Raw genomic sequence first — 288,358 nt, 5'->3', positions numbered from 1 at the left:
AGCTTCCTGAAAACCCAGCTGCGCAAGGACACCTTCCCCTTTGCCAGCAGATTTCTGAATGGACAATGAACCACAGATACTACCTCACCTTTTCTCAGTTTTGCACAAATTTAATTGTTTTTAAATGTAACTTTATAGCAATATTTGCACTGCATTGGTCCCACAAAACAACAAATTTTGTAACATGTTCAAGGCAATAAATTCTGATTCTGATTCTGCTTCCTAGGCTCCAAACTCTCGAGTCTCTCTCCTTAAATCTCTCCATCTTACTCCACTCCTTTTATTTACTCCTTAAAATCCAACTTTTGTCCCAAGGAATTTAATAAATATTAACAAAAGGCTCAAGAGACAGCAGGTGCTAGAATTTGGAGAGATATATGTTAATATATAGAATTTGATTGATAGTCAAATTACCTTTGATATTGATCTTTGTTTCAAAATCTTTTATAGTTCCATGTTAAAAGTAGTTTTGAAATAAAAGCCGTAGCCTGAATGTAGCATAAATCTACATTAACTGAAGTGTGTTAGTAATTTATCAGGCAATTGAAGAGGAAATAAAACTTCATATTAGGAGGAATGTGTGGACATTAGAAATTACAGATGCTGAAATCTGAAGTAAAAAACAAAACTGCTGAAAGAACTCAGAAAGCTGAGCAGCATCTTTGGAGCCAAAGGGATGATTGATGTTTGGGCTTGAGACCCTCCATCTAGACTGACTGTAGAGAAAAAAATAACCAGTATATAGATGAGGGAGGTAGGGGTGAGACAGAAGCTGGTTGGAAATAGGTGGAAAAAGACGAGAGGGGTGTGTTGAGCTAGAGATTAGTTTTAATGGGTGGAAACAGAACGGGAAAGTTGGAAGATTAAGCAGATGGAACACCAGATAGGGAAGGGAGGATAGAGACAAGAGTTGATAGAAGATAGAAGAAACCAGAGAAGGATGCAAGGTGGGGGCAAGGCAGAGAAAGTGAACCAAGGCACAAGAAATCCAGCTGGAAAAGTATGTGGGTAATGGGCAGCTGAAACCTTGCAGAGGAAGGTAATATCAAGGTAAGGATGAAGCCAGGGAGGGGTGTAAAGAGCCACCAGTCCAACCAGGTTACATACCTTATGCTTTCTAGGGATGCTGAGTGACCTGCTGAGTATCGCCAGCACTTTTGTACATTGCACTACAATTACAGTGTCAGCAGGCTTTCCTGTTTAACAACTTTTTTTGCTTCCATCACTTTACATTCTGTTTCCACAAATCAATTATCAACTTATCTATAAACCTGGATTTGAATTCAAATGCCATCGACAAATTGGCCGATGATAACAGGGTCGACGGCAGAATCACAGATGGAATGAGGAAGTGTACAAGACGGAGGTGGTTGAGAGGTGTCACAACAACCTTGCACACAATGTTAGCAAGACCAAGGAGCTGATTGTAGACTTCAGAAGGAAATCGAGAGAAATTGAACCAGTCCTCATCAAGGGGTCAGCAGTGGTGAGCGTCAGGATCTTCAAATTCCTGGGTGTTAACATCATGAAGAAGGATCACCAGTGGTTATACTTCATGAGGATTTTGAGATTTGGAATGTCACTAAAGACTAAGGAAATTTATACAGGTGTACCTCACAGAGCATTTTGTCTGGTTGCATCACTGTCTGGATGTGCCAGTGCACAGGACAGGAAGAGGCTACAGATAGTTGTAAACTTGGCCAGCACCATCAAGGACATTAGTCTTCACTCCATATATAAGAGGCAGTGTCTTAAAAAAGCAGCCTCTTTCCTCGAGGACCCTCACCACCCAGGCCATGCCCTCTTCACACTGTTACCATTGGGAAGGAGGTACAGGAGCCTAAAGACGAGCACTCAATGGCACAAGAACAGCTTCTTCCTCTCTGCCATCAGATTTCTGAATGGACAATGAACCACAGACTTCACTTTATCCTATTTTTCTTGCACTATTTATTTATTTTTGAAATGCAAATTATAGTAATATTTGTACTGTGACGCTGCCTCAAAACAGCAAATTTCATGACATGTTCTTAACAATAAATATTATTCTGATTTCTTCTCCTTTGGTTCAACTTTCCTATTCCCTTCCTCGCCCAGCAACATCTGCCCTTCAAGTTTCTCCCCACCTCCCCTGCCATCTGGTTCCATCTAACAACTAACAACCTCTGTTTCACCCCATCTCTTACTTCTATAGACTGGCTAAATTCCCTAAAATTCTCAATCCAGATGCAGGGTCTCGATCCAAAATGTCGACCATTGTTGAAATGTTGAAATTCCACCTATCACCTATTGTGACAGATTATATCATATTTAATATTATGTATAGGAACATTTTTGGAAGAGTTAGATTTGGGGTTTTAGTGTAGGTCACAAACAAACACAAACACTTCACAAAACAGATCTCATGTAAAATGTAAGACCGCTGCTCAAACCAGACACTCCAGGCCCTGAGTGCCTTTCTAAAGACAATGGAAACTGCTTTGCTGAAGGACTTCACAAGTAGGTGTTAATTGGACATGCTGTGGAGTAATGGATATTGTTTTGAAAGCAATAGATGAACGGTTGCTGTTCTAAGAAGGTCATGTGGTTTTGCAAGCAGAGAGAGAGAGAGAGAGAGAGAGAGAGAGAGAGAGAGCAAACAGGCTTTTTCTAAGGGAGAGAGAGAACTGGTTTCTGCAGCATGGCAAACTGGCAGTTTGTTGAAGACCCCATTTTGAAGACAGGTTTTGAGTTCTGAGTTCAGCCTATTGAAAACTCTTGTGGTCCATACAAGAGTAAATAGCTGGCTAGAGTGTTTCACTTGAAATAATGGCTCTATGGTGACCTGCAGAAGAAGAGGTTATCATATGGAAAACCCTGATGGGTCAAATGTCTTTGGCAAGACACTGAACTGGCTGATTGGAGGGAATCAGTTTGTATGTGCCCAACAATCAATGAATCTCTCTCTCTGAAACCAATGAGAACCTTCCTAGTGGTAACCAATTACTTCTAAACAACACAGTTTGGTGAAACTTCATAAATGTTAAATTCTGTGCACAGTATAAGAATTGCCTGATACCAGTTAACTTGGAGGAGTGAGAAGTGAGATTGGACTGTGAATCAAAGAACCTTTTTGAACTTATACACATTACATACTCATGAGCTTTGAATTAGAAGGGGGTTAAGTTAGGTTAAGTTTAAGGTAATAGTAATAAGTTAAAGTTTGATCCTTTTTTTATGGTTAAAGAAAATTGAAAACTACTTTTGTTTAAGTAACCATTTGCCTTGGTGAATTTCTATTGCCGCTGGGTTTTGGGGTCCTCTGGGACCGTAACACTATTACCTACCTGCTTCTGTATCACCCTACCTCTCTCATCCAAAATGTCAACTGTCCATTTGCTGATTAACCTTGCTGAATTCTTCTAGTCATTTAATTTTTGCCTCTGGGAAAATATTACTTGTAAAGTTATTTCTCTTAAATTCCAACAAAATTTGTCATAATTTAGGATTTTTTCCCATATTTATTTTTTTAAATAAAACAGCACCATAGAAGAGGACAAAGGAGTGAAAATATCACTCATTTTCTGGTATTTAAATGTGGGCATTTCAATGAACAATGTAATTTCCGAATCTCCTCAACAATATTGCAGAAGAGATATACAAAGGAAGTCATATCTCATAATGACAAGGTTAAACTGGGGAAGATTTTGATATTGATTTACAGAAATTTTCCAATTTGATTTCAAAAGCCACAAATCATATATAATGGTTATCAATTTTTCATTTTTCTCATAAAACATGGACTTGAATACCCGATGCTTTTGATTAAAATTAAATTGACTTGCAGTTTAAATAGCCACCACCCCCCCCCCCCCCCACCCACTACTTACACAGGAAGATTCTATAAATGCTGAAAGTAAAATGATCTTTTGATCAACTCTTCTGGTGATGTTCCTACATGCTGAGCCAGTCAGAAAACATTATGTCTGGAAAAATAAATGAGGAATACATCTTGAGTGGATGATGCAAGGTTTTGACCTGAAGCATATTCCCTTTGCCTCTACAGATGCTGGTTCACCCACTGGATTCTTCCAGCAGTTTATTTTTTTGCCCCTGATTGCAGCACCTACAATCAATACCTCAAGTCTATAATTGTACAAAATTATTTTAAAAGTATCATCATGTTGTTCTATAAGATACATGACCCGATTTGCATTTAGTACTGAAAAAAGCATGTACTCGGCTTTTAAAATTTTGATTGATGAATATATATTGGTTAGAACATCAAGAATAAATCCCCTGCTATATTTTAAGTAGTGCCATGGGATTCCTACTGTCTGTCTGAGAGAGCTCACAAGGTTTAACATCTTATTTGAAAGTGCAGTGCACCCTCAGGCATTTAAGATCAAATTACTGTTAGATTTGAACCCACAAACTCTTGATTTTGAGGCAAGATTGCTACCACCATAGTCACAACTGTTCTTTCTTTTCTTCTTTGGCTTGGCTTCGCGGACGAAGATTTATGGAGGGGGTAAAAGTCCACGTCAGCTGCAGGCTCGTTTGTGGCTGACAAGTCCGATGCGGGACAGGCAGACACGGTTGCAGCGGCTGCAGGGGAAAATTGGTTGGTTGGGGTTGGGTGTTGGGTTTTCCCTCCTTTGCCTTTTGTCAGTGAGGTGGGCTCTGCGGTCTTCTTCAAAGGAGGTTGCTGCCCGCCAAACTGTGAGGCGCCAAGATGCACGGTTTGAGGCGAGATCAGCCCACTGGCGGTGGTCAATGTGGCAGGCACCAAGAGATTTCTTTAGGCAGTCCTTGTACCTTTTCTTTGGTGCACCTCTGTCTCGGTGGCCAGTGGAGAGCTCGCCATATAACAGGATCTTGGGAAGGCGATGGTCCTCCATTCTGGAGACGTGACCCACCCAGCGCAGCTGGATCTTCAGCAGCGTGAACAGCATCGACGACAGCATCACAACTGTTAACCAAATGCAAATAACAACTTATTTTCTAGTAAAGCTTTGCAAACAATTGTTTGCTTCAAAACACACTTGAGAAATCTTTAAAATAGTGTAGGACAATGTGAGACTGCTTTTCCAGCATCTGTTCTCATCCTCACTTCTCACGCCCAGGATAACTTTTTAAAACACTTAAAATATGCTTTTTTATTTCAGATTTAAAACAATTTGCTGTGCTTCAGAGGAGGGGTTGACAGGATGGAAGGTGGGAGTCATTTTCTCAGACCAGTGAACATAGATCCAAGGAATACTCAGGAGGTGCATTTAGGATAAAGATGAAGTGAAGTTTCTTTACTCAGTGGGAAGGAGAAAAGGGTGCAATAAATAAATCAGGTCATGCAAAGGGTAACTAATATTCTGAGCCCTTCTACATGTTATAAACAATAGGCAGGTATCTGAATAAAAAAAACTGTGGGATGTGGTGTGGGGGGTGAGGAGAAGAAGAGAGGAGGGAGGAAGGGGAAGGGATAGGAACATAGACTAACAAGTAACAGGTTACAATAAAAATTCAATGCTGGAGAAACTTAGCAGTTCAAACTTTATGAAGCAAAGATAAAGATACATAACCAACACTTCAAACTTGAGCCCTTCATCAAGCTATAGGATACATGTGGGAGGATAGAAGAGATAAAAGCTAGGAAGTGATTGTGGGAGAGGTTAACTCTCTGAATGGAGAGAGAGAGAGAGAGTGAGAGAGAGAGAGAGAGAGAGAGAGAGAGAGAGGGGGCAGAGGAAAGGAGACAAAGGAATAGGGAATGAGAAAGACTTGTTGGAGATGAAACAGAAACTGAAGTTGATGTCAAAGCAGACTCGGAATCAGAATTAAGTTGATTGTCATTTTTCAGCAGCAGGATTGTGCAGAACAAGGAGCAAATTTACTATAAATTACAATTCTGCAACTACAAGATTTTTTTTAAAATTAGTATGGAAAAGAGAGGAAGTGTCTGTGTTTCATTAACTATTCAGAAATCTGATGGTGAAGGAGAAGTTCTTTTGGTTTTCATCTTCAGGTTCCTGTACGTCCTTCCTGATGGTAGCAGTGAAAAGAGAACATGGCCGTGGTTGTGAGGGCCCTTGAGGTGTGAGGCTGCTTTCTTGAGACACCACATCTTGTAGATGTCCTTAATAGAGACTAATGCCCAGAATGGCACTGGCTGAGTTCACAACTCTGTAACTGTTCACGTTCTGCGCATTGGCACCTCCATACTAGACAGTGATGCCACCAGTCAGAATGCTCTCCACAGTATACCTGAGGAAATTTGCAAGAGTCTTTGGTGACATATCAAATCTTCTCAAACTCCTAATCAAATGCAGCTGTTGGCAAGCTGTCTTCATGATTTTATCAACATGATGGCCCCAGGATAGGTCTTCAAACATGTTGGCACCCATAAATTTTAACTTTCTTTCCCCTTCACTTCTGACCCCTCAATGAGGACTGGTGTGTGTTCTCATGGTTTCCACAATTATTTCCTTTATCTTGCTGATGTTGTGCAAGTTGTTGTTATGACATCACTTAACGAGCTGATCTATCTTACTTCCGTACGCTCCCTCATTGCCATTTGCGATTCTGTTGACAATTGTGGTGTCATCAGCAAATTTTTAGATGGCATTTGATTGTGCCTGATCACATAGAGAGAGAGAGAGAGTAGAGCACTGAGCTAAGCACACATTCACACTGACCATGGTCTTCCAATGAGGAAGTCAAGGATTCAGTGCAGAGAGAGGTACAATGGCCCAGGTGTTAAAGCATGCAGACCAGTATTGAGGGGATGATGGTGTTGAAAGGTGAACTGGGGCAGATGAAAAGCAGCTTGATGTACATGGTGCTGATGTCCAGGTGACATAGGGCTGAGTGGAGAGCCAGTGAGTTTGAATCTGTTGTGGAACGATGGTGGTGATAGGCAAATTGCAGTGGGTTGGATACGAGTTAATTCTGGCCATCACCAGCCTCTCAAAGCATTTCATTACAGTAAATGTGAGTGCTACTGGGTGATATTCGTTGAGTCAGCTCATCCTGCTCTTCTTGAATTAGGTGGAAGCATTCAACTGTGGCAGTGAGAGATTGTAAATGTTTGTGAATACTCCAGCTAGTTGGTTGGCACATATTTTCAGTACCCTGCCAGGTAATGCCATCAGGGCCTGATGCCTTGCAAGGGTCCAACCTCTTCTGATGCTGGCTTCTGAAACAGATATCACAGGGTCACTAGTTTTTGCAGGCATTCTCACTGGTACAGTTGAATTCTCATTTTCAAGGTGAGCAGAAAGGGTGTTCAGCTAATGGAGGAGAGAAGCTTTGAAGCCATTTCTGATGTTACCCTTTGCTTTGTAGGATGTAAAGGACTGCAAGCCCTACCATAGCTAATGAGTGTCTGATTCTGTTACTAACTTCACTCAGAATTGTTTCTTTGCTATTAAAATAGCCTTCTATAAGTCATACCTGGTCTTCCTATAGAGATCTGGTCTTAAATGCCATCAATTTTGCCCTCAGCAGCCTACAATTTCTTTGGTTCATCCATGACTTTGTTTGGGGTACTCACGGCATGTACACTTGGGCACACGCTCATCCACACAGGTTCTGATGAAGTCAGTGACATCTGTGACATATTCATTCACATTTGAAGATATCAGTGTGGGCTTCCTGTAGGTGCTCCGGTTTCCTCCGACCATTCAATTGGGTGACATGGGCTCATGAGCTGAAAGGGCCTGTTACCATGCTGTATGTCTAAATTTAAAATTTAAATGATTGGGAAGGCATCAGGGTGTACAATCTCATGGTTGCGGATTACAGTACTCAGCCCCTCCAGTGCCAGCCTGATGTTAGCATTGGGGGAAATTTACACTGCACCCAGGATGATGGCAGATAGAATGGTTGACATTTAATTGCCAGGTGTTCCAGGTCAGGGGAGCAGGACTGAGACATAAGGTGTTGTTCCTCTAATTCAGGGTTTCCCAACCAGGGGTGCTCGCACCCCTTGGGGGTGTGAAATAGCATTCTAGGGGATGCGAGATAACATTTCAGTTTTTTAAATAAATCCATACTCCTTCAATTGGATAATATGTCAGATGAGGAAGAGCTGAAGGAAGATCTTATTGAACTGCACACAAATCATGTTCTTGAAATGCTGTTTGAAAGCCAAACTTTGGAACAATATTGGTGTTCGGCAATGGACATGTTTCCAAGACTTTGTGAAAAAAGCACTAACTGTGCTCATCCCATTCGTGACGACATTCTTATACGCGTCTGGGTGAGTTTCCTGCGGTGTTCCTCACACGGTGAAACTTTGTATCGAATAATTTAAGTCTCACCAAGGTCTGGCTGGTGAATCAAGACAAAATCTAGAAATCGCTTGGGTGCCCAGGCAGACACGTGGACTGCTATCATCAACAAAGTGCCACGCTTTGAAAAACTCTTAAGCAATAAACAGGAACAAAGAGTGGGAAGTTAGAGGATTGGGAAACCTTCAAAGAGCATCAGAGGGTAACTAAGAAAGTCATAAGAGAGGGGAAAATTAAGTACGAGAGGAAATTAGCAAATAATATAATGGAGGATAGCAAAAGCTTTTTTAAATATGTGAAGAGGAAGAAATTGGTTCGGTCCAAAATTGGTCCATTAAGAATGGAAAAGGGTGAAATTATTACTGGAAACAAGGAGATGGCTGAGGAATTTAACAAATACTTTGCAACTGTCTTCACCAAGGAGGATATAGGTTATGGTCAGTTAGGGGGTCATGCGGTGTCAAGAGACTTGGGGAACTTTCCTGGGGAAGTAGGGGATCTAATGGATATCTGGATCCAGAAACAGGAAGTTGTGAGTAAATTGTTGGGACTGAGGGCTGATAAATCCCCAAGGCCTGATGGACTGCATCCCAGGGTGCTTAAAGAAGTTGCTATGGAAATTGTGGAAGCACTGGTCGACATTTTCCAAAGTTCCATAGATTCGGGGGAGGTCCCTGAGGATTGGAGAGTGGCTGATGTGGTGCCGATTTTTAAGAAGGGAGGGAGGGAGAAAACGGGAAATTATAGACCGGTCAGCCTGATGTCGGTGGTGGGGAAGATATTGGAGTCTATCATAAAAGGAGTAATAGCAGAACACTTAGGCAGAAATAATAGTATAAGGGCTAGTCAGCATGGATTCCTTAAGGGTAAGTCATGCTCGACTAACCTTCTGGAATTTTTTGAGGATGTGACAAAGAGGGTGGACTTGGGAGAGCCTGTGGATGTGGTGTATTTGGACTTCCAGAAGGCCTTTGATAAGGTACCGCACGGGAGACTGCTGACATGGATAGAAAATTGGTTAAGAAATAGGAAACAAAGGGTTGGGGTAAGCGGGTCTTTATCAGGATGGCAGGATGTGATGAGTGGAGTGCCGCAGGGATCGGTATTGGGTCCTCAGTTGTTTGTAATTTATGTAAATGATTTGGATGAGGGGATTATTAATAATTTGAGCAAATTTGCAGATGACACGAAACTGGGTGGCGGTGTGGGGTGTGAGGAGGATGTCAGGAAAATGCAGAGGGACTTGGACAGGCTGGGGGAGTGGGCTGCTGAATGGAAGATGACGTTCAATGTAAGCAAATGTGAGGTTATCCATTTTGGGGGCAATAATAGGAAAGCTGAGTATTATTTAAATGGAGACAAGCTAGGGAGTGGGGAGGAGCAAATGGATCTGGGAGTACTTGTTCACCGGTCACTGAAGACTAGCGTGCAGTTTCAGAAAGCTGTGAAGAAGGCTAATAGCATGTTGGCTTTCATAAAGAGGGGATTGGAGTATAGGAACAGAGACGCCCTTCTGCACTTGTACAGGGCCCTGGTGAGACCCCACCTGGAGTATTGCGTCCAGTTCTGGTCTCCCATTTTGAGGAAGGACATACTAGCTATAGAGGGTGTGCAGCGCAGATTTACAAGGTTAGTTCCAGGGATGGTGGGGTTGACATATGCTGAAAGGCTAGAAAAACTGGACTTGTATCCGATGGAGTTTAGAAGGATGAGGGGGGACATGATTGAGGTATACAAAATCATCAGGGGGATAGACAGGGTGAAGTCGGATTACTTGTTCCCAATGATGGGGGAGACGAGGACTAGAGGGCATAGTTTAAGAATACAGGGTAGGCCCTTTGGGACGGAGATGAGAAAACATTTTTTTACCCAGAGAAGTGTGAATCTGTGGAATGCTCTGCCACAGAGGGTGGTAGAGGCAGATTCGCTGATTATGTTCAAAAGAGAGTTAGATAAGACTCTAGTGGGTAAAGGAGATCAAGGTTATGGGGATAAGGCTGGAAAGGGATACTGATGGTAGTGATCAGCCATGATCTGTAAAATGGCGGTGCTGGCTCGACGGGCCGAAGGGCCTACTCCAGCTCCTATTGTCTATTGCCTATTGTCTATTAAATTTAAATTGGCTGATGAACATTTGAACATTAGTTCTTTAATTTTTTTAAAGAAATTTCATGCATGGATGAAAATTTAATTTTTTGTAGGGTTTATGCAACTTTTAATTTGTTGTAATAGTTTTTCTTTTCGATATGTTCCATTTTTGTTTATATGTTATTAAACATTGATTATACAAATTTGTTTTGATCACCATCACCTTTATTCTTAAATAAATAATTACTTTAAGGGGTGTGAGAACATATTAAATTTTTTTTAGGGGTGCGGGGCATAAAAAAGTTTGGGAACCACTGCTCTAATTTGTGGGTACCTTTGGTTTGGCAGTACATAATGTCATCGTCAGTGTAGGAACAGATTGTGGAATTAAAATGTTTGGTCACAGGAAGGTTCTTATTATGGCAGCGGATAGAACAAAGGTGTTCAATGAAATGATATCCCAGTCTTCATCCAGTCTCTCTTATGTAGAGAGTCAAAACCAGCAGGCACCAGATGCAGTAAATGACCCCTGAAGATTGACAAGTGCTTCACTTGGAAGGACTGTTTGAGGCTCCAAACAGTGGTGAGGAAGGAGGTGTGGACACAAGTGCAGGAGAAGGGTTGTGTTTTGGGCTGATGAACTTTCATGATAGCAGGCCATTGACCTCAGCTATTCCTCCCAGTTTCTCCCTCCTGAGTGGACTGCAGAGAATTCCCACTATTTTCTGTTTTTGTTTCTGGTATCCAGTGTCTGAATTTCTCCATTTTTCTGCTTGGGGTGGGGATTTGTGGAGATTCAGACATAGAGATGAAGAGATGTTGGGGCCATAGATGTGAGGAAATTAGAGCAGTGTAATGAATCAGCCCAAAAGGAATAGCAGGGCTGGCTGGAGCAGGTGAAAGTCCTGCTCACATCTCCGATGTTCTTATGGTAAGTCACTCAAAACAACCACCAGAATGGAAGTGATTGGGGAAGGGGGCAATCTGTACAACTGCAATTCTGGAACAGCTCCAATGTTATAAACTAATAGCAGAGGGTAGAATTTTAATTGCTCCCATTCTCCACCTTCAACTTTATTTAAATTCCTTCCACAACATAAATTTGCTTTCTCATATTGCTTTGAAATTATAGGCAACATATTCTCGTGGACATAAAACTTGAAGCACTTTTCTTCGGCTATTTGTCAGCCTCATGAGGCATCGTGTATACAACACGAAGGAAACCAAACGGTGTTTATAAACAATCATTTTATGGCAGAAGCTGCGGTGGCTACTTTCCAGGAAATCTGCTCCACAGAGGAATTCCCTGAACTTGGTGTAAATCCAATTTGTAAACTCCGGCAGACTATTAAAGTTAACTCGGGAAATCAGAAATCAGGCAAAGATTTACAATCAGGTTAAAGGCCAGACAACCTCGGGCGAGTTTCCTGCGGTGTTCCTCACACGGTGAAACTTTGTATCGAATAATTTAAAAGTCTCACCAAGGTCTGGATGGTGAACGATCTCATGAGGAGGGAGCAGCCGTAAGATTTCACGGCGCAGTTAATTATCTTGGATAAGTCTGTAATAGAAGTTCTGCAACTTTTAGTTCTGCCACCCATTGCTAACAGAGGGTCTCGAGCCCTCTGTTAGCAGTAGGTGGAGGGAGCGGGAAGCAGTCCAGGACTTTGAAATAGTGCTGGATATATTCAGTAGGTGTGATAGTACATCTATCACCAATAGTGTCTATAGTTCCTGTATCTAGACTGTGCTTACAGCGATTGGCTGAGAGCTAAGCCACACCTATTGTCTGGGCCCTAAAGGGTTGTGTCCCTAGCCAGGTGGGATCATTCCGACCTGTGAAGAGCTCCTGTCTTTTGCTAATAAAAGCCTTGGTTTGGATCAACAAGTCTTTGGTTCTTTCGAGGAGCTCTATAGTAGGTCAGATCAGATGCGAGGGGAGAGGGAGAGATGGGGACAGAGTGATGTAGGGAGAGAGCGAGAGAAGCGAATGAAATGGGGAAAGAGGAGAGCTTTTGAAAGAGGAGAGATAGAGATGTGGGGAGAATGGGGAAGAGGGAAGAAGAGAGATTTATGATCTTTCATTAGCCCCTCCTCCCCACTCCATCTGAAGGTGAGTTTAAAAAACCAACTCCACGTCCCCGCTGGATTATTGTTTTATAGCTGAGCCGAGATTTCGGCCGCCGCTTCACAATTCCTGACAGTTTCGCCAAAGCGCCCGCGTTAGTAGGGAGGGGCTGGCATGCATACAGGAACGTTTGACAGAACAAACCCAGGTTTACCAATAAATACTTGGTCAACACCAGCATTTCGGTTGTTCAATTTATTTGTCCCATTGTATCTGGGGCAGCGAGAAGAGTTCTTCCGTGATCGGGTTATGCAGCCGTGTAAAGAGCATAGAGTTACAATGAAAAGAAACATCAAAGAAAGGGCAAGCGTGTTGCAGGCGAGTTTCATGGAACTCAAATCATGAGGGCAAGAGAAAGCCAGCGGTCACCAAACTTGCACAAACTCGGACCCTGCAACCCAAAGTTGAGCCAAATTGATGGGATAAACATGCTGATGGCAGAGTTGGTGCTCGAGAGCTGCGCATTGTTTCCTGTCCCAGTCAACGACTGAAACGGTGGAACTTGTTGGGCAGAGACAATTCGCTAGAATCGTGTTTCAAGTTTAAAGGCGGGAACAAACTGCCCCAGAGAGGAAGATGATCGATTGCTGTTGGGTGATTTATGTTTTACAATCTCACGTTTCAACCTATCGTTAGCAAGGAAGGGTGTTTTAGACATGCTAGAGGAAGCAATCAACCATTTTCGTGTCCTGGTGGCGCGCACACGCTGAAATGCGAGGGCGAAGGGTGACGATCATGGTTTGACGAACGAGGGTTCGGATGAAGCCTAAAGACCAGGCGATTTCTGCAGAGGTCCAGTGGCTCTCCTTGTTCAAGACCTGCAGACGCTGGCAGCAAAAGTTCACCAGTACCCGGAGGCTGTGCAGAGAAGCAGAAGCTGCAAAACTGTTCCCCGGCATTTCTGCTCTTCCATCCCTTGCGAAAACAAGGTTAACCTTCTACTTCCTCGCGTCTGTGATTTAATTCCAGTGGGAATGCAGCATTCACGTACGAACGTGATTTAAGACGTGAAATGTAATTGATTGTCGGTAGTTGTAAACATGTACAATAAAAATGCATTAATGGTGCTCTTTTTTGTCCCCGCAGTCCCTCAACGTCTCCCTCAGAAACAATGAGGATGGGTCAAGTTTGGAAAGTTTGGGGCACGCTCTTCGTGGCGCTCCTGGGCTGTGTGCGGTGTCTCCCCGTGGAGGGTTCGCCTCTGTGCACGGCGAAGGGCCGCGCCAAGTACAGCCTGATCTTCACGGGCAAGTGGAGCCGCACTGCCTTCCCCAAGCAGTACCCGCTCTACCGCCCTCCCGCGCAGTGGTCCCCGCTCCTGGGTGAGTGTGCGTCCCGCCAAAGCATCGCTTCGCGCCACAGCTTTGGCTGTGATAAATCAAGGTCGAGTCTGGCTGCTGTAAAAATGAGGTCTTTGCGATGGTCTCGACCGCGTCCAAGAATGAGTTTTAAAGTGACAATAAGATTTCCTTCCTCTGCTTTGGAATGGGTTACAATAGAGATTTTGTTACAGTGGACTGTTGACATTTTGGATCGCCCCTGCTCCCTGGCGGCTTGTTTGCCTTCAACAGTTCCCTCCGGATTTTTAATGTAGGGGCGTTGCTGTCCTCTTCCCCAACTCGAGTCCCTTCTGAAGGCGATGGCTTTCACCCCTTGTCACAATGTGGTGTTTGTGAAGGCAGTCGGGTCCGGGAGTTCCGACCCAATGATGAGCATTGAGCCAAATATTTCAAGACCGGATAAAGTGGCGTTGGAGGAAGCAATTATTTCTTGAATTGTTCATGGCCGCGTGTGCTGAGGTTATAGTAAAATGGTTTTGCATGCTGCCCCAGACAAGATAACTCAACCAGCACGTAGTGCAATAATAGACAAATGTGCCGCAAGTACTGTTAGAATTCAAAGAGTACAGGGTCGAGTGTGAGAAAAACAAAGTGCAGGGTCCATGACAGTTCAAGGGTGTCATAATTTTACTTGCTAGCAGTCCAATTTAAGAGCCTGATAACAGCAAGGGAAAAAAAAAACTTGGAGGCCTATGGTTTCAAGCTGTTTGTTTCTGTATTTATGCTTCTTGTTAACCTGCCTCTCCCCCATCCTTTCACCCCCTTCCCTCTTCACTTGACCATGCTTGATTGCTTCTGTCCCCTCCCTCTCTTCTCCACCTATCACCTCCTGCCTTTTCTTCGGTCCCCCGCTGACATTTTTTCCATTCCTTGACGTAACTCTATCTGTCGCTTCTCCAACAAACTCTGCATCCTATGTCATGTTGTAACCTCCAGCAAAGGCTCAAGCCTGAAATGTCGATTATGTATTTTTACCTTTGCTATATAAACAGCACTGCTGAGTTTCTCCAGCATTGTGTTTTTACTTTAGAAGTATCTTCTGCTTGATTGAAGAGAATATGATCTGGGTGGGATTGGACCTTTAGTTGTCATACCCGTTAGCTTATCGAAACCTTCAAGGCAGTGGCATTTGAGAAAATAACAAAATAAATTGATGAAGGTGGAGTGGAAGATGTGTATATGGATTTTAGTAAGGCATTTGACCAGGTCCCCATGATAGACTCATTCAGAAAGTCATGAGGCGTTGTGAATTCAGAATTGCAGGAAGTAAGTGGATTGCATTCTGCCTTGAGTGGAGTGACAAGTGGAGTTCTGCAGGGATCTGTTCTGGTACCCTGCTCTTTGTGACTTTTATAAATGACCTGGGATAAGAATTAGAAGGATGGTTCAGTAAGTTTGCAGATGACACAAAGGGTGGACGTGTTGTGGATAGTGTAGAATAGTGTTTCTCAATCTTTTTCTTTCCACTCACATACCACTTTAAATAATCCCTATACCATCGGTGCTCTGTGATTAGTAAGGGATTGGTTAAGGTGGTATGTGGGTGGGGAAAAAAAAATTGAAAACCACTGTTTTACCGTGCCTAATTGATTCGTTATGTGCATGGGTTCATAACTCCAAAGGAAATGGGCCAATGACAATTTTTCTCAAGCAAAATATTTCAGTAACATTTGGGTCTAAAGTAATGACTTTCAACCTTCCCACTCACATACCACCTTAAGCAATCCCTTGCTGTAGGTTGCAACATGATATAGGATCCAGAGTTTGGTGGAGAAGCGACAGATAGAGTTCCATCCAGATGTGTGAAGTGATGTATTTTGTAAGGTCAAATTTGAAGGAGAGTACACAGTTAATGACAGGATTCTTAACAGTTTGGAAGAACGGGGGGACCTTGGGGTCTAAATCCATAGAAATCCATAGATCTCTCAGGTTGACTGAACATTGATAGGGTTGTGGCCATCATTAGTAGGGGGATTGTGTTCGAATCGAGAGGTAATGTTTCAGCTCTATAAAACTTTGGTTAGATCACATTTGGAATATTGTGTTCAGTTCTGATTGCCTCATTACAGGAGGGATATGGAAGCTTTAGAGAGGGTGCAGAGATTTACCAGGATGTTGCCTGGATTGAGGAATGTGTCTTAAAGGCAAGGTTAATGGAGCTAGGGCATTTCTCTTTGGAACAAAAAAGGATGAGAGGTAACTTTATAGAGGTCTATGATATTATGAGGGGCATAGATAAGATGTACAGCCAGCATCTTTTTCCCAAGGCAACAGTAGCAAATACCAAAGGACCTCTGTATTAGATGAGAGGAAGAAAGTTTGAGAGATATCGGGGGTGTTTTTTATATACAGAGTGGTGGATGCCTGGAATGTATTACTTGGGTGGTGGTGGAGGATGTACAATAGGAACATTGAAAAAACACTTGGACAGGCACATGGATGCAAGGAAAAATAGAGTTTGATGGGTGTGAGGTAGGGAAGATTTAGATTGTTGAATAGGTGTATATAGGTTGGCACAACATTGTGGGCCAAAGGGTCTGTACTGTGCTGTAATGTTCTATTTGTGGGCTTTGAAGGTCACTGTTTAAAAGGCATAGGTTTGAAGGTCACTGTTTAAAAGGCTGTATTGTATAGTGTGGATGGCACATTCCACAGTCAAGGTGGAAGGAGCAAGTAATTGGAATGGGTTCCATTCAAGGAGGTTTTTAACTTTGCTTTAACTTTATGACCTACTTTCACTTTTCTTCTTTGGCTTGGCTTCGCGGACGAAGATTTATGGAGGGGTAATGTCCACGTCAGCTGCAGGCTTGATGGTGGCTGACAAGTCCGATGCGGGACAGGCAGGCGCGGTTGCAAGGGAAAATTGGTGGGTTGGGGTTGAGTGTTGGGTTTTTCCTCCTTTGTCTTTTGTCAGTGAGATGGGCCCTGCGGTCTTCTTCCAAGGAGATTGCTGCCCGCCGAACTGTGAGGCGCCAAGATGCACGGTTTGAGGCGATATCAGCCCACTGGCGGTGGTCAATGTGGCAGGCACCAAGAACTTTCCTTAGGCAGTCCTTGTACCTCTTCTTTAGTGCACCTCTGTCTCGGTGGCCAGTGGAGAGCTCGCCATATAACACGATCTTGGGAAGGTGATAGTCCTACCCATGACCTACCCAGCGCGGTTTGATCTTCAGCAGCGTGGATTCGATGCTGTCGGCCTCTGCCATCTCGAGTACTTCATGTTGAGGTTCTCCGTCAGCCAGCTCCCCACCATGACTACCAGCCCCCCCACATCTCCATCGGGCACACAAAACTCAAAACGGTCAACCAGTTTACCTATCTCATCTGCACCATTTAATCGGATGCAAGGATCGACAACAAGATAGACAACAGACTGGCCAAGGCAAATAGACTACACAAAAGAGTCTGGAAAAACAACCAACTGAAAAACCTCACAAAGATTAGCGTATACAGAGCTGTTGTCATACCCACACTCCTGTTCGGCTCCGAATCACGGGTCCTCAACCGGCATCACCTACGGCTCCTAGAACGCTTCCACCTACTTTCACTACACTCCCAGGAAATACAGGGACTTATTTTTGGAACATGGGTCTTCAGCACTAAAGCTGGACATTGATTCACAAGATCATAAGAAGAAGCCACCATCTGATCTGTTAAACCTTCTCCGCTACTCAATGAGACCATGGCTGATCGAGCCATGACTTCAGCTGCCTTTCTGCTGGTGGTGAGATTGATTAGAACTGATGGTGATACATTGCTTCTGCCACTTGGTCTGGAGATCCACAATTTTGGCACTGCATTTTGTGGGGCCTTGTGTCATTATTATTGAACGTCTTGAACCTGAGTTGGTTATCAGGCTTGATGTTATCAGCAGAATGAATAATGTGCTGGGTAATTAAGTCATACTTTATAGCAGAATATACTTCCAGCTCCTAGGTCTGTCTAATTCTATGTCATTTAGTAGAGTGCCACAAATATAGTTACAGGTGCTCTGTGAAGGCGAGAAGTGTTGTAACTCAAATACTGTCCGAGATAGAAATATCTGCAAATGGTAAATTTGTGAGAAAAAAGTTACACATTTTGTGAGGCCAAATTTGGAGTATTGTGTGTAGTCTTGGACCCCTAATTACGGGAAAGATATCAATAAAATCGAAAGCCGGCAGAGGAGATTTACTAGGATGTTGCCAGTATTTCAGGAACTGAACTACAGGGAAAGGATAACCAGGTTAGGACTTTATTCCCTCAAGTGTAGAAGAATGATGGGAGATTTGATTGAGGTTTACCCAATTTGAGGGATATACACAGTAAAATGCAAGTAGGTTTAGGTTATATGAGATTTAAAAACCAGAGGACAGGGGTTAAAACTTTGGGGGGGGGGGGGGGAGTTCTTTGCACAGAGTAGAGGAAATATTGAACAAGCTGCCAGCCAAAGTGGTGAATGCAGGCTCATTTCCTCTAATTTCTGCCTGAGGTCTTATTTTGATCTAGAAATTTGACATTTTTTACTTTGTGTGTGAATTGAATTTTTAAAATTGTTCTTTCATTGCTGTTGCATCTCAGTGCATTTAACTGGATTAATTTATCTCAAAAACATGATCTGACAAAAGTTTGTAGTTTTTTTAAAAGTTAGGGTGACACGGTTGGTGTAGCAGTTAACGCAACACCTTTACAGTGCCAGCGATTGGGACTGAGGTTTGAATCCCAGGGTGTCTGTAAGGAGGTGGTATGTTTTCAAAATCTCTCTGTGGGTTTTCCCTGGGGGCTCTGCTTTCCTCCTACCATTTTGAAATGTACTGGAGGTGTAGGATAATTGGGTGACATGGACTCATGGGCTGAAACGGCCTCTTGTCATGCTATATTATTAGGGGTGGCCAAACAGCGTGGAGGAGTCACGTGATGGAGTAGTGGCTGGTAGGAGAATATCAGCCCTCTCCAGAAAAGAAGGAAAAAAGTGAAGAAAAAGCAAAGCCCCAGACACACAAATCACAACAAATAAAAAATAAAGGTGTGGAGAAAATGGCACCTAAGAAAGAAAAAGCCAAAAACAACGGGAAGAAAAGAAGAAAGAAAGGCACTGGAAGAGAAAGATTAAGGCCTTGTCTGCACGAAAAAGCAGGGACCCGCCATGGAAAGAGGAGCCCACTCCCCGAGGTTAGTGGAGACCCATCAGGGTCACAACCTACTGACCGCGGGACTCCAAAAATGGCTCACGGAGCCAAACGTGGGTGCGCAACTGTGCATGCACGATGCACATGACAAGGAGAACACCAACGGGAGGGGGGACCAGCTGCGTAGTGAAACTCCACAACACGAACTGTTGAGAGAGGCCCGACAGCAGGGCTCCCAGCTGGAAGATAAAGAAAGCAATGGGAACGGGAGGGGTGAGAAAGAAAAAAAGGAAGCAAGAGACACAACAGATAGCCAGCTCAGAAGAAGAGGACCAACATCAAGACAGCATGGAAAAATAAATACCCAACAAACTGAGACAAGCAGCTCAACAAGAAAGTCAGAAGAGACACAGATACAAGGAAGAGAAATAGAAGACACAAACCCAAGAGCAGACACAGAAGAAGAAGGAGAACACCAAGCTCTGCACAGAGGAACAGGAGGTAAAATGAATGGACAGTACATAGATTTAAAAAATTTTCAAGAACAGATGAAAACATTAAAAGAATGGCTGACACTAGAATTTAGTGAAATGAAAAGAAAAAATGATAAGTACAGAAGAAAAAGAGTAGAATAGAGCTGGTCATAACAGATGTAGGGAAAAGATTAAAAAAGGTGGAAGAACGTGTAATGGCGGTAGAAATGGAAGTGAATGACTTAAAAAGAAAATTGGAAGAAAGTGTCAAAAAAGTTAAACATAGGAGTTGTTAGCTCAGAAGATGCATATAATGGAAAATTATAGTAAGCGAAACAATATAAAGATAATGGACCTAAAGGAAGATGAAGAAGGCAAGTATATGAAAGAATTTATAAAAGAATGGATCCCAAAAGTCCTGGGAATTCCAGAAATGCAGGAAGGAATGGAAATAGAAAGGGCACACAGAATATTAGCCTTAAAACCACAGTCACAACAAAAACCAAGATCTGTTTTAGTAAAATTTCTGAGATACACGACAAGAGAAAATATATTGGAGAAGGCAATGAATAAAATGAGAGAAGACAAAAAACCACTGGAATACAAAGGTCAAAAAAAAATTTTCTACCAAACATGCGTTTTGAGCTCCTAAAGAAGAGGAAAGAGTTTAACGCAGCAAAATCGATCCTATGGAAGAAAGGCTATAAATTTATGTTAAGATATCCAGTGGTGCTTAAAATAGTTATCCTGGGGCAGCAAAACAAACTGTTCTCAGGTCCGGAGAAAGCATAAGAATTTGCAGAATGCCTGTAAGACAGAAAGAGAGATGAAGAGATGTAGCAAGAACAAAGAATGACAACAAACAAAAGAAGTAAAAATAATGTATTAGTAAGAACTAAAGGAGGGAAGAAAAGGGAAATAAGGGAGAAGGGGAAAAAAGAGGAGGGGTTAAGAAAGTAAAAAGAAAAGGAGAAGGAAAGAGGGGAGCTTTGTTGTAATGTGAAGATAAAAGTCTTTTCTGGAGGGGGTTGGGTGGGAGAGAATAACAGTCACTGCGAAATCAGTTAACATTTGCGAACGGGTTCGCAGTCCAAATGGAGAGGGGAGTTGTGGTTGCCTGGCAAGGGACAAGGGGCAACTGAGAGAGGGGTGGGGGGCACTTGGGGTTAAGGGAATTTTAGATGTGGGAATAGTTGAAATATTTTATGTTTTAGAAATGTTTGTTCAAAAGTGTGTTCAAAAAAAGAAAACTGAGAAATGGAAATGGGGAAAAGGGGAAAGGTAGTGGTGAGGAAGCAGAAATGAGATGTAAACAAAGTATGAAATGGCCATGTTGAACTATATGACTATAAATATTAATGGAATACATAACCAAATCAAAAGGAAGAGGCTATTAAATTTACTGAAAAAAGAAAAAAATAGATATAGCATTCATGCAGTAAACGCATCTAACTGAAGTGGAACACAAGTTATTAAAGAGAGTCTGGGTAGGGCACGTAACGGCAGCATCCTATAACTCAAAAGGCAGAGGTGTAGCTATATTAATCAATAAAAATGTACCAATCAAAGTAGAGGAGGAAATAATAGATCCAGCAGGGAGATACGTAATGTTAAAATGTCAGATATATCCAGAACTCTGGAATTTGGTCAATATATATGCACCCAATGAAGAGGATCAAAAGATTATGCAAGATATTTTTTGAAGATTGTAGATACACAGGGGAATATTTTGATAGGGGACTTTAACCTTAATTTGGATTTAAAGATGGATAAAACTGGACAAAAGACTAGCAGAAAGAACAAAGTAGCCAAATTAAATCAATGCAGGAAATGCAACTTTTGGATATATGGAGGAGGCAACACCAAAAGGAGAAGGAATACTCATATTATTCGAGTAGACATAAAACATACTCAAGGATCGACCTGTTCCTGCTGTCAACTAAAAATAAAGCTAGATTGTTAATTGATGACTCACCCCTGTTATTAGCAATAGAACTGGAGGACATCCCACCAAGAACATATAGATGGAGATTAAACTCCATGCTACTTAAAAGACAGGATTTTAGAGAATTTATTGAGCGCCAAATTAAAATGTACTTTGAAATAAATACGGAATCCGTGAAAGACAAATTAATATTATGGAATGCATCATATCTTCATCAGAGGGCAGATAAAAAGTTATGTAACTAAGATGAAAAAGGACTCCAATCGGGTAATAGAATAGCTGGAAAGGGAAATAGTAAGTACAGGAAAAAGAACTGGCATCAAGGGAAGATACAACAAAAAGAAGAGAATTGGCAGACAAAAAAAATAAAATACGAAACATTACAAACTAATAAGATGGAGAAGAACATAATGAAAATAAAGCAGAAGTATTACGAGCTAGGAAAAAAAAATGCACAAAATACTGGCTTGGCAGTTTAAAACAGAACAAGCTAAAAGAATGGTATTGACATCAAGGAAAAAGGACAAACAAATTATATATAACCCAACAGAGATCAATGAAAACTTTAAGGAATTCTACGAGCAATTATACCAAACTGAGAACGAAGGGAAAGAAGACAAAATAGATGAGTTTCTAGCTAAAATTGAACGACCAAATTCCAAGAGGAGCAACACAAATTGATAAAACCATTTGAAATAGAGGAAATTCAAGATACATTAAAAAAGCTACCAAACAATAAAACGCCTGGGAAGGACGGACTCCCAATAGAATACTATAAAACATTTAAAGAGTTACTAATTCCTCCTCTCCTGGAAGTAATGAACCAGATTGAAGAAACACAAAACATGTCAGATTCATGTAAAACAGCAATAATTACAGTAATACCAAAGACAGGGAAAGATCAACTAACACCAGCATCGTAATATCTCTACTTAACTCAGATTATAAGATAATAGCAAAACTATTAGCAAACAGATTGGCCGACTGTGTACCAAAAATAATAAAACTGGATTTATTAAGAAAAGATGAACAACAGACAATGTCTGTAAATTTATTAATTGAATTCATGCAGTTCAAGGAAATAAGACGCCAACAGTGGCGGTTGCTTTAGACGCAGAGAAAACCTTTTACAGGGTATAATGGAATGATATATTCAAATGATTAGAGGTTCAACCTACCAGATAAATATATTAATTGGATTAAAGCATTATATAAGGGTCCAATGGTGAAGGTGACAGTAAATGGATATATATCGAACCAATTTAAATTAAGCAGGTCAACTAGACAGGGATATCCACTATCTCCCTCACTGTTCGCCTTTGCTATAGAACCATTGGCAGAACTGATAAGAACAGAAAATAAAATAAAAGGGATAAAAATAAAAGAGAAGGAATATAAAATCAGTCCATTTACAGATGACATCATAGTATACTTAACAGAACCAGAATTATCAATAAAAGAAAATAATTACATAAGAAATTGAAGGAATATGGAGAAATATCGGGGTACAAGATCAACACAAATAAAAGTGAAGTGATGCCAATGAATAATGCGGATTGCACAAAGATTAAAAAAGAATCACCGTTAAATGGCAAACACAAGCAATCTGATACCTAGGTATTAGACTAGATAATAATCTAATCCCACTATACAAATTAAATTATCACCATTAATGAAGAAATTACAAGATGACTTAGAACATTGGAAAGATTTACCACTAACAGTGATAGGAAGGGTAAATTGCATTAAAATGAATATCTTCCCAAGGATACAATACCTATTTCAATCATTACCAATTCCCTTAACAGAGAAATTCTTCAATGAGCTAAAGAAAATAATAAGTGAATTCTCATGGAAAGGGGGGAAACCGAGGATAGTGCTAGATAAATTAACAGAATGGTACAAACAAGGTGGTTTGCAGCTACCAAACTTTAAGATTTATTATAGAGCAGCATAATTAAGATATCTATCAGATTTTTATCAAACAAGGGAAAAACCAGATTGGAGCAGGATAGAGCTAGATAAAATAGAGAAGGTACCAGAACATATACTTTATAAATGGGATGAAAAACTGGTGCAATATAGAAGTTCACCAGTATTGCACCATCTGCTCAACATTTGGAAGAAGATTCACATAGAAAGGAAAAGAACAAATGATCAACTACCAAAATTATTATTGATGCAAAATCAACTAATCCCTTTCACAATAGATAACCTTTCCTTCAGGGAATGGGAGAGAAAAGGGATTAAAAGAATAGAAAATTGTTTTTTGGGAAATAATTTATTATCATTTGAACAAATGAAATATGGAATAACTCACGGTACAATGTTTGCATACCACCAACTGAAAACCTAGTTAAGGGACAAATTGGGAAGCAGATTGAGGTTACCAGAAGGAAGCAGCTTTGAATATGTGATTAGAGACACAATGATAATTAAAAGATTTATAACAAACATGTACATCAACTTGCAAGAGAAAGAAAATGATGAAATAAGCTATAAACCCAACAAAAGTGGGAACAAGATTTAAAAATAAAGATAAAAAATGAAAAATGGGAAAAGCTATGCTCTGGATCTATGAGAAATATAATAAACATGAGGTTAAGCATGATACAATATAATTGGTTACACAGGCTATATATCACACCCCAAAAGTTAAATAAATGGGATCCAAAATTATCAGATAGATGTTTTTGCTGTAAGAAGGAAATGGGAACAACAGTACATGCAATTTGGGCATGTGAGAAAGTGAAAAATTTTGGTAAGATCTAAATCAGGTACTAAATAAAATCACAAAAAGCAACATACCAAAAAATCCAGAGATCTTTCTTCTAAGTAATATAAGTAAAGAATTAGGCCTCAAACTGGATGAAGCGCAAAAATGATTTATTATGATAGCCTTAGCTGTAGCAACAAAATGTATAATGTCAACTTAGAAATCAAAAGAGAGCCTGAGAGTACAGCAATGGTACATGGAAATGAATAAATGTTTCCATTGGAAAAAATAACATATAATTTTAAAAATAAAGTCACATTATTTGAACAAATTTGGGAGCCGTACATGGAACATTACAGATGGCCTACCGTGGACCTCCACCCCCTAAAATGATAGAATGAGAAAAAGACGAAATGAACTGACCCAGCGTGTAAAAGTAGATGACACAATTTTCTTGTTTATTTTCATTGTTTAATGGGTTTATTGTATTGTATATGTTGAACGTTTAATGGGTTAGGAGGGGGTGGGAAGGAGGGAGGGAAAGGAGGGGTGAAAAGGGGAGAAAATGACACCGTGTATATTCAAGAGGGAAATATTTGTGTGTATTTTGGTTAATATCGTTCATAGTGTGAAAAATTTAAAAAAATTATAAAATATGCGGCTCGAGGAAAATTCGAATATTCTAGAAATTTCCACCCTGCCCAACTAATTTTGTAAGGTGGAAATCTGATTAAAATATCTCTAATTTTTTGGGTTTTTTTACATATTTGTGTCTTTGTGATTAATGAAACTAATACAAATTAACAGTTTTAAAACTTCATGCATGAATAAATATTATTGCATTTAATATCCATTTCTTAAAATTTATAGAAAATTTTTGTAACAAAATGTGTATGTAACAATAAAAACGTATGTGTGAATTTTGTTCATGTCCTGCGGCTCTCAAGCATCTGAGCTTTATCGTTTTAGCCACCCCTGCTGTATGTCTAAATTATTTTAAAGAAAAGCTTTGAGATTCAGCATAAATAGTGCAATTTAAAAATAAAAATAAAAGTTAAGGAATGAGATGCAACATTTTTCTAGTGCTGTCATTGTAAAAATCATTTGATATACTGGATCATCTGAAACACATTGGAAATGGAAAAGATGGAATATTTCCAACTTTTTATTGTGTATTTAATATGTATATGAATACTTGTATAGATTATGTAGATATGCATAATGAGAATATTGTTACATCAAAGAGCAGCAGGAGTAGAAATTCACCAAGACGGTGTCCTTTTTAATACAATATATTTTTCATAATTACTAATTATATAACATCTTACTTAAATCTACTGTGTGTGTGGTGTGTGTGTGTGTGTGTGTGTGTGTGTGTGTGTGTGTGTGTGTGTGTGTGGCCCCATCCATTTCAGCTTAGGCTCAAAATTCAGTCATAGAAATCCTATGTTGAAACTCAGACTTTTCAAATGATGCTCAGAATTAACCAAACTGCTGAAAACTCTCAAATCCTTGTTGAGTTGCTTGCATAGGGGAAACAAAATGTGTGACTTCCTTGATGCTACTAAATAAAATCCAGGAATGGGTCAGTCAAAATGACCATCATAATGGTCATGATCCAATGTAGGAATTCTCCTATTTCCTTTATCCAGATATGGGTAAATCAAAATGACCATTACAATGGTCATGGTAGTTCAATAATTCCCCTGATAAAGAGAATCAGCAGAATGATCCATTTCACACAATTATTCCACTTCTGTGGTTATCAGATCTGATCAATAATAAAATCTGTCTAAGTGTCCCAAATCACATTACTCATAATCACAAAATTGTCTCTCACCATCTGTTTTTCCTTGAATAAATAACTATTGGGCTTGGTTTTCCTTCTAGAGTTTCACTTTATTTATAATCAATACTTAATGGTGCCACTCCATCTCCCCACAAGCTCTGAATGGTTGCAGCTTGCTCTAATCCTTAACAATGACAGTCACACTAAATTAAATATGAATTTGCAATACCTCCCCAACAAAGAAAATTTTGATCTGTAGGAGCAAAAAGGTAACTGCATCCTACAATGTTTGAAATAATACATTTATTATTGTTACATGAGATAATACTGACAAATATAACATTTCAGCAACATTACAAACTTAACATCTTGAAAGGCAATCGGCAATTACGCTATCTTTGCCTTTAAAATAAGTTATCATTAGACTCCAGTTTATTTTTGTTTTTCATTTTACTCAAAAACACTAAGGAATTATAGTCAGTATACACAAGTGGTCCCTCAGCTGTGCAGATGTAAACTTTGAAATGCTGCAAAGCCAGTACAAGGGACAATAATTCATGGGAGAATAATTCTTCTGATGTTCATTGAATTTCTTGGAGAAGTAAGCCACTGGATGGTCAATATCATCACATCTATTCTTTGGTAATAACACTGCTCCCGCAGCTTCATCACTGGAATCTACTGATTTTTTTAAAAAAATGGCTTTCAAGTCAGATTACATAAGCACAGGCTGGTGACATAAAATGGATTTGTTTGCCAAATGCTTCCTGACAAAGTACTGTCCAAACAAACTTTTCACCCGTTTCAGAACGTTAGTCAAAGAAGGGGTGCTTTGTTTACAGAACTTTCTGTAATACCCTATCATTCCCAAAAAAAACCTCCTATCTGTTTTCTTACCCATGGGAATGGGAAACTCAGAAATAGTCTGAAATTTTGCCTAAACAGGTGCCAACTTGCCCTGACCAACAATATAACCAAGTTAAGTCACAGTACCATGGCCAAAATCACTTTTACCTAAATTAACAGTCAGGTTTGCTTTGGAAAGTTTGTCAAACAATTTGTCTAAATTAGAGAAGTGTGGTTACCAGGTGTCATCAATGTGGTTACCAGGTGTCATCAATCATCAATGTAAAGAACGTTATGCTCTTAACCTTGAATCACAGAATTGATTAATCTTTGGAACATAATCTAACAAATTCAATAGTGCCTCCTCATTAACCCATTCTTCCTTCAATAACACCGAGGGACCTTTAACTTGATGTCCAAACTCCAGCTCAAAAGGGCTAAAGCCTAATGATTCTTGTACAGACTCTTTTAGTGGAAACAAAATCAAATGGACACCCTCATCCGAGTCGTTCTCATTCTCAAAACAATAGGTCCTCATCATGGTGTTGAGAGTTGAATGGAACCACTTGATTCTGGATGATATGCAGATAATGTGATTTGTTTACCTCCCAATTTATAAACTATTTGCTGAAACAGACCTGACATGAAATTACTTTCCTGGTTGGATTGAATCTATTTATGCAAACCAATTAAAGTGAAAAATCTCACAGACGCTCTTGAAACAGCTTTAGTTTTACTATCTTTAAGTGGTACAGCTTCTTGAAACCTGGAGGCTGTACTCATGACAGTTAACAAATACTGATCTTCAGCTTTTGTCTTGGGCAGTGGATCAACACAGTCCACAATGTCTTTAGAAAAGGTTTTGTCAAAATCTAGGAGTCACTGGAGGACTCTGATTATGTTTATGCACAACTTGACAAATATGACATGTCTCGCAAAATATAACACCTTTTCTTAAACTAGGCCAATAGCATTGTTTCATAGTCTTATACATAGTTTTCCACCTAAGGAAGTGCTATGGGATAAAGTTAAAATTTCATCCCTATAAGCTTTAGGAACTACAAATTGGTGAACAACTGCGCATTTTATAATTTCCTCATCAAAGAGAGTCTTATCTCTCACTTCAGTAAAATCAAGATCTCTATTCTGCCCTGCAATAAACTTTTTTGGATAACAACAAATCCTTGCACTTGGGTTTAACACCAGAACTCTGGTCCAATAAAGAAGGATGTAAAGTCTTTGGGAGGTCATTGCAATCTGAGTGCTATTTTGTACTATCACAGATTCTAGTCCCTTTTAATTCAGTCTGCACAGTTCCTTATGCACTGGCAAACTTTTTAGCCATAGCTCAACTTGCTGCTCAGGCTGGATATATATCAGAACCTGACTTTATCTAACCAATGACTGGCTTAGCTGTCAACTGCATTACAGGGACAACTTTACCTCCTACAAAGTCATTTCCTAATAAGAATGAAACCCCTTCCACTAGTAAACTTGATCGATCCCTATTGTAACAGATCTATCAATAAATTCTGATTTCAACATTATTCTGTGTAGAGGTTTTGACTCCATATCACCCCCCCCCCCCAGACCTCAAATCAAATTTCTTTCACCAGTGGCAATCTCATTCCCAAACTCCAAAACACTGTCCAACATGAGTGACAGTATCCAGCCCCAGTAGAATGCAGGAATTCTCCTATTTCCTTTACCCAGATATGGGTCAATAAAAATGACCACTACAATGGTCACGGTGGTTCAATAATTCCCCTGATAAGGAGAATCGGCAGAATTGTCCATTTCACACAGTCATTCCACTTCTGTTTTTTATCAGATTGGATCAATAATGAAATCTGTTTCTTTAAGTGTCCCAATCACATGGCTCATAATCACATAACTCTCTCTCACCATCTGTTTTTCCTTGAATATACAACCATTGTCATTGGTTCTTCTTCCAGAGCATCACTTTTGTTTATAGTCAGTACTTAATGGTGCCACTCTGTCTCATCAAGCTATAAATGGTTACAGCTTGCACTCATCCTTAACAATGACAGTCACAGTAAATTAAATGTGAGCTTTTAATAATATAATAATGCACACATGCACATATGGAGCTCAACACCTGCAGCATATGTAGAGGCAGAAAGATGATCGATGCTTCATCAAAACTTGATTAAGAACTTCATTTTTGATAGGTGCAATCTCAGTTTTGAATTAATTAGTTGCTTAGACCAATGAAGGGAGAAAAAGTGTTGGTATAAAACAGTCATGGTTCATTTTGACATTGCAAGTCGCATAAGAAAATGCAACTGCATGACTCATTGACCCTGTTCTGTTGGTCAATCAGATTTGACTAATCATGTTCATCAAGTCCAATTGCTCAACAAACCACCATATTCTTCATCATGCTACTGTTCAAAATTAATTGAACTCAATCTTGGATGTGCTCAATGTCTAAGCATTCTGTCTCTGGAATAAATATGCAGTTCCCTGCATTAAGACATTTGTCATCATCTTGGTCCTAGATGACTGACCCCTTATCCATGAGCTAAATAATCTCCATGCAGACGATATTGTTCTGTGATAGAAAGTATTCTATTCCAGGGTCAGCAAAAGCACAAAGGCAATTCAGGCTTACAAACTGGAGCAAAAATCTGGGCTGAGGATTGAATGCAATACTGAATGGTTGGAAATACCATCTTGTGGATGTTAAGTTGAGCTCCCATCTGCTCTGAAACAAATGCAAAAGAACCAATGGCGCTATTTAGGAGAGCAAGGCAAGTATTTTGGCCAACCCACATACCTACAACTGTTTTCTTTGTCAGGAAGGTCAAGAAGCAGAGGGTACAGTCTGAAGTGATTAGCAAAGGAATAAAAAATAATGAGGAAAGCAGTTTAGGGCAGTCAGTGGTTAGGATTCTGAAATGCACTGCTGGGAGAATAGTGCAGGTGGGTTCAAGTCTAGTGTTCAAAAGGGAACCAGATAAGTTCTTGATGTGAAATGAGTTGCAGGACTTTGGGGAAAGCATGTGGAAAATTGAATAACTGGATTGGTTTCGCTTGGAGCCAGTACAGGCTTGATGGGTCAAATGGCCTCCTATAATGATAGAAGTGTAGTAAAGGGGACTTCCTTCATGAAATTTCTTTATCTGCACATGGAATTTGGATGTTCACCTTTTTTGGTGTCATGTTTTACTTGCATGAATTATAAAAGAAATGTATTTGAATGAATAATGTTTGTGCTTGTTTTTACAGTGGTCACCCACAGTAGTGATTACCACATGTGGCGGATGGGTGAATATGCCAGCAATGGAATGCGGGAGTTTGTGGAGAAAAGTGAGGCTTGGACGTTAATGCGAGAGGTTGAAGCATCAGGGGAGAAAATCCAAAGTGTCTATGGAGTTTTCTCTGCATTAGCTGTCCCCAGTGGTGTGGAACAGACCTCAACTGAATTTGAGGTGCATGCTAGGCATTCTCTAGTGAGTCTTCACTTAACCATGTAATAAACTTTTTCTTTTAATTTAACTTGTATAATTCCTAAACTTTTTCCCAAAGGCCCCAAATCATCCCATTCCACCTCAACTGACCAGTTCTGAACTCAAGGATTAATGACCTTGATGTGATATTTGACCTTTGGATGAACTTTTGGATCATACATCCATGCCAATCTCAAAATCAACCTCTATGAGATTTGCAGTACCTGAGCTTTTCCTCTGTTTATCGGTTGCTGGAAGTTGTATTCTCAGTTTGAAAGCTTCAGACATTCTGGTCAACCCCTTGTGTTTTATTCTCAATTCAATATTGTCAATTCAGTGCCCCCTAAAATTGCTGACATTGCTCTAATTTCTAACATGGCTTGTTTGTCCATCAGTCCTTGAGTAGCAGTGATTTCTGATTGAACAATCCATGGTTTTAAAATTCTCCTAATTTTCAGATACATTCATGGGCTCTTCCTGTTTGACAGCATTGACCCTTGGTACCATGGCTCTTCAGGGTGTCAGCAGTCCTCCACAGATTGGTTTAGAACATTTGGGAGTTTAATCCTTCCACAGCTGGCTAAGTATTCAGGTGCTTGAGCTCTGTCATCAGAGAACTATCAACCTCGACCCCCACCCTAAAAGAAATGTGCTCCTCTTTCCTCTTTTTCAGTTGCTTTCCATGAGCCAACAATGTGTGGCATGAATCCACTTCAGCGCAATGATGAACTTAGCATGTCCCCAACTCCAATAAGCAGCATGCCCCCAACTCCAATGTTGAACATTGAACAATACAGCACAGTACAGGCCCTTCAGCCCTCGATGCTCTGCCGACCTATATATTCCTTCCTAAAAAAAACTAAACCCTCCTTACCTTATAACCCTCTATTTTTCTTTCATCCATGTGCCTGTTTCAGAGTCTCTAAAATGCCCCCAATGTTTCAGTCTCCACCACCATCCCTGGCAAGGCATTCCAGGCACCCACAACTCTCTGTGTGTATTTAAAAGAAACTTACCCCTGATGTCTCCTCTAAACTTCCCTCCCTTAAATTTGTTAATAGATCCTCTAGTGTTTGCTAATCCTGTCCCCAACTCCAATATGTGGCATGTCCCCAACTCCAATATACAGTAAGCCCACTTCAATACAGCTCAAAGACTCAGTATCTTGTCATCACAGTAAGTTCACTCCAGTACAGTGGTGGACTTTGCAGCTCCTCCTCACTAAAGCACAGCTAGTCCACTCCTTGCTTGTTGCTAATTCCTTATGAACCTGTGCCCCTCTCACACCAGCACCATCTTCGTTTGTTTTTGAAATTGACAATGGGCAAACCAAAACAATGAAAGAAGATAAAAAATAGTTGGCAGGCAGAAGATGTACTTTGATACATCTCAATGGCATCAGAAAATTTTCCCCAAAATACTTGTACCTACAATCTATGTGATCAGCTGTTTGCTTTTTTTTCTGTTTGGCACTTCGTATTACAACAAGAAAAGATTAACCACATTTCTTGTGCTTACTTCCAGATGTCGTTTCTTGCTCGCATTGTGCCAAGTCCGGACTGGTTTGTTGGAACTGACAGTTTTGATCTATGTGAAGGAGATACTTGGAAGGAGCAAGTCTCTGTAGATCTGTACCCCTATGATGCTGGTACAGATAGTGGCTTCACTTTCTCATCTCCAAATTTTGCTACAATTCCCCAAGAGACGATCACCGAGGTAGCTGTACAATGGAAAGTGTCTATTCAAAGTACAATCAGTGAGAATTTTACAGCATGGTATCTACTCTTCTGTTCAAAAGGGTTAATTTGCACTTATTCCTATCAATGCCCTAATAGTTTGGCAGATATAATATTGGACAAATCTCCCTTGCCTCTTGGAAAGTCACTAGCTGTTATGCTCACTGAAATATCCTGGTTGGCTACAGAGTGCCACATGTATTGATGACAGCCTTGACCTTGACTGTGATTCATCTGTGATCATGAATATGGCTGTCAAATGTATCCTGAGGAAAGTTAACTTAGAGGCTCTGAAGGATGGTAGATGTGAATGGCACTGCTCCCTGTCAGATATGGAACGGAGGTAGTGGATGCTTGTGGGTCCACACTGCTTTGTAGATCAGGTACATTTGAAAATACTGGAACCACTCAACAGAGCAGCAAATAGAGAAACTCAGAACGAAGGGCCTCTGATGTGAAACATGAATTGTTTCTCTTTCTCTAGATGCTATCTATCCTACAACTATTTCTTCCCACCATTCAAAACATACAGGGGTGGGGGGGGTGGGGGAGTTAAAAGTCATTTGGGTGTAATTGAGTAGCACAGGCTCATGGGGAAAAATGGCCTGTTACAGTGCTATATTAAAAATAAAAAAAGGGGAAGAATGAGGAGGGGTTATTATGTTATAATTACTTTACATTTAGTGTTTCTTGAGACTTTTGCAAATGAATGTGTTAGAAGAATATCATCTATTAAATCTTCACAATTTCAGTAGCTGGTTGCACATGACCTACTTATTATTTATTAATGCCAACATTTTAGTGATTAAGGTACAACTTTCATTCTTGCCAATAACTTTACTCTTGCCTGTTAAATGTGCTTCCATTATTTAGATAACTTCAAGTTCTCCAAGTCACCCTGCAAACTCTTTCTTCTATCCGAGACTGAAGCAACTGCCTGCAATTGCAAGAGTTTCACTAACTAGGCTCAAGGATAGCCAATTAATTGGGATTTCTACTGTTCAGTCAAACCTTTTTCCCATGGGAAATGAAATAGATGACTCTGTCTCAGGTATGTTACATAATGAAAATTTAAGTGGAAAGTACATGCCTGTAACTTTTTCCTATCTGTGTACCATGAGGATGGCCCAGGCATCCATCTTCAATTATTGTCATCGTCCATAATATTCAATCTGTAACAAGATTATGTAACTCGAATGGGAACGATTCAAATGCTTCTCTGCCTCAGAAAAGTGGCCTACATACTAAAGCCCCCATGCACCCGTGACACATTCTTTTCTCCTTCTGGCCAAGGCTCAAAAATGTGAAATTTCACACCAAGAGGCTGAAAGAAAGTTTGAGGTAAATAACAAATCTGCAGATGCCTGTCTTTAGAACTGTGTACAGAAGTACTGGATAAATTCAGCAGCTCATGTACAAACTATGAAAAGTTAATGATTCAGGCTTGAGCTCTTATTCAGGTGATATTTCTACACTGCAGCCATCAGGCTCCTGAATGAACTCCACAACAGGTTTGTACTAATTGATTTTTTTTCTCCATTTCTAATGGTGCTCTTGTTCTCCTACTTTATAATGCTTATACTGACATTGGAGATAACTGCTTGCAGAAGAACCCTTCTTGCTGTACCAGGTATAATATAACAAATAAATGATACCAAAAGGCAGACACCAGAAGTGGGCCAAATGGCTTCCCTTAGCACTGGGTTATTCTAGGATTTATTTAACCTTTGCACTTCTAATTGTGGTTTCAGTTTCCAGTTACATCCAGTCATAGTTTTCCAGTTTACTTCAATTAATACATCACTACACTAATCAATAACCATTTTAGAACTCATTTTAGTCTGATGTATTTCCAGATTTGAATAAGCAAGATAACTTGGGAAGACCATTTTACTCATCAAGGCTGCCAATTTAGATTTCCTCATTCATGGACTCTTTAAGTCTTCGTACAGGGCGCATAATCCAAGTTTACAGATTTGCTATCTGCATATTTATAGGCTTGGCCCCAGGACCCATTTCAAATATTTTTGATCAACTATATGTCAACGTGCACACATCGAGGAACTAATATCAGTAGTAAAATGTGAAAGGCTGCAGACATCATGGTTGAAATAAAAAACATAATGCTGGAGAAACTCAGCAGGTCAAACAGTGTCCTTTATACAGCAAAGATACATAACCGATGTTTTGGGCTTGAGCCCCTTCATCAAAGGACCATCATATCTTGATGAAGGGCCCAAGCCTGAAAAATTGGTTATATATCTTTATCTTTGCTATTTCAAGTATGGTGTCTGACCTACTGAATTTCTCCAGCATTGTTTTACTTCTATGTGCTAGTTTCCACATACCTGCACCGGATGATGATGTAAAAGCCAATCACTGCATGGATAGGATAGATAATTGGTATCTTTTCCCCAGTGTAGGGGAATTGAGAATGAGAGGGTGCAGGATTAAGGTGAGACTAGAGAAATTTACAGGGGACCTGACAGGTAAATGTTTCCTCAGAGGGTGGTGAGTATCTGAATGAACTGCCAGAGGAAGTGGTGGAATCATAAACAATTATTATTTAAAAGGTATTTGGATTGAAAAGCGGGGAGGAATATAGGCAAATGGGATTAGTGTCGAGAGCATGGAGGGGCAGGACTGAATGGGGCTCATGTCTCTGCAATGTGTCTCCAAGATCATTTCCTTTTAGATATTTAAATATGTTAATCTGTTCATTAACGCATGCTGAAGTTATTAGAACACAATAGGATACAATTCTTTTGGGTTTTTTCGGGAGTGGTGATCGAGAAGATATCAGTGCTTTCTGTAGTTTGGTCCCTGCCCTCTCTGCTCCTTTTCTATTGATCAATTCCCTTCAAGTTCTGCTTATAAATTACATTCTTGATGATATCATTCAAGAGATTATGCTAGTCCCTAGTCTAATACTATTCCTTTGACTTGAAATCAAGATGGTAAACTAGAAGCATACTCTCAACTCAATATCAATTGTCTCAGTCATACAGAGAAAGGCCCCAATGGCTCACAACCATCTTGAATTGAATTGTTTATTTCCACATGTACTGAGATACAGTGGAAAAACTCTGTTTTGCTTGCTATCCAGTCAAGTGAATTTGTACTTGAGTAGAGCAGGCAGTGGAATAATAAAGCAAAAAATGCAGGGAGATGCAGGCACAGTGTTTCTTTTTTCTTAAAAAAAGTATTAGGTCAAGAGAAAAATACTGTTCAAACCATGCAATGGCATCTGTTTTTAAATTTAAATTTTAAATTAAGATGTACAGCACGGTAACATACCATTTCAACCCATGAGCCTGTGCCGCCCAATTTACACCCAATTAACCTACCCCCCCATTACATTTTGAAGGGTGGGAGAAAATAGGAGCGCCTGGGGGAAACCCACACAGACATGGGGAGAATTCCTTATTCCACTTATCAATGAGAGGTCCATTTAAGAGTTTGATAACAACAGGAAAGAAACCATCTGAAACCAAATTGGCAATAGGCTATTCATTTTGGCTCCCAAAAATGAATTTGCTGAAAAAAATCTGTTAACTAAATGGAGGTATCCTGACTGGATGCAAGAAAGTCAGACTAGAATGTGACTAGTGGTGTACCATAGGGATTGGTGTTGGGACCTTTGCTCTTTGTGGTATATATTAGTGACTTGGGTGTGAATAGCTAGGAAAGATAGTGTAAGGCTACAGCAGGGTATAGATCAGATGGAAAGTTGGGTGGAGTGTTGACACATTAAATTTGATCCCAGCAAATGTGACGTGATGCATTTGGGTAAATCGTTAGAGCAGTGGTTCTCAACCTTCTCTTCCCACTCACCTACGACCTTCAACAATCCTTTACTAATCACAGCACTTATGGCATAGAGATTACTTGAAGTGGTAAGTGAGTGGAATGAAAAAAGTTGAGAACCACTACATTAGAGTAGGATATGTAAAGTAAATGGTTGGGCACTAAGGAATATTGATGAACAGAGACTTGGGAATCCAGGTCCATAGTATCCTGAAAGTGGCACACAAGTGAACAGGGTGGTGAATAAAGCATGGGGCATGTTTGCCTTCATAGTTTGAGGGGAAAGAATATAAGTGTTTGGGCACTATGTTGCAAGTTACCTCACACCAATAAGGTCACATGTGGAGTAGTGGGCAAAGTTCTGGTTGCCAATTTGAAAGAAGAATGTGACTGCACTGGAGAAGATGCAGAGGAAACTCACCAGGACTCTGATTGCTGAAATTTAGTTATGGGAAGAGATTAGGTGGTTTGTTTTCCCTGGATAGAAGGTACCAAACATCTCACCCCCAACATCTCTCCTCTTGTTTCCAATCCATGGCAAAGGCATTGAAAATAAGAGGGCAGTGACATAAGAGGGAGTTCTGAGGGGTAATTTACTTTGCTTACAGATGTACTGATTTATCATAGACGTAAAATCAGACAAAATCACTGCATTTAAAAAGGCATTTAAATGACACTTACTAGCAAAGCATGGAAGGTTATGATCCTGATGCAAGGTAAGTGGGATTAGTGAGCAAAAGGTAGGCAGGATGTATTGGGACAAAGGACACAGAAACAGGACTAATAATGTTTTTGTCAAAGAGTGAATTGATGCCATTACCTCGGCTGTCCTAATTGTGCTGCTTTGTTAGACGTGTTGTCCTGTTAATGAGATATTAAACTGAAAATCCATATTCCTTTATTAATTTGTGAAGATCCTTGGCTTCATTGTTTTAAGCGTACAAGTTTGGTTCTAATCACAGTCTGCTAGAGGAACTCAGTGGGTTGAGTAGTATGAATGGGGGGAAAAAAGTAATCGACATTTCGAGCCGAAACATCTGTTCACTGCTGGACCTGCTGGTTTCCTCTGGCAGATTGTGTTTAGCTTCAGGTTCCAGCGTCAGCAGTCTCTTGTGTCTCCAATAAATTCGATCTTTACCTCATTTACTCACTAAGATGCTACAGGTAATTGTTAATCTAAATGAACAGTGTTTTATTCTACAATGTTTTTCTCATCTGCACCTACCACAAATAGACAAATGGACATTTGTACAAGAGGCAGATTTGCTAGAGCCTTGGCCCCAAATTCACAGGGAAATTAATCATGTTCTACCTTTCTTTACGGGTACAGAGCCAACATTATATAAGCTTCAATATAGAACATTGCAGTACAGGGCCTTTGATCATAATGTTAAATTAAATTTAAATTAAATTCAATTTTGAATTTTATTTACAGCACAGTAAAAGCTGATTCCAGCCATTTAAGCCCTTGCTGCTCAAATTCTCCCAATTAACTTCAAACCTTGTATGTTTTGGGTGGTGGGAAGAATCCGGAGCACCTGGAAGAAACCCATGCAGACACAGAGAGAACGTACAAACTCCTTACTGACACCACTGGATCAGAACCCAGGTCACTGGTGCTGTGATAGGATCGTGTTAACTGTTACGCTAACCTTGCAGTTGTGCTGCTCCACAACAAACTAATTTTTCTCTCTCTCTCACACTCATAACCCTCTATTTTTTTCTACATCCATAAACCTATCTAAGAGTCTTTTAAATTGTTCCTATTGTACTAGCCCCCACTACCACACCACCTGGCAGTGCATTCCAGGTGGGGGGAGGGAGGCTGGGGGGAGAAATAAATACCTCTGACATCTTCCTACACTTGCCTTAAACTGATGTTCTCTAATATTTGCTATTGTTGCCTCCGGAAAAAGCTGCTGGCTGTCCATCCTATCAAAGCCCCTCAGAATCTTGTCGACCTCTAAGTCACCTCTCATCCTGTGTATCACTTGATTCCCTGCTTTTGGGATCCTACTGGTTGATTTCTTTTGAATAACTTCTGTAGGAAAATAAAACAATGTGTACCTATTGTTGACGAGTATTGAAAATTAATCTTTGTCATTTTAGCAATTGTTACCAGTCATCAACCTAAAAAAAATGGTTGCCTTTCACTTCAATGCATCCAAAGGTCACATATTCTCCTTGTGATAATATATAATTTTTGCACCAAATAATTGCAACTGATTTATATGTTCATTACAGAGACTCCACTGGATTGTGAAGTTTCCTCGTGGTCTTCTTGGGGTCTGTGCATGGGGAAATGCACAGGGATGGGTATTAAGCACCGCACTCGCTACATCAGATTGAATCCAGCCAATAGCGGTAATCCATGCCCAGTGCTCAAAGAGGAGGAACAATGTGTCCTGCACAACTGTGTGTAGCAGCACCATCCAGTGGTGACAAACCACACTGACAAATCCTCATTGGATTTTTAGGGCTAAATCTTACCAAAGATGGGATCCTCATGCAATACCAATGAATTCAATTAATTGTTAGTTATTCAGGAGTTTAAATGCCAGCTGCAATGACAGCAATTCCATGTTAACACTATATTTATTCCGTCAAGTTTGTCATCCATTAGATGAAAAATTAAGTTTCTCTACATTGTGTATCATCAGTGATTCAGTAAGTGATGTAAGCCTTGATTCAAAACTGTAGTCATGGATACACAGCAGTAAACTAATCTCGAGCAAACTCGTAGATTAGACTGCAGCTTGGAAAACACTTGCAGCCTCTTGCATTATTTATATACTGTGCCCCATTTAAATTTACATGGGCTCCATGCTGCTTTATGGTGTGGAGGGCAATATGAGAATACCTTCCAGAATCTTCATTCATGATGATATTTACGTGAGAAGATCAATGACTGCTTTAGTAATATTCATTTTACTATCTGCATTTAAATACCTGGCAGTTTGATGTGCAGAAGCGGGTCCATACTTCTAAAATGCCTAATGAAACTGAATTGATTTGAAAGCAGGGTTGTTAATATACTTTTTGCTGATGTGTTCTTGTGTAAGATCTTCCTTGTCCTATAAATGTACCAAAAGAATGGGTTTTTAAAAAAAACCATCACTTTTCTTGAACACTTTTCTTGAAGGTTAACGAATAACAGTGCCTTAATTCGTCAAGGAGAGTGATCACATTATCCACCTTCACCACAATTCCCCGAGAAAGCATGTTAATATTAGATGCAAGCATCATGCAACAAATTGCAGTACTGTATCACTTTACTCAATTCTATCTTTTGAGTGGAGTCCAACCAGAATTTTATAAAAATCGATTTGCGCTTGAATTAATTGAATTGTTTCAACCCAGCACATGTCATTTAATGCTAGGAGATTCATATATTTCAATGCAATGTTTAACAGACCCTGTTTTTCATTCTGTGGCTTCTAGAGCCTTTGCCCTCATGAAGTGTTGGTACTAGGATTAATTTCGGATCTTGCATTATCAAACCAAGTTAAAATGTTCAATTTAAAGTTACAATATGGATTTGAAATTGGTTTCATGAGTGTGGCAATGCTTCACCTTTGGGCCTTTCAAATAATAAATTTGAAACCAGCAGCCAACAATTGTTTGGGATACAGTCTTTGGACATTTTTTTTTCGTCAGTATATTGAGAGGTCCACAATTATTGCCCATTCTTGTTGACTTGTTAACAGCCAGAAGTTCATCATGGTGGTATAATTGGAAATCCATTTTGGACAAATTGAGTAAGGATGGTATTTTGTTTCTAAATAGCATGACTATGAGAGTTTGTTATATTGATAACTAAAATGTACAGATGCACCAGATATTTGCTGCAGCCACACAGATACATTAGGTACACCAACAACAACAGTATAAATTAAATTATCACAATACATCTGAGGAGAATAAATGAGATAATAAATATAAGAGGACAGCTAACAGTTGCAGTGGATGCTAAAAAAGTGTTGACCAGGGATGGGCAAACTTTAAAAAAAAACTCACATTCCTATGCCATAAGTGCTCTGTGATTAGTATGGGAGTGGAAGAAAATGTTTGAAAACCACTGTTTTAATCGTACCTAATTGACTCGTTATGTGCACGATTTCATAACTTGAAGGGAAAGGGGCCAATAACAATTCTTCTCAAGAAAAATGTTTCAGTAACAATTGGGTCCAGAGCAGTGATTCTCCACCTTCCCCTCCCATTCACATCCCACCATAAGCAATCCCTTACTAATCGCGGAGCACTTTGGAGGAATGTGAGTTTTAAAATAAAAAGATTGCTCATCCCTGGTGTAGATCAATCTTTTGGTAGTCCCAGAATAATTTAAATTCAGGTAATTTGGGAAGTTCACAAGCCTGATAAATTGTTAGGATTTTTGAAAATTTAAAAATGAACATAAATCTTCAAATATGAATCCTGACTACAATAGATTAATGTATATTAACATAACCATTGCCCCTACGACATCTCTTGTGATTCCTGGTGTGGAGAACTGAGAGGAAACAGTGGTATTCACTGAAGATCCACTTTGAAAGAGTAGCTCACATTAATTAGGCATTATAAAACAATGAAGTACAATGTAATTTAATTATGAAGAAAAGATTGTTGGATTCATTGGTGACTTCTGGATGGAGAAATTGTTAACCTTTCAAACTTATGGGATGTAAATAAAATGTGAAAGAAAATCAAAAATCAGATGATGAAAAAGAGAAGCAAAAATAGAAAATGATAAACACACTCAGCAGGTCATCAGGAAACAATTGTTAAAAAAATAGTGAATGAAAACTCTAGTTCATCAGTAGCCTGAAGAAATTTGGCATGTAACCTGCATCCCTCAACAACTTCTAGAAATACACCATTGAAAATAGCCAGTCAGGGTGCATCACTATGTGGCATAGCAACTGCTCTGCTCAAGACAATGAGAAACTGCTGTACGTTGTGAGCACAGTTGATACCATCATACAAATAGCCCCCTCCCCTCCATCAACTCCACCCATACTTCCCACTCCCTTGGAAGAGCAGCCATAATGTATTAAAAGACTCATCTCATCCCGGCCAGGCTCACTTCACCCTCTCCTGTTTGGGAAGAAGATTCATGAGTGTGAGATCACACACCACCAGATTCAAGGACTGTTTCTTTCCCACCATCATCAGACTCGGTAAAGAACCTCAGAAGAATAAAACTATGCTGCCTTTGCCCTGTACTAACTGATCTTGCTCTGTAACTCTACACTCTGTGCTGTGCTTTACTTACTGTACTATGTATGGGATGACTAGCTAGACTGTTCGCAAAACAAACATTTTCACGACACCTTGATACATATGATAATAAATTTGAACTTGACTTGAACTTGACTAGAGGCATTCATACTTTTGTTGAATGGTCCCAATCCAAAACATTAACTGCTCCTCCTTGAAGCAAAACCAGGAAATACTGTTTCAACATTTTCTGGTTTTGTTTTATAAGAACCGAAGAATATAAGATGTAAGTTGACCATTCAGCCTGTAGAGCCTTCAGTGAGATCATGGCTGATCTCTCCCTACCCGCTTTTCCCCCATATCCCTTAATTCCCCTACTTTGCAAAAATCTATCCTCTTTCTCTCTTTGCCTTGGCTTCGTGGATGAAGATTTATGGAGGGGTATGTCCACATCTGCTGCAGGCTCATTGGTGACTGACAAGTCCGATGCGGGACAGGCAGGCACGGTTGCAAGGGAAAATTGGTGGGTTGGGTTGGGTGTTGGGTTTTTCCTCCTTTGTCTTTTGTCAGTGAGGTGGGCTCTGCGGTCTTCTTCAAAGGAGGTTGCTGCCTGCTGAACTGTGAGGTGCAATATCAGCCCACTGGCGGTGGTCATTGTGGCAGGCACTAAGAGATTTCTTTAAGCAGTCCTTGTACCTCTTCTTTGGTGCACCTCTGTCTCGGTGGCCAATGGAGAGCTCGCCATAGAACATGATCTTGGGAAGACGATGGTCCTCCATTCTGGAGACGTGACCCACCCAGCGCAGTTGGGTCTTCAGCAGCATGGATTCGATGCTTGCGGATGTTTGCAAAAATCTATCCAACCTTATGTTAAATATATTTACAGAGGTAGTCTCTGCTGCTTCAATGGGCAGTGAATTACGAGCCAAATAAATCATTTATTTCACATATTTATGATGCAGCAAGTAAATATTTCTATCAGTTACTTCCATTCCTTTATCTGCCAAAATACTTTATGTAAAATATGTTGTGACATTTTATATCCTTTTCTCAATTGTGGCTCAATGAAATGGACACAGGCCTAAGGACTTGTTCCATGCTGTAAAACTATAACGACATGCCATTAATTGAGGTGTAGATATTGGTAATTGAATGTTATTTCATTTTATTCAAACAGTAACTTCTCACTTCATTTACACACATAATGTCAGAGCAGGTGGGATAATTTTGAGAGCAGGTTTGCATTAACAGTTTCAATTTAAAAGTATGAGGGATTGATTTAATACAGGTGATAAAATTATCAAGAAATTTGATAGCCTCAGGGAAAATGCGGTTGTAGAAATTTTTTTTACGAATTAGATAATTTAGCGGCAAAGTCATGAAGAACACTTTAACGCAAAAGGCCATTAACATCTTAAAGTTTCCATTCAGCAAGTGGGTCAATTGATTTGTCAAAACTGAGAATGAAAAAATTTGGTTATTGTAATTTTGACAGATATGACTGAATAACCTTTATAAATCAGTCATATTGTGCTCTGATTGATATTTTGTAGCACAATCAATTTTCTCTTGCACTTGAGATTCTTAATTTTGAATATTGTGCATTATGTGGTGTTGGCCAGTACCTCCTTTGCCTTCTCGAAAATTGGCAATGATTCATTGTCCCAGGAAATTTCTTCCTTCTTCCTGCCATTAACATGAACAGGGGGGCGCATGATGCGGGCCGCTTCTGGTATGAAATGGTGCTAGAAGTTGATAATTGTGGTGAATTCTTGTAGGCCCTTCATCATGTGAGGTTTGGTGAAGTGCTTGACAGCCTCTACCTTCTCTGGCAGCAATGTTGCTCCATACCTGTTAATCCTAAGGCCCAGGAAGTCAATGGTTTCAAGCCCAAATTGGCATTTGGCCAGATCGATTGTTAGGCCATAGTCACTCAGGTGGGTGCATAGCTGGCCTTTCATTAGCTGTGGTTTCTGCTGTGCAGGTTCCTGGCCCCTGTAGGCTTTTCATGCTCGCCACATTAGTCTGCCGTTTGAGTGCTGTTTCGTTTGTCAGGTAGTGGTCAGTTACACTGTGTTAATATTAATATTTAGGTTAATGTTAAGCAATATTTCTTATAAATAAATCTTAGATTAGTTTGGGTTGGTTACACACAAAGATCTCAGTACCTGTACAAAGAACCATTGTACTCAGAGAAGAGAGTTCATTCTTGGAGTCACAGTGTCCAGAAAGACAGCTAATGGATTTGAACTGGGTCTTAATTATTCAAGAACAATAAAGTGTTTGCTTTATTAAAATCTGAAGTATCTAAGTACTCAATAAGAACTGCTGAAGGAAGCCATTTGTTTTTAAACCAAACAACTTGAGAGCTCTTGAACAGAGATGAGGTCAGAGGTTGTTATGCGTATGGAGTGGTTTTGAAAAAGGCAAGAAGTCTGGTAGAAATAAAACTGATAGTCATGTGGTTTCCAAGAATTGGGACTGATCTCATTGATGATGTAACTGTCACATGATTTGGAGAACTATATGATTGAATTCAGACATTTTTGGATCATTTTACAGAAGTCAAAACCCTGTGTGACACACACAGGAATTGGAACCTTGTGAAAGACAAGGTTGAATTACAGTAACCAGAATAGGTACCTGCCACATGTTACGTTTCAGAAAAGGGGGGACACAAAATGTGCAGCTCCACCATACCACAGCATATCATCCCCAGGCAAATGGGCTGGTGGAGCAGTTCCACAGACACCTAAAAGTGACACAGATGGCTCAGCTCAAGGGAGCCAACTGGACATATGAGCTTCCGTGGGTCCTTCTGGGGATCCGTACAACCCCCAAAGAAGACCCAAATGCCTCAGCAGCAGAGCTAGTGTATGGTGCACCTTTGGTCATTCCTGGGGAATTCTTGCCCACCGCCAAAGACTTGGACCAGAGACTTGCAGCAACCCTGGAGAATCTCAGGGAAAGACTGGGCACCTGTCACAAAGCATGGGCAAACAAAAACTTTTATCCCCAAGTACATCTTTGTCCACAGGGGAGCACACTGGGCACCATTACAACAGCCAATGAAGGACCATACAAGGTGATCAGACACCATTGGTCAACATGCATGATGGATAAAGGCGGGAAAGAAGAGACATTCACTGTTGACCTCCTCAAACCAGCATACCTGGATGCAAACCAACTGGTCAATACAAAGCCACCTAGTCGCAGGGGCAGGCCACTCTAGCAAAAGCAGGCCACAGTGAAGGACAACAGCATCTGCATTACCGGTTCTGGGGGTGGGGGGAGTCATGTAGGGGCCCATTGCCTGTCAAGCAAACTGGCATTCAAAATGGTGGACTAATATGGTGAGCGCAGAATGCGCACAGTAATAGCCTTCACGGGCCAGGAACCTGCACGACAGGAACCACAGCCGATCAAAGGCCAACTCGCCAGTGATGTCACATCCACCACAGCAGCGGGAATACCAAGCCCAGTGGCGAGAAGCTGGGTCTATAAAAGCAAGGCTGGGTGATCAATAAGTCATGACTTCACTTACACCTGTGTGTGTGTGTGTGTGTGTGTCAGTTTTCTCTCATGCCTCACTACAACAGATCCATTATGATCTAAGGTAATATCTTAGAATTGTTTGAATCAAATTGAAGAAAAAAATGTTTTGTTTGCTTGTTCTAAATGGGGAAAAATACATGTCCTAAATATAAAAATTAAAAACAGAACTAAACTTAACTCCTTCTTTGGTTAGGTTTACGTATGCAATCAGATCCCATTAGTGTCTGTTAAGGCATATCTGGGACAGTGATAAAACTAATCTGTAGTTCGTCACACAAAATGCACAATATAGCAACAGCCATGTATTTTATTCCATGTGCACAAGTTTAATCCGTTGACATTAATGGAAACAAAATTCCAAAGTTGGAGTACTATACACAAAAATCTGGCATTCACTTCAAGCAAATGAGGACAATTTTCTGATTTGGAACAATTTCGCCTGATGGGCCATTGTGAAAATGTTGATGAAAACATAAGAAATAGAAACAGGATGAGGTCATTTGGCCCTTGGTTCTTCTGTCTACCTTTCAAGCTCCAAAGTACATGTCTTAATCCCACAGTTTCTATTATCATCTGTTCCTCCTGGCTGTGAAAGTGAAGCTATTGTGTGATAAACTACTAGGGAAGACCTGATTCTCACACCCAGAACTGTATCCCCTTCTGTTATTTCACAGGCATGAACATTCCTATTACTGGTGTGGTTGCCAACAACCCTTTTCAGTTTCTTGAAAAGCAGGGGGTTTTAATCAAAGTATTAATTAGAAGTGGAAAATTCACCTTCGCATTTTAATGTTACATCAATTAATTAACAAGCAGAGGCACTCTTTTCACAAAAAAAAGGATTTAAAAAATATATATTTTGTTTATGTGTTTCAAGCCAAACAAGCAATCAAGAAAAACAAAGAAAAAATTGAAAGCAGAGTAAAAATAATGATGGCTGTAATCCCCCACCCTCCCGTGGAAAGTTAATAAAAGGAAGAAAGTCCCCAAAAAAAGGAGTGAGGACAAGAAGAAAGTGAGAAAAGGAAAGGAAAGGAAAGGAAAGGAAAGGAAAGGAAAGGAAAGAGAGAAAGAAAGAGGGATTGTTGGGGATCCATTGTCAACCCTGCAAGTTTCACATTTACATGATTTACCTGAAATCTTGAGGGGATGTTAGCATAGGTCTCATGGGTGGAGATGCAGCACAATTCAAAATTTGTGTAGATATGACTGCCATGTTTTTAAGAACATGTTGTATCTATTTCTTAGGATAAAGGCAATCTCCTCAAGGGGAACACAACTGTGCATTTCCACATTCCAATGTGCTATTCCTAGGTGTGAATCAGACTTCCAAGTAACCACTATATATTTTCTGGCCACTCCCAATGTGATATTGACAAATATTATCTGATGTTGGGACAACCTCATTTTAGGTCTTACACCGGCAATATTTCCCAGTAATGATAGTTCTGGGTTCTGTGGAAAGTTAATTCCTGTAATTTGCTCTAAGTGTTTCACCAGATCTACCCAAAAAGGTCTTACCTTGGATCATGCCCAAATGAATGTAAAAATGTTCCTATCTCCTTACCACACCTAAAGCATTGATCCAAAATGTCTGATTTTAATTTACTTAATTTTTGCAGTGTGAGATATAGCTGGTGTAAAATTTATATTGCACCAATCTGTATCTTATATTTATTGTGTTTTTCATACAGTCCCAGCATAATTTGCCTCAGATTTGATCGCCTATACTTCTATTTAAGTCTGATTCCCATCTCTGTCTGGACTTATGTAGCCCCTGTTTAGGGGTTCCCATTTAAAGTAATAAATACATTGCTGAAGTAAATTTCTTGGCGTTGCCCTTTCGAATCAGAATCTCCACATCACTACACTTTGATAGAGTCATTGTCAGGCACAGTTTATCCCTTAAGAATGCTCTTAACTGAAAATAGCAGAATATTGTATTGTTAGCAATACCATACTTGATTTGTAATTGTTCAAATGATGTAAGTTTCCCCTGCTCCTAACAATCCTCAATAAACCTGATCCTTTTTCAGGACCAGGTATACAAAATCTTATAGCCATATAACCACTTACAGCACAGAACAGGCCAGTTCGGCCCTACTAGTCCATGCCGTAGCAAATCCCCACCCTCCTAGTCCCACTGACCAGCACCCGGTCCATACCCCTCTAGTCCCCTCCTATCCATGTAACGATCCAGTCTTTCCTTAAATGTAACCAATGATCCCGCCTCGACCACGTCTGCCGGAAGCTCATTCCACATCCCCGCCACCCTCTGCGTAAAGAAATTTCCCCTCATGTTCCCCTTATAATTTTCCCCCTTCAATCTTAAACCATGTCCTCTAGTTTGAATCTCCCCCTTTCTTAATTGAAAAAGCCTATCCACATTTACTCTGTATGTCCCTTTTAAAATCTTAAACACCGCTATCAAGTCCCCTCTCAATCTTCTACGCTCCAGAGAAAAAAGCCCCAGTCTGCACAACCTTTCCCTGTAACTCAGACCCTGAAATCCTGTCAACACTCTCGTGATCCTTCTCTGCACTCTCTCTATTTTGTTTATTACCCATTGATAAAGGTGTAAGTCTATTCTGAGTCAGGGGTGTTTTTAGAGATAGTCCCCCTTTAGTCCCCATCTGGTAATTTATTTTGCTCCAAATATTAATTATATGTTTTATCAAGGGGACTTCTTTCAACCAGATATTAATTTTGAGTCCAATTTATATATAAAATTCCCTGCTATCTTCTCTACTTTTCATCCATGTAGATTTTTCTCCTCCCTCAAATAGGGAAGTAAGAAATTTAGTCTGGGCTACCCAATAATAATTTTTAAAGTTTGGGAGTTGGAAACCTCCCAGCTCATATTTCCATTAAAAATTCTGACATGTTTATTTAGTTCCTGAAAAACTTATGAGGCAATGTTATGGGCAGTGTCTGAAAGAGATATTGGACTCTTGGAAATATCTGTATATTCATTTTTTTCACAATTGACTCTACCGACTAACATTATTGGCGGAACTATCTGTTCAAATCTTCTTCAACTTTTTTAAGCAAGGGGATATAATTTAATTTATATAAATTCTGTAAATTATTTTCTGTTTTAATCCCAAAATATTTTATCCCATTTAGCAGCCATTGAAATTGAGTATTTATTTGACTTTGACTATAATCCCCTCCAGTAAGTGGCATAATTTTGCTTTTATTCCAGTTTATTTCATAACCCAAAACTTTCCCATACTCTTTCAGTTTTGAAGATAATTTCTGCAATGAAGTTACTGGTTCTGTCAAATTTATCAATACATCATCTGCAAATAACTTAATCTTATATTCCTCCTGGTTAACCCTGAATCCCTTAATGTCTGGATCCATCAAATTGCTTCCGCTAGTGGTTCTATAGCCAAAATAAAGAGAGCCAATCCTCAACATTCATTGGAGCGCTTTCATCCCTAACGTCGAAGTACTCGAGATGGCAGAGGTCGACAGCATCGACTCTACGCTGCTGAAGATCCAGCTGCGCTGGGTGGGTCACGTCTCCAGAATGGAGGACCATCGCCTTCCCAAGATCGTGTTATATGGCGAGCTCTCCACTGGCCACCGTGACAGAGGTGCGCCAAAGAAAAGGTACAAGGACTGCCTAAAGAAATCTCTTGGTGCCTGCCACATTGACCACCGCCAGTGGGCTGATATCGCCTCAAACCGTGCATCTTGGCGCCTCACAGTTTGGCGGGCAGCAACCTCCTTTGAAGAAGACCGCAGAGCCCACCTCACTGACAAAAGGCAAAGGAGGAAAAACACAACACCCAACCCCAACCAACCAATTTTCCCCTGCAACCGCTGCAACCATGTCTGCCTGTCCCGCATCGGACTTGTCAGCCACAAACGAGCCTGCAGCTGATGTGGACATTTACCCCCTCCATAAATCTTCATCCGCGAAGCCAAGCCAAAGAGAGAAGAGTTAACGGGAAGTCATAGCGAGACTTGGTTTTCGAGTAATATTGGAAATTTGGTTAGGAGAAAAAGGGAGGTCTACAAGAGGTATAAAGAGCAGGGAGCTGAGAATTTGAAGGAGGACTACAAGGAGTGCAGAAGGAATCTTAAGAAAGAAATTAGAAAGGCCAAAAAAAGGCACAAAGAGGCTTTGGCAGACAGAGTAAAAATAAATCCAAAGGGTTTCTATAGGTACATTAAAAGTAAAAGATTAGTGAGGGATAAATTTGGGCCCCTTGTAGATAGCGAGGGTAGGCTGAGTGAGAAGTCAGAGGAAATAAGGGAAATTTTGAATGATTTTTTTGCCTCGGAATTCACTAAGGAAAAAAAATATTGAACCAGTTGAAATAAAGAAAAATAGTGGGGAGGTCATGAAGCATATAAGGATAACCGAGGAGGTAGTGATGGCTGTGTTGAAAAAGATAAAAGTGGATAAATCTCCGGGACCGGACAAAATATTCCTAAGGTCTCTCAGGGAGCTTGTGGACAGATAGTGGGGCCATTAACAGAGATATTTAGGATGTCACTGGCCACGGGGTTAGTGCCAAAGGCACTAACATCTGTGGTGGGCAAGTTGATGGAAAGTGTTCTGAGGGATGGTATTTACAAATATTTGGAGGTACAGAAATTGATAGGGAGTAATCAGCATGGTTTTGTCAGGGGTAGATCATGCTTGACAAACCTGATTGAGTTTTTCGAGGGGGTTACAAAAAAGGTTGATGAAGGGAAGGCTGTGGATGTTGTCTATTTAGACTTTAGTAAAGCTTTTGACAAAGTTCCCCACAGGAGGTTAGGAAAAAAGGTGGAGGCATTAGGTATAAATAAGGAGGTAGTGAAATAGATTCAGGAATGGTTGGATGGGAGGTGTCAGAGAGTAGTGGTACAAAATTGTTTGTCCAATTGGAGGCCGGTGACTAGTGGAGTTCCTCAGGGATCGGTCCTGGGTCAATAGACAATAGACAATAGGAGCTGGAGTAGGCCATTTGGCCTGTCGGGCCAGCACCGCCATTTTAGATCATGGCTGATCATTACCATCAGTACCCCTTTCCAGCCTTATCCCCATAACCCTTAACTTCGTTACCCACAAGAGTCTTATCTAACTCTCTTTTGAACATAGTCAGCGAATCCACATCTACCACCCTCTGTGGCAGAGCATTCCACAGATTCACACTTCTCTGGGTAAAAAAATGCTTTCTCATCTCCGTCCTAAAGGGCCTACCCTGTATTCTTAAACTATGCCCTCTAGTCCTCGTCTCCCCCATCATTGGGAACAAGTAATCAGACTTCACCCTGTCTATCCCCCTGATGATTTTATATACCTCAATCATGTCCCCCCTCATCCTTCTAAACTCCAATGGATACAAGTCCAGTTTTTCTAGCCTTGCTGCATATGACAACCCTGCCATCCCTGGAACTAACCTTGTAAATCTGCGCTGCACACCCTCCATAGCTAGTATGTCCTTCCTCAAGTTTGGAGACCAGAACTGGACGCAATACTCCAGGTGGGGCCTCACCAAGGCCCTGTATAACTGCAGAAGGGCATCTCTGTTCCTATACTCCAATCCCCTCTTTATGAAAGCCAACATTCCATTTGCCTTCTTCACAGCTTTCTGAACCTGCATGCTAGCCTTCAGTGACCGGTGAACAAGTACACCAAGATCCATTTGCACTTCCCCACTCCCTAGCTTGTCTCCATTTAAATAATATTCATCTTTCCTATTATTTCCCCCAAAATGAATAACCTCACATTTGTTCACATTGAAATTCATCTTCCATTTAGCCGCCCACTCCTCCAGCCTGTCCAAGTCCCTCTGCATTTTCCTTACATCCTCCTCACACCCCACACCGCCACCCAGTTTAGTGTCATCTGCAAATTTGCTCATGTTATTCACAATCCCCTCATCCAAATCATCAACATAAACTACAAACAACTGAGGACCCAACACCGATCCCTGAGGCACTCCACTCGTCACATCCTGCCATTCTGAAAAAGACCCATTCACTCCAACCCTTTGTTTCCTATCTCTTAACTAATTTCCTATCCATGTCAGCACCTTACCTCCAATACCATGCTCCCTGATCTTGCCCACTAGACTCCCGTGCGGTACCTTATCAAAGGCCTTCTGGAAGTCCAAATACACCACATCCACTGGCTCTCCCGAGTCCACCCTCTTTGTCACATCCTCAAAAATTTCCAGAAGGTTAGTCAAGCATGACTTACCCTTAAGGAATCCATGCTGACTAGCCCTTATACTATTATTACTGACTAAGTGTTCTGCTATTTTTCCTTTTATGATGGACTCCAATATCTTCCCCACCACTGATGTCAGGCTAACCGGTCTATAATTTCCCGTTTTCTCCCTCCCTCCTTTCTTAAAAAGCGGCACCACATCAGCCACTCTCCAATCCTCAGGGACCTCCCCGGAATCTATGGAACTTTGGAAAATGTCGACCAGTGCCTCCACAATTTCCATAGCCACCTCTTTAAGCACCCTAGGATGCAGCCCATCAGGCCCTGGGGATTTATCAGCCCTCAGTCCCAACAATTTACTCATAACCTCCTGCTTCTGGATCCGGATATCCATTAGATCCCCTACCTCCCCAGTAAAGTTCCCCAAGTCTCTTGATACCACATGACCACTACCTCCTAACTGACTATAACCTATATCCTCCTTGGTGAAGACAGTTGCAAAGTATTTGTTAAATTCCTCAGCCATCTCCTTGTTTCCGGTAATAATTTCACCCTTGCCCATTTTCAAAGGGCCAATTTTAGACCGAACCAATTTCTTCCTCTTCACATACTTAAAAAAGCTTTTGCTATCCTCCGCAATATTATCTGCTAATTTCCTCTCGTACTTCATTTTCCCGTCTCTTATGGCTTTCTTAGTTACCCTCTGATGTTCTTTGAAGGTTTCCCAATCCTCTAATTTCCCACTCCGCTTCGCTATCTTATAATTACTCCCTTTGGACTTGATAATGCACTTGATTTCCTTAGTTAGCCAGGGCTGCCATTTACATCTCCTAGAGCCTTTCCTCCACTTTGGAATAAATTTGTCCTGAATCCTGTGAAAAATGTCCATAAAAACCTACCATTTTTCCCCAGTTGTCCTCCCAGCTAGTGTATCTTCCCATTTTATTTTGGATAGCTCCTCCCTCATAGCTGCAAAATTCCCTTTATTTAACTGAAGTACAGATGCTTCCGACTTCCTTTCCATTTCCCTTTCTAATTGCAGCTTAAAAGTAACCATACCATGGTCACTATTCCCTAATGGCTCCCCTACATCAAGGTCACTTATTAAGTCTGCGTCGCTGCACAGCACCCAGTCCAGAATCGACTTCCCCCTGGTAGGTTCCTCCACTAGCTGTTCCAAGAAAGTATCTCGTAGACATTCTATAAACTCGCTCTCTTGTGTTCCTGCCCCCGTCTGATTATCCCAGTCCACCTTCATGTTGAAGTCCCCCATAACTACCGTATTGCTACCACTTTGACATGCCACTCTTAATTCCTGATTTATACTACTACTGATATCTGAGCTACTTTTCGGAGGCCTGTAAATGACCCCCATTATATTCCTCTTGCCCTTGCAATTTCTTAATTCAATCCAAACAGACTCTACCTCACCTGTTTCAATGTCCTTCCTTTCAAACGCCTGAATCTCATTTCTTACCAACAGAGCTACCCCACCTCCTCTTCTTAACTTTCTGTCCTTTCTAAAGGACGTGTACCCTGGAACATTTATTTCCCAATCCTGCCCTTCCCGCAGCCATGTCTCCGTTATTCCGACAATGTCATAACCTCCCATTGCCATTTGCGCCTCAAGCTCATCCATTTTATTCCTTACACTCCTTGCATTCATACACAATGCCTTGATGCCATACCTCCTTTCTCCCTCCACCTTGGTTCTCGGTGCATTCGTTCTTATTCTCCTATCACTTTTAGCTCCCTTATTCCTTATTGTTTCACCGTCTATCGGAACCACCCCTATATTCTCTCTCCTATCTACTTCCCTATCAGTCCTGTTCCCTTCCCCCTGCCAAATTAGTTTAAATCAGCTCCGACAGCTTTATTAAACCTAGCTGCCAGTATATTGGCCCCCTTCGCATTCAGGTGTAAACCATCCCTCCTGTATAGGTCCCGTCTTCCCCAGAAGAGATCCCAATGGTCAATGAACCTGAATCCCTGCACTCTGCACCATTCCCTCAGCCACACGTTTAACCTCTTGATTTTATTATTCTTGCCCCCACCCTCGCACAGTACAGGAAGCAGCCCCAAGATTACAATCCTGGAGGTCCTGTTTCTCAACCTCCTTCCGAGCTCACGGTAGTCTCTCTTCAGGATCTCCTCCTTCAATCTATCTACGTCATTTGTGCCCACGTGTATCAGGACCTCTGGCTGGTCTCCGTCCCCCCCCAGGGATACTCTGAACCCTATCCGAGATGTCACGTACCCTGGCTCCTGGGAGGCAACACACCATACGGGAACACTTGTCAGGTTCGCAGAATCTTTTGTCCGTTCCCCTAACGATGGAGTCCCCAATGACCACCTTGTTCCCCTTCTTCTCCTTCCGTATCACTGTCTCCTTTGGCGCTACCTCTGGCAGGTTATCTCCCCCTACTTCATCCAATACTGTATATTCGTTGCTAAGATCTGTAGCCACTGGGGTGCTCTCCACAGAGCTAGCAACTTTTGCCCCACTCCTGACAGTAGTCCACTTTCCTGACCCCCCCAATCCAGGGGTAAGCACTTCCCTGAGTGTTGAATCAATAAATTCCTCGCTCTCTCTGATTAGCCTCAGATCATCTAGCTGCATCTCCATTTCTTTAATTTTTTTCCTAAATGCTTGTGTCTCATTACATCCCCTGCAGGTATGTCCTGTGGAAATGTTTATGGTCTTGTCACCAACCTCCTCACACTCACTGGTGAGCCTAAGGTCATCTAGTTAGAGCTCTAGTACCTCAACTCGGCCCCTAAGGAACCCCACCTCCTTGCACCTGGCACAGATATGGTCTTTTGGGAGGGTGGAGGTCACCCATGGCTCCCACATCTGGCAACTTGAGCATAGCACTAACCCCATGGACATGGCTCAGCCTTTTAATGGTAGGGTACTCACAATGCACTTTACCTAGGAAGGTCTTTCTCTACGCCTGCTTACGCCGAAGCCTGATGAGCCAAAGCCTGGAAGTCCCACTCCTTCACTGGGCCACTCACGCGCTGGGCCGCTCACGTGCTGGGCCTCTTATTTATCTGCCTTTTACCCAATTAACCCCAACACGCTCACCTGCACGGCCTCCCGACCAATGGCCGCCTCCAACGCCGACTCCTCCCCTCAGGCCCTGGTAAGAGACTTTTTAAAAAAAAAGTTTTCCTACCTGCCCCCGACTCTTTGCTTTTCTGTCTTCTGTCCTCTCCTCTCCCCACTATTATTTGATATATATATTAACGATCTGGAAGTAGGGGTGGAGAATTGGATAAGCAAGTTTGCGGATGATACAAAGATTGGTGGTGTTGTGGACAGTGAGGAAGATTACCGTAGATTAAAAGGTGATTTAGGAAGGCTGGAGGTGTGGGCTGAGAAATGGCTGATGGAATTTAATACAGATAAGTGTGAGGTGTTACATTTTGGAAAGGCAAATCATAATAGGTCATATGCATTAAATGGTAGGCTATTGAGATGTGCAGAGCAACAAAGGGATTTAGGAGTGATGGTAAATAGTACCCTCAAGGCTGATACTCAGGTAGATGGTGTGGTGAAGAAGGCATTTGGAATGTTGGCCTTCATAAGTCGGAGTATTGAATTCAAGAGTAGGAAGGTTATGATGAAATTGTACAAGGCATTGGTGAGGCCAAATTTGGAGTACTGTGTACAGTTTTGGTCACCAAATTATAGGAAAGATATAAACAAAATAGAGAGAGTGCAGAGAAGGTTCACGAGAATGTTGACAGGATTTCAAGGTTTGAGTTACAGGGAAAGGTTGTGCAGACTGGGGCTTTTTTCTCTGGAGTGTAGAAGATTGAGGGGGGACTTGATAGAGATGTTTAAGATTTTAAAAGGGACAGACAGAGTAAATGTGGATAGGCTTTTTCAATTAAGAGTGGGGGAGATTCAAACTAGAGGGCATGGTTTAAGATTGAAGGGGGAAAATTATAAGGGGAACATGAGGGGAAATTTCTTTACGCAGAGGGTGGTGGGGATGTGGAATGAGCTTCCGGCAGCCGTGGTCGAGGCGGGATCATTGGTTACATTTAAGGAAAGACTGGATCGTTACATGGATAGGACGGGACTAGAGGGGTATGGACCGGGTGCTGGTCAGTGGGACTAGGAGGGTGGGGATTTGTTACGGCATGGACTAGTAGGGCCGAACTGGCCTGTTCTGTGGTGTAAGTGGTTATATTGTTATATGGGAATGCTGTAGAAATTTGTCCATTAGTTACAACTTTGGCTTTATGTTTATAATATAATGCCATTATCCAATTTATAAAACAAAATGCCCTAATCTAAATCTTTCTAGCACTTTAAATAAGAAATCCAATTCCATTCTATCAAATGCTTTTTTCTGCATCCATGGCCACAGTTATGCTCACGTCGCCTCTTGTTTTGGCCAAATGAATTATACTAAACAACCTGCTTACATTGCCAGCAATCTGTCTGTTTTGCATAAAGCATGTTTGATCCATATTTATTAATTTTGACAAAAGATTTGCCAGTCTGTTTGCCAAGGCTTTAGCAATAATTTTATAATCCAAATTCAATAATGAAATAGGTCTATAAGATGACAATTTCAGTGTGTCCCTATCTTTTTTAGATATCACTGTAATTATTGCCATTGAAAATTATTTTGGGAAAGTATGTGTCCAAACTGTCTGATTTAACACCAAGAGAGGTATCAAAAGATCCTTAAATTCTTTATTAAATTCAAGGGGAAAGCTATCTTCCCCCAGAGACTTGTTGACCTGCAATTAACTCAATGCCTCCCCTGTCTCCATTTGAGTGAAGGGGGCACTGAGTCCTTGCTGTTCATCTAAATCTAAATTTGGAAGTTCAAATTATGACAAGAACTCTTCAATTTTATTAATATCTCCTTGAGATCTTGATTGATATAACTTACAGTAAAATTGTCTAAAAGCCTCATTAATATCATCTGTTTTTACTGCGTTGGTTGTTCTTGAGACCTGTTCTGCTTTCAACTCTCAAAAAAGGATCTTATGGGCTCTTTCCCCTAGCTCATAGATCCTTTGTTTAGTTCTTAATATTACTTTTTCTGTCTTGTATGTTTGCAATATACTTGAGCTTTTTGTTAATAAGTAATCTGTTTTTCTTCAGAACCTTATTTTCCAAATAAAGTATTTCCTTTTCAAATTCTTACATCTTACTTGTGTATTATTTCTTAATCCTTGAAGTATAACATTATTTGTCCTCTTAAATATGCTTTTAGAGCATCCATATAATAAATATATCAGTAGTTGAATTACAGTTGGTCTCACAGAATATTTCAATTTTTCTCCTTATAAAGTCACAAAATTCCAGTCTTCGCAACAGCAATGAATTAAAGTGCCATCTGTACACTACGTTTTGTTTGTCCAGCAATGAAATTGTTAATACCAGTGGTGAATGATCAGATAAAAGTTTTGGTTTATATTCAGCTCCTATGATCCTACCCTGGAGTTGAATTGATACCAAAAACAAATCTATCCTCGAGTTGGAATTGTGTCAATTAGAATAGAAAGAATAGACCCTCTTCCTTGGATGAGATCTTCTCCAGGCATCCAGTAAATTTAATTCTCTTATTAATACCACGGTAGCTTTTGCCGTCTTTGTCTTAACAACTACCCTGGTTGATTTATCTAGAACAGAATCCAGACAAAAATTAAAATCCCCTTCTAATAAGATGTTTTCATGAGTGAGTTGGGTTATTAATGTGTAATAATTATTGGGGAGGGTATAGTTTATTTAGATTACTGATACTGTATTGTAATTTTATTATTTTATTCTTAATTTTTTTTCATGTAATCCTATATGTTATTCATGTTATAAAATCTTAAATAAAGTTCAAAAAAAAAGATGTTTTCATGAGCATCTGCCAATTTGAAAAAAGTTTCATGAATAAATTTCTTATCATTGTGTTTGGAGCATACAAATTCATCAGGGTCCAGGGTTCTGAATATACCTGAGAGTGTACCATTATGAACCTACCTGCTGGTTCTGTAACGACATCCTATTTTCTAACTAAGATTTTTCCATAACAAAATTGCTACTCCTCTTGCTTTTGAGTTAAAAGAAGCTATGTCCTGAACAACTCAATCTCTTTTTAATTTTTGATGCTCTTTTTCAATTAAATGAGTTTCTTGAATGAAGGCCAGGCCGGCCCCCATTTTTAAAAATGTGTCAGTATCCTCTTTCTTTTCACTTCCCATGCACACCATTAACATAAAAAAATTATAAATTTCACTGTATTACTTATCTCTACAGAGGTTCATCAAGTCAATTACTTTACCCCCTCCAATATCCATGCTCCCCCCTCATAGATCAGAAATTCCTTATCCTCTGGGGCAAAATGCATGGTCTCCAACCATTTCAATGGAAAAAAAAAATAAAATATAGATAAAAGAAACAGAAATAAAGAATCCCCCTGTATGGTCTTGATAAGATTTTACAAAACTACCCCTCACCATTTTATGGGTTGTGATAAAAGCCACATACATACATGATGTGACAGAAGTCAGATCCCCACTGTCCATAGTCCCCTGGAGTATTCCCAAAGTAATAACATTTCATTCTTTATGTGCAAGAGAAATATGTAAAAATGAAAAAAAGAAAAAATTTCAATCTTTAAGTTCTGGCAATTTATTCACAAAGTCTGTTGCACATTGAAGATTTGAAAAAAAATCTCTTTTCACTATCCGGCATTATAATCTTCGGAGTTACTGGATGGCACAGCATGAAGTTATATCCTTTTCTGCCAATGAGATCTTTTTACTGAGTTTAATTCCCATCTACATTTCAACAATGCTGCACTTATAACTGGATAGAACAGCATTTGGCCTACCTCGGCTTCCAATTGTCCTCCTTGTCCAAAACTCCCTTTGCCACTACGCTGAATATTTTTTTCTGCCTTGATATCTTAAACATTTAATCAATACAGAACGTGGCTTTTGGTCTGATATAGGATGGGATGTAAGGGACCTATGTGCCCTCTCAATTTCAATGTGTGTTCCAACATTTTTTTTGCCCAGAACCTTAGACAACCATTCATGAAAGAAGAGTATAGGTTCCATTCCTTCTTTAAGACCAACAATTTTGATATTATTCCTTCTGCCAAAGTTTTTGAATGTCCATTTTTTTCCCATATTTTACTTCTTTCTGCAGACCATCCTTCTATTTCATTCCATTTAAGCATATAATTGCAGCAGAGAAACAGACCAATTTGTCCCTTCTGGTCCAAGCCAAACACCTTCTCTCACCTAGTTACATTGAACAGGACCCGGCCCATAACCTTCCGTACCTCTATCGTCCATGTACCTATCCAACTTCTTAAATATTAAAATTGAGCCTGCATCTACCACTTTATCTGGAAGCTCATTTCACACTTCCACCACCTTCTGAGTGAAGAATTTCCCTCTCATGTTTGCCCAAACTTTTCCCCCTTCAATCTTAATCCATGTTCTCTAGTTTGAATCTCCCCCACTCTTAATGGAAAAAGCCTATCCACATTTACTCTATCTGTCCACCTCATAATTTTAAATTCCTCTATCAAATCACCCCTTAAGATTCTATGCTTGAGGGAGTAAAGTCCTAGCTGGTTTAACTATTCCCCATAATTTAAACCCTGAAACCCAGGCAATATTCTTGTAAAACTTCTCTGCACTCTCTCTATTTTGTTGATATACCTTTTATGCCACTTTGAAAAGAAAAATAAAACAGTGCTTACCAGAATCCCTGAAAAAAGCTGAGGACCTAAGATATCTGTCTCTGAGGGCGATGTCAGAATATCATTCAAGAGGGTGAGCCCTTGCAGGGCGTCAGGCCCGGACGGCGTACCTGGCAGGGTACTGAAAACCTGTGCCATCCAACTAGCCAGTATGTTCACAGACAATTTCAACTTCTCCTTACAATTGTTGGAGGTTCCAACCTGCGTCAAAAGGGCATCAATCGTCCCGGTATCCAAGAAGAGTAGTGTGAGCTGCCTCAATGACTACTGCCCAGTAGCATTGACTTCTACGGTGATAAAATGCTTTGAAAGACCTAAGCAAGGGTCTCAACCCTATTGTCACAATCACTCCACAGCAGATGCAATATCACTGGCCCTCCACTCAGCTCTGGACCACCACAAAAACAATAATTATATGTATGGTTGCTCTTCATTGACTACAGCTTCAATATCATTATTCCCTCAGTGCTGGTTGAGAAGCTACAAATTCTAGGCCTCTTCTGTACACCCCTCTGCAACTGGATCTTGACTTCCTAATCAGAAGAACACAGTCAGTACAAATTGGAAATAACATCTCCTCTTCACTGATTATCAACACAGGTGCACCCCAAGGATGCGTGCTCAGCCCACTGCTTGTTGAATGGTGGAATGATAACCTTGTACTCAAGGACAGCAAAACCAAGGAAATGATTGTGGACTTCAGGAGGAAGTCAGGGGAACATGACCCAGTCCTCATTGAGGGCTCAGTAATTGAGAGGGTCCAGAGGTTCAAATTTCTGGGTGTCAACATTTCAGAGAATTTGTCCTGGGGCCATCACATTGATGCAATCTCAATGAAAGCTCGCCATTGGCTATACTTTGTTAGGCATCTGAGGAGATTTGGCATGTCAACGGAGACTCTTCTAAACTTCTACAGGGGTACCATGGAGATGCATCACAGCTTGGTATGGAGGCGCCAACTCTCAAGACAAGAATAGACTCAAGAGGGTTGTTAATTCGGCCTGCGACATCACAGGCACCAGACCATTCCATCAGGGACATCTCTATCTTCAAAGACCCCCACCACCCAGGCCCCACCCTCTTCAATTTGCTACCATCGGGAAAAAGGTACAGGAGTCTAAAGGCGAGCACTCAATGGCACGAGGACAACTTCTTCCCCACTGCCATCAGATTCCTGAATAATCAATAATTTTATGAACCAAAGATACTGCCTGTACACTAATTATGATTCTTATTCCTACAGTGATGTGGTCAAGATGGTGTAAAATGAAAGTACAACTGTGATGTTGCCGTAAAACACCAAATTTCATTACTTCTTCGTGACAATAAATTCTGAATCTGATATCCTTCCTATAATTCGGCAATCAAAAGTACATACAATATTCCAAATTTATACAACTTCAACATGACATCTTGTATTCAATATTCTGATTTATGAAGGCCAACATTCCAAATGCATTCTTCACCACCCTATATACATGTGACTCAAGTTTCAGGGAATTATTAACCAGAATTCCTAATTCCTTTGTTCTACCAGACTCCTTAATTGTCTACCATTTAATGTGTATGACCTTTGGTAATTAGTCCTCTAAGATATAGCACCTCACACTTATCAGTATTAAACACCATCCTCTTCTTCTTTGGCTTGGCTTCGCGGACAAAGATTTATGGAGGGGGTAAATGTCCACGTCAGCTGCAGGCTCGTTTGTGGCTGACAAGTCCGATGCAGGACAGGCAGACACGGTTGCAGCGGTTGCAGGGGAAAATTGGTTGGTTGGGGTTGGGTGTTGGGTTTTTCCTCCTTTGCCTTTTGTCAGTGAGGTGGGCTCTGCGGTCTTCTTCAAAGGAGGTTGCTGCCCACCGAACTGTGAAGCGCCAAGATGCACGGTTTGAGGCGATATCAGTCCACTGGCGGTGGTCAATGTGGCAGGCACCAAGAGATTTCTTTAGACAGTCCTTGTACCTTTTCTTTGGTGCACCTCTGTCACGGTGGCCAGTGGAGAGCTCGCCATATAACACGATCTTGGGAAGGCGATGGTCCTCCATTCTGGAGACGTGACCCACCCAGCGCAGCTGGATCTTCAGCAGCGTGGACTCGATGCTGTTGACCTCTGCCATCTCGAGTTCTTCGACGTTAGGGATGAAAGCGCTCCAATGAATGTTGAGGATGGAACGGAGACAACGCTGGTGGAAGCGTTCTAGGAGCCGTAGGTGATGCCGGTAGAGGACCCATGATTCGGAGCCAAACAGGAGTGTGGTTGTGACAACGGCTCTGTATATGCTTATCTTTGTGAGATTTTTCAGTTGGTTGTTTTTCCAGACTTTTGTGTAGTCTTCCAAAGGCGCTATTTGCCTTGGCGAGTCTGTTGTCTATCTCGTTGTCGATCCTTGCATCTGATGAAATGGTGCAGCCGAGATAGGTAAACTGGTTGACTGTTTTGAGTTTTGTGTGCCCGATGGAGATGTGGGGGGGCTGGTAGTCATGGTGGGGAGCTGGCTGATGGAGGACCTCAGTTTTCTTCAGGCTGACTTCCAGGCCAAACATTTTGGCAGTTTCCGCAAAACAGGACGTCAAGCGCTGAAGAGCTGGCTCTGAATGGGCAACTAAAGTGGCATCGTCTGCAAAGAGTAGTTCACGGACACCATCCTAACTGTGCTATATCCCACTGCAAGCTTTCAAACCCTTCCTCACTGTCCACGACACCACTAGTCTTCGTAACATTTGCATACTTACCAATCCAATTTACCACCCTATCATCCAGATCATTAATATATATGACAAACAACAATGGACCCAGCACTGATCCCAGAGGCACTCCATTAGTCACTGGCCTCCAATTTGACAAACAATTTTCCACCTCTACTTTCTGTCTTCTCCCATCTAACAATTGATTTTTTTTTTAATTTTTATTTTTCACACTATAAACCATACTGACCAAAATACCTACAGACATTTTTCTCTTGAATATATAGTGCCATTTTCTCACTTTTTCCCCCTCCCTTCCCTCCCTCCTTCTCCCCCTTCCCATTTATTCAAAGTTCAATTTATAAGATACATTAAACCCGTTAAACAATGTCGTCACTTAATAAAAATAAATAAGAAATTTTTGTCTTTTACTTTTATATACTGAGTCAGTTCATTTCGTTGTATTCTCCTTCTGTCATTTTAGGTGGTGGAGGTCCATGGTAGGATTTCTCTATTGTATTTCATGTATGGTTCCCATATTTGTTCGAATTTTGTGATGTTATTTCTTAAATTATATGTTATTTTTTCCAATGGAATACATTTATTTATTTCTATGAACCATTGTTGTATTCTCAAGTTGTCTTCTAATTTCCAGGTTGACATAATACATTTTTTTGCTACAGCTAGGGCTATCAAAATAAATCTTTTTTGTGCTCCATCCAAATCGAGTCCAAATACTTTATTTCTTATATTACTTAGAAGAAAGATATCTGGGTTTTTTGGTATATTGCTTTCTGTGATTTTATTTAATATCTGGTTTAGATCTTCCCAAAATTTTTTCACTTTCTTACATGTCCAAATTGCATGTATTGTTGTTCCCGTTTCCTTTTTACAGTGAAAACATCTGTCTGATACTGTTGGGTCCCATTTATTTAACTTTTGGGGTATGATGTAACCAATTATATTGTATCATGCGTAACCTCGTGTTTATTGTATTTCTCATAGTTCCGGAGCATAGCTTTTCCCATGTTTCATTCTTTATCTTTATGTTTAGATCTTGTTCCCATTTTTGTTTAGGTTTACAGCTTGTTTCTTCATTCTCCTTTTCTTGCAGTTTGATGTACATGTTTATTATAAATTTTTTAATTATCATTGTGTCTGTAATCACATATTCAAAATTGCTTCCTTCTGGTAACCTCAGACTGTTTCCTAATTTGTCCTTCAAGTAGGTTTTCAGTTGGTGGTATGCAAACCTTGTATCATGAGTTATATTATATTTGTCCTTCATTTGTTCAAAAGATAATAATTTATTTCCCGAAAAAACAATTTTCTATTCTTTTGATCCCTTTTCTCTCCCATTCTCTAAAGGAAAAGTTATCTATTGTGAAAGGGATTAGTTGATTTTGTGTCAATATTAATTTTGGAGGTTGATAATTTATTTTATTCCTTTCTTCGTGAATCTTCTTCCAAATGTTGAGGAGATGGTGCAATACTGGTGAATTCCTACGTTGCACCAATTTTTCATCCCACTTATATAGCACATGTTCAGGTATCTTCTTCCTCATTTTATCTAACTCTAATCTGGTCCAATCTGGTTTTTCCCTTGTTTGATAAAAATCTGATAGGTATCTTAATTGTGCTGTTCTATAATAATTCTTAAAGTTTGGTAGTTGTAAGCCTCCTTGTTTGTACCATTCTGTTAATTTATGTAGTGCTATCCTCGGTTTCCCCCATTTCTATAAGAATTTCGTTATTATTTTCTTTAGCTCCTTGAAGTATTTCTCTGTTAGGTGAATTGGTAATGATTGAAATAGGTATTGTATCCTTGGGAAGATGTTCATTTTAATACAGTTTATCCTTCCTATCAGTGTTAGTGGTAAGTCTTTCCAGTGCTTGAAGTCGTCTTGTAATTTTTTCATTAATGGCTGATAATTTAGTTTATATAGATGGACGAGATTATTATTTAGTTGTATACCTAGGTATTGAATTGCTTGTGTTTGCCATCTAAATGGTGATTCTTCCTTAAACTTTGTGAAATCCGCATTATACATTGGCATTTCTTCACTTTTATTTGCGTTGATCTTGTACCCCGATACTTCTCCATATTCCTTCAATTTCTTACGTAATTCTTTTATTGATATTACTGGTTCTGTTAAGTATATTATAATGTCATCTGCAAATAGACTGATTTTATATTCCTTCTCAATTTTTATCTCTCATATTTTATTTTCTGTTTTTATCAGTTCTGCTATTGGTTCTATAGCTAACGCGAACAGTGTGGGAGATAGTGGACATCCCTCCCTTGTTGATCTGCTTAATTTAAATTGGTTTGATATATATACTCTGTCAAAGGCTTTCTCTGCATCTAAAGCAACCGCTACTGTTGGACTTTTGTTTCCTTGTACTGCATGGATTAAGTTAATGAATTTACAGATATTGTCCGTTGTTCGTCTTTTTTTAATAAACCCAATTTGGTCCAGTTTTACTATTTTTGGTACAAAGTCGGCCAATCTGTTTTCTAATAGTTTAGCTATTATCTTATAATCTGTGCTAAGTAGAGATATTGGTCTATACGATGCTGGTGTTAGTGGATCTTTCCCCTTCTTTGGTATTACTGTAATTATTGCTGTTTTGCATGAATCTGGTATGTTTTGTGTTTTTTCAAGCTGGTTCATTAATTCCAGGAGAGGAGGAATTAATAAGTTTTTAAATGTTTTATAGAATTCTATTGGGAATCCATCCTCTCCCGGTGTTTTATTGTTCAGTAGTATTTTTGATATCTCCTGTATTTCTTCTATTTCAAATGGTTTTATTAATTTATTTTGCTCCACTGTTTGTAATTTCAGTAGTTCAATTTTAGTTAGAAATTCATCTATTTTGTCTTCTTTCCCTTCGTTTTCAGTTTGATTTAGTTGTTCGTAGAATTCCCTGAAATTTTTGTTGATCTCCGTTGGGTCATATGTAATTTGTTTGTCCTTTTCCCTTGATGCCAATACCGTTCTTTTAGTTTGTTCTGTCTTAAGCTGCCACGCTAGTATTTTGTGCATTTTTTCTCCTAGCTCATAATATCAAACATGGATAAAACTGGAAAAAAGACTAACAGAAAGAACAAAGTAACCAAATTTATAATTAAATCGATGCAGGAAATGCAACTTTTGGGTATATGGAGGAAACAACACCCAAAGGAAAAGGAATATTCATATTATTTGGGTAGACATAAAACATACTCAAGGATAGACCTATTCCTGTTATCAGCCCACATTCAAGGAAGAATTAAGAAAATGGAATATAAAGCTAGATTGTTATTGGATCACTCATCCCTGTTATTGGCAATAGAGCTAGAGGACATCCCACCAAGAATGTATAGATGGAGATTAAACTCCATGCTACTTAAAAGACAGGATTTTAGAGAAATTAAAATGTAATTTGAAATAAATACGGAATCAGTGAAAAATAAATTTATACTATGGGACGCAATGAAAGCATTCATCAGAGGACAGATAATAAGTTATGTAACTAAGATAAAGAAGGACTACAATTGAGAAATAGAACAGTTGGAAAGGGAAATAACAAATACAGAAAAAGAATTAGCAATAAAGGAAGATACAACTAAAAGAAGAGAATTGACAGACAAAAAATAAAATGAAACACTACAAACATATAAGGTGGAGAAGAACATAATAAAGACAAAACAGAAATATTATGTGCTATCTAACCATTGTTGATTCCATTTCACTACTTCAACATTAATACCTAATCCTATAACCTTGTTAACTAACCTCTTATAAGGAGCCTTGTCAAAGGCCTTACTAAAGTCCATATAGACAACATCCACAGCCTTCCCTTTGTCAACCTTCTTAGTTACCTCCTCAAAAAATTCTAATTTGTTAAACATGATCTACCATTCACAAAACTATGTTCACTACTCACTATCAATCCCTGTCTATCCAAATAATTGTATATTCCATCTCTAAGAACACTCTCCATTAATTTACCCACCACTGACATCAGACTCACAGGCTTATAATTACGCAGTTTACTTTTAGAGCCATTTTTAAACAGTGGAACAATATGAGCTACCCTCCAATCCTTTGGCACCTCCCCTGTGGCTAATGGCATTTTAAATATTTCTCAGTATGCAATGTGCGCGATTGAGCGGAAACCGGAAATGATATGTGACGGGGAAAGTCGGTTGGAAGTCAGATGAGACTGCGCAAGGAAAATAAAGTCAGTTGTGTTAAACCCATGTAAAGTCATTCTTCTAGAAAGAGCAAGCATAACATGGTGTCAGAAGTGTGTGAGTAAGTAAGAAAAAAAACAATAGTTTCTGTCATGGATAAGTTAAGTCCTCCCACACCAATTCAGTTTTCCGGCAATCTAGTTGATAATTGGATACACTTCAAACATTTATCTAGAAGCTCGTGGAATGGGAGAGGCAGATGGAAAACAGAAAGTACCTAATTTTCTGCACATGATGAGTGAAGATGTCTATAACAGTTTTCAAATTGATGAAATAGCTTTCATGTTGGACACTCTGATGACAACATTTGAGAAGTATTTTGTTCCAAGTAAAAATGTCACGTTTGAGAGATTCAAGTTTTTATCCTGTAATCAATAACAAGATTTGAGCTTTGACCAATACTTAGCCGAGCTTTACAAACTGAGTAAGTTCTGAGAATTTGGAGATTTGAAAAATGCACTCTATGAATTAAAGAAATACTGAATTTTTAGATTTTACTGTAATCAGATGCTGTAAAATGTGAAACTATCTCCTATTCTTTGCTTGACTACAATATCATGATTCTCTATCTTGTTTATACATTTGTACAGTTATTTATCCAATAAAGACATTAAGCAGTAAAATATATTTTTTTTTTAAATCACTCTTTAAAGACAGAATAGTTTATGGAATTCCAGATAACCAACTTAGGGGAAGATTGTTGCATGAAAAAACATTTGACTCTGGAAATTGCTGTGAATATGTGCAGAGCAGCAGAAAAGACATGAGCACAAGCTAAGGAGCTGCACAGGATAGACACAACAATGCATGTGATGAAAACAGATAAGCAGAGCTCCAGGAGTATCCCAAAGCAACAACAATGCAAAGTGGTAAGCTCAAACAGCAAAAGCAGCAGGTGCAGAAGTAAATATATTCAAAAGATGTTTCACGCCTATAAATGTGGGAAGAACAATAATTTTGCATCGTGGTGCAAAGTAGGGGCTACCAAGAGAAAGGTGCACATAGTGGATGAAGAAATGGAGAATTCTTCATGGATTCACTACAGACTGCTGCTGGTAAAACAGAAGGGACCATTCCAATGACTGTGAATGAGACAGTCATTCCATTTAAGATCGGTTCCAGAGCCCAGGTGAATCTGTTATCTATGGACAATTACAAGACCCTCACTATAAAGAGCAAGATTTATCCTATGAAATTAAAAGTGACAGACTACACCGGAGAGAATGTTCTAATAAAAGGGGGGTGTATGGTGTTAGGTCTGCTTTGTTCATGAATGAGTGAGACAAACACCAGGCTGAGTCGAAATCAGGGTTCTTTGTTCTTTATTACCGGATTGTAACACTTGCGACCAACCAGGTTAGTCAGAGAATGCATTCTGCCGTTATCAGCAAAATGGTGATTTTTTATACCCTTGGATATGTGCTTAGAACATCATCATATCATTACTTGTCCAATGACTAAAACTGTTGCTATCCTTTCCCTGCTAGCTTCCTGCCTCTCAATCCATCAATGTCTCTCTTATCTTGTAAGTACAAGGATGCATTCACATCTTGTTACTGCCCCGTACATTCCCATCTCATGATGTTTTACCTAACAGGAGTACAAGGACACCTCCCCTTCTTGTTACAGCCTTGTACAGGGTAACTCCCTACACATTCCCATCTCATGATGTTTTACCTTACAATCCCTCCTTTGTCCTCTTTAGAGGACAATCTCGCCCTGACTATGCTACCACCGCGTTACATTAGTTCGCCTATTATTGCCAAGCTCTATACGGGTTCTGTTCACAGGGTAGTTCGGCTGGTGGGCGAGGGCTCCCCCAACCCTCCTTTGCGTACACCCCCCATCCGTCACCCCGATCCCATTGCCCGTTTACAAGTTTCATCCCATTTGCCCCCAAGCAAAAAACTAGCTAACCCCCCGTGCATTAGTAAATTCCCAAGTTAACATATGGTCTACAATCTAATTCATAATACTTGTTCTACAATCTGATTAATAATGTTTGTGTTACAATCAATGTTATAATATTTGTTCTACAATCAAGGTTATAATATTTAGGTTACAAGCAAGGTTAAAATTATATGTGTAACAATCTAATTCACAATCCCTCCTTCCCATCACATTCCCCTTCAGACTCCAGATCGATCTTCAGACTCCAGATAGTCTTGCTCCACAGCCTGCACAGCTTGATATTTCGGAGGCAGTTCATCACGGTCAGCAAAGGCTTTCTCTATGGTCCTCGTGACCAGCGTTCGAATGCATGGAATACAACAACAGCCACAAGTGATAAAAATTGATACAGAAATGAACAAACCCAGCAAAAGTTGTCCTAACAATGTGCTCCATCTCCCAAACACTCCCTGTAACCAGAATAAAACAGGATTGGAGACTCCAGACTGGGCTTTTAATTCTTTCGCCAATGCCCTAAGTTTCGTTAACCCCTTAGTGAGTGATCCATCTGGCCCTGTGTTATTAGAGATAGAAGTGCAGCATAGATCTCCAAACATAGCACACACTCCACCTTTCTCTGCCAGGACCATATCAATCGCTATCCTATTCTGAAGTGTCATAAGGGAAGTTTCTGACAGTTGTTGATGTATTGCCTCAACAACGTCCCTGGTCAAATTTGCAAGGCGCTGGACATTATAGTGAATAAGGTTGATCCTATTAACATTCTTATTTACAGTGATGGGAAAAATTGCACTAAAAACAGGAAAACTTTCAAACCCAGCTGCAATCTCATCGGCTAATTTAAATTCGTCCGGAATATTCCGGGCTTGGCCAATGGCATCAATCCATACCCCATCAGGGTTCCTTCCTCCCGGCCCCAAGAGTCCAACACTCTTCCTTTTTCTCCACAGCCAACTCTCTGTGTGGCGCAATTCTAGGGAATCCTCGTCTCCCTCCTGCCTTTTGACAATCAGCACTGGCGCATTAAGGGTTACTAGAGCATACCGACCATCCCAGTTAGCGGGGAGCCAGTTGTACAGCACTCTTCCTCCACAAAACTCATCTGTGTAGTCATTCAATCTGCTACAAGTCTCCTTAGTTTCAGATTCATTTTTTTTTGTTATGGGACCTCAAAATCATCCCCTGTATATGTTCATGATAACCAGTAACCTGTTTGGCTGCCCTGTCAGGCACCCATGTGGCGTTTTCCCTGCTAATAGTAGGTCGTCTACATAATGAATCAGTGTAACATCTTCCGGGAGCTTTAATTTCATTAGGATTTACTAAGGGCCTGATTGAACAGTCCTGGACTGTCCTTATAACCCTGAGGTAATCTAGTGTATGTGTACCGATGTGCTTGGTAAGTGAAAGTTAACCAGTCTTGGCATTCCTCAGCTAATTTCAAGCAGAAGAATGCGTTTGCCAGATCAATGACAGTATAGTATTCGTGCTCCGGACTCAGAGCCCTAAGTGCTACATATGGGTCTGGGACTGGTCTCCCGATGGTCTTGGTAGCCAAGTTAATCTCCCGGAGGTCGTGTACCATCCTCCAGTCTTTTCTACCCGGTTTGGGAACAGGCATGATGGGCGTGTTCCACATACTGTCAGGTGCCGCCCTTAAAACCCCTGACTCCATTAACCCTTCTATCGTTCCTTTAATACCCTCCTCCTGACTGGGCGACAAGCGGTATTGTTTTCTCCATATTGGTTTCTGCCCGGGGTTGGCCAATTCTAGAAATACCTCTCCTTTTATTACTCCCACATCATAGGGCCCCGTTGTCCATATATGTGGACTCAGATTAGAAAGATATTTGTCTGAGTCTCTGTGATCAATATTTTCTCCTTCTATGGCTCGGTCTCTTTCTACTTTCTCATTCACTACCTGGTCCCATGCTTCAATATTCAGTCTGACAAATTTTCCTCCCTCCGAGGTGGAATATCCCGGGATTTCTGTCTGCCTGTATTCACACCCTATCACTTCCTTTACCATCGGACCCAGCTGTCGAGCGTGATGATCTTTGTCAATACCCAAGGTCACATGAGGCACACTTTCTACTCCTAAGCAGAACCACTCCATTTGTTCTTCTGTCATGACAACCATAGCAGCTATTCCCTCCTTACCTACAAAGATAAATGGACAATGTATCGTTTCTGTCTTCCCTTCTTTTAGAGAGTCCCACCTCTCCTCATATTCCTGGTCCGGGTGGATGGTGTAGTTTAATGTAACATGCATAGGATCTAGTGGATAAAGGTAATCCCCATACCGAGGAATACTGGCCCTCCACTCAAAAAACTGTTTAATCAGCCCTGGGCCTGGTTCATCATACAGTAGCCGACTCCAGAAAATACTAACCTCCACAGAGTCTTCTGAAGCGTTAGATGGGGTCATTACTATAAACTGTCCTTCCCTTCTTATTGTATCCCCTGGGTATGTTAACCGAAGGCCCTTCTCACAACATTGTATGGTTATTCCTAGTTTGGTAAGAATGTCCCTTGCTAATAAATTAATGGGGCAACTTGGCACAACCAGGACAGGCGTTTTAACCCTTTGTCGTCCAAATGTCATGTCGATGTTATCTGTATAGGGCTGTGTTTCCCTTATCCCGGAGAATCCTATTGTAGATAATGTTTTGCCCGAAAATGTGCTCCCTGGGGGTTTTTTAATCACTGTCGTAACTGCTGCCCCTGTGTCAACCATAAATTCAATTTTTTCTCCATTTACCGTCCCCCAAATTTTTGGTGGCTCCCAGGGAGGCGTGATTTTTGATTCTCCTGGGCACCGTCAATAATCAAATTCAGCACCTTCCTCAATATAGTCATTACACTGAGGTGCCTGGACTTGTTGATCACTCTGCCACCCCCCGATTCTCTGGGGCCCATCAATGTGTCCACCCCTACCCCTTGCTTGTCCTCTTAAGTTTCCTCCTCTTCCCCGATAGCCTCTAATAGAGGGTAATCTTTTTCCCCTTGCTCTCCCAGCCTCCGGACAGTTCCGCTGGTAGTGTCCAGGATTTTGGCAGTACCAGCATACTGCATGTTCCCCTCTAGACATTGTACCTAGCTGTCTTTCCCAACCATTTCTTACTTGGGGTCCCGGATTTATCACTGGCCCCATGACCTGTGGGACTATCTGTTGGGCCGCTAATTTAACCCCTATATGTTCTATGGCTCTCACCAATTTATCGGTTGTTTTGTCCACCTCCTTCTGGGACGCACTTTCTGACTTAGCATGCTCTGATTGACGATGTCGTTTGATTGCATGTGTCAGGTGTCTTTTCCACAAATCCTCTGACATTGTCTCTAATCCCACAATGTCCCTTAATTTTGCTTGAACCGTAGCAGGTAGTCCGTTTATTATCCCATTACGAAAGTGAGCCCTTCCTAAGGGGCTGTGGTCGGGTCTTTCTTCAGTCCCTGTTTCCCATAAGTCCCATGCTCGAGTGAAATACTCGTGTGCAGTCTCTCCTTCCTTTAGTTGAAGGGTTACCAAGGCATCCAAACTATAGGGTGTAGGAAATGTTTCTCTAAGTGCTTCCCAAAATTTATTCCGAAGTGGGTTAAATTCTATTTCATCCCCCAATTTACTGCTTCTTACAATTCTCTCTATTTGCTTCAGGGCCCCTTCTGCCTTTAATTTTATCATGATAGTTCTGACATCTGCGAGTGCTAATTGTTCTTGGCAGGTTTCTCGCTCAAAACAAGAAATCCATGGACTAGCCCCATTACTCAACGGAGGTAGTTTTTTCATTAAACTCTCTAAGTCCATTCGTGACCAGGGTACATATTTTTGAGTTCCCCGTCCCGTGATCAGTAATGGGCATTGATATCTCAATTTTGGGGATTTCTGCTCCTTCTTTACTCTTGGCATGCATTTATTTATCCCACCTTGTTCTGACTCTTCTTCGTCACTGTCACTGTCCCTATCAGCTTCCAATGTCTCAGGGTCAAAGGTATATTGGTCACGTTCATCTCTAAGATAATCTTTTCGGCCATAGTTTAGTTGTTTCACATCTTTCTCTTTTGTCCTAACTATGTCCAGGTAGGCATGTCTATTTTTCTCCCTCCCGAGTCTTTTCCTTTTACTTTCCTCCCATGGTGGATCGTATCTCGTTTCCTCATCTGTACTACACTTTTCGTCCTTTACTCCTATTACCATTCCTTCAGCTTTAATTTCTCCTGACGGTGTTGTAGTTATCTTTTCCACTTCCTTAAATACACCTACCATTAATTCTTTTTGATCCTCACTGATCTGCCCCAGCACATTAATATCTCTGTTTAAGTTTTTAATGTTATCCTGAACCTTTTTCATGTTCCATTTCTGTATCTCTAACTCCTTTTCTATTTTCTTAGACTCCAGAGGGGTCTCTACATCTATTACTCCCCCTTCTATTTTTATTAAAGGGGCCTGTACCTCGTCTGATGTGTTCCTATTCCCGTGGTTCTTGTCACACCCCAGTGTCTCAATATCTGGATAGAAGGGACGTGACTCCAGTGTCCCATCTGGGGTGCCAGAGAGAGAGAGAGAGAGAGAGAGAGAGAGAGCATAGCGAGAGAAAGAGATAGAGAGGCAGATACACAGAGCACAAGAGATAGAGAGAGAAAATGCCTTGCACTGGCCCCACTGGGAGAAAAGTCTTCAGATTAACACTTTCGTTTCAAAGGTTTTAAAAGGTTCTCATCCTGTGATCACTGGTCTGGATCAGATTGGGTCTCCCACCACTGGGAACTATCACTCCTTCCTTCCCTCCCACCTCGAGTGAGCTACACGTCAGCCCACAATGTCTGCCCTGATCCCGCAATGGTGGGGGTGCGGGAAAAAAGGGAGGGAGAGAGGATAAAACAGGATCCCATTTGATGCGGAGCTGGAATTGTGGGCACAAAATTAAAACCAAATTGTATTTCTCTGCCCTGCCCAACCTGGGGATTTCAGGGCAGCACCGCCACAGATTGGGATTGGGAGGGGGAGTGGGTGAGAGAGGAGGGGGGGAGAAGAGAGAGAGGGGGAGAGAAGAGAGAGGGGGGGGAGAGAAGAGAGAGGGGGGAGGGTGAAAGGAGGGAGGGAGAGAGCAAACCCGGACACTTCGTGGCTGGAAACTGGAAACAGGCACTTTTCCTTTCCCTTCTGTGTTTTGTTTCTTCCAGCTTATCTAAGCCTCTACGTTTTAAAATTTTTGTTTCCCTCACCTGTCAGAAACATCTCAGTGCCCCCGGGTAACCAACCCCTCTTCCTCCAGCGGTCTACACATTTTCGGAGCATTTTTTGTTTTTCCAATGCCGCATTACTGGTATTTCGCTCCTCTAATTCCTGATTAATTTCCTTAATAACTTGGTCAAAAGTCTTAGCAGGCAACTGTACAGCCATAGCTGCGGGACCGCTTTCTAATGCCTGTTTTAATTTAGGTTCTTGTCCGTTTAGGGGATCTATGTCAACGAAAATTGCTTTTAAAAATGTCTCCTTGCAAGCTGGATGACTAATATCTTTTAAAAGAACAGTCTCTAAGTCTTGTCCTCCAATTGACTTCAGACTGTCCTGTATACTCTGATTGCTCGTTTTCCACTCTCTGTTTTCCCAAAGGGGTCTGAAAGTTAAATTACAACTAGAAAACCAAATATTTGGGCTATACTTTTGTCCTGTTTCCCTGTACCAATCTATGAATTTACGTAACTTTATCTCCTTGGTGATGTTGGGAATACCCTCATTTAACTTATCAAAAGTATTTCGAATAAACTGGGTGTCTCTTAGGAGTTTGTCAACTTTTTCATTAATATCTCCTACCTGATCCGGACACAGCTGTCGCAGCCTTCTGTCGTCGTTCTTGTTCACCAGGCAGGCGTCCCTGAGTACTTTTTTTGTTGTCTCAAGGTCTCTAGTGTCTGCTGTGGTATTCCACCACGGCGAATTGGGGAAATAAATTCTTAACTTCTCAAGTGTACAGACATTATCATACCTACCGGACATTTATAAGTCAGTCTCTCAGATACAATTGAGGCCAATAAGCCTGAACCTTTGTTTTCTTTCAAAGCCCAACCTTCACGTGGGAGATTTCTCCTCTTAATAACCAGTTTAGGTCAGAAAACTCAGGTCCTCAATTGTTTATAGACCACCTTCTCACTCTATTGGACTTTGCAATGACACAATAAAGACTTTTAAACTCTAGTAGTTTCTTGCGAAGCACTTAATAAATGTCATTCAAACACCTTAAGGACTTTTATCTTGTCTGTAATCACTTACGTGTTACAATCCTGGCATGCGACCTTCAATTGTGGTCGTCTAATTTGTCCGATCTCCAGTTCTTACTGACAATCATAAAGATTTAAAAAAAAAGAGAATTTTGTTAAAACAGGCTTCTCTGGACCTTTTTATCAGCCGGCTGAGATGATTGTCAGAAAAAACAGAAACCGTCGTCCAGTGTTCACTCACCCATCACGTCGGGGTCACCAAATTGTTAGGTCTGCTTTGTTCATGAATGAGTGAGACAAACTCCAGGCTGAGTCGAAATCAGGGTTCTTTGTTCTTTATTACCGGATTGTAACACTTGCGACCAACCAGGTTAGTCGGAGAATGCATTCTGCCGTTATCAGCAAAATGGTGATTTTTTATACCCTTGGATATGTGCTTAGAACATCATCATATCATTACTTGTCCAATGACTAAAACTGTTGCTATCCTTTCCCTGCTAGCTTCCTGCCTCTCAATCCATCAATGTCTCTCTTATCTTGTAAGTACAAGGATGCATTCACATCTTGTTACTGCCCCGTACATTCCCATCTCATGATGTTTTACCTAACAGGAGTACAAGGACACCTCCCCTTCTTGTTACAGCCTTGTACAGGGTAACTCCCTACACATTCCCATCTCATGATGTTTTACCTTACAATGGTGACCTTTTTTTTAAACTTTATTTATTCGTTCAAAAAACAAATAATATATGACATATACAGCAATTAAACAAACATTTTTTAATATATATAAAAAAAGAGAAAAAAAAAGAAAAGAAAAAATCCCCCCCCTTCAGCCAACTCTCCTAAGGAGAGCCATAAAAAAGAAAAAAGAAAGAATAATAAAAAAAAGTTAAATATACATATTAAAATCTAATCAATATAACTATTCCGAGTATAACAGCCACATTAATTAAAAAATTATAATTATCACGTTAAACCTACATAATTTTTTCCATTATTAAACAATATTTCACCTCATTATGCCATCTATTAATATCAATCATATTTGTATCTTTCCACGTACTAGCAATACATTTTTTCACTACGGATAAAGCTAAATATACAAAAGCAAGCTGAAACTTATCTAATCCCAAGCCTTTCAGAGGTTACAAACTACCCAATAAAAATACTGTTGGATCTAAAACTATTTTAATCTTATACAGATATTCTAAAGATGATTGAATTTTCTTCCAAAAAGACTGTAAATGTATACATGACCAAACAGCATGAAAAAAAGTTCCAACTGTATCACCACATCTAAAACACAAATCTGATTCATTAAAACCATATTTTTTAAAATTTTTCAGGTGTCAAATATAATTGATGTAAAAAATTGTAATTGATCATTGCATAACGTGCATTTATCAGTCTAGTTACAGTATCATAACAGATATCTAACCAATCCTCTTTAGAAAAAGTAAAACCAATATCCGCTTCCCATTTAATTTTAGATCTATCCCAATCCTTTTTATCCATACCATCCTGTAATATTTGATACATAAATGAAATATAACCCTTCTCTGGTACCTTCATAAGAGAAGTCTCAAATTTAGTCATTTTAGGTAAAATCTTATCTCTTCCAAACATACATTTTACCAATGGTCAAATTTGTTAATAAAGAAATAAAGAATTCTTATCAATAACAAAATCTTCCCTCATCTGATTAAAAGATAAAAACTTACCCTCTTTAAAGCAATCTCCCAAATTTTTCACACCTTTAAATCTCCAATGCAATAAACTTTGATTATGTATTGAAAAAGAAGTAAGTTGATTATTATACAATGGAGTCAAAGCCAATAATCCTAGAACCTATCATTTTATTTTTATTTATCCATAACTTCATTAGATGTTTAAAAAGGCAATATAAATTTTCATTTTCTTAAAATACGCCAAGACTCGCTTACGTTTAATCGGACTATTTAATCCTTGAACATTAAAAGTAGCAAACCTCAACTTCGACATATCTACTATTATTACTAAATACCAATAATATCTTTATATAAAAACTCAAATCAATGTATATAGGCCCTCCAATTAAAAAAATCACAAATTAAAAACTAAGAACAAAGTTAAAAAAAATTAATAATAACAATTAAAAAAATCCCCCCCCACAAAAAAAAACTACCAAAAGGTAGTAATCCCCTAAACCCACTAGTGGCTGATGACTAGTAAAGAACTTAGTGCAAATCTCCCCCTCCCCAGAGTATGGTGACCTTCAAACTAAAGTCACAGCTAATGATTGTAGAAAAGAGAGTAGCATGTGAAGAGTTTGACCTGGTAAAAGAGTTTTCATAGTGGCTTCACAGATTGAAGATAAGCACACAACATTCTCCAAATATATTGGAGAAGCAATACATTGGAGAAGCAATACCTTAATGTACACAGAGAATCAACCTCATTACATGACGTGAATGACAAACTGGAAAGTGAGTTGGCCAATAAGGATGCCTTCTTATGCCAGCTAGAAGACAAAAATAGACAGTTACAGGAACTTCTGGAACTTGTTAAACAGAAACTGAGGCAAACAATGAAGTGCACAGAAATGTTACCAGAAGTAGAAGCTGAACTTGCCCAGCGAATTGCAGCTCCTACTAAGGTCAAAGAGTCGCCTGGCAGCGTAGAAGAATGTTTGAGACATTTAGAGGCTCAGCTGGATAAAAGAAACAGGAACTGGCAGCTATGTCACCCACTGCAGTAGCTGTGGCCAAGATTGTGAAGCCTGGAATGAAGCTCACAGTGTTGTATAAAGGATATGTTGAAGCTCAAGATCAATTGCTATTGGCAAAACAGGAAAATAAGAGAGTGAATAAATATTTGGATGAAATTATAAAAGAAGTGGAGATGAAGTGCCAGCAAGAAAAATATGAATGTATGCAAAAATCTGTGGCAAATCTCTCAGCTAAATTAGAGGATGCCATTAAGGAAATTTGCTGTTTTACAAAAATGCATCGGTGAGGCAAATAAGCATGCATAATGACTCAAGGAGAATTAGAGATACGAAATGCAAGAGTCAGATTTTTCAAGGCAGAATAGGGTGCTTTTGATGAACCTAGAAGTTGTGTGAGGAAATCTTATTTTACGTGACAATTAAGTTAGTTCTGCTGACATAAGCAGTTCCTCTGAATTGATTACTCAGCTTCACATGACCTATCGTAATGTTGAGGAACTGCAACCACAAAATCAACAGCTACTGGTGACTGTTCCTGAACTTGCTGATCAAAAGGAACCTCCTCACAGATTTCTGAACTTCAGCTAGATGTTGCGGATGCCCTGAATGAACCTGAACGACTTTGTGAAGCCAGAAGTCCATCAGATGCAACTGGTGGAAAGAGACTGACCACAGAATGTAGATGCTTTTATTGTGTAAATATTAGTATTGTTTGTATTTTTAAAGGGGAAAGGTGTGTTATTATGAGTATAAATAAGAGCTATTGGCACATTTACCAGCATGCAATGTGCGTGGTTGGGCAGAAACTAGAAGTGACATGATGTTTCCCCATCATGTCAGTTGTAGCAGCTCAAGGAAAATAAAGTCGGCTAAGTGTTAAACCCACATAAAATCGTTCTTCTAGAAAGAACAAGCAGAGCATCAAGGTCCCTTTGTTCCTCAGTACTGCCTGGGATGCTACCAGTGAGTGCATGTGCTCATCCTTTATTTAACCTTCTCCTTGGTCATCAGAGACAAGAAGAATTCATTTAAGAAATGGATTCAATTTGCTACTATTTTGGCCATTCATTTAACTTCATTTTCTATCTTTACAACTTCATACTGTCAACAAACATAGATATCAGTGAGAAAAACTAATCCTAATTATTGGTATATATTGTAAATAGCTAGGGCTCAATTATTGCTCATTGAGTTACACCACCAGATGTCCCTTTATTCCCACTCTGCTTTCTAGAACCATAGAACATTATTGCACAGAAACAGGCTCTTCAGCTCTTCTAGTCTGCGTCAAACTATTTTTCTGCCATCCTACTGATCTGCACCCAATCCATATCTCTCTATATCTCTCACATCCACATACATGTTCAAATTCTTCTTAAATGTTAAAACTAAGCCTGCATTCACCACTTCAGCTTGTTCCACACTCTCACCACTCTCTTTGTGAAGAAGTTCCCCTTAAACTTTTCTCCTTTCACTCTTAACCCATGTCCTCTGATTTGTATCTCTCCTATCTTCAGTGGAAAAAGCCTACCTACATTTAATCTGTCCGTACCTCTATCAAATTTCCCTTCTATCCATTAACTGATCATCAAACAATACACTCACCATCAGTGAGGCTAAAATTTGGAATATTGTGTGCAGTTCGGGTCACCGAATTATAGGAAGGATAACAGTAAAATAGAGAGAGAGTGCAGAGAAAATTTACAAAAATGTTGCTTGGGTTTCAGAGTTTGAGTTACAGGGAAAGGTAAACAGGTTGGGACGTTATTCCCTCGAGCATAGAAAATTGAGCGGTGATTTGATAGAGGTATTTAAAATTATGAGGAGGGCAGATAGAGAAAATTGGATAGGCTTTTTTCCATTGGAAGTGGGGGAGATTCAAACAAGAATTGGAATGAGACTGAAGGGGCGGAAGTATAGGGGAAACGTGAAGGGGAAGCTCTTCACTCAGAGGGTGGTAGATGCAGGCTCAATTTTAATATTAAAGGAAAAGTTAGATATGTATATGGTCAAAAGAGGTATGGAAGGCTATAGGGTGGGTGCAGGTCAATGGAACTAGGTGGCAGAAGGTGTTCGGCATGGACTAGAAGACCCGAACTGGCCTGTTTCTGAGATGTAATTATTATAATATATGGTTATATGGCTTTAGATAATCTAACTCAAACATTTGTGTAATAATCTTATATGACACCTTCAAGGTTCCTTCCTGAGAATTTAAATATATACATATTTTCTTTACCTGGCTAAATATAAGATCACAGTACTATCAGTAGACTTAACAACACTCTTATATCTAAATGTCCTGTTCCAAGGACCTTACATTCTAAAACATTGTTGCCACTGACATTTGTTTCTTTACTTATTTTAAAGTGGAGTCAATTTTGTAGGTAGTTTAGTAAAAACTCAGTATGGATTTGTGTCAGTAAAAAGGGAACTGCCAAGTCCAAATAATGAGTTAGCCAAATCCAGCTGGAGTAGGAATTAAGATAGAAATTAGTCCTGACTATTGATAGAGGCTGAAAGAAGAAATAATCCTGCCACTCTCTGCCCAGTGACACTGCAGAAACAATTGATACCTGATGGCAAATGATTGGATGAGGTCCTCGTAGTTAAATAACTGGATTGTCTATGATTACCCAAGAGTAAGATATTGGTAAAAAAGTGAAAATAATTTCAAGCTCACAAACACTAGGGTTTCTGTAGAGGGGTCACCACAATAAACCATCCACAGGATGGTGCTCTTCTATAACATGAGAATATTTTTCACAACTGCCTAGTGCTAGTCTGAAGTGAAATCAGTATACAGTCTCTGGCTGACGTGTCACTTAAGTGTCTATTCTGCTTTTGTTACCTAATCAGAAATGGAAATGACGAATCTTGTCAAAGGATTTCTGTTCATTTTGAGCTTCAGTTTCTCGTTTGCGTTCTATTTTCATCAGGGGGAGAAAGAAGAAAAGTGTATCATTGAGGACATTCCAGCTGATACCTTGGTTACAGGTGAGAGTAGATTCATGTCATTGTTATTTAACTGAAATCAAGTCTAGTTTCTTGTCATCTGATTGTTCAAGTGCAACCCGACGAAACAACGTTCTCCGGTCTTCGGTGCAAAACAGGCAGACACACAACCAGACATAACACATGTACAGACAAACAGTACATACGCTGGACAAGTATTATATATATATATATATATATATATAAAAATAAGCATTGCTTCATGAATATGAGAGCCTCGAATGGTTAGTGTCAGCAGTTGAAACCAAATGAAGAACATTTTCCGCTAAAAAAAGACATTTTCAGGTCTAACACGTTCTACGTGACACACTATAATTAAAATAAAAATCAGTGATCACCAAGTTAAGCAGGAAAGCTTGCAGACGCTGGGATTTTAGTGGAATACACAAAAGTGCTGGAGAAACCTAGCAGGTCACACTGTATCCTATGGGAAGCAAAAGTACAATCTGCTCAGTCCAAAACATCGGTTACTTCCTATATATGCTGTGTGACCTGCTAAATAATCAACAACACATTTTTGACCTTTATAGAAAATAAATGGTATTGTGAGCTGCAGTCATGAAATACAGTACAATATTTACATTCATAAGTGAGCTTGTCAGACCCTTGTTTTAAATTGATTCCATACTCAACAGATCTCTCATTTCTTTTGAGTTATTTAATCATTTTATGTTTTGAGTATACATCTCTTTGTGTTCAACAAAGAGATATTTAACAAAGATTTTTGGCATCCTGCACTGCATAGTTTTGACCATTTGATATAAAGTTGATATAGAGGCATCTGTGAAGAAGGCATACCAGTCAATGCCTCTACTTTCTAAGGAGTATGAGGAAGTTTGGTATGTTATTCAATTCTCTATCAAACTTTGACAGATGCACAGTTGAAAGTATACTGATAGGGTGCATCACAACCAGGTTTGGAAATTCCATTGCCCAAGAATGCAGAAGAGCCCAGAAGGTTACAAACAAAGCCAGGTGCATCATCAGCTCCGACCTCCCTTCCTCTGAATGAATCTATGTGAGGTGCTGCCTCAGGAAGGAAGCCAATATTATAAAGGTCCCCCATCACCCTGGTCACAATGTTTTCTCACTGCTGCCTTCAGGCAGAAGGTACAGAAGCCTGAAGATCAGCACCTCTAGTTTCAATAAAACTTTTTTTCAACAAATATCAGGCTCTTGAACCTCCCCTGGTCACACCAATAAGAGATGGCTCCGACACGATAAAAAGGATATAATTGCTAAGTCACTTTTTTTGCGCTCATTTTTTGTATTTATTGTCTATTTAAATTCAATTAATATTTGTTTTATTTTGGTAGTTTTTTTTAACCAGGTTCCTGTTTTGGCTGCAGTAAGTAAGAATTTTAGTGTACATGTAAACTGAACAATGTATAGGACATGACAATAAACTAATTATCATATCTAAGGCATTAATGATATATTACTATAAAACTATTTGGTATGAAATATTGCTTTTTCCGTGATGGTAAACAGCTGCTGTTTACCATCTGCAATAATTCTCATCAGAGAAGGTCACATTGCTTGATCAATGAGTGATCTTGATAAATGGATTGTTGTGCAAATGCTTTTTCATTATTGTGCCAAAATTATGTAAGATCTTAATCATTGATTATCATACGAGGAGATTATGGACATTGAAAACTTTGAAAGACTTAATCTAATTAATTAGTGATTTCATTTACTACATTATGAACTCATCTTAAAGACATTTCCTTTTGAAAATGTGGCATTGTAATGACAATGTGCAGGAAGGTAAATAAGATCTATGGAGAGTGATGTGTTTGGTATGATAACGTAATTGAGCTCTATAAAATATATGGTAACATTTTCCTGAAGCTGGAAAATTAGTATTGTATTTTCTTTGATGATTTGTATAAAACATGATTGCCTGAGTTTATTTCTGGATTAAACTGAAAGGTTACCTAACACATTTCCAGCATTTTTTAAGGACAAATTATGTGTTCAAAATCAGAATGGCTCATAAATTACAACCACAGCCTTTCACACATGATGTGATATATCTTATAACGTAGTTGCATTTTATATATCAAAACTCTTTATACATATTGTTGAAGATCTTGAAGTTACAAGGATGCAAAAGCAGTAACCTAATACTTTTGAGACTAAGTGTGAAACCTTTAACAGTGGATCATCAAAGATATCATAGCTAAATATAGGCGGCATTCACAACCAGACACTTGAATTATTGGCATGAATAGAAACAATCTAATTTCCATTCTGTTACAAAAAAATAGCTTTAGGGTATTAGAGGATGAATGTTCAAGTTTTTTTGATATTTAGAAAGGTCAGACCAAAAAGGAAAATAAAGTGGCGTATTAACAACAGATGAGGTCAGTTAAGTTGTCAGAAATCATTTTTGCTCTGCATTTTATTATCAGAATTAAAATCAATTTATCTTGAGGTTGAAAACAGCAAGGAGCAGAAAACATTCCTGGCAGTGATTTTTGGTTCGCAAATATTATTTTAATATTGGGCATGACATACATCAGCAAAGGAGAGCTGATGGAGGAGTACAATGATCTTCGTGGACCCTAAAATGTATATTGTTTGGACAAGTCAAATAAGCAGGTGGACAAATGAACTTTACAATAAACGCACACACCACACACACACACACACACACACACACACACACACACACACACACACACACACACACACACACACACACACACACACACACACACACACACACACACACACACAGAGTAAAACTCCAATTATCTGAAGTTTTTTTGGAGAACCAGTCATTTTATCAAAACACCCCAGTAGCAACAGCAAATCACTTGTAACTGTGTTTAAATAACAACAGAGAACTAGGTAAGGCTTTTTAATCATTAAAATGGTGTTTAATTCTCACCAAAAAAATGCCGGCCACCACTGATCACCAAGACCTCCCCACTGAGCCCCTGCATATTCTGGGAGCCCAAGGGCCTCGCTCCTGCACAGGAACTTGAGGTCCCAGCTGCTGCTGGGGGCCCAAGATATCCGGTCAGTTCGGCTCCAGAAAAATTAGGATAAATGAGGATTTCGGATAATCAGAGTTATACTGTGTGTGTTTGCGTGTATGTGTATATATATATATATATATATATATATTTCTTTGGCTTGGCTTGGCGGACGAAGATTTATGGAGGGGGTAAATGTCCACATCAGCTGCAGGCTCGTTTGTGGCTGACAAGTCCGATGTGGGACAGGCAGACACGGTTGCAGCGGTTGCAAGGGAAAATTGGTTGGTTGGGGTTAGGTGTTGGGTCTTTCCTCCTTTGCCTTTTGTCAGTGAGGTGGGCTCTGCGGTCTTCTTCAAAGGAGGTTGCTGCCCGCCAAACTGTGAGGCGCCAAGATGCACGGTTTGAGGCGTTATCAGCCCACTGGCGGTGGTCAATGTGGCAGGCACCAAGAGATTTCTTTAGGCAGTCCTTGTACCTTTTCTTTGGTGCACCTCTGTCACGGTGGCCAGTGGAGAGCTCGCCATATAACACGATCTTGGGAAGGCAATGGTCCTCCATTCTGGAGACATGACCCATCCAGCGCAGCTGGATCTTCAGCAGCGTGGACTCGATGCTGTCGACCTCTGCCATCTCGAGTACTTCGACGTTAGGGATGAAAGCGCTCCAATGGATGTTGAGGATGGAGCGGAGACAACGCTGTAATATACACGCACCCACACAATACAAATCCAATTATATAGCAAGATATCCGGCAATGCCCGGGAAATAAAATACTCAGTTGTTGACTACATGGGTGAAACAATATTCCCCAAAAACTTCTCATGGAAATACCTGGGGGCATCAGCACAAAGGCAAGCTCAGCATTGTTCGTCAATTTCCTGCTGCCTGCTTCTTGTTTGTCTCGAGGCCTGAGAACTGAGGCAGGACTGGTGTTGCTCTTCTGTTTCCCGCTTCCTCTCCCTTGCCTGTCTGGAGGCCTGAATGCTGAGATGGGCGTATCATTGATGTCCTGGTTCTTGCTGACTGCTCCTTGCATGTCTGGAAGCAACTACAAAAAACATTCTAATTTAGATTTTGTTGTGAGCAGTGAGAAAGGATTAAGTAATAACCATGTTGCAGATGGACGTTTTGATGTAAGTGACAATACCTCAATGGAAATTAATATTGAATATTGAATTTGTAAGTGATGTAACAATACTTGGCAGGCAGGCAGCATCTATGGAAAAAGAAACAGTTAAGGTTTGAAGGCTGGAACTCTTCATTAGATTTGGAAAAGAGAGAAAATGGGGTTGTTTTTAGCCCACAGAGAAGTTGGGTGAGATTTGTGTAGAATAAAGGAAAATCACTGAATGATACAGCTGACCTAATAAGGTAGTTAAGTTTAAGTTAATATTCTTTGTTTGTGTAATGTGCTGTTCATGGGAAGATTATTAAATATAAGCAGCATTAAACAAGAGTGTTTGCAGATGTTGGAAAACTGGTGCAAAACATACAAAATGCTGGAGGAACTCAGCAGGTCAGGTAGCATCCACGGAAGGCAAAAGATATATTTTTGGTCATAACTTCAACTATCTTGCCTTCCATGGATCCTGCATATACCTTATATAATCTGCTGAGTTCGTCAAGCATTTTGTGAATATATATTTAGTAGGCTAGACTACATAAAAAAGGTGGCATGGTTAGCAGAGCAGTTAGTGCCACATTGTTGTGGTTCCAGTGATCAGGACCAGGGTTCAAATCCCGCACTGTCTGTAAGATGTTTGTATGTCCTGCCCGTGTCTGCATGGGTTTTCCCACGGGTGCTCTGGTTTCCTCCCATCATTTGAAATGAACCAGTGGTTTTAGATCAATTGGGTGTAATTTGGTGGCATGGGCTCATGGGCCTATTACCGTGCTGTCTGTTTAAATTTATAAATTTTAAATGGAACCTGACTGGAAATGCCAAAATCCAGTTTAATGATTAGCACAAATTCATCCATGTGATTTATTCTGGCTTACACTGAATATGAACTGCCACGTGTTGGAAAAGAACAATACTGAGCAATCAAATTCTTGGTTTATAATTTTCTAACAACTATAAAATCTTTGTGACCTGGATTCGAATTCGGCATGGTCAGCAAAGAATTTGTATGTTCTCCCCGTGTCCTACATTGGTTTTGTCTGGGTGCTCCAGTTTCTTCCCATCTCCAAAATGTATGGGGTTGGTGGGTTAATTAGGTGTTTTTGGGCAGCACAGACTTTGTGCCGTGTCATTAAATTAAAAAAAAATTACAGTATCATCCCTATTATCCGCAATTCAAGCAATTGGCAACCTCAAGCAACTGGCAAAAAAAAAAATCATGGTAAATACTGTATATAGATGTGTAATAGGCAATGCCATGTAAAAGTCAACCCCCCCCCCCCCATTTTTGGCCTCTGCCACCCGCCCTTCCGAGCTCCCGATGCCCCGACCACCATTTCTCACTCAGGCCCTGGTTGCCCACCCACTGGAAATCCTGTTGCCCCAGCTGCCCTCCCATCTGATTTCCCAACTCACTGACCATGGACTCTTGCCTAGGGCCCAGCCATCTTGCCATCCAAGCTCCCGACACTCCAGCTGCCCTCCCATCCAAGCTCCTGATGCCCCAACCATGAACTCTTACCCATGGCCGCCTGCCCACTGGTGCTTCTGATGCCCTGATTCGAACTTGCCACCCAGATCCAAACACTAGCCCGCCCATTGAAGGGCCTGACAACCCAAAAAATGCAGCTACTTATGTGTAGTATGCGTGTAATAGTCGATCCCCTCAATTTTACCATAAAAATTGGTCTACAAAATTTAACTATTACATGTATATAAATGATATGTTAAAATTGGTGCCCCTAGCAGTCAGCTCGCCAATGCACGCAACCTCAAGCAACTGGCAAATTAACATCTGGCATTTACTAATCCTCATTGGGGTTTGACTGGAAATCATCACTGTTAACTGGTGTCTGAATGAGGATTCCAAACAATTCCACAATTAAGTCAAAGCTGAAATGGGGATAATTGCATCAGATGTTCTGTGACATGTCACTTGGAGAGACATCCTTCCACTTTCTTCAGAGTCTGCTTATGTTATGGGATATGTAGTTGAAATGAAATTATGAAGTAACTGGCTATGAGACTTGAGATATCACTATTGCCAGACATCACAACGGCTGGCACCCTACTGCCAATCACATGCAAATGGGGAATAAACGCACCAGTGCCTATTAACAAATTAAATTGAGGTCAGGTGCAAGTGGTGGCACTTAAACTCTTAAAGAGCAATTGGATTTTCACATATTTTCCCACCATTGAGAACCTCTATCAGAAACGCTGCCTGGTCAGGCAGAAAGCATTATCAAGGATGCATCTCACCCTAACCTTTTACTTTCCTTCCATTCAGTAGGTGCTACAGAGCCTCTGCTCCTGAACCAGTGGGCTCAGGAAGAGCTTCTTTCCTGAGGCTGTGACCCTGCTGAGCAATATTGTACCCATATTGCACTGTCAGTATTTTTATACTTGTTTGTTTGCTGGAGTGTTTGCTTTTATTTGCAGTTATTTGTAAATAACACTATTCTTTGTAGTCAGGTTAGATGCTAATTGCATTTCATTGGCTTTATATTTGTACTTGCCACAATGACAAAAAAAGCAGAATCTAATCGAATCTATTTTATAAAACTATTGTTAGTCCTGATGAAGGGTTGTAATCTAATTCTTTTCCTCCCACTGAGTTTCTCCAGCAGATATCTTTTTGCTCCAGATTCCAGCATCTGTAGTCCCTTGTGCATCTCTGCAGATTTTGTTTTTTTTTAAACTGAACATATAATTAGGGCAATGGTTTTCAACCTTCTTGTTTCACTCACAAACCATCTTAAGTAATCCCTTACTAATTATGTGAGTAGGAAAAAAAGGTTGAGAACCACTGAACCAGGGCAAGACAAAACTCTACTGAGGTTCAAAGAAACCTGAAACAGGTCCAACAATTTTGGGTTGTAACAATGTGAAGAAAGGGAGATTGATGAAGCAGGAAGTGGCATGATATAGAATGACATTACAGCTTTTAGTGTCAAGTTCAGACTTGTATCTTTAGACCTACTAAAAAAAAGAAGAGTATTTGAATATAGTACATTCTGACATCAAACCTTCTTCATCTATTCAGGACAATACAAAATTCAGTCTTGGGATTTTGCGACACATGCCTTCCTTCCTTCTGCCCCAGGTTTGGGTTTGTTTGTAAATGTCAGAGGTCCAAATGAACAGGTAAATAACATTTTAATTAATGAACTTTGTACGTTCCTCCTGTGTCTGTGTGGGTTTCCTCCAGGTGCTCTGGTTTCCTCCCACGTTCCAAAAATGTATAGTGTTAATCAATAAATTGGTCACATGGGTTGACTTGCATGCTGCAGGCTGCTGGGTTTGAAGAGCCTGTTACCGTGCTGGATCTCGAAATTAAATATTTTCATAAATTAGCTTCTCCATTTCTGGAATGGTTTCACATCATGGCCATGAACTTGTAAGAGTTCCAAGGACTCCATTTCCTATCCTCTTAATATTTACTTTATCAATTATTTCTAAATATTATCTTTGTTCCTTGAAAATAATCTTTGTATCAGCAGTAAATGCATCTGCGGTGTACTCAGTCCAGTCATAGAAGAGTAAAGCACAGAAACAGACCATTCAACCCACACTAGTCATTCTTAAATACTGTAAATAGAAAAGTTCCCAGGATTAACTACTGAAGCATGCCACTAATTATCGATTGCCAATCCAGTTCTCTCCCCCATAACCCAGGATGCTCTATTGTTCTTGCTTCCATGCACCTAAATGCAAGTCTATTGAATGTCCTCCAGCACTCCCCCAGAAATACATTGCAGGTACTTTCTACTCTCTGTAGATCTCTGGCATCTCCCCTAAACTTTCCTCCACGTCCTTTGCGTTTAGCCATTGCCATCCTGGCTGTATTTGTACACCTTTTTTAAGGTGCCTCTCGTTGTTACCAGGTTACCTAAGATCAGGAGTGTGGGTCTGGAAAATAGCCAGAACCTGAGTAGCAGCTATTCAGCTATTCAAGTAGAGGCTGCAATCTCTCACACTCTGTATATACATGGTACACTGTCTCCTCCTGGTGGCAGAAATGACACTTTCCACCCCAGGTGTCCAATGTAAAAGGGAAGGATTCCCTTGTAAAGAGACCTCCATCAGTTACGGATGGCGACAGACTTCCAAGGCTGGAAGATGAGGGTGAGGAAGTGTACAGTGTACAGGAGCAGCCAATGCAATAATTGCCTTGGCACATTGTGAAATGGCACAGGGGGCACCTCTGCAAGGCAGCTCATTCTGTGTAGTACCAGCTCCCAAGAAATATTTTGAGTCCTTGGGCCAATGAGTGATTCTGGCTGACTAGGGGTTTAGCACAAGCAGGTCCACTCCACACTCCCAAGCCCCCTCAATAACTCAATCTTCCAATGAATGAAGGCCAGCACAATGTGAGCCTTCTTAACTACCTTATCAACATGTGTAGGAATTTTCAGGGATCTATGGATTTGGACCTCAAGCTACCACAAAATTGGTAACAAAATCAAGGATTGAACCAGGGTCCTTGAGATATGTAGGGAAGAAAAACTGATTCTTGATTAATAATAATGTGTCTTTTGGTCATTCCCATAATTGGAAAACCATGAATAACAGAGTAAAGAATTCTCATATAAGATATGAAATGCAATGAATTATTCACAGTATATTAAGAATAAATAAAATATACAAATAATTTCACCTTTGAATAAATTAATCATGTTTTTTTCTCTTATAAACAGATCTTGCTGCATAAATTATATGGTCCAGAAAGTAAGTTTACATTTCAGTCACACTCTCAAGGGGAGCATTACATCTGCCTGATATCCAACTCCACCAAACTGGCAGTGTTTGCTGGAAACAGATTGGTATGTTCATGATATTAGCAACACATTATCCTTTTAGTAAAATGAAAACAAATTAATAATTGTCAATGCAATGGCTTAAATGCCAATTACACTTACAGCTTAAAGCTGCAATTCTCCAGTGAAGGCACCACTGTGGTACTAATATACAATTTGCTAGGTGCCATTTAGTGGCTATGAATGCCAGCTAGAGTGACAGTGTGCCTTCAACTTCACTCCTGCTGTTCAGCAGCTCCCTGGCATGAAAAAATGATGAAAGAGTGAGGTTATTAGTAATGGAGAGAAAAATGTTCAAGATGCACTGTTTATTTTGGCATATAAGTCAACCCCAATTTTCAGTCTAATTTTAAGGGTTTTATGGTATATCTGGCATATAAGACAACTTCCATTTTTCGGGTTGTCCAGGCCTTCCAGGAACAACGCAATTTTTTAAAAAACACCCCAATTGCAAGTAACAAAGCTGTAAATTAAGTAAGTAAAAAAAAAACCCTCGGCCTACCAAACAGCAGTGGCGATGGCCCACGGAGCAGGAACACTGACATTGTGCTCCCAGTGGAAGTAGGAACCTTGGCCAACCAGGCAGGAGAGGAGATGGTGCCCTCAGGGTCCCAGGTAGAAGTGGTTATGGTGGCACCCAGCAATGGGAAAGTGTTGGGGAGTGGCAGCACTGGCAGTGGGGAGGTGTTGGGGAGTGGCAGTGCCGGCAGTGGGAAGGTGTTGGGGATTGGCAGCGCCGGCAGTGGGAAGGTGTTGGGGATTGGCAGTGCCGGCAGTGGGAAGGTGTTGGGGAGTGGCAGTGCTGGCAGTGGGAAGGTGTTGGGGATTGGCAGCGCCGGCAGTGGGGAGGTGTTGGGGAGTGGTAGCGCCTGCAGTGGGAAGGTGTTGGGGAGTGGCAGCGCTGGCAGTGGGGAGGTGTTGGGGAATTGCAATGCCGGCAATGGGGAGGTGTTGGGGAGTGGCAACGCCAGCAGTGGGGAGGTGCTTCCAGCATCAAATTATACGCCAAATTGATATCAATGTTGTTTTTACAGTGAACTTAAGGTCTCAAAGTTATATCCTGTGTATGTCGACCCTCCACCCCCCCCTTTTTGAAAAATATTTTAGGGTTTCATGACTTGACCTATACACCGAAATATACGGTATGCCTATGCTGTCCACAGTTATAAATCAGAAGCAGGTGGAACAGGAAAGGAAGTAAAATTGGTGATTTTGGTTAATTTATCCAACCAATAGGAACAACTTTACTTCACAATCAAGTTATAAAAGTCCAAAAAGCCAGCTTAAGTTGTTCTGATCATGGAGGGAAATCGGCAGAACCTCTATTGAATTTAAGGGCCAACATAATTGACAAAACGAGTAAAAACAGAAAATACTGGAAATATTCACCAGGTAGGAGACATCTGTTGATAGATCAGTTCATGCTTCAGATCAACCTGAGACATTAACTCTGCTTCTCTCTCCATACATGCTGCTTGACTTGCTGGGTATCTCCAGCATTTTCTGTTATTTTCTTGGCATGTGCAGTTTATTGCTATGTTACTAAAAATAATTCAATGCAAGAATACAATACCCTGCTCCTTGCAACTACTCCGCCATTCATTAAGATCATATGTGACAAGTTCCAAATACTCACAACCCTCTCAGGAAAGAAATTCTAAAGTATTAAATGAGTGCTTCCTTATAAGTCAGTGATTTTTGGTACTGGAATTTCTTATGCAAGGAAATATTCTCTCTTTGTCATTAGTCTCTTAAATGTTTCAATCGATTGTCTTAATTCTTCTAAACTCCAATTAGTAACATCCAAAGCTGTTTAACTGCTCCTTGTAAGAGTGTCCCTCCTTATCCAAGTTCATCTGCATGACACCTATCTGAAGTGCCTAATATTTTTCCTAATATGAGGGAACCAACATTATTTACAGAACTCTAGATGTGGCTTCACTTGTGTCTTCTACAGTTGCAGTAACACTTTGTTACTTTTAAACTCTCATTCAAGTGCCTTGCTGCTTGGCATAGGTGATCATGTCTCTCCATCCATCACAGTCTCTGGCCCTCTGAATTGTAGTTGTTGCCTCCCGTTTCTAACCATGATGTTAATCCATCTATCATTTTAATTCTCTGCCTGCCTCTGCTTCTTTGTCCTTCCATCTTTCCAGTTGTAACTAAATGTTCTAATGTATCTCTTCACATGGTGCGTCCAAAGAATTTTAATTGTTGTTTTCTGATCCTTTTAAGTAATGTATATTTTGTTTTTGTTCTTTGTAGAACTTCTTCATTTGTTATCCTGTCCATATATGATATGCAGTGTTTTTCTGAGAAACCACATCTCTGCTGCATTGATTTTTTTTTTCTCATTGCATTTGTGATGGTCCATATCTTGCACCCATACTTCAATATAGGAAGAATATAGCAGCTGAGAGTTCTAAAGCAGATGTCAATTTCTATTTTCTTGTTCATTAAGATGTTTATCATTTCTATAAATGCTGTCCTTGCCATTGCTATTCTTGCTTTTATGTCTATTTCACATTTACCATCAGATGTTACCCATGATCCAAGGTACTTGAAGTTGTGAACTTGTTTCAGGATTTCATTTCCCAATACGATCCTACAATTTGGAATATCAGTTTACTTTGATATTACTATTACTTCAGTTTTATTTTTGTTTGAGATGAAGTCAACAGTTTTTGTTGCTCTCTGTGTTGATGGTAGATAGTAATTTCTGTAAACTTACTTCACTGTTTGCTTTCAGTAGTGTGTCATCTGCATAGTGGAGGTTGTTGATGTTGTGTCTTCCTATACTTATTCCAGGTAGTGTTCTCATGATGTTTTCACTGTACAGGGAGAACAGATCTGATGATAGAACACAACCCTGTCCAACTCCTTGCTTTATTGGTCCTTACCCAACCTGGTAAACTAGACAACATCAAACAGGAAATGGAAATATTAAAAATCAACATCTTGGGAATGTGCGAGATGAGATGGAAAGGAGCTGATAAAATAAGCTCAGAAGGAAATATAGTACCATTGTTTATTCAGGAGGAGAAATCCATGAAAAAGGTTGTTGGAATTATGTTAGATGAAGAACAAGCAAAAATCTATAAAAGGCTATTGGACAATATCAGATTCAATGTTACTTGTGAAACTACATGAAAAACTTTTTGACATTAATATTATTCAAGTTTATGCCCCAATAGTAGACAGCAGTGAATAAAAAATCGATCAGTTTTATGGTGAACTAGAAACAGCATTAATATAATGTAAAAACTCAGAAAACGCCATTATTCAAGGTGACTTTAACACAAAAGTAGGCAAGACCAGGGATGAGGACAATATTGGGTATTACGGCATAGGTGAAAGAAAGGAGAGAGGTGAACAACTAGCTATATAGGTCACAGAAAAAGATTATATAATTGGGAATACCATCTTCAAGCAACACCTGAGAAAATTATGGACATGGAAGAGCCCAGGGAATAACATCTGAAACCAGACTGATTACACACTTTTAAAGAGATGGTATAGAAATGCTCTGAAATCATGAAAGACATATCTGGGTGCAGACTGCAGCAGTGATCATGTGCCAATAATCAGTGCGACTCCTTGAGTTCCTGAGATTCAGAAAGCTGAATTTAGGACTTTTGAGAAAAAAGAATGACATAAAAAATAAATTCCAAATAACAGTGAAGAACAAGTTCGAGGCTCGACAAAACATCACTATATTATATTATATTAGATTAGATTCATGTTATTGTCATTGTGCCAGGTACAAATACAAAGCCAATGAAATGCAATTAGGATCCAACCAGAGTATAAAGAATAGTGCAATTTACAAATAACTGCGAATAGAAGCAAACACTTCAGCAAACAAACAAGTATAAAAATACTGACAGGACAATGTGGGTACAATACTCCTCAGCATTGTAAGGTTCAGCAGGGTCTTCCTGAATCTGCTGGTTCAGGAACGGAGGCTCCTGTAGCACTTACTGGATGGAAGGAGAGTAAAAAGTCCCAAGTTAGGGTGAGATGCATCCTTGATAATGCTTTTCATCCTGCTCAATGTCTCTGATAGATGTTCTCAATGATGGGCAATTGGGTGCCAATAATCCACTGGACAGTTTTCACCAACCGCTGGCTTGCTTTACGGTCTGATACGGGACAGTTGCCATACCACACTGAGATGCCATAGGTAAATATTCTCTCAATGGTACAGCAGTAAAAATCCTGGGACAGAAGTGAGCTCTCTTGATGCTCTGCAGGAAATAAAGGTATTGTTTAGATTTTTGATCAGGAAGGAGTTCAGAGGCCAGGTGAGATCATCAGAAATGTGGACACCAAGGAATTTTAAGCTTGATACACATTCCACTACAGCTCCATTGATGCAGTTAGGAGCATGAGTGTGGCTCCCAGCACATCTGAATTCCACAATGATCTCCTTGGTCTTCTAGGTATTAAGGGGCAGGATATTGTCAGTACACCATGTGGCTAGGTGCAAGACCTCATCACTGTAGGTCATCTCATCATCCCCTATGATCAGGCCAATCACCATGTGTCGTCTACAAACTTGATTATGGAGTTAGAACATTATAGAACAGAAATGACAAACCTCAGAGACAGCATAACACAAGCAGCACATGAGATGATTCCCAATGTAACATTTTCAGATGAAGATTGGTACTTTACTCTTAGCTTGATTAATGATTCCTCTTTTTGTGCAAGGCATTGGTTATTACAATTTAAAGTGGTACATAGAATACATATGTCCAAACTCAAATGATCTTATGCAGATGTTGATCCATTCTGTGAGGTGTAAAAATTTTGAAGCTTCATTGATTCATATGTCTTGGGAATTCCCCCAACTTAGAGAGATTTTGGAAAGACATTTTCCAAACTTTATCAATGATTTTTAAGATCAAAATAGAACCATGCTTTGTTTGGTTTTCCTTGCAAACCAGATATACTTCTGTCTGTAACCCAGGATATAGTTTTAGTTTTTAATCACGTTGATAGCCAGACGAGTAATTTTAATGAAATGGAAAGATGACTCTTCACCTACTCATACACAGTGGTTATGTGATGTAATGTCCTATTTAAGCTTTGAGAAAATTAGATACAACATTAAAGATAGAAAGTTTTAGTTTGAAAAGATATGTGTCCATTCATAGAATATTATCATGATTGGAAAAATTAGCATCCAAAATTAGATAAAACTTACCCTTTCTTTAGATCAAGGGATTTTCTAATGTAATTTTACTTATTTTCTATCCATATGTATATATAACCTGTTATTTGTTTTATTAAGACTTTGTATGTATGATTTATATGTTAAACTCAATAAATATATATTTTTAAAACGCACAAGAGGTGATTCCTAAACAACAGAAAAAAAGCTAAAAGAAATGGATGACAAGCAATTATGAATTATGGAACAAAGAAGGAAATGTAAGGAGAATGAAGAAGCCTACGTATCCTTGCATGCACAGATAATAACCAAGTACAAGAAAGCAAAAGAAATGTGGCTTAAGAACATATGTGAGTTAATAGAGCAAATGCAAAAGACCAACAACAGTAAACATGTGCATGATGAGATTAAAGAGATCACAAATCAGAAGAAAAGTGGAGTATCAACAGGATGTATAAAAGCAAAAGATAGCTCTACAATTATGGAAAAAGGAAAAATAATGCAAAGATGGTCAGAATACATCAAAGATCTATACAACGACAAAATCCAAGAGGACAACTTTGATATTGGCGGCAACAAGGGCCCAGTAATAATGAAAGGAGAAGTGGAACAAGCTATGAAGAAAATCCAAAACGGGAGATCATCAGGACTAGTAACATTCCGGTTGCACTGTATGAAGCACTAGAAAATTTTGGTGTAGACTAATTAGCAATCATATTGAATAGAATATATAACAGTGGCAAAGTACCAGATGATCTTTTAAAGGCAGTATTCATTGAACTGCTAAATAAACCAGGTGCAACAGAGTGTGGACAATTAGTTTAATCAGCCACCTCACAAAAACTCTTCGAAACTTTATTTATTAATTTTAACATATGAAGAAAGTAAGTAATTCACGTACAGAAAAAATATAAAATAAAATAAAACAAGTACAAAGTAACATAGTTAATACAATACCAATCTCGGCATCTCCCCCTAACAACTAAAAACTAAGACTAAAAAAAAACTATTATTAATCCCTAAACCCACCCTCCCCACCCCCACGATAAAGAGTGAAGAATTAATACTATTAGTATAATTTAAAAAAATAAAAAATATATATCTTAAAAAAAGATCGATATATAAAAAAATATTAATTAAGTATTAATTATTAATCCAAAAAAATTTATTATATAAGAATATATATGAAAAAACAAAAACAAAAAGAACTTAAACGAAAAAAAAACAACTAATAATAAAAAAACTAAAAAAAGAAAAAAAAAAGAAAAGAAAAAAAAGAAAGAAAAAAGAAAACATATATATAGAAAAAATATATAATAAAAAAAGGTTTTTTAAAGAAAAAATGATTAATTCAAACTTATTTATAATCAATAAATGGGGTTGACTTTAACTCATAAAAAGACATCTTATCTTGTATAGAAAAAGATATTCTTTCCATAACCAAACAAAACTTCATCTCTGAATACCACCTATCTAAAGACAATACATTTCTATTCTTCCAATAATCGCTATACATTTCTTGGCTACTGCCAGCGCTAAGTAAATAAGAGATCTGGTAATTATCTAATTCTAAATCAATCCCTAATAAAAATATATCAGTGTCTAATACAATATGAAGATTATATAGATTATTAAATACAGATTGAATACCTTTCCAAAATTGTTGTAACCAATCACACAACCAAACAGCATGTAAAAAAGTACCAGAAAGCTGATCACAACGAAAACAAAGATCTGACTTATTAAAACCAAATTTTTTAAATTTTTCAGGTGTTAAATATAATTGATGTATAAAACTATAATTAATCATCGCCAATCTAGCATTAATCAATTTTTTAACACTATTACGGCAGATTTCAGACCAATCTTCTTCAGTTATTGTTAAACTTAAATCTTTTTCCCATTTCATTTTATCTTTATCCCAATCTATTTTACTTTCACTTTCCAACAAAATATGATACAAACCTGATATATAACCCTTTTTTGGAAATGAGAGCACATATTTCTCAAAATCAGTTTCAGACAATAAATTCATTTGATGACCGCATACCTGTTTTACAAAAGATCTTAACTGATAATACACACATATCGAATAACCACTTATATCAAATCTCTTTTGCAATTCTACAAAAGAACAAAAATGACCTTCTAAAAAACAGTCAGATAAATGATGTATTCCTTTCTCCTCCCATTGTTTCAAAATAGTATTAGATACCGTGAAAGGAACAAGTTGATTATTATATAATGGTAATCTTCCCGACCACTTATTTTTCAATCCCATTTTATATAATTTATTTGTCCATAAATTCATTAAATGTTTCAATATTGATACATCATAAGTTCGCAACAAATTTTTATTCCATCGAAATAAAAATTCATTCGAAAATTTTTCAGAAATAACTGCCAATTCTATCTGTGCCCAACTAGGTGTATCTTGTGTGGCCATTAATGCGCTAAGAAATCTAAATTGAGCTGCGTCATAATAAAATTGAAATTTAGGTAGCCGTAACCCTCCAAATTGAAAATCCCACATCAATTTTTTCAACGCCACCCTAGGAAATTTTCCTTTCCACAAAAAATCTCTAATTACTTTATATAAATCCTTAGAAAATCTTTTTTGTAAACAACAAGGAATTGATTGAAATAAATATTGTTAACGAGGAAAAATATTCATTTTTATAGTATTAATTCTTCCTAATAAACCCAAAGGTAAATCTTTCCATTTAACTAAATCTGCCTTAATCTTCTTCATTAAAAGAAGATAATTAAGTGAATATAAATTTTGGTAGTCAGTATTAACATTAATTCCCAAATATTTAATTTGTTTCGTCCACTTCAAATTCGTAATATTTCTAAACATTGAATAATCATCTTTACTAATTGATAAAATTTCACTTTTAGTCCAATTAACCTTATAACCAGATAATTGACCATAAATCTCTAAGGAATCTTGAAGTGCTGGCAGAGAAACATCAGGATCCACCAAATACAGCAAAATGTCATCCGCAAATAAATTTATTTTATAATCTTCATTCAAGACTCTCATACCTTTGATACTATCATTCTGACGTATTTATTGTGCTAGAGGTTCAATAACTAAAGCAAACAAGGCGGGTGATAATGGACATCCTTGTCTAGTAGATCTTGTTAAATTAAAGGATTCTGAAAGCAAACCATTAGTAACAACTCTAGCTTTTGGACCATTATACAGAGCCATAATCATACCAATAAATGAGAGACCAAACGAAAACTTTTCAAGTACTTTAAATAAAAACTTCCAATCTACTCTATTGAATGCCTTTTCTGCATCCAATGAAACCACCATTGGATAATTCTTCTGAGATTTAGATCTATTTATCAAAGTAATTAATCGTAGAATATTATCCGAAGCATACCTATTTTTTATAAAACCTGTTTGATCACAATGTATTATCTTTGGTAAATACTGAGCCAACCTATTAGCCATAACTTTAGCCACTATTTTATAGTCTACATTTAACAAAGATATAGGACGGTAAGAAGCTACCTGTAAGGGATCTTTATCTTTTTTTGGTATAACTGTAATTATAGCATTAAAACAGGACTCAGGTAATTGAAAAGTATCATAAAGTTATTGTATTACATTCTTAAATAAGGAAGATATATCAACATAAAAAGTCTTGTAAAACTCAATAGAAAAACCATCTCCACCAGGCGCTTTTCCATTTGGCATATCTTTTATAGCCATTTCAATTTCACTATCCGTAAAAAGTTTATCTAACTCTTGTCTGTCTTCTTGAGATAACTGTGGTAAATTAATATTTTTCAAAAAAGAGTCTATTGCATCTTCTTTTATCTCTTTACATTCAGTCAAATAAAGTTTTTTGTAAAAATTACAAAATTCATCGTTAATTTCTTTTTGACTAAAAGTAATACCCGATTTATTTCTAATAGCTGGTATAATCCTAGATAACTGTTCTTTTTTTAATTGCCAAGCTAATACTTTATGAGCTTTCTCACCCCATTCATAAAATTTATTTTTTGAACGATTCAACAGACATTCAAATCGATATGACTGTAACTTATTATACTTCAACTTTAAATTAGTTAATTGAATCTTTTGGAATTCAGTAGCTTTCTTTTGAAATTCTTTTTCACAGATTGTTATTTTCTTCACCAAATCCTCAGTTTCTCTAACTCTCTCTTTCTTCAGTTTGGATGCATAACTGATAATTTGACCTCGTAATAAAGCTTTCATTGCGTCCCACAAAACAAACTGATCAGAAACAGAGTGAACATTATTAGCAATGAAATCCTCAATTTGTTTTCTCAAATAAACAATAAATTCTGGCTTTTGTAGTATCATAGTATTAAATCTCCATCTTAAAGTATGTTGTGTAACTTGAGAACTTTGATATTCCAGTAATAACAATGAATGGTCGAAGACTAACCTTGCCTTATAATCCACAGATATAACCTTATCCTGTAAATGTGCCGAAATTAAAAAATAATCAAGTCTTGAAAAAGAATTATGTCAAGAAGAATAAAAAGAAAAGTCTTTCTGTGTAGGATTAAATCTACACCAAATATCAACTAAATTCAAATCTTTCATCATATTAACCATATGTATCGCCATCTTAGATTTCTTAATTACCTTTGGATACTTATCCAATAACGGTTCTAATACCATATTTAAATCCCCCCCAATCATCACATTGGAATTAGCTTGTCCCAATAATAAAGATATTTCTGTAATAAAAGAAGTATCTTCAACATTTGGAGCATAAACATCAATCAAAGTCCAGGCTTCATTAGAGATCATACAATTCAACTTAAGTAGTCTTCCTCCATTTTTCTCCTCGTCTTGCAATTGAAACGGTAAATTCTTATGTAGCAAAACCGCAACTCCTTTTGCCTTTGAATTAAATGAAGAATAGAAGACTTGTCCAACCCAGTCCCGCTTAAGTTTCAAATGTTCTTTATCTGTCAAATGAGTTTCCTGTAAAAAGGCCACATCTACTTTAAATTTTTTTAAATAAGCAAGTACTTTCTTACGCTTTATAGGATTATTCAAACCCTGAACATCAAGAGAAGCAAATTTAAATTTCGACATGTCTTACAACAGTTAGAAAAAAACCCAACTCTTATCCCCTTACCCTCTCTTAATACGATCAAAAAAAAAGAAAAAAAGAAAGAGAAAAAAAAGTTTAAAAAATTCTTTTTATTATTTAAACAAAAAAAAACCCTTCACTCTTTAAACTAATACAAAAAAAAAGAAAAAAACGGGTAGGAGGTTAAAAATACCCCCTCCCGTCTAAACCGCGCAATGCGGTAACTCCCCCAAAAAAATGGGTGTGAGATAACTCACACGTAGCAGATGACTTTCAGAAAATAGTGCCTATCCAGTTCTCTCCCCCAACTCTCACTTCATCTTAAACTAACATCATCATTATTTAATATCCCCTTTTAAAAAAAAAAGCATTAGAAAAAAAAAGGACAACTCTTCTTTTAATCAGCTCCAACTGCTGAGTCACCATTACGACCATTTCTTCTTGGAGCACGGCTCTTCTCTTCCATCTCTTGTCTCCTTGGAGATCGCGACGGACTATATCTCTGTTGAAACTGAGTGATTGGCAGCTCTTGAGCAAATGCTATAGCTTCCTTTGGAGAATCAAAGAACTTTGATTGGTAACCATCTTGAAAAACCTTCAAAACAGCTGGATATCTAAAGGTTGCCTTATAACCTTTCTTCCACAACAACTCTTTAGCAGGGTTGAATTCCCGTCGTTGGAACATAACCTCTTGACTCAAATCCGCATAGAAGAAAACTCGATTATTTTGAATCATCAAGGGTGATTTTCTCTGTTGTGCATTTCTAATAGCCACTCGTAAAATTATTTTTCTGTCATAATAATTCAAGCAATGAACCAAAACAGGTCTTGGACTTTGACCTGAAATAGGTCTTCTACGCAAAGCTCTGTGAGCACGTTCCAGTATTATACCTTCCGGGAAATGTTCTTGACCCAGCACCTGCGGAATCCATTCAGTAAAAAATTTTCTTGGGTCTGGTCCCTCCATACCTTCCAGCAAACCAATAATCTTTATATTGTTCCGTCTGGATTGGTTTTCCAAATAATCAATCTTTTTCACCAAATTTTTATTTTGGTTTGTAAGTCTTCAACCATTTTGGTCACATCAAGAACTTGATCCCGTATTTCGTCTATATCTTCTTCACACGAATTAAATTTATCTCTCACTTCAAGCTTAAAAGCTCCAAACTCAGCCATCTGTTGAGAATGTATTTTCACCAGGGTATTAAACCTAGTATCAAGTTCAGTCATAATCTTGGATAATCCTTGCATTGTATAAGATAATTTAGATTCAAGATTCACAAGAATATTTTCAATTGGAAGAGATTCTGGCTCAACAGATTCCTGCTTCTTCTGCATAACCAAAGGATCTTCTGTTCCTTCCTTCATTCTGGTTGCCTTCCTTGTAGTATGACTGCGTGTGGAAACCCCAGCCACAGCCTCTCCAGCAGTAACTGGAGGACGCTGGCCGGGGTTTTCCCCAGTCCATAATGTATTAAGTTCTCCCAGTACATCAAGTTGTATAGGTTCTTCTATCTCAAGAGGTGCAGTTTGCAGCGCCACCACTACAGTTGACAGATGCCTTTCCCCAGCCGGTGTTTCAGCTGGTAATACTTCAGCTGATGATACTACAAACGGTTCATTCATAACATTGCCATCAGATGCTACTGCGCATGTGCGAACCCGAGTAACTCTTTGTTCTAAAGGCTGTTTGGCGCCCTCTTTAGGGGGCTCTACTGATGTAACATAGAACTCTGCATCCGAACCCTGTACCTCTCTCCTGGGATCCATTTCACGCTGAGTCCCGGTGTTTTTTCTACAGGTAGGCTCCAAAACTTGAACTTTTGGAAAATGTAGTTTTTTGATGATCTGTTGTCGTTTTATTTTTACTCCTTTTCACCAATTGTACCATCAGAAGTTAAATTAACAGCACTGAAGTTATCTAAACTTTTAAAGAATTTTAACAGGCATTTCTAGACAAAACAATAAGATAGAGTCAGGAGAGGACTGGAAGGCACGTCTGATCCTTACGCCATCTTGCCACGCCTCCCCACCTCACAAAAACTCGACTTCAAATCATCCTCTCAGAATAAGAAACAAAATTAAACCAGAGATTAGAGAAGAGTGGCTTTATCGAAGGCCAGGGAACGTCAAACACACTTATATTCTCAGGAATATTATCAAACGATCAGTACAAGTACAACAAGATTTATACTTCTGTTTCGGTGACAACACAAAATTCTTGTAGCCTTGAAATAAGGGTCAGAATTTCATTCACCCTCCCTTTTACCTGCTGCACTTTTGTACTAGCTCTGTGTTTCACATGCAAGGATTCACAAATCCTTCTGTGCTGCAGATTTCAGCAATTTATGTCCACTAAAATATAATTTTTTTTCTTTTTAAATAATCTTTACTTCACTTGCTAAGATTTTGCCTGTTCATTTAACCTATTTTTAATTATAAACTGTTATAATTTTCCTCACAACTTGCCTTCCCACCTACATTTCACAATATTGGACCTTGATAATTTCATCCTGAGATGCAATTTTTCTCATTGTATATTATTGTAATTCCCATCAGTTTATGGCGTTTCCATTTTACAGCGCATCAATCTGGACATTCAGGTTGGTGAACATTCCACTGATGAGTTCCCAAATGAAGCTGAGAACAAGATGAATGATGTGGAAGAAAGAATTCAGCATTTGATAGAAGAGATGCAATATATCAGCAAACAGCAGGACTATCAAAGGGTATGTCACAATGCTTTTAAATGCAAAGGAGATGAAACAAATTTTAAGCTTATTTATCCTTCCTTGCCTGAAATATAAGTAATTCTAAAGTTTCAGATCTTCAATCATTATGGCGGTAGCTCCTCCAATGCAATGGACCATTTAGCTTGCCATAATAGAGATGTGGCTCAAGGTTTCCACAGATATTTGCTGCCTAAACGAGGGTGAAAGTTTGATTTAGGAGAAGATGGGGCTAAGGACTGTGGTAGTTCGTTGCACTCTGTTAAATAACGTCTTTTTGTATTTTTTTTTAATGGTAGACACTCTGATTGTGCATGGCAGTTATGCACTAAAATGCTTGGAATTTGCTGACTATGTTTTGATTTCTAACATCTTGTCCAATAAATTTAAATCTGGATTCAGGGTCCAAGCAGTGCAAATTGCAGGGGCCATCCTACCACTTCTTGTATGAAGTTTAAATACAAATTTCTATGCACAATGCAAATAAAATTGTTGCGTGGTTGAAAAACTGGAGCCAACATTAAATCACATTTTAACTAAAAGCTTTGCACTTATTAAAAATAATTTTATTTAACAAGGAGACTATTATACAACAATAAAGCACAGGAACAGCCCCTTTAGTTCAAATTAAATTAAAACTCTGCTCATATATGATATATATCCCTCTGTTCCTTGCATATGCATATGTCTATCCAAAACTCTCTAAAACGCTGATGTAACTGCTTCCCACTACACCTGGCAACCCTTTCCAGGTACTGCCATTGTGTTAAAGAAAAACTTCCCTCACATCTCCTTTAAACTTCCCCTGCCCCTCACTTTAAATACATGTATGTGACAGTTTTACTCTGTGTAGGGGGTTGGGGGAAAGGTTCTGACTATTTCCTCTATCTAAGCCTCTCAATTTTATCAACCTGATAGAATTTTCCCCTCAGCCTTCAGCATTCTAGAAAAAAACAATCACAATTTGTCAAAGCTGGCCCAAGTCTCATACCCTTGAATCCAGGCTGCAGCCTGGTAAATCTCTTCTGTACCCATTCCACAGCTTCTGCATCCTTCCTGTAATAAGGAGATCAGAATTACTCACAATACTCCATGTGCCGCCTAACCCAAGGTTTATTTCATTGCAAACTACTTGCATCTTCTTACAGTAAATGCCCTGATCAATGAAGGAAAGCATATCATGTGCCTTCTTTACCATCCCGTCAATTTGTGTGATCACTTTAAAGGAATTATAAACCTGGACACTCAGATCTCTCTGTACATCAATCCTGTATACATTCCTTTCATATTTGACCTCCCAAAATACATATTTATCTGGATTAAATTCCATCTGCCATTTCTCTGCTAATATCTATGTTTGATCCATAATCTTTTGTGTTCTTTGATGGCTCTCCACACTGTCCACATTTCTAATTTTAGTATCATGTGCAAATTTATTCACCTGCCCATGCATTTTTTTTTCATCCAAGTTATATACAGTAAAACCTCTGTTATCTTGAATTCAAGCAACGGGCAAAAAATATCATGGAAAATAAAGAGGTAAAAATTGTTGACGAGTAAGAGTTATTTTTATAGTCATGGGGAAAAATCGGGTAAATTGGTGGCCAGAAAATTAAAGGGATAGACTGCTAAAAAACAAATTAATAAGATTGAAATGGGAGATGGTAAGACCACTAGAGATATTTTAAAAATAAATGATACTTTCAGAGAATTTTACTCCAACCTTAATATCTCTGAATTAAATAAAGATTATACTTTAATGTGGGACTTCTTGGATCACCTTAATTTACCTTTGGTTTCTCAGAATAGACATAAAAGTCTGGAGGTTCCTATTCTCAGGAAATACTAGCAGCTATTTCTTCCTTACAGTCTGGTAAATCTCTAGGACCAGATGATTATCTTGTTGAATTTTATAAATCTTTCTCCAAGTGGTTTGCATCTTACTTAAGTTTGGTGCTTGATGAATCTTTTAAAGAGGTATCCCTTTTGGGGTAATAATTCACTCATAGGGAGATTTATTTTATAACCTGAGAACTGGTCCATGTGGGCAAATAGCGTTAATATGTTTGGTATAGAAACCTCTGGGTTTGAAATGAAAAGCAAAAGATCATCTGCATATCAAGGGACTTTATGTTCAACACCATTCCTAATTAACCCTGAAAAATCTCTACACTCCTGTAAAGCCACAAGAAGAGGTTCTAATACCAAATCAAAAAATAAAGGGGTTAAAGAGCAACTTTGCCAAATTCCCCAATTGAGCCTGAAAATGTTGACTGAGTTTGTATGAATTGTGACCATGAGAAACAAATATAGTAATTTAACCCATTTAATAAAATATGGGCCAAAACTGAACTTTTCTAAAAAGCAAAAAGATAGTCCCATTCCACCCGATCTAAAGTTTTCTCAGTGTCGACTAAAAAATACATTCAAAAGCTGAAGTAGAGGATAAATATAAAATAATCAATGTATATTGTAATAAGAATAGCAATTTTTAATAAAACCCATTTGATCCGAATCAATAAATAATGGTAAAATATTCTCTAATCGATGGGCTAAATTTTTAGATAATATCTTCATGTCTACATTAAGTAATGACATAGATCTCTTTGAAGCACATTCAACAGGATCTTTCCCTTTTCTCAAAATAAGAAATATACAAACCTCATTAAAAGATATTATGTATGATCTGTATGCATACTGTAAACCTGCAGACACTGTGGTTGAAGTAAAACACAATACTGGAGAAACTCAGCAGGTCAAACAGTGTACTTTATATAGCAAAAGTAAAAATACATAACCAACTTTTTGGGCTTGAGTCCTTCATCAAGGTATGAAGCCCAAAAAATTGGTTATATACTTTTATACATACTGTGACAGATTATGTTGTGTTTGTATTGTATATAGATATGATTTGGGGAGATAAATTTGGGCAGGTTTTTTAGTGTAGGTCACATACAAACACTTTAAAACAGATCTTATTTAAAATACTGGAGCTTTGCTCATGCTAGACAGATTGGCGCCAAGACCATTTGCAAAAGCTTTGGAGAGTGCCCAAGAGACTTCACTAATGAATTGTTGATTACAAAAAGGCAACAGATGAAAGAACTTGTCGGAGCCGCAGGATGTCTGGAGTCATGTGGTTTTGCAAGTAGAGAGCCTAATACAGGCTTTCTCTCTGAGAGAGAGGGGGAATTTGGTTCTGCAGTTTTACAGTCAGCAGCAGCAACTGGGACTGGAACAGGACAAGCTGGAAAGCTTGTGGAAAATCCTATTTGGAAGACGGGTTGTGAGTGCTTAGTTCAGCCTGGTCAAGGCCCTTGTGGTTTATGCAAGAGGAGAGGACTAGCTGCCTAATGTTTCACTTGAAATAAGTGAAACAAAAAGGAACTCTGTGATGACCTGAAAGAAAGAGGTTATCATCTGGAAGTCCTTGATGGGGAAAGTTTCTTCAGCAAGACACTGAAGTAGCTGGTTACAAGGAATCAGTTGTGGGTGTCCAGTGAACAAATCTCTGTGAAAACCATTTACCTTTCTAGCACCAAAGCCTGGTGAACTTCATAAATGTTAAATTCTGTGCACAGTATAAGAATTGCGTGCAACCAGTAATCTTGAAGGAAAGAGAAGTGAGATTGGACTGTGAATCAAAGAACTTTTCTAAACTTACACATATATCTTACATACACGTGTGCTTAGAATTAGAAGGGGGTTAAGTTAGGTTAGTTAAGTCAATAGTGATAAATTAAAGTGTGATTCTGTTTTCATGTTTAAAGATAATTATAAACAGCTTTTGTTTAAGTAACCATTTGTCTTGGTGAATATCTATTGCTGCTGGGTTTTGGGTCGTTTGGGCTTGTAACAATATTAATACTTTGCTTATCCTTTCTGATCCATAGTCACGTGAAGAAGAATTTCGACAAATCAGTGAAGGAACGAACAACAGCATTTTATGCTGGGCAGTCATTCAAACCATTATCCTTCTCACAATGGGAATCTGGCAAATGAAGCACATGAAACATTTTTTCATAGACAAGAAATTAGTATAAAAGGAACTTTGAATTATCCAAGGGTTTCCAATTTATCTTCCACCCCTGCAGAAAATGTCTATAAAAGCTCATTTATGAAACTTTACCAGAGTTTCCATTGAGCTATAATTTGTCATTCTGGTGAACAATGAAGAGATGCTACAGAAAATCAATTCATGTTTTGAATGTAATTATTTTTGGTTACTTCTTTGTGCATTACACAATAGTTCACTAATAATTAACTAAAGATGGATGTGTGCACATCGCATTAAGGATATGCACGGGCACCCTCCAAGAGCCAACAAATTTGAATCCCTCAAGCACAAAGGTCATTTTTCATTGCAGACCAAGCAAGGGTGAATGGGTTCCAGCTGGATGGAATTAAAGTGGGATGGAATACTTGGTGATCCAATAATCTGCACAGATTTGACTAAATTTAAAACCCCTGGATTATTGTATAATGTCTTAGTATTGTTGATTCTATAACTTTATGTGATGGAATATTTTGAAAATGCATTATAGGATTCTGGTAATGTGATCTCCAGAATGTGTAGTGAAAATGTAATAATATACCAATGGATTAATGAGACAATATTATATCATTGAATTTTGTCACACATTTTAAACTCCTTAGATTCCTTTCCTAATTTCTTCATTCAATATACTGTATACAGTGATTTTTTTTCACTGTTTGGATCACAGAAATACATAACGACCATAAATATATAAAAATATTAATTATACTCTTTTATTTCTTCATTCTATGTTCTTGTAACATAGCAAACACAAAAATGTTTTGAGATATAAAAACTGTTGGCATTCCCCCTGTGAAAGAACATTTAGGTGTCAGTCTCTTTCAACAATATACTGTATCTGATAAAGGTATTCTACATGTTAAAGCAGGACTAAAGATGGATGTGTGCACATCGCATTAAGGATATGCACGGGCACCCTCCAAAACTGTTGGCATTCCCCCTGTGAAAGAACATTTAGGTGTCAGTCTCTTTCAACAATATACTGTATCTGATAAAGATCTTCTACATGTTAAAGCAGGACAGCTCTTTACAGATATGAATTCTGTGATAGAAAGAATCAGAGCTATATCTTTTGGCCCAACACATTCCTGTCTGAGCTAGTTCCAATGATTCTTTCCCTTAAACCTTCCATTTCCACATAAACCACCTAATTGTCTTTTGAATGTCACAATTGTATCTGCCTCTATAGCTTCCTCTGGCAACTTTCTCCATATACACACTAACTTGTGCGTGGAAAATTTCCCCACATTGGGTGGCAAATATGGGTCAGCACAACATATAGGGCCAAAGGGCCTGTACTGTGTTGTAGTGTTCTAGGTTCATATTCCTTTAAAATCTTTCCCTTTTGCCCTGAAATTTATATCCTCTGGGCTTAAATTTCCTTGGGAAGAGACTGTGACTATTTATCTTTTCAATGTCCCTTATGTTTTTGTTAATTAATCTCTCTTCAGTCTCCTATGCTCCAGAGAAAAATGCTCCAAAGTTTATCAGGTCTCTCCTTATAACTCAAGCCTTCAATTCCCAGTAACATGCTCATGATTCTTTTTTTCATTCTTTCCAGTCTAATCCTACAATGGGATGCTAGAAGTACACACAATTCTCTAATTTCTAAATCACACATCCACCAAAGCAAGAGAAAAATGGAAAAATAAATTAAGTGTTGGTGGACTATGGCATTAATTATAGTATTTTTAAAAGTGAGAGATATAATTGCAGAAGGGCAAGTTCCAAAATTTAATTCAAGACATTAAATGCTCATGACTGTTCCACATTCAAACTGTATTGATGTTTAACAGCTACTGCAGTACTTAAGACAATTACTTGTTCAACAACTGCTGCAAGAATACAGCAATTTTGTCAATTATTTAGCCACCACAAGTCCACAATGTGGTGATGCACCACTGTACACTGTTACTTGGTTAATGGCACTGTGTATATGTTTGGTTCATATGTATGGCTGGCCCACCTTCCACTCCCTGAAATCCTCTAATAAAAGCAGTTAAGCCAAGTCCCTCCCTCCGCATGAGTCCTGGGATCGGGCCAGAACAGGAGCATAGTCCAAGTCTTATGGTATTAAAAGCGTGTCATCCTGGACTCCAGTCTTTGGTAATATTGATAGTGAAATCAATTTTAATACCATAAAAACTTTGCAATGGACAAGCTGCTAAAGCTGGTCAAACTAGTAAATCCGCAAACACGTGATGCCCCAGTCCAATTCGAGCTCTGGCTTATCTGTTTCCATGACTTCTTGCACGCCAGCACACAAGTCGTGAATACCAATGACGACAAACTACACTTGCTGCAATCGAGGGTCGGTCATCGGGCCTACCCCTTCATGAGAGGCTGAACAAGGTTTGATGAGGCCATGAGCAAACTCCAAAGCAGGTACAGCCCCAAGACTAACATGGTCTACTCCAGACACATCCTTGCTATGTACAAGCAATGGCACAGCGAGCCCCTTGAAGAGTATCTTTGGGCCCTGCACGAACTTGGGAAGGCCTGCGCTGTAAAGACGTAACTGCTGAAGTCTATACAACCGAGCTCATCCAGAATACTTGCATAGCGGCTATCCACTCAGACTATATCTGACAGCGGCTACTGGAGCTCGATGAATCAACCTTGGAAAAGGTCGTTGAGGTCGCCAAAACACTGAATGTAGCCCTCTGTAAGTCAGACTCCTTTGCATCCAACAGTGCAGCCACCTCGTGGGGATTGTGGGTGCTGCAATCTTTGGATGCAGGCTCCCACTGCACTGCCGCAGTGGCATCCTGACTTCACTATTGCCGCTGCCACTGCTGAGTCCCCGAAATTACCGTGGCCAAACGAAACACCCCCAGAAGCACTGCCCAGCCTAAGAGGCGAAGTGCTCAGGGTGCAGGAAGAAAGGGGACTATGTTAAAGTATGCAGGGCCAGACTTTCACTCCTGAGCAGTGCCGCGTGGGGGCAGCCATCTTGGCCAATGTCACTTCCACAACAAATATCAGGGCAAGATCAAAAATGATAAAATCCTAAGGTGGAGAATAGAACTCTCCATCTATAATTATGACATCCTATACTGGCCTGGGAAGCTCAATGAGCTCCCGGATGCCCTGTCCCAGGGACATGCACCAGTTTATAGTCCAACCAGCTCCAATCCCTCCGCGATGGCCTCTGCCACCCCAGGGTCACTAGGCTTTTTAATTCTGTCAACTGCCAGGTTTGCGCCGAATGCAAACCACATTTCCACAGATCCAACAAGTCTCATCTGACCAAGGTTACTCAATCTTTCAAGTGCCTGAGTGTGGATTTCAAGGGGCCCCTGACCTCATCCAATCAGAACCTTTTCTTCCTCAACACTGTTGATGAGTTCTCGTTTCCCCTTCGCCATCCTCTGCCCAGATATGATGATGGTCCCTGTTAAAAAGGCACTATGGGGCATCTTCACCCTTTCGGGTAGCAATCGGGGGCCTTCTTTTATGACCAATGGGCTGTGACACTACCTGTTGGCATGGGGCATAATCAACATCAGAATTATGAGCTATAACCCCCAGAGGAATGGCCAGGTGGAGCAAGAGAATGTTACTGTATGGAAGGCAGTCCTTCTAGCATTAAAGTCCAAGGGTATACCCATCTCCCAGTGGCAGGAAGTCCTACCTGATGCCTTCCATGCAATAAGAAACCTCCTGTGTACTACTACCAATGCCATGCCTCACGAAAGACTGTTTTCCTTACCCAGAAATTAGCGTCAGGGATAATGCTACCATCCTGGCTGATGTCCCGGGCCCAGTCCTACTTAGGAGGCAATGTATGGGGCCACAAGCCCAATGCATGGGTAGAGAAGGTCCACCTCCTCCATGCCATTTCCCTGTACACCTATGTAGCCTACTTGGATGGACGCGAGGACACAGTATCTATCTGGGACCTGCCCTGCGCAGGAGACCGTGATACCACCCCTACACCCACTGCCCCTCTGGACCTGGGCACACTACCTCAACCCAGGCACCAGCTGCTACAACCAGCATGGCCAATCCGCACCACCCACCCAACCCGCCTTCGTCCCCGGGTATACCAACTGCCAATATAACCATATAACCATTTACGGAGCGGAAACAGGCCATGTTGGCCTTTCAAGTCCGCACCGGTTTACTGATTTTGTGCGCCCTCTTCAGGCATTGGTGATTTTAAGTGTAGTGTATCTTTGAGAATTTTAACATCTATCCATAGGTACTCTGTACTTTGGATACTCCCACCCGACCAGGAACTGACAGATGCGCCAATGCTGGCACCACGATGGTCCACAAAGAACAGAAGACCACCGCACCAGCTCAACTTGTGATAGACACTGAACTTTTTTTTACCCTCCCCCGGGACCTTTTGGAGGGGGGGGGGGTGAATGTGGTGATATACCACTGTATAATGTTTCTTGGTTACTGGTACACTGTCTAAATTTGGTTCATATGTATGGTTGGTCTGTCTTCCCTCGGTGACTCAATCCCCTGGAATCTCCTAATAAAGGCAGTAAGCCAAGTCCCTACCTCAGTCCGAGTCCTGGCCAGAAGAGGAGCATGGTCCAAGACTTATGGTATTAAAAGCCTGTCATCCTGCAACTCCAGTCTTTTGGTATTATTGATAGTGTATTACAATAAAACCATATAACCACTTACAGCACAGAACAGGCCAATTCAGCCCTACTAGTCCATGCCGTAGCAAATCCCCACCCTCCTAGTCCCACTGACCAGCACCCGGTCCATACCCCTCTAGTCCCCTCCTATCCATGTAACGATCCAGTCTTTCCTTAAATGTAACCAATGATCCCGCCTCGACCACATCTGCCGGAAGCTCATTCCACATCCCCGCCACCCTCTGCGTAAAGAAATTTCCCCTCATGTTCCCCTTATAATTTTCCCCCTTCAATCTTAAACCATGTCCTCTAGTTTGAATCTCCCCCTTTCTTAATTGAAAAAGCCTATCCACATTTACTCTGTCTGTCCCTTTTAAAATCTTAAACACCTCTATCAAGTCCCCTCTCAATCTTCAATCTTCTATGTTGAAAATATTCAGCAGGAGAGGCAGCATCTGTGGGAAAAATCAAATGAAACTTCATAAAACATTTGCTTATGCACTCACCCCTAAAAGCTCCCATTCACTCATTGATCAGGGAACTGGTTTACAGTTTTTCTGTAAACAAGATTGGCTCGTGGGATTGTGGTATTAGGATCAGGATTTGTCCAGACGGAGACAGTCCAAAAAAGGCCTGGGCCATTAACAGCTTTGGTTAGGAGGGTGACTTGGATTTCAAGAGCTTGGGTTCACTGAGAACAGACAGGACCCCTTGCAGTTACAAAGGTCACAGGAGTCCAGTGGCATTGGAGAAGGTAGTGGGATTAGTGGGATTCAGGGACTCTCTTTGCTCCTCTTCTTGGTGGGGGGGTTTCAATGGCAAACAAAACATGACAATAAAGGAGCATTGATCCCCTCGATGACCCCAATTTCACCCCCGCAACCTCTGCAGTTCAGTTCTGATGAAGGGCCAACAGCTACTGCTTTAGAGATGAGCTTTCCTTTGTATCCTGATCAATACCCATTCTTCACCAATTTGCATGACTGCTCACTTAATTCATTGGGGTTTGATGTATATGAATTGCCTTTAATTTTATGATTCTCCTCACTGCTGTATAATGGTACAGACAGACGGCACCATATTACTGCCCTTCCAGCCAGACGATGACCATGCGCATGCGCGGTCTGCTCTTCAGCACTTGCCATTTAAGGCGGTTCATAATGTTTTTTTTAAATTAAGAGGTGCCATTACACATGCGAATGAAGAGAATGACCGACGGCCCGATGGCGCTTCCTCTCTCATTAATCCTACTTGACCCACCGAATTCCTCAAGCGGATTGAGTCCGCCGGGTAAAAGCCCAGGAGCTTGACCCCCCCCCCCCCCCGAAGAACTGCGCATGCACACAACGGCGGGCGGCCCTGAACGTGAGCTTACTGCGCATGCTCACAGCGGCGGGCGGGCCTGAACGTGAGGTTACTGCGCATGCACACAACGGCGGGCGGCCCTGAACGTGAGCTTACTGCGCATGCTCACAGCGGCGGGCGGGCCTGAACGTGAGGTTACTGCGCATGCTCACAGCGGCGGGCGGGCCCGAACGTGAGGTACTGCGCATGTGCAATTAGGAGCATGTGCTGCTTTCGGTGAAATGAGAAGGCGTGGTCTCCCGGGAAACAGGATGAAATAGGCTCGCTCCATCGGCGGGTCGACTGCGGTGCAAGGAAACTCGGAAAAGGGGTGAGTGAGGGCCTCCGCCAGCCAAATGGACTGCAAGGTGTCGGGGTGTACAATGAGGATGATTACAGGGGCAAATGGGGTTTGCTTGATTGGCCATGAAGGCCTCAAAACAAAGTACAACTGATTCTGGAAGCTGGGATATAACAGAAAATGTTACAGGTCGGTGTTGCTTAGGAACTTCAGAATTGATTCATCTCATTACGTGTCTCTCGAAGGCTATGTTGCCTTTGTTATGAACATCTTGGGTCTGGTGAAGAACCTGAAGTGGGAGGGGAAATATCCAATTGTTTCTGTCTATGTGGGAGCCAGGGCTGTACTTGGAAGGTTCTAAATAAGGAATTCAAACTGGGAAGCAAAATTTCATCAGAAAGGAAAAGGTTACTTCCTGGGGCCATGTCCAAATCAGTGAAAGGGTGAGAGGATTTAAAAAAAAAAAATTACGGGATGCTAACACCACGTTGCACGATCACTGACCACCTGCAGACACGAAGCAAGTCGTCAAAAGCTTTATTAACCAGAAAACCTTTGCATTTCCTCTACATGCTGCTGGCTCACTTCGGAGGCAGGTTTGGAGGGAGGAGACTAGGGCTCTCAGCCTTTATTAGGGATCTCACGGGGAAGGTGCACAGCCTGCACAGTTCAGTAAGGTTATGCTTGTAATACCGTGTTCCATCACATTCACCCTTTATTTTAGATGATGTCCAGCAGGGTGAAACATAGAAACATAGAAAATAGGTGTAGGAGTAGGCCATTTGGCCCTTCAAGCCTACACCGCCATTCATTTTAATCATGGCTGATCATCCACTCAGTACCCTGTTCCAGCTCTCTCTCCATACCCCCTGATCCCCCTAGTCACAAATACTAAATCTTTTTTCTTTGGCTTGGCTTCGCGGATGAAGATTTATGGAGGGATAAATGTCCACGTCAGCTGCAGGCTTGTTTGTGGCTGACAAGTCCTATGCGGGACAGGCAGACACAGTTGCAGCGGTTGCAGGGGAAAATTGGTTGGTTGGGGTTGGGTGTTGGGATTTTCCTCCTTTGTCTTTTGTCAGTGAGGTGGGCTCTGCGGTCTTCTTCAAAGGAGGTTGCTGCCCGCCAAACTGTGAGGCGCCAAGATGCACGGTTTGAGGCGATATCAGCCCACTGGCAGTGGTCAATGTGGCAGGCACCAAGAGATTTCTTTAGGCAGTCCTTGTACCTCTTCTTTGGTGCACCTCTGTTACGGTGGCCAGTGGAGAGCTCGCCTTATAGCACGATCTTGGGAAGGTGATGGTCCTCCATTCTGGAGACGTGACCTACCCAGCACAGTTAGATCTTCAGCAGTGTGGATTCGATGCTGTCGGCCTCTGCCATCTTGAGTACTTCGATGTTAGGGGTGAAGTCGCGCCAATGAATGTTGAGGTTGGAGCGGACACAACGCGTTCTAGGAGCCGTAGATGATGCCGGTAGAGGATCCATGATTCGGGGCCGAACAGGAGCGTGGGTATGACAACGGCTCTGTACACGCTGATCTTTGTGTGTTTCTTCAGTTGGTTGTTTTTCCAGACTCTTTTGTGTAGTCTTCCAAAGGCGCTATTTGCCTTGGTGAGTCTATTGTCTATCTCGTTGTCGATCCTTGCATCCGATGAAATGGTGCAGCTGAGATAGGTAAACTGGTTATATGGAACTGGCCTCAATCACTTCCTGTCCATTGGCTCTGGTCATGTAGTTCCTAACCATTCATAGATTCAGCCAATCTGGTGATTTTATCCAGTGCTGTGTTTGTCACAGCACCAGCTGTGCTGTTAGTTCTCATGGAGCTGTGGCTTGTTCAGCAGGCTGAGTATTGGAAGGCTGAACTGTGTCTGTGTAATGGTTTTGAGAGTTCGGGGGGTGACTTGGGCCCCCCCCCCCCACTGTGCTGTTTATTATTAAACATGGCTCTCTGGTCTGGTGGCCAAATAGTGCCTCAAGTAGCGCACGGCCTCCAAAATAGCCTGTGTCATCTTCTCAATGGCGGAGTGCCTGAGTTTGGGGCCCTGAAGGGTTTGGGAGAAAAATGCCACTGGCCTTTCTGCGTGGCAGCCAGGGCAAAGTCAGAGGCATCATTCTCCACTTGGAACAGACAGATTCGTCAATTGTGTGCGTCACCACCTTGGCCATCTCACCCTTAATGGCCTAGAAAGCCTTACAGACCTCTGCCGATTGGAGAAATGGGGTGATTTTCACTAAGGGTTGGGTCTTGTCTAGGGATCTACTGTGTATAGTTTGAGAAGAACCCCAGGCACCTTTTCAAAGCCTTGGAATTCTGGGGCAGAGGAAGTTCTAGAAAGGGGCACATGTGCTCAGGGTTGGGGGCAATGACACTACTTTCCACCCCATACCCCAAGATTTCCAACCGTGCATTGCTGATCATGCACTTTTTCTGATTGGACGTGAGTTTGAGAGATTTAGCAGTGGCCAGGAAACTGCAGGTTTTTGTCGTGTTCCTCCTGGTTCTGGCAGCAGATGGTTACGTTATCCATATATAGATAGGTAGCTTTTAGTTTGTTGTCAACCACAATGTGATCCATCTCTCTTTGGAACACTGAACCCCCCACTTGTGAGGCTGAATGTGACCTGCAGGAAATGATAGAGGTGGCTCTTTGCCTCAAATGCCATGTAAGGCCGGTCCTCTGCGTGAATTGGAATCTGGTGGTACGCTGACTTGAGGTCTATGGTGGTGAAGATCCTGAACCGGGCATCTCATTCACCATGTCAGCTATGTTTCTAATAAGGCAAACCTGTTGATGGTCTGGCTATAATTGATTGACTTATCCAGTGCTTCTCCCTACTCTTCAGCACTACCACTTGTGCCCTCCAGGGGCTGTTACTGTGTTTTATTGTGCCCTCTCACAGCAGTTCCCCACTTCCGTTTTTAGAAATTCCCTGTCTCCCAAGCTGTATCGCCTGCTTTTAGTGGCGACTGGTTTGCAGTCTGTGGTGAGGTTCTGGAACGAGGGTGGAGGTGGGGGGGGGGGGAGGGGTGGTGGAGGAGGGATCCAGAGGTTAGCCAAACCGCAGGTTGGGTACACTGTATGGCATTCCGGTGTGTGATTGGGCACGTTTTAGAGGATAGGCGGGCCCTCCAGGAACTGTGAGGGAGGGGTCCATCAAACTGCATCAGCACACCCTCAAGCTGGCACTGGAATTCCAGCCCCAGTCTGATGGGTGCACAGAGGTGGAGCATCACCAGCAGTTTGAAGTTTTTGTATTTTGTGCCCCTCACGGTTAGGGTCAAAGTGCCTCACACGCAGCTTTAGGGAATTAGAGGCTAGCGTAACCTTGCACTTCACTGGGGGACTGTGTCTGGGTGTATGAAACTCTCTGTGCTCTCTGTGTCAACCTGACAGCTGCATGGTCTGCTGCGTAGAGATCCGTGCTCTTTTGGACTGTCTCCAAACAATTGGGCCATCTGCATGAGTTCCTGAAGGATCCAGTCGCCTTTCTCCAGGAGTTGCTCCTGGATATGGTTGGAGCAGAAACCCATGAGCTCCTTTTGTTAGGTCGCTGCGGTCATATCCTGGCACCCACAGGCTCATCCCAGCTCCCACATGGCCCTTACAAAATCATCAACCAACTCATCAGGTTAACAGACATACATGGCATTCATCGGGGCTCCGTATTGCTGTTGCAGTAGGGCCATTGCCTCATTGTAGTCTTCACTGACACGGATTATCTGGTATCCTTGGTGGTCCACCACTGCAAAGAGCAGATTGTACCTATCACTGTCTGCTGTGATCTTGTGGCACCTCATGTAGGCCTTCAAGCAATATAGCCACATATTGAACTTGTCAGAGGCCTCTGGTTCCTTGGGATTGGTTTCCAGCTTCTCCAGTCTAATGGCCTTGTCTATGGCAAATACGTTTCTGGTTAATAAATTGTAGCATGATCAATGACCACCTGCAGATATGAAGCAAGTAGTCGAAGGCTTTATTAACCAGAAAACCTCCATATGCCTCTACATGCTGCTGGCTCATGCCTAAGGCTGTTATGGAGGGAGGACATTAGGGCTATCAGCCTTTATTAGGGATCTTGCAGGGAGAAGCTACAGGAACGGAAGGCAGGCCAGCCTGCACAGTCCAGTGAGATCATGCCTACAATATAGTGTTCCACCACACAGCAGGAGCACTGGGGATAGATTGCATAGTCAATCTGGACTGGCATCTGTGGTCTCTCTAGTTTGTATCACTAAAATTGGGTCATGGTCAATATTATTAATTGAATAACTGGAATTCTAGATAAAACTACTGGCTTGTGAGCTTAATATCAGTAGTGGGTAAGTTATTGGAAAGGATTCTGAGAGACAGGATCTATGTGCCTTTGAAAAGGTGAGGGCTGATTAGAGTGGTGTGTTGGAAATGAAGCCTCACAAATTTGGTTGAGCTTTTGAAGAGATGACCAAGAAGATTGATAAGAGTTGGGTGGTAGATGTGGTCTAAATCAGCCATTCTCAACAGAGGTGCAGCACATTTAAAGAGGGCCATGGACTGAAATTATAATTTTTTTTTACATGTAGTTGGTAGGAGAGAAGTATAAAAGAAACCTCTGGTAACTAAACTTTACTGCTTCACAGGGAAGTGGGCCCATAAATTTTGGGTAGAGTCCCAAGGGGGGCATAGCCCCCCAAAGGAGTTGAAAATGACTGGTCCAAATGACCTTTAAAAATATTTTCAATAAGATCCTATATGGTCTGGAAAGATGGATTGCATGCAAATCAAGGTGGGTTGGATGATTGTTTTAATGGAAGGAGTCAGAAGGTGGCAGTAAAAGGTTGATGTATCTGCAGGCTTTTCTGTTTAACTCCTGTGAAAAGTTGTTACTCAGATTGGGGGGCCTATGAGGAGAGGTGTGCTGTAGGGATTGGTGTTGAATTCACTTTTGTTCATCTATATGTAATGGCTTGAATGACAATGTAGTTAGCAAGGTGTAAATTTGCAGATGATGTCAAAATCAGTGATCTAATGGATAGTGAAGAAGGTTACAAAACCTCAAAATAAATTGGGGAAAGTGGGCCAAGGAATGGAAGTTAACTCTGTCATGTGCAAGGTCTTAAATCAGGGCAAGAATTACACAGTAAATCATTGGGCTCCAGAGAGAGCTGGAGATCAGAATGACCTAAGGATATAGGTTCATGAAACAGATAGACAAGGTGGCATTTGGCACTGCGCTCATTGGTCAGGGCATTGAGTACAGGAGCAGGGACATCAGGTGACAGCTACACCAGACATTGGTGAGTTTGCATGGAGCATTGTTCGTAGTTCTGGTCACCGTGCTTGAGAGGCCCAATTAAGCTGGAAAGGTTTGGACAAATAATACTGAGACTAGCAGGCTTAATTTAGCCTTAAGAGGCTGAATAGATGGGGGCTTTTCTCTCTGGGAGGAAGGAGGCTAAGATATTACCATATGGCAGTTTATAAAATCAAGAAGATCTTAGATAAGCAAAGATGGGAAACGTTTAACATAAAGTTAATCAAATACAGGCAAATGTAACTCGTTTGGATTAACAAATTGGTCAGCTTGGGTAGGTTGGCCAAATTTAACATGTATAAAGTTCACCAGACTTTGGTGCTCGAAAAGTAAATGTTTACCGCTCAGGATAGTCCTTGTAGGGTTTGCAGAGAGATAAGTTGTTCCAGGATTTCCACAACTGAGGTACCACCATTAGTCACCTCAATGTCTCGTTGATGAAACTTTCCCCATCAGGGTAACCTCTTTCTTTCAGGCCACCACAGAGTTCCTTTCTGTTCCCCTTATTCCAAGAGAAACATCAGACAGATAGCACTTCCAGCCATCCGCCACTCTGGAACTTTTCTTCAGTTTCAACCAGCTCTTCCTGGCTTGCCCTGTTCAGCTGCTTTTGGGGGTCACACACACTGGCTGAGGGAGTTTGTTGAACTCGTCTTATCTCTCTCTCCAACTGAGACTTCCAGAAAGTCCATGTGACTCTCACTTGCAAAATTCTCTGACTTAAAACTGTATGGTTGGGTGTTATTTGGTAAGAGGAAATATGAAAATATTGACTGCTCTCAGTGTTTACCATCACTTTGCCTCTCGATATGTTGTTTGACAGCTGAGTTCTTCCAGCAGTGGGCTTTTGCTCCCTATTGTGTTTTTAATCTTCAAATTAATGCATATGCCATGGCTTCAGTAAAATGTCTATGCACAGCCACAAACCAAATCTTACTCCTTTTTGTACTCTAACCCTTTGTTCTGGCACTGCCACTCTCAGCTATTCCCAGCTTCCCAAAGTCAGCCACTGGCTGTTTCAGTGAACCATTGTTCTTTCACAAGTGAATATTGTCCATGGCCTGCTCAGTTTTGGTTTCTGTGTGCCCTATCAATTGTGAACTTCATCTCAGCCTTAATCCAAAGATAGACCCAAGAATTAAATTCCAGAGTGAGATGAGAATGACTGTCTTTGACATCAGGCAGTCATTAGGCCCTTTCAGGTGGACCCTCTGCCTTGAGGCTGGTGACAGGAGCAGATTGAAAACTGTGAATGAGTCTTTCAGGTGGTAGCCCCAAAAGGCTGCTGTAGCATTAACTGGCCCACTTGAAAGGCCCTATTCATATTGTAATAGTTAAATATTTGGGACAATTTGGTAAAATTAGAGTAGGTTACATACACACATTTTAAATCAGATCTTATTTGAAATACTGAAGAATTCATATTCAGTAACATTGCAGGATCTTTGGAGACTTTTATGCACATTTCACAAGTAGGTGCTAATTTAAATGATGTCATGAAATGAATAGACCATTGTTTGGAATTGGAGACAGGCTGGATGGTTGAATAACTACAAGGCTTCTGACCTTTCTGCAAAGTGCTCACCGAAGGGTCACTCCCGGGTTTTGTTTACCTAAGACAACAGCTTGACCAAGGGGGAGAACTCCTGTTGTTTGCTGAAGAAGGTGCCAGGGATTTTGCAAGTGAGAGAATCACATGGACTTTCTGGAAGTCTCAATTGGAGAGAGAAAAGACAAGTTCAACAAGCTCTTTCAGCTAGTGTGTGTGACCCCAAAAGCAGCTGAACAGTGCAAGCCAGGAAGAGCTGGTTTAAACCGAAGAAAAGCTCCAGAGTGGCAGATGGCTGGAAGTGCTATCTGTCTGATGTTTCTCTTGGAATAAGGGGAACAGAAAGGAATTATATGGTGGCCTGAAAGAAAGAGGTTACCATCTGGAGAACCCTTATGGGGCAAGTTTCATCAGTGAGACATTGAGGTGACTAATGGTGGTACCTCAGGTGTGGAAATCCTGGAACAACAAATCTCTCTATGCAAACCCTACAAGAACCTTCCTGAGTGGTAAACATTTACCTTTCGAGCACCAAAGCCTGGTGAACTTTATACACGTTAAATTTTGTGCACAGTATAAGAATTGCCTGTAACCAGAGAACTTGGAAGAAAGAGAAGTGAGAATGAACTGTGAACCAAAGAACTTTTCTTACATTTACACACACACTATACATGTTCACTTAGAATTAGAAGGGGGATAATTTGGGTTAGTTAAGAGATAAGTTAAAGTTTGATTCTATTTTCATGTTTAAGTAAATACTTGTCTTGGTGAATGTCTATTGCTGCTGGAATTTGTGGTTCTTTGGGCTCAACAATATCCAGAGGCCCCTCTTAGCGCCTCAGGATCTGATGGAGGCAGGAGAACTGGTTTCGCAGCACCACCCATCATAAATACGTGGCATGGCAATAGCTATCTTCCCTACCCATAATCCCCCATGCAGGTGGAACTGCTTTGTGTTTCCCATAGCAGTTCCAGCTGCAAGGGGGATTATGGGTAGGGAATACCACCATTGCTATGGTGCGTTTTGAGCCGCAGAGAGCGGCCAATCAGGCTGTAACAGCACGCAACGGCTACCCCTACTCCGATGTCGGCTGCTCCTGGCCTGACGGCCCCTACTGACCTCCCCTCCTCAGTGGGGCTGTCAGGTAGCAGGGTGTTGGGTTGTGGGCTGATGGAGTCATCATCCCGCCCCCAGGCAGTTGCTTACAGCAGCTGCACACTCAGTTGCTTTGGCAGAGCGCTGCACTCTGCCTATTATCCCTTCCAGAGTAGGGTTGGTGTCGGCACCTCTGAGGCGCTTCTTCCGCATTCCAGTGAGTAGGTATTTAACCACAAGGGAGGAGATTATGTGGCTTTACAAGGGGAGTTCAAGCCACCTTAAAGGGCCTATTGAGTGTGGTCCCAAAGAACCTTGGTAAAACTGAAGTCTCCTATGGTTTTACCTCACTCAAAGGAAAATAGCCATAGTGAGAACCATAGAACATTACAACACAGAAAACAGGCCTTTTGGCACTTCTAGTCAGTGCTGAACTATTTTCTGCCTAGTCTGACTGACCTGCACCCAGTCCATAGCCGTGTATATCCCTCCCCTCCATGTAACTGTCTAAATTTTTCTCCAATGTGAAAACTGAGCTCACATTCACCACTTCAGCTTGTTCCACTCTCCACTACTCTGAAGAAGTTCCCCCTAAATTTTTCCACTTTCACCCTTGACCCATGTCCTCTGGTTTGTATCTTACTTTTCTTCAGTGGGAAAAGCCTACTTGCATTTACTCTATACCCCTGATAATTTTGTATACCTCTGTCAAATCTCTCCTCATTCTTCTATTGCCTAGGGAATAAAGTTGTAAATAGTTTAACATTTCCCTGTAACTCATTTTCTGAAATCCTGGCAACATTCTGGTAAATTTTCTCTGCACTCTTTAAATCTATTGATCTATTGATATCTTTCCTGTAGTTAGATGACCAAAGTCAGTCCTTCCAGCCCCAACATATCAATATAAGATTTCTTCAATGCATAATCAGAATTTATTGTCATGAGCAAGTCATGAAATTCGGTATTTTTTTGCAGCAGTATCATAATGTAAATATTCATATTATAACTTACAACATTACTATAAAAAAAAGTACATAAAGTCTTTGGTTCATTGATTATTCAGGAATCTGATGGCAGCGGGGAAGAAGTTGTCCTTATGCCATTGAGTGCTTGCCTTTAGGCTCATGTAGCTTTTTCTTGATGAAGAGGGCTTTAAATAAAATTAAAAAAAAAGAGGGCATAGCGTGGGAAGTGAGGGTCTTTGAGGATAGAGGCTGCTTTTTATAAAACACCACCTCATGTTGATGTCCTCGATGGAGTGAAGTCTGGTGCTTGTGAAGTTGCAGGCCGAGTTAACAACCCTCTGAAATTTATTCTTGTCCTGAGAGTTGGCACCTCCATAACAGACAGTGATTCAACCTGCCAGAATGCTCTTGAGAGTCTTTAGTGATGTTCTGGATCTCCTCATAAATCTCAAAGTATAGCCACTATTATTGCATCAACATGGAGGCACCAGGACACATCTTTGGAGATATTGACACCCAGAATTTGAAGTTCTTGACCCTCTATTACTGAGCCCTCAGTGAGGACTGGGTTGGATTCCCCTAACTTCCTCCTGAAGTCTACAATCTTATCCTTTGTTTTGCTGATGTTGAGTGCAAGGTGGTTGTCGTTACACCATTCAATAAGCTGATATCCCTCCTGTACGCTTCCTCTTTGCTGTTTGTGAATCTCCTGACAATTGCAGTGTCAAACATAGATAGCATTGGAATTGTGCTTGGCCACACAATCATTGGTGTACAATGAGTAGAGCAGTGGGCTAAGCACGCATCCTTGGGGTGAACCTGTGTTGAGAATCAGTGAGGAGGAGACCTTGTTTCCAATTTGTATTGACTGTAGTTTTCTGATGAGAAAGTAGAGGATTTAGTTGCAGAGTGGGGGTACAAAGGCCTAGAATTTGCAGCATCTTGACCATCCTTGAGGGAATAATGTTATTGAAGGCTGAGCTGTAGACTATGAAGAGCAACTGTATGTATGAATTGAAAACAATGTGATCCAGAGCTGAGTGGAGAGCCAGAGATATTGCAACTGCTGTGGAACAATTGTGACGATAGGTGAATTGCAGTGGGTCCAGGTCTATGCTTAGGTACATGTTAATTCTGGCCATGACCAACCTCTCAAAGCATTTCAACACAGTAGAAGTTAGTGCTACTGTATGGTAGTCATTGAGGCAGCTCACACTACTCTCCTTTGGTCCCGTGATGATTGATGCCCTTTTGGAGCAGCTGGGAACCTCGAACTGCAGCAATGAGAGATTGAAAATGTCCATGAACACTGCCAGTAGTTGGTTGACACAGATTTTCAGTAGTCTGCCAGGTACACTGTCAGGACCTGACACCTTGCGAGGGCTCACCTCTTGAATGATGTTTGGTTCCTCTCTAAATGGTCATGGAAGGTGTTCAGCTCATCGGGTAATGAAGCATCACAGCCACCTAAAGTGGTTGCCCTTGCTTTGTAAACTGTAATGGCCTGTACTCCCTGCCATGGTTGGTGCATATCTGTCTCTAGCTTCCTCCCAAATTGCCACTTTGCTTCAGAGATGTAAAGATCCTGATATCTGGCCTTAAATGCCCTTGTTGTTGCCCTCAGCAGCTTGCAAATTCTCTGATTCATCCAGTGCTTCTGGTTGGGGAACACTTGGTGTGTGCACATGGGCACACACTCATTCATGCAGGTCTTGATGAAATCTGAGGTCTTGATACAGTGTGACAAGTCAAACAATCTTCAGCTACTTCATTAATGAACTTGCTTTCAGCAGAAAGGCATATATGAAAATGTTTTTGATTGTATATTATTCAGGATCTTTTACAATTCCTCATTAAATGAAAAAGTGCATGCCTACATGTAGCAGGATCTGGACAGCATTCAACATAGGCTAATAAATGGCAGGTAATGGCTGTCTCCAATATCTGTCTCCAACTCATAATGTTCAATGGTGTTACATTTGTTGGGTCCTCCACTTTTGGCATTCTGAGGGAATCCATTTCCTGGAAGCTCTTCTTGACCAGCCACACCAATTCTGCAAGAGCAAGCCAGATGTCTGGTGTCTTGTGGTAGATGGTGCCCTTCCAGACACTCTCAACCAATCTCACCATCTGCACAGCGCAAGTCAGGAGCGTGATGGAATACATTTCATTTCCCCAGATGTACGCAGTATCAGCCACTCTTGATGACTTGATACAATACAGGAAAAAGCAATTGACACCTCATCAGTTGCCCTAATTATTTGTTTCTTTCTTCTCCCAAACCCACAACTGTGGTCTATACCATTCAGAAAAGGAAGAGCGTGAGACACGTGGGGACTCCACCACCTACAGTTTCCCTCCAAATCATTTACTGTCTTGTTGTGGAATTGCATCACCGCTTCTTCACTGTTAGTGGGTTTAAATCTTTAAATTATCAGGGCTACAGAGGTTTGTGATCAGAGATGATCAGGATTGGGCAAACTTTGGTAAAGGGCTCAAGCATGAAATGTTGGTTATGTATCTTTACCTTTGCTATATAAAGGACATTGACCTGCTGTGCTTTCCATAATTTTATGTTTTTACTTGGGGGAAATAATGATGGCTTTGCCAACAATGCCCAGATACTGAAAGAGAACATAAAGCATTTGTTCTTTAAAAATTTTACCTTGGAATAATTTCTCAGAAAGTGTAGTACTTTTTGTGTTCCTTTAGGTTGTGTTTTTTTTTTAAATGATAGTATTGGTTCCATTATGGAAATACTATGACATTTTAAACTAAGAACTGAAAAAGTGGGTTGTACAGATAGCAACTGTAACTCTGTTACAGCTGTCTGTCAGGAGTTCTCGCTGTGTCTGCGTGGGTTTCCTTTGGGTGGTCCAGTTTTATCTCACCGTTTAATTGTATGTTAATTGGGTGGCTTGGGCTCTTGGGCTGAAGGGGTCTGTACTGCGCTGCATGTTTAATTTTAAAATTTAAATTAATGTAAAATGTAAATTTTAAATTTAAATTTTGTTTTTCAGATTATCTGGGTGACATGTCTATTTGGGTCTTTTGTAATAGTTGTTTTCAACAGCCCAAAGCAAATGGTTGCAGATTTATTCTGACTAATTGTGGACATGTTGTCTGTGAAATGTGTCTGAGAAAAGGTAGGATTATGATACCATGAAATTAGATAATATGTGAACAATTGTAATCATAGTTTTGTGAAATTTTGAAATGTATTCTTTATAAGCATAAGTTTACATAGTTGAATTTTCAAAAGCATGAGATGGCCAGTGTAATTTGGACCATGTGGGAGGAGTTGAAAAGGGCCATTGAAGTGTGATGCAGTTGATTGGCAGGTCCCAGATAAAAGGGGTAGGGTGGGGAAGAGAAAGGCAAGGTGGAAGGTGAGTAAGCTGAAAGATGATTTATATGGGCTGATGTGGAAATAAGGTTGCCGGTGCTGGATTCTGATAAAAAGAAGGCGACGATGATGGTATAATGAGAGCTACTGGGGAAGAACTGTACAGAAGGACCAAATGGAAAAACCCACTGGAAATGTGGGTGGAAGAGGATGGAACCAGAATGGGGTTGGGGTGTGATAAGAATGTGGAGTTCTGGGTGGGGAAGGGATCAAAATCAGGTGGAGGCGGTAAGGGAAGAGAATGGAGGTATGTTAGAAGAGAGGGGACTCGTTATCTGGAAATGGAAATTTCAATGCACATTCTATCGGTCTGTAGAGTTCTATCGGTCTATCGGTCATTCTATTGGTCTGTAGACCTGTATTATAGAGTTTAGCAATGTAGGCATTACCAATGATTCTGATATTCAGAGAACATTTTGTGAATTTCCATATGTTTATAATTTTCAGCTTTAGAACACTACAGAGAACAACACAATATGGCTCCTACAATGTTGTGGCAACCTCTATAAACATAACCCACTATCAATCTAGTCCTTCTATCCCTCAGTCCATAACCTTCCCTGCACCACCCCCCCCCAGCTTTTTTTCCATTTCCTTAGTGATTTGTTACTGTGCATCGAGGTAGATTTTAAATCGAACAACTAACTGAAGTTTTGGTGTTTATTTTGAGAGTAGGTCTCCAGTACCATACTCTTGCAATATTAAATATTTCCCAAATGTCCAGCTGAAGTCAAGTTTGTCATCTGATTGTAGAAGTACAACCTGATGATACAGGTTCTCCGAATATCAGTGTAAAACATGTAGACGCACAACCAAACATAACACACATACAGACAAATATACATGTGAATGACAAATATTTTATCTAAATAAATATTGTTTTTTTTTACAAATAAGAATCTGGGATGGTCAGTGTGAGCAGTTCTTATGGTCATTCAGCATTCTCGCTGCCTGTGGGAAGAAGCTGCTCCTTACCCTGGTGGTGCTCCTGTATCTCATCCCCGATGGAAGAAGCTGCTCCTTAGCCTGGTAGTGCTCCTGTATCTCTTCCCCGATGGAAGAAGCTGCTCCTTAGCCTGGTGGTGCTCCTGTATCTCATCCTCGATGGAAGAAGCTGCTCCTTACCCTAGTGGTGCCCCTGTATCTCTTCCCCGATGGAAGAAGCTGCTCCTTAGCCTGGTGGTGCTCCTGTATCTCTTCCCTGATGGAAGAAGCTGCTCCTTAGCCTGGTGGTGCTTCTGTATCTCTTCCCTGATGGAAGAAGCTGCTCCTTAGCCTGGTGGTGCTCCTGTATCTCTTCCCTGATGGAAGAAGCTGCTCCTTAGCCTGGTGGTGCTCCTGTATCTCTTCCCTGATGGAAGAAGCTGCTCCTTAGCTTGGTGGTGCTCCTGTATTTACTGTATCTCTTCCCCGATGGAAGAAGCTGAAAGATGCTGTGTGTAGAGTGGAAGGGTCTTCAATGATTTTGTGCATCCTCTTCAGACAACAATCCCAGTAGATCATGTTGATGGGGGAAGAGGGAGACTCCAGTGATCTTCTCTGCCACACTTATGATCTTGTGAATTGACCTCTGATCCATTTCTCTTCAGCAACCATACCACACTGATGTAGCAAGCCAATAAGGTCTCGATAGAGCTCCTATGGAAGGTTGACATAATAGTGGTCTTGCCTGCTTGAGTCTTCACAGGAAATGCAGTCACTTGGCGTGGCACGGTTGGCATAGCGGTTAGTGCAATGCCTTTACGGCACCAGCGATTGGAATGGGGGCTCGAATCCTGTAATGTCTATAAGGAGTTTGTAGGTCCTTCCCATGTCTGCATGGGTTTTCTCCATGGGCTCTGTTTCCTCCCACCATTCGAAATGTACTGGGGTTGTAGGCTAATTGTTTGTAAATTGGGCAGCATGGACTCATGGGCCAAAATGGCCTGTTACTGTGCTATGTCTAAATTTAAAATTTAAATGATAAAATTTTGTGCCTTTGTGATAAGTGAGGTGATGTTGAGTGTCCATGAACTCCTAGGAACTTGGTGCTTTCCCCTCTCTACTACAGAGCTGTTGATGTGTAGTGGAGGACGGTCGTTCTTGGTCGTCCTGAAGTCCAGATTATCTCCTTTGTTTTGTCCACATTGTGACCTTCTGAATATTTCACAAGATTTTTAACCTCTTTCTCTGTAGTGTGACAGAATATATTATTTTATATTATATATAGATATGATTTTGGTAGATAAAGTGTGGCAGGTTTTTTTAGTGTAGGTGTAGAGTGTATCGAAAGAACCAAACACTTGTTGATCCAAACCAAGGCTTTTATTAACTAAAAGACTGGAGCATATCACAAGTAGGTTAATCAGTCCAGAATGACCTGGTCTGGCTAGGAGCTATCCTTTAAGACCTGCCAGTAGGTGTGGCTATGCTCTCAGCCAATCACAGTAATCCTACACTACAATCTGTACATAGACACATTGGTGATAGAATCTTCTATCACAGTAGGTCACATACAAACATTTAAAAACAGATCTCATTTAAAATACTGGAGCTCTGCTCAAGTTAGGCAGGGTGGCTCTGAGAACTTTTGCAAAAAATTTGAAGAGTGCCTAAGAGACTTCACTAATGGATTGTTGTTTTGAAAACCAACAGATGAAATAACTCTGAGGATTAGGTGCGGAGCCGAAGGCTGAGAGCTGTTTGTTATTCTAAGAGGGTCATGTGGTTCTGCAAGCTAAGAAAGACAAACAGGCTTTTCTCTGAGTGAGAGAGAGAGAGAGAGAGAGATTTCAGTTCAGCAGCAGCTGGGACTGGAACAGGACAAGCTGGCAAGCTTGTGGAAAAACCCCATTTTGAAGACAGGTTGTGAGCGCTTAGTTCGACCTGGTCAAAACCCTTGTGGACAATTCAAGAGGAGATGGCTGGCTGTATAATGCTTCCCTTGGAATAAATGAATCAGAAGAGAAACTCTCTGGTGACCTAAAAGAAAGAAGTTTCTTCGGCAAGATACTGATGTGGCTGATTAAAAGGACTCAGTTGTGGGTGTCCAGTGAACAACAAATCTCTCTCTGAAAACTGACAAGAATCTTCCTGAGCGGTATCTGTTTATCTTTCAAGCATCAAAACTTGGTGAACTTCATAAATGTCACAAATGTGCATGGCATAAGAATTGCCTGCAACAGATGAACTTGGAGGAATGAGAAATGAGATTGGACTGTGAATTAAAGAACCTTTCTAATCTTAAACACACATTGCATACATGTGAGCTTAGAATTAGAAGGGGGTTTAGTTAATAGTATAAGTTAAAGTTTGGTCCTGTTTTCATGTTTAAAGATAATTAAAAGCAACTTTTGTTTAAATAACCATTTGTCTTGGTGAATATCTATTGCTGCTGGGTTTTGGCATCCTCTGGACTCATAACAGTACTGTTGGAGCTGTATCTGGCAATGCATTCGTGGGTCAGTTGCGTGAACAGGCGAGGGATGAGCACGTAGCCCTGAGGTGTGCTGGTGCTTAGGGTGACGGTGCTCGATATTCTGCTGCTGACCCAGAGAGGCTGTGGTCTTTTTGTTAGAAAGTCCAGGATCCAATTATAGAGAAGGGCTTTGAGTCCCAGTGAGGATGGCTTTTCATCAGCCTCTGCGGAATGATCATATTAAATGACAAGCTGAATATTGGTGACATCCAACTGTGCAGTATTGCTTGATCCAGAGTTTGTTTTGATCTACAGAAATATAAGAATGAGTGGGTATGAGGAAGTGGGTTTTGCGCCTTTGGAAGACTACACAAAAGAGTCTGGAAAAACAACCAACTAAAAAACCTCACAAAGATTAGCGTATACCGAGCCGTTGTCATATCCACACACCTGTTCAGCTCCGAATCATAGGTCCTCTACCGGCATCACCTACGGCTCCTAGAACGCTTCCACCAGCGTTGTCTCCGCTCCATCCTCAACATTCATTGGAGCGACTTCATCACCAACATCGAAGTACTCGAGATGGCAGAGGCCGACAGCATCGAATCCACGCTGCTGAAGATCCAACTGCGCTGGATAGGTCACGTCTGGATGGAGGACCATCGCCTTCCCAAGATCGTGTTATATGGCGAGCTCTCCGCTGGCCACTGAGACAGAGGTGCACCAAACAAGAGGTACAAGGACTGCCGAAATAAATCTCTTGGTGCCTGCCACATTGACCACCGCCAGTGGGCTGATATCGCCTCAAACCGTGCATCTTGGTGCCTCACAGTTCGGCGGGCAGCAACCTCCTTTGAAGAAGACCGCAGAGCCCACCTCACTGACAAAAGACAAAGAAGGAAAAACCTAACCTCAACCAACCAATTTTCCCTTGCAACCGCTGCAACGGTGTCTGCCTGTCCCGCATCGGACTTGTCAGCCACAAACGAGCCTGCAGCTGATGTGGTCATTACCCCTCCATAAATCTTCGTCCGCGAAGCCAAGCCAAAGAAAAGAAGGAAAAGAAAATCTGAAGGTAGGCACAGTCAAACTTTTTTCTCTTGTAAAGCCTAGGTTCTGTGGCACATGTTGATGCTTTTGTGTTCTGGTCCTGTTGACTGCAGACAGCACTATGAGCGATGCCTCATTTGTGGCAACTTAATACCATTTAGGTGGTGGTAAGTATAATTTGCCAGTTTGCCCTGTTTGAGACAATCATTGATAAGATTTATACATTATAAACCGACTGCTATTGGTTAATTTGAAAAATTGCAAAGTCAAACCTAATTACTTGAATAATAATTCAAGAATTTTTAAATTGAACAATTACAAAACAAATGGTTTAATGCCATCTAAAAGGACAGTGTCTTGTCATGCTATCAATTATTGTAAGACAGTTGGTGATTAATTTTGAGGCCAAATTTAATATTTATAATGGATCTTTAAAATTAAGGAAATGTATGATATTGGAAAATGGCCCATCTAAAGAAACTATTTGAAACCTAATAATTGGATTGACAGAAAAAGAAAATCTAATACTGTACTGTATCAACGTGCTTTAAAAAGTTGTGATCAATAAAAAGTGCACTGATAACATTACGCATGAATTTGGTAATTCTTAGTTTTGAAGTATTAATGTCGACCAAATGGTATTACAAGCATGAACAAACAAAATATTTGGTACAGTGGGGACCAATGTGGTTGGTGTGCAGGCGAACTGGCTCTGATTGTAATGCATGGTCAGAGCAGCCTGCAGCAAAGATGACACCGGGCATCTTCCCCTCTCCCCAAAGGAAGGAGCCAGCATGCGCAAAATCTGAAAAGCTGCCAGTCAGCGATCAAGTTCTGGTTCCCAACAACAGGAACAGTTTGCATCTTTAAGAAGCCTTGACGAACCAAGTAATAAATCAGTAAGTTTTGGAACGAGCCTGTCGACTGCTGGACTTGTTGTTCGCTCTGTTAGCACGAACGCTACAAAGGTAGCGTTCAAAAGATATTTTGGATGCAGCAGCAGTGAACGCAGTTGTGTTAAAATTAACTACTTTCTGGAAACTGTGACGCCGCACTTGGTTTAGCTAAGCGGAGGCACAGTTACAGATCAGGCAAATAACATCGGACTCCATGAAGTATTTCCACGTGGTGAGCTCTTTGGATCAGGAAACTGCTGCCCAGGTAGATTACTTCATCCATGCTCCACCAGAGGAAGGCAAATATACAGCACTGAAATTACTAATCCTCAGCATCTTTGAACCCTCTAGGTGTGCAAGAGCAGCGAGGCTGATATATCTGGGAGACAGGACACCATCAGCTCTAATGGATGAAATGCTAGTGCTGGCAGAGGGACACAAGCCCTACCTCGTGTTCGAACAGGCATTTCTCGAACAACTGCCTGATGACATTTAGCTGATGCTTGCAGACGTAGACCTCATCGACCAGCCCTTCCCCCTCTTCCCCCCCCCCCCCCCCCCCCCCGGAAAGTAGCAGACATCCACTGGAAAACTAAGAGGGAGAAAAAAGCTGCCATCAGCCAGTTAACCAGAATATGGACCCTGCAGCAAACCAAGCCCAGTGGACACAGGAGTGCCAGCAACCCTGATGGAAGATGGAGGACACAGAGGACCTTTGGTGTTTCTATCATCAGAGATGGAGAACAGAAGCCGCTGCTGCCGACCACCCTGCGCGTTTCAGGGAAATGCCAGGGCCAGCCACCGCTGATGGGTTCGGCGCCTGGCCACCTAGATAGCCTGCTGCACGTGTGGGACAAAAGGTCTGGATGCCGCTTCCCCATGGACATGGGGACAGAAATCTGTATCATCTCACCCACCATCATAGAGAAAGGACCAGATAGCATGGACTCACCTTGAGAGCTGCAAACAATAGCTCCATATGGACCTATGGCAAACAGAAGGTCCAATTATAACTTGGCGCCAACACGTTTAAATGGAACTTCACGTTGGCTGTGGTGGACAAACTGTTCCTTGGCGCAGATTTCTTAAGGGCTCATGGCTTGCTGGTAGATCAGGAGGGCAAGAGGCTGGTCCATGCTGAAAACTTCCAAATATTCCCTTTCAGGGAAGCCAGACGACCTGAACCATACCTGGACTCTGTCACATTGTCCAACAATGAGTACAACAGGGTCCTGGCTGAATTCCTATCTGTGCTTAAACCGCAGTTCACCTTGACCATGCTGAAGCATGTAGTGCAGAACCACATAACCACTCAAAGGCCATGCTTGCATGTGAGGGCCAGAAGACTACCCCCGGACAAGCTCTGCCTGGCCAAAGAGGAGTTCAGGCGCAATGAAGAGCGAGGGATTGTCAGACAGCCCCTGGACCTCACCTCTACACATGGTGCTGAAGACAGCTGGAGGTTGACAGCCATGTGGAGATTAGACAGCTAAGCAAAGTCACCACGCCGAACCGCTACCCTCCTAACGCACATCCAAGATTTCGCAGCCAACCTACATGGAACCCGCATCTTTTCAAAGTTGACCTGGTATGTGTCTATCATCAAATCCTAGTGCAACCAGAATGCATCCAGAAAACTACTTTTGGCCTGTTCACATTTCTATGAATGCCTTTTGGACTAAAAACTGCTGCACAGACTTTTCAGTGCCTTATGGATGCAGTGGGCCAGAGTTTGGATTTCCTATTCATATACCTGGATGACATTCTGAAACAGCAGGAATCATAAGGACCACTTACCTTACCTCTGCCAACTGTACATCCGATTGAGGAAGTTTGGACTGACCATTAACCCAGCCAAATGCCAGTTCGTGCAGGAGACCATCGATTTCCTGGACCACAGGAATTCAAATGATGATGTGATGCCCCTGCCAAACAAAGTAGAAGCCATCCAGAACTTCAACAGGCCTACCACAGTCAAAAGGCTGCAGGAACATGTGGGCATGGTAAAGTTCTCCCACTGTTTCCTCTCAGCGGCAGCCAGCATTATGCGACCACTTTTCACCCTGATGTCGGCCAAAGCAGCTTTCGTCCAAACAAATATGGCAAACACTACCATGCAAGTACACCCCAGGACTGATGTTCCGATGGCCCTCACAGTGGATTCATCAAGCAAGGCAATCAGCAGGGCATTGGATTATCTTGTGGATGGACACTAGAAGCCCCTGGCTTTCTTCAGTAGACATTCAAGACCACCTGAGGTGAAATACAGTGCTTTCAACAGAGCTGTTAGCACTTTAACTGGCGATCCGGTACTTCAGATACTTTCTGGAAGGCAGACTGTATACAGCCTTCACCGACCACAAGCCCCTGACCTTTGCGATCACCAAGGTATCCAGTGCTGTCCGTAAGGAGTTTGAACAATCTCCCCATGTCTGCATTGGTTTCCTCCTGGTGATCCGGTTTCCTCTCACTGTTCAAAATGTACCAGAGTTGTTGATAAATTGGGTGTAATTGGGCAGCACAGCTCATGAATTGAAAGAGCCTGGTACTGTGTTGTATGTCTTAATTTAAATATTTTAAAAATCACCTTTTCTCTCCATGCTTCCACTTTCAGAGATCCATGGACTTGTACACAGGTCTTTCTGTTCCCTAATCCTCATAATATGAGGATTAAATTCCATCTGCCATTGCTCTGCTCATCTTACCAGCTTATCAATATCATCATGCAACCTGTGACCATCCTCCTCACTTTCAGCAACATCACAGATTGACATGCCCAAATTAATAATGTATACACCCAACAGTATGGGCCTTAGCAGTGTTTCTTGTGGTGCTCAGAGGCTTCCAATCACAAAACAATTCTCCATCATCACCCTCTGCACACACAATATTACAGTGCCAATTTTGGATTCAGTTTACTAACTTGTCTTAGATCAATCTTCCATGTGGAACCTTGTCAAAACTTTACTGAAATCTATGTCGACTATATCGACTGCCCACATCAATATATTTTATCTCTGGAAAAATGTAAGCAAATTAGTTGGATAGGAAATCTTTCCTGTCAAAACCATGCTGACCATCTTTGATTAATCCCTACCTTTCCAAGTGCAGATTAAACTACCCTGCCAAATATTTTCCGCCATCTTCTCTATCATTTGTTGCGTGACTCATAGGCTAATTAACCGGACTATTGCTGCTCCACTTGCAAACAAATTTATTTTCTGTTTCGTTGTCTTTGTTTCCTGTTATTAAATATGCTTTGCAAAAGGAAGAAGAATTATAAACATCTGTTTTTTTTTCAGGAAGTATGGATGTATGTTGCATATGTAAAGCACAATGTCACACTGTGTTCCTCTCAGATAAGGTATTATGACAACTAGTATAATTTTATTACTTGTTTTTTTTTCTTGCCAATTTTAATCTTTTGGATCCCACCCTCCCGCTAAAATACAGTAGGATGTTTAAGGAAGCAGTAATAATCAGTACAATTTGAAAATAATGTGGATTATTTTCTTAACTATTCAATTGTTTGCCTATTTTTGAAAATAATCATGGTTGAGCTTCTTAAATAATATGTTAGTTAATTCCACTTTTAATTTAATTAATCTGTTACCTTAATTAATTTTTCATTAAGACATTAAATCAATATTTGATTTGATATTGTGATACAAATAGTCTTAAATGAATTGAATAAATAAGTACAGTTCAATGAACTAGTTCTCTTAGTTATTCAGATGGAATTAAGAAAAAGAGTGGAACAATTAAGGAAAATATGTATTCAATAATAAACCATTCAGTGCACCATCATAAAACCTCTGTAAGATATTCATTTGATATATCTAAAGAGAACACATAAAGAAAGCAAATAAGAGGTTTTATACAACCATGTTTCTTGTATTGCTTGGAAATGTCACTTGGTGCTACTTCCATCACATGTAGGTATTAAGCCAAGATGGCCAATTTAAATTACATTTAGCACCTAATTTTATAGTGTTGCCAACTCCTAGTTTGTGATGTGCATTGGCCCTGGCCAGGATCTATTTGAGTGGATCTGACTTGACCACTCTCATAAGTAGATTTACAGCCTACTCCTTTGTTATAACTCAGTGTCTCTTGGCAAATACCTTTTTCTCTAATATTTGACTTAAGAGACTCATATCAATCCCTGGATGGCTCTCTTTTCAGCTTTCTACTCCCAAAAGCCAGAAAGATGGCCTAGAAATTTAAGAGGAGGGAAACAGCATGTAGCAAAAGAAGGGGGGCTTAGAAAATGGGATGAAAATAGAGACAAAGAGAAGGAAAATGGCACACAGTAAACAAAAGAGAGAAAGGAATTAGGATAAAGGATAGAAGGAAAACCAAATACAGGACCATTTACTGTAAAGTGACTATAGACATTGGTGAGAGGAAGTGATTGTGATTTTACACACCATGCCTGGCAGTATTATAAAAATGTTAGAATCAGGGAAAGGTTTTACATAGTTAGTCATTTGATGCTGAAGATGATTTGCTTCTATCCTTATTCTATTCTGATTCTATAGGCTCTGAAATGGCTGATCTATTTAATGGAGGATTTATACATCATTCTGCCAAAATGAGTCAAGAACACTTATGGATTGGTTGTTTGGGAGATGGTGCACTCTTTCCACTATCTATATTCAGCTTTTATGTGTACCTGATGCATGGACTTGAGATTCTCAGTCATGGTCTTGAGCGTTCCAACTCCATTGGGTCTCAGTCATGGAGTTGCAAGGGTTGATGAGGATGTTACATTTTCTCATGGAGGCTTTGAGAACATCTTTGAATCCTTTCCTTTGCCAATTCTGGTGTCATGCCGAAGCTTGAAGATCTAGGGATGCAAAGGATGTAGACTATCTTTTAGAGACACCTAAGTGTAATTAGAGATTCAATGCTCTGGATGTTTCTGAGAGAAAGCTTGGCACAGGTTCTTGCCGTAGGTGGTCTATATCTCCAATAAATTAATGTAGTTACAAGGAACTAGTCAATTAACTACGTTGGGTTGTGAGGCTAGATCATTAGAGGTATTTCAGTTTTTGGTAGATATCCTTTGAAAGATCTGGGAATGAGGATTCTGTGGAATAGGCATGTAAGGGGCATCGAGGTTAGCAGAGATCAGCTTGATCATATCGAACTGCAGGTCAGCTTAAGCACCTAGGTAAACTCCTGCTCATTTCTTGGGTTCAGGTGGGTATAGGAAGACAGGAATTACTGAAGACAAAGATGGAGATAATGCAAGGCTGTGTTGAATTTCATCATTAGGCAGGGCATCAGAAGTTATGGTGCCTGCCACATTGACCACCGCCAGTGGGCTGATCTCGCCTCCAACCGTGCATCTTGGCGCCTCACAGTTCGGCGGGCAGCAACCTCCTTGGAAGAAGACCGCAGAGCCCACCTCACTGACAAAAGACAAAGGAGGAAAAACCCAACACCCAACCCCAACCCACCAATTTTCCCCTGCAACCGCTGCAACCGTGTCTGCCTGTCCCGCATCGGACTTGTCGGCCACAATCGAGCCTGCAGCTGACGTGGACCTTTACCCCCTCCATAAATCTTCGTCCACGAAGCCAAGCCAAAGAAAGAAAGAAGTTATGGGGAGAAGGTCAGGCGGTGGGACTGAGTGGGGAAAATGGATCAGCTCATGATTGAATGGTGGGGCATATTCGATGGGCTGAATAGCCTATTTCTGCTCCATGAAAAAGTACTCCACAACAATCAAATCCTTCCCGACCTCACATCTACAATTTTTACATCCATGTGTCTATCTAAGAGTCTTTTGAATGTCAGTATTGTACAGCCTCCACCTCCGGCGTTGTACTTCAGGTACCCACCAATCTCTATGAGGGGAAAAAAGAACTTGCCCTTCAGGTCTCCCCTAAACTGTCCTCCATATCTTAAATATACGTCATTTGCTATTGTCACCACAGGAAAAAAGGTGCTGGCTGCCTCACATAATCCCATATACAGTCACCTCTCATCCTTCATTACTTCAAAAAGAAAAGCTATCTTGGTCAGCCTTGCTTCATAGGACATATTTTCCAATCCAGGTCATATCCTGGTAAATCTTCTCTGCACCTTCTCTAAAGCTTCTATATCCTTTCTGTAACAAAGCAAACAGAAATGTGGTCCAACCAGAGTTTTACAAAGCTGCAACATTACCTCATGACTCCTGACACAATCCCCTGACTATCACATTTTGTGCTCCACACATATTACCTTTGAGATCTAGAGTAGTTTTGACAATGCAAGGAATCAAATGCAAATCTTCAAAATGAAAGTAATTATGAGAGCAGAAGGAACTGGCAGCAGAGTGGAAGCAAGAGAGTTTGAGGTTGACAAATCATTCATTCACGAGTAGAGGATAGAGAAAGATGAGCTTAAGATGAATGGCCACAAAGCTAAATGGCCCCAGTCAGAGTCTGACTTGAAGGAGTGGTTTTTAGTCAAATAGAACAAAATCAGGCTGTATCTACAATCGCCATTCATTGGCATGTGGAAGAGGCATCCTGGATTCCAAGGCGGGTTTCCTTTGAATATCAAAACTTATGAAGCGAAAAGGATCTAGAATAATTATAGGTCAGCGATTTCCAAACAATTGGGAATAAAAAAAACATAGATTTTTGTTGCCAATTAAATGTACAAACTTAGAATCACACCTGTCATTAACATGGATAAAGTCCCAATGATGTTTATATGGTTTTTGACTTCAACATGTTGTCCAACATTTTATTTGTTAATTCAGATGTTACATGGTTTTTGACTTTAGCATTTTTTTTTCGATAATTCCATTCAAGCGATTAAAAATAATTTTTAATGTAGAAGCTGTTGATGCTAAAATAACTTCAATTTTATATTCCACATATAAAAGGAAGTTCTGGTATAGCATGCTTACCAGAATGAGGATTTGTTTAAAAAAAAGCATATAATGTACGCGTAATATGCATAAAAATTCAGTAGTCGCAATACGTCGTATTTTCATCCAAGCTAACATGCACCCACCTATCTATGAACCTCCAGTTTATTAACCAGATTTTTATGTGGTGTTTTTACAAAAACTTCTTTAAAATCCACACAGATAATATCCAGTAGATTTTCTCCATCAGTCTTCTCTGATTCTAAGTCAAAGAAATGAATTTGGTTAGTCAAACATGACCTGCATTTCACAAATCTGTGCCAGCTCAGTTTAATAAATTGAACAAGTACTTGTTCATTTCTTTCCTTTGATATTGCTTCCAGAAATTTATGATTATCAATGTTAAACTGATTAAAATTTCCTGTTTAACATCTCAGATTGCCATTTCCCAATCCTCTGCCATCTCTTCTGTATATTGGGAACATTGGAAGATTATACATTCTACAGTCTTACTTCTTTTAGCATATCCAGCCTATCTGAAGCATCCTTCTTAAAATGTTGTGCTCCATCCATTCCCTCTACTATCTTCACTTGGGCTGATATTTGATTAGCATTGTCTTCTTTAATAACCACTAACACAAGGTACTCATTAAATATTCTAATCTTATCCTGCGTCTGGAATTATTTATCACTCTTATCTCTGCTTTTTACTCCTTGCTGACTATTTCCATGCCTGTACAATACTTTTGTTAATTGCCATTCTATTTTCATACTCTGATGTTCTCATTTGCTCCTTTAAACATCCCCTTTTGAGTAACCTGCATTTGCTTGAAGAATTTATGTGGCATTCATCATATATCCACTTTTTATTCCATTACATTCTCTATCTCCCTCATTATTCAAAGAACACTAGCCTTAGTTCCTGTCTTTCCTTCCTGCCACAGAAATATTTCCTTCTGGAAAATCCAGTTTTGAAAATGCCATGTTTCATGTCCAGGAGCCAATTCAGATCAGCGAGGAATGATGGGTTATCAGGACTAGAGGCATACAAATGATTGCTGGAGGAACTTAGCAGATCAGGCAGCATCCATAGGTAGAAATGGTCAATCAATGTTTCAGATTCGACCCATTTATCAAGATATGATGCATATTGGATATGGCCACTGAGTTTTGTCTTAACGTCCATGATGATTGGAGATAAGATACTTGCCAGACACTGAAATAATTTAACAAGAGCAAGAAGCAAAGGATTTCAATCACAGATAAAGTGAAATAGTTTTTATTATTGCATCAATCTGCTTTAGACGGGACATGTGATCGAAATCATTCATTTTTTCCATTCACGTTTCAGGAAGTTATTTAGTTTTTTTTAATTGCATAATTCTTTTCCTTGCAGATGGATCCAGATCTTAAGGCACTTTTTACACAGCCAGAGAAAGTTTGTGAGAGATATTTAAAGGAGTTTGTGCAGGTAATAATATCCAACATAATCAGAATATAGCACTTGGATTAGTTCTGAATGCATGGCTGTAATTGTGATTCTAATTACACTCTTCTAGATTATGGACTTCCAGGAAAAACACAGGAGACATCTGTGTGCAAAAGAAACCGAAGAGGTGATGTGTTCTCTTAGTTTCTGGTTTCTGAAACTACAAATAAAACTGAATGAAATTCAATGCAAAAACAAAATCCTAGTGAAACTTACTTAATCACAATATCCACAGAACAACTTTCCTCTCATGGTAGAGTGATATATCTATTGCAGAATTCTTATTGATAACCCTGCATACATTAATATGTTGGAAGAGGGTTAGAGTATATGACCATTTAATGTATTTACACATATAACTCCAATATCAAAGCATATTTTTGGATACAAAGCTAGTGATGAAATTAGTTCCTCTATTTTAACTTTGGATTTTAGATACTAATGATTAATACAGTAAAACCCTGGTATCTGGCACCTCTGGGGATTGGTAGATGCTGGTAAGTATTTTCCAGTTGCTTGAGTCTGTATAGATGACACTTTCCTTATTGTAATATTTCCTAATTTTGAAGTATCATCTTCCAAAAGCATGACCTATGATGTTCCGAATTTCTATCTCTTTAATCCAACAAACCAAACTCTGTGGCTGTTACTTTATGTAATTTTAATTCATTGATTAAATAGATAAACATTTTGCATAATTTCACATTAAGACTTTCATAATGATGAATAACAAAGCATTTACTTTATAATGATAGATATATAAAACATATATGAAGAAGCTCAAACTTTAAAGAGATATACAGAAAAATTCCTCCTGCTCACGCTTCCTCTACATGTTGTCGAATAATGAGCAAGCTGTTGGTCTGGGCGAATATCACAACATATTACATCATAGTTACTATGGTAACACTGCAGACAATAGCTTCTTAAAGAGATAGGCACAAAATTAACTAAGAGTTAAAAAAACAAGGTTTCAACCTTTACAGTCAAATTAGCAGCAAGGTGCACCAATTTTAAACTTCCTTATTTTGTACCTATTTATAGTGACCACAATGAATCTTGCTCAAGATGCTTATTCTGATTGCATAATGTTCATCGGAGGACTGTAGTACAGGTGCTTATCCTTTTATCTAAGGCTGGACACTTCTTTCGATTATTCCTGATTATGGAATTAAAATGGTGGCAGTGCAGATTCGCGCAAAACATAAGCCCATTTTATGGAGCGATGCTGCATTGAAGCCAGCTCAATGAGCAATGTCCATCTTCATTACTCATAATCCCCATGCAGCTGGAACCAGGCTGCCATTAATCCCACATTAAAACAAAAAGAGGCTGCTCCCTTATCTGCCTCTTTCTGGCCCAGCTCAGCTGCCGTTGGCTGCTTCCCATCATCTGGTCCCTCAGCTGCTGTGGGGCTTCCCATCACCTGCTCCTCCCTTGGGCCCAGCTCTTGCTGCTGCTCAGATGCGCTGGACTCTGATTTTTCTGCAGACGCTTATGAAGAAAGCATTCCCTCGTGTTCCACTAATTAACGATGTGGACCGACAGGATTTTCAAGCATGAGTTGAGTGTGAGTCAAGTGGGGGCAGGGGGGGGTGTTGCATCGACGCTGGATGAGTGTTGCCTCACCCGAGTTGCACAGCTGATCTCTCCCCACTCGTCTGCCTAGGTCATGCAGCTGCTCTCTCCCCACTGGCCCACCTGAGACGCATAGCTGCTCTCTCCCTGCCCGCCAGAATTGCGCAGCCGCTCTCTCCCTGCCCATCCGAGTTGCGTAGCTGCTCTCTCCCCACTGGCCCGCCCGAGTGGTGTTCTCGCTCTTGCTAGAACACCTGAAAATATACTGTACATGCAGTTAAAAAAAATGTTTGGTTTTTGGAGGTATTCAATTTTCAGAATCACAGATAAAGGGGTAAGGACCTGTACTGCTACCTAAGCTCTCATCTTACTCTCAAGGAGAAAGTTCCCTGAAATTACCTCCATTACTTGAAGTTGTTGAAAAGTTGGTAAATTCAGCACTTTACATCCAGCTAAGTTTCTTTAGCCGTAAGAGATTATGTTATAAAGTTTGTACAGTTCATGGAGATTTCAGGTTTCTGGAAGCAAATAGACATTTCAAGTTCTTGATACAAATTGTGACAAATTGCATATTATCAGGTGGTGATAATCTTGTGTTTCCTCAAATTTTTTTATTAATCTTCCTTTTCATAACACATTTCTTTGAAAAAGTATAATTTTATTATTGCTGAAACCAAAAGATATAATGATTTGCAGATGCTCAAATAGTATGTATCAACGCTCAAAATAAAGAGGAAACAGCTTAACTGTAAAGGCTTATCGTATGTTATTTAGATACTGAGATCCAATTTGGGATTATGAGTATAGACCTCCTAAAATTATTTTTGAGAGCTATGTGGATTTCTGCAGTTTCTGCAGAGGTCATCAGTACCTTAGATGACCTGGGGAAATGGTATATCTCAGCTCATGATAATGCAGGTTGATTGAGCTTGACGCAATTGTGAGGGAGTGCCAGCCAACTTCAGGTATTTATTTTTATAGCATTTTGGGTAATTAGGACAAAGAGAAAGTGACATTTTTTGATCAGAATGATTCCTAGGAATTTTGTCCAAGCAAAACAAAAGACTCATAATCTTGGGACCTGACTTACTTGGTGTATGAAGGACGATGACAAAATATGTATGAATAAATAACTGGCCAACGAGATATAAAATGGTGCAAGATAAAATGCATAACATTTTTCAGGTGAATCAAAAATTGTTACTCCATTTACTTCTGCATTCTTAAAACTGGGAAGATAAAAATAAAATGTTCACTGAACTTTACCATTAATATGTCGAAATATGTCTGTTACTACCAGCATACAAAATTGAAAGCTTATGTGGGGCACGTCACACAGAGGAAGGAACAATTACAACGGTAGGCATTTATTTATATTACTAGTTGTTTAAGTGACATTTGGATTATTTCAGAGATTTTGGTCCAGAGCTCATGATGTGGGTTATATTAATCTGTTTGTTTATGTTCAGTAACTATGCTCCATTTCCCAAAGATGAAGGCAATTATTTCCTCAAAATTTGGTTTTCTTCTCTGCCATTACCATACAGTCCTCGTAACTTCTGCATAGAACCATAGAAATAGGCCTCTTTGATCTTCTAGTCTGTGCTGAACCATTTTTATTGCCAAGTCCCACTGACCTGTACCCAGTCCATAGCCCTCAATAACTCTCCCATCCATGTACAATTTCTAAATTCTTCTTAAATGTTAAAAAAATAAGTCGACATTCACCACTTCAGCTGGCAATCTGTTCCACACTCCCACCAATTTCTGTGTGAAGAAGTTCCCCCGAAACTTTATCCCTTTCACTCTTAACTGTGTCCTCTGGTTTGTATCTCACCTACCCTCAGTGGAAAAAGCCTTCCTACATTTGCTCTGTCCATCCCCATCATAAAGTTCTATTGCACTCCTCAGTACCTTACCATTTACTGTATTTCTCCATTGTTGACTTATCCTTTCAAAATACAACACCTCATGCTTTTCTGCATTAAATTCTGCCATTTTTCAGCACATTTTTCCAGCTGGTCCAGATCCCTCTGCAAGTTTTTAAAATCTGCTTTACTGTGCATGCCTCCAATCTTAGTGTCATCTGCAAACTTGCTGATCCAATTTATCACATTATTATCCAAGTCATTGATATAGATGACAAGCAACAATGGTCCTAGCACTGCTCCCTTACCACTAGTCACAGGTCTCCAATCTGAGAAGCAATCATCCACCATCACTCTCTGACTTTTCCCATCCAGCCATTATTGAATCCTGTTTATTACTTCACCATGAATACCTAGCGTCTGAACCTTCCTGACTAACTTCCAATGTGGGACCTTGTCAAAGGAGATAACATTCTCAGCCTTTCCTTAGTCAACTTTCCTGGTAACCTCCTCGAAAAACTATAAGATTAGTTAAACTTGACAAAGCCATGTTGACTATTCCTTATTAGTCCCTGGCTTTCCAAATAATTGTATAATCTTAGAACACTGTCCATGGTCCTGGTGCTATTGCAGAAAATTAAATTTCTGGCTGTTTTAGTGTTTCCAATTATGAAGGGACACATAATCACTTTTCAATTCAGAAGACCATGTGTTATATTTCTTGGAACTATTCCAAATTTCAACAATTTTGTAATTTAATGAAAATTGAATAGGGTCTTTAAAGGCAGCCAATCACTTTTCTAGATTAAGAAACATCTGAGTGAGCACGTGAATTGCCAAGACATAGTAGGCTACAAATCAAATGTCAGTAAATGGAATGAATATAGATAGACCCTTGGATTTCCTCACCCCCAGACCACAATCAGTGAAGATTGGTAAGAACTTCTCTTCCACAATCATTAACAGTACCCATCACAGGGGTGTGTTCTTAGCCCCCTGCTCTACTCATTTTACACCTGCGACTGTTTAACTTGGTTTGACAATAACATCATCTACAAATTTGCCGATGATACCGCAGTAGTGGGTTGAATAAAGGATATGCATGAGTCTGCAATCAGGATAGACATTGAAAACTTGGCTGAATGGTGCAGAAATAACAACCTTGCACTCAATGTCACCAAATCTAAGGAGCCGATTGTTGACTTCAGGAAAGGTAATCCAGAGGTACACAATCCAGTGGTTATTGGGGGAACCACATTTAGGTTTTTGGGAGTCACTATCTTAGAGGATCTTTATTGAACCCAAATCACCAATGGCATCATGAAGAAAGCAAAACAGTGCCTCTACTGCCTCAGGAGTTTGTGGAGGTTTGATATGACATCAGAAACCCTGGCAAATTTCTATAGATGAGTGGTGGAAAGAGTGCTGACTGGCTGCATCACGGTCTTGTATGGGAACACCAACACTTCTGGGCGTAAAGTCCTCCAAAAGGTAGTTGCCAGAGCCCAGGACATTACAGGAATAACCTCCCCACTATTGAGTACATCTATAAGGAACTCTGCTGTTGGACAGCAGCACCAATCATCAAAGACCCACACCACCCAGCATATGTTCTATTTTCACTGCTGCCATCAGGAAAGAGGTATAGGTGCCACAAGACTCACACCCCCAGGTTCAGGAACAGCTGCTACCCCTTCACCATCAGATTCTTCAACAACCACCTCAATCAGGGACTAATTTAAGGACTCTTACTTGTGCACTTTATTGATTTCTTTGCTCTCTCCGTATTGCAGTCAGTTTGTTTGCATTTATTATCTATTTACAATTGTTCTGATTGTTTACATGTTCACGCTGTGTGCATTTAATTTTTGCACTACAAATTAGTGATAATTCTGCTGTGCCTGCAGGAAAAAGGAATCTCAGTTGTATGTGATGTCATGTATGTACTCTGCCAATAAATCTGAAATCTGAATCTTGTATATCTCTGTAAAATAATGCTGTCTCCTGCATGAGGTATTAAACCAGGCAACTAAAGTATCCTGTAGTACTATTTTAAAGATAAGCAGTGTTCCATGGTGTTTTGGCCAAATTAAATTCTTATTATCCCATCGCTATTGAATGTTCTTGTGCATAAATCAGGTCCAAAATTTCCTGGATAAATCAGTGGCTACGCGTCAAAATTCTTATTGGCTCCACTGCTTTATGGGATATCACAAAAGAGTGAAAGTTATTATATAGCTAAGTTTGTCCTTCCCTTTTCTTTTGTCTCATTGTGTCGGCAGTGTTCAAAAGTTGGTAAATGCAGCACTTTACGTCCAGCTAAGTAACTTAGCTAAACTCTGCATTTTTCCAAAGCCTCAATATCAATGCCATCCATGTATACTTTATATAAATAGAACAATGCCCTCTGACTTACAGTAATGAACAGTTCTAAAAATACAAGTTGATATTCTAATTATGGATAAATTCTGAATGGAACTGAAATTGTGGATCAGAGGCAAGATCACTCCTGCTTTTTTGATGGTGAGCAGTTTACAATTCTTAATTTTTTTTCGATTTAGACATGCAGCATGGAAACAGGCCCTTTCGGCCCATAAGCCTGTACTGCCCAATTGCACCCAATTCACCTACATCCCCAATACGTTTTGAAGGGTAGGAAGAAACCAGAGCACGCTGGAAACCCATGGAGAAACAGGGAGAATGTAAAAGCTCCTATCAGACAGTGCTGGATTTGAATTCTGGTTCCTGCTGCTGTAACAGCATTGCACTAACCACTATGGTAACTGTACTGTTGAAGATGATAAAGCATTTAACACACAAAGATTACTGGAGTATTCTGGAGTTAAGTGATACTGGTGGTATTTTTTTTATCCAAAATATTAGGCAGTTTATCCTTCTCATGGAATCATAGAGTTATGTAGCATAGAAACAGCCTATTTGACCCACCATGTCCACTTTGATTTGTGAGGTCCCAGATGTATAAATCCCTTCTCCAGCAATTGGCCCATAGCTTCTTCTCTGAAGCAGTTTAAATGGTTGTCCTAGTATTCTGCCATTGACCGTGTAGGAGGACAGACTTTGGTGTTCCAAGACAAAACCTAAAGCTGGGGAGGGATGTGTTTGGCAATGCTATAGTGGCTAGGCTGCCTATGACGAAGTGGTCCACAGCAGTCTTCAAGTTGACATGACAATTGGTAACTTTATTGTCAGTGCACCCCTGTATGAAATCCACATAGAATTGATCTAAACGACTGGGGTGAAATTATGTTTTTATTTAAATCATGAATCACTAAGTATGGCAGTTTATTTATTGTCGTTGACAATTTGAACAACCGTTATGACTAAGTAAAATGGTTTAATCCCATTTTTTTTCCTCAGAAATTTATATTGTGGCAACCAGGAATCAGAACAAATTGGCAGCTGAGTTGCCTCTTTAACTTTGCAAATTGGATTTGACACCAGAGGAAGCCTTGCAGTAAACTGTCCCCCTTTTAAGAGTCTGCATTCTTTTTGTTAAGACATGCAGTTAATACTTTGATAGTAAATACTCATGATAATTATGCAGATATTGATCGACAACCCTACTTGAGAGCCTTCATCACAGCAAAGATTTTTAAAAATGGGTATTTGAAAAGATGTGGTCACCATGGAAAATCTGGAATGACCACAGCAGAAATTTGATAGATGTGTGAAGTTGGTTGTTTATTGCTTTTTTTTGTTGTTAACACAGTAGGACTGATGAAAGTGAAATTGTGGTAAAGAACAACTGCATGCATTAAAAGTTGCATAAAGGATTGTGTATTTACTTTTCAGTGAACTTGCAGAAAATAAGAGCTCTATTACAAAGCTAGAAAGCACTTTTCCACAAAGGTAAGATCTATCAGCTGGAATGAAAGCAGATGATTTTCTGGGAGGGATTGGTATATCCACATGTAACATTCTTCTACCCAACTGTGATTCCTGATATCTAATATTATTTTAATTTGGATACAAATGAACTTTTATTTTTGTGATTGTTGCTAGCATAGCCAGAATTTATTACCCATTTTTAATTCCACATGAAGTGGGGATGCTGAGCTGCAGTGACCAAGTGCTCCAAATGGAAAGATTTCTTGTATTTTGACTCAGTTACAGAAATTTCTAAGAAGAACAGTATTCAATGTGGAGATGGTAGAGATTTTATTCATCCATCCAGATGGTACCCAGATGTTGGTTTGGAAAGCCTTGTCAACGAAGCCTTGGTGAATTCTGTATTTCATTTTATAGACAGTGTACATTTTGAACACGATAAGCTGAAGAGTTCAGAATGGTGGATAGGATGAAAACCCATTGAGGGTTGTTTTAAACTAAGGGGATTGAGTCTTGTTAAATCTTGCTGTATCTGCAACCATCCCAATAAGTAGAGCATATTTGTCTATTTCCTGACTTGTACCTTATAAATCATGGAAATGCTTTGGATCTTTGGAAAATTAAGTTGATTGTGATATTGAGGAGCACATAAGTCACCAGAGTTTGGAGCGGTGCAAAAATAACAGGGTTGTTGTCATGGGAGGTTTCAATTTCCCTAATGTTGATTGCCACCACCTTACTGCAAGAGGGATAGCTGGCGTAGAATTTATTAGTTGTGTTGAAGAAGGATTCCTGATGCATTATGTGGATCAGCTGTCTGGAGGAGAAGCCATGCTGGATCTAGTACTGGGTAATGAACCTGGTCAGCTGACACTTCTCTCAGTAGAAGAGCATTTTGGGAAATTGACCTTTCGCAGGGTCAAGGATAGGAGCTGACAAAATGATAGTGTTTATTTGGGGAAGGCTAATTTTGATGGGATTAGGCAGGAACTGGGGAAAGTAAAGTGGGGAAAAGCACAGAACAAAATCTGGCAGATGTTTAGAGACCAGTGCAGTGGGGTTCTGGAGAGGTTTGTCCCACTGAGACAGGGAGAAGATTGTTGACAAATGAGGTGAGACAGCTAGTGAAGAGAAAGAAGGAGGCACTCATAAGATTTAGGAAGTAAGAGTCTGCAAGGGCTCATAAATGTTATATGGTAGCCAGCAAAGAATTTAAGAGGACAGGAGAGAAGGCCTTGGCATATCGGATTAAGGAAAATCCTAAGGCATTCTTTGGATACATGAAGAATATTAGGATGAAATGTGCCTGGAGGCATGGAAGATTGTAAATCAATACATTACAAGAGAGATGGACCTTGGTCAGTGTGAGGTCAGAACAGGCTTGTGTGTTTGAGCATGTGTAAATTAAAAATGAGCTAGTGCTGGATCTTCTTAAAATCATTAGGATTGATTAGTCTCGGGAACTGGATGAGAATATACTCAATGTTACAATAGGAAGTGAGGGATGAGATTGCTGATTCAAACAGGCATCAATCGTACTGGTGCACAAGAAGCGTGCAGTGACCTGCATTAATGTTCATTGACTAGTACCACTGGAATCCCCCCAGAGGTCTGGAAGGCTGGCGGCAAAACTCTGCATGCCAAACTGCATGAGTTTTTCATGCTCTGCTAGGACCAGGGAAAGCTGCCTCAGGACCTTCGTGATGCCACCATCATCACCCTATACAAAAACAAAAAAATCAGACTGCTCAAACTACGGGGGAATCACGCTGCTCTCCATTGCAGGCAAAATCTTCGCTAGGATTCTCCTAAATAGACTAGTGTCGCCGAAAATGTCCTCCCAGAATCACAGTGTGGCTTTCACGCAAACAGAGGAACTACTGACATGGTCTTTGCCCTCAGAGAGCTCGAAGAAAAGTGCAGAGAACAAAACAAAGGACTCTACATCACCTTTGTTGACCTCACCAAAGCCTTTGACACCGTGAGCAGGTGGTTGTTTTTCCAGACTCTTTTGTGTAGTCTTCCAAAGGCGCTATTTGCCTTGGCAAGTCTGTTGTCTATCTCATTGTCGATCCTTGCATCAGATGAAATGGTGCAGCCAAGGTAGGTAAACTGGTTGACCGTTTTGAGTTCTGTGTGCCCGATGGAGATGTGGGGAGGCTGGTAGTCATGGTGGGGAGCTGGCTGATGGAGGACCTCAGTTTTCTTCAGGCTGACGTCCAGGCCAAATATTTTCGCAGTTTCCGCAAAACAGGACATTATGCGCTGGAGAGCTGGCTCTGAATGGGCAACTAAAGCGGCATCATCTGCAAAGAGTAGTTCACGGACAAGTTGCTCTTGTGTCTTGGTGTGAGCTTGCAGGCACCTCAGATTGAAGAGACTGCCATCCGTGCAGTACCGGATGTAAACAGCATCTTCATTGTTGAGGACTTTCATGGCTTGTTTCAGCATCATGCTGAAGAAGATAGTAAAGAGGGTTGGTGCGAGGACACAGCCTTGCTTCATGCCGTTGTCAATGGAGAAGGGTTCGGAGAGCTCATTGCTGTATCTGACCTGACCTTGTTGGTTTTCGTGCAGTTGGATAACCATGTTGAGGAACTTGGGGGGACATCCGATGAGCTCTAGTATTTGCCAAAGCCCTTTTATAAAGAAAGGTGATGAGTTACCATAGAGGAGAGGCTGAATGGTACACCAACCATGATCATTTTTCCCACTATTGCATCAGCCATACATATACATTTACTATAGGTATGCAATTGCATCTTATGAGATTTGGCTTACTTGGTCAGTGGTGATAGCATAGAATAATTCCAGCAGCAATAGAAATTCACCAAGATAGTGTCACTTTAAAAACTATATATTTATTAATAATTACTAATAAAATTACATCTTACTTAAATCTACCCAAACTATGTGCGCGCGTGTGCGCATGTGTTCGTGTGTGGAATACCCAAACCATAACAGCTGAGGCACATTTCTGGAAAGCCATTCCCAAAGTTCAGTCTTAGAAATCTTGTGTTGAAACTCAGACTTTTAAACTGATGCTCAGAAGTAATTACGAAGCAGGAAAGATGGACTGAGTGAATGGCCTGCTGAAAACTCATGAATCCTTGACAATTTGCTTCCAGAGAAATGTCCTCTCATTAAAAAAATTATGGGAGGCACAATCTTGTCATAACTCCCCATTTCCTTGTGTAGGGGAAAAAACATGTGACTTCCACGATGCTTCCAAACCCAGGCACAGGTCAATTGAAATGACCTAAACAATGATCATGATCTCATGCAGAAATTTACCTGCTTTCTTTACCCAGATATGGGTCAATCAAAATGACCATTATGGTGATTCAATAATTTCCCTGAGAAGGAAACTTAGAAAATCTCCAATTTACAGAGTCATTCCACCTCAGTTTTTATCAGATGGGTGGCTGATCAATACTGAAATACTGTTTCCTTAAGTGTCCCAATCACATGACTCATAATCACATGGCTCTACTTTCACTATTTGTTTTTTTCTGAATAACCAATAGTTCTTGGTTCTTAGTTGAGAGCATCAACTTTGTTTATAGTTTGGACCTGATAGTGCCATACAGTCTGTAAATGTTGTGAAAACTGTGAATGGTCGTAGAATGCACCAACCACCAAATTGCCTCTCACTTATAATACATCTCCCAACAAAGAAAAAATTGAGCCTTAAAAGCAAAATTTCAACTTCAACCTACATTTATTATTGTTACATGATATAATATGGACAAATATATATTTTTTTTAGCAACATTGCAAATTTAACAGCTTGAAAGACAATCAGAAATTACATTATCCTTGCCTTTATTATGAGTTATTAAATTATATTCCTGCAGAATTAAACTCCAATTTAACAATTGTCTATTTTTGTTTCTCATTTTACTCAAGAACACTAAGGGATTATGGTCCCTGAGCTGAGCAGGTTTAAACATGGAAATGCTGCAAAATCAGTACAAGGGACAATAATTCTTTCTCTACGGTAGAATACTTCTTGATGTTCATTGAATTTCTTGCAGAAGTAAGCCACTGGATGGTCAATATCATCATAACCATTCTTTTGTAATATCATCTACTGCTAAAGAAAATGGCTTCTCAAAGTCAGGTGACAAGCACAGGCTAGTGACATAAAATATTTTTAATTTTATCAAATGCTTCCTGACAAAGTTCGATCTAAACACTTTTTTCATCCTTCTTCAGAAGGTTAGTCAAAGGAAGGGCGACATCAGCAAAATGTTTACAGAACTTCCCATAATACCCTACCATTTCCAAAAACCTTCTTATAGCTTTCTTAGCCAAGGAAACAGGAAACTCAGAAATTGCATGAACAGGCACTAACTTGCCTTAACCAACAACACATCCAAGATTTGACAGTTGCATGGTCAAATCACTTTGGCTAAATTAACAGTAAGGTTGGCTTTTGAAAATGAAGGCGTTGCTGGATTCGCTGCTATAGCAGCACTGTCACTGGTCCGGACACACAAGGGAGCGAGGAGCAGAGATACAGTGCTTCCGTGGGATCCAACCACCCAGTCAAATGTCGTTAGTTCTGTACAGGCTTTGAACAGCCCGTTAAAGGAGCACACGGTAGTCTCATTTAAAATACAACGACTGCAGGATCTGCGCCCATGATGGCGGAACCTATGATCGGCAGTAGCCAAAAGGGGTTGCAAACTCCAAGGGAGTGGAAGACTCTTCGCACAAGGACCAGAAAATAGAGAGACCATTTCCCTGTCTGAGAAGGAGAAGCAGAGGAGATGACCCACGTCAGTGGACCATTGAGGGGGTTATGCATCTGAAAGATCCACTTGTGCAGCAGGCTGCTGGCAGCTCGAGGCAAGGAACCCATGGAGGTTGGGGGCTGCTGGAGACTGCTGTTGGGAGACTTGTGTTGGGCTACGGACTGGTGAAGGGTTCTTGACCATGTCGGAGGTTCAGATCTAGATCTTGGGTTGCCAATGGTTTGGACTGGACTCTGTGTGGCTGTGGATGCTGCAAAAGCACTGGAGGTGAATCTACGGACGCTCGGTGACTCAGGGGGAACTTTCTTTTGCTTTTCTTTCTCTGACTGTAAGAGGTGCTTTTGGTGATTTCTGCCAATGGCAAATCTGTCTGCCTTATAGCAAGAAAAAAGCAATTTCATGTAATATGACGCTGTTTATTTTAATGACAATATATTGAATCTTGAACGTTTGTCAATTTCTCTAACTCGGAGATATGTGCGTCCCAGATGTCATTCCCCTTAACTAAATCATTAATGTGAGAATTTGTATGCTTTAAACCTTGAATCATGGAATTTATCATTCTTTGGAATGTCCCTTGAGTATTTTTCATTCCAAATCATAGAACATTGTATTCATATAACCCTGATGAGGATACAAATGCGGAAATTTCCATATCCCTGTCTGTTAAGGGAACACACCAGTAACCTTTTAATAAATCCATCTTCGTAATAAACTTAGCCTTTCCAACCTTGTCCACACAATCTGGTAAAGGGTGTTCCTTGCTAAAAGTCAAGTTCTCACAATAAGGTTTTAACATTTTGACATGGCAATTCTGCATTTTGCGCCTCCGATCAGGTGTTATAACTACATAGTTGACTTTGTTCACCTTTGGGTCTATCTAATTTAGTCCTGAAAATTTTGCCCTAAGGGGATTTGTTGGGAACAGGATTAACATTATATCCCCTGGGTTTAAAATTTCTTACCCTTGCCTTTTTATCATACCAGACCTTCATTTTGCTTTGAGCTGTTTTCAAATTCTCTTGAGTTAATTTCTGTAAATGATCTTTAAACTTTAAAATTACCCAATAGTATTTTTTTCATATGTCTACTAGTCAGACATTTTGTTCAATCCAAGCTTTCTGATTTTCCACGGATTTCTGAAGCAAACTTCCTTGATTCACTTTTTGACTTTCAATTTTCCCATAGAGGCTCAACATCAGTTATTTATTGTGATTTGATAGATTTGAGAACAGTTTCTCTACTTAAGATCAAGACTGACTGGGAGAATGATTTGGATATGTGACTTACAGATGAGGATTGGAACATTGTTCTAAATTTGGTTAACGAATCCTCATTTTATGTGCGGCATTGTTTGTTGCAATTCAAGGTGGTACATAGAGTACATATTTCAAAAGTTACCTAGTCTGATATTGATCCATTATGTGATAAATGCAAAGCTTTTGAGGGGGTTTCATATGTTTTGGTCTTGCCCTAGTTTAGAAAACAGAAGTGTGTGAGCTATGCCTACCCATGATGGAGGTGCAAGGTCAGACTTGGCGGCAAGAGGCACCAGGAGATTGCAGTGATGCTATTATCACTAAAGGTGGGGAGCTGTGGCCAACTGGTGCCAACTCCCCCCCCCCCCCACCCCACACTCACCCAGGAAATGCCAAGGCTGGCCGTCAATTGTAATAACAACGGCCGGTCACAAGACAGTCTCCTCTATCTGTGGGATTGGTGTTTTCTCATTGACACAGGAGCAGAGATCATTGTATTGTGTCCCCCCTGGCCCAGATACATATTCTAGAAAGAAGCAACCAACAACAGTAGCAACAGAACATATGGGATAAGGACAATACCACTCAATTTCAGCTCTTCCCGATTCAGATGGTCTTTTACAAATGTCACTGTTTCAGCTGCTGCTGGGCTCCAACTTTGTACAAGCACACTGCCTCCTAGTGGATCTAAAAGGTCACCGTCTGGTTAATTCCAAGACGTTTGAATCACTCACTTTACGGCCTGCCTCATTACCTGGGCTACACCTCTCTCCATGACTCTTGGAGAATGAGTACACCAAAATCCTGGCAAGCTTTCCGAGTATCGTCACTGCTCTGTTCACGGAGGCCCAGCCCAAGCATGTAGTATATGACCATATCCCAATGAATGGATGGCCTCTTCATGTATGAGTGTGCAGGCTCCCTCCAGACAAACTGCAGTTGACTGAGGAGGAATTTAGGAGAATGGAGTAAATGGGCATAGTTCATAACTCCGATAGCCCATGGGCATCCCCACTTCATATATTTCCCAAAGCATGTAGTGGCTGGAGGCCTTGTGGGGACTGTTGTCGCCTTAACGAGATTACCATGGCAAATTGATGCCCAGTTCCCTACAAGTAGGACTTTACAGTGAACCTATATGGTGCTAAAATCCTTTCCAAGATCGACCTGGTATGTAGTTACCATCAAATCCCAGTTCATCCGGACTACATTCCAAAAAAACCTTCATTACCTCATCCTCCGTATGCCATTCAATTTGAAGAACGCAGCCCAGTTTTTTTTTAAACGACTCTTGGACACGGTGGGACGTGGACTTTGTGTTTATATATTTGAATGACATCCTCATCACTAGCTGGTCCCATCAGGAACACTAAGCCCATCTTCGTCAGCTCTCTCAGCAGCTCGATGAGCATGGCTTAGCAATTAATCTTGCCAAATGCCAGTTTAGCCTAATGTCCATTGACTTCCTTGGTCATCACATTGTTCAACACAGGGCAGTCCTACTAAGGTTGAGGCTATCCATAAGTTCCACAAACCATTCTGCCATTAGGGGGCTGCAGGAGTTTGTTGGCATGATAAATTTCTACCATCGTTTTGTTCAGGCCGCCACCATAATATGCAGGTGCTTTTCACGCTCTTGTCTGGACAACCTAAAGAGCTGAAATATGATGGAGGCCATGGCTGCATTTAAAACATAGAAGATAGAAGCAGGAGTAGGTCATTCGACCCTTCGAGCCTGCTCCGCCATTCAACGAGATCATGGCTGATCTTAAAGTTCAGTACCCCGTCCCCGCCTTCTCTCTGTAACCTTTAACACCCTGAAACTGAAGAAATAGATCTAATTCCCTCTTAAATATATTTAATGAACCTGCCTCTACTGCCCTCTGTGGCAATGAATTCCACAGATTCACCACCCTCTGGGTCAAGGAATTCCTCCTCATCTCGGTCCTAAATGGTTTGCCTATTATTCTCAAACCATGGCCCCGGGTTCTGGATTTTCCCATCATTGGAAACGTCCCATCTGCATCCATTCTGTCCAGTCCTGCCAGAATTTAATATGTCTCTATGAGATCCCCTCTCAATCTTCTAAACTCCAGGGAGTACAATCCCAATTTGCGCAATCTTTCCTCATAAGTCATTCCTGCCATTCCAGGTATCAGCCTGGTGAATCGCCTCTGCACTCCCTCCATTGGAAGAACATCCTTCCTTAGGTAAGGTGACCAAAACTGCACACAATACTCCAGGTGGGGTCTCACCAAGGCCCTGTACAGCTGCAGTAACGTATCCTTGTTCCTATACTCAAACCCTCTTGATATGAAGGCCAGCATACCATTTGTCTTTTTAACCGCCTGCTGTACCTGCATGTTCGCCTTCAGAGACTGGTGTACAAGTACCCCTAGGTCTCTCTGCACTTCCCCATCTCTTAATCTATTGCCATTCAAATAGTAATCTGCCCTCTGGTTTGTATTACCAAAGTGGATAACCTCACATTTATCCACATTGTAGTGCATTTGCCATGTATCTTCCCAGTCCCTCAATTTATCCAAATCACATTGGACCTTCCTGACCCCCTCTTCCGTGCACACAACCCCTCCTACCTTAGTGTCATCTGCAAATTTGGAGATATTACATCCAATCCCCTTATCCAGATCATTAATGTAAATTGTGAACAGCTGGGGTCCCAGTACAGATCCCTGTGGCACCCCATTGGTCACCGCCTGCCACTCAGAAAATGAGCCATTTATCCCAACTCTCTGTCTTCTACCTACCAGTCAGTTCTCAATCCACATCAATACTTTGCCCCCAATCCCATGAGCCTTGATTTTGAAAGCCAGTCATTTATGCGGGACCTTATCGAAGGCCTTTTGGAAGTCCAGGTGCACCACATCCACTGGCTCTCCCCCATTTATTTTACCTGTCGAAGTAACACTGGCAAAAGCAACTATGCTGGTGCACCCATGGATTAACATGCTCATGGCTCTCACAGTCGATGCATCAAGGACAGCAGTAGGTAGTCAATGGCACCTGGAAACCCTTGGCCTTTTTCAGTCATCACCTGAGGCAGCCTGAACAAAAGTACAGCACTTTTGACAGTGAACTTCATGCTTTCTACCTTGCCATACAATATTTTAATTACTCTCTGAAGGACAGAGTGTTCACGTTTTTTTCAGACCACAGGCCTCTCACGTTCACTTTTGCCAAAGCTTTGGATCCATGGTCAGCGAACAGTAAAGACATTTCTCGTATATCTCTGAGTTCACAATTTGTATACGGCACATTGTGGTAGAGACAGTCTGGTTGCTGACCTGTTATCTCGCACAACCATTGTACTAGTCTAATCTCCGGTTCTAGGAATAGGCTATATGGCTTTGGCAGCACCTCAGCAGGAAGATGATGAAATGCTCGCATACTGCTCTGCCATCTTGGGCCTGAAATTAGAGGACGTGAAGTTTGGATTAGAAAATTTTGCACTGCTTTGTGTTGAGTCCACTGGACAACCGAGGCAGAACATCCCTACTACCTGGCCACGTCGAGTATTCAACACCATACGTTGTTTGGCTCACTCTTCTATTCACACAACAAGGGTCATGGCAGACAAATTCATGTAGCACTGATTGTGCAAGCAAGTTGGCATTTGGGCAAAGACCTCCAAAGTTCAGCGCCACATCAAGGTTCCTCTGCAGACTTTTGCCCTGACGCAGAAGTGGTTCAATCGTATCCACGTCAACATTGTCAGGCCGTTACTCACCTTTTTACTGTGGTGGTTAGGTTTATGAAATGGCCAAAGGTTGTTCTGCTCTCAGATAACTCCACTACAGCTTGAGCGTGAGCCTTCATCGCTCATTGGATAGCCCATTTCGGTTTACCTATGAACATATCCTATGACAGAGGGGCACAGTTTACATCTGGGCCTGCAATCGCACAGTTACTGGGGGTGCAGCTGCACCGTAGTATGGCCTATCATTCGCAGTCTAATGGTATAGTGGAGCATTTTCATTGACACATAAAGATCGCCCTCATGGCATGCCTCAAGGGTCCAGACTGGATGGATGAATTACCCTGGATATTGTTAGTTATACGTACCATGCCAAAATAAGATCTGGCTACTTCCTCGGCCGAATTGGTGTATGGAGCCCCCCTAATAGTCCCAGGTGATTTTAGCCTGTGGGCAGCAGGAGTCTCCCACTTCTTTACTGACATGCCTGAGATAAAATGTGGGTGCACTGGCACTGGTCCCGTCCACCCGGCATGGACTTCTGACTTCCTACGTTCTGGTCAAGCTTAAGGATGCCAGTATGTTTTCCTTCAAAGGGATGCGCACAGGACACCATTGCCACAGCCATAAGATGGCTCTTTTGAGGTGCTGCGGAATGATCCCACAACATTTGTTCTAGACATGGGTGACAAACAAAACTGTTTCTGTGGATTACCTTAAGCCAGAACATTTGGACCTGGAGCAACTGGTACAGGTAGCATGCAGTATACAGGGGGAGAGGGCCTCCGCGGGCCCATTCTAGCTGTATTAGTGAGACTGCGGTGTCATCTCTGACCTCTGGTTCTGGGGAGCGGTCATTTGATGAACCATGCCACTCCATTATCAAACCAGCATCTGTAGTTGCAGGCCTCCACATGATTGGGAGTTTCGGAGTCTTGGGGGGGGCGGGGGGTGGGAGTGCAAAGGACTCTGGGGAGGTTCACAACTTGTGGGGTCAGGTGATGGTGAAAGTGTGCCAACTGTAGTTATTTAAACTGCAAAGGTTCTGTTAAAGATTTCTTTTGGTTCAGCTCATGTTCGACTCATGTTGAGCTTTGTTCACTGCACCACTTGCTACAATCTAACAAATTCAATGGTATATCTGCCTTACCCCATTGTTCCTTAAACAGAACTAAAAGTTCTCTAACTTGGTGTCCAAACACCATCTTAAAAAGCCTAAATATTCTTGCACAGACTCTCTCACTGCAAATAAAAGCAAATGGGCACCTTCATCCCAGTCCTTCTCATTCTCAAAACAGTAGGTCCTCGTCAAGATTGGGAGGGTCGAATGGAACCTCTCCAAGGCCCCAAGATTCTGGATGATGTGATCTGGTTTGCTCCCAATTTATAAACTATTTGCTGAAACAGCCCCACAATGAAATTACTGTACTTCCCTGGTCTGATTGGATCTGTTTAGCAAACTAAATAAAGTGAAAAAAATTTATGAGCTTTTGACACAGTTTTAGCTTTAATATTTTTAAGTGATTCTGTTTCTGGAAACCTGGAGGCTGTACACATGACAGTTAACAAATACTGAATCCCAGCCTTGGACTTGGGCAATGGGCCAACACAGTCCACAATAACTTTTGAAAATGGTCAATCAGAAACAGGAAAGGGTTGTAAAGGAGCCACTGGTGAACCCTGATTGGGTTTACTCACAACTTGACAAATGTGACATGTCTCACAAAAAGTCACAACATATTTTCTTAAACTAGGACAATAGAATTGTTTCATAATCTAAAACATAGTTTTTCTTACACCAAGATGACCATCCAAGGGTGTGCTATGGGCCAAGGCTTTGGGAACTACAACCTGGTAAACAACTGCCCATTTCTCACTGGCAGGATATCAGGTAGTCTCTTCTTCCTCATCAACATACCGTCCATGAAATAATATCCAACTGGCACTTTTTTAATTGTACCATCAGAAAGAGCCTCATTTCTCACTTTAGTAAGATAGGAATCTCTGTTCTGCCCCACTCTTAACTCTTTTTGGGGTAACAACAAATATTTACTCTCAGGTTTAACACCAGAACTGAAAAAAAGAAGGATGTAATGTCTTTGGCAGGTCATTTCAACCTGAGTGTTGTTTTGCGTTATTATGGATTCCAGTCCCTTTGAAATCAGTCTGCTCAGCACCGTCTTCACTGGCAAGCTTTTTAGCTATATCTCGTGTCACTGCACAGCCTGGATATATATCAGAATCTGTCTTTGTCTCATCAAAGATCGACTTAGCTGTCAACCACACCACAAGGACAATTTTACCCTCTGCATGGTCATTTTCTAATAAAAAAACTCCCTCAATTGGTAAACTTGATCAAATTCCTATTGTAACAGGACTATCAACTAATTCTGATTTCACCATTATCCTGTGCAGAGGTATGGACTCTGGATTATCACCACTACCGCCCCCCCTCCTAAAGTCCTTGACAAATTTATTTCATCTGTGGCAATCTCATCTCCAAACTCCAAAACTCTATCCATCTCGACTGACTGGGTGGCCCCAGTATCTTGAAGGATTTTCACTGTCACTAGTGGTGACCCTTCCTTTAGAAAAACCAAAACCTCTGACACAAAATATTTGAATTTATCCCTAATGTTACCAGCAGGTCTGGTTTTCAATTCTTTGAAGCTGGCGCTTCCTCCTTTTCTCTTTTTCCTCAGCACAGAGCAGTTTGCTATCATGTGATCAGTTTTCACACAATAGTGGCAAAGGGGACCCGAAAGTTTTTTTCTTCTTTTCCCTCCCTTCTTTACCCCTAGCACTACTTCCGATTTATTTTCTAACTTACTAGGATAGTCCATATTACCCTTTTTGAAGGTTCTACTTGGTTCAAATTTAACCTTGTAGGTTAAAGCATACTTATCTGCTAATTTAGCACATTCCTGCCAAGTTTCTACTGCCTTTTCATCAAAATATGCTTGTATTCCATTAGGAATGCACCTTTTAATTTCCTCAACTAACACCAGCTCTTTCAGTTTGTGATAGTCACCATTTATATCTTTTGATGTGCATCATTGATCAAAGCACAAATCTTTGTCACATGCAAAATCCATATAAGATTGGTTCACTGATTCTCTCAAATTCCTGAATTTTTGCCCATAAGCTTCTGGAACCAATTCATAAGCCTTAAGCATGGCTTGCCTTACAGTCTCATAATCTGCAGCTTGTGTGAATGTAAGGGCAGAGTCAGCCTGCTGACCCTTCTCTTCATTAATGCTTTGTAACATGAGGGACCAGTGGTCTTTTAGCCACTTTAAGCTCTCAGCAAATTTCTCAAAGTGCTGGAAGTATTTATCAATCTCAGCCTCTCAAATGGTGGAACTAACCTAACCTCCCTGTGGTCACAAGCCTCTCACTAGGACCAGAAGGTGGAGCTCCTTCTTAACTTTTCTCTTTCTTAAACTATCTGCTTCTTTGCTTCCTCTGCCTCACTGCCTTTGCTTCTCTGCTTTATCCTTTTCAAATCTGTTTTTTTTTCAACTCAAACTTCCTTTGAAAAATATAGATTTGAATAAGCAGAGAAGCAAACTCAAATCGTTTTTGTTCGCTCTCAAACTTTGCTTCCTCCGCCTCAAATCTATTTTTTCTCGCTCAATCTGTTCCAACTTTATCTGCTGCTCAAGGGATTTACTCTCGGGAAACTGTTCTAATTCCTCCTCTCCAAACTTGCTATTTAGTGTTCGACAATAAATCTCTCGATCTCTGTCTCTTTCATCAACAGTTTTACACACCCAAGTTCCAACTTTTTGGCGATAGCCCCCAACTCATTCCTTTTCACCCTCTGCCAACCTGCAGAGGTTGGCAATCCCAAAGACAATCGGGATATTAATCCCGATGGATTAAGATCCATTGCTGTTAATTTCCAAACACAAGCCTTTTAATTGGCTTTCAAAAAAAGCATTTAACCAATCAAATTAAAAATCAGTCGATCAATAAACTCCAATTTTGGTTAGATCCCAGATGATCCCCCAATTTGTTACGCGGCAGATCTGCAGCAATCAAAATTCACTAAGACATTGTCATTTTTAAAACAATATATTTATTAATAATTACTAACACTATAACATCTTACTTAAAACTATGCACAAATATACCTGTGTGTGTGTGTGTGTGTGTTGTCAGGTCTGCTTTGTTCGAGAATGAGTGAGTCAGACACCAGACTGAGTCGAAATCAAGGTTCTTTATTACCGGATTGTAACACTTGCAACTAACAGTGTTAGTTGGAGAAGGCGCATTCTAACGATATCAGCAAGTGGTGTTTTTTTTATACCCCAGGACACGCACTTAGTAAATTATCATACCATGACATTGTCCAATGAATAAGCTGTTGCTACCCTTCTCTGTTAGTCTGCTGCACATCATTCTTGTTATTGCCACACTTATCTTGAGCGTACAAGGTCACACCTGCATCCCGTTACTCCTTAGTACTGGGTGACTCCTTCTTTGGTCCCAACTCACGATGTTTTTTCCTTACAGTGTGTGTGTGTGTGTGGAATACCCAAGCCATTAGAGCTTAGGCACAATTTTCAAAGTTCAATCTTAAAAATTCTGTGTTGAACTCAGACTTTTAAACTGATGCTCAGAGGTAATTATGAAGGAGGTGAGAGGGACTGAGTGACTGGACTGCCGAAAACTCATAAATCATTGCTGATTTTCTTCCTTTCATATGAACGGTTGGCGCAAACTCCCCTTTTCCTTGCATAGGGGAAATAAAATGTGTGTTTTCACGATGCTTCCAAAACCCAGGCACGGGTCAGCATTTCACAGAGTAATTCCACCTGTTTATCAGATGGCTGGCTGATCAAAATTAAAATACTGTTTCTTTAAGTGTCCCAATCACATCACTCATAGTCTAACGTCTCTTCTCACCATTTGTTTTTCCTGAATAAACAGCCATTGTCCTTGGTTCTTAGTTGAGGGAACATTAACTTTGATCTGATGGTGCCATGCAGTCTGTAAATGTTGTGAAAACTGTGAATGGTTGCAGCCTGCATCAACCCCCAAAGTGTCAAATAAAACAGGAGCCTGTAATACCTTGATGAGGCTACCAATTGAATCTTATTTTAATTCTTAAGTTTTCTCTTTGGATCATTAATACATCACTAGTTATGGAAGAATTGTTTAGCTGTGCAATTCCTGATAAAAGACTGCATGTTCAGATGACTGCTCCATGTAGATGATTGGTCTATAGTTAGAAGGGTTTGGGAGATTTATAATCTTGTTTAAAAATAGGATATTCTGTAGGAGGTTTAACAGATTAATACATGGCAAGCAAGCAAAATTTGATGATATTATTGAGTGCAGTCTATGAGGTGAAATATTTCCCTTGGACAAGAAAGATGCATGTAAGTATAATCCTGGGCTCATCTGGGGGTGCTTCAACTTCCATTAATGTTTTCCACAAAAAGTGAAAGATCAGGTTGAAACTGTACCCATAAAAGTACATTCACAGCTATGGACCATACAAGAGAGATAGAGTTTTGAATAATTGAACATGTTCTATTGTGTTATTTTTTCTCTTGGTGGCCAACTGAGTAACATGATAGTTTGTGACTAAAGACTATGGAACAATTTCTAAGTGGGAATTAGGCAGTTAAAGTTACAAATATCACACTTGAACTAATTCTTCTTAGCCTAGTAAAAGGGAGGCTAGGTTTCATGCTGCCTTTCTCTTCTTTGTCTCTGTCACCTTTTCTTCCGCAACTATTTCTGCTCCTGTTCTTTAACTTATTGCCAGATAGGTTGTACCAAGAACCAATCTTTTATGATGACATGGCAGCTCACTGTGAATCCTAAGGTCATTATTCCATCAGACAGTGTTCCTTATCAGAAGTCCATGCAGCTGAATGATTGCCAAAAGTATCCTGGTAACCAGGCAATCACATTTATTATGGCACTCTTTATATGCATGCTCAATATGGACTGTGCAGTATGTGTGATTCTGTCTTCCACACACCAACCTGATTTACTGCACCAAAGCCTACTCTTTGCAACACTGAGATTGATATTGGTTATATAGCTAGATCCAATGTGGAAGGAGCCAAATACATAAACATCTGTTGTTGCAACTACTTTCCCACCTCTGAGCATTCCTTGACCTGCTCTGAGGATGGAGTTGAAACTGCTATACTTGGCAAATTTCTATAAAGATTGACTTTGTGAATTGACATAGCATCGATTGGTGGTAAAAATTCATTTGGATGACTTTCTCTGAATATAATCTTATAAATAGCTCTTCCCCTTCCTTCACTCCTCCCTCTTTCAATACAGAGTCCTGTCCAATGCAGCCTGAGGGTACTCTACCTAAAGGTTATACTCATTTACTGCACTAATTGTCTGGGACAATTTAGTTTTAGTGATGTCTTTGACTTCAGCAGAAACAATTGTGAAGATCACAAATGTGTAATAATGTAGCAACAGTTAGAGGAAGTAAAAAGCAATTAACCTGTACTTAATACAACAGTGCCCTTCCTGCCACCTGATATGTGTTTAGTTGTTTGAGTTGAGCTAAACTAACTTCAAATCACAGATTCAGATTTATTGTCAGAGTATGGTATATATTGGTACATGACATCACATACAACCCTAAGATTCTTTTATTTGGGGGCAAGGCAGAAATACCACTTACTGGTATTGCAAAAAAAAAACAACTGTTACATAATGTAGATCATGTGAACAAACGAATGTAAGCAAATTGCAATATAGAGGAGAGAAAAAAGAGGAATAAAGTGCCAAAGGAAGATGTACATGAGTTTAAATGAATCTCTGATTGAGTTTATTGTTGAGAAGTCTGATGGTGGAGGGGTAGCATCTGATCCTGGACCTAGTGGTGTGAGTCTTGTGGCACATCTTTCCTGATGAGAAGCAATCATCCACTAACACTCTCTGGCTTCTCCCATCCATCTATTGTCAAATCCAGTTCACTAATTCAGCTTCTGAACCTTTGTGACTAATTTTCCATCTGGGACCTTGTCAAAAGCCTTACTAAAGTTCATGTAGACAACGTCCACTGTCTTTTGTATCTCCATAAAAAAAAATGTAGTCCTTTCAGACACATAGTGCAAATGTAAGATCAGCAGGGTCGGTGTCATGGTGGGGAGGGGGGTGGGTGCCATTCATGGGCCATGCCTCCCCAACAGAGCTGCGTGGTGTGGATCTCCAACAGCAGCTTTCCCTGTAGATGTTCTTGATGGTGTGGAAGGTATTACCTGTTATGCCCTGGGTTGTGTCCAGTATTTTTTGCAGGGGTTTCTGCTCAGGGGTATTGGTGTCCCCATACCAGACTGTGATGCAGCTGGTCTGCACACTTTCCACCACATCTGTAGAAATTTGCCAGAGTTTCTGATGTCATACCAACTCCTGAGGAAGTAGATGCAGCTTATCACATGGCTTTCTTCACGATGCCATTAATGTGTTGTGTCCAGGAATGAGCCTCTGAGATAGGATTCCTGAGAACTTAAATTTGTTCACTTTCTCCACCTCTGATACCTCAATGATCACTGTTGCCAGTTGACATTATATTTTACTTGCCTTCTGAGGAAGAAGAAGGAAATCAAAGAGATATAAAAAATAGTCTTCAATCTTGACTGCTGGCAATGTCTGTCTGTTGGCACAGTAAATTCAAAGGAAAACTTGCTGACTCTGGGAATTTAAATTGGGGAGATAGCTGGGTCTTGATCAAAATGGTTGATTCTAATAGAATGCTCAGGTGATCCAATATTACTGGGAGGAGGAAAAAAGAAAAGCAATTTCAGTAAATTAAATGTACGTGATATTTCAGCGGTAAATAATGATTTTGATGTAGATAATTGTGCAAAACAAGTCAGATGATATCATAAGTTCTCAATTCCCAGCAGGTACAATGTTGAACTGTACTCAAAATGTCCCCTTTGGAAAGATTGAACTATTGAACATTGTAGCACAGAATCAGACCCCTTCGGTCCTTCTAGTTTGTACCGAACCATTTTATTATTGCCTTGTCCCACTGACCTGCACACAGTCCATAGCCCTCCATTCCTCTCCCATCCATGTGCGTGTCAAATTCTTCTTAAATGTTAAAATTGAGCCTGCCTTTAATACTAAGTTAGAAGTTAACATGGAGCTTGGTCACATTTCTGAAAAGTGAGAATTGCGCCATAGCTGCTTTCAATTTAGCTAACAATTTTGCTGGTTATCCTTGACTCAAAAACCAGAATGAATCACATGCACCTGTATTTATGTTTCAAGCCCCTAATTATTGTGCTGATGTTTGACTAAATTTCACACTGGTTATCAAAGTTGACATCAGAACAAATCTAATTGAGGGGCATTAGGGTAACCACATTGGGATGGGGGGAGGCACTGACTGGGGGGGGTGTGTGGTGGCGATAGTGTCAGAACAGGGTAGGGTTGAGGAGGGTGGTGGTAGCAATGTCGGATGGGGATTGTGGTAATACCAGCAACAGACTGGTGAGGGGGGATGCTCAATAACTAATTTGGGGAGAGATGGCCCATGAATGGCACCCCCCCCCCCCCCCACCATGACACCGACCCTGCTGGTCTTACGTTTGCACTATGTGTCTGAAAGGTCTACATTCCTTTATATAAAAGACAGTGGATGTTGTCTACATGGACTTTAGTAAGGCTTTTGACAAGGTCCCAGATAGAAAATTAGTCACAAAGGTTCAGAAGCTGAATTAGTGAACTGGATTTGACAATAGCTGGATGGGAAAAGCCAGAGAATGTTAGTAGATGACTGCTTCTCTGACTGGAGGCCTGTGATTAGTCGTGTGCCTCAGAGATCTGTGCTGGGACCATTGTTGTTTGTCATCTACAGTATATCGATGATCTGGATGATAATGTGGTAAATTGGATCAGCAAATTTGCAGATGACACTAAAATTGGAAGTGTTGTGAACAGAGAAGAAGGTTTCAAAGATTACAGATGGATCTGGATCAGCTCTGGAAAAAATGGGCTGAAAAATGGCAGATGGAATTTAATGCAAACATGTGTGAGGTGTTACATTTTGGAAGGACAAACCAAGAAAGGACATAGATGGTAAATGGTAGGGCACTGAGGAGTGCAGTAGAACAGAGTAACCTGAGAATACAGATACAGAATTCCCTGAAAGTGGTGTCACAGGTGGATAGGGTTGTAAAGAGAGCTTTTGGCACATTGGCCTTCATAGTATTGAATATAGGAGTTGGGATGTTATGTTAAAGTTGTATAAGACATTGGTGAGCCCACACATGTGCAGTTTTAGTCACCTAACTACAGGATAGATAGCAATAAAATAGAAAGAGTGCAGAGAAAATTTTCTATGATGTTGCTCAGACTTCAGGAACTGAGTTACAGGGAAAGGTTAAACAGGTTAGGACTTTATTCCCTGGAACATAGAAGAATGAGGAGAGATTTGATAGAGATGTTTAAAATTATGAGGGGGTAGGACAGAGTAAATGTAGTTAGGCTTTTTCCACTGAGGGTAGGTGAGATACAAACCAGAGGGCATGGGTTATGAGTTAAAGGGGAAAAGTTTAGGGGAAACATGAGGGAAATTTCACACAGAGAGTGGTGGGAATGTGGAATGAGCTGCCAACTGAGGTGGTGAATGCGGACTCATTTTTAATATTTAAGAAGAATTTGGATAGGTGCTTGAAAAGGAGAGGTTTGTCATAGACTAAAAGGGCTAGTGGTGTGCCCCAAGGATCGATGCTGGATCTGCTGTTGTTTGTCATCTATATGAATGATCTGGATGTTAATGTGGTAAATTAGATCAGCAGGTTTGCAGATGACAAAAGATTGGAGGTGTATTGAACAGTGAGGAATGGCTTCAAGACTAGCCGGGGGATCTGGACCTGCTGGAAAAATGGGTGGCAAGAAAGCAGATGGAATTTAATGCAAACAAATGAGAGGTGTTGCACTTTGGAAGGTCAAACCAAGGTAGGACATGTACTGTAAACAGTAGGACACTGAAGAATGTGGTAGAACAGGGATCTGGGAATACAGAACTTAATTCTCTGAAAGAGCTAGGTGTAGTCATAAAGAGAGCTTTTGGCACATTGGCCTTCATGAAGTATAGGTGTTGGGATGTTATGCTGAAGTTATTTGAGGCCAAATTTAGACTATTGTGTGCAGTTTTGGTCACCTAACTGTAGAAGGATATCAATAAGATTGAAGAGCACAGAAGAAATTTACAAAGATGTTGCCACGTCTTGAAGAAATTAGTTACAGAGAAAGGTTAAACAGTTAAGTATCATGTCCCTTGGAGCGTAGAAGAATGAGGGGAGATTTGACAGAGGCATACAAAATTATGTTGGGTATAGATAGATGTAAATGCAAGCAGCATTTTTCCACTGAAGTTAAGTGAGATAAAAATTGAAAGGGGGAAACATTTAAAGGAAACATTATTTACACATACAACACAGTGACAGGCCATTTTGGCCCATGAGCCCCTGCAACCCAATTACCCTACAACCCCAATACATCTTTTGAAAGGTGGAAGAAAACTGGGATTCCTGGGGAAAACCCAAGCAGATGAGGGAAGAAGGTACAAACTCCTTGCAGACAGCGCCAGATTCGAATCCCGGTCCTCATCGCTGGCACTGTAACTGCTTCTCTAACCATGCGGTCCTTTATTAATTTCTTTAGCACTGTAACGGGCCCTTTCGCCCCATGAGCCCGTGCTGCCCAACTACAACCAATTGACCTACACCCCAGTATGTTTTGAACAGTAGGAGGAAACTGGAGCAGCCAGAGGAAACCCATGCAGACATGAGGAAAATGTACAAACTTTTTACAGACAGTGCAAGATTCGAGCTCCAGGTCCCAATTGCTGTTACAGCATTCTGCTAACTCCTAGCTACACTAACAATGCTGGGAGCTTCTTCATGCAGAGAGTACTGGGAGTGTGGAATGTGCTGTCAGCTGAATTGGTAAATGTAGGCTCAATTCTGACATTGAAGAAAAATTTGGACAGCTTCATGGAGAGAGGTGGTGGGGTGGGGAGATATGAAGGGATATGATCTGGGTGCAGGGCAGTGGGATTAGGCAGAAAAATAGTTTGGCAGAGAAAAGAAGGACCAAAGGGCCTGCTTCTGACCGTCTGTGTTCTCTGGATCTATTTCTATTACTATTGTTTATTGTCATTCTTGGCATTAGAATGAAATTCAGTGGCAGCTTGGCTTTGGACAGAGAATTGGCAATGGACTTTCCAAAAACTGAGTTAAAAAAAAAAATTGAATGGTGGGGGGAGGTGGAGGTGGGTAGGTGGTGCTGCCAAATAAAGAACCTTGAGATGGATAGGTTCATGATTTGATCCATTCATTAGAGACCTATCTCATAAGGGATTTATATCTCATAAAGGACCCAATTTGCACACAATAGTTTTTTTGGCATTCTTTGTGAATCGTACAAAGTTACTCCTATAAACTTCATATATGTCTTCTGGGTCAAGTGACAATGCTTATTTGGATAAGACAACATCAGTGAATTGGGATAAACATGACTAATTTATTTTCTCTATCTCAGACTGCAAACACCACGTTCGTTCACCCCAAGTGCATCAAGGGAATTTGTTTCAAGTAAGTTTTTCTTTAACCTTAGTTAACTGTTTTACATTCATGGAGTTAGATTATGCCGTTCATCTGGAATCAGTGTGCATAATAATTTATGATCTTTTATTCTTCTCTTTGGCTTGGCTTCACGGACGAAGATTTATGGAGGGGGTAAATGTCCACGTCAGCTGCAGGCTCGTTTGTGGCTGACAAGTCCAATGCGGGACAGGCAGACACGGTTGCAGTGGTTGCAAAGGAAAATTGGTTGGTTGGGGTTGGGTTTTGGGTTTTTCCTCCTTTGTCTTTTGTCAGTGAGGTGGGCTCTGCGGTCTTCTTCAAAGGAGGTTGCTGCCCGCCGAACTGTGAGGCACCAAGATGTACGGTTTGAGGTGATATCAGCCCACTGGCGGTGGTCAATGTGGCAGGCACCAAGAGATTTCTTTAGGCAGTCCTTGTACCTCTTCTTTGGTGCACCTCTGTCACGGTGGCCAGTGGAGAGCTCGCCATATAACACGATCTTGGGAAGGCGATGGTCCTCCATTCTGGAGACGTGGCCCACCCAGCGCAGCTGGATCTTCTTCAGCAGGGTGGACTCGATGCTGTCGGCCTCTGCCATCTCGAGTACTTCGATGTTAGGGATGAAGTCGCTCCAATGAATGTTGAGGATGGAGCGGAGACAACGCTGGTGGAAGCGTTCTAGTAGCCGTAGGTGATGCCGGTAGAGGACCCATGATTCGGAGCCGAACAGGAGTGTGGGTATGACAACGGCTCTGTATACGCTTATCTTTGTGAGGTTTTTCAGTTGGTTGTTTTTCCAGACTCTTTTGTGTAGTCTTCCGAAGGCGCTATTTGCCTTGGCGAGTCTGTTGTCTATCTCGTTGTCGATCCTTGCATTTGATGAAATGGTGCAGTCGAGATAGGTAAACTGGTTGACCTTTTTGAGTTTTGTGTGCCCAATGGAGATGTGGGGGGGCTGGTAGTCATGATGGGGAGCTGGCTGATGGAGGACCTCAGTTTTCTTCAGGCTGACTTCCAGGCCAAACATTTTGGCAGTTTCCGCAAAACAGGATGTCAAGCGCTGAAGAGCTGGCTCTGAATGGGCAACTAAAGCAGCATCATCTGCAAAGAGTAGTTCACGGACAAGTTTCTCTTGTGTCTTGGTGTGAGCTTGCAGGCGCCTCAGATTGAAGAGACTGCCATCCGTGCGGTACCGGATGTAAACAGCGTCTTCATTGTTGAGGTCTTTCATGGCTTGGTTCAGCATCATGCTGAAGAAGATTGAAAAGAGGGTTGGTGCGAGAACGCAGCCTTGCTTCACGCCATTGTTAATGGAGAAGGGTTCAGAGAGCTCATTGCTGTATCTGACCCGACCTTGTTGGTTTTCGTGCAGTTGGATAACCATGTTGAGGAACTTTGAGGGGCATCCGATGCGCTCTAGTATTTGCCAAAGCCCTTTCCTGCTCACGGTGTTGAAGTTTTTGGTGAGGTCAACAAGGTGATGTAGAGTCCTTTGTTTTGTTCTCTGCACTTTTCTTGGAGCTGTCTGAGGGCAAAGACCATGTCAGTATTTCCTCTGTGCGCGAAAGCCGCACTGTGATTCTGGGAGAATATTCTTGGCGACACTAGGCATTATTCTATTTAGGAGAATCCTAACGAAGATTTTGCCTGCAATGGAGAGCAGCGTGATTCCCCTCTAGTTTGAGCAGTCTGATTTCTCGCCTTTGTTTTTGTACAGGGTGATGATGATGGCATCACGAAGGTCCTGAGGCAGTTTTCCTTGGTCCCAACAAAGCTTGAAAAACTCATACAGTTTGACATGGAGAGTTTTGCACCAGCCTTCCAGACCTCTGGGGGGGATTCCATCCATACCTGCTGCTTTGCCACTTTTCAGTTGTTCGATTGCCTTATATGTCTCATCCCGGGTGAGGACCTCATCCAGCTCTAGCCTTAGGGGCTGTTGAGGGAGCTGGAGCAGGGCGGAATCTTGGGCTGAGCGGTTGGCACTGAAAAGAGATTGGAAATGTTCTGACCATCGGTTGAGGATGGAGATCTTGTCGCTGAGGAGGACTTTGCCGTCTGAGCTGCGCAGCGGCCTTTGGACTTGGGGTGAGGGGCCGTACACAGCCTTTAGAGCCTCCTAAAAACCCCTGGTTGCCAATGTCCGCACTGAGCTGGGTTCGCTTGGCAAGTCTAGTCCATCACTCATTTTGGATCTCCCGGAGTTTGCGCTGAAGATGGCTACATGCGCGACGGAAGGCTTGTTTCTTCTCTGGACAGGACGGCTTTGTAGGATGAGCCTGGTGTGCAGCTCACTTCTTTGCCAGCAGCTCCTGGATTTCCTGGCTGTTATCGTCGAACCAGTCCTTGTTGTTCCTGGAGGAGAAGCCCAGTACCTCTTCAGTGGATTGCAGTATGGTAGTCTTCAGCTGATCCCAGAGGGTTTCAGGGGACGAGTCCGTGAGGCGGATTGCATCCTCGAGCTTTGCTTTGAAGTTTGTCTTGAAGTTTCTTCTCACTTCGTCTGACTGCAGGTTTCCAACATTGAACCTCTTTCTGGGGGCTTTACTGTTCCTGGGCTTTGGCTTGAAGTGAAGGTTGAGCTTGCAGTGAACCAGCCGGTGGTCAGTGTGGCATTCTGTGCTGGGCATGACCCTGGTGTGGAGCACATCTCGTTTGTCTCTTTCTTGCACCAGGACGTAGTCCAGGAGGTACCAGTGTTTGGATCAGGGATGCATCCAGGTAGTCTTCAGGCTGTCCCTCTGCTGAAAAAGGGTGTTTGTAATGACAAGCCGCTGTTCTGCGCAGAGCTCCAACAGGAGGCGCCCATTGTCGTTGTACTTGCCAACACCACGCTTGCCCAGGATTCCTGGCCAGGTTTCTGAGTCTTTGCCGACGCGAGCGTTGAAGTCGCCAAGGATGACAACCTTGTCGGCTGTAGGGGTGCGTTGAATGAGGTTGCGCAGGTCAGTGTAGAACTTGTCCTTTTCTGCTGGTTCCGCCTGGAGGGTTGGAGCATAGACACTGATGAGGGTGATGCGACGCTTGTTTTGAAGGGGGAGTCGCATGGACATGATTCGGTCCGAGTGGCCTGTCGGAAGGTTTTCGAGTTTGGAGGCAATGAAGTTCTTGACCATGAAGCCTACACCAGATAGGCGTCGTTCATCCAAAGGCTTGCCAGACCAGTAGAGTATGTAGCCCGCGCCGCGTTCTTGGAGGCTGCCTACATCTGCCAGGCGGACTTCACTGAGAGCGGCTATGTCGATGTCAAGTCTGAGGAGTTCATGTGCAATGAGGGCATACCGACGTCAGCCTTGTCTAGCATGGTTCTGATTTTCCAGCATGCTAGCTTGAGTTTGTAAGCATCTTTTGAGGGGAGGACGTGGAAGGTGAGGACGTGGAAGGGGAGGACGTGGAGGGAGAGGACGTGGAGGGGAGGACGTGGAGGGGAGGACGTGGAGGGGAGGACGTGGAGGGGAGGACGTGGAGGGGAGGACGTGGAGGGGAGGACGTGGAGGGGAGGACGTGGAGGGGAGGACGTGGAGGGGAGGACGTGGAGGGGAGGACGTGGAGGGGAGGACGTGGAGGGGAGGACGTGGACCTATCCTCGGGCCTGCACAAAGGAGCTTTTAGGTGGAGTGCAGTGCGGGCAGGACTGGCCCCACCCTTTACACCCATGGTTCGTGTGCCGTGGCCAAGCAAGCTGGGACGTGGCAGCGAGGTCCTTGGGTCGTAGGTTTTATATCGGAGTGGCCTTCTCCTATGCAGGTTTCTTACCCAAGCTGGAGGGGTCTGCCTCCCCTCCTAGGTTGGTCCATACTGCCCGGACCGGGGCCGAGGCCGCCGCTGCTTTCCCTGTGCCCGGACTGTGGCCACCGCCTCCTACTTTCTGCCAGGACCGGGGCCTCCGCCAGCCTCACTCGACCGAGGCCGGGGCCGCCACCTCCCCTTAGCTCTTGCCCGGATCGGGGCCGCCGCCGCCTACCCTCTGCCCGGACCGGGGCCGAGGCCGCCGCTGCTTTCCCTGTGCCCGGACTTGGGCCGCCGCTTCCTACTTTCTGCCCGGACCGGGGCATCTGCCAGCCTCACTCGACCGAGGCCGGGGCCGCCGCCTCCCCTTAGCTCTTGCCCGGATCGGGACCGCCGCCGCCTACCCTCTGCCTGGACCGGGACTGAGGCCGCCGCTGCTTTCCCTGTGCCCGGACTGGGGCCGCCGCTTCCTTCTTTCTGCCCGGACCGGGGCCTCCGCCAGCCTCACTCGACCGAGGCCGGGGCCGCCGCCTCCCCTTAGCTCTTGCCCGGATCGGGGCCGCCGCCGCCTACCCTCTGCCCGGACCAGGGCCGGGGCCGCAGCTGCTTTCCCTGTGCCCGGACTGGGGCCGCCGCCTCCAACTTTCTGCCCGGACCGGGGCCTCCGCCAGCCTTTTATTAAACATTAAAAAAATCATGCTTTTGGACAATATTTCATATGGAAAGAAATAAATTTTCTCTGTCAGTTTCCATATTCTGCAGGTGAAATTGAAATTTAAAAAAAATCTATTTATTGATTAGATGATTGCAATACTCGCAAAAGTTCAAAGTGCATCAAGATCCATGTTTTAATTGCACTTTATTCAATTCAAGTTTATTATCATCTGACTGTTTTTATACGACCAGATGAAACTGTTTTTCCGGACAAACATACGTTCATAATGCATAGCACATAATAATCACATGCATACATAGAGATGTAATTTATAATAAATAAATCTAAATATTTTGGAATTATTTACTCAGTTACAGGTTACTGTTCATCAATCTCAGCCTTCATGAAGAAGCTATTTTCCAGCCTGGCAGTCCTGATTTCATTGCTTCTTTGCTTCCTTCCTGATGGTAGTTGGTACTATGTGCTTGATGGAAAGGGTTCTGTATAATTCTTTGAGCCCTATTTAAGCAATGCTCCCAGTGAATGCCATTAATAATGGAAAGGGAGACCCCAGTGATCTCTCAGCCATTTTGATGATTCTCTGAATTGACTACAAATCCAATTCTTTCATTCTGTTAATTTATCTAGCACTATCCTCGGTTTCTCCCCTTTCCATAAGAATTTCCTTATTATTTTCTTTAGCTCATTGAAGAATTTCTCTGTTAAGGGAATTGGTAATGATTCAAATAGGTATTGTATCCTTGGGAAGATATTCATTTTAATGCAATTTACCATTCCTATCAGTGTTAGTGGTAAATCTTTCCAATGTTCTAAGTTATCTTGTAATTTCTTCATTAATGGCTGATAATTTAATTTGTATAGATGGCCTAGATTATTATCTAGTCTAATACCCAGGTATCGGATTGCTTGTGTTTGCCATTTAAATGGTGATTCTTTCTTAAACTTTGTGAAATCCGCATTATTCATTGGCATCGCTTCACTTTTATTTGTGTTGATCTTGTACCCCGAAATTTCTCCACATCCCTTCAATTTCTTATGCAATTCTTTTACTGATTTTATATTCTTTCTCTTTTATTTTTGTCCCTTTTATTTTATTTTCTGTTCTTATCAGTTCTGCCAATGGTTCTATAGCTAAAGCGAACAATGAGGGAGATAGTGGACATCCCTATGACCTTGTTGACCTGCTTAATTTAAATTGGTTCAATATATATCCATTTACTGTCACCTTCACCATTGGACCCTTATATAATGCTTCATTCAATTAATATATTTCTCTGGTACGTTGAACCTCTAATACTTTGAATAAATAATTCCATTCTACCCTGTCAAAGGCTTTCTCTGCGTATAAAGCAATCACCACTGTTGGTATCTTATTTCCTTGTACTGCATGGATTAAGTTAATGAACTTACAGATATTGTCCATTGTTCGTCTTTTCTTAATAAATCCAGTTTGATCTAGTTTTATTATTTTTGGTACACAGTCAGCCAATTTGTTTGCTAATAGTTTTGCTATTATCTTATAATCTGAGTTGAAGAGAGACTGCCATCCGTGCGGTACCGGATGTAAACAGCGTCTACATTGTTGAGATCTTTCATGGCTTGTTTCAGTATCATGCTGAAGAAGATTGAAAAGAGGGTTGCTTCACGCCATTGTTAATGTAGAAGGGTTCAGAGAGCTCATTGCTGTATCTGACCCGACCTTGGTGGTTTTCGTGCAGTTGGATAACCATGTTGAGGAATTTTGGGGGGCATCCGAGGCGCTCTAGTATTTGCCAAACCCTTTCCTACTCACGGTGTCTAAGGCTTTGGTGAGGTCAACAAAGATGATGTAGAGTCCTCTGTTTTGTTCTCTGCACTTTTCTTGGAGCTGTCTGAGGACAAAGACCATGTCAGTAGTTCCTCTGTGTGAAAGCTGCACTGTGATTCTGGGAGAACATTTTCGGTGACATTAGTTATTATTCTATTTAGGAGAATCCTAGCGAAGATTTTGCCTGCAATGGAGAGCAGCGTGATTCCCCTCTAGTTTGAGCAGTCTGATTTCTCGCCTTTGTTTTTGTACAGGGTGATGATGATGGCATCACAAAGGTCCTGAGGCAGTTTTCCTTGGTCCCAGCAGAGCTTGAATAACTCATGCAGTTTGGCATGCAGAGTTTTGCCGCCAGCCTTCCAGACCTCTGGGGTGGGATTCTATCCATACCTGCTGCTTTGCCACTTTTCAGTTGTTCAATTGCCTTATATGTCTTCCCGGGTGAGGACCTCATCCAGCTCTTGCCTTAAGGGCTGTTGAGGGAGCTGGAGCAGGGCGGAATCTTGGACTGAGCGGTTGGCACTGAAAAGAGCTCACACCAAGACACAAGAGCAACTTGTCCGTGAACTACTCTTTGCAGATGATGCCGCTTTAGTTGCCCATTCAGAGGCAGCTCTTCAGCGCTTTACGTCCTGTTTTGCGGAAACTGCCAAAATGTTTGGCCTGGAAGTCAGCCTGAAGAAAACTGAGGTCCTCCATCAGCCAGCTCCCCACCATGACTACCAGCCCCCCCCACATCTCCATCTGGCACTCAAAACTCAAAACGGTCAACCAGTTTACCTATCTCTGCTGCACCATTTCATTGGATGCAAGGATCGACAACGAGATAGACAACAGACTTGCCAAGGCAAATAGTGCCTTTGGAAGACCACACAAAAGAGTCTGGAAAAAACAACCAACTGAAAAACCTCACAAAGATTAGCATATACAGAGCCATTGTCATACCCACACTCCTGTTCGGCTCCAAATCATGGGTCCTCTACTGGCATCACCTACGGCTCCTAGAACGCTTCCACCAGCGTTGTCTCCGCTCCATCCTCAACATTCATTGGAGCGACTTCATCTCCAACATCGAAGTACTCGAGATGGCAGAGACCAACAGCATCGAATCCACGCTGCTGAAGATCCAACTGCGCTGGGTAGGTCACGTCTCCAGAATGGAGGACCATCGCCTTCCCAAGATCGTATTATATGGCGAGCTCTCCACTGGCCACCGTGACAGAGGTGCACCAAAGAAGAGGTACAAGGACTGCCTAAAGAAATCTCTTGGTGCCTGCCACATTGACCACCGCCAGTGGGCTGATATCGCCTCAAACCATGCATCTTGGCGCCTCACAGTTTGGCGGGCAGCAACCTCCTTTGAAGAAGACCGCAGAGCCCACCTCACTGACAAAAGACAAAGGAGGAAAAACCCAACACCCAACCCCAACCAACCAATTTTCCCTTGCAACCGCTGCAACCGTGTCTGCCTGTCCTGCATTGGACTTGTCAGCCACAAACGAGCCTGCAGCTGACGTGGACATTACCCCTCCATAAATCTTCGTCCATGAAGCCAAGCCAAAGAAGAGAAGATAATCTGAGTTAAGTAGAGATATTGGTCTATACGATGCTGGTGTTAGTGGATCTTTCCCCATCTTTGGTATTACTGTAATTATTGATGTTTTACGTGAATCTGGCATATTTTGTGTTTCTTCAATCTGGTTCATTACTTCCAGGAGAGGAGGAATTAGTAACTCTTTAAATGTTTTATAGAATTCTATTGGGAGTCCATCCTCTCCAGGCGTTTTATTGTTTGGTAGCTTTTTTAATATATCTTGTATTTCCTCTATTTCAAATGGTTTTATCAATTTGTTTTTCTCCTCTTCTTGCAATTTCAGTAGTTCAGTTTTAGCTAGAAACTCATCTATTTTGTCTTCTTTCCCTTCGTTCTCAGTTTGGTATAATTGCTGGTAAAATTCCTTAAAGTTTTTATTGATCTCTGTTGGGTTATATGTAAGGACAAATTTGGAAGCAGGCTGAGGTTACCAGAAGGAAGCAGCTTTGAATATGTGATTACAGACACAATGATAATTAAAACATTTATAACAAGCATGTACATCAAGCTGCAAGAGAAAGAAAATGATGAAATAAGCTGTAAACCCAAACAAAAGTGGGAACAAGATGTAAACATAAAGATAAAAAATGAAATATGGGAAAAGCTATGCTCCGGAACTATGAGAAATACAATAAACACGAGGTTACACATGATACAATATAATTGGTTACACAGGCTATATATCATGCCCCAAAAGTTAAATAAATGCTTTCTCTGTTAGAAGTAAACGGGAACAACAGTACATGCAATTTGGACATGTGAGAAAGTGAAAAAGTTTTGGGAAGATCTCAATCAAGTATTAAGTAAAATCACAAAAAGCAACATACCAAAAAATCCAGAGATCTTTCTTCTAAGTAATATAAGAAGTAAAGAATTTGGCCTCAAACTGGATAAAGCGCAAAAAAGATTTATTATGATAGCCTTAGATGTAGCAAAAAAATGTATAATTTCAACCTGGAAATCAGAAGCGAGCCTGAGAATACAGCAATGGTACATAGAAATGAATAAATGTATTCGATTGGAAAAAATAACATATAATTTAAAAAATAAAGTCACATTATTCAAACAAATTTGGGAACCGTACATGGAACATAACAGAGAGGGCCTACCGCGGACCTCCACCCCCTAAAATGATAGAATGAGATGATACAATTTTCTTGTTTATTTTCATTGCGTGATGACATTGTTTAATGGGTTTATTGTATTGTATATGTTGAACGTTTAATGGGTTTGGAGGGGGGTGGGAAGGAGGGAGGGAAGGGAGGGGGGGAAAAGGGGGAGAAAATGACACTGTATATTCAAGAGGGAAATGTTTGTGTGTATTTTGGTTAATATGGTTCACGGTGTGAAAAATAAAAAAAATTAAAAAATGATAGAGGTCTCAACATCCTTAGGAAGTGTAGGCACACACTGCTGTGCCTTCCTAACTAATGAAGAGGAACTTGTGTACTTGTTTATTTTTTAGATGGACATGTATAATCAAATAATCGCTGCAATTATGCACATTGCAGCAGCATAAAGAAACTGAACATTCTGCTCATTTTTAACTGCTGTTGGCACGTTGCTGCACGCTTCCTAAATAGCTACATAGTACCACCTGGAGGATACAAAAGGCATTACAGGCAACAACGAAATACTTCAGGAATTACTGGCACACATTTCTGTGAGCTAATAAAGAAATGGATAAATGGAATAAAAACAAAACTGAAGAAAATTATTTTTGTCACATAACAAGTTACAATACCATTTGTATTACTATATAAGATTTGTTAATATTCTATTTTATTCTTATGTACTTATGCAACACTTATATGATTATATGAGCAGGAAAGGGCTTTGGCAAATACTAGAGCGCATCGGATGTCCCCCAAAGTTCCTCAACATGATTATCCAACTGCACGAAAACCAACAAGGTCGGGTCAGATACAGCAATGAGCTCTCTGAACCCTTCTCCATTAACAATGGCGTGAAGCAAGGCTGTGATCTTGCACCAACCCTCTTTTCAATCTTCTTCACCATGATGCTGAACCAAGCCATGAAAGACCTCAACAATGAAGATGCTGTTTACATCCGGTACCGCACGGATGGCAGTCTCTTCAATCTGAGGCGCCTTCAAGCTCACACCAAGACACAAGAGAAACTTGTCCGTGAACTACTCTTTGCAGACGATGCCGCTTTAGTTGCCCATTCAGAGCCAGCTCTTCAGCGCTTGACGTCCTGCTTTGTGGAAACTGCCAAAATGTTTGGCCTGGAAGTCAGCCTGAAGAAAACTGAGGACCTCCATCAGCCACCTCCCTACCATGACTACCAGCCCCCCCCACATCTCCATCGGGCACACCTGTTACTTATCTCGGCTGCACCATTTCATCAGATGCAAGGATCGACAACGAGATAGACAACAGACTCGCCAAGGCAAATAGCGCCTTTGGAAGACTACACAAAAGAGTCTGGAAAAACAACCAACTGAAAAACCTCACAAAGATAAGCGTATACAGAGCCGTTGTCATACCCACACTCCTGTTCGGCTCCGAATCATGGGTCCTCTACCGGCATCACCTAAGGCTCCTTGAACGCTTCCACCAGCGTTATCTCCGCTCCATCCTCAACATCCATTGGAGCGCTTTCATCCCTAACATCGAAGTACTCGAGATGGCAGAGGTCGACAGTATCAAGTCCACGCTGCTGAAGATCCAGCTGCGCTGGGTGGGTCACGTCTCCAGAATGGAGGACCATCGCCTTCCCAAGATCGTGTTATATGGCGAGCTCTCCACTGGCCACCGTGACAGAGGTGCACCAAAGAAAAGATACAAGGACTGCCTAAAGAAATCTCTTGGTGCCTGCCACATTGACCACCGCCAGTGGGCTGACATCGCCTCAAACCGTGCATCTTGGCGCCTCACAGTTTGGCGGGCAGCAACCTCCTTTGAAGAAGACTGCAGAGCCCACCTCACTGACAAAGGGCAAAGGAGGAAAAACCCAACACCCAACCCCAACCAACCAATTTTCCCCTGCAGCCGCTGCAACCGTGTCTGCCTGTCCCGCATCTGACTTGTCAGCCACAAACGAGCCTGCAGCTGACGTGGACTTTTACCCCCTCCATAAATCTTCGTCCGCGAAGCCAAGCCAAAGATAAGATATGATTAAATTAATAAAAATATTGAAATGAAAATTAATATTAAAATATAAGTAAATGAAGCAGAAGCAAAAAAAGCAGCATTTCAGATGCTACAGGATTATTAAGCTATTTATATCCCAGTTTATATATGAAGGGATAATAATATCCCTTCATATATAATAATATCTTATATGTTTTTATATTATATTGTTTCTTGTTCAGCACTGATTTATTTTATTTCATTTTATTTTAATTACTCAGTATAATTTTTGACATATTTAGAGTGGGTGCAGTGGAGATTTGCCTGGCTACTGCCTGGATTAGAGAACATGTCTTATAAGGAATGTTGAGTGAGTGAGCAGGGCTTTTCTCTTCCAAGTGATGAAGATTGAGAGGCAACTTAATAAAGTGTTTAAGATTACGTAGATGCGTAGATAGAGTGAACAACCAGCACCATTTTCCCAGGACATTAATGGCCAATACCAGATGACATCCATTAAGGTGAGTGGAGAAAAGTTGAACTCACTGCCAGGAGTAGGTGTAAAGGCTGAATCAAGAGGGACATTTAAGAGTCTTAGATGGACACGTGGATGAAAGAAAAAATTAGGGTTATGAGCTATGAGAGAGGGAAGAGTTAGATTGATGGTGTAGTAGATTTATATAGGTCGGTCCAGCATGTTTTTGTATAATTGAAGAGGCCTCTAGAAGTTCAAAAGTTTCTAATTTTCTGCTTCCCCTCTGGTAGAAGAAGAAGGACTATCACTGTGGCATGGATTGGGCAGAAGCACATCAATTGGACTCTCTTCAGATGATAAAATTGCAGCTCTATTCCCAAACATGCGCCCACTGTTCTTGAGATAGTTTTGTCAGCAAGGTGATTCAGACAACCAAATGAGGGAAAAATGGTCAGCCTTCCTAAATAACCTAGTAATGGAAATGAAGGGATTCCCCTACAGTTCATCTAAGTTTTGATGCTGAACCAGGAATGCATCCTCTCCAGCACAGGGAGGTGACGGGTGAGACAGTTCCATCTGCATTCCGTGGAGCCCAACTACATAAATATAACAACTTCCTTTTTGGCCATTAGATCTTCCAGGGAATGCTAATTAATTAATTTATTCGGAATACATGCATTTTATGAAGTGTCCAAATGTTGCCATTAAAGCTTAGCTGCCATGAAGGCACTCAGATTCAAAAGAAAGTGCCTTTCAACCTGTCTCCAGCAAATTGTAGTGTTTGCTAGCTGTGTGTGCCAATTGTCCAATGGAATGACATGAGAATTGTGGAAAACAAATCTTCTGGCCTCTTCCAAATAAAAAAAACATTTTGTAGAAATGAAATTAGTGGTGTTTTTCAAAGGAAGGTGTTTTAACAGAATGAGGCAAATAATGTCTTGAATCCTCAGTAATAGATGGTAAGCACTCGCATAGTCTGATAGGGGAGAATGTTTCCCAGAACTGGGCAATTTTCTGTCAGGGAGAATTGGGTTTAAGAGCAGGCTGTTATCCTCTGATGTTGCATCTGCTTTCCTTTGCTTTTTCCTTTCCTTTTCTTTTTTTCTGGCTTAGCTGGTAATGGATGATTTCTACCAATTACAAAGAGTGGAGCTCGTGGCAATTCTTCATAATCTGGCATTCCCATGCTGACATCTGCTGGTAATGTTCTGCCTGGCCGCATGTCAATCTTTCTCCCTCTTTTTGTAGACACTGTGTCTACTACTCCCAGTAACTACTGGAGGTACAGTAACATGGCAGTCTTTAAGTGAAGTTTTCCATAGAAATTGTGAAAGGAATATGGTATTTTTAATCAAGTCCTGACACAGTATTGCTAAAGGTCTCCCAATTTAATATGGGTTTATTGTGAAAGCAATTTAGTCATTCAGCCTCCAGAAAGAAATGAATGATGAAAACTGAGCGTGGCAGCAAGTAGCATTTTGAAATTCTCTCCAATTGAGTAAGTGCCGCTGTTTGGCAAGATTGATAAATGTAGTGCTAATCAGTGATATGGTGTGCTGCCTCTTTAATGACCCATATATTAATGGACAATCTTCTTTGACTTGGCTTCGCGGACGAAGATTTATGGAGGGGGTAAATGTCCACGTCAGCTGCAGGCTCGTTTGTGGCTGACAAGTCTGATGCAGGACAGGCAGACACGGTTGCAGCGGTTGCAGGGGAAAATTGTTGGGTTGGGGTTGGGTGTTGGGTTTTTCCTCCTTTGCCTTTTGTCAGTGAGGTGGGCTCTGCGGTCTTCTTCAAAGGAGGTTGCTGCCCGCCGAACTGTGAGGCGCCAAGATGCACGGTTTGAGGCGATATCAGCCCACTGGCGGTGGTCAATGTGGCAGGCACCAAGAGATTTCTTTAGGCAGTCCTTGTACCTATTCTTTGGTGCACCTCTGACACGATGGCCAGTGGAGAGCTCGCCATATAACACGATCTTGGGAAGGCGATGGTCCTCCATTCTGGAGACGTGACCCACCCAGCGCAGCTGGATCTTCAGCAGCGTGGAGCTACTCAGATTTATTTAAAATTTATTGTCAGCATACATACATGACATCAGAAACAACCCTGAGATTCTTTCTTCTGTCTGCCAGGCAGAATCTTCACTTATTGGTAATGCAAAATAAACTACTGTAAACAAACTGTGCAATACAGAGAGAATAAAAAAAGAGTGTTTAAATTTGTCCCTGGTTGAGTTGTTGTTGATAAGTCTGATGGTGGAGGGTAGCAGCTGTTCTTGAACATGGTGGCGTGAGTCTTACGACACCTATGCCTCTACACCTTGTGTGTTCAACTATTTTTATCAAAAAAAAAGCTGCTTGTGAGATTATTTGATGACATATAAGATTCACTTTTTTTCCCAAACATTGGCTCATAAATACCCCCCCCCCCCCGAGTCTTAAATGTGAAGTTGAAATTAGAGTGATAATGGTGAGTAATGCCAACCGAGATCATCGTCACTGCATAGCTTAGTGTCAGGAGGGAGGGATCTCTCGCTGTCCACCCGGTATTGCCACCTAGCCTCAGTATCAGTAAGGGAGGGATCTCCCGCTGTCCGCCCGGTATTGCCGCCTAGCCTCAGTATCAGTAAGGGAGGGATCTCCCGCTGTCCGCCCGGTATTGCCGCCTAGCCTCAGTATCAGTAAGGGCGTGATCTCCCGCTGTCCGCCCGGTATTGCCGCCTAGCCTCAGTATCAGTAAGGGAGGGATCTCCCGCTGTCCGCCCGGTATTGCCGCCTATCCTTAGTATCATTAAGGGAGGGATCTCCCGCTGTCCGCCCGGTATTGCCACCTAGCCTCAGTATCAGTAAGGGCGTGATCTCCCGCTGTCCGCCCGGTATTGCCGCCTAGCCTCAGTATCAGTAAGGGAGGGATCTCCCGCTGTCCGCCCGGTATTGCTGCCTAGCCTCAGTATCAGTAAGGGAGGGATCTCCCGCTGTCCGCCCGGTATTGCCGCCTAGCCTTAGTATCATTAAGGGAGGGATACCCCACTGTCCGCCCGGTATTGCCGCCTAGCCTTAGTATCAGTATGGAGGGATCTCCCGCTGTCCGCCCGATATTGCTGCCTAGCCTCAGTATCAGTAAGGGAGGGATACCCGCTGTCTGCCCGGTATTGCCATCTGGGACCCACTCGCCAACATCGACAACACCTGCGGATTACCGGTGGGACCCTGGGCCCTGAGGCTAGGTGGCCTGCCAAGGAGAAGATGCACAGCAGAGTTGAGTGAGAACCAAATTAAAAATCATTCTGGTTATCTGTAAATACACTAAAAGAAATTCTTAATATTCCCAGATGAAATCGTGGGGGGTAGGGGTGTCTTGTATTGGCCCTATTTTGGCCATCTGAAAAGCTTTTTGGATCCCATAAAATGTGCTTTAGAATAGAGACAATGCACTAACAAGCACTTGGCTTGTAGATTCAATTGTAAAATGAAGTTAGGGAGCACTTAATAAATGTGATTTTTTTTTTTTTGGTTTCATCTCTTATTTGTCCCACAGTGCTCTCTCATGGCCCATCCCTTCACAAGCGAAGATGAAAACATTGCCTTGTGGCTCTTCCATCCTCACAGAACTTTTGTTCTGTTTTCCATGGAGCCCTAGGCACCATGTGCCGGGGCAAGGTCTTGGAGACGAGTGCTTGCTCAGGTCAAACACCTCCTTCTAGGTCCCATGCCACTGGACCTGGCTCCAAGACCGTGCTCGCTGGCCGTTGTCCTTATGGATCCTTCACCCACCGAGTTTGCTGCTGCAGACCACAAGGGAAACTGTTTCCCGCACTCTGTTACAACTGCCAGCACCTGCTGCCAGACTGACATGTGCTACTTGCCCACAGCTGGGGCCCTTTCCAGGTACTGATGGCTGGGCTAGCCGATCCCGGGGATTTGAAGTCAGAGTTACCTTCTCCTCGCCTTTGCCTGAAGAGGCAAAACCTGCAAGGCAGCAGGTGGTCCCACAATGCGGGATGCACGTAAATATTCTTGGCTGCAATTTTCAACTGTTCAATTTTCACTGTTGAAATAAAAGGCAGTCTTTAATGTTTTACTTGGAACCTTTCTTTTTCCAAGATTTTAACTGAATTCAACTTAATTTTTTTGGTCTTTCAATCCTCTTACAATCATCAAGCTTTTAAAATCCAGATGAAGTATTAACTAATCACTACCTCCTCACTGAATTCAACTACTTATGGCTATTTGACCAAGAAGCAGAGGAAACCTATTTGATATGAAATAACTTGTTTTTAAAACATTAATTCTTGGGGGAGGGGGTTTGATGGGAAACTCACTTTCAGTGACTTTTTTAAATAGATTATATGAATGATTATTTTCTAGGCATTTGAGCAGCAAATTAATTTTGCAGCTGTGATTTAAATTTGGCATTTCTGTTGGATCTTAAAAAAAAAGTGAAAATGAGAATAGAAAAAACATTCAGCAATTCCAATGTTTTTGTTATTCAATTCTTTATGGAGATCTTGTCGCTGAGGAGGACTTTGCCGTCTGAGCTGCGCAGCGGGCTTTGGACTTGGGGTGAGGGGCCGTACACAGCCTTTAGAGCCTCGTAGAAACCCCTGAAGTCGCCAATGTCCGCGCTGAGCTGTGTTCGTTTGGCGAGGCTAGTCCACCACTCATTTTGGATCTCCCGGAGTTTGCGCTGAAGATGGCTGCATGCGCGACGGAAGGCTTGTTTCTTCTCTGGACAGGACGGCTTTGTAAGGTGAGCCTGGTGGGCAGCTCGCTTCTTTGCCAGCAGCTCCTGGATTTCCTGGCTGTTTTCGTCAAACCAGTCCTTGTTTTTCCTGGAGGAGAAGCCCAGTACCTCTTCAGTGGATTGCAGTATGGTAGCCTTCAACTGATCCCAGAGGGTTTCAGGGGACGGGTCCGTGAGGCGGGTTGCAACGTCGAGCTTTGCTTTGAGGTTTGCCTGGAAGTTTCCTCTCACTTCGTCTGACTGCAGTTTTCCAACATTGAACCTCTTTCTGGGGGCTTTATTGTTCCTGGGCTTTGGCTTGAAGTGAAGGTTGAGCTTGCAGCGAACCAGCCGGTGGTCAGTGTGATGGTCAGAACACTTCCAATCTCTTTTCAGTACCAACCGCTCAGTCCAAGATTCCGCCCTGCTCCAGCTCCCTCAACAGCCCCTAAGGCTAGAGCTGGATGAGGTTCCCACCCTGGATGAGACATATAAGGCAATCGAACAACTGAAAAGTGGCAAAGCAGCAGGTATGGATGGAATCCCCCCAGAAGTCTGGAAGGCTGGCGGCAAAACTCTGCATGCCAAACTGCATGAGTTTTTCAAGCTTTGTTGGGACCAAGGTAAACTGCCTCAGGATCTTCGTGATGCCACCATCATCACCCTGTACAAAAACAAAGGCGAGAAATCAGACTGCTCAAACTACAGGGGAATCACGTTGCTCTCCATTGCAGGCAAAATCTTCGCTAGGATTCTACTAAATAGAATAATACCTAGTGTCGCTGAGAATATTCTCCCAGAATCACAGTGCGGCTTTCGCGCAAACAGAGGAACCACTGACATGGTCTTTGCCCTCAGACAGCTCCAAGAAAAGTGCAGAGAACAAAACAAAGGACTCTACATCACCTTTGTTGACCTCACCAAAGCCTTCGACACCGTGAGCAGGAAAGGGCTTTGGCAAATACTAGAGCGCATCGGATGTCCCCCAAAGTTCCTCAGCATGATTATCCAACTGCACGAAAACCAACAAGGTCGGGTAAGATACAGCAATGAGCTCTCTGAACCCTTCTCCATTAACAATGGCGTGAAGCAAGGCTGTGTTCTCGCACCAACCCTCTTTTCAATCTTCTTCAGCATGATGCTGAACCAAGCCATGAAAGACCCCAACAATGAAGACGCTGTTTACATCCGGTACCGCACGGATGGCAGTCTCTTCAATCTGAGGCGCCTGCAAGCTCACACCAAGACACAAGAGAAACTTGTCCGTGAACTACTCTTTGCAGATGATGCCGCTTTAGTTGCCCATTCAGAGCCAGCTCTTCAGCGCTTGACGTCCTGCTTTGCGGAAACTGCCAAAATGTTTGGCCTGGAAGTCAGCCTGAAGAAAACTGAGGTCCTCCATCAGCCAGCTCCCCACCATGACTACCAGCCCCCCCACATCTCCATCGGGCACACAAAACTCAAAACGGTCAACCAGTTTACCTATCTCGGCTGCACCATTTCATCAGATGCAAGGATCGACAATGAGATAGACAACAGACTCGCCAAGGCAAATAGCGCCTTTGGAAGACTACACAAAAGAGTCTGGAAAAACAACCAACTGAAAAACCTCACAAAGATAAGCGTATACAGAGCCGTTGTCATACCCACACTCCTGTTCGGCTCCGAATCATGGGTCCTCTACCGGCACCACCTACGGCTCCTAGAACGCTTCCACCAGCGTTGTCTCCGCTCCATCCTCAACATCCATTGGAGCGCTCACACCCCTAACGTCGAGGTACTCGAGATGGCAGAGGTCGACAGCATCGAGTCCACGCTGCTGAAGATCCAGCTGCGCTGGATGGGTCACGTCTCCAGAATGGAGGACCATCGCCTTCCCAAGATCGTATTATATGGCGAGCTCTCCACTGGCCACCGTGACAGAGGTGCACCAAAGAAAAGGTACAAGGACTGCCTAAAGAAATCTCTTGGTGCCTGCCACATTGACCACCGCCAGTGGGCTGATAACGCCTCAAACCGTGCATCTTGGCGCCTCACAGTTTGGCGGGCAGCAGCCTCCTTTGAAGAAGACCGCAGAGCCCACCTCACTGACAAAAGGCAAAGGAGGAAAAACCCAACACCCAACCCCAACCAACCAATTTTCCCCTGCAACCGCTGCAATCGTGTCTGCCTGTCCCGCATCGGACTGGTCAGCCACAAACGAGCCTGCAGCTGACGTGGACTTTTTACCCCCTCCATAAATCTTCGTCCGCGAAGCCAAGCCAAAGAAGAATTCTTTATCCATGCCAATCCTGGCTCAAAACACACATACTATTTGCATGTTAAACTAGAATGTTTTTACATTGGACTTGACTGTTTCATAATTTTTCACATCTTCAGTTAACTAATTTTATGACTTCCTGAGCTCATAATTATTTCCCTTGTTTTCATAAATTTGTTCTGTTTTTATCCACTTGATTCATTTAAATCTTATAACTTGGATATATCTTCGAATTCTCAAAAGCAGGGTTTGACTGTGCAAGTGTATGGAACCAGACAACTAGAGAACGTTGGATCTGTTGGATATGTTATTCTTACATCTTTGAGTATCATTAAAATCTGACAATTTGCATAGCATTTTTATTTTCATCTGAAAATCACCAACTTCCTTATTTGAAGTTACATTTATAGATGTCATGGCTGAATAATCTAAAATGCAAGAGCTGTATGGCAGACAGCAGAAGCCGAGAGATGGAGTGAAAAAACAACAATCTGCTGGAGATTCATCTGGTCGAGAAGCATCTGTGGGAGAAAAGATTGGTTAATATTTTGATTGGAATCCTTCATTAAGACTTTGCATTTAATGTCACCAAAATCAAGGAGCTGATTGTGGACTTTAGGAAGGGAAAACGAGAGGTGTACGATCTAGTGATCATTGGGGAATCAGAGTTTGAGAGGGTGTGAAAATTTAAATTTCTGGAAGCCACTATCTCGGAGAATATTACCTGGACCTGACCCACTTGTGTTATCGTGAAGAAAGCACATCAGTTTCTCAACTTACTCAGGAATTTGCAGAAACACACCTTGTTAAAGGGCTCAATCCCATAAAGTTGACCTGCTGAGTTTCTCAAACATTGGTGTGTTTTTTTCACTTAACCATGGTGTCAAAAAAATCCTGTGTTTAACCAGGAATTTGCAGAGGTTTGGTATGACATCAAAAGGCTTGGCAAGCTTTGACAAATGTGTAGTGGAAATGGTGCTGACTGGCTGCATCACGGTCTGGAATGGGGCGCCAATACCTCTGAGCAGAAAGCCCTGCAAAAGGTGGACACAACCCAGTACATCTCTCCCCACCATCAAAAAAATCTACGCTGCTGTCAGAGAACAGCAGCAATCATCAAAGATCCACACAACCCAGGACATGCTCTATTCTTACTGCTGCCATCAGAAAAGCAGTATAGGTGTCACAAGACATATCACTATATTCACTAGACCCCCTCCACAAGCAAACTTTTAAACATCAAACAATCAGAGACTCATTTAAGGACTCTTTATAGCGCCTTTGGAAGACTACACAAATGAGTCTAGAAAAACAACCAACTGAAAAACTTCACAAAGATTAGCGTATACAGAGCCGTTGTCATACCCACACTCCTGTTCAGCTCCGAATCATGGGTCCTCTACCGGCATCACCTACGGCTCCTAGAACGCTTCCACCAGCGTTGTCTCCGCTCCATCCTCAACATTCATTGGAGCGACTTCATCCCTAACATCGAAGTACTCGAGATGGCACAGGCCGACAGCATCGAATCCATGCTGCTGAAGATCCAACTGCGCTGGGTAGGTCACGTCTCCAGAATGGAGGACCATCGCCTTCCCAAGATCGTGTTATATGGCGAGCTCTCCACTGGCCACCGTGACAGAGGTGCACCAAAGAAGAGGTACAAGGACTGCCTAAAGAAATCTCTTGGTGCCTGCCACATTGACTACCGCCAGTGGGCTGATATCGCCTCAAACCGTGCATCTTGGCGCCTCACAGTTCGGCGGGCAGCAACCTCCTTTGAAGAAGACCGCAGAGCCCACCTCACTGACAAAAGACAAAGGAGGAAAAACCCAACATCCAACCCCAACCAACCAATTTTCCGCTGCAACCGTGTCTGCCTGTCCTGCATTGGACTTGTCAGCCACAAACGAGCCTGCAGCTGACGTGGACATTTACCTCTCCATAAATCTTCATCTGCGAAGCCAAGCCAAAGAGAGAGAAGAGATTATTGAATATTTATTTTCTGTATTGCACAATCAGTTTGTGTGCATTTCTTTCTTTGTTTATATTTTTTTGTTTGATATACCTATCTTTCCTCAAGTACAGCTTTTTGCACTACCAATAGGCAGAAATTCTACTTTCCCTGCAGGTAAAAGAGTCTCAGGGTTGCATGTGAAGGCATGCATTTACTTTGACAATAAATCTGAACTTTGACCTAATGACGGGTTCTGACATGAAACATTGAGCATTATTTTCCTTGCACTGACGCTGCTTGACTTGCTAATATCCTTCAGCAGATTTTCAAAACTTTTAATACAAACTTTCCTTGACTCCTATCCATTGCATCTCTGCATTATTTATGTAATTAAGTTGACTAAAAGTCTCTACTAATGTTATTTCAGGTAATTATTTTCTTTGCTTCTCAGAAAGAATGATTGTGCTGTAGAAGTGAATGTTTTATATGTGCGATCAGTATTTGATTTCGAATGTGTGAACAGATTCAGGGTAAAGATGCTCCTATTGCACACCAAAAAATGTTCCTTATCTTTGAATTTCACTGGAGAAATATACAATATCAGTATTTCTTATAATATACCTTGAGTAATGGTCACTTTTGTGGTGAATTTGCTTCAGCATAAATGATTGGCAGTTTTGTGTGGTGGAGGCATTAAGAATTGATTTGCTCTTCAATTAATTTCAGACTAAGTGTGCATATGTTGGAGGGTGGTGGTGGGCATTCAGAATATCTAGACCTCTCTTCCATGGATTCTAACAATGGGAGAATGCAAGACAAATGACACTGTTTTATCTCCACTTTGTTTTAGTTCCCAAAATGAGGAATACTAGATTGATTCTGTATTCTTCACCTAACCCAGTTAACACAGCAGGTTCAATCTACAGCCATGCGATTTCTATTATCCAACAAATCATCGGAATTGATTACATTCTGGCTTGGATTAAGGCATATTACACAGTGGTTAAGATTTCCTCCTGCCCCTTAATTAAGTGTTATTTAAGTGTATTTTTGATCCAATATTTTCCATTCACAATACCAAATGAATCAATGCTCTAATTGCCAGAATCATATTTCAATGTAGAATGACTTATCTCCTGACTCCTAAAACCTCTCTCAAATCAGGAATGTAATGGTAACTTTCCACCTACCTTATTAAAATAGCAGTTTGAATAAACTTCAATAAGCTGATTGTGTTTAATTTGCATCCACCTTAAATGTTCATTTCTCCAACATTGGTGTCTGCATAATCCACAAAGTATCCTTCAGCAATTTATTTTGAATATTTTATTTATTTACATTAAATTAATAATGAATTATTTATATAAAACAATACATATATAAACTATTCCCTCGCTCCCTCCCCACCACTCACCTCCCTCCCAAAAATACCCCTAAGAAAGAAAGGATATTATTAATGAATATATAAGTTCAAATCAACCGATATGAAACTAAGAGCCACCATCAGGATGAGCTATTGAGAGCTTAAATTTTAAAACCAATTTGTTATAAATATGGGCTCCATATTTACAAAAATAAATTATATTTATCATCTAAATTATAAGTTATTTTTTCAAGAGGAATACAAGATCTCATTTCAATATGCTTTCTCTGCATTCCCAAATCCATATCAGACTTCCAAGTAATAGCCACACATTTCCTTGGAACATCTAAAGACAGCTGTAAAAATTCAATTTCATACATAGTTAACCTTAATTTTAAATGAAACATTTTAATATTTTGTAATAAAAATAACATTGATCTAATGAAAGTTTAACCTCCAAAATGACTTAACCTTAATACAATGTCAAGTTGAGTGAAAAAAAAGAACCTATCTCTTTCTGAGATCTAACACATAATTCTGAAGTAATTAAATTAAAATCTTTTTAACTTTTTAGGTGTTAAATATAATTGATATAAAAAATCATATTGTTCTATATCTTGCAGTAATAATTTTAGTCATATTATCTTTACATAACATTCTCCAATCATTTTGATGTATTTTTCCACCTAAATCATTTTTCCACTTTAATCTTGGTTTATGAATAGCTGATTTAGGCATTTTCCTTTGAAGTAATTTATACATTCTGAAATACATTTATAATACCTCCTTTAGTAAGTAAAATTTTTAACTCAGTGTGTCTAGGTATTCTTAAACTTTGACCTAATTTGTCAATTAAAAAAGCTTTAACTTGATACTAACAAAAAAAGTATTATTTGGAACATTATTTTTTTTCTTTCATTCGTTGAAAAGAAATAAAATAACCAGCTTCAAAACAATCTTCTATTGTTTTAATTCCCACTTGATTCCATATCTTTAAAAATTGATGAATAGTAAAAGGATAAAGTTTATTTTGATACATGAGATCTTATCTTTCCCACCTATCTCATAATCTATTTTATTCCATAATTCAATTAAATGTTTCAGTATAGGTGGGGCATTAATAATTTGGTATTCCATTTATAAATAAATTCTAGTGTAGATTTTTCATCTATTTTAATTAATTCTATATTATCCCATGTTAAAGATTTATCTAAATCAAACATTCCTTTAATGAATTTCAACTGAGCAGCTTTATAATAATTTTGAAAATGTGGAAGCTGTAAACCTCCTAATTCAAATTTCCAAGTTAATTTTTCCAAGGATACTCTTGCCATTTTACCTTTCCACAAATATTTCCTAATTATTAAATTTAAATCCTTAAAACATTTTTTTGAGGCATATTACAAGGAATGGATTGAAAAAGATATTGAATCCTTGGAAAAATATTCATCTTGATATAATTCACTCTGCTTATTAAAGTTATAGATAAATCATTCTATCTCTTCAAATCCTCTTTAATTTTAATAAATAATGGTAAATAATTCATTTTTAATAAATTATTCAAATTTTAATACCCAAATATTTAATTCCATCATTTGACCATTTAAATTGTATAATTGTTTTACATTGACTATAATCTCCCTCAACCAAAGGCATAATTTCACTTTTTTCGCAATTCATTTTATAACCTGATATTTCACCATATTTCCTTTAATCTCATATACAATGAACAAAAAGAATTTTCAGGGTCTGTTAAATAAATCAAAACATCATCAGCAAATAAATTAATCTTAAATTCTTAAGAATGAACTTTAATTCCTTTTATATTAATATCTTGTGCTAAAGGTTCAATAGGTAAAACAAATAAAGCTGGGGACAAAAGACATCCTTGTCTAGTTGATTTAGTTAATAAAAAAAAAGCAGAAGATATTTGTCCATTTATTACCAGTTTAGCAGAAAGGTTTTTGTATAAAATTTCAATTCAAATAATAAATACTGATCCAATCCCAAATTTTTCTAACACCTTAAATTAAAAAAACTCCACTCTAATCTATAAAATGTCATTTCAACATCTAATAATAAAAGCAATGCTAAGTCAGATTTCTATTGAGAAGTGTAAATTAAACAAATTAACTTAGCAATATTATCAGCAGAATACCATTTTTAACAAATCCAGATTGATCTAATTAAATAAAATTTGGTAATTATTTAGCCAATCTATTTCTGAAACTTTAGTTACAATTTTATAATCAACATTTAATAATGAAATTGGTCTATAAGATTCAGTCTTTAACAAATCTCTATATTTCTTAGGATTTTACTGTTATTATAGCATTAGAAAAAGACTCTGGTAAAGAATGAACTTCTATTGCCTGTTTCAATACCTCCATTAGTGGAGGTATTAACAAATCTTTAAATTTCTGATGGAAAATCATCTTCACCTGGAGATTACCATTTTACTTAGAATTAAGTGCATTAATGACTTCATTAACCATAAATGGGGAATCCCAATCTTCATGATCTTGGCAATTTAAAGAAGGAAGGTGAACTTTAGATAATAAATTATTAATCTTCATTTCATCACATTGGATTGAGATGTATTTCAGCAATTATCAAAAGGCAGTTTCAACAACATTTCAGAGACATATGCTACTGATAAGGATAAAAAAGAAGTACAAAACAATCTTTTCCTTGTAATATTATGGAATTGGAGGGAAAGGAACGGGATGGGCAGGGCGAAACGGGTCTAGATGTAACATATCTTCGTTGAAATTGTATTTTTTTTAGATTTGTGCTAGTCTTGGAAAATCAAAAATAAAATATTTTATAAAAGCACAAATACAGGAATATCAGTGTAATTCCACTTTAATTCACATAGTATCCTGACAGAAATATATCAGCATTTATTTTGTTGGTACTCACGGCACAATGCATTGATAAGGAGGAGGGGGAATTAATGTTAAGGATAGAGGATGAGCTGGCAATCAAGTGGGCTGCTTTGTCCTGGATGACGGTGTGCTTGTTGAACGTGGAATTGCCCTCATCCAGTAAGTTGAGAATATTCAAATAAACCCATATCCCTTGACCTCAGAGGAGAGAGTGCTATCTATTGAGCCAGAGCTAACACAAAGTATAGAGTGAATCTTGTATTATTTTGTTAACAACTATTGGATTCTGCAGAAAATGCCCAAGGAACCCAGTGTTGGCAGACGTGTTTTTCTTTATTTTGACATGGATGGAAGTGACAGCAGTCAAAAGAAGTTGAAATTTGAGGCGGAGGAACTGCAAAATGTAAACTTCTGTCTTTTTAAATAGGTTTTTGATGTTTTGGTTGTAATTGGCTAAAGCTGAATTTATGTTAAAGAAGACATTCTTTAGGTAAGTATTAAGAAGTTATTGTCTTTATGCTGCATCTCATCTCGAAATGTTGGGCATCCCTTTGTTATGGCAGATGCTGTCTAGCCCACTGGGTTCCTCCAGCAACTTATTTCTTGCTCCAGATCCTTGCACCTGCAGTCTTTTGTGTCTCCATGCTTTAATGTAATTACTTATCATCTCATTGTAGAGACTGCTTTTAATAAGCCAAGGCTGGCAAAAGACTTCATTTACTATATAAAAAAAAGCCAAATTTATTGGGTCCTTTGATAAGACAATGTTTCTGGAAGTAATTTCATCTGCTTCTCTCCTCTGAATTATGATGTTTATCATTTATTTTATGCACATTTTTCCACTAGTTTTGTTCTGAAAAATGCCAATGCATAATGTTTCTTTAAATTTTACATGTAACTATTTTGTTTTCTATCTAGCACCGTCCATGAAATCAGCAAAGTATTCTTCAGTTCCACAGTCCAGACCATCCTCTAACGAAATGTATGTTACCTTAAAAATGTGGCCTTGAATTACAAGGTTGTGAAAACCTCCTCCTCTTTAGGTTCCACTCAGATGACCCCTGCTAATCCTCATGTCTTTTATGGACTCTGATTCAACTTTGATCACCGATGCTATGTCTTCCTTCCTAACAATACCTGGATAGATCCATGCCTAGAATGCCTAAGTTAGCATGGTTTGCGTAGCAGTTAGCACAATGCTGTTCCAGCACCAGCAATCGGGTCCAGGGTTCAAATCCCCCACTGTCTTTAAGGAGTTTGTATGTTCTCCCTGTGTCTGCATGAATTTCCTCTGGGTGCTCCAGTTTCCTCCCACCATTCAAAAATGTACCGAGAGTTGTTGGTCGATTGGGTGCTATTGTGTGACAGTACGGGCTCGTGGGCTGAAAGGGCCTGTTACCGTGTTGTATGTCTAAATTAAATTAAGATACACCTGCAGTTTTATTTTATGCACTCTTCAATGGTGAGACCGAAGTGGAAAGTGTACAAGGATCAATATATAGCACCAAACATTCTGAGCCTTTTGCAGTGGTACATTTTCAGCATCAGGTTGTTGTGATTACTTTGTTTATGGGCCTGTCATTTGGAAAAAAAATGGTTCATTGGTGGGAAAAATAGTTCATGAGCATTTGAGAAGCATAGCAGATCATGGATATGATTGGAACTAGAGGTCAAGATGGACCTCAGAGAATGAATTGATGAGTGAGAGGAATAATTTAAATGCTACCTTAGGTATGGAAGATCACTGGAAGGGAATATTGGAGATTATATGGAAGATGGAGTTGGCTAAAGGTGGCAGGAGTTGGAGGTAGAAGCTTCATTGGAATATGTGAGGCCCGAAGGAGTGCATTTAGGTAATCATGTTTCCAATTGATTTAACATTTCACAATAGCCCCTTTCACACTGTCAATATTGCATGGGTTAACCAGCTAATTTAGCGGGTCCATTCCCAGTAATTGTGCAGTGTGAAACATCCCAATCTGACAGGGCAAGTTAAATTCCTGTTAAATTCAACCGGGCTCTGACACTTGGTGGGGGCAAGTGTCAGAACTCGGCCGAATTAACTCACTGATCACCTTCTGGTGGTGTGAAAGCATAACCTACTTTTGCATTGCCACCACTGGAGGCGGGACCTCCTTAAAATGCTGGGTTGCCGATAAGTCAGGTAAATAAATCATGGTGAAGTTGGAAAGGCTGTTGAGTGCAGCATGCCCGGTAAGTTTTCCTGCTACCTTGGAGGGTTGGCACTGTGAAAGAGGCTAATGACTCAGAGCAACCACACAAACTGATTTCCCAGTTACTCTGGGAATTATACCATCAAGCTTATGTCTGACACGGAAAACATGTTGGCACAAATAAGCTTCATGTTTGAAACTATCCAGTTGAAATTCTAGATAACACTGTTCATCCTAGAAATTATCGTAATCATATTCCAATCAGAAATTAGATTTTACATGTGAAGCACTAAAAATGCAATGATCATCATAATTTTTAGGCTGGCATGTTTTACTAGAAACAAAACACTGTACTGGAAAGGCAACCAATTAAATATCTTTGGAATGAACTATAAAGCTGTAGTTTAAATTTTTTTTTAATATTTTCGATTTTCACAGACTCATATAAATTCAAACACAAAATGCAATCTCTTCCAACATCGTATAACATACAGAGTCTGTTTTTATTCCCTCCCCACCCCACCCCCACCTTGCCCTGATACAACTAAGAATAAAGTCATATAAATTATACAGATACGAAAAATGTAAATACTGATGGGGTTAATGACCCTGACAGAAACCTCGGAAAAAACAACTAAGGTGACCAAGGTACCAAAGGTAAGGAGTAAAAAGAAAAAATGACTAAGAGAGCATGTCGTCTGCACTACGTGCCATTTCCTTGATCCTAGTCATTTCTCTGCTGGGAAGGATTGTTTCAGTACCCTTGTTTCGAAGGAGGATAATGATATTCACATACCAATATATTTCAGATAAAGTACTACACTCTAACAAATGTGTCATATTTCCTCCTTAAATTCCAAGGGAATGCAGCTCTGTATTTCCATATTCCACTATGTAATATTTGTTGGAAGTCGGACTTCCACGTGACGTTTCTAGGCTACTGCCAAGGTGACCTTGACAAACTGAATTTCATACTTGAACAGTTTAAAACATATGTCCGTAATAATCCCCAGAAGATACAATTTTGGATCCTGTGTAAAATCCACCTTTGTAATTTTATTTCAGAATGTCCTCCAGGTCCTCTCAGAAGGAACTAACCTTTGTACACACCTAGGTTGAATGGATAAAAGTTCTCCACATCACATCTAAAGCACATTTCTGAAATTTCTGGTTTAGATTTATTAGTTTTTGAGGTGTGAAGTATAGTAGATGCAGGAAATTGTATTGCACCAACTTGTACGTGGCATTAATAACTGCTGTCATGCTGTCCCGACATACATATGACCAGCACCGCTCATGGATTGTTGTGCCCAAGTCCACCTCCCAACTGTCCCTCAACCTGTGTAAGCCAATCTTCTGGCTCTCACTTTGGAATATGAAATACATAATAGAAATAAACTTATGTGCATTCCCCCATCAAATTAGAATATCTATGTCACTACACATGGGCAGGGTGATAGATGGTCCCAATTTGTTCTTCAAAAAAGATCTTAGTTGCAGATAGCAGAAGAATGTTCTATTAGACAAATCATATTTATTCCTCAATTGTTCAAATGGCATGAGCTGCCATCACTTGTAGCAATCCTTGATATACCTGATCCCTTTCTGGCACCAGGTGTCCAGGATCTTATTGTCCAGAGCCATGGGTTCTGAGTCAAGGGTGTTTTGAGAGATAACCCCACTTTCAATCCAATACATTGATTTATTCTATGCCAAGTCTGAACTACATGCTTTAATATGGGGTTATCATTTTCTTTGAGATTAATTTTATGGTATGGTGGCACACATAATTGCAGTGACGAACCGGCCCCACTTGTTATGCGCGGTCAGCGGGGCAGCTGCGGGAAAGATAGTATTGTGGGTCCTTCTCTTCAGATACGGACTGGAAGTGCGTGTATGGGCTTACATCAGCATGACATAAGTTCTGGGACACAAGGGATGGGCTCTGGATGGCCTTTAAAGGCTGCAGCACCAACTTCAAAGTAAATCAGTTATGGTAAACGAGCTCACAGCCTGCTGTCTCAGTTTTTTCACTGCGCTCGTGCACAACCCACCACATTGGTGACCACAACAAGGCTCCACATTCGGAAGACTCAGCATAATGGACCCCGCAGCTGTAGGCACCGTTGCTTTAAAGCGGCCCACTTTCTGGATGAACAGGCCCCGCTCTTGGTTCGACCAAATGGAGGCCCAGTTTCAGATCAAACAGATTATCTTGGATTCGACAAAATTCTTCTACATCGTCAGCTCACTAATGCAGGAAGCCGCTTCATGAGTTGACTTCATCCAGGTGCTGCCAGAGGAAGGTAAAAATATGGCTCTAAAGAACCTCCTCATTAGCACTTAAGAACTATCACAGCACAAAAAGGCCGCCAGGTTCCTTCACTTGGATGGCCTATCGGTCAGGAGGCCTTCTGTCTTCATGGACGAGATACTCACCTTGGCAGAGGGACACAAGCCCTGCTCATGTTGTTCAAGCAGGCATTCCTTGAGCAAATGCCCGAAGACATTAGGCTGGTACTGACCGTGGATTTCAGTGACCCACGCAAGGTCGCATCACAGGCAGACACCCTCCAAATGTGAGCCTGCAGACACAGTCAACCATGTTACAAGGCCACTGCCCAAGCCAATGCCCAAGGTCAGTTCAACACGTCAGCAGGAACCTCCCCACCCATGAACTGAATGGCCCGAATCAAAATGTTGCTTCTACCATCAACGGTGGGGCTCAGGAGTACGCAAGTGCTGCCAGACATGCTTGTTCCAGGGAAATGACAGGGCCAGCGCTGTTAATGGTCACAGCGGCAGCTGATCAAATAGCCTACTCCACGTCTGGGACAGGATCTCGGGCCGCAGATTCCTCATGGACACAGGGGCAGAAATAAGCATTATTCCCCCTATGTTGCTCGAGACACACGAGACCTCATAATCCCAACCTGCGCGCAGCCAACAACTGCCATTAAAACTTTTAGAGGCACATCCCTGTAATTTTCAATGAGACGACTTTCAGTTGGTCATTCATACTGGCATCCGTGGACAAGACTTATAAGTGCAGATTTCCTGCATGCACACTGTCTATTGGTAGACCTCAGGGCAAATGACTGGTCCACTCAGAGACCTTCCAGACAATACACCTGGCACATCCACCGAGCCAACCACCCAGCTTGCATCCATGGAGACTTTCTGTGGCCAATACAGCTGCCTCCTTGCCAGCTATCCCTACATCCTGCGGCCCCAGTTCACCATCGCCATGCTGAAGCACGATGTGCACCAAAGAGCAATGAAATGGGCCCACCAGTGCATTCTCGAGACTGATGTCTGGCCCCTGACAAGCTCAACCTCACCGAGGAAGAGTTTAAGCACATGGAAGAACTCTGTATCATTTGCTGTTCTGACAGCCCATGGGCCTTTTATCTCCATTTGGTGCCCAAGTTCAACAGCAGCTGGAGACCCTGCAGAGACTACAGATGCCTCAATGATGTGACGATGCCAGACCGCTACCTGATCCACCACATCCAAGACTTTACAGCAATCCCCCACAGGGCATTCCTCTCAGGTTGACCTGATCCGGGGATACCACCAGATCCCCATTCACCCGGACCATGTCCAAAAGACCATGATCATCACCTCTTTTGGCCTTTTTGAGTTTTGTTGCATGCCGTTTGGCCTGAAAAACACAGCCCAGACTTTCCAGCGCCTCATTGACACAGTCCGCAGAGACTAGCCTTTCCTCTTCATCTACCTGGACAATATCCTGGTAGCAAACAAGACTCTTGAGGAGCACATATCACATCTTCACCAGCTTTTTGACTGACGCCCAGTTCGGCCTCACCATTAACCCAGCAAAGTGCCAGTTTGGCCTTGAGGAAATCGACTTCTTGGGCCACAGAATCACCAAGGATGGTGCCACTCCTTTACCCAAAATGATGAAGGCTATACGACAGTTCACCAAACCAACGAATTTGTGGGCACAGTGTATTTCTACAACAGATTCATCCCAACAGCTGCCAGCAACATGTGCCTACTCTTTGCATTAATATCGGACTCTAACAAGAGAGAAGTCAAGTGGACTGATGAGGTGCAGGCTGCTTTCCACAAAATCAAGTAGGCCCTGGCTGCCACAACAATGCTTGTCCACCCATGCATGGGCATGCCCACAGCCCTTACGGTTGATGCGTCCTACACAGCAGTGGGCGGTGTCCTTGGACAGTTTGTGGACAACACCTGGAAGTCCCTCACCTTTTTCAGCTGTCTCCTACAAGTACCTGAACTGAAGTACAGCGTGTTTGACAGAGCTGCTAGCCCTCTATCTTGTCATCTGCCATTTTTGCTACTTCTTAGAGGGGCAGCCTTTCACGGTCATTGACATTTGTATTCTCCAAATCCTCTGACCTGTGATAAGCCTGCCAGCAGTGGCACTTATGTCTTAGAATGAACTATCTCCATCTGCCACATCTCGGGCAAAAACAGTGTTGACGTTGAAGCACTCTCCAGGCCGGCTGTTCACGCCCTGTCACAGAACATCAGGTACCACGACCTGGCTCGACCCCAACAGGATGATCCCGAGACACAGTTTCAGGACGGTGATCACAAGTCTGCAGCTCCGAGAACTCCCGCTGAACACCAATGGCGCAACTTTACTCCGCGACGTCTCTAATGGCCAACTCCAACACACAATAGCGAAGAACATTTTTCGACATGCTGCATGGCCTTTCCCATCCCTCCATTCAAACAACGGTACAGAAGATATCCTCCTGTTTCATCTGGCATGGGTTGCAGAAGTGAATAGGTGTAAACCTGCATGCACTGCCAAACTGAAGGTCCAACGGCACACAAAACCCCACCTCCAACAGTTGAACATACCGACTCGCAGGTTCCAGCATGTCCACCTCGACATAGTGGGCCACTTGTCAGTCTCCTGATGATTGCACTACCTGCTCACCATAATTGGACAGATTCTCACGATGGCCAGAGGCTGTCCCCATCCCAGATGCCATCACCAAAATTTGTTGCAGAGCTTTCCTCTCCATCTGAGTCTCCCAATTTGGAGTCCCAGCACACGTAACTACTGACCCCGAGACCTTCCCATAATCCCACATATAATGCCAAATATAATGCCAATTCACCTTGGCCTTTTGGAATGAACTCTCCAATCTCCTGGGCACCCAGATACACCGCACCATGGCCTACCACCCTCAGTCCAATGGACTAGTTGAGCGTTTTCATTTCAACCTTAAGTTGGCACTGATGGCAAGGCTTGAGAGGCCAAACTGGGTGGATGAACTCTCATAGTCCTCCTCAGTATACGCACAGTGCCAAAGGATGACCTCAAGACCTCCTCAGCAGAGTTGGTCTATAACAAACCCCTTGCAGTCCTGGGCCAATTCCTCCCTTCACCACCAGGCCAAGGCTCCGACACCGCCATCATACTGGAAAGACTGACAGACAAATTGGGATTACTCGCACCACTACCGCCATCGCAACACTCCTGTGATTATGTGTTTGTTTGCAGGGGTGGGCACAGCCTACCCCTTCATTGTCCCTATGAGGGGCCCTACAAGGTTCTCCAGAGAAATGCATCTACTTTTACTATCGACACTGGGGGCAAAGAGGAATTTTTCACACTGGACTGCCTCAAACTAGTACCCTTTGACTTGTCAGAGCCCGTCAAGGTCCCGCTGCCAGTTCGTAGAGGTCAGCTACTGAAGCAGCAGATCTCACCCACAATGCACTGTGAGACCACCGGCGCTGGTTCTGGGAGGGAGAGGGGTGTTGAGTGGCAGCACACATAATTGCAGTGATGAACCTGTCTCGTGCAGTCAGCAGGGCAGCCACGGCAAAGATGGAATTGTGGGTCCTTCTCTTCTGGTACGGACCAGAAGTGCACAAGCACATACGTCAGCGTGACGTAAGTTAAAGGACACGAGGGATGGACTCCGGATGGCCTTAAAGGTCGCAGCACAAATTTCAAAGTATATCAGTTGTGCTAAATGAGCTCCCAGCCTGCCTTCTCCGTTCTTATGCTGCACTTGTGCACGACCCACAAGAGTGTCCCATTTATATATAAACTTTCCTGCTATCTTTTCACCTACTATATGTAGTCTAATTTATGCCCAGGAGCGGGTATCCCCTTCCTCAAAAAATGAGGTGATAGACCTTGCCTGGGCTGCCCAATAATATTTTTTGAAATCTGGCAATATTAAACCCCCAAATTTGTAATCCCAAGTCACTTTTTCCATGGAGATTTTAGCCAAGTTATTGTTCCACAGAAAGTTTCTAACACATCAGCTAAGCATCTTGAAGAAGCCATGCAGCAACGGAATGGGTAATGACTGAAATAGATATTGTAGCCTTGGCATCGTCTTCATTTTAGCACATTTAAATCTGCCCTCAAAGTTATGGGCAGAGTTCTCTATCTACTGAGGTCCTCCTCAATCTACTGGAGCAAAAGGAGACAATTGAGTTTGTAGAAGTTGCGTAAATTTTCGTCAGATATTTTAATCCCCAGATATTTATTGCCTTCTTGCGGCCATGTGAATTGACTTCCCTGTTGGTATTGCCTATAATTCCCCTTCATCAGAGGTATGATCTCACTCTTGTTTAGATTTACCTTCTACCCCGAGACCTTCCCATAATCCTCCAGAGTGGTCCTTAGCCTGGTCAGCAACCCCACCCCCGAGGTCCATCAAATATGCTAACACATCATCAGTGAATAAGTTGATTTTGTGTTCCACCTGGCCCAACTTGAACCTATTTATCCCACAGATTCTGCTGAGTGACCTCCGGCCACAACTCAATGGCCAGTATAAACATCTCTGGGGACAATGAACAGCCGTCTACTGAACCTACTCAATGGAAAGACTGCAGACATCTGCCTGTTTATAATAACTTAAGCTTGGGGTTTATAGTAGAGTGTCCTAACCCAATTAATAAATGTTTGTTCCAATCCAAATTTGTCTAGTACCTTGAACAAAAAGTTCCACTCCAATCTATCAAAGGCCTTCTCGGCATCCAGAGCTATGGCCACTCCTGGATCCACCTCTGACTATGCCAGATGTAATATTTTAAGCAATATATCTATGATGTTTGATGATTGCCTCTTTTCTACAAATCCAGCTTGATCTGGATTCATTAATTTCGGCAAATATAATGCCAAGCTATTGCCCAATGCTTTTGCTACAATTTTGTAAACTGCATTCAGTAATGAGATGAGTCTATGAGGAGGGATTCAGTGGGTCCCTGTCTTTTTTTGGGATCACCGTGATGATTGCTGTTGAGAAAGACTCCGGGAAGGTATGTGTCTCTGCCGCCTGATCCACCTCCTTCATAAAAAGGGGCATTAAGAAATCTTTGAACATAAAATTCCATCCTTCCCCGATATTTATCAGCCTGCAAAGAGCCCAAGGATTTTTCAATCTCCTCTCTAGAAAAGGAGGCATTCAGCCCCTCTCAATCTTCCTGATCCAACGTTGGTAGTTTCAATGTAAGCAAGAAATCATCTATTTTAGTGGGATTCTCTCCCCCCCCCCCCCACAAAAAAAAGATTCTGATTTATACAGCTTTCTAAATGTTTTATATATTTTCTTTGGTTTATGTGAAATCTTGCCTTCCCTCATTTGAATCACATTGATTGTTCTTGAGACCTCTCTTCCACCAACACCTGTCAGGATAAGACTTTATGGGCCCTCTCCCCCAGCTTGTAACACAACTGTGTAGATCTTAAAATAAACTTTTCAGTCTTATATGTTTGCAGTGTATTATATTTGAGCTTTTTTATTCATTAAGTTCCTGTATTTTTCTTCTGAAACCGCTCTTTGATTGTCTTTTTCTATTTGGACGATTTCCTGTTCCAAATTATAGATCTCCTTCATGTGTCCCTTTTTAATATCTTTGGTTTAATTATCTAGTCCCTTAAATAAGCCTTCAATGTGCCACATATTAGGAAATTACCATCAGTACAGGGGAAGTTTGTCTCACAGAACAATTCTATCTGAGCTCTAACAAAGCTACAAAGTTCCAATTTTCTCAAACTAATGAGTTCAGTTGTCATCTATATGCCATGGCCTGGTTATCTAGCATTATGATGAACAGAGTCAAGGGTGAATGATCTGACATGTTCTCCACTATCCTACTCTCCAACTGGGCTGATGTCAAAAAAAGATCAATCTGGTGTAGGAATAGTGTTATTTCAAGTAAAAGGAATAATCCCTTTCTCCTGGATTTAGCCTCCAGCTCTTTCATAAAGGCGAGGATGGACTTTGCTACCCTTGCTTTTGTTATTTCTTTGCTGACTTATCCTTGATTGGATCCAAGCAAAAATTGAAATCCCCTCGAATCAAGACATTCTCTCTGTTACCTTCAAGATTATATCTTGAATAAATTGTTTGTCATCAAAATTCAGACCGTATATCCTCATTAGTGTCCATTAGAATACATTTGACAATGCATCATCACAAATCTTCCAGCTGGATCACCACTGGAATTTTCTTCCCTATTAAGATAGCCACTCCTCTGACCTTCGAACTGAAGGAGGATGTCTCCACCTGGCCCACCATCCCCTTCTTTATAGGCTTTTGCTTTGTAAGGTAGGTCTTCTGTAGAAACACTGTCTGTCTGCTTCCTTTTTAGGTGTGCCAAAACTCTTTTTCTCTTTATCTCTCCATTTATCCAATTCATGTTAAAACTTACAAGCTTAATTGTGTTATCCATTACCCCACTGCCCATCTAAAGCCTCCTCCTTTCTTCTATTCTTCTGATACTCATCTTCCTTCCTGTTGGTCTTCTGCAGACATCTGGTTCAGATGACGGTGCTCCAAACAATACTTAAACGGACTAAAAAAAACTAGAAGTAACAACTCAGAGAAATCCAAATTAAATCTCCAATTAATCCTTTCCCCTTCCCTTCTCCCCCATGATCTACCCCTTCTCTTCTCAGCACCAATGTCCAAAATATTGGCACCAATTTAGTCTCTCCCCCTTTTCTTTTAGCTCTCCGTAATAATAATTCTTTTAACTTAACCATTCTTTTTAAGTAACACAATTTTGGCCTGCCACCAATATTTTTAATGTATTTTTCATCTGGTGGATAGCGTCCATAATGTCCCTGGTAGAGGGACCTCTGCCTCCTCTTTCCTTTGACTTTCTTACCTCCTTTCTCTTTTGTTCCTTTCTTTCCTCCTCCTCCCCTTCTGACTCTACCTCCTTCTTCCAAAGTCTTCTGGCTAATGCTGCCCACGCCTCTCTCTGATATTCTCAATGCTCCCACTCCTCCCTGGTGCTGCAGCCCACCATTCTGTCATCTCCTGCATCCATCACCGCCTCCATCTCCTGGTCCCTACCAGGTGAGTGCCTTTTATTCGCTTCCCCTGTTGTCACCACCTCTGCTTTCACCACTTCTCCAGGCCCAAGTCAGTTGTGGAGTTCGCTGGCCTCCGTCGAACCTCCATGGTCACCCAACTGCGCTCTCATCTCTTTGCTTGCGGCCATCTACAGGCCCCCTCCTGCAACTCCACCGTCACTCACCCCACCGGGTATATTTTCGATCTACGAAATGGTCCGAGACTCCTCTCTTGCCACCGATGCCTGCATGGGCCTGAGGTAGGCCTCCTTCTTTCTTTCACCTTGAGGATATCCTCTCCTATTTTCTCTTCTGTCTTGATTCAACCCTTTATTCTTTCTTCTCATTTTCTCTTGTATCTATTATTTCTTATGTTTCTTAATTTCTTTATGTTTTTTTTTTAAAGAGGATTTTTTTTTCTGTCTTTACCTTTCTTATGAGGAGTTTTGCTTTGCACTTACTGCCTCTCTGGCACCATCTTGAAAATCCATTTAAAATTATTTTTGACTGTACACAAATGTATAAATATCCAGAGGTATAGTTGTACAATGGTTAAATTGCAAAGATGGTAGTCCAGGGATTGGATTAATTGGTGCCATGAGTTCATGTGTAGGAAGAGTTAATTTATCACCAGCTGCTTACGAAATACATCCAACATATTGAAGGACCATAATACCCCAGACATGCTCTCCTCTCCTTTAAGTCGCACAAACCGACTTAAAAGTTTCTTCCCTCCAGTCATCAGGCTTTAGAAAGAACGCTGTAACAGTGTTATACTGTCCTTGCTTGGTACTAATTGATCTTTCTTTTTATTGTAATTCAATATCTGTAAATTATGCTGTTTACATGCCACTATAAATGTCAGAGCTGACCTGTTAGACTGCTAATAGAAGAACCATTCTCACTATACGAGCTATAATGGGATAAATAAATTTAATTTTTTATTTAGAGTAGAAATCTAGTATGTGTAATTATGCTCTCACAATTGAGATTGAATCAGGGTAGAAAAATTGCTGTCCATGTTTGTTTGTGACTGAGCAATGAGGATGTTCTTTAACAGTGCTGAGGAAGTAGGAACAGGAGTAGGCCAAAAATGGCCCATAGAGCCTGTTCCGCCATTCAATACAATCATGGCTGATCTAATCCGTGACCTAACTCCACCTACCTGCCTTCTCCCCATATCCCCTAATTCCTCTATCATGTAAAAATTTATCTAACCGAATTTTAAATATGTTTATTGAAGCACCCTCAACCACTTCCCTGGATAGAGAATTCCAAACATTCACTACTCTCTGGGAAAAAACTGTTTTTTCTCATCTCTGTCCTAAATCTACTCCCCCGAATCTTGAGACTGTGTCCTCTGGTTTTAGTTTCCCCGGCCAGCTCAAAAAACCTTCCTACATCTATCCTATCCATACCCTTCATAATCCTACAAGTTTCTATAAGGTCTCCTCTCATTCTTCTGAACTCGAGCAAATACAATCCTAGACGATTTAATCTTTCATCATAAGTCATCCCCTTCATCCCAGGGATCAACCTAGTAAACCTCTTCTGCACCATCTCCAAAGTCAGTATATCCTTCCTCAAATATGGAGACCAGAACTGGACACAGTACTCCAGGTGCGGTCTCACCAGTACCTTATACAGTTGCAACATTACCTCCCTACTCCTGAATTCAATTCCTAAAGATGGAGAATAAATGTTAACTTTTTGAATAATGCCTTGATTAAAATATAATTTTTTGTCAATAAATATTTTACTGTTGAATACAAACCTGTGCTATTCATATTTATATTTTTGACAGAATAAGATCTAATAGTTATCTAATCATCTCATCAAACTGTTAAATATCTTGTTCCATGCAGGACTCACAAAATGGAAATTGATGGAAGACCTAATTCATCGGGAAAAGTAAGTGAGCGCAACATGAAACTAGGTAGATTCTGGATTAATCTGAAATTGATAGGTTTCCAGAGACTGATAGGTTCTTGATTAGCCAGGATATTGAGGATTATGGGGAAAGGGAAAATGGCAGGGCACACTCTTTGGGCTGAATAGCCTGTTTCTGCTCTGATGTCTTATGCTCTTAACAAATGACTCAATGCCATTTGTCCCATTAGTATGTCCTTCTAATTTTCAAATTGCTTCATAGAAGTTTCATAAAAAGTCAACCATATGATTTCTATGTAGAAAACATATAACAGATGGTGCAAATCATGAAATATGTAAAATACAAGTACAATCATTTTGTGGAGATTCTCTTTAATTTAGATATGTTGAAGAATTTAGTCTCAAGGGTCAGCGCCTCTGCTAAGAAAATGGTGTAATAATAGGGGACAGTGCATTTCCCGCTACATTTCACTTAACAATATTTGTGTTTTTGATTGTTGGCAAAACTTAAACCAAATAGACCTAGATTCCAATTACTGGCATAAGCCTCTTTTTTTTCTGTCAAAAGTAATCATGATGTTGTTTTGTGGAGAACAATTATTTAATTCCTGCATTAGCTTTACTTTTTATCTTTTTGCCATGTGTGTAGTCTGATTCATCTATGGGTCCACCAAGATTGTCATTAATAAGTCCACCACGAGATGGACGAATGGGTAAGCGGCACATATTTTAAAATCTATGTTAAATTTTAGATTTGAAATTCCTCTATTGTTATGTACTAAAACAGTTGTAATATTACACAAAATTGTGTAACAGAAGCCATCTGCAAAAATTGCCCGGTGCCCCTTACAGTCAGAGAAAGAGAGAGTCCCCCAGAGTTACTGAGTGTCCATAGATTAACCTCCAGTGCTCCCACAGCCACACAGCCTTCAGTCCATACCATTGACAACCCAAGCTCCCAATCCAAACCTCTGACACGATCAGGAAGCTTTCCGTGCCCATGGCACCCTGTCACATCCTGGTTCTGACATCTGGTACCCCTTCGGCCAGTCTCAAGTCAGTTTCCAGCAGTTCACAGCCGGGTGTGAGTCCTTTAACAGTCACTAACAGCCCTCGCCTCGAGTTACCAACGGCTTGCTGCCTGAGAGCCCCTCGCTAATCCACCACCATGGTCACTATCCCATAGGGTTGTAACCTCTGTTTCTTCTTAAATAGGGGTGGTTTCCCCAATTCTGGTGCCCTATGCCAATCTGTAATCCCTCGAGGTGAAACATGGGCGCCACCATCTTGATCCCAGATCCCACAACGCAGGATTTTAAAATAAACCACCATCAGTTCATTTAACAGGCCATTTCAAGCCTGTGCAGAGCTGTCGATAGTTGGACTGAGCAATGGAACCCTGTGGATGAGCTCCGTGTCCCCTCTCCACGCACCCCGCAGGTCCACATCAGAGGCAGTGCTGATGTTATAGCAGCTCCACCATTTTTTTAAAGTTGAATGCTGATTTCATGTGATTTTAGAGGTGTACAAGATGAACTTTAAACATAATGCTTTGCAACAGACTAGACTTCCAAGTGTACAATTTTGTGGTCATGAATCAGTTAACTTCTCGGCTTCATCGGCACCAACAAGTCTCTGGTACTTTGCTCAAATGTTTCTTTATTGTGTATTCTTAGGCAGTGAGCTTCACCTTGCACATGATAACCTGATAGCCAAAGTCAACTTCTGCCTAATTTATACTTGAAAACAAGAGTTACTGATTAGCTATCAAGAGAATTACTTCTTTCACGTGATATAATTTGGGATTATGAGTTGGGAAGAAGATGTATAAAGGCATCAAGAGGATGTAAATTAGCTGAAATAATGGACAAGAGCATTGCAGATGCAATATAATTTGGGAGGGTAGAGAAATGCTGAGAAATGTTAGGAGGAGCGAGCTACGAAAGGAGATGGAAGGAAAGGGGTATTACTTCTTGGACACTTAAGTTAAATTTGTGTAACAGAAGCCATAGAGAATCTATCTTATTGCATTAGCAGTGCTGGACATTGATGCTAAAATGGAAACAATTTGGGGTTGCCAGATCATGGGTGAATGGTTAGAGAAGGCAGCAATGATCAGTCTATCCTCTCCCTTAATTTAAGAAAGTATGAATCATTTTTAACTAATGTACTGGAATTCAACAAGGATTTATCTATTAGAATTGATGAGGTGGCACCTGTCAGTATGGTGCTTTTGGATTTTAAGTAGAATTTGGCTAATTTCCTTCTTAAGCATTTGGTAAACAAAGTTAATAACAGCCTACTGATATGAATTGAGAAATGGTTAGTGGACAGGAAGTAAAGATCAAGACTAAGTAGATTTTTCTTAGTTTGGCATTCCATGATTTGTGCTATTCATGAACAACGTCAACAATTAGGCTGAGAGGATCAAATGTCATTGTTTGAAGTTTGTCAATGATGCTAAATTAGGTGGGATTATGAGTTGGGAAGAAGATGTATAAAGGCATCAAGAGGATGTAAATTAACTGAAATAATGGACAAGAGCATTGCAGATGCAATATAATTTGGGAGGGTAGAGAAATGCTGAGAAATGTTAGGAGGAGCGAAAGGAGATGGAAGGAAAGGGGTATTGAGCTGCAGGAAGGGGGACAGATAGATAAAGGAAAGGGAATCCAGGGGAGCGGGTTAACGGAAATTGGAGAAGTCGATATTGATGCCATCTGGTTGGAGACTGCAGAGATTGATATCAATCTCTAATTGATATCAATATCGACCTCTAATATCTGTTAACACGCTCCCCGGTTTTTATTTTTCACTTATCACGCTCCTCCCTTACTTTAATTTCCCACCCATTTCCCTTCCTTTTCCTACTCTTCTTAGCCCTCTCCCTCGATCACTTCTCAGCTTCTTTCTATTCTCCCTTCCTACCTGTATCATCTATTACCTCTCCTGTTGGCTTGTGTTCCTGCCCCTTCTCCTCTCACTTTTCCCTTCAACTCACATTTTTATTTAGTTCTCTGCCTAATTTTCAGCATTCCTGAAGAAGGGCTCAGAAAGGGCCTGAACCATCGATTGCCTTTTTACTTTAAATGGAAACTGCGTGCCGTGTTGAGTTTCTCCTGCAATTATGTACTGCAGATTTACTTGTGTACTGTGAATTAGATTGTTACACATATAATTTTAACCTTGCTTGTAACCCAAATATTATAACATTGATTGTAACACAAACATTATTAATCAGATTGTAGACCATATGTTAACTTGGGTATTTACTAATGTACGGGGGGTTAGCTAGTTTTTTGCTTGGGGGCAAATGGGATGAAACTTGTAAACGGGCAATGGGATCGGGGTGACGGATGGGGGGTGTACGCAAAGGAGGGTTGGGGGAGCCCTCGCCCACCAGCCGAACTGCCCTGTGAACAGAACCCGTATAGAGCTTGGCAATAATAGGCGAACTAATGTAACGCGGTGGTAGCATAGTCAGGGCGAGATTGTCCTCTAAAGAGGACAAAGGAGGGATTGTAAGGTAAAACATCATGAGATGGGAATGTGTAGGGAGTTACCCTGTACAGGGCAGTAACAAGAAGGGGAGGTGTCCTTGTACTCCTGTTAGGTAAAACATCATGAGATGGGACCGGAGAAGGAGTCACCCAGTACTAAGGAGTAACAGAATGCATCCTTGTACTTACAAGATAAGAGAGACATTGATGGATTGAGAGGCAGGAAGCTAGCAGGGAAAGGATAGCAACAGTTTTAGTCATTGGACAAGTAATGATATGATGATGTTCTAAGCATGTATCCAAGGGTATAAAAAATCACCATTTTGCTGATAACGGCAGAATGCATTCTCCGACTAACTTGTTAGTCGCAAGTGTTACAATCCGGTAATAAAGAACAAAGAACCCTGATTTCGACTCAGCCTGGTGTTTGTCTCACTCATTCATGAACAAAGCAGACCTAACAGTACCTGAACTGTTGGTACAGTTTTGGTTCTTTATCCAATAAAGAATATATTTTCCACAGATCATGTTGTAGTGTGAATAAAGCTTTCATGACTGGAGGGAGTAAAAATGCTTTTACTAGCTTATAACTCTGCGTAGGGTTTCACAGTAGTCTTTAGAAGGGTTATATGTGGGCAGATTGGGATGGAGCCAGAAGGCTCCATTCACCCTTTCCTGTAGAATTTGGAGTCTGTGAATGAAGATAGAGAACATGGATTCAGAAAAAAAGGTTGAAAAATATACAGTTATTTACAAATTTACAGATTTAAGCGGTCTGGAGATCCTGGTGGAGCGCCTTAGCAACAGGGGGCCTTGGAATCCTTGGGTATCCTGGTCCCCTTGTGATGAAAGAGAGGCAGGCTGAGTCTCTGGCTCAATGGTGGAGAGGGATGCACTTTCCTCCTGAACCAGATCCTCCGAGGCCCTGACTGGGGGTGGCGAGAATGAGCTCGCAGGTCACTTGAGGCGATGGACCCTCTGTTCTTGTGGGTGCCAGGTCCCTGATAGAGATGACGTCCTCCCTGTCATCTGAGTACTCCACATAGACATACGTGGGATTGGTGTGGAGCAGTTTCACCCTTTCCACCAGGGAGTCGGTCTCCTGCAGCTGCAGTCCTGAGACTGCCGTCCTGTAGCTGTGTGTCTCCTCATCTAATCATTGTGTCTCTGTTAGTTCTGAGTAGTTAATCCCCTGTGCCAATGTTTGGATGGTTGGCATGGCTAGAGCATCTGCCATGATGTTGTCTTGACTGGAGACATGCTGGATTGCTGTTGTAAACTCAGATATGTACGAAAGATGCCGCTGCTGTTGGGCTGACCGGGGATCTCCTCACGTGCTTCCTGAGAAGGACTGGACCAGGAGTGGTGGGCCAGGTTGGGAGTGTAGTTCCCAATATGATGTTCTTTTGAAATTGAATAGGACCTCATGAAGAGTAGTGTTGGTCGTGGTACATAGTAGTGACCACATGGAATGGAGCACCATAGGGAGAACTTCCTGCCAGCTTGAGTTTAGAAAGCCTTTTGACTTCAGGGCCAGTTTGACAGCTTTCCAGACTGTGGCATTCTCCTTTTCAAACTGCCCATTCCTCCGGGGGTTGTAGCTAGTAGTTCTACTGGATGTGATGTGATGCCCCTCACCATCATTCATAAAGGATAAGCCCCGGTCGCTATGCATAGAGCTGAGATACCTGAACAGGGCAAAAATGGAGTATAGGGCCTTTATGACTGATGAAGTAGATGTGTCTGGACATGGAATGGCAAATGGGAAGCGGAGGACAGAGTGCAAGAAATTGTGCCTGTTTATGGAGGGGAGAGTAATCTTAAAATCAACACTGAGCCATTCGAAGGGCTTGGATGACTTGATCAGGTGCGCCTTTGCGGGATGGTAGAAATGCAGCTTGCACTCCACGCAAACCTGACAAGACCTGTTCATTTCCCTGATGTCTTCCATGGAGTGGGGCAGATTGCGCGCCTTGACAAAATAAACCATGCGGGTGACACCTGGATGGCAGAGCTCATTATGTAGAGACCGCAGTTGGTCGGTTTGTGGAGAGGCACAGCTTCCTTTGGATAAGGTATCTGGAGGGTCATTAAAAGTTCCTGGCCGATAGACAATATCATAATTGTAGATGGAGAGCTCAATCCTCCACCTAGCAATCTTGACATTTTTGATTTTTCCCCTCTTGACATTATTAAACATGAATGTGACCTAGCGCTGGTCAGTGAAGAGCGTACATTTCCTACCAACCAGGTAGTGTTTTCAGTTCCTCATGGCTTCTACTTGAGCCTCCTTTCTCACAGTTGGGTTCCAGAGTTCATGGCCTTGTAATGTCCACAAAAAAAATGCAACCTTCCTACCCGTCTTGTTGAGGGTAGTGGCCAGGGCTACATCCAAAGCATCACTTTCCCCTTGGAAAGGTACATTCTAGTCTACTGCATGGTTCTGGAGATAGTTAAGAGCCATTTGGGCTTCAGCTGAGAGGGCGAAATTAGTGGCTTTTAAGAGAGGGCGAACCTTATCAGTGTATTGAGGGATCCACTGGGTGTAATATGAGAAAAACCACAGGCATCTCCTCAAAACCTTTGTGGTTCTCGAAATGGAGAGCTCTAACAGGGGGGCGCATCCTATTGGGATTGTGGCCAATTATGCCATTCTCCACCATGTAGCCAAGAATAGCCAGGTGTTTAGTCCTGAACACGCAACTCTTTCAGAGTTATAAGTGAGGTTCAGGGCTTTCGCTGCATGGAGAAAACTTTTGAGGTTGGTGTCATTTGCTTCCAAGGTGTGGCCACAGATTATCGAGGTATGGGAAGATAGCCTTCAATCTATACTCGTCCACCATTCTGTCCATCTGCCTCTGGAAGCTAGAAACCCTGTTTGTGATATGAAAAGGGACCCTCTGGAATTCATAGAGATGACTTAGCCTCAAATGTTGTATATGGATGGTTCTTGAAACGGATTGGCAGCTGGTGATAAGGAGCTTTCAGGTCGATGGTTGAATAGACTCAATACTACGCAATATCATTCACCATGTCTGAAATTTGAGGGGGGTATGCATCCAGGAGTGTGTACCAATTAATAGTTTGGCTATAGTCATTTACTAGCCAATTACTACCACTACCACTTGTGCTCTGTTTGGGCTGGTGCTAGGTTGATGATATCTTTGTCAAGCAGATGTTGTGTCTCAGATTTGTTACGAGCCTAAAGGACACCAAAAACTAGCAGCAATAGATATTGACCACAACAAATGGTTACTTAAAACAAAAGTTGTTTTAATTATCTTTAAACATGAAACCAGAATAAAACTTTAACTTATCTCTATTTTTAACTTTCTTAACTTAACCCAACTTAACCCCCTTCTAATTCTAAGCTCACGTGTATGTAATGTGTGTAAATTTAAGAAAGTTGTTTTGTTCACAGTCCAATCTCACTTCTCATTCTTCCAAGTTCTCTGGTTATAGGCAATTCTTATACTGTGCACAGAATTTAACATGTATAAAGTTCACCAGGCTTTGGTTCTTGAAAGGTAAATGGTTACCACTCAGGAAGGTTCTTGTGGGTTTTGTAGAGCGAGATGTGTGGTTCCAGGATTTCTACAACTGAGGTACCACCATTAGTCACCTCACTGTCTTACTGATGAAGCCTGCCCCATCAGGGTTCTTCAGATGATAACCTCTTTCGTTCAGGTTTTCATAGAGTTCCTTTCTGTTCTACTTATTCCAAGAGAAACATTTGATAGCCAGTACTTCCAGCCATCCGCCACTCTGGAGCTTCTGTTTCAGTTCCAACAAGCTTCTCCTGGCCGACACTGATTAGTCTCCCTCTCTGAGACACTCAGACTCTCCAACTCCAGAAAGCCCATGTGACCCTCTCCCTCTCACTTGTAAAAAAAAACCTGACCTTCTCCAGTGAACAATATAAGTCAGTCTTCTGGTTCATCAGTTTTTAGGTAAACAAGAACCCATCAGTGACCTTTATGTGCACTCTTGCAAAAAGGTATCAACAGACAGCATGTCTGTGCTTTTGCTTAAAGACAATAGTCTATTCATTCCATAATGTCAATTTAATTAACATCAACTTGTGAAATCTCCATAGCCACTCTTCACAATTGCTGCAAAGTCACTGTGGATATGAATTCTTCAGTATTTCAAATAAGATCTGTTTTAAAGTGTGTGTGTGTTTGTAACCTACTCTACTTTTCCTAATTTATCTCCAAAAAATATTCCTAAATATCCTGTCACAGACTTTATGAACTCTTGGTCTGCTGTTCTATGCCTCCAGCTCTTGGTAGCAGTGGGTTTGCAGTCCGAGGACAGATTCGGGAAGAGAGGTGGGGTGGGGGGTGGGGGTTGACATTCAGTGTGGAGAGGCAAGGAGCAATTGTGTTGATTAGGTGTGTATTCACAAGAGTTAAGAAGAATTCCTACAGTACTGGACAGGCTGCAGGATATCAGGAATTACATTTCCTTGCTCATTCACAGCCGAATGGTCTTGATAAATGTAGAGCAAACTCAAAGAATCATGCAGATGCTGGAATCTGGAACAAACAAAAACTGCTGGAGGAACTCACCAGATCGAGCAACATCCATGGGAGCAAAGGAATTGGTAATGTTTCAGGTCAAGACTTTGCATCAGTGTTGAGCTGTCGACAATTTCTTTGCCCCCAAAGATGCTGCTTGACCTGCTGAGTTCTTCCAGTGGTTTATTTATTTTAGCTATGATGTACTTCTCCCATGACAATAAGGAGAATGGAAATAAATAAATTCTCAAAAGGATTGTAAAATCATACTCCTGACGAAGGGACAAAGCCTGTCTTTACTTCCTGTGGATTCTGTGTGACTTGCAGAGTTTCTCTGGAATTTTTGTGCATTGCAGTCAACCCCAGCATCTGCAGATTTTCTTGTGAAGCTCGAAATGATTATTCTTTTTTCTCGTTCCTGCTTCTCTGAAATCATGGTTATTTCTTGAAATACACTGAATCTGCGTCATAAATAGTTTCTGATACCATTCGTGGTCTTGCACAATTTCCTACTTCTCTATTTAGATTCTTAGATAACCTTCATTGTGCTTGCACTTTAAAATGTAATGTGGGGTCATTTGATGCAAATGGTTGGAATTGCAGTGCAAATTTAATAGACCCCACAATTTATTTCTTTGATGTAACCTAGAGTCCTCTTGAAATACATATAAAATCCATATATTGTTTGTCACTCCCATGGAGAGATAATGAAAGTATCACTTTGTTTATATTTTCAAATAAACCTGTATTAATTTTTTAAAAATCTTCATTTGGGCAAATAGAGAATTTACTAGATCCTTTCAGTTCAGAAGTAGCCTGTTAACTGCTAAATCTTACAAGTCTCTTTTTGTATTTTGGACCAGCCATTCCCAATGGGTGGGGGGGGGGCATACCACATTTAAGTAAAAGCCTTGGTTTCTTTTCACTTCACGTTACATAAATTTTTTTGGTTTTTTTTATGTCGTCGTTTGGAGAGAAGTACGGAAGAAATCAAAACTTGACTGCCTCACAGGAAGGGGGCTCATAAACTTTGAGCAGAGTCCTAGGGGAGCCATAGCTGAAAAAAGATTGAAAATGGCTGCTTGAGACTAGCTGTTAATGTTGACAGCTAAGAGTAAAGACAATATTAGGGAGAGACACTCATTACAAAGTTCACAAATGAAGCACTATCTCTTCGTTGCTTGAAATGATTGGAATTTACTAATTCCTTTGATCTCATACTTTGAGATTAGCTTCAGAAAATCAAAGGGATACTTTAATTTCTTGGAGTTGCATTAAAACAAAGAATGTAACACATAAAAGTTGGAATTTCAGACTGGTTAAAAATCCAGCAAAACACATGAGAAAATTATTTCCCACCACATGGATCCCAATTAGGTTGAATTTTGATAAATAGGAGTCTGACTAAATAAATAAACTGGCTGCATCAAAACACTATACGTTTTAAAATGATAGGGACCTTTTTTTCTTTTCAGTAGTGTTTAACTTCTACAGAAACGTTCAACTGTCGATCATTACAGCACAGAAACAGGCCCCTTCAGCCCTTCTAGTCTTGTCCCAAATCATTTTTTTTGCCTAGTCCCACTTTCCTTCACTCAGTCCATAGGCCCCCATATGTCTCCCATCTATGTACCTGTTCAAATTCTTCTTAAATGTTAAAATTGAGCCCATGTTCACCACTTCAGCTGGCAGCTGATTCCACATTCCCACCACTCTGTGTGAAGAAGTTCCCCCTCATGTTCCCCTTAAAAGTTTCCCTTTCACCCTTAACCCATGTCCTTTCATTTGTATCTCACCTATCCTCAGTGGTAAAAGCCTATCTACATTTATTCTGTCTGTCCCCCTCATAATTTTAAATACCTCTATCAAGTCTCCCCTCATTCTTCAACACTCTGGGGAATAAAATCCTAACCTGTTTAACCTTTCTTTGTAACTCAGTTCCTGAAGTCCAGGAAACATCTGAGTAAACCTTTGCTGCACTCTTTCTATCTTCTTGATATCTTCCTGTTGTTAGGTGACCAAAATTGCACACAATACTCCAAATTTAGCCTCACCAGTGTTTTATACAACTTTACCATCACATCCCATCTCATATACTCAGTACTTAGTTTTACGAAGGCCAATATGCCTATCCACCTGTAACTTTGTTTGAATAAGATATCATTTAATAAAGAAACAGAGCCAGGCCATTCAATTCCAAAAGTCTCTTCTGTGTGTTTATTGGATAATAGCTGCACTATTCCATTGATCTTTTTCGTTTTGAAAGTTTGAATTTATCAACATCCAGATCTTTTGGAGGTGGGAGTTCAAGTTTCCATAATTTGTCAGAAACACAATGCCATCTCTGTTAATTCCTCAAGATCTTTACTTATACTATTAAATTATTTTGTTCTTATTCTTACACCTCATGGCATGTATTCTTTATCTAACCATGTATTTATATTCATATATAAATTTAAAATGCCTAAAAAGGAAGGGGGCATTGTTGCATCGGATGCATGCTTATGAGATGGGCCAAATGGATCTATTAGAGGAGGAATACTTGGGGAACAGTGATCATTTTATCATGAGATTGATAATGGAGAAGGACAAGGAACAATTTAAAATATAACTCCTTAATAGGAGAAGAACTAAATGTTGCCAGATGATAGGGGATCTGGCCAAAGTAAAACACAGCAAAAGTCTGGTAACAGTCTCAAATAATAATGGAAGATTTTTCAGACAGGACTTATTTCAAGTGTGTGGAGTTACTTTCCCGAGAGGGAGAAGTTAGGCAGTCAAAGCTAGAATTTGCCTGGATAGCAGAGATAGTGAGAACATGGAATTAAAAGGGGTATACAATACAATTCAGTTATTAAGACAAATGTGAATCAAGGTGTAATGAAAAATAATCAAAATGAGTGAATTTCAGATTGGATAAAAATCTAGCAAGATACTAATTGGTCTTGAGTAAATTAAATACAGGAGAGCCAGCATGCATTTATTAAAGTCAAGTCATGTTTGATTAACCTGACTTTGGTGAGGTAACAGAGGTAACAGGTGATGAAAGGAATGCAGCTGATATTGTCCATAAGGGTTTCATTAGGTGTTCGGCAGACTTGTATAAAAAGGCCATTTAGCAAAAGTGAGGCCAGTTGAATAAGATTGTCAGTTAGAGTATGGATCAAAAATTGACTAAAAGGAACCAGAAGGTTATGGGAAATGGTTGTTTTACATCTGACTGGTGAATGGTACTCTAGCGTAGGATCACTGTATTTAATATATGTTAGTGACTTAAAATGGGTGTGCAGGTAAATTTCAAAACTTGCAAATAATACCAGATGTGGGTGTACCAGATCACAAGGTCCCTACTCTGTATATCCATGAATGCCACCCCACGTGAGGAACTGTTCTCCTTTCGTAGGAGGTTGGCATCAGGAACCATGTTGCTGGTCTAGCTGACGACCCCTGGGCCAGTCCTCTGCCGTAGACACATTAGGACCCACAAGGCAGACCCACTAGTTGAGGAGGTGCACCTCTTGCATGCTAACCCTCAGTGCACCCATGTACAGTACCCGGACGGGTGGGAAGGCACGATGTCCATCTGCTGTCTGGCTTAAGCAGGGGCCCCAGCACAGGAGGTGCACCCAGAAACCCTCGTCAGTGACCAGCCAGCCCTAGGTGTCGTCCAGATAAATGATTTCTCATGGCCATCACCATCATCACCACAACCCCTCAGGCCCCCGCCTCCAACACCCCTACAACTCCCAGCATAGCAACCGATATTTCCCCCCCCCCCCCCCCCCCGGAACCAGTTCACACTACCTCAACTCAGCCCCTGGACACTCAGCTTGCCAGACGGATCACTGCATTGCAAGAGCTGATGACAACACCACCAGTGGTGCATTGATCACAGTGGCAGATAAAGCCACTGGACTGGCTGAATCTATGAACTGGTATAGCCTGCATGACCAGAGGTAATGACAATGGACAGTGTCCCACTCTGCAGGATTTTATCCAAAAAGAAAGGGGTGAATGTGCTGGAACATAGTAATGCAGGTGAGGGACTTCACTGGACTGCTCAGGCTGGCCCGTCTCTGACTTAGTAACACACCTCCCCATAGTTTTCCAATAAAAGCTGAGAGTTGTAGTCTCCTCCCTCAATTCCAGCCTTGGATCCAGGCCAGAAACATTTAGTTGTATGCTGGAGGTTTCAGGATATTAAAGCCTTTGGCCAAGTGCTTCGTGTGTGGTCATTGATCAAGCTACAGCCCTCAAAAGTGTTTGCAAGATGAGAGCACCTCTAGATCCATGCACTCTATCTAGAAAGGCAATAGAAACACCGCTACTTGAAAGCTTCCTAACTACCCATCCACCATCTTGACTTGGTCTTGAATGTGGAATTCATTATGCAGCAGCATTGAATTGAGGGAGACTTTATTGTCCTCCCCTTTCATCCCTCCCTGTCTATAGGGTCTGAAACACCAGAACCCTGGAACATTGAACTGCCAGTCCTGCTTATCCTGCAACCACTAATGGCCACAATGTCATAATTCCACATACCAATCCAAGCTCTAAGCTCGTCTGCCTTTCCTACAATACTCCTTTCATTGAAATAGATGCACCTGAAAACATTTTTCAGCTTAATTAGAACAGAGGAATAAGGTTAGTGGTCATTATAGCTATCATGCAAGTGGGCCACAGCTAAAGTGGGAGTTGAGGCTTTGGCTCAAAAAGTTTTGTCAAGAAGAGGCTGAGGTGGGCGGGAGTCACGTGATGGAGTAGTGGCTGGTTGGGTTGAACCAGCCCTCTCCAGAAAAAAAGACAAAAAAGTTTGTAAAAAACAGAGCTCAACAAATATAAAACTCAAGAAATAGAAGATAAAGTTACAGAGAAGAGCCAGAAGATGGCACCCAAAAGAGAGAAAGTAAGAACAATGGAGAAAAAAGAAGGAAAATCACCGGAGAAGAAAGAAGGAGGCCTTACCTGCATGCAGGAGCAGGGAGCTACGGTGGTGAAGAGCAACCGATCTCCGAGGTTGATGAGTGCCCTGCGAAATTGTGACTTCCCGACCGGTGGACTCCAAAAATGGCTCTCGGAGCCAAACAAAGGTGCGCAACTGCACATGCGCGAGGAGTCGTGCATGTGCAGTGCGCAATCAAAGGATAAAATGAACACCACTGGGAGGGGAACTCAGCCGAGGAGTGGGCAGCTACAACGCAACCAGCTGAGAAACACCCAGCATCGGGATGCTCAGCTGGAGGAACAAAATAACGGCAGATGATCAACAGCAGGAGGCCTGACAGACAGATGGAGTGTGACCAGAGGCCCAGCAAGAGAAGGCCTGACAAAGACATAGAAGTAATTCATCAGAAAGAGCAGAAGAGACACAGGTACAAAGAAGAGAAGACATAAACACAGGTACAGATATAGAAGATGAAGAGGAAGAAATCCAAGATCTTCACAGAGAAAAAGAAGGTAAAACAGATGGACAAAATATAGATAAAGCCTTTTTTGAAGAACAAATAAGGTCATTAAAAGAATGGTTATCATTAGAATTTAGTGCAATTAAAAGAAAAATGAAAAGAGCAGAAAATAAAGTGCAAAGTTTAGAACTGGTCATGACAGAAATAGGGAAAAGAGTAGAAAATTTGGAGGAACGGGAAACTGCTCTAGAATTGGAAGTAAATGATTTAAAAGAAAAATTGGAAGAAAGTGACAAAAAAATTAAAGAAACACAAGAGTTGTTATCTCAAACAATTGATATGTTGGAAAACTACAGTAGGCAAAACAACATAAAAATAGTGGGTCTGAAGGAGGATGAAGAAATTTATAAAAAGATGGATCCCGAAGATTTTGGGAATGACAGAATTGCATGAAGAAATGGAAATAGAAAGGGCACACAGAGCACTAGTTCTGAAACCACTGGCACATCAAAAACGGAGATCCATCTTAGTAAAATTTAAGATATAGGACAAAACAAAATATACTGGAGTGGGCAAGGAATAAAGTTAGAGGAGATAATAAGCCATTGTCCACAAGGGACAAAAAATATTTTTTTACCCGGACATAAGTTTTGAACTCTTAAAGAAGAGGAAGGAAATAATATGGCAAAAACGATTTTATGGAAAAAGAGTTATAAATTCATGTTAAGACATCCAGCTGTACTTAAAGTATTTATACCTGGGGAACAAAACAGGCTGTTCTCGGATCCGGAGAAAGCACAAGAATTCACAGAGCATTTGCAGGATAGATGAAGAGATGTAACAAGAAATTCTTTCTTTGGCTTGGCTTCGCGGACGAAGATTTTTGGAGGGGGTAAAAAGTCCACGTCAGCTGCAGGCTCGTTTGTGGCTGACAAGTCCGATGCGGGACAGGCAGACACGATTGCAGCGGTTGCAAGGGAAAATTGGTTGGTTGGGGTTGGGTGTTGGGTTTTTCCTCCTTTGCCTTTTGTTAGTGAGGTGGGCTCTGCGGTCTTCTTCAAAGGAGGTTGCTGCCCGCCAAACTGTGAGGCGCCAAGATGCACGGTTTGAGGCGTTATCAGCCCACTGGCGGTGGTCAATGTGGCAGGCACCAAGAGATTTCTTTAGGCAGTCCTTGTACCTTTTCTTTGGTGCACCTCTGTCACGGTGGCCAGTGGAGAGCTCGCCATATAATACGATCTTGGGAAGGCGATGGTCCTCCATTCTGGAGACGTGACCCATCCAGCGCAGCTGGATCTTCAGCAGCGTGGACTCGATGCTGTTGACCTCTGCCATCTCGAGTACTTCGACGTTAGGGGTGTAAGCGCTCCAATGGATGTTGAGGATGGAGCGGAGACAACGCTGGTGGAAGCGTTCTAGGAGCCGTAGGTGGTGCCGGTAGAGGACCCATGATTTGGAGCCGAACAGGAGTGTGGGTATGACAACGGCTCTGTATACGCTTATCTTTGTGAGGTTTTTCAGTTGGTTGTTTTTCCAGACTCTTTTGTGTAGTCTTCCAAAGGCGCTATTTTCCTTGGCGAGTCTGTTGTCTATCTCATTGTCGATCCTTGCATCTGATGAAATGGTGCAGCCGAGATAGGTAAACTGGTTGACCGTTTTGAGTTTTGTGTGCCCGATGGAGATGTGGGGGGGCTGGTAGTCATGGTGGGGAGCTGGCTGATGGAGGACCTCAGTTTTCTTCAGGCTGACTTCCAGGCCAAACATTTTGGCAGTTTCCGCAAAGCAGGACGTCAAGCGCTGAAGAGCTGGCTCTGAATGGGCAACTAAAGCGGCATCATCTGCAAAGAGTAGTTCACGGACAAGTTTCTCTTGTGTCTTGGTAAGACCAGCAATAAAGTATATATAAAGATGTAATAATATAAAGTAAAAATAATGTATATGTAAAGAACTAAAGATGGAAAAAGAAGGGAAGGGAAGGGGGGAAAAGAGAGAGCTTTGTTATATGTATAAAAAAAGGTGTTTTCGGGGGGGGGGGGGGAGAGAATAACCGTCACTGCGAAATTAGTTGACACTTGCGAGCAAGATCACAAACCAAATAGAAAGGGGAGTTGTGGTTGCCCAGCAAGGGATAAGGGGCAACTCAGAGAGGTGAGGGTTAATTTGGGGTTAAGGTGTTATTGGGTGTGGGGATTGTTGGAGTATTTTATGTTTTAAATGTGTTGTCATTCATTGAGTTTAAAAAGGGAAACTTAAAAGACAAAAATGGGGAAAAAGGGGGTGGAGGTGGCGAGGAGGCAGAAAAGAGGTGTAAAAAAGATATAAGATAGCCACGTTTATGGCCAATGTTTATGATTATAAACATTAATGGAATACATAACCAAATTAAAAGGAAGAGGTTACTATATTTACTGAAAAAATTAAAAATAGATAGAGAATTTGTGCAGGAAATGCACCTAACTGGAATGGAACATAACAAATTGAAGAGAGACTGGGTAGGACACGTAGCAGCAGCGTCATATAATTCAAAAGCTAGAGGTGTAGCCATATTAGTTAACAAAAATGTACCAATCAAAATAGAGGAAATAACAGATCCAGCAAGGAGGTATGTTATGATAAAGTGTCAGATATACTCAGAATTTTGGAATTTACTCAATATATATGCACTTAACGATCAGGATCAAAAGTTTATGCAAGATATTTTTTTTAAGATTGCAGATACACAAGAAAATATATTGATAGCAGGGGATTTTAACCTTAATTTGGATCCAATGTTGGATAAAACTGGACAGAAGACAAGCAAAAAGAATAAAGTAGCCAAATTTATGGTTAAGTCAATGCAGGAAATGAAACTTATGGATATATGAAGGAGACAGCACCCAAAAGAGAAGGAATATTCATATTACTCGAGTAGGCATAAAACATACTCAAGGATTGATATGTTTTTGTTGTCAGCTCATATTCAAGGGAGAGTCAGGAAAACTGAGTATAAATCTAGACTACTTTCAGATCATTCACCCTTGCTATGAGCAATAGAACTGGAGGACATCCCACCAAGAACATATAGATGGAGGTTAAACCCTATGCTACTTAAAAGGCATGAATTTAGAGAGTTTATTGAATGCCAAATTAAAACATATTTTGAAATAAACACAGAATCGGTTAAAGATAAATTTATATTATGGGATGCAATGAAAGCCTTCATTAGAGGACAGATAATAAGTTATGTAACTAAGATAAAAAAGGAACACAATCAGGAAATAGAGCAGCTGGAAAGGGAGATAGCAAGTACAGAAAAGGAACTTGTGAAAAGGGACATATAAAGAAAAATAGAGAATTGGTGCACAAAAAAATAAAATATGAAACATAAATGTACAAGGTGGAGAAGAACACAATGAAAACAAAGCAAAAATATTACAAATTGGGAGAAAAAGCACATAAAATATTGACCTGGCAACTTAAAATAGAACAAGCTAAAAGAACTGTATTGGCATCAAGGAAAAAGGACAAACAAATCCAACAGAGATTAATGAAAACTTTAAGGAATTTTATGAACAATTTTACCAAACTGAGAATGAGGGGAAAGATAATAAAATAGAAGAGTTTTTGGCTAAAATTGAACTGCTGAAATTATAAGAAGAGAATCAAAACAAACTGATAAAACCATTTGAAATAGAGGAAGTACAGGATATATTAAAAAAAACTGTCAAAAAATAAAACATCGGGAGAGGATAGATTTCCAATAGAATTTTATAAAACATTTAAAGAGTTATTAATTCCTTCTCTCCTGGAATGAATCAGGTAGAAGAAACACAAAACTTACCAGACTCATGTAAGACAGCAATAATTACATTATACCAAAGACGGGGAAGGATCCATTTACACCAGCATCACATAGGCCAATATCCCTATGTAACTCAGAGTATAAGATAATAGCGAAATTATTAGCAAACAAATTGGTTGACTGTGTACCAAAAATAGTAAAGCAAGATCAAACTGGATTTGTCAAGAAAAGATGAACAGCGGACAATGTCAGTAAACTTATTAATTTAATTCATGCAGCTCAAGAAAGTTTAAAAAAAAACCAATGATGACATTTGCCTTAGATGCTGAAAAAGCCTTTGATGGGGTAGAGTGGAACTACTTATTTAAAGTGTTACAGAAATTCAATCTGCCAGAAAAATATATTAACTAGATTGAAGCATTATATAATGGTCCGTTGGCAAAGGTAGTAGTAAATGGATATGTATCAAACCAATTCAAATTAAGTAGATCAACTAGGCAGGGATGTCCATTATCCCCCTCATTGTTCATCTTAGCAATAGAACCATTAGCAGAGCTGATAAGAAAAGAAACGGGATAAAAATAAAGGAGAAGGAGTATAAAATCAGTTTATTTGCAGATGACATCATAGTAACAGAACCAGAGATATCAATAAAAGAACTACATAAGAAATTGAAGGAATATGGAGAAATATCAGGGTATAAGGTCAACGTAAATAAAAGTGAAGTGATGCCAATGAGTAATGCAGATTATACAGAATTTAAATAAGAATCACCATTTAAATGGCAAACACAAGCAATCCGATACCTAGGTATCAGGTTAGGCAATAACTTAAGCCACTTGTACAAACTAAATTATTAGCCATTAATAAAGAAATTACAGGAAGACTTAATTAACAGAGAGGTATAACCAAGGTGGTTTGCAGATACCAAATTTCAGAAATTATTACAGAGCCACACAATTAAGGTATTTATCAGATTTTTACCAGACGGGAGAAAAACTAGACTGGACTAAGATAGAACTAGTTAAAATAGGAGAGAAGATACCAGAACATATATTTTATAAATGGGATGAAAAGCTGGTGCAATATAAAATTCACCAGTACTGCATCATTTACTTAATGCATGGAAGAAGATGCACGTAGAAAGGAAAAAAATGAATTACCAAATACCAAAAATGTTATTGACGCAAAAAAATGAATTACCAAATACCAAAAATGTTACTGATGCAAAATCCTTTTCTAATAGATAACCTTTCCCTTTGAGAATGGGAGAGAAAATGAATCAAGAGAATAGAAAATTGTTTTTTGGGAAATAATTTATTAACATTTGAACTGTTGAAGGACAAATATGGAATAACTCACGGTACAATGTTTGCATACCATCAACTAAAAGCTTATTTAAAGGATAAATTGGGAAACAGATTGAGATTACCAGACAGAAGCAGCTTTGAATATGCGATTACAGACACAATGATAATTAAAAGATTTATAACAAATATGTACATTAAGCTTCAAGGTAAGGAAAATGATGAAATAAGCTATAAACCCAAACAAAAGTGGGAAAAGGACTTAAATATAAAGATAAAGAATGAAACATGGGAAAAGTTATGTTCTAGAACTACGAAGAATACAATAAACACAAGGTTACCCATGATACAGTATAATTGTTTACACAGGTTATATATCACTCCTCAAAAATGAAAAGAATGGGATCCAACAATATTGGATAGGTGTTTTCATTGTAAAAATGAAATGGGAACAATACATGCAATTTGGGCATGTACAGAAGTGAATATGTTTTGGGAAGAACTAAATCAGATATTAAATAAAATCACAAAAAGCAACATACCAAAAAATCCAGAAATCTTTCTTTTAAATAACATAAGAAGTAAAGAATTAGGCCTCAAATTGGATAAAGCGCAAAAAAATTCATTATGATAGCCTTAGCGATAGCAAAAAAATGTATAATGTCAATTTGGAAAATGGAAGAGAACCTGAGAATACAGCAATGGTACATGGAAATGAATAAATGTGTTCCATTGGAAAAAATAACATATAATTTAAAAAATAAAGTTACATTGTTTGAACAAATTTGGGAACCATACACGGAACTTAACAGCGAGGGCTTGCCTCGGACCTCCACCCCTTAAAATGTTAAGAAGACAAAAACTATTAGATTTAGTGTGTAAAAGTAGATGATCATTTTTCTTGTGTGAAGACATAGTTTTATGGTTTTATTGTATATATGTTTAATATTTATTGGTTTTGGAGGGGGAAGGGAAGGGGGGAAGAAATGGGGAAAATGTCACTATGTATATTTAATGACAAATGTTTGTACATATTTTGGTTGATAATGTTCATAGTGTGAGAAATAAAAGAAATTTAAAAAAAAGAAGAGGCTGAGGTGGAGGTTCAGGAGCTAAGGTAGGTAATATAGTCCTATAAAAAATAAAGGATTTGGTAAGAAGGCACAGGTAAAAGAAGGTTTTTATTTTTCTTGAAATGGCAGCAAGGGCAGGGAACTGCTCCTGTTGCTGTACGCAGATAGTCAGGGAAGCCAACAATGTCACTGGCGACTTCATCTGTGAGAAATGAATCCAACTGCAGCTCCTTACAAGCCATGTTAGGGATCTGAGGCTGGAGCTGGATGAACTCCAGATCATTTGGGAGGCAAGGGGATGATAGCCAAGAGTTACAGGGAAGCAATCACACCAAGGAGGAAGTTAGCTGGTTGACAGGAGAAGGGGAACAGGCAGTCAGTGCAGGGTACTCTTGTGGCCATTCCCCTCAATAATATGTATACTATTTTGGATACGGTTGAGGGATGTCTTATCAGGAACAAACCACAGCAATCAAATATATGGCACGGAGACTGGTCTTGTGGCTAAGAAGAGAAGGGAGGAGAAGAGGTGAGCTGTGGTGATGTGAGAATTTGTTTGTGAGGGAAACAGGTAAGATGTTCTGTGGAAGAGATTGAGAATCCCAGATGGTATGTTGCCTCCCTGGTGCCAGGATATGGGAAGTCTCAGAATGAGTTCATGGTATTCTCAAGAGAGAGGATGAGCAGCCAGCTGTCATGGTTCATGTAGGAACATGGGTAAGAAAAGGTGAAGAGATCTTGCAAGGAGAGTTCAGAGAGTTGGGTGCCAGGTCCTCCAGGGTTGTGATCTCAGGATTGCTACCTATGTCGCGTGCTAGCGAGGTTAGAAATAGGATAATGCAGTTTAACACATGGCTAAACACATGGTGCAGGAGGGAGGGCTTCAGGTTTCTGGATCATTGGGCTCTCTTCTGGGGAAGGAGGGACCTGTTTTAATGGAACAGTTTGCAATTGAACTAGAGGGTGACTAATATCCTTGTGGGAAGGTTTGCTATTGCTGTTCCATAAGTTTTAAACTAGCTTTGCATGGGGATGGGAACCAGAGTGCAAGAACAGAAAGTGGAATATGGCTGGAAAAAGATTGTTAAGGCTTCATACAAAAACAGACATCAAAAGGTTGTGCACGGTGTATGCATGTTGCATGATGGAAATAATATTCTGAGGTGTTTCTATTTCTGTAGGATAGTCAGATGAGCTTAGAGCATGGATTGGAATGTGGAATTCTGACATTGTGGCTATTAGTGAAACTTGGCTGCAGGAGGGGCAGGACTGGCAGCTTAATGGTCTGGTGTTCCAGTTTTTCAGATGTGATAGACGGGGAGAGATGAAAGGGGGAGGAGTTGCATTGCTCATCAAGGAAAATATCACAGTTGTACTCAGACAGGACAAACATGAGGTCTCATCAAATGAGGTTATATAGGTAGAACTGAGGAATGGGAAAGGTATGACCACATTAATGGAAAAATTGGAGGAGCAAATCTTCAGAGAGGTCGCAGACAGTTGTAAGAAACATAAAGCAGTGATAGTAGGAGATTTTAACTTCCCACATATTGACTAGGACTCCTATACCGTAAAAGGCTTGGATGTGGCCAGGAAACTTTTCTCAATTAATATATCAAGGTATCAACAAGAGACAGTGCAATACTAAATCTCCCATTAGGGAATTAGACAGGGCAGGTGGAGGAAGTGTGTGCCGTGGAACATTTTCGGTCCAATATCATGATACCATTAGTTACAAGATAATTATGAATGAGGTTAGGTCTTGTCCTTGGGTTGTGATCCTCAAAAGTAGAAAGGCCAATTTTGAGGAAATATGAAAGGATTTAGAAAGTGTTGATCATAGACTGATTTGGGGTAGTCAGAATGACTTTGTGTATCTTAGGTTATGTTTAACCAATCTTATAGAGAATTTTGAGTAGGTTACCAGGAAAGTTAATGAAGGAAAGGCTGTGGATGTTGTCTACATGGACTTTAGTAAGGCCTGTGTCAAGATCCCACAAGGGATGTGAGTCAGGAAGGTTCAGTCACTCACTATTTAAGGTGAAGTAGTAAACTGGATTTGACATTTGCTTAATGGGAGAGCCAGAGAGTGACAGTGGATAATTGTTTCTCTGACTGGAGTCTTGTGACTGGTGGTGTGCCTCAGAGATAGGTGCTGGATCCACTGTTGTTTATCACCTATATCAATGATCTGGATAATAATGTGGCAAATTGAATCAACAACTTTGCAGATGACACAAAGATTGAGGTGTCATGGTCAGTAAGAAAGGCTTTCAAAGCTTGCAGATGGATCTGGACCAGCTGGAACTTTGGGCTGCAAAATAGCAGATGGAATTTAATGTAGACACATGTTGCATTTCGGAAGGATAAACTAAGGAGGGACATAAACTAAATGGTAGGTCACTGAGGAGTGCGGTAGAACAGAGGGCTCTGGGAGTAAACCTGCATAATTCCCTGAAAGTGGCTTCACAAGTAGGTAGGGAAGTAAAGGGAACTTTTGGCACATTGGCCTTCATAAATCAAAGTATTTGAGTATAAGATTTGGGATGTTATGGTGACATTGCATGAGACATTAGTGAGGCCATATTTGGAGTGATATGTGTAGTTTTGGTCACCTAACTACAGGAAGGATATAAACAAGACAAAAGATGCAGAGAAGATTTACTTGGATGTTGCCATGACTTGAACTGAGTTACAGGTTAAATAGGTTAGGACTTTATTCCTTGGAGTACAGGAAAATGAGGGTAGATTTAATAGAGGTATATAAAATTAGGATGGATATAGATAGAGTAAATTCAGGCAGGCTTTTTTTCCAGTGAGTTTAGGTGAGATAAAAACTGGAAGACATGGGTTAAGGTTGAAAGGGGCAAAGTTTAAAGAGAACAATGGGGAGAGCTTCTTCATGCAGAAAGTGGTAGAAATGTGGAACAAGCTGCCAGCTGAATTGGTAAATGCAGGCTCAAATTTGACATTTAATAAAAAACAGTTTGGCACAGACTAGAAGACCCTTAAGGGCCTGTTTCTATGCTCCAGTGTTCTATGGTTCCATAGTCCTATGGCTCCACATAATTATTCTGTAGAGATGCAGCATCCCAGATACATTAAACACACAACACGAAAGAGAAGTTAAATAACTAATAATCATGAATATTCACATTTGGAATGGACTCGTGGGGCAAAATGGCCTGTAACGGTGTACTCTATACCTAAATGTTTTTAAATGTATTTTAAAAAAATTAAAAATTACTTAATTTTCTTTAAAATGATCGTGGACTTCAAGAATGACCACCCTCCACTACACATCAACAACTCTGCAGTAGAGAATCAGGATTTATTGTCATGAACCAGTCATGAAATTTGGTGTTTTGCGGTAGCATTATAGTGCAAACATACATACTGTAACCATCTTACAACATTACTATGAAAAATAAAATATTAATAACAATATTATTGCTCAAAAAGTAAGACAGTGTCTTTGGTTCATTGATTATTCAGGAATCTGATAGCAGCGGGGAAGAAGCTGTCCTTGTCCAATAGTAGCAGAGTGAAGAGGGCATGGCCTGGGTGGTGGGGGTCTTTGAGGATAGAGGCTGCTTTTTGAAGACATTGCCTCATGTAGATGTCCTCGATGGAGTGAAGTCTGGTGCCTTGGATGTCACTGGCTGAGTTAACAACCCTCTGGATTTTATTCTTGTCCTAAGAGTTGGCGTCTCTATACCAGACAGTGATGCAACCAACCAGAATGCTCTCCACGGTACACCTGTAGATGTTTATGAGAGTCTTCGGTAACATACCGAACCTCCTCAGACACCTCACAAAGTATGGCAGCTGGCACACCTTCTTTGTAATTGCATCAACATGGAGGCTTCAGGACACATCCTAGGAGATGTTGACACCCAGGAATTTGAAGTTCTTGACCCTCTCCACTACTGAGCCCTTGATGAGGACTGGGTCATTTTCCCCTGACTTCCTCCTAAAGTTCACAATCATCTCCTTGGTTTTGCTGACGTTGAGCGCAAGGTTGTTGTTGTTACACCATTCAACGAGCTGATCTCTCTCCCTCCTGGACGCTTCCTCATTGCTGCTTGTGATTCTGTCGAGAACTGTAGTGTCCTCGACAAACCTATAGATAGTGTTGGAATTGTTCCTGGCCACTCAGTCATGGGTGTATAATGAATAGAGCAGTGGGCTAAGCACGCATCCTTGGGGTGCACCTGTGTTGATGATCAGTGAGTTTCCAATTCATACTAACTGTGGACTTCCAATGAGAAAGTCAAGGATCCAGTTGCAGAGTGCAGTACAGAAACCTAGAGTTTGCAACTTCTTGACCAGCACTGAGGGAATAATGGTATTGAAGCCCAGGCTGTAGTCTATGAAGAGCAGCTGTGTGCATAAGTTGTTGTTTTTGAGATGATCCAGAGCTAAGTGGAGAGCCACCGATATTGCATCTGCTGAGGAGTGATTGTGACACTAGACAAATTGCAGTGGCTCCAGAGCTTTACCAAGGTATGTGTTATTCTGGCCATGACCAGCGTCTTGAAGCATTTCATCACAGTAGAAGTTAGTGCTACTGTGTGGTAGTCATTGATGCACCCCACGTTACTTGAGAGAGAGTGGAGAGCACAAAGTTCCTCGGAGTTCACTTAACTAGTGTCTCACTTGTCAAGAAGGCATAATAGCAACTGCACTTTCTGAGAAGGCGGCTACCGGGCACCATTATGTCAACCCGTGGTACAGTTGCTGGAGAGAAATAGATCGGAGATGTATTGACAGGTCCATAAGAGTGGCAGAGAGGATCACTGGTGTCTCTCTCCACCCTGCCACCCACCCCGCACCCCCATCAACGTGATCTACCAGGATCATTGTCTTAAGAGAGCATACAAAATCATTGAGGACCCCTTCCACTCTGCACATAGCATCTTTCAGCTGTTCCTCTCGGGGAGTATCAGAGCCATAACCACCAGGCTGAGGAACAGCTTCTTCCTCTCAATAACAAGTATATTATTTGGTATACTGTTGGGGCAGATGACCTACCAGGGACAAGCCACAGTGATCAAGTCTCTGGCATGGAGTCGGGTCCTGTGGCTAACAAGGGAAGGGAGAAGAAGGGGCAAGCTGTAGTGATAGGGATACTTTAGTTAGGGGGAACAGATAAGAGGTTCTATGGAAGCAATCAAGTATCCCAGATGCTATGTTGCCACCCTGATGCCAGGGTCAGAGATATCTCATATAAAGTTTACAGCATTCTCTAGAGGGAGGGTGAGTAGCCAGATGTCATAGTCCATATTGGGACCAATGACATGGGTAGGAAGGGTGAGCAGGTCCTTCAAGGAGAGTTAGGCACTAGGACCTTCGTGGTTGTGATCTCAGGATTGCTACTCATGCCACATGCTAGTGAGGTTAGAAATAGGATGATGATGCAGCTTAACATGCGGCTAAAGACATGGTGCTGCAGGGAAGCCTTCAGGTTTCTGGATCATTGGACTCTCTTCCAGAGAAGGTGGGACCTGTTCCAACAGGACAGTTTGCATCTGATCTGGAAGGGGACTAATATCCTTATGGAAAAGTTTGCTAGTGCGGCTCTGGTCGGTTTAAACTATCTTTGCATGGGGATCCCAACCAGAGTGCCAGAGCAGTTAGAGGAATGGAGGAGTGATAAGGTGATATGAAAATATCAGGATGCGTGCACCATAAGAAGTCAGCACGTTGTATGTGGTGGAAATGTTCTCAGGTGCATCTATTTCAATGCAAGGAGTATTGTACGAAAGGAAGACAAGCTTAGAGCATGAACTGGCACGTGGAATTATGGCATTGTGGCCATTAGTGAAACTTGTTGCAGGAAGAACAGGACTGGCAGCTCAATGTTTGGAGCCTCCATTGTTTTAGATGCAATAGAAGGGGGAGCGATGAAAAGGAGGGGAGTGGCATTGCTTTTCAAGGAAAATTTCTCAGCTGTGCTCAGGTAGGACAGACCAGAGGGCTCGTCTACTGAAGCTAAATAGGTACAGAAAATGTGTGACCACACTCATGGGTTGTATGAAACACTCCCCAATAGTCAGCTAGAATTGGAGGAACAAATCTGAAGAGAGATAGCAGGAAACATAAGGTTGTGATAGTAGGGGATTTTATTTTCCACATATTGACTAGGAATCCATACTGTAAAAGGGCTGGATGTCTTGGAGTTTGGCAAATGTGTTCATGAAAGTTTTCTAAATCAATATATAGAGGTGCAAACTGGAGAGAGTGCAATACTGCATCTCCTATTAGGGAATGGGAAAGGACAGGTGATAGAAGTATGTCTAGAGGAACATTTTGGGTCGAGTGATCATAATTTCCATTAGTTTCAAGTTAATTTTGGAGAAGGATAGATCTGGGCCTCAGGTTGAGATTCCAAATTGAAGAAAGGCCAATTTTGACAAAATGAGAACGGATCTACAGTGCCTGGATTGGGATAATTTGTGTTTGGGTAAGGATGTGTGAGGTAAGTGGAGAAACTTCAAAGGTGAACCTTTGAGAGTACAAAGTTTGCATGTTCCTGTCAGGATTAAAGGTAAGGTTTGCAGGCATAGGGAACCTTGGTTTTTTAAGGATATTGGAATAGGCAACTTGGAGCAAATGGGGTTTTTGATGAGTCTAAAAAATGCAAGAAAATCATCAAGAAAGAAACCAGGGAGGCTGAAAGAAGACACGAGATTGCTGTGGCCAACAAGGTGACAGGTATATTCAGAGCAAAGGGATAGTAAAGGAGCCACAAAAGATCAAAGAGATCTTAATTTATTTCATCAGTATTCACTCAGGAAATGGATATAGAGTCGTGGGAAGTAAGGAAAGAAAACAGTGGGATAATGGAACCCATACAGATTAAAGAGGAGGAAATTCTTGCAGTCCTAAAGCAAATAAGGGTGGATAAATCCCCGGGGCCTGACAAGATATTCCCTCGAACCTTGAGGGAGGCTAGTGTAGAAATTGCAGGGGCTCTTGCAGAAATATTTAAAATGTCCTTAGCCACAGAGGTGCTGGAGGATTGGAGGGTACCTCACGTTGTTCTGCTGTTTAAAAATGGTTCCAAAAGTAAACCTGGAAATTATAGGCCAGTGAGCCTGACGTCAGTAGTAGGTAAATTATTGGAAGGTGTTCTAAGAGATCAGTTATAAAAGTATTTGTATATCCAGAAACTGGCTTTGTGTGCGGTGTGTCATGTTTAACCAATCTTAGATTTTTTCGAAGAGGTTACCAGGAAGGTTGACGATGGTCAACTTTCATTTAAATAGCCATTGTCTTGGTGAATTTCTATTTTTTCTGGGTTTTGAAGTCCTCTGGCCTTGTAACACTATCAAGAACATTGTTCATTACTGCCTTATCAAATGGAGAGAGGGATGTTCATTAAGAAAGGGCTTGTCAATGAAGCAATTTCTCATATGAAGATCAAAAAAAAATATTTCTCTGAATTCCCAATCTTTTTCTTAATAGCAAATTGTCCTATAAAACATGGAATGCTGCCATTCAAGAGAAACTATTCCACAAAAATTGTGGGAAAATTCAGGACATGCAGCATCCATATAGGGTAAAGGGTAACCAATGTTTAGGCCTGAACCCTTCATCAAGGTATGAGCAAAACACAGACAGGCACCTGAATAAAAATGTAGGGGTGGGGAGAGAGAGGACAAGAAGGAAGAAGGAATGGGGAGGAGCACAGGCAAACAGGTAAGTGGTCATAGGTGGATATAGGTGGGAGGGTAGAAGAAAAAGAAATGAGGTGATCCTTTCTCATGCTTGCAACCTTTAATAAAAATATATATCTGCAACCAGCTGCTCAATGATATAATTTCTAACAGCTGTCATTCTCCCTTCACAGGAATAAAAGTATTAATGCATTTTTTAGTTATGAATCTGAACATTTCATTATATCTGGCTATCAGAAAAGATACTGTCTGTATATTTTCAAAGTATAAATCGAATATTCATAGGAATGACATTTCATTATTTTAGGTACTGTGCCTTATAGAGGAGCTGGCAAACTCGGATTCGCTAGGTACGTTTTGAAGAATCTTTCCCATATTTAGCAATGGACTGATATGCACGTTAAAATTGCAGGTGATGAATTTTTAAAATGAAACCATAGAATGAATCGTTAATCCAATAGCTATTATTTTCTTTTGTAAGGATACATGAGAGGTTATCTCACCTTGAAGTAGTATGTGTTAGTCATTATTTATTTTAAAACTGTGATGTCTTGCTTAGGGGTTTAATTTTAAAAGTTACTGTATATTTTGGCATATGTCAACCAGCATATAAGACACCCCCATTTTTTAGCCTCATTTTAAGGACTTTATGGATTGTATAATTCAACACCAATTTTCTGGATGCCTGAGTTGGCCCGTTGACTGGTGTATAAGTTGACTTATACGCTGAATCGGTGTGGATTGGATTTTGAGCTGAACTTAAGGTCTCAAAACTATATCCAGCGTAAAAGTCAACCCCCATTTTTTGGATTTTTTGGGTTTCACAACTTGACTTGTACACCAAAATATATGGTAACTAAAACAGCATTTACAGTACAAATATTGCCAAGTTTAAATTCAGTTAGGCAAAAAACATATATGTTACAAAATTTGTGTAAAAGTGATGAGATGCTTTGAAATTCGCAACACAACTTGAATGTGAGCTATTGGAAAATATCTCAGTACTTCTCCAATATCGGCACGTTTAGCATAGCGATTAGCACAAGGCTGTTACCGTGCCAGTGACTGGGGTTCGAATCTGGTGCTGTTTGTAAGGAGTTTGTATGTTCTCCCTGTATCTACATTGGTTTCCTCTGGGTAGTCTTGTTTCCTCAAAATGAACTGGAGTTGTAGGTCAATTGGTTGTAATGAGGTGGCACAAGCACGTGAACCATAAGGGCCTGTTACCTTACTGTATGTCTAAATTATAAATGATAATTTGGGATTCTTATGTTCTTCTGGTTTCTTACTATTTTATAATTTTGATTTTCTTTTTACTTAGAACTTGGGGAGCTGTTATTGTTTCACCTATGTGATTTAAAGTGGTCAAGGACCTACTCCTGCTCTATTGTGTTGTCAGTGCATCACCCCTGGGCTGATGTCATTGAGAAATAGAATCACACAGCACAAAAAGAAGACATTCTGTCTCCTGAGTTCATCCAACCATCTCTAACCCATTTACACAAATCCTAATCACATTTTATTCTCCCACCTTTCCATGAGCTTCCCCCAAATTCTTATTTCAAATTTATTGTCACAGTACCTACATGACACCAAATACAACCCTGAGATTCATTTTACTGTGAACCAGGCAGAATTACCACTTATTAGTAGTACAAAAAAGAAACTGTACACAGTGTACACATGTAAACAACTGACTGTACAATGCAGAGAGGAGGGAAAAAAACAATAAAATCCAAAATTATGTCTTTAAATGAGCCCCTATGATGCACCATGAATCATTCAGGAGACTATTATGGAGAAACCAGTAGGGTTTAATTCACTTGAGAACGTAGCATATCCTTACTGTTCGGCTGTCCTGCACTGAGTTGCAGGGAGCTGTAGAACAGTCACCTTTATACAGGAGCATGTAGGGAGGGGCCAATAGGCATGCTTGACCAGATAATTATACATTACAGTGGTTTACCACATTCACCTCTTGTTTTTAAAAAGAGTCCTGCATGGTGAAGTGGAACTTACAAAGTTATACATTTACAATTTAAAAGTCATAAATTGAGCCTATCAGGTGGTCTGGTCATTCACTGACACCATTGTAGAACCGGTAGCAGTTGTGGTGCAGCAGTGGAGTCCTGGACAGTATCAGGTGCCTGTTTGTATCCCTCAGTATTGTCTGATGGGTAGGCACTGTGCCTGGTGTACCCTCCCTTGGGGTGGAGGCAAGATACCAGAGGTCAGGTGCATCATGTGTGCTCAATGGTGAAGAGGGTGTGGGGTGATTAGCTGCGGTCTCCAGGGCCTCTGAGGGAGCCAATTCCCTGATCGAAACGTTGTCGTCGTGTCCATCTGGATATACCACATAGGCATATTGGGGCTTGGGATGGAAGAGGTGAACCCTTTCAACCAATGGGTCAAACATATGATTCCTCAAACCAGTAGTGTAGATCCGGTTACAGATTTCCTTGGGAAGAAAAAACATATGTTTGTGCGGTATAGTGTTAGTGGCGGTGCACAACAGCGACCTGATATACTGGAAGGGCCTCCGGGAGAATCTCCTGCCAGCAGGAGACTGAGAGGCCCTTTGACTGCAAGGCCAGGAGGACTGTCTTCCAGACTGCAGTATTCTCCCTCTCCACTTGCCCATTACACCAGGGGTTGTAACTGGTGGTCCTGCTCGTGGCAATGCCTCTAGCCAACAGGTTGTCTCATCACTCATAAAGGAAGGCCCTGGTCGCTGTGGATATAACTGGGGAAGCCAAATAGAGTGCAGGGCCTTGATGACTATAGCAGCGGTCATGTCTGAGCAGGGGATGGCAAATGGAAAGTGGGAGTATTTGTCGATGATGTTAAGGAAGTGTATGTTACAGTCAGTAACATACACTTTAAAGGGGTCCTTTAAAGTTGTCACTGAGTCACTCAAAGGGGCAAGTGGCTTTAATAAGTTGTGCCCTGTCTGGTCAGTAGAAATGCAACTGCACTCAGCACAGACCTGGCAGTTCTATGTCATGGTCCTGATTTCATCAATGGAGGACGGCAGGTTGTGTGCTTTGACAAAGTGAAAGAACCTAATGACTCTGGGGTGACAGAGATCATCATGGAGGTTTTGCAGTTGGTTGATCTGGGTGTTGGCACAAGTCCCACACAGGACAGGGCATCAGGTTGCTTGTTAAGTTTCCCCGGTACAGGATGTAATAGTTATAGGTGGATAATTCTATTCTCCGCCGCAGTATTTTATTGTTTTTTAAAATTTTGCCCCAATGTTGATTGTTGAAAATAATTTTAAAAAATCATTCATCAGTCAGCAAAGTGAATCTCTTACCGGCCATGTAATGGTACCAGTGCTGCATTGCCTCTACAACGGCTTAGGCCTCTTTTTTCAACTGAGGAGTGTCCAATCTCTGGGCCCTGCACAGGGCTTGAGAAAAATGTGATGGACCTGCCAGTCTGATAAAGGGTGGCTGTCAGGGCAAAGTCTGACGTGTTGCTTTCCACCTAAAAAGGGGTGGGTTCATTCACAGCATGCATCGTGGCCTTAGCGTTGTTGGACTTGATGCAGTCGAAGGCTGCAAGAGCCTTCTCCACTAGGGGGAAGGATGTAGCTTTGATAAGAGGGCAGGCCTTGTCTGTATAATTGGGGACCCACTGAGCATAATAGGAGAAAAATCCAAGGCACCTGTTCTGGGCCTCGAGGCTGTGTGGGATGGGAAGCTCCAGGAGTCGTCTCATGCGATTTGGGTCCGGGCCAATGACTCCAATCTCCATAACACAGCAAGGCGAGTTGTGCGGAACACATACTTGGCCTTGATGAACATCAGATTAAGGATCTTGTCTATCTGGAGAAATCTCTAGAGATTGGCATTATGGTCCTGCAGATCATGGCTGCAGATGGTGACATTATCGAGATACGGGAAAGTGGGCCACAACTCATACTGATCCACTGGTCCATCTCCTGCTGGAAGACCGAGATATTGTTTATTATGCCAAAGGGAACCCATAGGAACTGGTAGAGGTGGCTATCCGCCTCGAACACCATATACCGGCGGTCCTGTGGACGGATAGGTAGCTGGTTATATGCTAACATTAGGTTGATTGCCGAGAAGACCCAATACTGGGCAGTTTGGTTGACCATGAAGGGGGTATGCATCCAATTGAATGTGTTGATGGTCTGACTAGTCGATGACCATTTTATTATTTTCCCTGTTCCATACTACCACTACCTGAGCTCTTCAAGGGCTATTGCTGGCTTCAATAACCCCTTCCTTAAGTAAGTACTGTACCTCCGCCCGGATGAAGGCCCTATCCCTGGTGCTGTACTATCTGCCTTTAGTGGCAATGGGTTTTCAGTCAGGGGTGAAGTTGGCAAATAGCGGTGGAAGCGGACTTTAAATGTGGAGAGCTTGCAAGTCGTGCATGGTGAGTGGTTAGGTTGGTGGATGTGTATGGTGGGGGGTTGACTATCAAACTGCTGATTACAAATGATGAGGGGTGAATGAGCCCCATCAAACGCCATTGTCACACTTTTAAGGTAATAGTGAAAATCAAGCCCCAACAGTACAGCACCGCAGAGCTGCAACATTACCATCAGTCTAAAGTGTCGTATACGGAATCCTGCACTGTTAAAGTCACAGTACAGAAACCCCGAACATGCGCTGTAAATGACTAGGATGCCAGGGAGACCTTCTGGTTCATCGGCAGTGAGGGAGAGGCTCCGCACCATGTCCGGATGTATAAAACTCTCCTTGCTCTCATAATCGCACAAGCAGCTCATCACATGGCCATTTACCTTGATGTTCTTCATCAACCTAGCGAGTTGGTGCGGACTGTCCTGGTTGAGGGTGATGGAGTTGCTCCACATCGCTGCAGTGGAAGGTGGTGGTGTCCAATAAACATATTATTATTAAATATTCAAATGGACTTTGATTCGTTAGTCTAAATTTCGTGCAAAGTATTGAAAGTTTTTGTAATTCCAATAAATTTTATAAATTAGATAAGAACATTATATTATTGCCCAAAGGCTAGAGTAATTACAAATAGACAAATATCAAAATCTTTTTTTATTGGAAAGATTATCTAGACAAGGTTGTCCACTATCTCCTTTTTTTATTTGTGTTGGCCATAGATCCTTTAACAGAGGTTATTAGAAGAGATAATGAGATTGAGGGTTTTAAGATAAACGATAAAGGACATAAAATTAGCCTTTTTGCAGATGATGTAATATTATATCTTACAAAGTTCATTAAAAAAGTATATGTTTGATTGGTGAAGTATGGGTTGATATCAGATTATAAGGTGAATGGTATTCAATCTATATTTAATAGTTTATATAATATCTATGTTGTATTAGATCCTGATATATTTTTATTAGGGAATATGCAATCATTAATCGATTTAGGCTTAAATGATTATCAGATTTCTTTTATCTATTTAGCCTTAGCAGTGGCTAAGAAATGTATAGCATCTACTTGGAAAGATAGAAATATACTAACCTTAGATAGGTGGTATTTAGAGATGAAGTCTTGTTTAATTATGGAAAAAATATCTTTTTCAATTCAAGATAAGATGTCTTTTTATAAGTTGAAGTGGACTCCATTTGTTAAGTACTTTCAATTAAGTCTGATTTAAATATGTTTTATGTGTGATATTTTAGATTTGATAACTTTTTTATTAATATTTTTACTTGTTATTTTCTTTTGTTTGTGAGTGTTTTTTTTACATATATAATATTACTAACTTTATTAATTCTTCACTCTTTATTTTGGGGGAAAGGGTGGGGTTTTTTATATATAGTTTTTTTTAGTGGTCGTATAAATGGGGGGGGTTAGATTGATTTAAGTTAGGTCATTAATGCTGTGTTGCAATAATTACTTCATTTTTATTTTTTCTTTAAATGTAATTTCTTTGTTTTATTCATGTAATAAAATCTTTAAATAAAGTTTCAAAAAAAAAGATTATAAGGTGAATATTGATAAAAGTGAAGTAATGCCAATGACTGAGACAGATTACTCTCAAGTTAAGAAAATGACAAAATGTAAATGGTAGAAGGAGACGGTCAAGTATCTAGGTGAGACAAAATGCCTAGGATGGCATTGGAAAAACTAATATGATCGGGGGGGACTATGACTGCCTAATTTTAAAAATTATTATAAAGCAGGTCAACTTAGATTTATGTCCTCTTGTTATCAGACTGGTGAAAAGATAGCATGGGTACAAATTGAAATGAGTATATTTTGTATAAATGGCATGAAAGACTGTTGAGAGGGCAAATTGATACACCAATTTTGAAACATATACTTAAAATATGGAATGGAATTCATAAGAAAGAGGAATGAAGAATTATCAGTTGGCTAGAATGTTACTAAAGCAAAATCCTTTGATTCCCTTTATGGTTAATAATGTTTATTTTAACATTTGGTATAATTGCAGAATAAAAAGGATAAAGGATTGTTTTTTGTTGTTTTTTTACTTTTGACCAATTGAAAGATAAGAATAATATACCAAATAATACTATTTTTTTCTTATTACCACCTTAAAACTTGCTTATTTCCAACAATCGTTGAAGACCTATTTCTACAAATAAACTTTGCCTAAAAGTACATTTATTTGATTAGCTTATTGCTATAGTTAAAAATATGAAAGTCAAAGAGGCCTATTAAGGATACACTTTCAAAGAAATGACAAAATGTTATAAGATTGGTGTAGCATTTACCGCAACGCTATTGCAGTGCCAGTCAACCGGGTTCGATTCTGGCACTGTGTAAAAAGACTTCATACTTCTCCCCATGTCCGCGTGGGCTTCCTGCAGTTGTCTCCTTTCCTCCCACATTCCAAAGTCGCACTGAGCTAGAAGGTTAATTGATTGCATGGGTGTATTTGGAAGGCACAGAGCTGTGGGCCAGAAGAGCCTGTTGCCGTACTGAGTCTCTAAATTAAAATTAAATTTTAAAAACTGACCATTGAGCCTATTGAATTTTCTGCTTTTCTGTTTTTTTGATAAAGGGCTACAGCTCACTCAGCACCAGTGCAACAGATTGGACTTTCAAGCTCTCCCTCATCTGGTACTTTGAGCCACAGAGGAGGTTTTTGGGATTCTCCCAATTACAGAGCCATGCTATCTCATCCTTCAACACCGTCTTCATTACAGACCTCTGTTTTGAGGCCTCCCATTACAATTTCAAGTCTCCTAATGAGCAAGTACCAATCTATTTCAATTCCAGCATATTATATAATAAGTGAAAAATTGATACTTATTGTTGCAATACATATTTTTAAAATAGTATTTTTCTATGGATATATGCTTTAGCTTAAAAACCACATAATTCCAAATTGTTTGTGACTCAGCCATCATGCTATATTAACAAAATTAACAAAGTAAGACCTAGTTTTTTTGATATCAGCGACTACTGAAATTGGTGTTAGTTTCCTCTGTTATGACTGTGGCATTGCATTTCAACTAAGTGGGCTAATTGTTGTTGTATTTGCTTTCAATTGTTCTAATTTGAGCTGCTTTCACAAACCATCTTCCTCTCAAAAACATTTCGCGTATCAACCATATATGCATTGTTCTGAAAATCTGCCTTTGGAAGGGACATAACAACTAATTACATTTGTAAAGGGACACTTAATGTAAAGTAGATCCAGATATTTAACAGGAAAATGATCAAACAAAATTTGATACAACCATAGAAAGATATCAGAATAGCTGGCCAAGTTAGAAACAAAAGAGTTGAGTGTTGTTGTCAGGGGTGCAGTGCAGCTAGAGCTCATCAGAGCACTGCTCCAGCACCTCAACGGATCACTCCGGGGCAACTCTGGCACCTCATGGACTCACTCAAGATGACAGTGGAATCAATGGGTGTCTTTGTTACCCAGAATCCCACACACAACTGGAATCACTCTGCTAGTGCCAGCACCAGGGAAATATGCATGCCTGCTGCCACCCCTCCCCCCCCCACCCCCCCCCCCCCCACTGCCCACCTCCCCTGCTTAGCGTTATTTTCTATTCTGGACATACCTGCTTCTTCCACGACTGGTCATCCTACGTCATAGTCTGACAGTTCGTTATACAATGCCAAATACAACATGGCAGCTACCAAGGCCAGGTCTCATGAAACCTCCTTGTCGCTGTTTTTAGTGAGCTCCCACACCTAAAAAATTTGCACTGCACCCCTGGTTGTGATTGACTTTGATAAGGAGAGCTTCAGTACTGGTTGGAAACCAGAATGGAGGGATATTAGCATATAATTCTGGAAATGGTTGGAAGGAACATGGGAGGTAACAATACATTGGAACAGGAAAGGAAGTTGTACTTGAGATGGCCATTTGCAAGTCAAAGGTGAAGTAAGGGCTAATGATGGCAGTTTTAAAAATAAAAGGAGATAAATACTTGAGGAGAAAACCAATTACAATCGGACTGAAAAGGAAGTTGCATTTGTGCACATTAGGATCAAGTGAACAAGAGCAACTTGGAAGAAAGTAGGGCTCAAGGTGGGACACAATCTTGAGAAAGATACAATTTCAAAATAAGCTGAATGGAGGAAACAATACATTTCTATTGCTCAAGATTTTGTCAAAAACGTTTTTCATCTTCCTTGTATACATTCCCACATTCAGGAAGAATTTAAACCTTTCTTTGTTAGGAGTAGTATGATTAGCCATTTGAGAATCCATCAGTGGCCTTGAAGGGTTCATAATTATGAAAGTTTATTGCTGCAAGAACTTTCACATGTGAAGCTATGAAGTTAGTGGTCTTGTTTCCCATAATCTTCTGAAAGTTTATACACCAGGTTCAAAGGCAACTTGTCTGACGGTTCATGGCTGAGGAACAGTTTACGTTGTCTTGTAAGAAAGAGCAATGAGCAAGTTAAACACCAAAATGTGATATCATGCAGAAATGAGAACAGTTCAGGCCAGAATTAAAAATATTTTGAAGTTTTAAAAGCATTATAAAACTTACTATAGATGTTCATTTCCAATTTTCACATGACTACTTTGTATTTTTTGGTGCTGGTTTTTTTCATGTATAACTTTTCTATTTTTCAGGGCCATAAATTAGTTGAATACAAAAAAAATGACAGGTAAAGTACAATGAATTTGTTTGGTAAATTAGTTTTTAAATCTGTTTTAGCTATTTAAAAAGACTGAATAAACCTGAAGTTTAAATGAGACTACTGCCGGCAGCGCCATTGGGAACACCAGCATCTGCTGAGGAGCCCCGGGAAAGATGGTGTCCGGAGCTCCCCTCCTGGCGCCAATGAGGTGGTGCGCACGCATGCCGCAGTGTGCATATGCACAATACCAAGTATTTTTAACCCGGGGGGGGCTGCTATTCGTCAATTCAGGGAGTCTGGATCAACTGAGAGTAGGCCACATACCCAAGGGGAGAGGGAGAGGGGAGCTGAGAAGACTGTGAAAGAATTTAAAGGGGCAGCAGGAGGCGGAGAGGATCAATCACAAGGATACAGCTCTGGAGAAGTGCTGAGCAGTGACCTAGAGCCTGAAAAGCTTAAGACTGGTCAGGGTAGGCCTTTTACTGAATACAAAGAATATTTTGATGGACAATTTCAAGTTATGCTACAACATATGTCAGTGGGTTTTAATTCTGTTAAAGAATTAGAGATGATATTTCTAATGTTAAGGCAGAAATGGTGAAACATGCAAAGGTGGTGGATAAAGTGCAAGAAAAGATGAAGAAAATGGATGATAAACTGGAGGACTGTTAAATCTATTGGTCAATATAAAGAAAAATTTGAAACATATGACAATTCTTTTATGGGATAGAGAGTTGAGAAGAAAGATATATTGAAAAAAATTGATACCCTGGAGAATCAGAGTCTTAGCAATAATGTGAAGATAATTGGACGACCAGAAGAGTTTGAAGGATCAGATCCGGTTAACTTTTTTCGAGAATGGATACCTAAAGTGTTGGGCGCTGAAATGTTTTGAGGGGGGTTGGAATTAGACAGAGTACATAGAATCTTAAGGCCGAAACCAATGCCTGGTCAGCAACCCCGATCAGGAGTGATTTGATGCCTGAGATATCAAGATAGGGAATTAATTTTGCGACTGGCAGTACAGAATGCGAAACAACATGGAGGCCCGTCGATGGTTCAGAACAGAAGAGTATTTTTCTACATGTTATTAAATGGTGTAAAGAATTTAATCCTGAAAAAGCGATTCTTTGGCAGAAAGGTTCTAAGTTTGCCTTTCAATTCCCTGGGGTTGCTGAATATTTTCTCTGGTGATTCTTATTCTCATTTTTTTGATGATGAGAGAGAGGCCTTGGAATTCCGAAATCCTTGCCGGATCTCAAGAAAAGTCGGTCCTCTCCAACTCAAATGAGGAAGAATGGAAGCGGAGACGAGCCTTTGAAGGGGAAGAAGAAGCAGGAGAAGAAAGGTCAATTGGCTGAAAAGCAGCGAGAGAGCTCGAGTGATTCTAAAGAGGGTTCGATGGATGAAGATCAAGTGAACAAAGAATTGGAATAAGCCAGCTGTACCTGAGATGTGTACTTAGAATTTGTGATAAATCTTTTGGGGGGAGATGTGAACACATGGTAACTCGGCCAAAACCATCACTGGCTTAGTGGCTTGGGCCATTACCTGTGTTTTTGGAGAGGGAGTACCTGTTACTTAGTGGGAGGGTAAAGCGTGGGGAGTTATGGGGGAATTTATATATACACAAACACACATATACATATATATTTATTTATTTATATACATGTGCGTGCACACAGACATACATTTTTTTCTTTAGGGAAATGATTTGTTTTCATTTGTTGAGATGGAGATCCTGCTGCATAGCCTATGGCGAGGATAAAATTGATGGCTAATCTAAAATTTGGTACTTTTAATGTGAATAGGCTCAATAATCCAATTAAATGCAAGAAAGTGTTAAATTATATGAAGAAACGTAAAGTAGATGTTGCTTTTTTTGCTCAAAACCTAGTTAACAGATAGTGAACACCAAAAATTAGAAAGAGACTGGGTAGGTCAAGTTATTTATTCTTCTTTTAATTCAAAAGGTAGAGGGGTTGCGATTTTAATTCATAAGAATTTATCTTTTACTTTGGAATCTGTATACGAGACGATTGGGAGAGTGTTAATAGTTGATTGTAAGATCTTCGCAAAATCTTGGACTTTTAAATTATGTTATCTTTTCCGTTGATGATGAAAGATTTTTTCAGGATGTCTTGCTCAATATGTCAGAATCTAAAGATCATATGATAATAGGGGGAGATATTAATTGTTGTTTAGATCCAGTGATGGATAAATCAGGTAAAATTGTACATAAGAAAAAAAATAACTTAAGAAGTTAATGTTTTTGATGAAGGAATTGAATTTAAATGATGTGTGGAGGCAAATGAACATAAAAGAGAAAGATTATTTGTATTATTCAGCACAATATGATACTTTTTCTTGAATCGATTTTACATTGTAAGATACCAAATAATTTTTTTAAGGATTTAAATGTTTTGGTGAGGAAATTTTTATGTAAGGGAAAGTTTGCACAGGTTTCTATGCATAAATTAACTTGGAAATATGAGTTAGGTGGTATGTAGTTATCAAATTTTGTGAATTATTATAGAGCAGATTTATAGAATATTTGATTTAGATGTTGAATTGAAGAGAATTGGAGAGGTTAGAATGGATCATTTCATTTATAAGTGGACAAGTAAAATTATTAATAGCTATAAATTGCCATTTTTGTTTCATTCAATATGTATGTGGGAGGAAGTTAGTAAAACTATAGGAATGTCAGGTGGATTATCAAAATAAGAGTCTACCTTTTACAATGGATAAATGACTGTTTTGAGGTGAGCCACTTTTTAACATTTGATAGGTTGAAGGAAAATATCAAATCCCTAATAATACACTTTTTTTTTCTTATCATCTTAAATCATTGTTGTAGGATTTTTTAGGAAGACATCTGACTTTACCTAAAAAAACATTATTTGAAGTATTGATTCGAAACAGAGGAAAGAAAGGGTTTATTTGGGAAATATATAAATTAATACAACATTGATTTTCATGACTCGAGACTTAAGTGGGAGAAGGATTTGGAAATTCAGTTTGACATGGATAGTTGGAAGAAGATTAACAGAGATACCCTGTGACAAAGTTAGTTATGTTAGGAATAGGCTGGTGAATATATATCAATCATATTTAAGTCCAGAATGTTTGAAACTATTTGAACTGAGTCCTTCAGATTGTGTTTTCATTGCAATGAGCAAAAGGGTACCTTTTTGCATTCAGTTTGGTCTTGCAATAGGGAAAAGGGTTTTGGGGTTAGATTAAGAAACTGTTTGCAGGATATCCTGAAAATACAATTTTCTCTGACTCAAAGATCTTTTTAATTGGGGAAGTTAGTGAAATGGCTTTGCTTAATACATTAGATAAATTTCAAATGGCGTTCTTGTGATTAGCTTTGGCAGTAGCAGGGAAATGTATAGCTGTTTCATAGAAAGATCAGATGGAGCTTAATTTACAAAGATGGCATTCAGAAATGAGGTCTTGTATACCAATGGAGAAGATAACATAATTTAAGAGATCAATATTAAATATTTAAAAAGATTTGGAGCCCATATTTGGATTATTCCAATTTGAAAATCTGAGACTGGTGGTGGGTCCAGCTGGGTCCCCGTATCATTTAGTGAATGTATGATTTGAGTTATTCTCCTTATCTCTTTCTTTCTTATTTTCTTTTTCTTAGGGGAGTAGGTTTAGGGGAGGGATAGATAGGGAGGGGTGGGGTGATGAGGTTATTTTTTTAGGATTCTTTGTAGTTCTTGATAGATTTTTTTTTCCATGTAACCATTAAATCTTTTTTGATGATTTGTTAATATTTTAATTTTGTAATTGTGGTTATTACTTTGTTTTCTAATAAATAAAATATTTTAAAAATAAAGTGTAGCAATTAGATGTGAAGTTATTTCCTATCTAGTAGGTCAACCAGTTTACCTATCTCGGCTGCACCATTTCATCGGATGCAAGGATCGACAACGAGATAGACAACAGACTTGCCAAGACAAATAGTGTCTTTGGAAGACTACACAAAAGAGTCTGGAAAAACAACCAACTGAAAAACCTCACAAAGATAAGCGTATACAGAGCCGTTGTCATACTCACACTCCTGTTTGGCTCCAAATCATGGGTCCTCTACTGGCATCACCTACGGCTCCTAGAACGCTTCCACCAGCGTTGTCTCCACTCCATCCTCAACATTCATTGGAGCGACTTCATCTCCAACATCGAAGTACTCGAGATGGCAGAGGCTGACAGCATCGAATCCACGCTGCTGAAGATCCAACTGCGCTGGGTAGGTCACGTCTCCAGAATGGAGGACCATCGCCTTCCCAAGATCGTATTATATGGCGAGCTCTCCGCTGGCCACTGAGACAGAGGTGCACCCAAGAAGAGGTACAAGGACTGCCTAAAGAAATCTCTTGGTACCTGCCCCATTTACGCCCGCCAGTGGGCTGATCTCGCCTCCAACCGTGCATCTTGGTGCCTCACCGTTCGGCGGGCAGCAACCTCCTTTGAAGAAGACCACAGAGCCCACCTCACTGACAAAAGGCAAAGGAGGAAAAACCCAACACCCAACCCCAACCCACCAATTTTCCGCTGCAACTGCTGCAACCGTGTCTCCCTGTCCTGCATCGGACTTGTCAGCCACAAACGAGCCTGCAGCTGACGTGGACATACCCCTCCATAAATCGTCGTCCGCGAAGCCAAGCCAAAGAAAAGAAAGTAGTGTGCCTTAGCCATCAGTGCTGGGATCATTGTTTGTCACCTGTATCAATAGCCTGGATAATAATGTGGTAAATATGCTGATGATGCAGAGAATGGAGATGTTGTGGAGAGCAAGGAAGGCTTTGAAAGATTTCAAGGGGATCTGGACCCACTGGAAAAATGGGCTGCAAAATGTCAGATGGAATTTAATGCAGACAAATGTGATGTGTTGCATTTGGGAAGGACAAACCAAGAAAAGACATACATGGTAAATGGTAGGGCACTGAAGAGGCAGTGGAACAGAGGGATCAGAGAATACAAATAAATAATTCACTGAAAGTAGTGCCACAGGTGGATAGGGTTGTAAAGAGAGCTTTTGGCATATTGAGTATAGATGTTGGGATTACTTCATATTAATTATCTCCCATGAACACTGGTGGGCATTTCCCATATTTCTGTGTTTCACAGCTCATAGACATTCCATTTGTATTCTCTATCTCTTTCTTTCAATAAGATATCAATTAGATTTAATCATCAACAGTGGACCAAAATGATAATCTTGGTCTCCCTCTAGCAGAGATATTTTCTTTGGGCTATCCATCACTCCTTTCTCTGCGACATAAAACTAACTTTTCTCTCTTTAACAGTCTGACCATAGATATTCAAGCTGAAACATTAATTCTGTTTCTCTTTGCACAGGGGTGCCTGAACCCCTCTAGTAGAGATATTTTCTTTGTGCTATCCATCACTCTTTTCTCTGCGACATAAAACTAACTTTTCTCTCTTTAACAGCCTGACCATAGATATTCAAGCTGAAACATTAATTCTGTTTCTCTTTGCACAGGGGTGCCTGAACCTGTTGAAGGTCAGATTTCATATTTATTGTCAGGGTACTGTTACGAGCCCAAAGGACCCCAAAACCCAGCAGCAATAGATATTTACCAAGACAAATGGTTACTTAAACAAATGTTGCTTTTAATTATCTTGAAAAGATGAAAACAGAATCACACTATTAACTTAACTAACCTAACTTAATCCCCTTCTAATTCTATGCGTACATGTATGTAATATATGTGTGAGTTCAGAAAAGTTTGTTGGTTCACAGTTCAATCTCACTTCTCATTTCTCCAAGTTTACTGGTTGCAGGCAATTCTAATACTGTGCACAGAATTTAACATTTATGAAGTTCACCAGGCTTTGGTGCTTTAAAGGTCAATGGTTACCACTCAGGAAGGCTCCTGTTGGTTTTTAGAGAGAGATTTGTTGCTCATTGTACACACACAAACTGATTCTTCCGATCAGTGTCTTGCCGAAGAAACTTGCCCTATCAGGGTTTTCCAGGTGATAAATTCTTTCTTTCAGGTCACCTCAGAGTTCCTCTTCTGTTTCCTTTATATCAGGAGAAATATTGTACAGCCAGTCATCTCCTCTTGTATGGACCATAAGGGCTTTGAATGGGCTGAACTTAGAACTCACAACCCATCTTCCAAAATGGGGTTTCACTCAAGCTTCCAAAAGCCACTGCAGAAAACCAGCAGTCAGTCTCTCTCTCTCTCTCTCTCTCTCTCTCTCTCTCTCTCTCTCTCTCTCTCTCTCTCTCTGTCTCTCTCTCTCTCATCTCTCTCTCTCTCTCTCACACACACACACACAGTGTCACAGAGAAAAACCTGTTTGACTCTCTCTGCTTGCAAAACCACATGACCTTCTTAGAACAATAAACTGCATTCAGATAGACTGCGGCACCAAACCAATCTTCTGAGTCCATTCTTCTGTTATTTTCCAAAATAATAATCCATTACTCCACAGCATGTCCAATTAACAACTTCTTGTGAAGTCCTTCAACAAAGCTGTTTCCATTGTCTTTACAAAGCATTAGGAGCCTGGATTGTCTGGCTTGAGCCAAGCTCTGGCATTTTAAATGAGATCTGTGCTGTGAAGTGTTAGTGTTTGTTTGTGACCTACACTAAAAAAACCCACAATTGATCTCCTTTAAAACATATCTATATACAATATAAAAAAAACATAATCTGTCACAATACCAAACCTCCACAAACTCCAGAGGAAGTGGAAATGCTGACTTTCTTTCTTCATGATGTCTAAGGAACGATCCTTAGAAATGGTGATCCTAAGAACCTAAATTTGCTCACTCGCTCCAACTCTGATCCCCCAGTGATCACTGGATTGTACTCTTCTAGCTTTCCTTTCCTCAAGTCAACAATCAGCTCCTTAGTTTTTGTGACATTGAGTGTAAGGTTGATGCATCATTCAGCCAAGTTCTCATTCTCCATCTTAAAAATTATATTTTATATTTTAAATTTCTAGTAAATTGATTTTTTTTCAAATTCTTTTGATCCTCATCAGAGTCGAATGGGCTATATCAGAATCTTAACAGTATTTGTTGGTGAGGTCATAGCATGTGACCACGATACACTTCAGAAAGGCTTTTCATCTGAGTTCACAAAAGCATAACTGATAACCCACTAGCATGAAAAATACTTGAATAATAGCTAACAGGCCCCAATACAAGAGACAGAAATGAAGTAATGCTGGAAATCAATGATTGCAGAAGAATATAAGCAAAAGTACCACAATCAAATCCATTGTAAAAAAAATTTTCCAGGGCCAATACTGAGATGCCAATATGCAGAGTTGCAATGAAAAATCCATTTCCCAATCATTCTGAAATCTGAATACTACACACCAACAATATAATAATCCCCCAAGACAAAACAATAGGGACAAAATTCTGAAAGGTTGAAATCAAATGGAACAAAGGCTTTCTTCAACATTTCTTCTACATTGTTATCATTAGAATAGATAATTACAGCACAGAAACAGGCCCTTTAGCCTTTCTCATCTGTGCCAAACTATTTTTCTGCCTAGTCCCACTGGCCTGCACCAACTCCATAGACATACCTCCATACTGTTAGGTCTGCTTTGTTCATTAATGAGTGAGACAAACACCAGACTGAGTCGAAATCAGGGTTCTTTGTTCTTTATTACCGGATTGTAACACTTGCAACTAACCATGTTAGTCGGAGAATGCATTCTGCCGTTATCAGCAAAATGGTGATTTTTTATACCCTTGGATACGTGCTTAGAACATCATCATATCATTACTTGTCCAATGACTAAAACTGTTGCTATCCTTTCCCTGCTAGCTTCCTGCCTCTCAATCCATCAATGTCTTTCTTATCTTGTAAGTACAAGGATGCATTCACATCTTGTTACAGCCCTGTACAGGGTAACTCCTTACACATTCCCATCTCATGATGTTTTACCTTACAATACCTCCATACTCCCATCCATGTACCTGTCCAAATTCTTCTTAAAGGTTAAAATTGAGCCCGCATTCACAACTTCATCTGGCAGCTCATTCCACACCCCCACCGCTCTCTACATGTAGAAGCTCCTCCTTATCTTGCCCCTAAATGTTCCCCTTATACCCTTAATCCTTGTTCTCTGGTTTGTATCTCACATACCCTCAGTGGAAAAAGCCTACCTACATTTATTCTGTCTATACCCCTCAAAGTTTTAAATACCTGTCAAATCTCCCCTTATTTCCTCAAGGGAATAAAGTCCTAATGTGTAAAGCCTTTCCCTGTAACTCAGTTTCTGAAGTCCAGGCAACATCCTAGTAAATCTTCTCTGCACTCTTTCAATCTTTTAATATCTTTTCTGTAGTTAGGTTCAGCCCACACAATACTCCAAATTTGGCCTCACCAGTGTTGGGTCACAGAATTGGCTTGATGACAGGAGACAAGGAGGTAGTGGAGGATTGTTATTCAGATTGGAGTCTTGTTGCACCAATAGATGCTGGGTCCACTATTTTTTTGTCATCGATATGAATCATTTGGTTGACAATGGTTAATAAGCTTGTGAACAAAATTGGTGGAAGACTGGACATTGAAGAAGGTTATTATAATAGGATTATTATTATCTGCCTGTCCCGCATCAGACTTGTCAGCCACAAACGAGCCTGCAGATGATGTGGACATTACCCCTCCATAAATCTTCGTCCGCGAAGCCAAGCCAAAGAAAGATAATAAGAGTCAGAGAAATTGGAAAAGTGAGCCAAGGAATAGTAGATATAATTTAACTCTGACAAGTGCCACAAGTTGCATTTTGATAGGTTAAACCAGGGCAAGACTTGCATATTGAATGGTAGAGCCCTGGAGAGAATATTTGAACAAAGAGACTTTGGGCTTTTGATACATGCATCCATAAAAGTACAGACACAGGTAAATAGGGTGTGAAGAAGGTGTTTAGCATGGTTGCCTTCATTAATCAGGGTATTGAAGACAGGTGCATGGATTTATTCAAGACTTTAGTCAGATTATACTTGGGGGGTGCCACATAATGACGTGGGGTTAGAAGCAAATCCCTACTCTCCTCGAAAAAGTTGAAAAAATAGTCCAAAAAGGTTAGCAAAACTTAAGAAAAATAGAAGAAAAAAGTAATGGAAGACCTGCAAAACATTTTAAAATGGCACCAAAGAAAGAAAAGCCAACCATTACAATACAAGAAACTGAGAAAGAAAAAGATTGAGGTAAGAATGAAAGGCCTACCTTGAGGAAGTAACCAGGAACTGTTTGTAAGGTACTGCCTAGGGGAGATAAGTCAGGAGCTGGGGAGACATTGGCATCTGCAGTACATGGTCTGTCCAGACAATGGCCGCCCGACTCGGGTGAAGATGTGACTGTGCGCATGTGCGAGGAGTCGCATATGCACAGAGCACAAAAAAAGAGGCAACTTTTAAAAAAAAACAGGCAGCTTCCAGCTCCAGTGAGCAAGAGGAAGAACAGGAGTTTTTGTTCACTCAGAGTCCCAAGGCCACACAGCTGGAGAAAATTAAAGAATCATTTATTTCTGCAGCAACAAGATAGGAAGTTTATAATAGCAGAAATAAAAAGATATTGAGAGATTGTAGCTGAAAACAAGACATTTACAGAGAAAGTTGAAAAAACAATGCAGCAGGTAGATAAAAGATTTGAAGTTAGGATGAGAAAATTAAAAGTAATGAATTTGAAATTCAAGGCAAATGAAAGTAGTACAATGTAGTTAATGCAGAAAATAGACATTTTAGAGAACATCAGGAGAAGAAATAACAAAGATTATTGGGCTTAAAGAAGGTGATGAAGGACAAGAAATTAAAAAGTTTTTACAGCGTTGGATTCCACAATCTTTGGAAGTGACTGTATTTCAAGGAGACATTGAAATTGAGAGAACACATAGAGCTTTGAGGCCAAAGCCACAGCTGGACCAGAAGCCTCACCCGATACTAGTCAGATTTCTTTGATATGAAGTACAAGAGAAGAATTTAGAGCTGGCGGCAAAGCAAACAAAAGAACGACAATCACCCATGATGAGAATAAGATTTTTTTCTATCCTGATATCAGTTTTGAGTTTAAAAAGAGGAAATAATTCAGTGCAGTTAAAAATGTGTTATAGAAGAAAGGTTATGCCTTCGTCTTAAGGTATTCGGCAGTTTTAAAGGTCTTTGTTCCAGAAGGGAGAAATAGGTTTTCACAGAACCTAATGAAGCAAAGGTGTATGCTGATTCATTGCCTGAAAAAGCAAGGCAGGTGGATGCTGACATTTGAATGTATATCAGCTGGAAAAAGTTTTGCTGTAACTGGGGAAAAAAAGTAATATTTCAAGAGAATTTATGGGGAGGAGCTAGAGTTCAGAAGATTGAATAACAGGCAAGAATATTATCAGATCATTCACCTTTAGTGATGTCAATTGCATTTGAAGAAGAACAAAATGTAGCTTACAGATGGAGATTCAATACAGTACTTTTAAAGAGGAAGGACCTTTGTGAATTTATATGTGACAGAGTATATAGATATATAGATATGTTTCTGGGAGATAAATTGGGAAAGGTTTGTTGGAGTAGCTTACATGCAAACACTTTAAAACAGATCTTATTTGAAATACTGGAGACATAGTGGCTTCTCACACCTTTTTGCAAGAGCTTTGAAGAGAGCTCAATAGACTTCACTAATGGGTTGTTGTTTACAAAAGCAACAGATGGAATAGAATGCTGGCACTGCTATTGTCTGCAGGAGAGTTTTGCTGTTGTAAGAGGGTCATATGGTTTTGCAAGCGGAGAGAGTCAAATAGGCTCTCTCTCAGTCTGTGTGTGTGTGTGTGTGTGTGTGAGAGAGAGAGAGAGAGAGAGAGAGAGAGAGAAAAGCAGAGATCACTCTGATTGTGTTTCAGCCAGCAAGAGCAGCTGGAACTGAAACAGAAAAAGCTGGCAAGAAGCCCCAGTGTGGAAGATGGTGTAGTCACAGCCCTTGTGGTTCATGCAAGAGGAGACAATTGGCTGTCTAATGTTTCATTTGGAATAAGTGAAACAGAAAGGAACTCTGTGGTGACCTGAAAGAAAGAGGTTATCATCTGGAGAACCCTGACGGGGCAAGTTTCATCAGCAAGACACTGAGGTGACTGATGGAAGTAAATTAGTTGTGGATGTCCTGGAAAAACACATCTCTCTCTGAAAACCAACATGAACCTTTCTGAGCGGTAACCATTTATCTTTAGAGCACAAAAGCCTGGTGAACTTTGTAAAGTTAAATTCTGGGCACAGTATAAGAATTGCCTCCAACCAGTGAACTTGGAGGAATGAGAAGTGAGATTGGAATGTGGACCAAAGAACTTTTATGAACATTACATACATGTGCGCTTAGAATTAGAAGAGGATTAAGTTAGGTTAAGTTAAGTTCGTAATAGATAAGTTAAAGTTTGATTCTGTTTTCATGTTTAAAGATAATTAAAATCATCTTTTGCTTAAGTAACCATTTGTCTTGGTGAATATTTACTGCTGTTGGGTTTGTGGGTCCTCTGGGGTCGTAACATTTTATGGGGTCTCATCCAGTCGATTTGAAAATTCAAGTTTTTGTGATTAATTAGTTAATTGTTTTTTTATTTCCAAGCTAATTTAATTTAAAGCTTGTATGTGGAATAACAGCAGCAATGGATGTAGATAATTTTTTGTCACAGCCATACCTGCAGAGCTGAAGAACAACACAAAAGAGGAACTGATGGTTATTTCTAAGTCATTAAAACTGACTGAAGTCAAGCACTGGATGAGGAAAATATAAATACAAAGGATTATAGTGAAATATTATATAACCATTGACAGTAGAACTTTTGGCAGAAGTGATAAGAAAGATAATGACATTAAAGGTTTTATGATAGAAGATAGAGAACATATAATTAGCTTATTTGCAGATTATGTTATATTATATCTTACAGAACTAGAAGGAAAATAAATGTATGATTGGTAGAATGTGGTTTGATATCAAGTTATCAAGATAATGTAGGAAAGAGTGAAGTGATGCCTATGAATGATGGGGACTATACATTAAGTAAGCAGGCGATGAAGTTTAAATGACAAAGGGAAGCAATTAAATATTTAGGAATTAATATTGATAGAAATGTAAATAATTTATTGAAATTGTATTATCTACCATTACAAAAAAATCAATGAAGATTTAAAGAGATGGAAAGATTTACTAATAACTTTAATAGGAATGATGAATTGTCTAAAAATGAATATTTTTCCAAGGTTACAATATTTATTTCAGTCTTTACCCATTCCTGTACCAACAAAATTTATGCAGAATTAAATAAAAGTGTAAGAAAATTTATTTGGCGTGAAAAAATGCCAAGGATAACTTTGGAAAAATTATCTTGGAAATTTGATCAGGGAGGATTACATTTGCCAATTATTATAAAGCAGCTCAATTAAGATTTCTCTAAATTTGGGGAGAAGACAGTGTGGGTTTATATTGAAATGAATAATATAGGAGAATAATCTAAACAATATTTGTATAAATAGAATAAAGAACATTTGAAAGGAGAACCGATTTTAAAACATTTATTCAAGATATGAAATGAAATTCATATACAAAGAGGAATGAAGAACTACCAAATAGCTAAGATGATGTTAAAGCAGAATCCACATTCCTTTTTCTTTAAATAATCCTTTCTTTGATATCTGGCACAATAATGGGATAAAGAGGATAAAAGATTGTTTCTTAGTTTCTTTTTTCTTGACTTTGAACACAAATGAAAGAGAAATACAATATAACAAATAAAACTGTTTTTTCAATACTATCATCTTAAATCATATTTTAAAAAGAAATTAGGCATCAACTTTAGACTTCCGGGACAGAGCCCATTTGAGTATTTAATAATTCATACATTTATTGAGAAATTCATTACTAATATGTATATACAATTACAAGACACATTGCAGAAAAATGAACTATTTAAGTAAAAAAAGATGGGAAAAAGACTTAAGTATACAATTTCGTAATGAGGCCTGGTCAAGGTTGTGCCAGCAGACTGTAACTAATACAATTAATGTTAGATATCAAATGGTACAATATAATTTTTTTACACCAATTATACTTCCCTCCAAATGACATGTACTTAATTCAAATTGTTCTGACAAATGTTTCAGATGTAACAAAGAAACAGAACCTTATTACATGCAGTTTGGTTTTGTGAAAAAGTGGGAAAATTTTGGGAAGATTTGAATATATTATTGGGATGAATTATGAAGATACAGATATAAAATGATCCCAGAATATTTTTGCTTGGTGATTTATATGACATTAATACTAAATTGAAGTTAGACAAATATCAACAAAAATTTTTGAGTGCAGGAATAGCAGTGGAAATGTATGGCAGTAACATGGAAGTCAGATAATTTTATAAGGTGGCATACGGAAATTCAAAATTGTATACCATTGGAAAAGATTACTTATAATTTAAGGAATCAACCTGAGAATGTTTATATGATTTGGAAACCATATATGGATTTCATTAGTAAGAGTCCATCCTCATCATCCATAACACCCACTCCTCCCAATTAATATGTACAGAATAGAATAATATGTTAGGAATATATGAACAGTGAATGATAAATAATTCAGATGTTTCTCTTTTTTCTCCTTTTTCTTTGGGGAGAGGCAGGGGGTATAAAAGAGATAAATTTATATCTCATTTTGTACTGTTTTTATTATATCGTTTTGTTATATGATGAAGAATTTATATGTACGTATTGATGCAAATGAAAATAAAATGTTCAAAAGAAAAGACTGTACTTGGTGTATTGTGTCAGTTCTGGCACTCAGCTTTCATTAAGCTGGAAAGAGTGCTGAAAAGATTAATCCGTACTGCTTGGCTTGAATGATAAGGAGATGTAGAAAGCCTAGAACTTTTCTCCCTGGAACCTCGGAAATTAAGATGGTTATAAAATCATGAGGGCATTTGTGAGGTTAACAGACCTGGTCTTTTTCTTTGGGTTAGGGAATCTGAAGCCAGAGGGCATAGATTTGATGCGAGAAGGGAAAGATTTAATAAGGACCATCTTCTTCACAAAAAGGTTGGTGGGTATATGGACCTGCCAAAGTAAGTGGTGGACGTAGAGACAATTGTAACATTTAATAGATGTTTACACAGGTGCATAGATAGAAAAAAGTTTAGAGGGATATGTGCCAAACATGGGCAAATGAGATTAGTTTGATTGGTATGGAACAAGTTGGGTGTAAGGACCAGTTTCTATACTGTGGATCTCTGATTCTATTTCAAATGAAAAATGAAATAATTACATTTTACATATTACAGAAATTTGAAAATTTGTGACAACTGCCAGGAATCCATAAACCTGCTCATGATCGAATGTAACTCCCTTCAATGAATCTGATTTATTATCCACAAATTGATAGTGTAATGCTGTACAATTCTTTATGCTATATTTTTTGAAACAAATGTAATAAACCTTTTTTTCCATTTTCACTTTTATTTTAACATAATTACGTGTAATATCTCTGATATTGCATGTTGCAACTTTGGACAAATAAAAATAGAACTCTGCTCGTCTTTATTTTTAAATAATTTATAGGCTTTGGGTATTGCTGGTGTGGTCAACATTTATTGCCTATCATCATTTTTTTTTTGAGAAGCTGCTAGTGAGTTAACTTCTTAATTTCATGATACACCCATCATACTATTAGGTAAATCTCATTCTAAGACTCCCCCCTATCAAAAGAAGGACATTTAAAGTAAAATGATGTATCGTGTTTGTTGTTCTTGGACTTGTTGATCTCATGCATTTGCTATCTTTGTCTTTCTGGACAGAAGGAATTGTAGGTTTGAAGAAACTATGGAAAGTTCCTGAAAAGATGGTCAATGTTCTAGCCATGGTGCCCTTGGAGTAAAGGAACTGAATATTCTTTAATGCAGTATATCTTGTCATTGTCCACCATCCCCAGCAAATGGAAAGTATCCCGCCACACTTTTAGCTCATATTATTGAATAGTGAAAAGATCTTGAGGCAATTGGAACTTGAAAATAAATAGAAGCAAGTCTTTTTCAGGAAGATCATGGCTGATCTTAACTGGACTCCTTGAGGGGAGTGAAACATGAAAGTCTGCAGGTGCTGTAAATTGTAGTAAAAACACAAAAATGCTGGAGGAACTCAACAGGTCTCGCAGCATTTGTAGGAGCTTAAGGTATATAACTAACATTTTGGGCCTGAGCCCTTCTTCAAGCTAAAAGCAAATTGCAGCCAGGCGTCTAAATAAAAAGTCTGGGAGAGAAGTGAAAAGAGGGCAGGGGAGGAGCACAGGCCAACAGACAAAAGGTGATAATTACACATCGATTGCATGAGAGGAAGGTTGAGAATTGATCAAGGGAAGGGGTGCTCTAAATCCAGAGCTAGAGAAAAGGAGACAGTGGGAAAGTGAGAGAGAGAGCACTAGAGGAAATAAGAAATAGGGGGAGGGGAGACAGGGGAGGGGGGCTAATGGAAACTAGAGAAGCCAGTGTTAATTTGATCTGCTCTGAGGATGCCAAGACAGAATATGAGGTGTTGTTCATCCAATTTGCAGGTGTTCTCAGTCTGGCAGTGCAGGATACCATTGCCAAAAATGCTGGTGTGGGAATGGACAGGGAATTGAAATGGGTGGCCCCTGGGAGATCCCTGCTATTGCAGCAGACAGAGCTAAGGTGCTGAACGAAGTGATCTTCCAGTTTGTGAGTCGTCTCTCTCTGGCAGTAGATGATCCTTGCAGATTCACAAGTGAAATGTTACTTCACTTGGAAGAAATGTTTGGGGATTGGAGGGAGAAGGTGTATGACACAAGTGTAGGACTAAGTGTGATCACGAGGTAGATGCCAAGTGGGTGATTGGTGGAAAGCAAGGAGTGGGTGAGGGAGTCATGGAGGGAATCGTCCCTGTGGAAGGTGGAGAGTGGAAGATTTGTTTTGTTTTGAGATTACCTAGTAAGTGGCGGAAGTGGTGGAGGATATGTTGGAAGCACAGGATAGTGCAGTAGAAGGTGAGGTTAATGGGAATCCTAACCTTGTTGTGTTTGAGGACAGAGGGGCCAGGGCACATATGCTGGCTTTGGTGGAGATGAGGGTGAGAGCCAAGTTGACATTTTGCATGGAAAACTTCATCCAAGGAGCAGATGTAGGAATTGTAAGTAAGAAATGGAATCCTTACATGGGACAGGGAATGAAGAGGTGTAGTCGAGGTGTGAGAGTTGGTGGGTTTGTAGAAATGGTCAAGAATTTGTCTCCAGAGATTAAGAAAGAAGAAATTGTTGACAGAGATGTTCCAAGTGAATCAGGGTGGAAATTGGCTGTAAAGTGGATAAAGTTGATGAGCTCATCAAGGGTACTTGAGGCTTCACCAAAGTTGTCATCGTGAAGCAAAAGTAGAATTGAGGAGCCTCGTCTGTGTAGTGTTTAGCATGGATTGTTCCATATAGCCAACAGAAAACAGACATAGTCAAGTCAAGTTTATTGTCATCTGATTGTACAAGAACAACACGACGAAACAGTGTTTTACAGTCTTCGGTGCAAAGACGCACAGACACTGATCCAGACATAGCACACATACAGACACAAGACACATGTGTTTCATCTATAGAAATAAATAGATCTTGCTTCATGACTATGAAAGTCTTGGATGATTAGTGCAAACAGTTCCTTTAATCGTTCAGCATTCTCAGTGCCCATGAGAAGAAGCTGTTGCTCAGCCATTGGTGCTGGCTCTGATACTCCTGTATCTCTTCTCTGATGGGAGCAGCTGAAAGATGCTTTGGGCAGGTTGGAAGGGGCCCTCAATTATTTTGTGTGTGCCCTTTTCAGAAAATGATCCCGAAGATCACATCGATAAGGGGTAGGGAGCCTCCAGTGATCCTCTCCCTGCCGCTTTTATGGACCCGTGGATTGATCTCCAATCCATTTCACTGCAGCAACCACACCACATTGTGAGGCAGCTGGCCAGGACGCTCTCAATAGAGCGCCTACAAAAGCTCCGTACATAATGGTGGCCTTACCCACTTCAGTCTTCTCAGGATGTGCATTTGCTGTTGCACCTTCCTGACAAGTGAGGAAATGTTGAATGTCTACGATAGGTCACTAGTTTAGTGAACTCCAAGGAATGGCACTCTCTACTACAGGTGTAGTGGATGATGGTCTTTCCTGATCCTCCTGAAGTTCACAATCATCTCCTTTGTCTCATGCACATTAACGCTTAGGTTGTTACTCTTGCACCATTTCACATGATTTTACATCTGTTTGTGGCGCAACTCCTTGATGTTAGTGATGACGCCCAACTACTGTGGTGTCATCTGCAAACTGGATGGCACTTTTGGAGCTGGATCTGGCGATGCAGTCCATGGGTCAGTAACGTGAACAGGGGTGGGTTCAGCACATGGCCCTGAGCTGCGCCAGTGCTCAGCTGGACAGTGCTTGACTGGGACCCATGGAGGTACCTATGGCTACCCCTTTGATTTGGAGAAAGTGGGTTGAGTCAAAAGAAATGTTGTTGAGGGTTAAGACAGTTTCTGCCAGCTGGAGAAGGGTGGTGGTGGAGGACTGGTTGGGTTTGATGCCGAAAAAGAAATGAGGGCTTTGTGGCCTTCCCTAGACCCTTTAATTGGACCTTTGACTTGCTAACAAACCACAATCAGTGAAAATGCATAGCCACATCTCCTCCACAATCACATACAACACTAGCTCTCCTCAAGGATGTGTGGTTAGTCCCTACACTACTCCCTGTACATCTACAAATGTACAGCTAAATACCATTCCAAATCATCTTCAAATTAGACCTCATAGTAGTAGGCTGGAAATTAAATAATGATGAGATTGTGTGACAGTATATAGATATGTTTTGGGAGATAAATTGGGAAAGGTTTGTTAGAGTAGGTCACATACAAACATTTTAAAACAGATCTTATTTGAAATACTGGAGCTCTGCTAATGCTAGACATATCAACCCCACAGCCTTTGCAAGAGCTTTGGAGAGTGCCCAAGAGACTTCACTAATAGATTGTTATTTACAGAAAGGCAACAGATGAAAGAGCTTGTTGGAGCCGCATTCTGTCTGGAAGAGAACTTGCTGTTCTAAGAGAGTCATATGGATTTGCAAGCAGAGAGAGTCAAACAGACTTTCTGTGTTTGTGTGTGTGTGTGTGTGTGTGTGTGTGTGTGTGAGAGAGAGAGAGAGACACAGATATCAGTTCTAGAGTGTTACAGCCAGCAATAGCAGCTGGGACTGGAACAGGACAAGCTGGCAAGCTTGTGGAAAACCCCATTTGGAAGATGGGTTGTGAGTTCTTAATTCAGCCTGATCAAAGCTCTTGTGGTTCATGCAAGGCTGACTAATGTTGCACTTGAAATAAAAGAAACAAGAAGGAACTCTGTGGTGACCGAATGAAAGAGGTTATCACTTGGAGAACCCTGAGGGGGAAAGTATTATCAGCAAGACACTGAAGTGGCTGATTAAAAAGGAACAACAAATCTCTCTCTTAAAACCAACAAAAACTTTCCTGAGGGGTAACCATTTACTTTTCAAGCACTAAAGCCTGGTGAACTTAATAAATGTTAAATTCCGTGCACAGTATAAGAATTACCTGCAACCAGTGAACTTGGAGGAATGAGAAGTGAGATTGAACTGTGAACCAAAGAACTTTTCTGAACTTACACACACATTACATACGCGTAGAATAAGTAAGGGATTAAGTTAGCATTGACTAGTTAAATCAATAGTGATAAGTTAAAATATGATTCTGTTTTAATGTTTAAAGATAATAAAAAGCAACTTTTGTTTAAGTAACCATTTCTCTTGGTGAATATCTATTGCTGCTGGGTTTTGGGCTTCTCTGGGCTTGTAACAATATTTGTTCTTTCCATTTCATATCAATTATGTGTTCCATTTCAAACAATGGTGTCTTGCTTATTAGAACAGTAAGTGTCTTGAGATGAGATTGGTGGACCTATGTGAGAAACTGTATTAACAACTGAAAATAGCCATTTCCATTACATCACTGGCTTCTGTTTTCATTCTGCTGAAGTTATGGCAGGATATTTGGGGAACCTCAGGGAAACTCAATATTGTATAAATCTTGGAGACAAGACCTGACGTCGTGAAAATGTTTTTCACTTTGATCACTGAATGTAAATTTAAATTATTTGATTGTGTTGACATGATCTTCTGAATTCTTAACTACTGACTTATTCTTCCATTATATCATGTCAATCGTTTGGTAACATTAAAGGAGGGATCAGAATAGTGCTAATTCCTTTCTTTTGGCCATATCCATATGGCATATGGATTCTGTCACAATACCAACACTCCAGAATTGTGTATATTTTCTTTATTTATGCTGTTATAATGATGCTTTTTCTCTATTGCTCTTATAATTGTTGAAGCCAGAAGTATTAAATCAAGAAATTAAGTTGCACATGAAATTAAGTTGCACATGAAATTAAGTTGCACATCCATCTTGGCTGCTCCATTGTACACCATCTTAGTGTCTATAGATGCGGGCTGCCACCTGGTCAGAAAACACGTTGTGTATTTCTACATTCCTCAGTCAATGCTAATTCCAGGTTTTGGCTCTCTTTGATTCCAGTTTTTATGCTACCTTCCTTAAAATATATTTCCCCTTTCTAATTATTTCTCCAATTAATAAGTGACCAAGATTAATCAGAACAAATTCTAGCAAGTAGGTCTAGCAAGCACAATATTGAAAATCACCTGCCATACGACTGAAATTTGCTGAGAGAATCTTAAGGGAAGAAAGAGACAATGTTGGAGGAATTTAAAGAAAAATTCCATATTGTGAGGCATAAGGGACATTGTCCCACATTCACCCTTGATAGAGAAAAGGTATTTGCCAGAGGCTCAGTTAGGGTTAGAGTAGCAGTTAACGCAATCGCTGTTGCAACACTCGCGACCAGGGTTCAAATATGATGCTGTCTGTAAGTCATTTGTATCCCTCTCCCCATATCTGTGTTGGTTTCCTCCCACCATTCAAAAATGTAACTGGGGTTGGAGGTCAATTGGGTGTAATTTGGCGGCACGGGCTTGTGGGCCAAAAGAGTCCGTTCCTGTGCTGAATGTCTAAATTTACTATTTTAATCACAAGATTTTGACAGAAACTAACAGAGAAATTAATTTTCATTTCCAGATCAGAATAGCATGCATATTGGTGATGTCCTTGTAGTCTGGTATTTCCCAGTAGTTAGTACTTTTGTCTTTTACCTCTGGTTTTAATTCTTGGCGAGTTACTGCCATCTATTCTGTTGGTAGTACTCCTTTTGTTTCTATCTTGGTTTCTGCCTTATCATAGGCATTCCTTGCTTTCTCCATCCCTCTTTCTCTGCAGCATAAATATCATTTGTGTTTAAAGCCTTCTCTTGATGAGAAGAGAGTTCTGACTGGGACGTGATGGTTCCTTCAGTCTGTTGGCTGCCTCTCCTTGGTTGCGGGAGATATAAATAGAGTTCATGGAGGAGAAGGAAGTTTGTGTGATGTTCTGAGCTGCATACATTGCCTTGTTAATTCTAATGCAGAGTCATTAAATCAAGTGTTGATGTAAAAGGAGACTTGTGCACTAGTCACTGAAAGCAAATGTCCAGGTGCTTTAGGCAGATAAGGCATTCCTTGCTTTCTCCATCCTTCTTTCTCTGCAGTATACATATACATTAGCCTTCAGAGCAAGAAAATTTGAATACAGTTATACAAGTTTTTGATGAGGCCACATTTGGAGTATTCTGTGCAGTTTTGGCCTCTGCCTTTGTGAAACTGTAGGAAATGTTCACCAGCATGAAGGGTTGAATGAAAAAGAGAAGAATGAAAGGAAATTTAATACAAATTTACAAAATTGTGGCAGGACTGGACAGATGAGGGGATAAATTCTTGATTTGGTTGTTCTTTGACACATAAAGCATGTATGTGAAGAAAGTCGGAATATAACTGATCAGCCATGTTCACATTAAATGGCAGAGATGGGTCAAAGATCTAAGGGGCCTGCCCATTTTATATGCTGATATGACCAATTATTCTAAGAATACTCTCCTGGGCAATGCAGTCTGACAAAGTTTTCAGACTTATTGTCAGAGTACATACAGATGTCCTGGGCTGCATCCACTATCTTTTGGAAGGTTTTACGCTTAAGGGTATTAATGTCCCCATACTAGACCATGATGCAGCCAATCAATACACTTTCCACCACACATCTATAGAAATTTTCCAGGGTTTCTGGTGTTATACCAAACCTCCTCAAATTCCTCAGGAAGTAGAGGCACTGACATGCTTTCTTCACGATGCCTTTAGTGTGTTTGGTCCAGGAAAGATCCTCCGATATAGTGACTCCTAAGAACTTAAATGTGTTCACCCTCTCCACCTCTGATCCCCCAATAATCTTATATGTCTGATTTTCCCTTCCTTAGCAGCATGGTTGGTGTAATGGTTAGTGCAACGTATTTACAGCACCAGTGATCGGGACCAGGTTTGTACATTCTCACCATGTCTGCATGGGTTTGCTCTGGGGGCTCCAGTTTCCTCCCACCATTTAAAGCGTCCCAGGGGTGTCGATTCATTGGGTGTAATTGGGCAGCATGGGCTCATGGGCCTGAAATTGCCTGTTACCCTGGGGGTGTCGATTCATTGGGTGTAATTGGGCAGCGTGGGCTCATGGGCCTGAAATTGCCTGTTACCCTGGGGGTGTCGATTCATTGGGTGTAATTGGGCAGCATGGGCTCATGGGCCTGAAATTGCCTGTTACCCTGCTGTATGTCTAAATTAAGTTAAAAGTCAATAATCAGCTCCTTAGTTTTGGTGACATTGAATGCAAAGTTGTTGTTGGTGCACCATTCAGGCAAGTTTTCGATCTCCCTCCTGGTACGCTGACTCATCGCCTTCTTTATTCAACCCACTATCGTGGTATCATTTGCAAATTTGTAGATACTGTTATTGTCATACCGAGCCACACAGACACAGGTATAAAGTGTGTAGAGCAGGCGGCTGAGATGCAGCCCTGTGGCACTCCAGTACTGATGGAGATTGTAGAGGAGATATTCTTAACAATCTTCACTGACTGTGGTCTGGATGTGGTGAAATCCATGATCCAATTACACAGTAGGGTGTTGAGTCCTACGTTTTGGTGTAGAGGGGATGATGGTGTTAAATGCCAAACTGTTGTCAATAAAGAGCATCCTGATGAATGCATCTTTGGTATCTAGATGATCCAGGGCTTTGTGTAGGGCCAGTGAGATAATATCTAACAGGAGCTGATATCCTTCAACACCAGCCTTTCAAAACACTTCATTACTGTTGATGTAAGTGTTACTGGCCAATTATCATATTACTCCCTTTCAAATCTTTATGTTTCAGTGATATCCCTCTTCATTTTTCTATACTCAATTATTTTACTATATATTTTAGAAGCTTTATCCCAAAAATGCACCTGTTTAATAATACACTGCACTGCATTCAAAGGATAGTGATCCTTTAGTATAGAAACCAAAAAAATGCACCAATATTTTTGCTGTTGTACAATAATTTCCTTACATTTAAACAGCTGTTTCCTTGCAATAAAACCCAATATACAATTTTCCTTCTTAATGACCTTCTGAATGTGGATGGTGACTTTCTGCCTTTTGGGAACCAACATACTGTCACCGATTACAAGTTTTTCATCATCTGACCATATATACAACCCAACAAAACATTGGTTTTCAGAGAGAGATTTGTTGTTCACTGTTTTACATAAAGATATAATTTAAAATAAATCTATGAATACTTTGGGATGATTTATTGGATTACCGAATACTGTTCAGCACTCGCACAGCTGCAGGAAGAAGTTATTTCCCAGCCTTGTGGTCCTGATGTTGATGCTCCTTTCTTCCTTCTTGTCTGTAGTGTGTCAAAGGTACTTTGTTCTGCATGGAAAGGGTCCTCTATCATTCTTTGAGCCAAATTTAAGCAACACTTCCAATATATGTCATCAATAGAGGAAAGAGAGACCCCAGCAATCTTTTCAGCCATTATGTTGATTTTCTGTATCGACTTCCAGACTCTTTCTTTGCAGCTAATGTACCGTAACTGATGCAGTTGGACAGGACATGGCAAATTGTACTCCTGTAAAATGTTGTCAAGATGGGGACCAGTAGTTCTGCCCTCCTCAACAACCTTAGAAGTGTAAGTGCTGCTATGCATTCCTGATTAATGAGGAAGTTTAGGGGGTCCAGGATAGGCTGTGATTTATATGCACACCAAGGAACGTTATGCTCTCCACCCTTTCCACAATGGAATGATTGATAGGCAATGGAGAATGGTTAATCTTCATCTTCCTGGTCCACAATTGTCTCCTCTTTCTTGTCAATGGTGAGACTCAGATTGTTGTTCTTGCACCATTTTATGAGCCACCCAACTTCCTCTGTAACATGACTCCTCATTGTTACCAATGAAGCTTACTACTGTTGTATCATCTGCAAATGATTCTGTTACAACTAAATCTGACAGTGCAATCGTGAGTCAACAGCGTGAACAGTAATGGGCTGAATACATAGCCCTGAGGTATGCCAGTGCTAAGTCTGATGGGATGAGGTTTTGCTACCAACTTGAACTGACTGGTCTTTTAGTCTAGAGGTCCAGAATCCAATTACAGAGAGGGGTTTTGAGTTCCAGCAAAGACAGTTTATCCACCAGCATCTGAGGTATGATGTAGTGTTGAACGTGAAGCTGAAGTCAATAAACAACAGCCTTGCATATGAGGCATTATTTTGTAGGTGGGGCAGGTTGGAGTAGAGGGATATGGCTATTTTTCCATGGACAGATTTGAACAATAGGCAAATGAATGGGTCTAGTGTCACTGGAAGGTGCAATTTTCTGCGTTCCATTGCCAGTCGCTCAAAGTGCAACATGATTCTATATGTCACTGCCACTGGGCAATAGTCATTTAATCTAGTTACTGTTGCTGCCTTGAATCTGCACAGTGGACTGCTGCAGTGAGGTGTTGAGCATGTCCATTAGGTCCTCTTGTCAGCTGGGCCACACAGTTCTTCGTTTGGATATGCTGTTCTGCATGAGTCCACCTCACCTCAGCCATAGCAATGCTGAATGCCTGTTCTTCACGGAGAGACGAAGGTTTCTTCGGTGTGTTACAGACCCAGAGGACCCCAAAACCCAGCAGCAATAGAAATTTACCAAGACAAATGGTTATTTAAACAAAACTTACTTTTAATTTTCTTTCAACATAAAAACAGGATAACTTTAACTTATTACTATTAACTTAATCCCTTCCTAATTCTAAGTGCATGTAATGTGTGCATAAGTTCAGAAAAGTTCTTTGATTCACAGTTCAATCACTTCTCACTCCTCCAAGTTAACCATTATCAAGCAATTCTTATACTGTGCACAGAATTTAACATTTATGAATCTTCACCAGGCTTTGGTGCTTGAAAGGTGCATGGTTACCGCTCAGGAAGGTTCTTGTTGGTTTTCAGGGAGGGATTTGTTGCTCATTGGACACACATAAACGGATTCCATCCGATCAGCCACTTCAGTGTCTTGCAGAAGAAACTTGCCCCATCAGGGTTTTCCAGATGATAACCTCTTTCTTTCAAGTCATCACAGAGTTCCTTTTCTGTTTCCCTTATCTCACACGAAATATTATACAGCCAGTCATCTCCTCTTGTATGGACCACAAGGGCTTTGAACAAGCTGAACTAAGAACTCAGAACACATCTTCAAAATGGGGTTTCAAACAAGCTTCCAAATGCCACTGCAGAAAACCAGCAGTCCCTCTCTCCCTCTCTCTCTCTCTCTCTCCCCCCCCCCTCACTCTTTGTCACATTTAGAGAAAAACCTGTTTGACTCTCTCTGCTTGCAAAACCACATGATCTTACCAAAACAGCAAATTGCCTTAGACAGATTTCAGCATCGGACCCAATCCTCTGAGTCATCATCTGTTGCTTTCCAATACAATAATCCATTACTCCATAGCATGTCCAATTAACATCTACTTGTGAAGTTCTTCAGCAAAGCAGTTTCCATTGTCTTTACAAAGGCACTGGGAGCCTGGACTGTCTGGCTTGAGCAGAGCTCTGGCATTTTAAATGAGATCTGTGTTGTGAAGTGTTTGTTTGTGAACTACTCTAAAAATAACCCCACAATTTATCTCCTTTAAAACATACAATATAAAATATAATATTTCACAGGTGTCACATTGTTTTTTCTCATCGAACTGACCGTAGAATTTATTCAACCTGTCAGGAAGAGAGACATCATTGTCGCTGACCCAAGGATTGACTTATAGTCATTTATGATATGAATATCCTGGCACATGCACTTTGTGTTGTCATTGTTACACAGGTATCTGTGGATTCTTACTGTGTACCCCAGTATTTATTTATTTAATCTATGAGTAAATGAATGACCTTACATTTATCCTTATAATGCTTAATCTAACACTTTCTTGCTCGCTTAACCTACACTAATAATTTGTATGAGAATGATGGTGACATGATAAGTAAGTTGCGGATGACACCAAAATCACTGGTACTGTGGACAATAAAAAGTTTTTGCATCATAGACCAGCAGCAACAGAAATTCACCAAGGCAATGGTATCTTCAAAACAATAATTTTTATTAATAACTATTATTAATATATCTTTGTAGCCACAGAAATGATACAAAATAACGACACACACAGTTGCAGATAAATCAACTCATTTACTCAAGTCACAGGTGCATTTTTAAAACGCTGAACCACATGCACCCATGACATGATGTTATGTCATCCCCCGCTGGTTCGCTAGACTTCTGGGAGTTGTAATCTATCTATAATGTCACAACATCTTACTTAAATCTAAACTTAACCCCAACTATGCACAAATGTATATCTGTTGAACTCCCTGAACCATTAGAGCTTAGGCACAATTCTGAGAAGTCAATTCAAAAATTAGTCTTAGAAGTTTTGTGTTGAAACATAGAACTCTTCAACTCTGGTTCAGAAATAATTAGGAAGTAGTTGAGACACCTCAAAACTCACAAATTCTTGTTGAGTTGCTTTCAGAGAAATGTTTCTTCAAATGAATGATTTGTCACAACTTCCTCCTTTTTTGAGTAAGGATTATAAGCTTGTGATCTCCACGATGCTTTCAAAGACCCAGGCAAGGGTCAAACAAAATAACCATCAAAATGGTCACAATCCAAATGCAAGAATGATCTTACTCATTCATTTACTCATAGATTAAATACTGGGGTACACAGTAAGAATCCACAGATACCTGTGTGACAATGGCAACACAAAGTGCATGTGCCAGGATATTCAAACCCTAAAAAGACTATAAGTCAATCCTGTGGGTCAGCAACAATGATGTCTCCCTTCCTGACAGGTTGAATAACTTCTACGGTCAGTTCGATGAGAAAAAACAATGTGACACCTGTGAAAGATTATATTTTATATTGTATGTTTTAAAGGAGATAAATTGTGGGGTTATTTTTAGAGTAGTTCACAAACAAACACTTCACAACACAGATCTCATTTAAAATGCCAGATGTGGGTCAGTTCAAAGTGACCACAATGGACACAGTATTACTACCCTCTCTTGACAAGGAGAAACACCTTTTTCAAAATCACTTTGATTATCTCTCCAAATGAACTAAAATGTTGTTTTGTGAAATGTCTCAAATCACATGACTTTCTTGATCACATACTGGATTTTAGTTTCAATTTTCCAAAAACATGAGTCAACAAGCAGTTGTCCCTTTCTGTTTAAACAGATTTCTTCTTAGTAAACATTCATTGTTTCAGTATTTCAATTGAACAATAATAAGGTTGTTTATAGCATCTACTTGACGGTGCCTCTGCAACTGCTTCAAAACAGTGTTATCTGTAAGTGTCTTTCCCTATTTCCAGCCCTCAAATTAACTTTACTAAAAAAAACATAAAATAAAAATAATAATCAGAAACCTGCAACAAAAGTGTTTACTAAAAAAGGGTGATTAAGGTTACAACAGGATTTATATCAACTGGAAATGTTGATAAAGGAATGACAAATGGAATTTAATTCACACATTTATGAAGTGAAGCTTTAGGGGAAGTTAAACCAGGCCAGGACGTGCACAATGAATGACAGAGCCCTGGTAAGAAATTCCTTTGGTTATAAGTACGTAATAACTAAAAGTGGTGACATGTATTGATCAAGTGGTAAGGAAGGGCCTTCATTGGCTGAGGAGTTGAGCATAAAATTTGGAGTGCCATGTTGCAGTTGTATAAATTGTCGACTAGGCTATGGCTGTAGAATTGTGTGCAGTTCCGGTTTTGATGCCATGGGAATGATGTGATAAAGCTATGGAGGGTGCAGAAGAGATTTGTGGGATATTGCCAAGATTGGATGGATTGAGCTACAGAGAGAGGCTGATGCTGTTTTCCCTGGAGCTAAGCAGGCTGAGAGATTACATGAAAGAGGTATATAAAATTATGAAGAGGGTAGATTGCCAGTGTCTGTTTCCCATGGAAGTCTAAAATTAAAGGACATTGATTTTAAAAGCAAAGTAATATTTTTATAGGGGATCTAAATGGTACATATTTTACACAAATAGTAGTATCTGGAATGAATTGTCTGAGGAGGTTATGGAAGCAAGAACATTAACAACAGTTAACAACATCTGCACAGGAACTTGAATGAGTGAAATGGGATATGGAATTAATGCAGGAAAGCGGGAGTAGTGCAGGAGGGCTGATGGTCAGCAGAGATCTGGTGAGTTGAAGTGTATGTTTCACTATGACTCCCTGACTATGACACTATTTTCATCCCTTTGCAATTTCTGGCATCCTTACAGGCCATTTAGCTTTGTTATTACCAAGCTTTGATTTTCCTCTGAATAATTGTTTGATCCAAACAAATGGAGAATGTCCTTCCTTGTAGTTAGAATTTCAGTAGAGAAAATACTTTCCAGATTTACAGCATCAGCCTTTTTTTTAAATTTCCTGTTTAAGTCATGATGAACAACGGTTTTAACATTCTGGAGTATTTTGACGAGTGAGAGTCACACCTTAGAAAAGATATAAAGGCTTTAAAGGGGGTGCCACCTTCCATGCTGTACCTATTAGGTGATTATTCTCAAGGAATGAAACCCCATGGTCTCCCTAGTCAGGGATGCCTAATATTCAATTGGTCACTCTTTGAATCATGGGAACCTACGTGGCTGACCTTTCGAGTCTCCAAGTGGCTGATGCTCTATTCAAGGAAGAAAGAAAAAGAAGAGTTTCTATCTCCTCACATAGCTCACTATAGCGAGTTCCTAAATACAATTTTTTTTAGACATACTGCAGAGTAACAGGCCCTTTTGGCCCAAATACACCCAATTGACCCTACAATCCCAGTACGTTTAGAATGGTGGAAGTAAACCAGAGCACCCAAAGGAAACCCACGCAGACACAGGGTGAACATGCAAACTCCTTACAGGCAGAGCAGGATTAGAACCCTGGTCCTGATTGCTGGCTAATTGTGGTGCTTAATCCCACTACACCAACCGTTTGCAGATGGCATGAAATTTGGAGGTGTAGCAGGCCATGAGGAAGGATGCCTAAGTTTATAATAGGATGTTGATCAGGAGAAGAATGGGCTAAAACTAAAGGGCATAGGTGTAAGATGAGAGTGGAGATCTTGCAGGGAGCTGAAGAGAAACGATTTCACTCAGAATGTATTCTGTATCTGGAATGAGCTTCCAGAGGAAACTAGAAGTGGGTACAATTACAATGTTCAAAAGAGATTTGGACAGATAAAGGGATAGGAATGGTTTAGTAGGCTATGGACAAAATGTAGGCAAATGATACTAGCACAAAATGCCAACTTGATGGGAATGGGTGGTATTTAAGGCAGTTCCTTGAAATGAACCAGATGCAAAGAAATTTAGGCCACTGAGACCTTCACCTTCACAGCAGAGTGAACCAACATTGTGCATGGAACTTCATCTGAAGCAGGTGGCAAATCTAATTCACCACTTCCATGGACATCCGGAGTGAAAGGGATAAATTTTAGGAGGTATGTGAAGGGGAACTTCACACAGAGAATGGTGGGAGTGTGGAACCAGCTACCTGCTGAGGTAGGTGGTGAATGCTGCCTCAATTTTAACTTTAAAGAAGAATTTGGACAGGTACATGGATGGGAGAGGTGTGGAGACCTATGGACTGGGTTCAGCTCAGTGGGACTAGGCAAAAAAAATGGTTCGGCACAGACTAGAGAGGCTGAAGGAACAAGTTTCTGTGCTAAGTGTTCTAGGTTCTATGTTTGTCCTGAATCTGATGGGCATAAAAATTGTTTTAAAAATTACACCTTTTGGGCAGAGTTTTACCCTCCTTTGGTCTGTACTGGCAAGGACATCATCATTCAGGATGACAACCAAAGCTCCAATATTTGATGCACAAAGTGACTTTTTGTTTCTCATATTTGCGATCTTTGTTGAAATTTGTTAACAGCCATGATCTCGATGAACTGGAAAAGTGGGCCAAGGAATGGGAGATGCAATTTAACTCAGACAAGTGCAAGGTGTGGCACTTTGGTGGGTTAAACCAGGGCAGGACTAGTAGGGTGAATGGTAGGAACCTGGGGAGTGTTGTAGAACAAATAGACTTGGGATGCGGGTACATAGTTCCATTAAAATGACGGTGTGGGTATGCAGAGTGGTGAAGGAAGTATTTGGCATGGTCAAGGCATTGACTACAGGAGCAGAGACTACACTTGGAGTTTTGTGCGTGGTTTTGGTCACACAGCTATATGAAAGATATAAAGGTGGGAAAAGTGCAGCAATTATTCATAAGGATGCTACTGGGAATGGGGGAGAGGTGTTGAATTATAAAGAGAGGCTGGGACCTTTCTCCCTGGAATGTAGAAGGCTAATAGGGGGGACCTAATAAGATGTTATAAAATCATGAGGCCATAGATAAGTTAAATTATCCCACAATCTAAAACTAAAGGACTTAGGCTGAAGATGAAAGAGGAAAAATTTAAAAGGGACCTGGGGATTACATTTTTCATGCATAGGGTGGTGGGTAAATGGAAATTAGTTTGAGGTAGAAATAGGGAAAATTGTTACGTTTAAAAGACACTTAGACAGGTACATGAATAGGATAGGTTGAAGGGGATATGCACTGAACACAGGCAAATGCATTCAGCTTGGTTGAAATGGACAAGATGGGTTAAGAGTCTGTTTCTTTGCTATATGACTATACACTTCCCCTAAATAAATCAGAAATGATTCCTGTATTAAATGAAGGGCTTTGAGAGGCATGACTGACATCAAATCTAGCCTCTGAGCCAGTCTTGACCCTTCTTCTTTTCTTTGGCTTGGCTTCGCGGATGAAGATTTATGGAGGGGTAATGTCCACGTCAGCTGCAGGCTCGTTGGTGACTGACAAGTCCGATGCGGGACAGGCAGACACGGTTGCAGCGGTTGCAAGGGAAAATTGGTTGGTTGGGGTTGGGTGTTGGGTTTTTCCTCCTTTGTCTTTTGTCAGTGAGGTGGGCTCTGCGGTCTTCTTCAAAGGAGGTTGCTGCCCGCCGAACTGTGAGGCGCCAAGATGCACGGTTTGAGGCGATATCAGCCCACTGGCGGTGGTCAATGTGGCAGGCACCAAGAGATTTCTTTAGGCAGTCCTTGTACCTCTTCTTTGGTGCACCTCTGTCACGGTGGCCAGTGGAGAGCTCGCCATATAACACGATCTTGGGAAGGCGATGGTCCTCCATTCTGGAGACGTGACCTACTCAGTGCAGTTGGATCTTCAGCAGCGTGGATTCGATGCTGTTGGCCTCTGCCATCTCGAGTACTTCGATATTAGGGATGAAGGCGCTCCAATGAATGTTGAGGATGGAGCGGAGACAACGCTGGTGGAAGCGTTCTAGGAGCCGTAGGTGATGCCAGTAGAGGACCCATGATTAAGAGCCGAACAGGAGTGTGGGTATGACAACGGCTCTGTATACGCTGATCTTTGTGAGGTTTTTCAGTTGGTTGTTTTTCCAGACTCTTTTGTGTAGTCTTCCAAAGGTGCTATTTGCCTTGGCGAGTCTGTTGTCTATCTCGTTGTCGATCCTTGCATCCGATGAAATGGTGCAGCCGAGATAGGTAAACTGGTTGACCGTTTTGAGTTTTGTGTGCCCGATGGAGATGTGGGTGGGCTGGTAGTCATGGTGGGGAGCTGGCTGATGGAGGACCTCAGTTTTCTTCAGGCTAACTTCCAGGCCAAACATTTTGGCAGTTTCCGCAAAACAGTGCCCACTATCCAAACAGATCCAGGGCAAATGCCATCTCCCTTGCTCTCTACTGAGTACTGCAGCACCTGAATACCAAGGACTCCTTTGCTATACTGTTCATATCCTATAGATCACCTTTCAGTACCATAGTTCTGAGCAAATTCATTCCCAAACTTTGTGATCTCGCCTCAGTACCTCTCTCTGTAACTGGATCCTTAATAGATTGTGAAGGCAGATAATACTCAACACTCACAACTCCAAGCTGATATTGTTTCAAGACAATAGTTGGCCAGATTTTAAACAACAACGAGACCAAATAAAGGAAGGATTGAGAGTTCAGTGCCATTGTCCCAAAATAACAATTTCTTTCTCAACATCATTAAGATGAAGGAGATGATCGTTGACTTCAGAGATGGAGAAGAGTCCACATCCCTAACCACGTTAATGGCAATGAAATCAAAAGAGTAGATAGTGTCAAGTTCTTTGGAATAAATATGCCCAATGACCTGACCTGGGACACGCACATTGATGTGATGGGCAAGAAAGCAGGCCAATACTTTCTTAGAAAAACCAAGGAAGTTTGGCATATTCCTCTTAGCTCTCAACAACTTCTACAAAAGCATGCTTGCTGAACACAGTGTGATGTGGCAGCTCCTCCGCTTAAGATCAGAAGAAGCTACACATGGTAGTGAATGCAGCTCAGACATAATTGGAACTTCCCTCCCCTTCATCTACACAGCCAGCATTCTGAAGGAACCTTTGCAACTCAGACACACTCTGTTCTCCCTCCTGTCATGGAAGGCTTAAGAGTTCATGTCATCAAGCTTAAAGACTTATTTCCTCCAGGCACTCATCATACTCCTGAATGAACCCCTCAACAGTGTTATTGTGCTGCAATATTTTGTTTCATTGCAATCGTATTCTCTGTTAATTGTGCTCTTTACTCAGCTTGTTGAATGTTAGTGATAATACGTTAGTCTGCTCACAGAAGAACTCTTTTCACAGTACTAGGTACAATGTGACATATACATTTAAATACAATTTTAAAAGTACATTGAGGAGGTTGAGGGTTGGGTGTGTGGGCAGGTATTTCCTTTGGCCAAGTGTCTCCTCACACTGTTCAATGAAGCATCATTTAGCAGAACATGCCTCATGTGAAATCAATTTCACCCTCTCTGCACTCTTAGGCCAAGCTGATCAATGTGACAAAAGTAGCCTGAGGTGCATTACAACTGGTTGATGAAACTCCAAATAAAAATTTTGAACAAATCTCTCTGTCGCAACAAAGAATATTGTTATGTGTTTTCATTCAGTATATACGAGTTCCAGCATTAGCTCATTTGCTATAAATTGCCCACATATCCGAAAGATATTGTCATTGTTTTCTTTCTGGCATACTGAAGTGAACATTTGGGTAAATTAATTTTGCTCCTTTGTTTTTCCAACATTTCTGTAAGTTTATTACTGCCTCAAGAATGATTCTGGAGTAGGAAGAAGGAAACAATGTGAAATGATAGCTTCAGCGATGCCAGAGTGTGATATGCAGCTCCTTTTCTCGGTGATGGCACTGCATGCCATGTTTTTATTTTATTGATTTTAATCTCTATTGGGAAGAATTTCAAGAAGAGAGCAGCCTTCTTATATTACTTTTTTGGGAAAGTGAAAAACTTCTCTGCTCACTAATAACTTTGCCATTTCCCAACTTAAAAAAAATATTTGGTTAGTCTGTTGAACTGTTGTTCCCAAGTATTTTATGACTTTGAAACTCATCCATCAGAATGTTACTTGTTAAAAGGTACATTATAATTGCCACATCCACTTGTCTCCAGAAATGTCACCATAATGCAGTTCATGCACTTCTCGTGTCAACATCTCCTTTTGGTTAGTTTTATGCTATTTTTGGCATATTGTGGCATTTTTATGGCAGTTTAGTCTGTATTTATGTCCTTTTTAATTATGGATTCGTTACAAACCAGTGTGCCAACAATGACATCAGTTCACAAGGAACTATAGTTTTACAAATTGTTCGGATGGTATTTTATGCAATTAAATGAAAGAATGTGACTAAGTAGCTCTAAGTGTGTTTCAATCACGCAAATGAAATAGGGAACTGGCATTTAAAATATTACTGAAGGAAATATCCCCTTTTTCTCAAATTTTTTTCACTTATTTTGCAGGCCATTTACCCTTCTCCCAATAGATTTACGACAGCACACTGGTGTAACTCAATAAAATTTAAGCCCCACTAAATGTTTTCAAGAAATGTTTAGATGCATGAACCAAGAAAGTGAATGCTGGTATCCTACTTTGCTGGATGAAACACTATTTCCAATCATAGAGTATAATCACCATACACACATATCCTATTTGTAGAAGGAGTCACTAAAAAGTAACCAAAAGCAGGAATCCTGGACTGTTGAAGAGATATAATGAGACTAACTACTGCTCATTTGTTGATTGCATTGGTTCTTTAATTATTCACTACCAAATCTTTGAAGAGCCCCATATTTATTATTATGAGCAAGAATGCTCTTTTAAAAAGAAGCAATTATATCTAGGTTAATCTTTCTTTGAATACATTATCTCTTGAGTGATGGATGTTTTTTTTTGTATCGAGAATGAAAAATGATTTGGATTTTGAGGGCCTTGACGGTGTCAAAGTTGGGCTCCATAAATACAATGTGCTTGGAGAAGGTAGTGGAAAAATAGTAGAAAAATCACATGTGAAGTTTGGACATCTTTTGAATTAGCAGTAGAATTTGGATCTGGAGAGCTCACAAGTGAAAAGGCAAAGCTGTATTTAAACGATTTTTCTTCCATGCCCACAATGTAATAAAGTAATCCATGAAAATAGACACCTGAATTAAACAGTTAAATTCCCAACTTCTAGAACATTTAGAAAATATCTTTTTGTTTTGTTCATTTGCGTGCATCATGGGCAAGGCCAGAATTTATTGACTCTCATTAATTGCTCTTCAGGATGAATTCTCCCCTTAAACTGCTCCAGTCCGATTGGTTAAGTAATTGGAAAAGATAAGTTAGTAACTAATGACACATTGGCTTTTATTGATAGGAAATTAGAATTTAAAAATAAAAGATGATTACAATTATGCAGGGCTTGGTGCAGCAACACTGAGGAAACACTATATAGCTTTGGTCTTAATTTAAAATATCCTCTTACTTAAGAAATTATTTACTGGTATGAGAGAATTTTCCTGTTACAAATGGCGAAAAAGGTTAGAGCTAAATTCTTTAGAGCTTATAAGGATGAGGGATGATCTATTTGAAACATAAAGAATCTTAGCAAGCAAGAGTAGATGGTTCCAGTAGAGGGAGATTCTCAAACAAAAGAACATAGTTAGAAGATAGACATGGGACTATGCAAAAAAAGGATTGGCACAAGCTAGAAGAGCCAAAGGGGCCTGTTTCTGTGCTGTAATATTCTATCGGGTTCCTAACAGATAATAACCTGGCCCCGCAATGAAAGGCTGGAGGAACTTAGTAGGTCAGTCAGTGGCATTCAGTGAAAGCTCCCAGCTTGAAACATTGACTGTCTGTTGCTCTCAATGAATGCTGCCTGGCTTGCTGAGTCACTCCAGCTTCTCACTGTTTTTCAATGACCTGATCCTGTTTTCGCATTGAGTTAAAACCTCTAAATATTTTAAAGACACTTGTAATGGTTTGCGTAAGTCTAATAATCCATTTTAAATGTTAGAATACACCATTAGCAAATTGTTCTTCACCTTGATGCAATTATACAGAAATATCTATCATCGTTTTCCACTTGTAGAATTGATATTTTACCATCAGGTGGCAGAGAGGCTGCAGGAATTGCTGATAAGGAGGACACCCACACCTGTGTTTAAGCAGTCCCCCAGGGCATTTTTCAAGTGAAAGAAGGCAAATTAATCTGAAAAGTGTTGCTTTTGAAGGGGAGTGGTCCTGATAATTGTGGCTTTTTCTGAATAGGTTGTTCAACATGGCAGATATGAGTGGTTAAGCACAACCTAATATCGACTTTGAATTGCTTCAGGCCTTTGGGGAGGAAATAGGTTTTACAAGATCTAGTTATGCCTGTCAAAACTAATGTAAGGTTAATGGTCTGGTCAGGTATCAAGTTCAGAATCCCTTGAGAGCACTTTTTTAAAAAGAAATTCAAGTATTTAAACTAAATTTCTCAACTATAAATGCAATAACATTTATAGCAGAACTGTAGGAATTTTGTTGTTTGTACAAGGTTTTAAAATATTGCACCATAATCCATGCAATGACAATTATTTAATAATTTAATATTATTGAAATGTGAGGAAGTTAACAGGAAATTTACAAAATTATCATGAATAATGTCGATACTTCCATTGAGTCTGATAATTCTTCTTTTCCAGTAAGTTTATTTTATGATGTGCTTTTCAATTGCTTGCACTTAATCTCACAGCACCACTTATAAATTATGAAAGTAATATCCATAGAAGATAGCCCTGTCCTCTTCTATATTTCTTTGATCCATCTTATCATTGAAATTAAATATGCATATTTTAATTTGAATCATGGCAAATTCTTGCACTCTGGAAAGTCAACACTGTATTTATTATAATTTAAGATTCAGAATTCAAGATTCCTTTATCATCATATTTACACAATAACATAAATGTTCTTTTCTTTTGTCTTGTAAAGTCACACAAAGAGCTGTCACTAGTCCAGCATCCGATCAAGATGGGAAAGAGAAGCAAAAGAGAGTTCCTCTGGATGTAATGAGTGTGAATCCTGTCATCCTGACCTCCGCAGCCACACAGCCTCCTGTCTGTTCCAGCAGTGAAACCAAGCTTGAGGCACCAAATCACCCTTGTCAACCACTGGCTCAGTACCCCAAATGTGATGAATAAGCTGTCAGTGCCCGAGACCATTCGGGAGCCCTGCTCAACATTGATACCCTCACATAGAACAATACAGCAGAATATCGACTCTTTGGCCCACAATGCTATGCTGACTCGTATAAACCTATTCCATAATCAATCAAGCCCATCCCTGCCTTACAGCGCATAACTCCCTCATTATACTTACATCCATCTGCCTCTCTTAAGAGTCTCCTATTGTATCAGCCTCCACCACCATCCCTAGTTTTGCTTTCTATTTTCTGTTTAAAAAATGTACCTCTGACATTTTTCCTAAACTTTCCTCCAATCACTTAAACATATGTCCTCTGGCATTAGCCTTTGTCACCTTCGGACAAAAAAAGGTGCTGGCAGTTCTTTCTGTCTACTGCATGCCCCTCATAGTTTTTTGCACCTCTATTGTCTTTCATTCTTTGTTGCTTCAAAAAGAAAATCCATAGCTTGTTCAACCTTTCCTCTAAAGAAATTCTCCAATCCAGGCAGCTTTCTGGTAAACCTCCTCACCACTCACTATGAAGCTTCCACATAATTCCTTAAATGAGGTGACCAGAACTAAATGCAGTTGAACCAGAATTTTATAGAGCTGCCCTTTACCCTGTGGATCTTGAATTCAATCCTACACCTAATGAAGGCTAACACACTAGACACCTTCTTAACTTCCATAGCAACTTTGATGGATCTACAGACTTGGACCCTACACACCTCGAAGAATTCTGCCATTAACCATGAACTCTGCCTTCAGATTCACTCTTCCAAAGTGCATCATTTCACGCTTCTCTGGATTGAACTCAATCTACCAATTCTCCACCTAGTTCTGCATCATGTTTATATCCTGTAACAGCTCCTCTGCACTATCAACACAACCTCCAACCTTTATATCATCTGCATACTTATTATCCTACCCCTTCACTTCCCTGGTCAAGTTATTATAAAGATCACAAAGAACAGGAGTCCCAAAACATCACTAGTCACTGACCTCCAGTGACAAAATGCTCCATTTATTACCACCCTGTTCCTTTTGTTTACCAAATTAAATTCGAATCTGTGCAATCAAGTTTCCATGGATCCTATGCCTTTCTGAATCAGCTTACCATGGGGAACTTTTTCCAAATCTCATGAATCCCATTTAATGATTTATTTCTTATTTCCTGACATCACATACAACCCTGAGATTCCTTTTTCCTGCAGACATGGCAGATTTACCACTAACTGGTAGTGCAAAAAATAAACTATATACAATGTAAACATGAATTGTAAGTAGATAACAAATGTAAACAAACTGACTGCAATACAGAGAGAACACAGAAAATCAATAAAGTCCACGAGTAAGAGTCCCTTCAATGAGTCTCTGATTGATTTCGTTGCTGAGGAGTTTGTTGGTGGAGCAACTCTTCCTGAACCTGGTGGTGTGAATCTTTTGGCACCTATACCTCTTTCCTAATGCCAGCAGTGAGAACAGAGCATGTGCTGGGATGTTTGAGTCTTTGATGGACTGCTGCTAATCTCCGATGGCAGCATTCCCTGTAGATGTACTCCATAGTGGGGAGGGTTTTGCCTGTAATGTCCTGGGCTGTGTCCACTACCTTTTGGAGGGCTTTATGTTTAGGGGTATTGGTGTTCCCATACCAGACTATGATGCAGCCAGTCAGCACACTTCCCACCACACCTCTAGAAATTTAAGACATTGGTAAAAATGTAGAGTTCCAGTGGAGGACCTGCATCCTTCTTTCACACTTGAGTTTCACTGAGATGAGATAAACAACATATAAAGTCTCAATATTCCCTCATCCACACAATAAATAATAATCGCAAAGAGGATTTCAAATACTGTGATTGAGATCTATATATCAGACTGAGGGGATCCTAACAAATATTGAATATAACAGAATTAATCTGGAATATATTTTCCTTAAACTGTGACTACAAGAAGGCCATGTGTTAGAATAAATATTTTTATATGAATGGTATTTTGTGCATGAAGTAACCTTTAAATTAAATCGTTAAATGCCAAATTTGGAATTGTACATAACATCGTCAGGATGCTTTTGCTCTCCACACCTGTACCTTACCTTTTACTATTGGCTTAGGGTCAAAATTTAGTACCTAAAGATAAATAAGGATAGTCCTTCTCGATTCCTAATTGTGGAGATCATGTAAAAATATTTCATACGTGGATTAATTATTTTAATAACATGGGTTAACTGATAAGGTGATAAAACTGTTAAACTGATAAACAACTATTTTTGTTTATAAAATATCTTTATTAAGTGTAATTAGAAAGTATACACATATAGATCCCATACATGAGCTGGAATATAAGAAAATAGAACATATATATTTCATATTGTGTGCACCCTTCCAAATCAAACCCACTATATCAAAATATAGAAAAAGAAAAGAGCCCTAATAATCAAATCCCTCCCTCTAAACAAGGCAAACTTGCATATCTAATATATATAGGAAGTGAAGGATGAGACTTGGAGACCAGCCAGTACTGCTCAGCAGTATCCAAACACCCTAATTTGTTAAATAATGGTAATGCTCCATGAATGGCCCAGATCTTATAAAAGTTCACCTTTACATCCTTGACACTATGTCTAATTTTTTCTAAACTTAGGAAGGGCATGACTTCCTGTAACCATTGAATATGGGTAGGTGGAGTGTTGCTTTTCCATTTCATCAGAATTGCCCGTCCAGCTATTAATGAGCTAAAAGCTAAAATTCGCTTCTGAAATGAAGTCGACAATATTTCCTCTTCTTGAGATAAACCAAATTGAGCAGTTACAGAACAAGGTTCTAATTTGACCTTAAAAATGAATGATAAAGTTTGAAAGTAATTTTTCCAAATTATTTCTAAAATAGAGCAAGTCCAAAACATATGTATCAATAAAGCTTCAAACATTTTACATTTATTACATTATGGATCGATATCAGACTAGGTAACTTTTGAAATATGTACTCTATGTACCACCTTGAATTGTAACAAACAATGTCTCACACAAACTGAGGATTCTTTAATCAAATTTAGAACAATGTCCCAGTCCTCATCTGAAAGTGACAAATTGAAATCAGGCTCCCAATCACTCTTAATCTTAATGAACGAAACTGTTCTCAAATCTATCAAATCACTATAAATAATTGATACTGGGCCTCTATGGGAAAATTGAAAGTCAAAAAGTGAACCAAGAATGTTTGTTGCAGAAATCTGTGGAAAATCAGAACACTTGCATTGAACAAAATGTCTGACTTGTACATATCTTTAAAAAGTCTATTGGGTAATTTAAATTTTACCCTTAGTTATCAAAAGAAGCAAAATTATTTCAAATAAAAAGATTTAAAATTATTAATCCCCAGTCTACACCACGCTCTGAAACCTGCATTTGTCAAAGAAGGTTAAAAAAAAGTGATTAGTTATAATAGAGAGAAACTATTGATCCCCCAAAATTTCTAAATTGTGTGCATATTCTCAGCCCATGTCTTATTATAGGGTGACTTGTTAATTTAGAAAAAGGTAAAAAAGGGACCCTAGGACTGCCAACATAGCTGTTTTTTGAGAAAAATTCAGTTCCATTTCCACCCAAGAAGGGCGGTCAACTAATTTATCAAATTTTAATAAAAGATGCAAATTGCATATGTTGATCACCCAATAATAGAATCTGAAATTTGGAAGTGACAGACCTTGCTCTTTTTCTGTTTTTTGAAGATGTGTTTTATTTAAACAAGGTTTGTTTTCCTTGCCATATATGAGGAAATAAATGAGTCCAGTGAGTCAAAAAAAGATTCAGGGATAAAAATTGGCATAGACTGGAAAAGATATAAAAATATTGGTAATTCTAATCAAATTAATAGATTCAATCTTAGTGAAAAACAAGGGGGACCTTCCCGATAATACAAAACTTTGATTAAATGTTCAAGAAAAGTTTTTCACCTATAAATTCTTATAACTCTTAGTAATTGTAATTCCAAACTGATCATTCCTAACTCAAAAGGGAAATTGGAATATCTGAAAGATGAGTCCTACAGGGGTAATAATTCACCCTTATGCAGATTTATTTATAACCTGAGAACTGGCTCATATTGGCAAATAGAGTTGATATATTTGTTAAAGAAACCTTTGGTGGTTTGAAATAAAAAGCAGATCATCTGCATATAAAGAAATGCTATGTTCAACACCATTTCAACATATTTTCAAACAAATTATATGAATGATACTCCTTTAGACTAATTTGTAAAACGAAGACTTTCAAACAACCAATATGGAGGCAGAAGAAGAGAATTGCAGATGATCTCATCTGCTCTTGCAGGACCTTTATTGTGGTTAGTTGCTAGAGTTCAGCGAAGGCAAGATCTTACCTGCATGACACGTTCGAGTAAAGCAGGGGTGTCAAACTCAAATTCACGGAGGGCCAAAATTAAAAACTTGGACTGTCGAGGGCCGAACTAAATATTTATTGAAAATTTTCAACAACATCTGCATGTTTTCTCTTCTTTCAACATATGTAATGTTAAACTTTTTCTTATTAAAATAAATGTTTAATAATAGTTTTGGATAAGCTCTTTCCAGAAGCATTAACAAATGAGAAATAAAATATTCAATAAATAATATTTCTCTATAGAGGATTTGTCAAATGTTGCTAGTGTGCTGTCGAATAGTAAAATCTGAGGGCTATTGAGAATGTGGGAGAATAACATGATTCCTGAAACAATCAAATGGGTGACTGATTGTGGGCATGAACTCTAGCAGGGTTATTTGCCATGCCCTTTTTCCATTGGTACAGATATCTTTTGATTGACACACTTTTCAAGTTTTATGCCTCATGAGCTTGTATCCAGGTGCAGGACCATTTTTAACCAGGAATATATTTATCACTGTGACATGAAACGATTGGAAGATCGTTTTATCCTGAGATTAAAGTTCATAATACTTACTCAGGCCTGTGTGCGGGAGGGCGGGGTTTGCGGGCGGTCGGGTTGGACAACGACAGTGCGGGGACATCGGCTCTTGCTGCAGGGTGGCATCTTGGCGGATCAGCGGCCCCGTCACCGTGAGTCGCGGGTCGGCCTGCGGCAGGGAGGGGGAGTGGGCAACGGTCCTGGCGAGGTCAGGCCCGAGGCCTCCAGTTCCGGGTGCTGGGAAGCGGCCTTGGCTTCCCCTGACACTGGCCAGGCCCCAGAACCAGAGTCTACGGTGAGACCCTGCAACGTAAACAGAGGAGGTGGGGGTGATTAGCGGGCTGATGCCAATGCATTCTGGGATTTATAGTATTAGCTGTGCATGCGCTATACTGGCGTGGCGGCCAGCGGGCCACCTCTAATACATTTTTGAAATGATCTTGTGGGCCAAATATAATTATATCTTGGCCCGCGGGCCAGAGTTTGACATGTGTGGAGTAAAGTCTAAGTTCCCACCATATCCACACGATGAATAGTTCAGAAAATTACATCATTCATTCTCAAGATTTATTCTTCGCTAATTCAGGTGGAAACTGAAGTTTGCAATTGCTTGGAAAAAGTGATAATAATATTAGCTACAAATTCAAGAAATTCATGCAGTTCTACAATACAGAAAAAGACTCCGTGACCCAAGTTAGTTCCATTGACTGTGTCTGTCCGTATCCTAAATCTTTTTTTATCTATGTTTAAATGTCTTTTGTATATAATAATTGATCCAGGATCTACCATTTCATGTGGCAGTTCAATCCAAAGTGCATCGCTTCACACTTGACCGGATTGAACTCCATCCGGCACTTTTCTGCCCAACTCTGCATCCTGTCTATAATCCACCAGCCTTAATTGAAAGAAAATGCCCCTCAGCTCCCTTTTAACCTTCTTTAGTTGAACTACATACATATTGTTTGAATGTATATATAGAATATATTCTCTGATGTTTATCCAACATTGTTAAAGCAAGTACAGTTGATTCAGTACTTGAGTATGTGCTTCCTTTTGAATCACTGCTCATTTTCCCAACTACTCTTTCCTGGAAAGACAGCCATTTAAAAAAAATAATACATTGCATTCATTGTTCATGATTTGGGTCCAACCCCAGAGCAAATAACTACTTTACTAAACACCCTGTTCTGTCTACAACATACCCGTAAGTTCTCTGGCTCTTGCTATCTTGTATCCATAGCCAACTCTCATCTTTTTGCACTGTTCATGTCTACCAAGAATATAGACCACAGAATTTATAAATTCATAGAATTGAAAGGAAGTAGTAAAGGAGCCTATTTGGCTCATAGAGTTCATCCTAACCAACAAAAAGCAGTTCATATTAATTCCACTTTCAAGCTCTTGGTCTATTGTTTGATTCTTTATGGCATTTCAGGTGCTCATGCTGATTAGAGAAAAATTATATAGGATACACAGCACAGAAGCAGGTCAAACAAAGCCAGTGCATCTGCTCAAACCTCCTCCCGTCTAAATCTATCACAATAGCCCGTCAATCTCTTCCTCAGAACCTTCTCCAGCCTTCCTTAAATGTATCTGTACTATTCATTTCACTCATTTCCTGTGGTAGTGAGATGCATATTCCTGTCTCTCTTTGTGGAAAGAAGTCTTTTCTGAATTCTCTATTAGATTTATTGGCCATTGTCTTATTGACTCTCTGGTTATGCTCGTTCCCGCAAAGGGAAACATATTTTGTTCATTTTACAAAATCTTCTGTTATATCTTTGGCTTGGCTTCGCGGATGAATATTTATGGAGGGGTATGTCCACGTCTGCTGCAGGCTCATTGGTGACTGACAAGTCTGATGCGGGACAGGCAGGCACGGTTGCAGCGGTTGCAGGGGAAAATTGGTTGGTTGGGGTTGGGTGTTGGGTTTTCCTCCTTTGTCTTTTGTCAGTGAGGTGGGCTCTGCGGTCTTCTTCAAAGGAGGTTGCTGCCCGCCGAGCTGTGAGGTGCCAAGATGCACGGTTGGAGGCAATATCAGCCCACTGGCGGTGGTCAATGTGGCAGGCACCAAGAGCTTTCTTTAGGCAGTCCTTGTACCTCTTCTTTGGTGCACCTCTGTCTCGGTGGCCAGTGGAGAGCTCGCCATAGAACACGATCTTGGGAAGGCGATGGTCTTCCATTCTGGAGAGGTGACCCACCCAGCGCAGTTGGGTCTTCAGCAGCATGGATTCGATGCTTGCGGACTCTGCCAGCTCGAGTACTTCGATGTTGGTGATGAAGTCATTCCAATGAATGTTGAGGATGGAGCAGAGACAGCGCTGATGGAAGCATTCTAGGAGCCGTAGGTGATGCCAGTAGAGGACCCATGATTCGGAGCCAAACAGGAGCGTGGGTATGACAACGGCTCTGTACACGCTGATCTTTGTGTGTTTCTTCAGGTGGTTGTTTTTCCAGATTCTTTTGTGTAGTCTTCCAAAGGCGCTATTTGCCTTGGCGAGTCTGTTGTCTATCTCTTTGTCGATCCTTCCATCAGATGAAATGGTGCAGCCGAGGTAGGTAAACTGGTTGACCGTTTTGAGTTCAGTGTGCCCGATGGAGATGTGGGGGGGCTGGTGGTCATGGTGGGGAGCTGGCTGATGGAGGACCTCAGTTTTCTTCAGGCTGACTTCCAGGCCAAACATTTTGGCAGTTTCCACAAAACAGGACGTCATGCGCTGGAGAGCTGGCTCTGAATGGGCAACTAAAGCGATATCGTCTTCAAAGAGTAGTTCACGAACAAGTTGCTCTTGTGTCTTGCTGTGAGCTTGCAGGCGCCTCAGATTGAAGAGACTGCCATCCGTGCGGTACTGGATGTAAACAGCGTCTTCATTGTTGAGGTCTTTATTGGCTTGTTTCAGGATCATGCTGAAGAAGATAGTAAAGAGGGTTGGTGCGAGGATGCAGTCTTGCTTCACGCCGTTGTCAATGGAGAAGGGTTCAGAGAGCTCATTGCTGTATCTGACCCGACCTTGTTGGTTTTCGTGCAGTTGGATAACCATGTTGAGGAACTTGGGGGGGAATCCGAGGCGCTCTAGTATTTGCCAAAGCCCTTTCCTGCTCACGGTGTCAGAGGCTTTGACATATAACCATATAACAATTACAGTACGGAAACAAGCCATATCGGCCCTTCTAGTCCGCACTGATTTAAATGAAACACCACTAGTTCCACCTAACTGCTCCCTCCCCATAACCCTCCAACCCCCTCATATCCATGTACTCACCCAGCCTCCTCTTAAATGACAAAATTGACCCTGCTGCAACTACCTTTTCCGGAATGACGTTCCACTCAGTTACCACTCTCTGAGCAAAGAAGCTTCCTCTTATATTACTTCTAAAGTTTTGCCTCCAAACCCTTAACTTAGAACCCCTCATTCCAATCTCACCTACCCTCAAGGAGAAGAGCCTATTCACATCTACTCTATCTATTCCCCTCATAATTTTATATACCTCTATCAATTATCCTCTCAACCTTCTACAGTCCAATGAATAAAGACTCAATCTTTCTCCTTATTCTAGAAACGATAACCATTCAGCCATCTTTTTCCATTCTTGAACCCCAGACCATTCACTCTATTCTGTTATGTGTACACTTGTATTTCCAGTATAACTTTTAAATGTGAAGAGAATTTCTCCATTATCCTTTCAAAGAGTTAGTTCCAGTCTCTCCCTACAACTGTTTAAAGGAAATTTATTTTTCTCTTAAATTAATTCCAATTCACATAGCAATCATTATCCTCAACTGCTTTATGATTCATACAATCCCTTCCTCCCAGCCTTCTTCATCACTTTAACCCACGCTATTGGCATAACTTTTTGTTTCTTTCTCCTTTGTGTGTTTCTGGATCCTTTTCACATGTATCAGTATTAACCTATGATCTCCTATACTTCCAACTGTGAGACAATGAACAATATACTGGGGCTATTTTTGGTGTGCCCCTAAGTTCAGGATATAATCTATTTGATTTAACTCTTCATGAAGGCTAACACTCTAGTATTGGGAAGATCGTAAAACTGTTGTTCCACATCATCCCATGAGTTTCAGTCTTCTGAGTAACTTTAACATTCCGCCCAATACACAAGTCATTTGTCCTCCGCACACATCCAGGCCGATTTTCTGAGTGTTTCCAGCTTCTTTTATTTTGGTTTTCCTTTCTGATTCCCAGCATTTGTAGTTCTCTTTTTACTTTTGCCTGTTGCTTAAATAACTTTGTCCCAGATTCTCAAATTGAACTCTGAACATTACAACTGCATTCAATTCCAATAAATAATGATTGGAATATTGAGTTCCAACCTCCTAATTTCACATACTTGGTCCAAGAATTTGGCTGATATTTCTGAGGCATTTTGTGGAAAATGCCTCTATCAGTCACTATAGGAAGCTGCTATTAATATGACTATTATCCACAGAGAGCAAAATATTTTGCAACATTAACACTGTTAAGCACACTCTCAACAGAGGAGTCATTATTGTTGAAGTTAGACAATACAATTGTGAAGAAATGTGAAGACTGTCAAAATTTTGCGCTTGTTTGCCTAATGTGGAAATCACTCACTTTCTTAAGAACCTTCAAGAAGGAAACAACTACGTTTTGACTTAGTCACAACCAATCTTGCAGAAAATGGCAAACAATACCTTTATTCATCCTGAATCTGTGCCATAAAATATATTAAGCCTGGATTTTTCTTGATAAAATTTAAACAGCACATCTGCAAACTTTGGCAAAAGAATTTGGGAGGGACATGGCCAACATGCCACCAAAAAAAAAGTCCAAATATTCCTCCCAGGGATTCTGGAATTGGTGAGCACATTGACCACATGCAAATGGCAATAACATTCATCCTGATTAGACTTCAAAAATGCGTGGCCAGCCATTTGTAGGCACATTACAACACACAAATCAGGTGTCTATAATTTACTTTGGATCCTGTTTTGAGATGCAAACTGCTAAACCAATCACATTTTCCCATTTAGGTTAGGCATTAGTGACTCAGTATCCCCAAGATGAGTGAGAACATTTCTCCAGAAATATTATTTTAGTTGGTCCAGATGAAGAAGGGACACCAAAAAGCTGTAAGACACTGAAAATCCCATTGAGATTTAACCTTGCCCAACTCCACAGACTTTCTATTGAATAGATCAGCATGAAAACAAATTGATACAACACCCTCAAACAATGCATGCCATGATGAGGTAACTCACTCATGCCTTATCTCATCAGGGATTAACAATGAAACTCAGGCTCTGAAATAAGCATTAACCCTCATGGGTTGATTTTGATTGTCAGAACTTTGACCACCTCTTCCTTTTCAAGGTTAATGAGGCTAATGAAAATATATTGTCTTGCACCACAATAAGCTTCACCCAACTCTTTGAAGCTCATTTAATGAAAATATATAATTAATTAATAATTTATTTTAGTTTTTGTTGTCATACACATTGAATCTCTTAGAAGCTGCATTAGTTTCCAAGGCACATAAAAACACACACAAGTACAAGTTTACTGTGATAGTAGGAAGAAGATATGGCTGTGGGGAGTGACAAACATTATAGGATTGTAGAGTCAAACACGAAAGTCTGTAGATGCTCTGATTGTAGTAAAACACACGGACAAAAGGCAAAGGAGGAAAAACCCAACACCCAACCCCAACCAACCATTTTTCCCCTGCAGCCGCTGCAACCGTGTCTGCCTGTCCCGCATCGGACTTGTCAGCCACAAACGAGCCTGCAGCTGACGTGGACTTTTACCCCCTCCATAAATCTTCGTCCGCGAAGCCAAGCCAAAGAAGAAAAGAAAAGAAGTAAAACACACCACAATGCTATAACAATGGTTCTCAACCTTTTTCTTTCCACTCACATACTACCGTGCCATAAGTGCTCTGTGATTAGTAAGGGATTGCTTAAGGTGGCATGTGAGTGGGAAGAGCAGGTTGAGAATCACTGTTCTAGACCCAATTGTTACTGAAGTATTTTGCTTGAGAAAAACTGTCATTGCCCCATTTCCTTTGGAGTTATGACATAACATGTCAATTAGGTACAATAAAATTGTGGTTTTCAAACTTTTTCTCCCACTCACGTAACACCTTAAGCAATCCCTTACTAATCACAGAGCACAGGTGAGTGGAAAGAAAAAGGTTGAGAACCACTGTGCGAGAGGAACTCAGCCGGTCTTTCAGCATCCATAGAAGACAAAGAGATATTGCTGACATTTCAGGCCTGAGCCCTTCTTTAAGGAATAAGCAAAGAATACACAGAATAAGCAACAAAAAAGGAAATCTCAGAATAAAGACAGCAATGGCCGGGGGGTGGGGTGGGGGTGGAGAAGTCCAGACCAACAAAAGGTGTTAATTGGATATGATAAAGGAAGAGGTGATCATTGATTCTGTCTTTGTAAAAGGAGACAGGGGAAAAGGGAGAGAAGCAGAGGAGGGGGAAGGCAATGGGAAAAGAAGTGAGGGGGGAAGAAGTGTAGAGTCACACATCTCAAAGCATGCCATATGTTTAAGAGCACAATGCAAATCACCTACACTTCCCACTTCTTTTGCTTCCTTTCTGGAGCATTGGGGAACGAGGCTCCCTTTACTTTTATTTCAGGCCAGTAATGTATCAGTAGATGACATGTGTCAGGTCACTCGTCTGAATGGTACAGGTACCAGGTAACCCAGTACTACCTGTTGCATGGTTGGGTTGTCAGCAACTAAACCAGCTTCCCCACCATGCTTGCCTGGTTCAGAGCGTGGGTAGACACTCTGCAGGATGAAAAACAAGATGTATCAAAGGGAGGATGAACCCTCTTGTAGAGTCAACACCCATCTAGCAAGCACGAACCGTGAAGCATGGAGAGTGCATTCCTTGCATTGAAACTTGGTCTGGTGATTCACTGCAACAGAACTTCCCCTCGCCACCTTGGACCTCACCATGCTGCTGGATCTGGGAGGGGATGTCA

The 288,358-nt window shown here is 40.6% G+C and overlaps 4 protein-coding genes across 8 annotated transcripts; 3 read left to right on the top strand and 1 right to left on the bottom strand.

The window, feature by feature from the left end:
* The first annotated feature begins 13,192 nt into the window (after positions 1 to 13,192).
* spon2b (spondin 2b, extracellular matrix protein) lies at positions 13,193 to 38,734 on the top strand. The gene is made up of 6 exons (XM_069922745.1): positions 13,193 to 13,412; positions 13,570 to 13,805; positions 29,953 to 30,176; positions 31,698 to 31,889; positions 32,783 to 32,960; positions 37,961 to 38,734. Exons 1-6 carry the CDS (start codon positions 13,243 to 13,245, stop codon positions 38,137 to 38,139), a joined length of 1,179 nt encoding a protein of 392 aa, XP_069778846.1. The 5' UTR covers positions 13,193 to 13,242; the 3' UTR covers positions 38,140 to 38,734.
* Positions 38,735 to 68,393: 29,659 nt separating this feature from the next.
* LOC138757046 (uncharacterized) lies at positions 68,394 to 73,856 on the bottom strand. Of its 2 annotated transcripts, none has more exons than XM_069923683.1 (2): positions 73,697 to 73,810; positions 68,394 to 73,572 (listed from the first exon to the last, which is right to left on the bottom strand). In XM_069923683.1, exon 2 carries the CDS (start codon positions 69,971 to 69,973, stop codon positions 68,549 to 68,551), a length of 1,425 nt encoding a protein of 474 aa, XP_069779784.1. In that variant the 5' UTR covers positions 69,974 to 73,572; positions 73,697 to 73,810; the 3' UTR covers positions 68,394 to 68,548. The 2 variants fall into 2 exon arrangements, with proteins under 2 accessions (XP_069779784.1, XP_069779783.1); XM_069923682.1 differs by having other exon boundaries at positions 68,397 to 73,572; positions 73,697 to 73,856.
* Positions 73,857 to 76,176: 2,320 nt separating this feature from the next.
* Positions 76,177 to 105,642, top strand: LOC138756666 (transmembrane emp24 domain-containing protein 11-like). The gene is made up of 7 exons (XM_069923052.1): positions 76,177 to 76,448; positions 77,070 to 77,128; positions 79,025 to 79,162; positions 86,337 to 86,437; positions 87,991 to 88,116; positions 100,959 to 101,105; positions 104,999 to 105,642. The coding sequence occupies exons 1-7, from the start codon at positions 76,177 to 76,179 to the stop codon at positions 105,146 to 105,148; spliced, it is 993 nt and encodes a 330-aa protein (XP_069779153.1). The 3' UTR covers positions 105,149 to 105,642.
* A 5,694-nt stretch (positions 105,643 to 111,336) lies between these two features.
* rnf212 (ring finger protein 212) lies at positions 111,337 to 277,820 on the top strand. Of its 4 annotated transcripts, none has more exons than XM_069923678.1 (15): positions 111,337 to 111,438; positions 123,337 to 123,462; positions 132,368 to 132,429; positions 137,333 to 137,407; positions 137,496 to 137,552; positions 140,304 to 140,362; positions 144,685 to 144,741; positions 166,002 to 166,054; positions 191,533 to 191,596; positions 203,988 to 204,033; positions 204,662 to 204,725; positions 231,588 to 231,630; positions 238,274 to 238,464; positions 240,317 to 240,351; positions 276,262 to 277,820. In XM_069923678.1, exons 2-14 carry the CDS (start codon positions 123,351 to 123,353, stop codon positions 240,322 to 240,324), a joined length of 891 nt encoding a protein of 296 aa, XP_069779779.1. In that variant the 5' UTR covers positions 111,337 to 111,438; positions 123,337 to 123,350; the 3' UTR covers positions 240,325 to 240,351; positions 276,262 to 277,820. The 4 variants fall into 4 exon arrangements, with proteins under 4 accessions (XP_069779779.1, XP_069779780.1, XP_069779781.1 ...); XM_069923679.1 differs by lacking the exon at positions 276,262 to 277,820 and adding an exon at positions 254,650 to 254,745; XM_069923680.1 differs by lacking the exon at positions 137,496 to 137,552.
* Positions 277,821 to 288,358: the final 10,538 nt, after the last annotated feature.

This window comes from Narcine bancroftii, chromosome 3 (assembly GCF_036971445.1).
Source record: "Narcine bancroftii isolate sNarBan1 chromosome 3, sNarBan1.hap1, whole genome shotgun sequence".
Classification (NCBI taxonomy): Eukaryota; Metazoa; Chordata; class Chondrichthyes; order Torpediniformes; family Narcinidae; genus Narcine; species Narcine bancroftii.
This window is presented reverse-complemented; position numbering and strand designations above follow the sequence as displayed.

What these genes read in the sequence shown, in the direction of transcription:
- spon2b (XM_069922745.1), top strand. Translation starts at nt 13,243, where the DNA reads ATGAAGCCTAAAGACCAGGCGATTTCTGCAGAGGTCCAGTGGCTCTCC. An exon ending in CCATCCCTTGCGAAAACAAG is followed by an intron (nt 13,413 to 13,569) that starts GTTAACCTTCTA and finishes TTGTCCCCGCAG; the next exon opens with TCCCTCAACGTCTCCCTCAG. An exon ending in GCAGTGGTCCCCGCTCCTGG is followed by an intron (nt 13,806 to 29,952) that starts GTGAGTGTGCGT and finishes TTGTTTTTACAG; the next exon opens with TGGTCACCCACAGTAGTGAT.
- LOC138757046 (XM_069923682.1), bottom strand. Translation starts at nt 71,584, where the DNA reads ATGAAAAAGGTTCAGGATAACATTAAAAACTTAAACAGAGATATTAAT.
- LOC138756666 (XM_069923052.1), top strand. Translation starts at nt 76,177, where the DNA reads ATGTCACCCACTGCAGTAGCTGTGGCCAAGATTGTGAAGCCTGGAATG. An exon ending in TGTTTTACAAAAATGCATCG is followed by an intron (nt 76,449 to 77,069) that starts GTGAGGCAAATA and finishes TCGTTCTTCTAG; the next exon opens with AAAGAACAAGCAGAGCATCA. An exon ending in AGCTGATACCTTGGTTACAG is followed by an intron (nt 79,163 to 86,336) that starts GTGAGAGTAGAT and finishes TCATCTATTCAG; the next exon opens with GACAATACAAAATTCAGTCT.
- rnf212 (XM_069923678.1), top strand. Translation starts at nt 123,351, where the DNA reads ATGTCTATTTGGGTCTTTTGTAATAGTTGTTTTCAACAGCCCAAAGCA. An exon ending in GAAAGCACTTTTCCACAAAG is followed by an intron (nt 144,742 to 166,001) that starts GTAAGATCTATC and finishes TCTCTATCTCAG; the next exon opens with ACTGCAAACACCACGTTCGT. An exon ending in GGCAAACTCGGATTCGCTAG is followed by an intron (nt 231,631 to 238,273) that starts GTACGTTTTGAA and finishes TTTTTGATAAAG; the next exon opens with GGCTACAGCTCACTCAGCAC.